The sequence below is a fragment of the Punica granatum genome, chromosome 1 (genome assembly GCF_007655135.1).
Source record: "Punica granatum isolate Tunisia-2019 chromosome 1, ASM765513v2, whole genome shotgun sequence".
NCBI classification, from domain to species: domain Eukaryota; kingdom Viridiplantae; phylum Streptophyta; class Magnoliopsida; order Myrtales; family Lythraceae; genus Punica; species Punica granatum.
Genome location: NC_045127.1, coordinates 1,216,758 through 1,445,735, shown reverse-complemented (window position 1 = coordinate 1,445,735; position 228,978 = coordinate 1,216,758). Strand labels below are relative to the sequence as shown.

Below are 228,978 nucleotides of genomic sequence, written 5' to 3'. Positions count from 1 at the left end.
ACAACAACATTTTGCTTCTTACTCTTCCAAGAAATGACATTCTCCCCAAACAATACACAGTAACCTGTTGTGGATCTTCTGTCTAATTTTGAACCAGCCCAATCTGCATCAGTATATCCAACGACTTCATTATGACCTCGATCTTGATATAGCAATCCTCTACCAGGAGCTCCCTTAAGATACTTCATAATTCGAATTACAGCATTCCAATGAGTTTCAGTTGGTGAATCTAGGAACTGACTGACAAAACTCACTGCAAAAGATATGTCTGGTCTAGTAACTGTGAGATAGTTCAGCTTACCAACCAGTCTGCGATATCGCCCAACATCTAAAAAGGGTTCCCCTTCTCCTTGTGCTAACTTGACATTAGGATCCATCGGTGTATCAACGGGCTTACACTCAAGCAATTCTATTTATTCGAAGATGTCTAACACATGCTTCCTTTGTGATATGTAAATATCACGCTCAGATTGAGCGACTTCAATTCCAAGAAAGTACCTCAAGGCTCCCAAATCTTTAGTTTGGAATTGTGAGTGCAAATAGGTCTTCAGTTGAGAAATGCCAACTACATCATCCCCCGTAATTACAATATCATCAACATATACAACCAAGACAATGTGTCTTCCTCCATTGTGTCTGAAGAACACCGAATGATCAAATTGACTTCTCATTAGACTAAACTTAAGAATAGCTGAACTGAAGCGACCGAATCATGCCCGAGGAGACTACTTCAACCCATTCAAAGATTTACGGAGTTTACATACCTTGCCGAAGTACTCCCCCTGAGCAACAAACCCAGGTGGTTGCTCCATATAAACTTCCTCTTCTAAGTCTCCATGTAAAAAGGCACTATTGATGTCCAACTGGTGGAGTGACCAATGATGAACAACTGCCAATGACAATAATAGATGTATAGAGGCCACCTTGGTCATAGGGGAGAAGGTATCTCCATAATCTAATCCAGGAATTTGTGTATAGCCCTTGGCAACTAGACGAGCTTTCAATCTATCAATAGAACCACTTGGTGACATCTTCACGGTATACACCCATCGACAACCAACAACAGTCTTTCTAGGTGGCAAAGATACAAGTTCCCAAGTACCGTTGGCATGTAAAGCAGACATCTCATCTTCCATTACTTCCCGCCAGCCAGGATGTGACAATGCCTCCCTAACGGATTGAGGAATAGAAACAGAATCCAAAGAGGAAAGAAAGGCAGTATAGATAGAAGACATACGACTATAACTGAGAAAGTTATATAAAGGATAAGGATTGGCAGTGGAGCGGATATCTTTTTTCTGGGCAATGGATAAACCTGGCTCAGGGACGGACATCAGTGGTGGATCCGAGGATGGAGGCACGACTGGAACAGGGGTAGAGTCTTCTAGTCTTGTAGGAGAGATCACCTGTACTCTCTCTACCGGCTGTGATTCAATATGAGGTACCTTTTTCCTACGTTGATAAGTGATCAACTCACGTGGTTCAACTGTCTCAGGTATCTCAGGAGGAGGAGTGGATGTGGATGGAACATTAGATGGGACAGTTACATATGGAGAAGGGAGAGGCAGTGATTCAGAAACCAACTCAGATTGGTTGGGAAACGCAGAAAAAAAAAGGAGTGGACTCAAAGAATGTGACATCAGCGATCACAAAATATCTGCGTTGTTCAAGAGAGTAACATCTATATCCTTTTTGTCCTCGAGGATATCCCAAGAATATACACTTTAAAGAGCGAGGAGATAGTTTTGATGAACCTATGAGCAATTAGTGGACGAAACAGAGACACCCAAAAATACTTGGAGGCAAAGAATAGATTGCATCACAAGGAAACAAGACTGAAAATGGAATTTGACCATGAAGGACACTGGAAGGCATTCTATTAATCAAATAGCATGCAATGAGAAGTGCATCACTCCAAAATTTGACCGGTACATTCATATGTATCAAGAGAGTGCATAGGGTCTCAACAAGATGCCTATTCTTTCGCTCAGCAACTCCATTTTGTTGTGGAGTATAAGCACAAGAAGACTGATGTATCATGCCTCGAGAGGACATATATGATTAAAATGAAGCTGAGAAATACTCTCGGGCATTATCACTACGAAGAGTACGAATTGAAATACCAAATTGTGTTTGAATTTTCACACAAAAGGACACAAATGTGGAGTATAGATCAGAACGATTCTTCAAAAGATAAACCCATGTTGTTCTGGAATAATCATCAATAAAGGTCACAAAATAACGATAACCTTGATTTGAAGGAACTGACAAGGACCCCAAATGTCTGAATGAACTAAAACAAAAGGTGCACTAGCACGTTTACTGACTCTACTTGGAAATTGGGCCCTAATATGTTTTCCAAGCTGACATGATTGACACTCTAATTGACTAATTTTGGACAAACTTGGAACCATTTGTTTTAGATTAGCTAAAGAAGGATGACCTAGGCGACTATGAATCTGCTCTGGAGATGCAGCAGCGAAGCAGGCAATAGGTATCTCAGAAGTTGCTGGAGCAGATAGTTGGTAAAGGCCTTGAAACTCATGCCCCGTTCCAATCGTTCTTCCTGTCCTCGAGTCCTGAATCATCACAGAGTCCGAGGTAAAGGTTACAATGCAATTGAGACTTTTGGTCAGTTTGCTAATAGATATTAAGTTATAGGGAAAATTAGGAAGATATAGGACAGAGGATAAGGGAATGGAAGAAGTAGGTTGAGTAGTCCCAAGACCATTTATTGAGGCGATAGAACCATTAGCTAAAGTAACAGAGGGCAAAGAGCTAGAATTATGGAAGTGGGACAACAAGTTAGAGTTACCGGACATATGATCAGATGCACCTGAGTCAAGAACCCAGGGGCCTGAGGAAGAGGATTTGGTGAGATATGCTACTGGCTGACCGGACTATGCAAAGGAAGCAACAGGCTGAGATACTCGCTGAACTGCCTGGTTTTGAAGGAGACGAGTAAATTGAGCGTATTCCTCTGCTGAAATAACTATAGGGGATGACTGTTTAGTGGGTGCCTCTTTGTATGATGCATAACTACTATCGATATCGACCGACACTTGCACCTGTGCAGCATTTGCAACCTTAAGAGGAAAGCCATGCAGTGAATAGCACTTTTTCCGACTGTGGCCACGTCTTCCACAGTAAGTGCAAGTTTGGGGATTCCCCTAACATTTTCCTCCTTTGAATCCACGGTTTCCCTTATGAGCATAAGAGACACCAACTGAACTAGAGGTTGCACTAGATGAATTAGAATCAGTGACAAGTGCTGCCTTTTCCTCAATCACCCTTGGATTCTGAGAAACATCAGTCACTCGAATCAAACGAGTAACCACATCAGCTAGTGGAGGGATTGATTCTCCACTAAGAATTTGACTTCGAACATTCTCATACCCAGTTCCAAGACTCTACAAGAAAATGATCGTTTTCATTTTGTCACGTTGATTCTGTTGTTCCGTTAGATTAGTAGTGTAAGGCATGACTTCATCAAACTTAGTAAATAATCCTTGGAGTCGAGCCAAGTGGGTATGTATATCCGTATTTAAAAGCTTTAGCTGAAATAGATTGGAAATGACATCATACACCCGAGTAATATCACGAGTATACACCTCCTTCACATGCGTCCACACTGATTTGCACGTCCTATAGGGGCGGAACATTGACATTAGAGATGGGTCAATGGACTGCCACAAAAGAGTGCACATGTATGCATCAGTTTGAATCCATGTTGTCTTCTTCGACTCTTCAATTTCCAAGACATCCTTGGTGAGATGTTCCATGTGTCCTTGACCCAAGAACCATAACTCAACTGAAGCCTTCCAATCAACTTAACGGTTGAAATTACGGGGCTCCCATAGATTAGGGAGACACCCACAGTACTATGCGACATACTGACCAAACTGAACCAAAAGCAGCAGAGAAACGAAACCAGTAGCTATGATATACTAACCAAACCGAACCAAATCCAGCAGAGAAACAGAAGACCAGTAGCTCAAGCAAGCAACAACTGAGACAGTAACAGTGGGCTCAAAATAAACCAGTAGTTGAGGAAATCAGCAAAGAGCCAATAGCTGAAGAAAGTGAAAAAGGAACTAGACGGTGGAGATGAAGACAGTAGGTCCACGGCAGCAGACCCAGACGGCTGCAGACCCAGATAGCAGCAGACCCAGATGGAGATGACTGGGTGACCACATCAGATGACGAACTGGTGACCACCTGAGACGGAAACGACTGAGCGACCACCTGAGACGACTGGGCGACGAACCACCTGAGACGGAAATGACTGTGCGACCACCTGAGACGGAAACGACTGTGCGACCACCTGAGACGATTGGAACCCCACGGACTGGCAGAAACAACAGAGAAACGGAACCTCCAGCTCCAGCCCTCTAATCAGAAGCAGACGGGACCTCTAGCTCTCCAATCGGAAGTTCCAGCTGGGACGATCAATTTTCCCCAACCCTAGCTCTGATACCATGAAAACACAGAAATTGGGAGAAAAGAAGTCGCGTGGGATCATCGTACATTATATACCTCAATGAGTTATTTACACAAAGAATAGAAACTAAAGACTATTTACATTTAAGACCCTAATCTATTGAGTTCTATATATATTTAACAACCGTCAAGCTCCTTTGTCAAAGGACCATGTGCAGGACCAGCATGATATTGAGGCACTGTTGCCGGCTGATGTAAAGGACCTAACTGACCAGATATACATTTACGTGCATCTCTTCTCAATCAATCAGAAGATCAATTGTAGCTTTGGAGAGTGATATGCATGTTTGGCATGCATCTATATGTGCTTGCTCTTCAGATTGAGCCACACTAAAACTAGATTGGTTACCTCGAAATTGTGTAGTGCCATCCTTGTTTTGACAGCGTAAAATACGGGTTTTCTTGGTGATATGTTAACATGGACTAACGTCATTATCTGAAGATAATTATACCGCAATGACGATATCAAGGAACGACTATTCCTGAGAACGCCCTATGTTCAAACCCAAATGACCTCGAAGGTGTTGGCGTGGAGCCCGTGGACGGGCACCTATGAGGGGTTGACAAGCATTGAGAACTCAAGGGCCTCGAAGGCTTGGGACCCTTCGATGCTCGTGGACTCCAGTGGCTCGAACCCTTTGGAGGTGCGGCTCCCTTGAGGGCGGGAGGGCCTTGTAGGGTTGGAAACCTAAAGGATCGAGCCTCTCATGGGCTCGGGGCCTCGTGACCCCAAAAAACCTCGAAGGCTAGGAGGCCTCGATGGGCTCGAACCCTGAAGGATGGAGCCCCTCAAGGGCTCAAGGATCTCGTGACCCCGAAGACCACGAAGGCGGGAGGGCCTCGCAGGCCCTAATGCCTCAAAGGCTCTATGTTCTCGTTGGCTCGAAGGTCGAAGAGATCAACAGCTCTTGCCCCCAGCTGCGGCGATCAACTTGGCCCTCGGACTAAAACATTGACCCATGACCACCAAATACCAACGGGTCTCTGCCAACCAATATGGGCCTTGGGCATTGCAAGGCCCAAAAAGACTCGTACACAAGGGAGAGATGGGGATAGTGGCCCATCCTTGTACCGAATGATGTAAGTTAGACGCTTATAAATAGAGAATCCGCTCACTGTTCAAAGTAAGTGCATATTTTCCCAGAAAAAATCTTGTTGATTTGATAGAAGTTCTCACTTGAACGTTGGAGGGGGGTTTTCTAGGGATCAGCCTTGGGCCCCACTAACGCTCGTTTCTGTGGAATCAAGTGTTCTATTAATTAGAGGGAGACACGAGAAATTAGCGGGTGAACCAGTTGAAGATCTCGGGATTAGGGAACAACAAGAGAAGAGTAAGTCGTGATAATTTTATTTCACATCACTTGGCATACAAAAAATCAAGATGACATTGCTCTGAAAGTTATATTTTTTGGATTAGAAAGTACCAAAATCAAGAAAAAAAAGTTATGAATTGACATATTTAAATTTGGAGGCAAACTAAGCACAATATCAAACAAAAGACAATCTATTGTTTTGATATCGAGTAAATGCGCAATTTCATCCATGACTTTCGCAAGTTATATCAATTTCGTCCCTGACTTTTTGGTTACATTAATTTCATCCTTGACTTTTATACTGTTACATCAATTTGATCCTCTACTTTTGCACTGTTACATTAATTTGGTCATCGTTACATCAATTTCGTCCCTGACTTTCACAAGTTGCATCATATTCATCCATAACTTTCGCAAGTTGCATCAATTTAGTCCTTATCTGATGTAGGTGCATTGATCAGGTCCCAATGCAACATCAGTTTTGTCCCCTACCACATCAATTTGGTCTTGCTGTTAAGCATGAATGCTGACGGTGTTAAATGGTGGAAATTGTAACATCAATTTGGTCCTTGTGCTAAATCACTCCACTGACTTTTTCCTCTACAAATCCTTTTCCAAGAAGTTGGAAAAGCACGTGGGCACTTGCAGCCACGCGGCACCACGACTGCCATCCCCAGCCCCGAAGCTGCTATTCTTTTTCTTCCTAGAGGTCCACAGCTTGTCGAAGGCAACGCTGATGAAGAAAAAGAAAAAGAATAGCCCCGCGATGTTTCTGATTGATGGGAGGAGAGGGGATGGAGCGAATGACCCATAGTAGAGTCTTGAGTTTGTCAATGACGGGGTGTTCCTGGAAGTTTGTGAAACTTGAGCCCATTTGGATGGACGATGCCTCTTGGAACAATCTCATTTCGTCAACTCTGCTCAACTCATGGTATAACCTGTTTGTTAGGAAGCTCTTGGCGCCTCTTCTAAAGGGGCCCACAATCTGGGCAGTGTTGAAGGTGGATTTCCGGGGATTGGAGGGAGAGGTAACTGAGCAAGCCTTGAAACTCCATCTATGGAAGGGGAATGAGTTGGCATGGATGGTTGAGATAAGGGAATGGTTCCTTCTCTTTTCGAAGAAAAATGGTACAGAGTGGGGGTTGGAAAGTAGCTGGGTTTACTGCAAGGGCAAAGTGGAGAGAAGCTGAGCGAGAAATGGAAACTTACACAAGAAGAGGAAGAGAAAGAGGAAGACAGAGGAGAGGAAATTCTTTTGCAGTGGGACTGTGAGATGAAAGAGAATGGGAGACGAAAAGAGAGAGAAAAGATAGAGAGAGAGAAGGCAGAGGAAGAATATGATAATTTAGAGTTACATCAATAATGCGTTACATCAATTCAGTCCCTGAACAAATTAATGGAACGATAATGCCGTCTGTCCTTTGCCATAATGATTAAATTGATGTAGTTGGGGATCGATATGATATCACACTAAAACTCAGGGACTTATGTTGCACTAGTTATGGACAAAATTGATGCAATTTGCGAAAGTCATGGACAAAATTGATACAACTTGCGAAAGTCATGGACAAAATTATCTATTTACTCTTTTGATATCTCATTCTTTATATTTTGGAATGTTATCGACGCATCATTATCATTGCGGGAAATATTTTCGGGGTAATTTTGGTCACTTTACTAGTCAAGATTTAAAGGTTTGGCTAGGTTTGACCAAACCATACGCAAGCAGGAAAATATATAGAAACAAGAGAGAGCATATCCATAATTATTTTCTCTAAATTATTTATTTGGTTTCAAAAATCGATTTTAATTTTAATTTTAACTCTATTCCATTTAACTTAACTTATATTCAATTTAATAGTACAATCATTATTTTCTTTCAACTAATAATTACTTTGTCTAAACTATTCATTACTTTTTTCAAAATTCAACAACATAATCGTTATTTTCTCTCAACTATTTATTAATTTTTCATAATTTTTCTCATAATTCAAAAACACAATCAATATAACCTAACCCACGTCAAGCAGCAAAATTAACAAAACCCACCCACCGCCCCGTTAGTTCCGGTCGGGGCCCCGCCGCACCGGGGCTGAGATTCTGTGAAGAACCGAAATTACAACCCACAGTCGGATCTCTTTCTCCGACCTCACAAAACCCACCACCCCCCCCCCCCCCCCCCCCGTTTCAAATCCCGCCATCTTCCACAATGGTGGCCATGGTGCGCTCCGCCACCCCGAGGGAGCGCCTCGCGCGGCCCCTGAGCTCCGCCAAGGTCGCCTCTGACATCCCGTCGAAGCTCGACCACCTCCGCCAAGTGAAGGACGATTTGCTCCAGGACGACCCCGTTTTGCTCGCCGAGTTTCTGCCACAGCTACTGGACCTCCTCTCTGACCGCTTTAGCCCCGTCCGCAAGTTCATCATCAAGTGAGATTCGCTAAATCCCCGGTGCCACCCGTTCCTTCTTGATTCTCCTGGAGCTGTAGAGTGGTTTCTGATTTTTTTGTCTGTCTGAATTGCAGAGTGGCTGGTGAGATTGGGATGAAGCAGCCGGAGTTTCTGCCGGAGATAGTGCCTGCTTTGATTTCTGTCCTGAAAGATGAATCTCCTCCTGTTGTCCGACAGGCAATTGCTAGTGGAATCGACTTGTTCCGTTGCACCTTCGAGAAAATTGCACTGCAGGTTGGTTCTTGTGTCGATGTTACATTATCTTTGAGGCCTGTTTCTTGATTATCTGTGAAAGATAGTTTTTTTATGTTTCTTGTCATTTCAGGGTCTATACTCTAGTGAACTGGATGATTCCCTTGAGTCCTCGTGGGCTTGGATGTTGAACTTTAAGGAGAAAATTTATTCAATTGCTTTCCAGGTACGTTCTGATCTCTAGTAGCTGAAGGTTGAAATTTGGTGTTTGTTTGCTGACTCATGTCGTTAACATGTTCTCAAGCCGGGAAGTGATGGAGTCAAATTGATGGCACTGAAGTTTGTTGAAGCAATCGTTCTTCTTTACACGCCTGACCCAAGTGGCACTTCGGAGCCCCCTTCTCATCAACGCTTAGGAGGTAATGTTTGCTTCAAGCTCATTTTGCTCGGCGGGGGAAATTTCATCAATTTTGAAAGAGAACCACGCCCTATCTGTTTTTAGTTTTGGTTATACTGGCATTGAGAAGATTATGCTTCTTATGTTACTTGATCATCTAATTGTAGGAGACTCCATAACTCTTAGCTTATCTGGTTGGTAGGGGACTCTACAACTGACTATTTACAGGGCTTCATCATCTGTTGCAGGAGACTTGGCTGCTTTTAACATATCTTGGCTTCGTGGAGGTCATCCTCTACTCAGTGTTGGGAGTTTGTCACAAGAAGCTAGTCACAGTCTAGGCAAAATGCTCGATCAGCTACGGTTTCCAAAAGTGAAGTCCCTCAGTAGCTTAACGATCATTGTGCTTATAAATAGGTCAGTACTCCTTACTCTACATTTCCGTTGCAATCTTTTTGGAGCCAAAGAGTGTGCTGATATCTTGCATTATACATCATATATGAATAGTTAAACTAAACCCTGCCCCTAGAAGGGAGCATTTTTATGCCAACGAATTTTTAGGAATTAAATTAAAAGTTGAATAAAAGTTTATGTATTTGGTGGCTTATGCTGCTCAGCTTATATTGTACATCACTTTTCCCATTCAGTATTAGTTTATCTTTAATATATTGTTTTTAATATTCAATATTCAAAGGAAAATAGAAGGAATTTTAGTTAAATATGTTAGGATCTTTCCGGAGATTAAGGTTTATTGAGACATCAGTAATATTATGCTATTGCTATGTGCTACGAGGCAAAGCGATTCTGCCTTTTCATAGTGGCCTCAATCAACTTTAGGGGGTGCTTGCTGAATGTTCTATTTTCATGCCATACTGGTTTACCTTTGCTGAATTTGTTCCTCATTACAAATTGTTATTACTTTCATCAGTGTCTCTGCAGTTGCAAAGAAAAGGCCTGCATTCTATGGACGTATTTTACCAGTTCTTCTTGGTCTAGATTCTATTAGCCATGTCGTGAACGGTGTGCATATCTATGGAGCGCGCCATGCCCTAAAAAATGCTTTCCTTTCCTGTTTAGAAAGCAAACACCCTGGTGCTGCACCGGTACTTCTTTTCCTTGAGTATTCACTTTTAATTTCTCAGAAACTAAATATTATTTTTATTCTCCTTTTGCTAGTTAAGTAGACACCGACCTTTATTCTCAGACATACTACTCACTGTTTTAAGTTTCTGATTTCTTCAGTGGCGCGATCGTCTAAATTCTGCCTTGAGAGAGATTGAAGATGGAGGCTTGACCAAGCAATCCCTCGACCAAGATTACAAAATAAATGGAAGTGCAGAGGGGAAAGACAGCTCTCTTATGACTACTGTAGCTATTCTTTATTCTCTCATTCCAAATACATACTTGTAATTATACTGACACACAAGAACAGGCGGCAAATGTTTTTGTTTGAAATTTCTTAATGTATGACTCGTATTTGCAGGATGAAAAATCTGCCGTGAAAGCCATTGATTCTGTTTCGGCCCATGGTGTGAAGGGGAGAAAAAGATTGGAAGTGGAGGACCGCTGCGATCAAGCTTCTGACGATAACACTCCTGGTAAACGTGCCAGGCCGAGTCCAAGTATCTCCGAGGAATCAAGTAATGAGTTGAAGAGGAAGAGTAGTGTCTTTCAGGAAGAACATTCCTCGAGCCAGCCTTCCCCGTCCAGGTTGGAAGGTGATTCTGGTCCTGTACAGCAACTTGTGGCCATGTTTGGGGCCCTCGTTGCACAAGGGGAGAAAGCTGCTGGATCATTAGAGATTCTTATTTCAAGTATCTCCGCGGACTTGCTTGCGGAGGTGGTAATGGCTAATATGCGTCGTCTTCCCTCTGAACGGCCTACATCTGATGAAGAAGAGACCTCAAAAGATATTTTCTCACTTTCCAGTGCATTTCCGCAGATTGCTTCCTTGTTAGGTGCTCAGCAGACTGTGCCTAATGATTATGTGGTAGGAGAGCTACATTTGTTCCTTGAGCTCCATCACATACGTGTAGACATTTATACCCTTTTGTTTTTGACATATGAGGTAATTTACCTTTTACTCTAAATTGCAGGAATTACCAAAAGAAGATGATGATGTGGTGGCTGTTGATGAAATGCAAATGGTTGATACTGAGAATATTCATGGAGCTGAAAGTTCTGCATGGCCGGCTGCTTTACCATCTTCTTCTGATGTTTCAACAGGTATAGGAAAAGACATTGTTACTACCTCAGCTGATAAGCACCGTGAATTGGAGGATATAGAAAGTGAGATTCCTGGTCTTGCTGCTTCTACCCACACTGATGGGCAATCAGAATCAGCAGCTGCTTCCTCATTAGCATCCACAGATGCAGAAGCTAACAGTCAAGAACAGGAAACTAGTCTGATTGCGAAATCACCTGTTGAAATGCTTCCATCACTTTCAAATGATAGGTCTGAGGAACTTAGTCCAAAACCCATTACTATGGACGGGAATATGTCAGTGTCCTCTCCCATTAAATCTGCTGGATTATCTTATCATGTTGTTCTTCCCAAGTTGTCAGCACCTGTTGTCGAACTGCCAGATGATCAGAAAGATCATTTGCAGAAGTTGGCTTTTGCCCGCATCATTGAGGCATATAAAGATGTTGAAGTCGCTGGGGGTTCAGAAGTTCGATCTTCTTTGCTTTCTTATATAGGGGTTGAGGTACTAATTCTTAGTTTTTGGAGGACCCTGGTTTTGCTTTTAATTTCTAAGTTTGTTCACTCTCAGCAACACAGAGTATGTTCAGCATTATATAATCATGCTTTGTAATTAAATGCTTCGATTTTGATATGCAAAGAAACTAATCCATTGATACTTTTTCAAAATATCTTCGTAGTCCTAAGGCCAGTATTTTTGCCCTTAAGTTGCCTAAAATAAGATCTCTATGTATTTGCAGTTTCCTTCAGAGTTGGAACCCTGGAAACGTTTGCACCAACATATTGTCTCAGATTATGTGAATCTTGAGGTAACTGATATAATCCTTAAAGTTGGTTATCTGAATACTTCCTTTGGATTTGTGAGCCCTTGCTGGACAAAAGCTTTCTCATGGGGTTACATAGACATATTTTTTGTAACTTTTAACTTTTCGAGTTCTGCCAGAGGAATGAATATATTAGTCAATACAATGAGATACAAAAGAGAAAATCTAGTGGCTAGATGCACGATATATGAAAGAGTTTCTCTAAGATTTTCTTGCTAGTATGTGGTCAATATTAAAGTAACATATACTACTTCCCTAGCCAGAGTCTTAGGAAATTCAAACTGCTGACTCGAGCTTTTATCATGTTCAGGGACATGAGTTGACTTTACGTCTCCTCTACAGGTTATTTGGAGAGTCGGAAGTAGAAAAGGACTTCTTTTCTTCTACAACTGCTGCATCTGCGTATGAAATGCTCCTGCTAAATGTGGTAGGTATTCTTTTCCCTTTTTTTGGCCTCCTGCAGCTGTTATTGATTTATAAGTGCGATGCCATAATTTTTTGTTTTTCAATTACTGCAGGCGGAAGCACTAAGAGATTCATTTCCGGCATCAGACAAATCTCTGAGTAGATTGCTATCGGAAGTTCCATATTTGCCAGAGTCGATTTTGAAACTCTTAGAGCAATTATGTTCACCTGATCATGCGGGCAAACCCGAGGAGTCACAAAGTGGGGATCGAGTCACTCAAGGTCTTAGTGCTGTTTGGAGTCTTATCCTGCTGCGACCTCCTATGTGTGATGCTTGCTTGAAAATTGCCTTGCAGGTTTTCTCATTTCTCATCATGAAACCTATTGTGCATATGTTTTGTTTTTGACTCTTAATTTTTTTTTTCTTGCCTTGAAATTATATCAATTGTTCATTTTGTCATTTCCTGTGCATTGCAGCCAATTCTGATGGTAACCTAGATTTGGTCATATTGTAATTTCAGTACTGATTGCTTGTTAGGCCATGAAGTTCATTAAATAAAATCGTTATGTCTTTATGATGCAAAACTCTGTTATGTTTCGTTCAACCCCGGGAATATTTCACCGCTTTGACTTGGTGAAGCTGCATCTTTGCCATTGTTCATTCCTCTTCCCTTTGAAGCACTATTTCTTGTTAGTTATGGTATTTGAATTTTGCATGTGCACTATGCATTGACATATATGTCTACATATAAACATACTTATTTGTCTTTATTCCTTTCATTTTGAAAGAGCACAATTCACCCCTTGGAGGAGGTGCGAATGAAAGCAATACGCCTGGTAAGTTTGCATCTTTGTATTGTCTCTTTGCTTGCTCTTTTTTCTCATCCGATTTTTGAAGCATTGTTACGTTTTACAGGTGGCAAACAAGCTTTATCCTTTATCATCCATTTCTCAACAAATAGAAGATTTTGCAAAAGACACATTGCTCTCTGTTACAAGTAGTGTCGCCTCAGATAAGGTGGAAAATGAAAGGTCCCATGCAGAGTCATTGAAGGTATCGATTTTTCTGCTAGGATATTGCCAGAAATTACTTGGCTCTTATTATTTAGATTTCTTGTTTAAAAGTGTTTTTCAAGTTGGAGCAATCATATAAGTTCTTATAGCAACAGTCAGTGTTTAGATTTCTATGTTTCTGTTTAGTTAAAAATGAAGCTGTACTTTGGCTTTGCGTAAATTGTCCCATATGGGTTATCAGGATTCTGTTATAGAAAGAGGTCCAGAAGAGCATTTGATAGGAGATTCAAGTGCTAAAGATGTCTCATCTGATACTCACCAGTCATCCAACATAGAGAGTTTGTCAAATGCTGTCTCTGAGGCCCACAGATGCATGTCACTATATTTTGCACTTTGCACAAAGGTTTGTGTCCGTCGTGTTAAATTTACTCTTTAGTTTAGCAAATATAAGGCAGCAATAATCCTCTGTTTTAATGACAATTGTTTAATCTGATTGACAGAAACACGCTCTTTTCCGCCATATATTTATGCTATATGAAAGCGCATCAAAATCCGCTAAGGAGGTATGCATATTTATGTTCCAGTTGAATTTTCACATTACCCATTCCCGCGAGCATTTCTGATGGAGTACTGGTCAAAGATTTTGGAACATGTTTTAAGGCTATTATTATGAAATAGCAATCTCTGAAGATTTCTTAAATTTGATTTATATAATATCACCAGTTGGAAAGTATTCTCTTGTCCTGCGTATTGCTTTTCCCTCTTGCTTAGTGGGGGAGTGCCAGACTTGATGATTTGAATAAAAATTCTCATATTGGTTTTGTCCAATTTCTTCCTCTACTTTATTTCTGATTTCACCTCGTTTTGCTAATGAAGTGTGGTTGCTGTTCATTTTTAAGCAGTTTCTTTGGTATCTTATATCAGCTGTACGTTGCAGGCAATTCAACGTCACATCCCAATTCTTGTTCGTACTATGGGTGCTTCATGTGAACTCCTTGAAATAATATCGGATGCTTCAGGCGGAAGTCTAAATCTTCTCATGCAGGTTTCTTATTTGACACCACTTGTAAAATTCCATATTTATAAAACGATTGCTCACCGGCTCTTCTGCTATTATCAGGTTTTGCATACCCTTACAGATGGAACAGTCCCTTCTCCTGGATTGATACGTACTATCAGGAAGTTATATGATTCAAAAATAATGGTATGTTAATCTTCCTTAGACGATTATGAAGAAGGAAAGCAACTGGGCTGATCTCTGTGTGGTTATTTTGATTACAGGATGTTGAGATTCTTATGCCAATACTACCATTCTTACATAAAGATGAGGTACTTGTCTGCTCTCTTCTTTGCTTGTCTGTGTGCATTCTTAACTTTCTTGAACTTCAATCTTCTTCAGGTTTTGGTGATGTTTCCTCGTCTTGTGAATCTGGCCCCTGATAAATTCCAAGCAGCACTTATGCGCATATTAACGGTATCATTCTAGACAATACACAAGAAAATTTCTTGTTTTTTAAGATATCTGGGGTGTATCTGGATATCCTTTCTTTTGACTTGAAAACATTTTTTTCCCAGGGATCATCATCCCATGGCGATCCTCCAGTTAGTCCTGCAGAAATTTTGATTGCTATCCATGGGATTGATCCCGACAGAGATGGAATTCCCTTGAAGAAGGTTCGTCAATCTCCTCTCCTTGTTTCTGTTTTTTCCTTTATTTTTCTTTTTTCCTTTTAATTTCCTGAATTTTCTTTGTGGTTTCATGGGAATTTATTTCTTTTGAGCAGGTGACAGATGCATGCAATGCTTGTTTTGAGCAAAGACAAATATTCACCCAACAAGTTCTCGCAAAAGTCTTGAATCAGTTGGTCTGTATTACATGGATCATCGAGGTCCCTTTCTAATTTCATTTGAATTTTCTCATGGTGGCTTGATAGATGTGTGATACCTTAAATTGCAGGTCGAACAAATTCCTCTTCCATTGTTATTCATGCGCACAGTATTACAGTCAATAGGCGCTTTTCCTGGACTGGTAAGAATTATCTCTGAGGGCCAACTTTGGTGCGCAGCCTTGTTTCTCCATCTGCCTTTTCAAGTTCAATTGAACACATTGTCTAATGTGTTTTGTGTGTTACTGGCAACCTTAAATCACGATGAGACTGCTGTTGACTCCATTTCATATTCCAGGTGGGCTTTATAATGGATATCCTTTCTCGTCTTGTCAGTAAGCAGGTGATGTTAACCCTACTTTGCCAATTTTGAGTAATTAGGCTTTTGTTTCGTCAGTCTTAGTTCAATTTTCTTTTGCAGATATGGAAATATCCCAAGTTGTGGGTTGGATTTTTGAAGTGTGCACAATTAACAAAGCCGCAGTCTTTTGCTGTACTGCTTCAGGTGGGCTATTGCTTAGTTTGCTACCTTGCTGTACTGAATCCTGATGGAGTATAAACTTGGAATGTTATGGTTGAAAGAACTTCTGATCCTTGTTATGGTGGGTTTGTTCCTTCAGTTGCCTCCAGCACAGCTTGAGAATGCATTGAATAGAATACCGGTACTAAAGGACCCTTTGGCAACTCATGCCAGTCAACCTAATGTTCGCTCTTCACTTCCAAGGTCTCTCTCTCTCTATTTTCAGGGTTTTTCATAATGGAATTTCAACTCCACCACCTAATCTCAAATTCTTGCCTTCAGATCTGTGTTAGCAGTTCTAGGAATTGTCACAGATTCACAAACTTCCGGTCAGGCACAGTCAAGTCCGGCACAGTCAAATCCTCCACGGTCAAGTCCGGCACAGTCAAGTCCGGCAAAGGCAAGTCAGACTCAGACAAGTCAAACTCAGACAGTAGATAGCGGCACTTCTGATAAGGAAACAGCGAGTGAAAAGGAGTCATCAGTTGCTAGCTAGCCAGCAAGACAACTTCAAAGTATGCTTTTCCGCCTTGTTAGGTTCTATCTAGAGAAGAATGTCGCTTACCTCTTGTTTCCATCTGTTTTCTACCATCTTACATTACATCAGTTACAATTACAACTACAGAGAATTTCGAGCTCCAGTGAGCGTGGCAGCAAAAGTAGAAGACTGTTGTGTTCTACGATTTAACACCCTCAGGAAGAAATTAATGCCCCCCTTTAAGAGGGCCTGCCCACAGTTAGGAATGTTGTTGGTAGATATATAGTTTGGATTGGATCTCAGGCAATGTAAATTTTACACAGTTGATATAGATTGTTATGTAGGCTAGGGATCGATGGGATGGGATAGTTTGAGGTCTCATCATCTTACGGATTTTGATAAAATATAGAGAGATCAACTAACTTGCCTCCACTGAGAACCCTTTCATCTGCTGTATCCAATGATTCCAATCAATATATGCTGCAATCGTCTCTCGACTCATACATTCTTTGTTTCTTTCTTTCTTGGGCAACAGCCCTTTGATCAGTCACTGTTCATTTCCCGATCCAGGTAAAGTACCCGACTTTGTTTTTGTTGTGGCCAAAAGCACCCAACTCTGATGCAAGCTATTAACATGTTTCAAAAGAAAAAATCTAATTGAATTAGCTGTGGCGAGTGGTACATTGTACAAACTCCAAAATGACAATGAACACCAATATGGTCGACTATCATATTACAGAAGATTCCTGCATAGGCATTTTGTGTCCATGTAACGCAGGCCGATAATTACATGTTAAAACCGTCTAATCATCTGCCTAAATGAAACCCTCTAAAATCTCGTGAAATTCACACATGAATCAATCCTAATGCCACTATAAGTCACATAAAAAGAATATCGACCATCTCTGATAGATTCCGATGGTCGATTCTTCATCCATGGAGCTATCCATGATCAAAGCAGCTACCGCCTTTTTGCCAATTCAAAGGAATGCCGAGACTTTTAGCTAACTGCTTCTTTGCATCATAATGTACAGAAACTCACTAGAAGAGTTAGCTGTCCTCTCGTAAAGAATGCGAGTAGCATAAACAGCTGGCAGGGTCGGTAACATCCCTTCTCCTCACACGTTGATAGTAGAAGCAGGAATTCCATGCATTTGAAACCACTCGGGCATGTGGAACTTCTCGTACAATACTGGTCTCACATCTTTTTGCTGAGAAAGGTGCTTTAAGAGAGGAAGTAGCACTTCCAAAAGCTTTATAATTTGCAAAATAGAGGTAAACCATGTGGCATCAGAACGAGGACTCAATATTTCTATGCAAAATCATAGATAACTACATTTCTGAAATGAACTTACTGACCTGATCGTCATGGGGCTGCCCAGCAGAAAACGGGACACATGGTATTCCATTCAATGGCTGCAGCAAGAAACTGAATGGATTGTTGTCGACAAGAACAATCCGAGAGAGATCTTTCGATAGACCAGACAGATCCTTCACGTGCTCCCTGTATTCCCTGTGATTTAACCGCAATGCCAAGGATGTCATAAACTAATTTGTCAGGGAATGCTCTCAACTACTTATGAGTGCAACACATACAGACTGAACTGGTCATAAAGATTTCTATTCAGAGTGCAGGGGCTTATTTTGAAGCTCGAACATAACATGTCAAGAGAGAATCTAATGAGCAGCAGTCTGGTATGATTAGGTTTTCATGACATAAGTACATTTATCTTTGCCAACTTATAGATGCAAAATCACGAGAATCCAAATTCAAATACTTCTTTGTTAGCCTTTCCGGCATTTTAGTCTATAAGCAAAACCGGTAAAATCAATTCTGGCATAGATCAAAAAGCATAATGGAGAAGACACAATCGTTATTGCATGTAAGCCGCCAGCAAAAGGGTAAATGTTGTTATTCTAGGAGCAGTGGAGCACAAGAAGCCGCGAAAAGTAATCAAGAGTAGCAGAACTCATAGTACTGAAAGATCTCATCATCAAGCTCTCTGATTTATTATTTTGTGAAGCAAAAAATGTCCATAAGACAACAAAAGCTAAGCTTAGATAACTAACTGGACAGCCTTCCACATCGATTTGCTAATGAAACTTCTTGCCATTTTCTGTGAACCCTAAACAGTGATTAACTTACTATTTCAAAATAAGCAGAAATCTTCTGAACCTTGACTCTCATTTTTGGCTGTCCATGTTATGATTCCTGGTGATGACTGAAATTAATCCCTCAGTTTCTTTTACTTGGAGTTGCTTGATAACTCATTTAGATAGCAGAATGGCGAAAATCTAAAAAGCCTATCACCAGATTGATACTTTCTGAGATTTCATCCATCTATTACTGCGTTATAACAAGCCAAGTGATGATGGTATATTAGGGCCAGACGGATTGATGCCTACTCGATTAATAAGCAAAAGCCGTCGGCATAAGATCAAGACTCACGTGCTAACTGTAGAAGGGCGATAAAGGCGCTGGCTAATCAGCTTTTTCGTGTCTATTCTGTCAACAAGTGGCCTTGCATAATCTGCATGGAACTCACAATCCATATAAGACAACAGACAAATACAGGAAAAGAATAGCTAAACATATGAAATGGTGAAGAAACATTTTAACCTTCAAGGCCAGCGGTGAATAGGATGAGATTTGCAAACTCGCCGAGCCCCTTCAGAAATTCTTGCAGACCAGGACGCTCATAAACTGTCACGTAATTGATCTTAGGTTTGCCATCGCATTCCTTCAGATCATAAAAAATCATATAAATCAAACTAACAACATGGACTCAGTTCGGTCATGTAAAGTCACTGATCTTAGCCGCCCTTCCTCCAAACATATAACCTCGAATTAATAACATGCTGACACGAACAAAACAAAGAAGAGAGAGAGACCTTATCAGAAGATACACATTCCAGCTCAAACCACTTGAGCCCAGCCTCTATTGCTTGAGCTCGGACAATCTCGGGCAAGCTAGTTGAATCGTACGCACACACTAGAGTCTCATCCAAGTCGAGAACAACCTGCAAGAAGCAGGCACGAAATCAGATTTGATTCCTTATCTCCAAGCCAACTCGAATTATCTCATTCCAAGATGAAAATGAAAAACGAGAACACTTCTTAGCATGAAATTTTAAATGCAAGATCTGCTAGTCATAGCAATCCGGGCCAAACAACTAACCCCCCACGAAGAACAGATATGAGCCTCACAAACTTGACTATAGCACGCTAGATTTCTTAACCCGAATAGCGCAAATCCAAATAACAGGGCAAATGAACTTCATCTGTGGAGAACCCAGAAAGATTCAAGCTTTCCTAGCGCAGGTCAACTTAAACGGCACTAGTAAAGAAAGTGAGCAAAGAGGCGACCAGGAATGTCCATGGTTCAATTACCGTGAGCTTGTCTAAGCTGAGGTCATCGTCGACGACGCTGACTTCACTGCCGGAGGAGCTGATATGGTCGGGAGGGAAGGAGTCCTGGAGGGGAATCTCGACCACGGGTAAGGGCTTGAAGGAAACAGCCTCCGCCGCCGGTGGAGGAGAAGGAGAAGAGGATGCAGAGGAGAGAAACGAATGCCTGAAGCCGAGGTAGGACAGGACCTGGGCGAGCGACGGCGTGCCCCGCAGGATCTGAAGGAAAATTTGGAAGAAGAAGGCGAGCCAATTCATCAGAGCTCTCCAGGCTTGTAGAGGGCGGGGCACGTACACCTCCGCCCGCTCCAGATGCTGCCGCGCCATTGGAGACGGCAGCAAACAGTAACCGGGGGGGGGGGGGGGGGGGAGGGGATGATGGTGGGCTTGTGGAGGAAGACGAAGGAGGTGGTTCGTCGTGCTTTGGACGGATTAGTAATATGGTGATTCAAAATTGGATTTGCGTCTTCTGCCTCGACGAAGAAAGGGACTTTGTTCGTATCTTGTTCAGGTCTCTCTTGTTTCTTGTCGGGACAAAAGTTCCAAAGCAGCATTCATACAACTGAAGAATCGAATATTATGGTTGGCTGCCTTTCCTATAGGACGAAGAGGACGAGGATGAAGAAGACGATGATGATCGACGACGGCGACGGCGACGACGAAGTCGAAAGGGGGCCAACAGAACCAAAGTAGTTTTGCTCTCTTCGGCCGCCTCTTCCACTGATGTGACGAACGAATTTTCAAAGCCAATCGCCCCCCAACGCTCCCATGTACTTTTTTTTCTTTGGAAAAAGAAGAGTACTTTTTCATTTTGAGGAAAGAAAAGAAAGAGAGAAATTTCAATTTGGTCATATTTTGCTAAGAGTAAGACTCATCATCATCATCATCATCATCATCATCATATATGGAAGGAAATTTCCATAATTATGATTACGGCTATTATGATTGCGTTTGGTTTTAGAGTTGAATTTTGATTTTAATTGGTTTGTAATGATTGCGATATTGAATTATAAGAAAAATTGTGAAAATGTAATGAATAGTTGAGATAAAGTAATGATTGTATTGTTGGATTGTGAAAAAAAATAATGAATAATTAAAGAAAATTTGATGAAAAACCTTGCATGTCTACGGAGAGATCGGATCTCGGCCTATTTAGATAATGAGGTTAGAGGGTGTCTGTCCTACCAAGACCGTATTATGCTAACAACATTAAGAACATGATATGGATGGAAGCATAAAAGAAAGCGCGACGTTTTGACAAAAAGGGAAACATGGGCCTACGTATGGGTTTTGGGACTGGGCCCATTGCTGATTTGCGGATTGAAAGCCCGGCCCAATCAAGAAATCACATTGAGATTGGAGACGAAGACAAATCCTCTCTACTCCCTAGCCTCCTCCTCCGCTCCTCCTCCTCCTCCTCCTCCTCCTCGACCTCGCTGCAGATTCCGGCGGCCCCTCGCCTCATCCAATGTACATGAGCTTGAGGTAGAGAGAGAGAGAGGGAGGGTCAGTGGAGAGAAGATAAGCGAGAAAAGAAGGGAGTGAGCGAGAGAGAGAGAGAGAGAGAGACAAAAACAGCCGCCATGGGAGTGGACTACTACAAGGTCCTTCAGGTAGATCGCAACGCCAGAGATGACGACTTGAAGAAAGCTTACCGCAAGCTCGCCATGAAGTGGCACCCCGACAAGAACCCCAACAATAAGAAGGACGCCGAGGCCAAATTCAAGCAAATCTCCGAAGCCTACGATGTCCGATTTCTTCTCATGTCTGCGTCAAAAACTGGCTCTTTTGGATGAGGAAAAAGTTTTTGACTTTATGCCGATCCCTCTTGATTTTTCAGGTTCTCAGCGATCCCCAGAAGAGGGCGATCTACGACCAGTATGGGGAGGAGGGCCTGAAGGGTCAGGTGCCCCCGCCTGGATCCGGCGGGTTCTCGGCCGGTGGTCCTGATGGACACGCTTCGTTCCGTTTCAATCCCAGGAGCGCCGACGACATATTCTCGGAGTTCTTCGGTTTCACGAGTCCGTTTGGGGACGTTGGCGGCGGGTCCAGGGCGGGTGCCTCGGGGTTCCCGAGGGGCATGTTTGGGGAGGATATGTTTGCCTCATTCCGGGGCGGTGGAGCGGGAGATGCTATTCCTCGGAAGGCCCCGCCCATCGAACGGACTCTGCCCTGCAGTTTGGAGGACTTGTATAAAGGCACCACCAAGAAGATGAAGATCTCAAGGGATGTTTTTGATTCTTCTGGGTAAGCTTAACTCTCTGCTCACTCATGGACTCTCTTGGTGATAAATTTTCAAATGGCTATTTTCATGTCGTATCTAGGAAAAATTCTATGGCTAAGTTTCCCTTTCTATATTATGATGAGATAGTTCAGATTTAGATAAGAGCATTTCATCACAAATGTGATCAGATGGTCTGAATTTAGAGGGTACAGTTGTTTGTATGCCTGAATTAGTTTTTCTGGTTGAGCCGGCAGTTTGAAACGAAAAATTAGTTAATATTTTCCCCTCATTAGCCGCATAAAATTTTGTGTAATGCAGCTTTAAGTTTCGAATCTTTCGATAAATTGCTTGTTCCACGTGTGCAGCTACTGGGTTTAGCATGCTTTACGTCGCCCATCTGATGCATTTATTATCATAATCTTGCATGTAATACTGCTCTTGGTCGATAATGTTTTTGGCTAGAAAGTTTCCTTCGGCTGTCTCTCTCGCTCTCATGCGCATGTTCACAGAGACATGAAACTAATAGACTTTAACTGTTTAATGAGTAATGCTTTTGTTTAGTAAATGTTACACTATATGTTTTAAGTTGTGTGCAATAACCAATTTAGCAGTGATAGATGAGCACAATGAGTATACCTGCCTGCATCTATAGATGTATTCACTTGTTAGTAATCATGTGAAATTCCGTACGAGTCTTCAACCGGTGCCAACTGGAAAATTGATCCAAATCGATGTTTCTCTTAGCAAGGAGAATTTGTTGCTAGAATTTTACTGAGAGCAAGTGAAGGGGCCATTGTCTTGCGGTTAGTTCAGGTAGGAATGTTGTTCAGGGACTATTTAGAATGAAGATTGTGCTTCCACATTTTACTGGGTGATTTAGTTGACAAAAGCCTGTGTTACGTGCTCTTCAGTAACAAAGAACTAAGTAGCCAGTAGGATATATTTGTCTCTTATTTTGACCCCCTTGAAGAAATTATTCAGAGATTAAGGGTTCTTGCGATATTAGTCCAAACCCTTGAACCGAACTTACATTGATAAACCAGTTGGTTATGGTCACTTGGTCAGCCTGTTTGATGGCACTTTGTCAATTATTGAACTTTGAGGTTGATTGTTTGAAGCATCTAAATCGCTTTGATGGAGTAGCCATCTACTGAGCTTTGCTTTGATAGCGGTTGCTGCTGCCTGAGATAATTTATATGGCTCTAGCACAGAATATTGGCAGTTGTATGATTTTCAGTTGACCGTGCTGTATGAATCAACTGCTTGAGCGAATGCAGTCCATGATGAGTTCCATTAGGAAGTAACAAGAAAGCTTTCGAGTTCTGAAGTCTGGCCTTTAAGTGATTGTCATATCGATCTCTTCTCTCTTTTCTTATCTTGTAAAAGTGGAAATGAATTACGCGATTCATGAAAGGTCAAAGAATAATGCAAGCTCGTGTTCAGTCCCTGAAATCTGTTCAAGCAATTGACTGATGAATGTTAAGAGTTAGATCTACTGAAAAGATTCATGAAGTGGAAGCAAATTTGTATGTGCTATATCTTTTGTGTTTTGGCTCATCTTACTGATCTGCTCCTGTTTTATCTCATTTTTTATATATGTAGGAGACCTACCACAGTAGAGGAAATTCTTGCGATTGAGATCAGACCAGGCTGGAAGAAAGGAACAAAGATCACGTTCCCTGAGAAGGGAAATGAGCAGAGGGGAATCATCCCCTCGGATCTTGTTTTCATCATCGATGAGAAGCCTCACAGTATCTTCAAGAGGGACGGTAACGATCTCGTCATCACACAGAGGATCTCTCTTGTGGAAGCCCTCACAGGGTACACGATGCAGCTGACGACCCTCGATGGGCGAGATCTGACAGTTTCAATCAACTCCGTCATCTCCCCAACCTATGAAGAAGTCGTCAAGGGGGAGGGAATGCCTATTCCCAAGGAACCCACCAAGAAAGGGAACTTGAGGATTAAGTTCAATATCAAGTTCCCCTCGAGGCTTACTTCAGAGCAGAAGACCGGGATCAAGAGATTGTTAACATCTTCATGAGGGAACAAAGCTTCAGTTATGGATATGGACTACCGCCGCCTCCTCCTCCAATCAGCAATCGTGTAAAACTTTTATTTTTATTTTTATTTTCATTCTCTTTGTTTATTGTTTATAGTTTTTGAGGAAAGAAATATGTGATGGATCTGTTAGTGATGGATTTGATCAGAATTCTTCATTCTGATGTTTCTCAAGTTGGTTGTCCCTTTTATCTCTTGATTTATTTCCGTTCAGTTGAAGGCTTGATGCTCGTGAAAGCTCTGCTTTTTTTCCCTCAGATGATTTTTGTTCAAGACATTGCTGGAACGCCCGGCATGCATAGTCCCAAAACTCGAGTATCTGTAATTCGACCTTCGGCTTCACTCCTCAAGCCATCCTGGAATCCCACCATAATCCTTACTTGAGTATCGGAAGGATTAAACAGGAGGCTGGGAATGCCTGATAATGCCAAGGCCTCCCCTGCGACCTTCAGGATACCCTTGTACCCCTGGAAAGCCCAAAACTCTCAGGATGCATCGAGATCTAAGAATGCTTCCACAGGACCACAACCGTATTTACTCCTTACACAGCCAACATGAGAACCTCAAGTAGTGACCACACTTGCAGGACTGCTGGAAACCCCCAGAAGTGACATCCGTTCAGGTCTGGCGACAATTTGGAGCTGACGAATTCGAAGCTGGATATATAACGAATTCATAAACTTTGGCCTCCTTTTCTCCTATCGATCAGTATGAATTTGCTCTTACGTAAACAACAAGGTTTCAAAGACAAACTGACGGCATTACCAAGGTGAATCGGAATGACGAAAGTTCGTGCAGTAAACTCGATCTGTTGGATTGGAAAAGATTCTGGTGTTTGAGGTTTCTTCCTATCAAACTTGTTTGAAGTTGCCAGGAATGTCGGGGGATCAAACAGATGTCTCCTAGGTTTTCTCGTGAATGACTAGGACATGGTTTGGAGGCGTGGGTAAAGTTTGGCTTTATCCCCGACAATTAGAGACAGTTCCAAGCATCTCCTCCGCCTACCTTAATCTGCTTCCTTAGTTCTCATCGACCAGACCCTTTCTGTCTTCAACTGTATTCTGTCTCTGTTGTCCCCTTCATCTATAATCCCCTCATCGCCTTATGAAGCCAAAGGAGCTGAGCGAAACAAGCTCGACCTCAAGTTCTCTTGACAATGGGATCGAGCCGCTCACGAGGTCCCACAAAGGAGCGACTTCGTTGGAATGATGAGTTGCATGACCGGTTTGTTCAGGCAGTCAATCATCTTGGTGGACCTGATAGTAAGTCCTGAACGCGTTTCCAATCCATAAAGTATTCGGGTTATCTCGGTTTCTGGTTTTAGTTTTTTCCAGCTCGGTTTCTCATAAGGCTCGCCACATTGTCTGAATCGACTAATTAATGGTGAAACTTTTTCTTGCAGGGGCCACACCAAAAGGGATAATGAAGGCCATGAACGTTCCTGGAGTAGACATATACCATGTAAAAAGCCACTTGCAGGTGACTCTCTCATGGGATTCTCCTTACCTATATATTTGATTTTTAAGCCGGTACACTACTAATTACTACAATGGCAAATATATCAATTTGGGTTTTCGTTTTTCACATTATGTAGAGTGAAAGAACATTGCTAGATGTCTGATTTATTAAATCTGGTTTGCAAAAGTTCTAGGATCCATGTTGAACCAACCATATATTTACTTTGATTAGTCTTTACGTCTAAATAGTTTCATGTTTATTTTGATCATTTTGACTGACATAAATGTAACATGTATCTTCTTTGGCAGAAGTACAGAATATCAAAGTTCGTTCCAGAATCGACCAACAGTAAGTTTGGAACAGCAAATTCTCTTAAGGTCTATGAATCCTATTCATCAGTGTTGGTTTATTGATGAACATGAACATTTTCACTTGCTATTCCTGCAGAAGGCAAGTTTGAGAGGAGAAGCATTTCAGAGATGTTGCCTAACTTCGGTACAATCTCGTAAGTCATCCTCTTCAAATCTTCGAGATTCAACTCATCCTCGATTCTAAATGATGTATAAATACGGCATATAAATAAATAAATAAAGGAAGATTAATATACGTCCTGACAGAAACAAAAGATTCATGATTAGAATGTCAGCTTCCTCGGGGTTTTGCTGACATATAGTGCAACATTAATTAACCCGATGCAGCACTGCACAACTTAAGGAGGCATTACAAATGCAAACGGAAATCCAAAGGCGACTTAGTGACGACTTTGAGGTACACTAATGAATGAACTTTCCGAAGATCAGGGGGTTAATGAAATTAATTTTCCTAGGAAGTTTATCTGATTTATTGCTTATCGTGACTACTTAATATTATAAATTGAAAAGGTTCAGAGGAGTTTAAAGCTCAAAATGGAAGCTCAGGGCAGATACCTAGAGAGGATTGCAGGAGAGCAACAGCATTGCAAAATCCCCACCAGAAAGCCACCCTGCAAGCCCTTATCCTCGACATCCCTCCCTTCACTCTCCGACGAGTCTGACTCCATTACCAAGGATTCCGAATCCGACTCAGAAGCCAATAAGATCGGGACGGAATGTACTGAAGAAGGACAGCTCCTCAGAGCTCCAAAGCGGGCCCGGATCGATGGAAGTGGGTTGCCATATGACGCGAACAGCTTCTGCGACCCAAGCCTGCTCTTCTCAAAGGAGGCTTCCAGCACAGCTTCATATGGTTACAATAATGAGCTTTCCTCCTACATTCCATGGAACCAGCTTGGAGTATGTCCATCTCCACTTGTCCCCAGCTTCATGTAAAGTAAAAGAAGACATCCTGGCGTTAGTAGTATACTTTTCTACTATAATACAAATAAATAATAAGAGGAAATTAAATACTGGTTTGTAAGTCATGCCTATAATTAAAAGTCTAATAAATCATTTCTCCCTAGAGAATGTCTATTACCCATCAAACCAGACCAAATTAAGAACAATATTTGTACTGATGAGTTATATATGTATATATATATATATATATATGAACATATGTAATCATTGCAAGCTAGCTCACATGTGCCATATGCTATATCTTTGGATTTGTTAGGAAATTAAACGTAGATTGAAGAAAAAAATGAAAGTATTCCATAGCCAGGTATAAGGCGAGGAATATCTCATTCTCTCTGTGGTTTCGCATTTCTTGCTCAGAATATTGTGGCTTGACATACTGTAATCTAAAAGAAGTCCGATGTCCTAGTGAATATTGTATTCTATTAGAGAAATGCTCCGTGCATTGCTATGGGTTAATTTCATAACAAATTATATGTCAATTTTTTGTTCGGATTACAATAAGTTCAAATTATTATAATTTTTTTTATTTTTGTAACTTATTATTTATTACATAAATTTTGCATAAATATTTTGCTCTAACTCAAATTGTCAAATATGTTGATTATATTATATTATTTTAAAACAAAATGAAACTAAAATATTTTCTTAGAAATAGAGAAAGAATGGGAATTGACTATAAAATTGAATGAAAAACTGAAGAAAAGTATCATAACATAGAATATTTATTTTAGTGATAATCTTTGGATAATATTATGATAAATTATTTAGCATATGAAGTAATTTGAAAATTCTAGTTCTAGAATTTATTTAAAGAGATTATTACAACTAATAGATGGAAAGGATATCCTCTCCATTTTTGACAACTATATTATTATTATTTTAGAAAATAAATTAGCAATTTCATGATTCATTATTTTTGTATTATGATCATTAAACTGTCAAAATGAGATTGAAAAGAATTTGATCAATATAAATTTATCATTCATAACTTTGGTCCATAAGATTTTTTGTAGGATGAAAATCTATCCACCTGTGATTTAGAATGCAATATTATAAAATTATATTAAAGTTTAGGTCTTATTGGGAATAAAGATGAAAAGTAGTTGAAAAAATATTAACACTTTGGGATTAATTAATAAATTATAGAAAACCAAGGACAGGTATACCTGATCTTTCATGAGTTGACACATGTCAAGCTATAGAGAGTTGCCATTCAAAAACTTACTTCTTTTATTTAAAGTTCTAAAAATTATTGAAACCAACATTATATTAGAAAAAAAAAACACGTGATTATCACATGCCGGACCTCCGTTCGAGGTCATGGAGTTGCGAATACGACATACGATTCACTCCTGTTTTCCAACTTTTCCACTAGGTAGGTCGGTGTATTAGCTATATATGAGGCTTTTTCATTGCAAGTACCTAGCTAGCCATACAAACCGCAGAATATAAAGATGATCATCGATGATTAATTAGACCCCTTTCTTTTCTATTTCCTTCATATTCAATTGCTTAGAAAGATTGATCAGAGCAAGAAGACAAAAATGTACAATTTGGATTGGTCGAAAGGTCTTTTATCGCTTTTCTCCTTTCACTTTAAGATCCGGCCTTTTGTGAAATTGAAAAATGCCACTAGGTGAGAAAAACGTGCGTTTAATTAGCAGGGTCGAGTAGGTCTCCGATCCTTATAATTACTTAAAATAGAGGTTGTAGATTATCAGTTTTTCTTTTTTATAACTCATAAAGTATCTCATTAATAAGGAGGAGGAGGCCTTACAAAGAAAAGAACCAATTAAAGAGTATATGTTGAATGTATCATCACTCAACTCCAAAATTTTCTTCTTATTATTTTATTTTTATGTTTTTATTTATAATTATTTATTTGTTCAGTTAATCACCCTCGTAATAGTTGTCAAAATGGTTAAAAAATAACGGAAGTTAGTCAATTTTTCACGAAAATGAGAATGTGTCTCAGTCATGCAAACCTCGAGAATAGGAAGTGTTATTAACACTTATTTTTAACGTTCAGCAATTAAAATGTTTGTGGATATATATATACATATACTAGGAAAAATACCCACACGGTGCCGCAGGACTGAAACTTTTTGGTCCAATATTATTGGAGTCGTATTTTATGTAATGCTCAATATAATATGTAACCTCAATATATAGTAATAATAGAATTACAATCATAATGACCTCTTAATTATTAGTAAAATTTTAGATTTCTTAGAAGGTACATTAATTCATATAAGACACATGATATAAAAGCTAATATCTCTCTTTATGCTTTGTTCAAATTTTATACTTAATAATTAGAAAGGTATTTTTTACTTCATCAGGTCACTTTGCTCAATCATTATTCGTTAAAATATTGAAATATAAGAAAGCAATTATTTGATATCTTCAATAAAAAGAAAACTATTATGATATGTTAAGAATTGTTATATAAAGAAAAGTGTTACAGAAAATTTGTAAATTATACTATTACTTTGATATATTATTGTATTACTTTTCATGTTTCCGCGTGCAACGTGGGCGTGTTCTCCTCTAGTTATACATATGAAATGAAGAGATAATACTTAAAAGAAAATAATAAAAGAATACGAACGATAGTAAAAGTAACGATGAACAACGGGTAAGACGGAATTTATAGCTTTCTTCACTTTGCCATCGCTGCCATTCAGGTTCGGAATCAGCCCTGCATGTACTTTGAGATTGCCGTTTCACTAAGCAAGTTTGGACCAAACTAGTTTCTTCAGTTTCATCTACGGTATTCTTCTCTCAATCGATTGGCTTTCTTTCAATTTAAATATGCGTGTGCAATATGGTGGTGATCTTAATTGGCCCGGAATATTTGCAATTGGCTGTTGGCTCTTATGGAATTGGAGGAACAAAGAACTATTCCAGGAAGGATATCTCAGGCCCTTCGATGAGGCAGAGTGCATCCTTAACACAGCTTGATCTTTCAGCTACTCCATTCTAACGGAGGACACAATTTCTCCGACCCCCATTATAGAATGGAGACAGATTAGCTGGAACAAGCCCAATGGGGACTGGCTAAAGTTGAACACCGATGGGGCCTCTCGAGGCAACCTGGGCATAGCTGGAGCAGGTGGACTAATTCGTGATTCTGGTGGCAATTGGGTCTATGGCTTCGTTCAAAATGTTAGTATTGCCACCCTCAGTTTTGGCTGAGATGTGGGGAGTCCACTCAAGTCTCGAACTTGCTTGGTCGATAGGTTGTCGGAAGATTATTGTTGAAGTTGACTTCTCTGTTGTATGCCAGCTTATTTTGGATATCGAAGTTGGAGCTCCTAATTATAGACAGATTCTCTCTGACATTTGAGAATTAATTTCAAGGAGATGAGAGATTCGGGTCTTCCATACAAATTGGGAAGGCAACTGTTGTGCAGACTAGCTTACGAGAAGAATTTTGTCCTTTCCACTGTTTTATTTCCTTGGCTCGATTCTTAACGGCTTAGGCCATCTCTTGTTAGGAAATATTGTTAGGGTCTCCATACCCCGTTTCTATTTGATTTAATTTATGTTTATTTTAATTTATGTACGGGCTTTTGACCCTCCATTTACACAAAAAAAAAAAGTAACGATGAAATATATGTATATAATGCCAAGAAAAAAATAAAATTATGTATAAATACTTACTAAATTCATATAGAAGAATATAACTCTATTTGGCAATTTGCACGGCCTGTGTTACCCCACAGACCTATCTCACGGACTTTCTGGGCATGATCTCACAGGAAGTGGGAAAATTCGAAAGAGACCTAGACACCCCCTTTTATGAAAAAGAAAGAAAACATGTAATATAAGAAAAGTTAAAAATGAAAAGATATATAATGATTAATAGAGAAAAAAATTCACCTAAGATTAAGAAAAAGTTTTTAACTCTCCCTATAGTTCCAATATGGGATCCATAATCACTTCTTGCTTAATATATAGGTGTTTCGAAAAGTTTTTGATGCAATGGGCAATGCAGTGATAGAGAATCATATATAATCATTTTGCCTTTGATTTTCAAGTTGGATAAGTGATCCAACTCAACTTGATTTGTGCAATGATTGTAAGTGTTGATAAATATATTAATGTATGAGAATATATATGTATGTATATATAGATATGAAAGTAGATGAAAAATTTATTATTAAAAAATTGATTCTAAAAATATTTGAGAAAAAGTATGAGTGGGAAAATATTATTAAATGAAAGTTTAAAAATTGTTAAGAAAAATATGAGTGAAAAGTATCATTAAATGGAAGAAAAAACAAAATAATAATAATTATATTATTGAATTTGAGGAAAAATAGAGTTGAGTTGAGTAAAATTGGAATATTATCCAACCAAACAAAGTCTTGCATTAGGTTTTCGAGTTGGATTATAATCCAACTCAACTTGATTTTGTGTAATGATTGCAAGTTTTGATAAATATATGGATGTGTGAGAATATATATGTATATGTATATAGATGTGAAAGTAGATGATGAATTTATTATTAAAAAATGAAAAAACTATACATTTGGTGCTTTAGGTTTGGATACTTTTTTATTTTTGTCATTTTTTTTAATTTTTTATCCTTTAGGTCTTATACGTTTGAATACTTTTTTGTTTCATTCCATTTTTTTCTTGATTCATTTTCATCAGATATATTTGATTACTTTTCTATTTTCGTCCTTTATCATATATTTTTTTATAAGAGAAGATTTTAATTTTGGTCCTCAATCTTTTAAAGTTATTTTTTATCCTAATTCTTTTATTCGTTCAATTTTTTTAATATTAAATATTTTGTTTCTTATACTTCTACCCCTCGAATTCTCATTAAATACCCACATGGCATTTTTAAATTTAAAAAGATTAATATTTTAATTTCAAAATAAAACAAAATATATCAAAATAATAAAAGAAAAATCGTGAACCTACTCAAGAGAATGAGCAGGGACAAGCATTTAGGCCGCAGACAATCTTGACAGGGGCAATGGCAGTTTGCATTGGGAGAATAGGTACTCAAATTTGCTAGTAAAGAAACGAAAAAATACATGAAAAATAAAGGCGATTATGGTTCGATAGACACGAACCACACCTATGAGGTTGGTAGTGACACACTAAGTAAGGATATGGTAAACCTTGATGCAAGGAATGATGTTGCAAAGTGTAATCGTGGACGGAGGTATAGGCCTAAGGTGACCTCTCTTAGGGTGGTGGTATCCGACTTCGTCCCCCATCGGCTACTGCTGCCTCTCTCCCTCCCAATTTACTATTCTCAATGTCAAAATATATTTTGATAGATTTTTTTTTGCAATTAAAATAATAATTTTTTATAAATTTCAAAAATGTCGTGTAGGCATTCTTAGGGAAATTTGGGGGTAGAAGTATAAGAAATAAAAAATTTAATATTAAAATTGAATCAAAAAAAGAATTAGGATAAAAAATAATTTTAAAAGGTTGATGACCAAAGTTAAAATCGTATCTAATAAAATGACGAAAATAGAAAGGTAATCAAAGCAGTGTTATCAGAACTAGACCGGATGATGAACAGGAAGGGGTATGGGTTCATGGGTTTATGGGACCAATCGGAGGTTCGATGGGTCGGACCGCACATTTAATTAAAATAAAATAAATATTCATATTATTAAAAAAATTATGATAATTAAGATAGAAGTATGATGATTTCAAAGATATATGAGAATAGTGTAAGAAAATATAAATATATTTAATATTTCTTACTTCAAAATAAATATTGAATTTTAATAAGTACTTAAAAGTAGAGTTAAAAGAACAAGAAAATAGTGGTTATTTGGTTGGTAGTATACTAGTATAAAAAGTAAGAGGTCATGAGTTCAAATCCTTACACAACCAAATAATTTTTACAATAAATAGTTAACCCATAAAACCCATAGAACCGGCCGGTTCAATGGAATTTTGCTCAAAACCGGCCGGTTCTATGGGTCCGGCGGTTCAAATGTGCATTTTGGGTTTTCAAGCGAAGCGGACTGGACATGGTGCCGGTTCCCGGTCCGACCGGTCGAACCGGCCGGTCCGGTTTGATTCTAATAACAATGAATCAAAGGCATTGGATGAAAACAAAACAAGAAAAGCAAAAGGACTGAAACAAAAAAGTATTCAGAGATATATGATCTAAACGGTAAAAAAAATTAAAAAAAGGATTAAAATAGAAAAATATCCAAATCTAGAGGATCAAATGTATAATTTTTCCTTGAAAATTGATTATAAAAATAGTTAGAAAAATGTGTGAGTGGAAAATTATTATTAAATGGAGGAAAAAAAATAGTAATAGTTGCATTGTTGAATTTAGGGAAAAATAGAGTTGAGTTGGTGTAAAAAATTTTACTTGAAAATCAAACAAAGCCAAGTGTAATGCAACATCAGGCTAAAGTTCCCAAGAAAAAATTATTTATTTCTAGAAATAGTGCCAAGGTTTTGGTGTGTTATGCATGGATGGCACATAAAGTTTTTGTGTGCCTGCTATCCCTCCCGCTAATGGAGGAATGAATTGCATCTTCAGCTGTCTCGAATTGACCGCAATCCATTCCAAAAACATGGTGAAATATATGCTCGCTAGGGCTGTGCAAAAAATAAGAAGATAACTAAACCATCCTGATAATCGTACCCTTCCATATCAAAAAATAACTGAGTTTTTAGGTTTCGGGAAAAACCGGTTCCTAAATTTTCAACTACTTCGGTTTCGGATTACAGTTTTCAATTCCAAGAATTGCGCTTAACTATCATGTGCCAAACATATATAATATATTTTGTTTTATATAAGTATATTCTGCAGCCAAGGCCCAAAATTGTGCTCTCCAATAACTCCAGCACTTCTTTTTTTTTAAGAGAAAAATTGAAAGAAATTCATAATCACAAATTCACAAACCCTAGTCCTCACTCCTCAATCCTCTGCGCCTCTTCTTCTTCTTCGTCCCTTCAACATAATCCTCTGTACGTTACAAACCTTAGGTTGCGTTTGGTTTTATAATAGGATTTTAAAATCAGATTTTGATTTTGATTTTGAGTGGAATAAATGGGGCCCGCCCTTTGACTTTGTATGATTTATGTTGTTTTGTTGTGGAAAAAAGTGGTATAAATGGGGCCCACTCTTTGACTTTGTATGAGTTATTTTGTTTTGTAGTGGGTAGAGTTAAATTAGAATTGTGATTCTAAAATTGAATTTTGAAACCAAACAGGCCCTAACTCTAGCGCTTCACTTTTTTTTTGTAATTAGAACTTGTAGAAATTTGATAAATATGTAATAAATCGTGTCTACTTTTTATGCTTCTTTTATCTTTGATTACACTTTTGAGTATTGTAGAACTCAGGCTTTATAAATTTAGATTTAATATTAATTTTCTTACTTCAGGACGGTTCGGTTAACCGAACTGAAAAAATGATTTATTTTTGGAACAGTTTTATGATTGTAATATGGTTTCGAGTTCAATTTCAGTTAGGAAAATCACATACTTGAAAATTCAAAATGATTACTGGTAGCACTGATAACCAAACCGTCTCGTCCCATGCCCACCCCTAATGCTTGCTACTTCACTAATTGTGATATATATATATATAGGCATAGTAAACAAATTATATATACATATATGTACATATTATTGTACTTTTTTTTCGATGTGAACATTGGTATTCGGGACTCCAATGGGTTCCGACTAATCCATTTGAGCCGGGTGGCCTACTGAGAGATAAAGCTCTCACAATATGAATTTTCTCTATTCACAATACTCGAACTCGAGATCTTTCTTAAAAGAAAACAAACGTCGAATCGCTTGAATCAAATCACATTATTATTATTATACTCCTTTTTGTTGGCGGCCACTTGTATTATTATCTTGAAATATAAAATGGAGATGAAATTATTGGGACAAATGGGATCTACAATATGCAGATTCCCACCACCACCTTTCGATCACTTGGAAAACCTGAATATAATATGACAACAATCTGAATAATATATATATATATATTGATATGTACACGCATACACATAGATGACTCCCTTGAACTTTAATAAGCTTTTCAAAAAAGTAAGTCACTAGATATAGATAATATACATATACATAAATGCATATATTATTATTATTATCATACAAATTCTAACATGTAGTGGTGGAGCGCGGGTTGCTTTCACAATGCCAAACCAAAGTTCAATTCCTCCAGGTTGGCTCTCCAATAAAATATCGTCGTCGCAAAAGATTGGTTAGAACCACTTGCCGTACTCTAAATGAGTTTGGACCTACCACTAGGCTCCTCCTAGCACATGAAAAAAATATGCGGCCACACATTATTGATATAGCATTGCGTGGTTAAATTTTGACCATAAACTTGAAAAAGAGGAGAGCACGCACATGAATATGTTTCACCTTCAATCGACCTTTTACAATTTCCGAGAGGTTGCGGACATAAGAGTTTGAAAATTTTGGAAACCTGCTCTGTAAATGAAATGTGGTCCATCAAACCATAGACCCCTTGTCTGGAGCCACAACTCGATCCACTGAATTTTTTATATTTATATAAGTAAAAAAGATTGATTCGTCAATACCATATATTACCACGTGATTATTATTATTATGCTTAATATTTTTTTGGGTAAGTATTATGATTATAATTTAGCTTCTTTCCTTCTCTCTTTGCGTTTTTTTAATAATATAAAACATTAATTATATGAACGTCTGTCTTTTCCAATGCATTTAGCCCTTCCATCTTTCTTAAATTCAATTATATTCTTCCCCTTTTTTCAACATTTCATACATATCCTGATCATCCAAAACTTCTTTTGGGAATATCGCGTTCTATTTAATTTGTATGTAAGTTTAGAAAAATTTTAATTTATTGTATTCGTATTTACTATAATATGACTGTAAAATATTGTGCACAGACAGATAATTAATAGCCTTGTTACAGAAGCTATTGAAGCTAAAATTAATTTAAACAAATGGGAATTAATATTTTTATTTTGTTTTACTATATATGTAGCAAGTATCAAACTACTAATCTATATCTACATACAATTATAAAGCCTAAGCCAACGCATATGAAGGTGCCACGGAGAATAAAACCAACGTTCTGTCGAGTGACTTTTGGATTGATGGCCAATGAAAATGCAACAAATGATAAATGTTATGGTTCCACTTCATAATAAAATTTCAAAGTCCACCTATTTAACCTACTATTAATTTACATAAACTTTTCGAATTGTTTTGTAATTATTTATATTAATTTTGGAATATGAAAAGCATTTCAAAAATGTGTAAAAGGTTGTTACATCCATCTTCATATTCTTCCTATTTGATTTCCTACTTTAAAGTTGAGCAAGAGAAGATATATAAAAGAGGAGACTTCACGCAAAATATTAGTCGGGTCAATATTGATTATGATTTTCTATCATTTCACGTAAATGATCATAGTTAATATTATTTATATTATATCAATAATGAGGTCACACTTTAACAGTAAGGTATTATATATATATATATATTTATTCACTAAAATTTCGGGCAAAAATTCAACTTTTTTAATAGTATTTCTTTACATTACTATCGTTGCTAGCCCGTGCGTTAGCGAACCAATCATCTAGTTGTTGATAAGTCTAAAAGAGATCGCCCTCGGGGAACTTTCTCCTCATTAAAATAAACAAAACAAAACCTTTTTTTTTGTTTGCTTAAATTTATCCTTTTGACGTGGTGGCCCAAGTTTGCAAAGTTATTAAAATGATGTAAAATATAATACGAGCGGAATAAGTAAAAAGTCACATGTTATTTATTAGATATATCGAAAGGTTATACTAGGTATAATGTGTATATAACTTAATATATACTAATATTTCCCTTCTTTCAACTAGATACATAATTTCTTTTAGGTTAATAACAAAAAAAAAACATAAACTTTTCAATTCTAACACGAATTTTTTTCTTAATTTAAATATGCACAAACTTTCAATTTGATAACAATTCTAGCACGACGACAAATCTTTTATTAATTTAGATGGAATCGAGACCACAGAGAGAGCTGACGACCCCAATCGGGGGAGTGATGGCTTGAGTCGTGGCTCCACCCGTCGGAATACGAAGAATCTCCAATTTGAGAGTTCTTCCGATTCCGGGGGTGGGGACCTCGATTCCGGCCACCCCTCCCGATTAGGGTCATCGGTGTTCTTTGTGGCATCGATTCCGTCCAAATTAATAGAAAATTTGACTTCATATTAAAATTGTTATCGAATCAAAAATTTGTAGTTTAAATTATTAAAATATAAAAGTTTGTGCTATTTTGATTATTAACCATCTTTTTTATCCCAAGAAGAGTTGATTTGGACCTTTTGATGTCTGACAATAAAAATGGAGAAGTGGGACCGAAAGATAAAAGGAATGACAAATATGGGGTGAGCCAGGGAACCCAATGTGAAAGTTCATTATTTACAATGAAAATTATTATTATTATTAGGGAAAATAACAATATTTATTTTAATTTTTACATATTATTTTAGTTTTATCTCGACGTTAATTTTTTTTTTAGGTATCATAACCTTAATGGTTTAGTTTTAAATATATCCCGCCATAAAAGTTTCATCCATTTTTTACGGAAATACTGACGTAGCGCGTTAATTTCTTGACAGAGCTAGAGTGGAGAATATGTAGGTCCTGATATAAAGAAAAATCACACCGTATATTCTAACCTTTTTGTTATTTCTTAGTTTTATCCTAACATTTTGATATTTTCTCAATTGTATCACAACATTTTGATAGTTTCTCGGTTTTATTCTAATCTTTTACTATTTTGTCAATATTATGTTGGGATAAAATTAAAAAAAACAAAAAGATTAGGATAAAATTGAGAAAATATTAAAAAGTTGAGATACATAGTGTTATTTTCCCATTATATTGGGACCAATTTACTCTCAACATCAGCGTCGTCAAGCAATTAATATGCCACGTCAGCATTTCGTTAAAAATAGACAGAATATTTACGGCAGAATAGATTTGATACCAAACTATTAACGTTATGATACTTAAGAAAAAAAATGACGTAGGGATAAAACTAAGACAACTTGTAAAGGTTGGGATATATGGTGCAATTTTCTCTTATTATTATTATTATTATTATTATTATCAGTTAATATTTAATAGTTTAAAAAATATATTTATTAGGAAGTTAATTCATTTTATCTAGTATAATAATGATAATTAAGCTTGTTGTACAATCAGCTTAGTCAAGTAAAATTTGATCTATCAAAAAAAAAAGTCAAATAAGATTTGGCTTACAAAACAGATGTACTTTCATTATATTATAAGTCGAACAGATTATTTCGATCCGCAGCAATGCACGAGAATTTTCAAGCGGGCTAAGTGTGAAATGAATATTGTCCTATCACTTTCTTCCACGTTGCTAATATTTGTTTGGATACCAATGGCCACACAACTTCACTTTGACCATAGAAAAAAAAAGCCCGATGATCAAGAGATCTCAGATTCGATATTCAGTGGGACTATCCGTACTCCTTTATTAAATATTTAATATTTCTATTTCAATGTACTTTATCAATAGACCTCCATTGTATATGAAAAAAAAAGAGTAAAAAAAGTATTCAGCACCCAAAAAAGATGCAACATTTATATCAGATGGAAATCAACTGCAAACCTTATAACAGACGGCAATTGCTAGTCCACCACCACCGCTCCATATTGACATCCAGTTGGAAACCAATGTGCAATTTGGTTCATTTTATTCTGGAGAAGAAATAAATTCATGTTATATCAAATTGGAAATTGGATTGAAATTGAATTGGAAGGATTTTCTTGCTAGAGGCAGTCTCGGGACCAACGTGGCACGAATCTCATATATGTATATGTATCAATTGAAACAAAAGTACTTGAAAATTCTCATTCAAAACTAAAAATTCACAATTAACTCATTGAAGTCATGAGCAACTTTTAAAATATCTAGTAGTATTAAACTATTCAACATAAAAAAAAAGATGAAAAATATGATATTAACGTTTGCAAAACTTAAAGGATATATAACATAATATTGCAATATTGTGAGACTCATGTTAACTACCACCAGCTGCTCTCTTTTATTCGTATCATTTTTTTGTGGGAACAAATTGCATCATAATTAAATTATTAATTATTTTTTTTGAATTTTTAAAAACATCTTATAAATAAATTGATAGATACAAAATCGGCCTTCTGCCCTTATAATATTATAAGATGTTTAGATTCTATTCCCTATCAAACTTTCTCAATATAATTTATGAGAAGTCATACCCATTTTCAATCAATTTGGTAACTCTGTATCCAAGGAAAAAGGTAAAGTTATTTCTGATCAATTTTTTATGATGTTAGTAAGAATTACACATAGAAAAGTAAAATTCTATTGAGCAATCTCAGCTATTATGATCTTCTCCTTAATTCGAAAAAAGATGTCTATTTTGTTTCACCCAAAAACAAAAAAACGTGTGCTTTGACTTATACTTTCGTTTACCAGAGAGGCTATAGGCCAAGGAAGAGAAAAGTAAGAGTACGATAGTCTTATTAATAAGAATTAAAATGAAATTTTTTATTTTTAAGTGAGAACATATTTCGTTACATTATACTGCTTTATTTATCATAAATTATATTTTTTAAGTGTGCATCATTGATATCCAAAAAATAGTGGAGCTTGACTAATCTAATTTTGAGTTGAATCCGCCCATTAACGAGTAAAGTATTTTCAATCGTGAATTTTTTTCATTCATACTAATCAACTCAAAATTTTATTTAAATGAAAAAGGTAACCACCTTAATCAACCCATGGATGGTCCGTGAATTTATATTTAATACGCACTATAATAGTGAACAGTTTGTGAAAGTAATCAAGATATATGCTGCTGCATGCATTAATTTGTTCGCTTACATTATTGACATAGGCAACAGATTGCCTAGTTCACGTGTCGGACAAGATTCAAACAACTTCCATTTATTATTTTACTTTTCTTCAATTGACTCAGAAGACAATTACATCAATTATTACTATCTGAACGGGGAAAAATGAAATTTTTTACGGACGACCGCATGAAGCACGTGATATGGCAATGGGTATCATCAAACTGTGGAGTCATCGATTATCTTGGCGATTTTAGAGATTCGACTTGCGATTTTCCCCTAGGACCCTTCGTCCTAATGTAGAGACGATACTCATCGAATGTCATTGACGGGTACAGTGCCGGTCTGTCCTCTGTCACCAGCTCCTTGACCGGCTCTATCGGTATGTCACTCTTTGGGTTGTAGAAGAAAGCAAGAGAAACCCGTTCTTTGCCCGAGTTCACGATCACCCTGTGCTCGATGCTCCTGTAAATGCCGTTGCTTAGTACCTGTCATGAATAAATTAACATGTTATAGCTAGGTATACTGAAAGTTTGTTGCACCTGCCACATGCACTTAATTAGACATTTGTAGATGAGATTTCAATTTGTGCGATTTCTCCACATATAGTATAGAACTGAATGTATACATAGTAATTTATGGGAAGGCTCCCCCTCAGCGCAGCATAAATTACTATATCTAGGGATCGTGACATAATCATATATATTGGATTCTAGAACTGTCATCTGTTAAATATCGTGCAAACATTTGAAAGTATGGGGATATGGCGACGTCCCTTTTAACTAACAACCACATATGATATGACATGGTACGGTTTGTAATTGGCCCTCAATTAGAACCATAAAACATAAGACAGTCCATATTTGTGTTTCATTTGACATGACATGACTTCATGTGTGATACCCCTAATCTCATCTTCTGAGGTTGCCATATGTGGCCCTTTTTCATACTAATAATAATTAGAATTAACTAAAAAAAAAAGAAATTCCACACAAAAAAAAGGAAGTAATTATTAATTAATCTGATCATAGAAGGGGATTGGGGTAGAAAGAAAGACCTCCATCTGATCTCCAATGTTGACTATGAAGGCATCGGGGACGGGATCCACAGTGACCCACGAGTTGCCTCGGCGGACTTGGAGGCCAGGCACGTTCTCATCGGGCAGCAAGAGTGTCAGGCCTCCAGGGTCGGAATGAGAGGAGAGCCCCAGGGTGAGATCGGGCTGCGGGCACTTGGGGTAGAAGTTCACCCGCAAGCACGCCCCGATATTGTCTCCCCCGAAAGCATTCTGGAGCCGATCCTCAGGCAACCCAAGGTTCCTCGACAACACCTTCATCAGCCTCCCGCTTAGCTCCACCACTTGTTGGCTGTACTCTGCGATCAGTTCCCTGCAATTTTGGAGCAAATTCTTAGGGAAAAGAACGGTGACTTAGCAAAAGAGGACCAACATGCTGACTGTCATTAAAAGCAGACCACATTTCTTGCCGGACCTCTACTTATGTACAAGGCAATTATGTTGTGAATTTTAAAAGTTGTAAAATAAAAAAATGAAATTAACTTTTCCGTATACCGTAAATTTCTGGTAATAATAACTGCTAAAATAAACCAATTTATAACAGGTATAGGAGACTACATGAATTCCGGCCAGGTTTGTTGAGTGCTCTAGCCTGTCTTCTATGTGAAAACTAAAAGTATGTAAGCTTTTTTTTTTTTTTTGATAATTGAATAGTATGTAAGATAATTCAACAGAAAATTGGATATTATGGACTCATCAACCAAAATTTTGTGTTTGGTGCATTGTATTATAGCCAGTAATATTTTTCGTAAAGTGAGCCTTTTTTTTTTACATTTTTAAAAATGATCATCAGCATTTGATTATGTGCAAATCATGAATAGACGGAACTCGGAAGACCCGGTCAGTCACAAATTGGACAACTGTGGACTGACAGAGAAGTCCACTGGCATAGTCACCGGACAAAATAAAAGCGAATACATAAAAAAGGATATAATTAATTAATTAATTAAAGGGACCTCTCCCCTTTTTAAGCACGTTTTCAATGTGCTGGGCTCCCAAGACAATAAAATTATTATCCATTCAACTCCAACTTTTTATTCTTATGATCTTCGAAAAGTGTGCAGTCTCTTCCATCTTCCACGCCACTTTGTCTGTATTACTGTCGCAAACCTTTTATCTTTCGAGCTGTTCGAGTGATGTCTTTTAAATCAAATTATTTATATTAATAATATAACATAAATATAAGATTTTTCACTGAAACTGTCCGTGCAAGTTATCCACATAGTAAAATAAGTACCCAAAAGTTCAAGACCGTGCATCAGTAATAGAATTTCCTCTCTTCATCAAATTTTAGAAAGATATTACGTAAATGAATAAGTATTATATAGAAGCGCGTGGCTATAGATATAGCCCTGTTGAATCACTCTCACTAAGTGAGACCGACATCAATCCGACCCAACTACTGCGAAGACATAATCCATAGGATTGCTAATAAAAATAACTAGATCTCATGTCCATGTGAGTGGTTATCGGCCTTGCGTTGGCCATGCATCTGTTAAGACGTGAGAAGCGCTTCCATTGAGCTAGCCCAACCATAACCATAGGACACTCCTACCGCAGGAAAAAAAAAAAAAACCATAGACACAAGAAGGAAGGTGTGGCCCACAGCTCTCCCAGCTATATAACTGTGACAAATCTTTTTATATTTTATTATATCACGAGATATACTCAGTCTATTGATTCACATATAATATTAGATATCCGAAGGATTATTGATAGGTAGAGCTATAGGTACCTGAAGTGAGGAGGGATGGAGGGCCACTTGGCCGGGTCGCGGAGGGAAGTAGGGAGGTAGTGGAGGAAGAAGTAGTCGCTCCAGTCAAGGACAGCGCCCTTCTCGACGCCGAGGCGGCTGCCGTAGCCCTCATAGGTGCAGGGCGAGTTGGCATACGGCTGCTTTAACTCCATCGGCAGGTGGAAGAACTCCCTCCACCCTTCACGGGCCGCCCTCATCACCTCGGGGCTCACCCCGTGGTTCACCACCTGGAAGAACCCCCACTCCCTGCACGCCCTCCCCACTGCCTCCTCCTCTGCCTTCCCCGCCATCCCGAGCAGGTCTATCACCGGGATATTCACCGCCCCGAACGTATCATTTCCTGGGGAGTTCTGCAACCCCGCCCTGTCAGATGGCGGCTTAATATAACGCTCCGGGATGGAGTTGATGCCGCTCTCTGACAGCTCTTGCACCCTCACGATGGGCTCCGGCCAGCAGTTCTGCAGATTGCTCATCTTTAATTTTCTGTCAGAGCCTGCTAGTTCTTATCCAATATACCTGCACACGTCGTTGTTCGTTCCTTCAGTCGGTCGGCAGGGGCACACACAGACGGGAAGAAACAGAGGGAATCAAATGATTACTGTAATGGGAGGGGAGGGTGTTGCCGTTGCCAGGTTCTTGTCTTGATCGATGGGTTGGTATTTTTTTTTTAATTATGGGAGGGGAGGTCACAGGCCTGTGAAAGTGAGTGTGAGTGGGAGATCACCATTTTTTAGTAATAGCAGGTAGCTAGCTAGCATGCACAAGTACTGAAGTGGACATGCAACAGGGGGAGAACGTGATAATTGTGGCGTTGTTGCGCCTCGGTGGATTATATTATTGCAAGAGACAGAGAAGATACGCGCGAGAAGGGCCTCTCAACCTCTCCCTCTCTTAGGATGATGATGATGATGACGATGATGATGATGGTGGTATTATAATATGAAAACAGAGCATCGAGCAACAGAGTAATAATATGGGTGATTGTGAGTGGAAGAGGGAGTGCGAGGGAGACGGCTTGGCTTCAGTGGATTTATATAGACAGCAAGAAGTAGAGACTAGAGAGAGGGGGGCAGAGAGAGAGAGAGAGACAGAGAGAGAGACAGAGACAGAGAGAGCTCTCTCTCATCTCATCCCATTTCGGCGCCGTGATGGAATTGAGAAGCATCATAGAAAAGAAAAGCAAACAAACAGAGCACAGCGGCGTATTTCTTCTTTCTTCTTGCTCGTTTTCCTACTCGAGCGCTAGCCAAACAAAAAAGAAAGTGTCACTGAAACTATTTCACTCTCTCTCTCTCTCTCTCTCTCCTCTCTCTTCACCAGATGAGAAAACAGAGCATGGGAGTTGCCTCATGGAGGAAAAGAACAGAGCACATGACATGAGTTCTTGGAGCTGAAGAAGGAGACCTTAATTATTATTAACAACATATTATATATGCATGTATACATACAACTTTCTGCTTCTGTTCTCTAGACAGATAACTTATAGGAATCCATTAGTTTCTTGTTTTTCAGTTTCAGTTACAAAGGAGGTTGAATGATTATTATAATGAAAGAAGAATTTTAGGTAGTCATTTTCTCGTTCATTTCATTGGCCTGTCTCATATTTTCCTGTCTACTTACGCACATCCCCATGCAAAGAGTTACAAGATTCTCTCGCAGCTGTAAACTAGGGGAAATGAAGGAACCAACTGTGTCTCGGAAGAAAGACAAATAGGGTACCGGAAAATAATGGCGTGGGAGAAATATTAATATAATAAAAAAGATGAATATTTAGCTTTTTCTTTTTAAAAAATAATTATTGAGAAAAATAAAATTAATACCATATGCTTTTACAGCAAGGCTCCGGAAGGTAGAAATGGGGGGCAGGTCTATTTATGCACATGAGGATATATTCACCATCCTCGTAGATGGTATCACGTGCGTAAATGCTGATCAAGCACTGAAGTCTAAACTCTAGATAATGACAAATCAGGCATGATTCAGCACTTTGCTGCAACTTTCCACCATCGCGACGGGGAGCTTATCCGGTCCTAGAACGGAACGGGTTTCAAGATAGCATATTCGATTACAGAATAAATATAATTGATTGGAACAAAATACAATCGACTATGTTATATTTCCAGTCGATTATGTTATCCTGGAAGAGTTCCATCCGGAGACTGAATATATTTCCTCGAGACAGATGTTGGTGTGACACATGAAATATCACCGCATATATATTTTATATTCAAGTGGCAGGTTAAGTCTCATAATTCAGCTGGTGGGAGTTGTATTTAGTGGGACTAAGACATACTTTCTGTTTAGCTTAGGTTTTCACCATGTCATTCTGGTCAAGAAATTCCTTGCAATGCATACATGGCACGATCCTATTGGGTAGGTTTTTTTCCCTTAAAAAAAGCATTGTTTAGAAGTTGGCTTTGGTTGGAAAACTATTGTGTTTGACAAGCGAAAATACGGCAAAAGGAGAAGAAAAGACGGGAGTGGAATTGGAAGTGGAAGTGGTAGTGCTGTGCTGGACCTATGAAAGAGGGGCTATTTATCCACGTGTTCCTTAGGGACAAAACAAAATTGGAAGATTCTTCCTTTTACCTCTTGAGTGCTACGTGTTACTCCACCATTGGTCCCTGCCTTAAAAGGGATTACGACAAAACTGACAATTTGATCCTGAAAGATATCGCTTCACAAATTAGCCCCTAAGTTATTTGTGTTAAATAAATTAGTCTCATCGTCTGCAACGTTTGGATAAATTAATTTTTATGTTAAAGTTTTCATCTAGTTTTTGACAAAAAATGCTGAGGTGTCTCATTATATGCTGATTCGACATGTGAAGTCCCACGCTAGCATAAGAAATCCAAAATGATGTTGTTTTATCCTTAATTTCTTAGAATTTTTTTTAGAAAAAAATGCTAGTGCTCGTCTTCTCGAGGGGCATATTTGCCCCACTGATAGAGAGAGGAGAGCCCCATTTTTGGCGACCTCTCCCAAAGCAAGGTCGTCGAAGGTTTCAAGGGCCTCCAGAGACCTTGCTCAAGGAAAGAGGTCACCGGAAAGGGGGGCTCAGATCTGACCTACCTCCCCTTCTCTATCTCTACTGGTTGCCGGAAATGGAGGCTCCAATCCCCCCGGTTCTCCCTCCTTTCTCTATTGATTCTTGTAATTCCAGTTCTTGAACTTTCTTCTCGCCTTTGATTCTACTTTTGAAGCTTAGTGTTCCACCGATTTTTACTCGAATTGATTCTCTCGGCTTCGAATTGGATTGAATTATCCGATTGCATTCCCTGGCAATTTTTTAAAAAAATTTCCTAGAAATTGTTGTTCTTGATTGCTAATTAATGATTTTATCGACTTTAATCAGTGCTTGAGGGGTTTATGAATTTTGTAAGGGTTTTCGATTATTTGATGAGAACAAATCAAAAGAGCTCTCCCTAATCCGAACAAATCGAGTAGGAGAAATTAGTGATTTATGGATCCATGGGGTTGAATGTATGTTCTTTTTTGCTTTAGCTACATGGGCTCTTGTGATGTGCACGATCCAGGAGTGCAAGAACTCGAACTGCAGAGGCCTTAAGAACACGAATGAGTTCGATATCCAGCTCGAGATCAGGACAACGTGAAGAATCTTCGCTCCTAGACGAGTCCAAGAGGTGCCTATTTGAACTTCCTATTAATCACCATTGGGAAATCGAAGTAGAATTGAAGATGGTCGTGGTATCACCCGATGGGAGAGTTGTTCTTGTCTTTCGAGAGAGGTGATGTCTGTTAATTGTGAGCTTGACTGAATTTATGGCGTAGCAATAGGGATTTTTGGGGAAGATTGTCGGAGCCTTCGTCAGAGGCACCATAAGCCTCCAGCGACACCCCCTTTTTTTTTTCAAGAAAATAGCCAAAATGATGTATTTTAGATCCAACGTGGGACTTAACGTGCCGAATTAGCATATAACGGGCCACATCAGCGTTTTCTATCAGGGAATAGATGCAAATTTGGATGGAAGGACTAATTTGTCCAAAAGTTTTAAACGGCGTGACTAATTTATATAATTAAAATTTTTTAATGATATCTTATCAAATTCCGTATCTTTCATGGACCAAATTGTATGTTTTGTCAGGGAAATACATTAAATGTACGTTTGGGAAAAATTTTATGATGTAATTATTAAAAGTGATTGTACGGTGCCCTCATGTATTTTACTAAAAGTTTAAGTGAGATTCCTCCATAATTCATGTAGTTTAGTGACAATGTAAATAAAAACTCTTCAAAATTCGTGTAATTTATTTTAAATGTAAATAATTTACAACGAATTTAAGTGATTTATACCATATAATTTCTCAAAATACGTATAACTTGCTCGTAAAATGTATAATTTACTTAAAATTAAGTCATTTTATTATAATTTTAAGTAATTTATTTATATACACAAAAAATCACTTTTGAAGTAATTGCGCTTTATCTTACCGAAAAAGTAATTGCACTTTAGATCTTGTCGTGCTTCTAATTTTTCGGGTTCTGTGCATTGTGAGTTCTACTTTTCGAGTTTTCTTCTACAGGGGTTGCGTGCCATCCCAATCTTGATACAGATTCTGGGGTCGTACATATCCATTTCAGCATCACTTTCCTTGGTGTTCAATGATTCTTAGTGTCGCATTATTATATTTTATAATTATAGTTTGTGGATTATTCTACCAGATAAATAAAAGTATCACATAGTTGGATTTTACTATGTCCGACGAATCGCATGTATGATTTCTTTGACAAATTATTAATTCCAAAATCTTAATTGTATAAACAAGAAACTACTAGCATAAAATGTGAATGACAAGCCAATCATTTACAGTCATATCTTGGATTCACAAGTCAGCACTCGTCTTTAAGATTATTCGCAAACGAAGCCAAGTTGCGGGTCCATGCAATAGTCACCAAAACCGTATTTTGGTTCACCAAGAGGTAAAACTCAAAACCATGCTTTTTTTTTTTAGTAAGGAAAACCATGCATTTTTCGGTGAGTGAAAACCATGCATATGTTATCTGCATATTCGTACATATGGAGTGCATATATAGAAACTGCGTTGCTTGTGTCTGTAACCGACCAATCTAGTTCTCGATTGATGCATGCATAAGCTGCACGCATATGTCTCAAACCCTTCAAAGCAAGCAAACTTTTATATTTCTTTTACTGATCTCAGTTCATAAGCCTCTATAATGACTGAATAAAAAGCTCCTCGTACTAATTGTTGAATTTATGAGATGTAATAAGTTAAATCATTATTTTCTTCTCTAGGTATATGTGTCTTTTGAAGATATTTCTGTAAAATATTATAGCACACTTCACACATGACACATTTGCAGTTGTAGCAAAGAGCAAAATGGACTTTCTTCTCTTTTAATGATTTGTCACCCCACACTGATCATCTCGAAGTTTAGTTGTTTGGTGTGTGAGAGTGCACCCAAATTTTTTTTTCCTTTTATGAAAGTTGTACCGAAATGATCGATGCTTAGTCATCATCCCCTGCAACTAGCTTAGCGAGCTAGGAATCGATTGGACAATACACTCTTGATAATGATTGTTTGTGCCCATATATTATCACATCCCGGCTACAACCCTAGCTAACTATTAATGTTTGGAAAATTAGATAGATCTGAACAAAACTGAGCAAATCCCGATGTATGATGCATGATAACTTGAAAGAACTCGGGTGATCAGTCGAATGGTCAATAAATAGATATATAGAAATTTCAATGATGAACAAGAAAAGCAAAGTCCCGCATGAAATATTTCTTTATTATTTCGAATTTATATTTTTTTTAAAAAGTGATAAAGCTGAAGTGCGTGCCCACTAAAACCAACAGTAAGGGCAGGCAGTTCAAATCGACATTGGCCCATCAATTTATTGGTAGTGGAACATGTCCAGAGTGTTATTTATTTCCTTTTATCAAGAGTCATGAAATAGTACCTTACCTACAAGTTGCACATTAAAATAATGGATTTTGTATGTATATACAGGATTCGAAGATAAGCTCTTTCGGTGTTTATATGTACCAGACAACACATTATCATTTGCAGTTAAGCCGCATGTATCACATTTATAAATATGGGGTTTTATTAGGTTGTTTCGTGAGATGTAATATGTAAGCGTATAATGTTAACTTGTTGAGTCCTCGTAAATATCTCTATATATATATATATATATATATATATAATCTTGAGTGCATAATAATAAATTAGCGGTAGAATAGTAATTATATTCTTAATTCATAGATTAATTGCTCTATAGAAATATAATAAAGTATAGTACTAATTATTGTTATTGTGATTAATAAGACTATATAGTATATAATAAAAAATTTAAAGAAATATTAAGAAAAAAGATTTCTATTTCGTTAGCATATAAACCATTATAAAATTTTCTTCGCAAAATCCGTGCAATATATATATATAGCTATCAAAGGAAACGTCATATTGTCTCAAGTAAATAATAAGTCGGTTTTATATACAACAGTTCTAGCTTTATATATATGTTATTTATCCTTTACTAGAGAGCACCGACGTCTGTCGTGGATAAAGGGGCTGCCTGAACGTCTTCGCAGATAATTGTTGCTGCCACATTTAACACGGCTTGTTGTTTTAGTGTTATATCAACTTCCTAACAGAGAAAGAAAGCAAAACCCTAGTTATCATTAAAGAAAAAGTTGAAAGAAACGGGATAAAAGCAAGAAAACATACGAAGGAATAAGGATTGAGATTGGCCAAATGGGCAAATTAATCATAATGAACCCTCCTTGGCCATCAACACGAAGCCCTTGTTTTGTTATAACTCGACATGCATACACGCATGTTATATATCATCCCGTCTAACTCCCTCCCTCCCTCCCAACTCTAACAATTCTCTTTCCATTATTGTTTTTCTCTTTTTTCTTTCTTTTTTTTCCTTAAAAAATGCTGGGAAATATTTTGGTAGCGAGCAGATATATTTTTTGGGTAAATTTTTTTTTTTGGGTAAAGAGCGAGCGGATATATTTATTCCAGTGGATAGATACTCTTTTTTTTTTTTCCTTTCCTGTGGAGCTACGTGTGTTCTGCACTTATTTATCCAGATTCCTACTATATATGGCTATAATATAAAGGCAACCTCCCCAAAAGAAGTAAGTAACAACTGTACACCAGAAAAAAAGATAATGAATGTCGGGTCATGCATCCAAAAGTAGAAAGTGATGACATTCATGGTCGGCCCATAGTTTTGCGTATGATGAAAAGAGATTCGGCTATGAAAAAATCTTACATATATTCGTGCGAATATGGACCCAGCATTTAGACCCTTCGCGAGGAAAATAAGTATGTAAATTTTCGAGTTGAGGGGTGTGGAAATTTAAGAGAAGGGGAACGGAGATGTAGAAAAAAATAGACGTGATTGATCATAGCCAAAACCATATAATTCAAGAAAGCACATTATCAACCGCCTATTTATAAGGCAAATGATATTAGGAAAATTAGGAAATTGAAATCTAAAGATCTAATAAGATCTTCTCCTAAATCTGAATTTTAGTCACACTTCAAATCAAGACAATAACTATTATAACAACCCTATGTGATAGATTCTGATTTCCCAATCCTAAATAATAAAATATTCCCTAATACTTCCCCTCGAGATGAACAAATAGTGCCACAAAATGTTGATGTTCAACTTCTAACAAAATTTCTAATTTCACAGCCTTTTTTGGTTTGATTAATCAAGCAGTTACTCCACCACTGGCTTCACGGCAATAACGAGAGGAGTTTTTCTTTTACTCCTTGAGAGAGCTCTCCACTCTTCCATTCCTTTTAACAAAGGTGAAACACGTGACCATGCAAGTAAAAAGAAATGTTAACTTAAATGATAATCGCAGAGATAATTATACTGGTGGTCCAAAAAGTTTCATTAATGTATCAAGTTGGTCCAAAAAGTTTTTTTTGCTACTTGATGGTACAAAATGTTTCAAAAGTGTAACATGATAGTACAAATCGTTATCTCACCATTGACACCGTCAAGCGAAGCTGACGTGGCCGAAACGGGGCCGACACGTGGCTCTGATATGTTTTTAGGAGTTGGTGGAACGTTACATGATGATTCAAACTCTTTTGAAATTGTCACTTAATGGTCCAAAATGTTTTACAGATGTAACATAATGGTATAAAATATTTCTTTAATTAACTTAAAGGTCCACCCATGTCAATGGCGAGATGACGACGTCAATAGCGAGATAACGGTTTGTACTATCATGTTACACTTTTGATACATTTTGTACCATTAAGTAGCAAAAATAACTTTTTGAACCAATTTGATACATTAGTGAAACTTTTTGGACCACCAGTGTAATTACCTCTAATCGCAGTGTATACCATGTAAAACTTTAAATGGACATTTAAGCGTTTGAGACCACTTCTACTCCAAAAGTTCAATCTTTTGGCCTAATAACCTATAGACGAATTAAAAAATTTACATAATATCAAAACAAGTTACGTGTCTATGCGTTCAAGTAGACTCACATCACACCAAGTTCAATTTTGACCGTCAAAAAGTGTGCCTTATCTTGGTTCAAGCCCAAGTGTACTGGAACCCATGGTGCAATTGCCTAGTTTATCCTGAGTGTGAAACTCGTGACCAATTTGTCTAGTTTAAAATCAAGTGTGGAACTCATTGGTAACCACCCCCGGTCTAAGCAATGGAAATAGAAGCTCGGCTCATTATCAGTTTTTAAGGGCGGGAGTTCAAGTCCACATGGAACATATAAATGGAATGTCAAAGTTACATGTCACCACGTGATCTTTATAAAATATTAGATACCACAATAATCAACTTGAGTTTTGAGTTGAAGATAAACAACAATCACTTAAAAGCCAGTAATAATTTCATTAAAAAAATGAAAATGATATGTAATTTCCTCTTAACGTCAAGCTTCCCCTCTCCCCATTCCGTTCCCTGTATATATAATCGAAAGGAAAATAATAATAATAATAATAATAATAATAATAAAAGGAGTGCTCGTTCGATATATATGAACTTTTTTGGAGTAACCAGCACACATACATACGTTTAGTAGATTTTTCTCATACTTATCTTTCTATCAAGAAATATATATATATATATATGTTTTTAGATTTAGATGTGCTTTTATGAAGTGTATAGTATAAATTCTAATATTAATGATCAGAATGGGGAACTTGAAAGTTACTCTCTCGATAGTATATATAAAAGAAAAGCTCCACGCAAAACACATGTATATTATCAACAAGATGGAGCAGATTACATACATATAACATGGCATGGGCTAGATATAATGTATGGCAGCCATATATAATTGGCATGTGACAGGGAAAGAACAAAAATGGAATGTATGAAAACACGCTGTTATCTAAAAGAAAGGAAATAAAACACATATGGAAAGGGACCATAACCACCACAATATATATTGCAGTTAATAAACTGTAATGTCACTGGGAGATTTTATCTGCAGTGAATATAAAGGTTGCATGCACTAGAATCACCTCGCAATCAGAATAAGTCGATACCCGAATTAAAAGTAATTTTGGCTAATAATAAGTTGATGACGCATCGTACTCTCACTAGGAAAGAAAATAAAAAAAAAACGAGAGTCTACATAAAGTCATATAAAGGAAAAAAAGATTTTATTATATATTATATAATTAATGTAATATCATATAGTTGGGGGTTGGGATAGGGAGATTCAGATCAATAATATTATCTGTAAAGAAGAGAAGACAAAAAGCGGCAACTTCTAATCTGTTCGATCTGCCGCAGAAGGGAGAGAGATCAAAGCATGCGAGAAAAGAAAGTTTTTTTTTTGAGTATATGTAGTCCACAACATCGAGTAGAGGAAGGTCTAGCTAATACCTTCATTTGATGATCTAGCTGGTATTGATTAGTTGGGCCGTCTTTGATTTGAATGTTTAGCAATTGTTTGTTTAGATTTTGGTTGGTTGTTTTATTCTAGAGGTGTGATCTAGTGAAGGGTTCTTGCGCCGGATAATGATCCAAGACTCCTATTGGCTCTGCTAAAATAATCTCTATATGAATTGTCTATGCTCTGCTTCTTGATTTTCATTAAGGTCCATATTGAGTTTAATTGTAAGATGTTAAAAACAAACTACGACAACTTGAATGATCTCTATAATTGTATTTATGATTACTCGATATGCTTCTGCCACTTGTCTATCCCTTTGTTGAGATTTTAGGTGGATCTGCTGTTTTTTCGAACTTTGTAATGTATTTTTTTGGACATTTTCTCCTTATATTCATTTTTTGTCATCAATGAACATTCATTGACTTTCGAGGAAAAAAAAAAACATCGAGAAGAGGAAGGCTTCAGCGCCCAAAGAATTCATTATTATAAAATGAGGGCATTTACTGGAAAATAAAAATTGATGGCAGGAATTAGTCGTGGAATAGAGAAACAGTGTCTTTTTTTTTTTGATATCCGTTTTAAGAAGTATGGTATCAGCGAATCCACGCAAACTAGAAAATTACTTCTTGTCCCAAAAAAAAAAGAAAAAGAAAAGATGGTAACTATAGTAACCTAGGCTTCGGCCTCTTTTCTTAACATCCCAGAAAAAAAATACAAAAAAAAAAAACTAATCATATGGTTTTTTTTCTTTGAGTAGACTATCACTATCGCCATTCACTTACCGTTTTTACCCCTAACATGTTTTTGTCATCAATTAGCTCCAAATGTTGGCAGTCCGTCTATCATTTATACCCTTTCGTAACGGAAAAGTGACGGAAAAGGTAATGTCATCCATGAATTTTTCGTCACGAAAGTTAACGAAATTGCATAAATAGTAGACAGAATGCCAACGTTTGAGGCTAATTGGTGATAAAAATATGTTATGGACAAAAATAATTTCTAGTGAATAAGTGAATGGTGGCAATGGTATTCTACTTTTTGTTCTTTTTATTTTTAATGACCCAGCCTTCTCAATTGTCATCGCTGCAGGGGAAGTAAATATATGGCGACGGCAGGGGTATGAACGTCATATCACTTGGCGCCAAAGTGAAAGTCCCATCGGCCGACATGCCTCTTGTAATTCCATCACGTGTGAAACATGGCCGTAATATACATATATACTTATTTTATGATAGACGGTGGCTGACATTTTATTTTATGATCGCCCCACCCCACAGCAGCAAGCACCCACCAGCAGTACCATATCACTTGCATTGCATTGCACTGTATTGTTTCCATCACACGAATGATACTGCTACATTATTATTCCTTCCTTTCCTTTGCTTTCTCTCGTCGGACCGGTCTATTTTATCCAAAACTCGACTTAACCCGCGTATAAGTTTTTTTAAAAAAAGAAAAAACACCGTGTTCAAGTGCGTATTGGAATACCAGTAGAACCCAATATTCACAGTATATATAATAAAGCTCTCGAAGTTGTAGCCAAGACGGCTAAAAAATAAGGGGAAGTTTCTCGTGTCAAATACGAATGTTTGTGCATATAATTCTTTTATGTATTCTTAATTCACTTCGCTAATTATCTTCACCTGATTATCAGCTCTGTTTGAGACTGAACATTAACCGCTTTTCTTACTCGATACTTGTTATTTATCTAGGAGTTACCGTTTAGGTGCAGACCTTATCCTCTCATAGTTACTGTCACCGCTTATTAATAACTAATATACCAGACTATGTCAACTACCCGGTGAAATTCTTCTACGTACTATATATTTTGCTATGAAGTGCCGTGACAAAGTACCCATTGAATCCGAATATAGAGGGGATCATATATAGGGGCTAATAAAGCAAGTAATGTATCAAGAGATGTTCTTATTATGGGCACTTTATTGATTAGTCGCAGCATTGTAGGAATTAAACTTTTTTTTTTCATTTAGTTTGATAATGAAGGGAAGAAAAATCATGATAGATGAGAAAAACAAAAAAAAAAGACAAAAACAAAAACAAAAGAAAAGAAAAAGGGAAATTAGGAAGCGGGGGATGCTTTTCTGGGAAAAAGTATAACCCAATCACGTGGAATGAGAATGGTTCCACTGATGGCTGTCCGAAAGTCCTGTTCTGTTTGTCTTTGTCCTCTTTATCCTCAACATAAAATTTAAAAAATAAAATATTAACTTCGAACGCAACACTCTCATCGTGTCCACTCAATTATATACCCATTGAAATTTTCACATTACATCAAAACAAGTTTAATTTGCATGAATTGACACAGGGGCAAATCCATTTTGCTGGAGGAAATTTATGCTGCGTTTAATTTCAAAATAAAATTTTAAAATCAGATTTTGATTTTGAAAAAGAGTGATATAAATGGTTATGTATGAGATTCAACTTTTGACTTTATATGAGTTATTTTGTTTTGTTATGGGTAAAATTAAATTAAAGTGTGATTTTAAAATCACATTTTGAAACCAAACAAGTCTAAAGTCGTGCTTGCCATTGCACATAAAGGTTTGATAGTGTAAAAGATACACGTATCCAATTGAAGTGAGACAGTTGTTGACAGTGATATAGGTCCATGAGTTTGAATTGACACGTGAGTGTTGACATATATTTAGGTTCACATTTCTGACACGTGAAGGCGAATGTTGTGGATTTTTAAGCTCACATAAGGAAAAAAAATCGTTAAATTTATGAGCTATTGGGTGCCATGACATATCGAGTTATTGGGTTGAAGGTGAATCTAATTTTTTAAAATTTAGTGAAAATTTTTACATGAGAAAAGGGATAAAAAAAATCAATTGAGATATCTTACTAGATAAATCAAAACTAGCAAGTTCAAAAGATGCGGGGAAGGTAAAATTTTGAATGTTAAGAGCGTGCTTTAAGGTTTTCTACCCCCCCCCCCCCCTCCAAGATATTATTGCAGAAACACTGTTTAGTGAAAATTTGTAAAACTATTGTTTGAGTCAATCTTGACATCTATAAACGTGATTATCTCCATTATAATAACAAGTGATCGTGAAAGAAACTTCTTTCTTGTTCTATAATCAAACATTTATAAATCATGTGTTTTAATTTCATCAATTTAAAAATAATATCTACCAAATACTTTAAATTGTTTTGAAATTACTAATTATTTTTCGTGATTATATTTCTGACACTTTTCCATTACCAACAATCATTTCCCAACCAAAGCCAAAGAAAAGAGAAATTTAGATGCCCTTTCGATAAAAAATTGAATAATTTATTTATATAAGGGAGGAAATCGAAAATCAAGAAGTCTCAAAGTTGGAATGGATTTGGACCCATGAATTTATTTAAAATATGATGACATTTGGAGCCTGGCCCATTCTCAAGTACTTGGGTCCATACCCATATACCATCTTTTAACGAAGAGAAACAAAGGGATGGGTCCCAGCCGTCACTCCTCTTTTCCATTTATATATATTTTTTCCAACTCAAGTTTTATACATTTTTTTCCCCTAATAACCTAATCCCACAAAACTAAATGTAAAAAAAAAAAAAAAAGTCTCATAAAAATAATATGCATGTCGTCATTGGCACATCATATGTGTGTATGTATGCCTCGTTACTCGTTAGTCCTTCAGCTCCCAACCAACGGCTCAATAGCCCATTGGACGCCCCCAACAAGCTGCTAGCGTCTTTTGGTACTGGCTTTGGTTGGACGCCGTGGTCGAACTTGCCCGATGAGGCTAACCTCGAGTTGTACAAATCTGAAGTGATGACCTTACTCAAGGTATTAGACGTCCCGGCAAGCACAATGGCTCAAAGGACACCGATAGGATTGCCAGCGATTCCGTCGCCCTCTTAACAGTGAATGACCAATCAACCACACCACTCCAGATTCTAATCTTATATTTTCCCTAATTAATGTATGCATCTTATTTTTTTAATAAAATGCTAAAACGAAATCGAAATGTTAGTTAGTTAGAACAACCATATCCATTTCTGCCGAGGGAAATCCACACTGAGCTCATGAAGGCCATGGACCACACCAGAAGGTTCAAAGGAAAGGACCCAGTGCCACTCCGAATGCAATTCATTCAAGGACCGACACGACATTCGATCCTTTCTGAATCGATAACCTTCCCATATGGCAAGCTCTCGCTGGTCTCATTCCAAAATTACCGTCTGTTATTACAGCATTTACTTGTCCGATGAGGACGTGAATTTTTTTATTTTATTTTTATTTTATTTTTGTGATTAGGACCGGAGTGGTGTATTTCCAGGCCCTTTTTTTTTTTTTTTTTTTTTTCGGGCATCAAACATGTGCTAAGAAGTCATTATTTACTTCGTCTGCCAGTGCGTCAGCGCATGACAAACCAATCACCCAACATTTACACGAGAAAAACAGAAGAAGAGGACTGTACTTTGTAAGGCAATAACATTATTTCTCCTCTTCTCCAGTCATAACCTGACAAATTCATCGTCTCTCTCTTTTTTTTTTTTTTTTTTAAAACCAGCGGCAGCAACCCCGTGGAATGCATGCTTAAACTTCAATTGTTCAAATATTAGGCATTATGCTCACTTTCCTACATGTTTTTCTTTCTTTTTTTTCCCCCCTATCTAATTCCATTTCAAGTCAAAAGAAGCACACGTTAGCGGATGGGAAGGGAAGAAAAGAACCATTAACGGGACATGTAATAAAAGGATAATGTTTTGCAAAGGTGAGAAAGCATGCCAATGGTCAAGTTACTTGTTACTTTTGAACACTAGCACTCCCCCACTCCAACATTGAGAGAGTGCACGTACTTTGACGACATAAAAAAAAAAAGAAACTAATTGACCGACTGACGAAGTTGCTATCGTGAAAAATTCTACCATCCCGCTCGGGTACAATTGCTTAGGCCTACCTCCCAGCCATTAGATTAGGGAAAGCCTATAAACAAGGCATGTCCCATCCAACGGTAATAAAGTCCTCAAATACTGTACTCCTCATGTGAGGTAGAAGCTAAAAATTAGTCCTTAATTATGGGTAGGCATGGGCAAGTGACTCTTTAGGAAAGGAAAAGGACTCCTAAAATTAAAATTAAAATTAAAAGAGAGAGAGAGAGAGAGAGAGAGAGAGAGAGAGAGAGAGAGAAAGTAGTAAGGCATGTGTCTCTGGCACAACTGAAGCGAAACGCAAGGACAGCAAGCACTTGGTAACATTAGTTGTATGTCCACTACAATGTTCCGGTCATTTTCATCAAACACCATATTATGAGTTTTCAAACCTTCCAAGGTCGAGAAACACCACCACTTATCCCATGCCTTACAGCACCAGCAGCTTTAAGACAAGACCGGACAGACTCTGGGAGCGAGAAACGCTAGGTCCTACTGCCGAAGAAGGCGGACATTTCCTCTTCACAAAAACTATAGTGCATCACTTTGCAAACCCTAAAAGACGACATGGCTGGGATGGATGGTAAGAATTACACTTGCCTTGGGCATGGTTGAAGCTTCATGTTCATAAGGACCAACGTCTGCCACGCAACTTGCCAATCCTCGTCAGCTGCTAAACAGATGGGCCCTTGGCGACTGAGCACAGAACTCCAACAAATAATCAGACAGGCAACCAAATAGTCACATATACGATGCATCCAAAATGATTTAGTTCAGTTCAGTTCTCGCACGGATAAATTCTGAAATCCGAGTTCTTCTGTACGTGATGCTGCTATGCATTTCCCAGGTTGAGTGAACCATCCTTCATCAGCTTTATGCTCAGGCTGTTGAATCTCCCTCTTGAGTAGTGACGAGATGCCTTTCTCCAGTCTGTTCCAGTCTTCATCATAGCAACGAATTCATCATAGCTAATTCTTCCATCCTGAAAGAGCAATGTACCAAAATCAGAAATTTAAAAGGAGGAAAAAATTGTCCGCTGACTTATTGTTAGTGGCTATAACCTTATCAGTATCCACTTCTTGAAAGATGTCATTTGCTACATCGGTACAATCATCTGTTCCATCCTCCATTAATGATTCTCTGAGCTCGTTGGGCTCAATGTAACCATTGCCATCCTTGTCGAAAAAGGAGAAGGCCTTACGGAGATGTTCATCATTGGCCATTTTCTGAAGGTGGAGAGAGACTGCAACAAATTCACCATAGTCCAACGATCCTTTTCCATTTGTATCCACCTATTTGCATCATGCATATTAGTTAAATTCACCCGGAAACTATATTTTTTCAGTTCTACATAAGGTGAGAAAATTAATTGCATATAACACTTGCATACAGTCCTTATATCACTAGCACATATTAATTTTATGAAAATAAAGTCTCATAAAAATGGTGAGATGTCATCAAGGAATGTCGTGTAAAGATATAAAAGGAGAGCGGTCTCTCTTATTTTTAAGGTGGTTACCAGATCTACTATAACCAAGGACTACAATAATTAAGCCACCTTTCAGATTATTAGCTTAGAATTTCCCAAAATTATCACCTTTTCTTATTATTCTTTGTAGGTTATCACCTCGTATCCGTTTCTTCGAGAAATTAGCACAAACTTTTCCCTGATTTACTGGTCACTGGTGCATTAGATGCATAGATAGCATTAGATGTAAGGCTAAGATAATCTACAGAATTAGGGGCAAATTGCTGTTGTGCAACATGGTACCAACATATATTGGATGACTAAGGTAATTGTATAAGTAGCCCTTGACATATATGTTGTATTTGAGCCCTGGTGAACCCAAATAACTAGCCTAAGCGCAGTTCAATGGGCTGACCCAAATACTTTTCCACTTCCCATAGCTTTTTTCCAAGAACATGGATATATTTGAGATCACTGACAAAACAGAGCAGTAACACTCACTGCTTCTATAAGCATCTGAACTTCCGACTCTGCAAGGTGAGAACCGAAATTCTTTAGACCAGCTTTCAGTTCTTCAATGGAGACAATTCCATCATTATCTGTGTCCATCTTCTTGAACAATTCTTTTATGTCTTCGACTTCTTGAGTGGATAAGAAATCAGCAATAACCTACAGTACAGCCCAATGCTTATTCATAAAGAAGGTAAACGAAAGAATGAATGGAAACTTTAGCTTAAGTAATTCAACCAACCCTCAGCGCCTTTCTTTTGAATCTATTCATCACCGAAAACTGCTTCAGCCGTGACTTGACAACATCACCAAGGGGAACATTGGGAGCTTTCTTAGCATTTTGGAGCCAAGGATGCTCTGTAAGCAAAAAAAAAAAAAAAATTCACATACCTAAGGTAATCACATATTCTGCAGTCAAATGAAAAAGATGTAAAGAGCCTTATTTCAATGCTAATATAGCTGTGAATAAGTTGTAGAAATACACATCGTAGAATCAAGTATAATATCTCTAAAAATTCTTTAAGAGCACCCACTCTTTCGCCAAGATCCACTGAACTTGAAAAAGAAATATAGAAGCTTTTGAAAGTGATGTCAGCAGAATCTACAGGGTAATTTGAACTTGAATTTAGGATGTTTCAAATTCAAAGTAACAGTTAGTTATTAACGCGATGGGAAGCAAATGTTCTCAGGGAAAAGTTTACTTTCCATGCGCTGATATTTTAATCCCTTAGCCAGACTTCTCAGTGAGAGTACTTTCAGAGAAACTTGAGAATCATAGAAGAGAAACACCGAGCGCAAAATATAATTGGGAGAAAGAGTGAACATGTCCAAAAGGATGAGATTGAGAAGATAGGAATATACCAAGCACTTGTTTCGCAGTTAGTCGCAGCTTTGGATCGGGTTCCAACATCTGCCTGACCAAACTTTTAGCACTTTCCGATATATGTGGCCAAGGATCACGTTTAAAATCTATTATCCCACGGAGGATGGCCTGTGCAACTCCTTGCTCAGATTCTGCATGAAATTGCCCAGCCTCCAATAATTGCAAAATTGGAAAAACAAAATGACTGCAAACAACCTTCAGCAGTAATAGCAAAGATTAATAATCATCAGTTAAACAAAAGAAACACAGGCAAGCATAACATTAGATTTCAAAACATTAAATTAAAGTTATTGAAGGGAAAAAAAAAGAAAAAAAAAGGGAGGCCCCAATTTACTTGATTTATGATTCTTGGATAAACGCACACGGGCCCAACTTGTCATTGGGCACCCAAACCAAAGCATAAAAGCCAAGACACAACATACAATAAACAAAATTACCAGCCCAAAAAGGGGGTACCCCACATAACAAGATGTAGAGAATAACACCAGCACTCCATATATCTATCTCCGGCCCATAGTTCCGCTTGAGCACCTCTGGAGCCATGTAGTACGGGCTTCCAACAATTTCTGAGAACTTCTCCCCTAACATTGGAATTGTTCAAGAAACTTCATACTTCAGTAAAATGAACAATAAACATCACAAGTAACCTATACAGTTTATATTCGTGCAAACATAACAAATATTGTACGCATCAAGGAACTCAAGCTTTAGATAATTATGAAACCACCAGGCCATATAATTTTAGTGACAGCCTGTTAATCATACCAAACTTGATGATGAGAACTTTTCACTACGACCACTACTCTAGACAAAGTATTTACAGTCCAATCATCCATACATCTCTACCTTGTAGCCTTGCTATCTTGCATATCATCATAACAGGACATTTTAATTGATGGCCCTTCAGTACCAGAATAAACTAAAACGAGTTCTCTCTGAGCAATACATCGACCAAGACTCATCAGGATTCAAAATGATTAACCTGCAAGTGAAAATAGTGATCTAACATATTTTATTCACACAATCAGTTAGTGACCTAAATAGAGTAGCTCCCGAGAGAAGCCCAACGTCCCTATGTTTCCTCCCACTTTCTAAGCACAAGTACAGCAATCCAAGCCTAAACAACATGGCCTACAGCCGAACAAAACTTATTAAGGAAGTCAAGGTCGCCACAAAATTCTTCCCTTATCTGCCCCGTCCAAAAGGATATTATTGGCTAAATCAGGTTTAAAATAATCTGAAATAATAACTCATAACCAGTAGTAGATTAATAGAGGCACTATCACAAATTCACAATCTACACAGGACCTAATAATGAATTGCTCTGTGTATATCATCTGCAAAATCTATCTCACACCTATTCTAGGCAAGAACTTGCCCTATCTCAAGTCATAGCATGAAACTTTTTTACACACAAAAAGGCCAAACTGTAAGAAAGCATTGCTAAAAAAATAAAATGCAGATATATATATACATGAAACCAAATTAAGGCCAAACAAACAACTACGTGGAAGATCCTAGGCATCGAATTCGCCAGCCTAGAAGCCCAACGAGTCTGCTATCTTTGGCGATTCCAAAATCATGCCATGAAGCTCTGCATTGCTTACCATGCTACTTATCTATATCTGCCAAAATTTAGAAACTTTCTACAATTACTTCAAGCTTCAGCGACTTATATCATGTTGCAATTGAATGGGGCATTTAAGAATCCCACCTGGCTTAAAGAAAATGGACAATCCGAAATCAATAGCTTTGAGAGGCGAGTTCTCTTTCTTATTCGCAAACAAGAAATTCTCGGGCTTCAAATCTCTATGAATGACCCCATGCTTATGACAGAGCTGCACCACTTCCACAATGGTTCTGGTGACGGCTGCGGCAGCTCTCTCCGTATAGTGCCCTCTGGCCACTATCCGGTCGAAAAGCTCACCGCCCTCACAGAGCTCCATCACCAAATGAACGGCATTATCGTCCTCGCACGCCTCCTTCAGGCTGACGATGCTGGAGTCCCGAGGCAGGTGCTTCATAATTGCCACCTCACGCCTCACGTCCTCGATGTCGACCGCAGTCCTGAGCTTCCGCTTGGAGATGCTCTTGCAGGCGAGCAGCTCCCTGGTGTCCCGCTCAATGCATAGGTAGGTAACCCCGAACTCGCCCCGGCCGAGCTCCCGGTCGATCAGGTAGCGGTCCTCGATGTTCTCCTTGGGGACGCCAGTAAGGACGGTGATCGGGGCCTTCTTCCCGGCGGTGGAGTCACGTTTGCCGTGGTCGTGGCCGGTGAAGCTCGATTTCACGTCCTCTCGGGCAACGGCAGCTGGAGATCTGCAACAATTCCCCATTCTCAAGGAGAATCTGCTCCTGCCCCCCTGTTGGCTCAGCACAGATCTCGCAAGAGAGGGCCCCAATCAACGAGCTTAAGCTAAGCAAAGCCAGGGTTTCACATTCTACAAGCGAAAGCAAAGCTCAGCTCGAAGATCCAGAGAGAGAGAGAGAGAGAGAGAGAGAGACTGTCTCTGTGACTGTGAGATTGAAAGCAGCCAGCAGTACGGAAACGGCTCAGATGCTTTGCGAGGAGAGAGTCCGACTTGACTGTAGTCTATTGATAGATAGATAGATAGATAGATAGATAGATAGTAGACTCCTACTTTTGATTATTTTCGTCTTTATCATTTATTTTATTAATATTAACTCATTAATTCCTTTTTCTTTTCAGAAAAAAATTAATTTTTTTATAAACCTTTTGATTCAGCGATTTTTGTCGGCTAACGGAGGCTGTTTTTTTTCCTTTAATTTAACGGGCGAGACACCGAGAGAGAGAGAGAGAGAGAGAGAGAGAGAAGGGTGGGGTCGGGTCTCCGGGTTTTTTGGATTAATTGCAGAACCCCCCCTTAACTTCGGACAGTGTGCAATCCCACCTTATAATTTTATATTTCACAGTTGGCCCCTCCAATCTCATATGAGTTACACTTCACCTCTTGCTGTTTGAATAATGTCAGTCCGCCCCTCAAATTGTAATATATTCTCAACTTCACCACCTGAATCTTTGATCATACCGAAGATAATTCTTCTTCTTCATTCCTTTGTTGTGCAACTAGTTCTCCTTTTTATCAAAAGAAACTAAAACTACGCCTCACCAACAAAGTTTTGGTTGAGTCGTAAGTAACTTTAACCTGCCTGCGCAAAGAAGAGAACACTAGTTCGAGCCCCCGAGCAACGCACTTATTAGAGGGAGAATATCATTTGATACTCTATTTTCGAATTGCGAGAGCAATTTTTCGCAAAAAAAAAAAAAAGAAGAAAGAAAGAAAGAAATTACACAACATGGTTGGATGAGATACCCATTTTATTTTGAGCCAACTCTTTGATTGCCCGCAAACGTCATTTTCACATTTTTCTTTTTTTATTTTTATCTTCAATCATTAATATATAAAATTTTATGGCAAGTCCTAATTTAGAAGGGGAAAACAAGGTGGGAAGATATAGTATTTCTAGGATCAAGCATCGAGTAACATATTCCCGAAAAAGAAGAGTATATATATCAAGGAAATTGGTAAAACCAAACTCACAATGCCAATTTCTAACGTATGAACAAGCATATTCATCAAAAACGTATGAACAAGCATGGACACAAGTTAATTTCTCCCAAATTGTTAATATTAATACAGATTAATAATGTGTTTACATTTATGGGGTATGTGTTGTCATGTAATAGGCTTCGATTGGTCAATTTAGCCGGAACACGGGCAAAGGGACAGCATGATTGTTGGGGGGAATAAATAAAAAAAACAGCTTGTTTTGAGGTATTTGTAGGAGCAGTGTTTGCCTTTATGTCCCCCAAAATTATATGACTTTTGCCTTCTTGCCGAAGCCAAATGACAAAATTATTAGCTCATGTACAATATTAGCAGGCAAAATGTTTTCACTTTATTACCCGGTCTTTACATGTCATTTGACTTTCCAAGAACGAAATCATAAACATGGAGCCACCATTTCAGCCTTCCCCCGTCATTTTGAACTCGCCTTGTAATTTGGATTTGGATCTTCTTTTAAATTAACCGATGTGTTTTAGATATGGGCCGAAGCCAAGCCCACATACATTTAACCATTGTAGTTTCCATCATCGTCATCATCATATATAAAATATTGGTCAAGATATTCGTTTTAGCTTGAACGGACCTATTGGTATAGATTGTGCAATATAATTGAGTATATAAGTTACAGGTCAATGAAGCATTTGATTTGAAGTTGACTGGTATGACACTGACAGGACTGATTAATCCTTGGGGAAAATGCTGTTTAAGTTCAATATTTAGATATGAACATACCATTAATTAAGTGCAGAATGTAATTCGAAATAATTGCCCATATGCCTGTGTTTTATGTTAATATCTAAGCCCTTCATCTTAGTAGTAGAATATAAATTTAGCAATTTTTAAGACATCAAATTTTTAAAATGAAACTTAATAACTGGAAAAACCAATAGAAAAACCCTAAATATCATCTAAAGGTTCTCATGGACTCCAGTCGATAATATACAACACCGCACGCGCCCGGTAGGCAAACTTCGATTGACCAAGCCATGTTGGTGACAAATACTGTAGAGGCCAAGTATAATGCACAGACCTCAGCCTTTTCTAATGCATCGCAAACAGACTGAACGAATATATCAGACCAGAGGCCGAGAGATCAAAGTCCCAGAGGTCTCTGATCAGTCATAACCTCGAGACAGTTGGTTGGGTTATGAAGTCCAATCAACAGCAACGTTGTTTGAGACGGCAGCATCGTCCAGGGATGTCGATGACTGATATATATTCATGGAGCTACTGTTAGGATTTTCAATTTGAAGCACAATCTTATTGGAGAAAGTGGCACGCTGTCAGTTCAAACTTCAAAGATGATTCAAATGCAAGACAACTGCCTGTGTAAGTTTCTGGTAAACAAACATATCTGCTTTGCTCCCGAAGAGTCTCATGGATTTAGCTGTTTGTAACTTGTTTGAACTTAAGGCAGGAAAAATGAACCAAGAATTACGAATTTCGATCTTTTGACAAGCTGGCTTCAACGAACATCCATGGAGCTTAGCAAATTGAATGAAGTAACATGCAATCTCCACTTTGGCTCTCAAGAACCAAAGTATAACATAAAGACATAATAATGCCTTTAGCTAGGGCCGTACGTACTGTTCATGGAGAGGTTTGTTGCGGTGTCCAGTGATCAATTGATGATCCCCGGCCTATTGCAGTAATTTAATCAGGACCAGACAATCAGACACACGGTGGAAATTAAAATGTAAAAATGGTTAAACTTTCAAAGAAAGAAAAATGATGATCGATCAGGGCCGGCCGGGGAAGGGCTCCACCACCCAATAGCAACAGAATACAGGTGGTTTGTCACTGGTTTCCAAATTGTCTTTGAGATTCCACCAACTTCGGAGAAAATGATGATTGCATATATGATATATATTTGCAGATGTATCTATATGATTTTACCTGTCGATGAGACTTACATATGTTTGGAGGAAGGTAAGAAGGTCAATTAAGTCGTTGCCTCTCTGGATCTTTATGTTCACCATCCCAATAGGCCTTCTTTCCCGCACGGTCAAAGGACCAATGAATATATATGTATATATATACCATCTCTCCATTGCTCTCTTTGAGATTTACTCGCTCAATGAGGTAAAACAGTTCACACGGTTTCCTTTTTCTTTTTTCCTTTTTTCCTTCTTCATTTGCATTTGTAATTTGTAATTTGTAATTATTATTAGCATTAGCTGAGAATTAATTAATCATGTCCGGCCATATCAAAAGAAATATATATTTATATATAAAATGGTTTCATAGATCGATATACTTATAAGTTCATTAAAAATTAATAAAAGCTGAAGTCCATGAACAATTGACTCAAATGAAGAGAGTAGGTATGCAGATTATATAATGACTGAATGTCGACTCTTCGTAATTCATATATTGGATGATTCAAAGATCTAGACTAGCTGTGATTAAAGATAACTGAATCTCTTTTGCTTCAGCTCTACCTTAATCTATCTAGAAAAGAAAAAAAATTAAGAAAACTTTTAGCATGAAATACATGGTTGGTTTTATGATTACAGCCGTCTGGAATTAAAATACAACTACGAGATCAAGTTAAAATCGATCCTAATATATATCTCGATTGGTTAAGCTCGACGAAGCCACATATATATTACGAACTTTGAACTGCAGCGGACGTGGATGTGCGTGTGGATGTTATTCCATTTCCATGAATTGGTAGTGGGGAAGTATGCTACGGTTGTGGACATTCATTCGCAGGCGAAACAAGCAACAAGTCGGAGGAGAGGTGGTGGAAGTGATGAAATTGAAGGCCGCGGGAGGGGAGGCGGGGGCCACGCTAGTGTGAAACGCAGGACCCCGTGGGACCGGAGATCTTGATCGTAGCATGTCGTCTATCTCTGAGAAATTCCACGTGGATGCGGATGGTTGGCGTACAGACGTGACAGGTGACAGTACTCCGCGTACGAGATCGAGAGAAAGATTGTGGACGGCCCCACTCAAACCTCAAACGCAAAATCCCCTCCCCTCCCCAGTCCCACCCGCTTAAAAAGATTGCGCATTATTACACTACAAAACGCCATCTTCGCTTTTCTTTTTACATTACCCTCCCTTTCCGATCATCGGAATCCAAATCCCCATGCAGAATAAATCTTCTGCCTCGAAAAGGGGGGAAAATTCGTACGATATATATATGATATGAACCTCTAAAAAGGAAGTGCAATATTTAACTAGATTTTTCATGAAATCATATTTTGAACAAATTTAGGGAAGATCTTCCAATAAAATTGGTTGTCGACCCATCTTCTTTAATTGTATTATTGGATTTAGAAGGTTACTCATCTAGTCTAGTCTAAATGGTATGAAGTGGTTTATAATACATTGTTGATTAGTTGGGCAGATTTTTTTTCGCTCTGATTATTAGGGACTAAGAAATTCATGACTCCAGTGTAATGAAATATAAATCTGTAATCGTTAATAAAGGAATACGGATAGCACCATTGCGATATCGAACCTGCAATTTCTTAGTTGATAGATAAGAGCGACATATGCCGTAACACCCTCTTTCTCGATTGGGCATATATATAAATATATATATATATATATATATTATTTGTATTTAATTTAACCATAAAAAGAGGGATGTATTAAATTTTAGATGTTATTTATTAATAATGTCTTTTTTTATTATAATAATAATAATCGGGTCGGACGGGGCGGAGCCAATGTAATGGCAAGGGGAATTGCCCCCTGAACTTTGATTTTTTTCAATTTTACTCCAAAATTATGAATTTTTTTATATAAAATTAGTATTTTGCCATCCTGAACTTTAAATTTTTTAAAATTTGTCCCAAAAGTATGAGTTTGTCTCCCCTCAATAGAAATCCTAGCTTCGCCCCTGGAGTCGGGTGTATCTAAATTAAACTATCGAAATAAATTAGCAATTATCCAAGAACAAAAGAAAAAAGGACCATGGAAATGAGGAGATAAATCTCCGTCGCATGCACGCCACATGTGGAGAAAGCTTCTTTGTCAATCTTAATTCTTTTGACACGGTTTGAATTGAGAAAGGTCGAGAATGTGTTGCCAACAGTTCAACTGGAATCTCTTTTTTCCGTTTTCCTATTTAATTAACTAACTGGAGCGAATAGAAGCTTGTAGAAGATAATAACATTCATTGATTAAACGTTTTCCTTTCCTTTTTTTTTTTTGGGCTCACATTGATTAAGCATTTTGCTTGCTAACTTTTCCCATTAATTAATCAATCAGCTTCGCGATCGTTAATTAGCTAGCTGTTGAAACTGCAAACGTCGTGTTCAATCAACGGAGCGAGCGTTTAGCATGATGTAATAGGAAAATTAATTAAGCCTGTGAAAGAGAAGAAATGTCCTCAATAGAAAGTCAAAAGCTGGAACCTGCAATATCGAATTAATTAATATATACATGTCGATTATCAGAGAAACACACAACAAGAATGTCAATATGTTCATTCCAAGAATAAATGTGAAGCATATGATTTGAGAAATTTGTTTGTTCAATAATACCGCGGGCGGACTACGTCTTTCAATGCCATTTAATATGTTTATTGATCTTTTCGAGACCATAATAAAGAGCATAACGATTTAATTAATCGACAAAAATTAAGGAAATATTACAATGATATAAGCTTTGGATTAATTGATATTATTTTTAATTTACGAGTGATTAATTAATTAATTGGATTATCATCATCATACAATATACATTAACATTAATTAATTAATTAATTGGATTATTATCATCGTACAATATACATGAACCACGGAATGCGCTTTGATGAAAATTATACATTCTTACAAACTTTGTTTGATTTAAAAGGTTTGACACTTATTTTCTTTATATAATATCTCATATTCAAGTCTTGTGATATGAAAAAAATTCACTATATGAAAGCTTTACATATTATTAGTGACCAACCGGCTAAATTCTAGATTAATTGGAACTTATTGAGTTTTTGAATAGAAAGTGGCGCGTTAAAAAAAAAAGTTTATACTTTCTTTATGAAAAATGCAAAGTAAGTCAGAACAATGCATGTATTGATATTTTTGGGTCACATAAATTAACAACATTTCTATTGATTAGGTGCAGTTCGATGCAAATACTTGATGATATCGACAGCAATTAGTAATTTCTACTATCGAGTCCATGTCATTACGTGGGAATCATTATCAGGACAGGGTAAGATTAGCAGTTGGGAATAAACTAACGTCCTATAATGGACCGAGATTTGAATTAGAGTTTCATTGATTAACGTCGCCCACCACCTTCGACATCGCTCTCGTAAGCATGACGAGCCATAGACGCACAATAAACAAATTGCCTTTTTCCAAAAGGGATAAATGACAGAATTTGTTGGTTTGCCTGGGCGGATGCACCCAGCTGATTCGCTTACCGCTGTTGCTCGATGTGGTGAGACTTGACGGGTGCATGCACCCGGATCATACAGAAGGTCCTCGGGAGAGAGAGAGTTTGCGCGTAGACAGATGAGACCGAGAATGGACTGCTGCTTGGAACAAGAAATTAAAGTAGAAATTATTAAAGCTATATATAAAGAAGATATAAATAGTAATACATTTATGAAGTGAGAGAGACACGACCTTAAATAAAACAAAGAAACTCTATCAAAAAAAGCAAAATAGAGAAAAATTAAGATACGAGAGGTGTGATGCAGTTGATTAATTACGTTTTAAATGTGTGTGAACATTTTATTAAATCAATATAGAGATTCAAAACATACTAAATATCCATGATAAGTCAGTCTCTGATCGAGGAATAGTTTTAACCAATATGTCGGATAATTACACCGCGTAATGCCACTGAGAGTAGAATATAATAGGAAGAAGAAATCTCTCAAAAAAATAATAAATAAAAGAATCACCAATAAGAAATTAAAGAAAAAGAGAGAGAGAATTCACATAGAAAATAATAAGTTAGCTTTTCCTAGCTTTCATTTTCAAAGATCTGAACGAATTATTATATATGTTTTTAAATAAATAATAAAACAATTTCTTTAACACCGTTGCTGATGAAGCTATAAAGGGGATCTGGAGGGAGATGGGAAATCCATAAAATTAATTAATATTTATAATTTTATTTTTCTTCTATTTGACGATCATTCACACCTTTCCATACCCATTCACACCACACAACCATATAAATCTCCCTTCCTACCTCTCTTCCCATCTTTCTCTCTCCTCTCATCTCATCCCATCATCTGATAAATCACAATTGCATTCCTTCTGGTGCAAGTATTTAACATCATCATATATAGACGCGCTTATATATATATATATTGATGATGGAGGGTCATCATAGTCATCACCATATTAATCCCCATCATCACCACCATCGTCCACAGCTGCAGCCACATCCGCAGCCGCAGCATGTTAACGTCGGCCTAGTAGATTCGCCCGCTGATCGGTTCCCCCAATGGAGCGTGCAGGAAACGAAGGAGTTCCTGATGATCAGGGGGGAGCTCGACCAGAGCTTCATGGAGACCAAGCGGAACAAGCTCCTCTGGGAGGTCATCTCGAACAAGATGAAGGAACTCGGATACAACCGGAGCGCCGAGCAGTGCAAGTGCAAGTGGAAGAATCTCGTCACCCGATATAAGGTATTAAACACGACGATTAAGTTACTTATTACTATGGGAAAACTCTTCTTCGTTGACCTAACCTAGCCGCGTATATATCTGTAATACATGTATCACACACAAACCCTTTCTCATTCATATAGCGATCCACTTGATTGCTTTGCTTATCATAATCTTTCCATGATATTTCGATCATGTATGATATATAGAGCGACTGGTAAATCTATCATAATTAAATTTCTTGCCAAAAAAAATCTACATAATAGGGTTTATCACTTATATTTAAGAACTGAAATGAGAAGCAGGACTTGGTAAAACCTATGGTTAACTGATAAAAGTAATATATATATATATATATGGTGCTCTAGGGATGTGAGACGATGGAACCGGAAGTTATGAGGCAACAATTCCCGTTCTACAATGAGATGCAGACGATCTTTGCTGCGAGGATGCAAAGGATGCTGTGGGCTGAGGCCGAGGGAGGAGCAAGCAGCTCGAAGAAAAAGGCATCGCAGCTGTCTTCGGACGAAGAGGACGAGAACGAGGATAGCGAGGGTGAGCAGAAAGCTAGGAGCTCTCGGCAGAAGAAGAAGAAGGCGAAGTCGGGCAATATGAGTGCTGCCTCAACTAGCAGCAACAGCAGTAGTGATAAGTTGGTGAAGTTGCTGGAGGACTTCATGAAGCAGCAAGTGCAAATGGAGATGCAATGGAGGGAGGCGTTCGAGGCGAGGGAGAACGAGCGGAGGATGAGGGAGATGGAGTGGAGGCAGACAATGGAGGCGCTCGAGAATGAGAGGATCATGATGGACCGGAGGTGGAGGGAGAGGGAGGAGCAGAGGAGGATTAGAGAGGACGCTAGGGCTGAGAAGAGGGACGCTCTCATCACGGCGCTCCTCAACAAGCTCAGATCAAGAGGAGACATGTAGCATTCATAGCAGGTGATCGATCCCTCTGAATTTCTTTTCCTTAATGAGTTAGTTGTTGACGGAAAGAGGGGAGACGAAGCAACATTAAGAGGTAATTTAACTTTGTTCTTCGCAATTAGTCCCCACAACCTCATGATCTGATCTCTAATTAAGATAGAAAGAAATTGTGAATTTTCTTTGCTGAGCTGCATGCAAAATTATTCTTTCATGGAATAATATTATGTCTCCTAGTTTTCTTCTCGTGCTACACTAAGCTGAGAAAATGACCATGGACAATTTCTTTGCTGAGCTGCATGCTAAATTATTCTTTCATGGAATAATATTATGTCTCCTAGTTTTCTTCCGATGCTACACTATGCTGAGAAAATGACCATGACCACATATTACTTAGCTCTTTTTTCGGTAATCAAACTACTCAACTCTTAGTTAGCTAGTTAATTAGTAGAGTTACACATCCACCGAAAAAAAAGTGGAGCGGAGTATACACACACGAAATATATTATATATGTAGTGTTATTTCACATCCGGTCGAGTTTGTAAATATTCCATACTAATCTCATGTGATCTAGAACGCCCTTATATTACATTTGCTTCCCTCGTATATATGTACATATAAGTAATAAAAGGCAACATATATGGACTCTCTAAACTGGCAGATAAAAAAAGCACGAGTATATTGTAACGGAAAAAATACATAAATATATTCATATTAAAAAAGTAATAATTATGTCAAACACATATTTGGATTAGCCTTCGTTACTGGTATATATTTTTAAGGTTATTAGTTAATTAATTGATCATGACATATGTTTAGTTCGCATGCCATGTTCGATTTGGTAAGTGCTTCTTTTCAAATTTCACAAGTATAAACGAATAGATATATAGAGTTCATAATAATTAGATAGGTATATTTGGCTTGTAATTGCATGTGATGTGCAAACAAGAATGAAACCTTTGTTTTGGCCCTTTCTTAATTACAGGACACCATCCATTAATATAATTTCTTCGAGAAATGACGACTTTTCTGCTTGTCTATCACATATTAGGTTCTATTTAATCATTGATCTTACATGGCATACATCAGAATTTTTAAAATCAATATTAGTTAATTTGTGAAATTAATAATTAAAGGCTTATTTTGAGGGGCTCCATTGCATTACAACTTGCATTTTTTGAATTCGCGTTATTGCATGGTTCTTCTCTCTTCCTGTTTCAATGCATGATATGCTCGTTTATTCACACACACTCACACACATATCGTTTACTTGTTTAATAATCATTAAATAAGTTCATTGATACATAAAGACGATTACATACTAATGGAACTAGTTTTTATCTTGAGGAAAATTTTGTATGATTAATTTTCTAATGAGATTGTTGATCATTTTTAATGAAATTGCATGGGGTTGAGCTAGATCGATCTAGAGTATATATTATTTTTCCTGGGTCGCTAACTTTTAATTTTTCGGCGTGAACCCTAGTATTCTGACCCCAACTAATTTAGTCGAGCAAGATCAGCCCATTAAGAGGTAAAACTCTTATAGAGTGGATTTTCTGCATTTACAAGGGCTTGAACCCTAGACCTTGCTTAAGCGGAAGAAGTGTTGAACCGCTTAAATCAACTCACGTTGATTGCTAAGATTTAGTTTTAGATCCATGATGACCTTAGTATGTAATTTGCAGTTCATAGTAATTGCATGAATATCATAAATTTGCATATGCATATCCCCTAGCTATCCGCAGCATGTGGTTTTGTGAACAAAATGTCATAATTAATCCATGCTTTTATTGTGTCTTTCCACTTTAATTAATATAACATGTTTACTAAACTTTCACCCCAAAAAGAAAAAGGTTTAGCTAGACTTCAATAATACATGCATGAACATATATATGTACTTACGAAACATAATGAAGGTTATTCATTATTTAAATTATAAAACAGAATCTGAGTTATTGACTTAATCTCGCCGTAAACTGTCTCCAGCTATATATCAGTTCATGTATATATACCCTCAAGAGCTAGCTCATTAACATCATAGCTAAATAATTGAACCCTAGCTAAGCTAGCTATCAAAAGCGACGAATTTTTTCCTTTTTTCATTTCTTTTTTTCTTTGTGTTCCTCTAAGCATCTTTGACGTCTCTCTGGACGTGCATGGGTTCTTAAAATCTTTTCAAGATTCGTCAAATATATCTGCATTTATATATATACATGCATGTGTGTGTGTGTGTGTGTGTGTGGTATGTTTAAGCTATATATAGCTCAATTATTTATAGATATATACGCGCGCATATATATACAGCTGTCGTTTGCAGGAATATTTTGACTATGTGTATCTATGCGTGTCTGATCAGCCTCTGAATATATATTTAGTCCGACAGAAGCTATACATGCATACATACATATACATTAAGTATGTATAAATGTGTGGGTGCATCACTTTGCCCCAGAAAGGAAATGCTCATCGATGTCAAAATTGGGGAACAGCTGAGTACGTTTCAAACCCAAGCAAAATTCGGAAACCGCGTGGGGTTGGATGGAGTGGAGGCACCAATTTTTGTACCTCCTTCATACGACCACCACAGGAGGATTGGATTCCCTTCCCTTCCACTCCACCGACACGGAACGAACCGATGCTATACGTCATTCTTAAAATGGAATGAGGCGCCACCTGGCATGCACCTATGGCCTACCTAACTACCTCCTTATACTTAGGATAATGTGCCATTGAGATGTTAAATATGTATGTATGTATATATATAAGTATATAGCGCTGTTCTGAGGTTCGTAAGATATTCGACGCTCTATAGAACTTCGACGGTTCATTTACTTTAAAAGGTCATTGGATTAGTATTGGGTCAATGATGAATTAAAGGCTACGAGGGTTTCCTAGATTCATGACATGGAATGTATAAAATGTATAAATGAAGATCTAGGATTCGGAACGGTTAAAGTATATGACGTACATAAATTTTACAAAGACTCGAATGGAAGAATATGAAAACATATACACACAATCAGAAACTCGTCTACACGTTGCTTCGAGACACGAGATTTCTCCTATAGATTCAGCATAAGAAATAAATGTACCAACAGCAGAAATGTTTGCATATATATATATAAACACATATTCAATTCGAACCATTTGTCTTGGACGAAAAAGATATATAAATTTTCACAAAAAAAAAAGAATAAATAAATTGAAAGACAGAAGAAGTGGGGGAGGAAAGAAGTAATGGGCTCATTCGGGTCGGGCCTGCTATCTTCGTTGGTATTTCGTCTTGTTGAAAATTCTTGAGCTCGCTCCAGTAAACCCGGGCCTGAGCCCGGCCCGCCCGAGACTAGGGCAACACCATCTATGCAAGTACGATTATTATTAGAATAAAACCAATTGAAACCCTTGATACTGGTCACGCGCAATTGTTCTTCCTTCGCAATTCTTCTTGGAAACAGGGGAGGAAATTCCACTGATATACAATTATTCCAATAGCATCCTCGAAAATCTTTTGGCGAAGGTCATCAGGTATGAAATTACAAAAAATACATGAAAGTCAAAGAGGAAATAATCAAACTTGATTCCCTAGCCAATTTGCATTCACGTTTCCTCCGTAGACATGTGATCCCGGCCCCCCATTCCTTAGCTAAGGAATTCCCGATATCCCGAAAGAGAGGTTCTAGCCATTTAGTATCGGGCTTTTCAAAACTTATCCGAGACTTTACTTAAACGAAACAAGCGTCGAATCGCTAAAACTAACCAATTTTGATTAAAAAACTATGGGGATTTAAATAACCTTCATGTGATAAAATTAAGAAGACAAAGCATGCATTGACTTGGGGCTTCGCGTTCGCATTAAAAAAAAAATGCGTTGTCAAATAATGAGGGACATTTCCGTACGTTAACATATAACCCGAGTTGTACCATCAAGACCGACATTTATGTTACAGTCGGATATACAAAGCTGGCGAGCTCTATTCGTACTAGCTAGGAATTTCCTTTTCCATTCCCCCAACAACTATATTCTACATGTAATAATTGAACCCAACCGAGAATTGCGAAAACTTCTGTGTTTCAAAATATTTGCGTCTTTGAAAGCTGGATTCCTTGTCCTACCTTCTAGCCCGATGACCAGGCAAATATTACAATGCTCACCGGACTATTAGGATTCGAACTGGTAGGGGTCGTTCTAATTGTGATCGATGTCCATCCGATATCTTGTATTGTTATGTTGCACAGAGATCGCCCACCAATTGTTCCAGTACCAGATCCAGGACTTGATGCTCAATTGTTGCAGAGATTTCTTCATACAACTCGCAGAAATGTTCGGCTTTGCCATTAAGATTAACCCAGTTCGAGTTCTTGACGATGTCTTCTTCTGTCAACCGGTAGACCTCCACGGCTACTGACAAACAATACTCGGTCTCTGGATAAGCAGTTGAGCTGACTGGATCATAGATCTGTTTTGCGGAACTTCCTCTTCTCTCAAAAGGATCCGAAACTCGAGCAGGTTGCAGGAACATTCTGGGCGGTGAAGAATTGTTTTTGGGACTCGAATTCACATTATAATCCTTGTCCTCTGCAGGAGTAAATATAAAGATATGCATCTTTGTTTATGATTTGGAAGGCCTGTGTGTTTTAGAGGAAATATTGTAAAGAAGACAACAAGCTGAGGCACAAGCGTTATATGTACCTTGTGCAGTGCTAGTTCCTAGCTCATTAACACACTCATCGAGGTCGAGAACTGAAATCGGACTTGAAGCTTCCGAGATGACGTCGCTCTCGATAGGCACGACGGTGACCCGCTTTGCTGCTTTCGCCTCCCTCCTCTTCTTCGTAAATTTCGATTCCGCCATCACTTCCTTCTCCTGTATCAGCTTCCCTCTCTGCTTCCCATTTCTTCTCCCACGCTGAGCCTCCTCCTTGCTTACCCTTTTTGGCTCATTTCCCAGCTTCGAGACTTTCCGTTCTTTCCCGACTCTCGTCCTTCTCTTATCCATGTGCTTCGGATTGCTGAGACCCGACTCCTGTCGCTTCGACTTCGACTTCGACTTCGCCCTCGCTTCCTTCTTTGACTCGTTCTCCGAGTCATCCAAGTAGAGAACAAGGAGGTCCTCGTCGTGGCTTTGGCAATGTGGAAGTTGCCGGACATTCTCCCGGAACGAGACCGAAGTCCGAACCCTCCTATGACTAGGATCAGGAACATGGCTCAAGTCGATCTCCAGCAAGTAGTCCATGAAGTTCACAGACCTGCTCCGGGGGACAGAATTCGGAGACTTCTTGAACTTCGGGGCCCAAGCAAAATCAGCCGGCAGCGTCTCTAGGCCCATGAGCCTCGCAACGATCCCAGGCCTATCAGATGACGATGCCACGACTTCTTCACCATGACTTCCGCGCTTATCTCGTTCTTCTTTCTGGACAGGTGCGTGATCGAGCTCCGTCGACGGGTAAGTTGGAATGCTGTTTCTACACAACAGATGGCGCACGATGCTCGAGAAACACCCAGAATTGGGCTTCCTGGAATTGGCCATCGCTCGGGTTTAGAACAATATCGTGAGGATTGGTTCTTGTGTTGTGTATATACAAGTAGGGTGAAGTAGGATTTGAAATTTATCCGGGAAAGCAATAGGTGCTATCCTATTATTCCTGTATGGATAATGAAGGGAAAAGAGGGCGGGATATGGATTTGGGTTTTGAATGAAATGATATCTAACTAATGGAACTTATTTATTTTATTTTGATTGGATTGTGAAGGGTACCGAGTTTGACGGGCGGCGATGTGGTCGTCGAATTCACATTATGGCGTGGGGACTGATGTTGACCAATAACTCCGTGGTCGCTTGGTTTCTTTACTTTTTTGGGGAATTAATTATTGGTGTTTTGTATTCATACATATTTATGTATTACTTTTATATATTATCCTGTCTGGAATAATAGTCAGCATATATATATATATATATGTGTGTGTAATGTACAGGGTGCAGCCGAAGTTGTTGACTTTATAGTTCACTTTCATGTTTTAAACTCGGTGGTCCTTGACGAGTTTATGAACCCCCCGGTCCCACCTGCCGGCTTCTTCACTATCATTCAAGAATCCATCGGAGCGTCGGCATTTGAATTCCCGGGTAAAAACTGAATTCGAACAAAAATCCTGACGGAAACATATATAGGTAAATTGGTTTATTTTTTTAACTTTCGATATTCACGACAGTATCAGATTTTTGTCTCGATTATTTGGACCGCAGATGGGACGAGAACAACCAAATCATAATGTACTGCAACGAACGAGAAGACCAGCCGGTTAGTCGTTAGTGTTCGTGCATGATATGATTCGGTTTCGGTCGTGACCCAATTTAAATACGATACCGAATCGGGTACCGTCCACCCCAATTGAGCTATCTGGCAAATTGAGGCTGATGAGCCACAGTGGGGAGCTAATGGGCTCGAGGAGTTTTTTTTGTTGGAATATTCTTTTTTGGTTTTGGGCCAAGGGCCCAAAATGTTGAGCCCATTTGTGCTTCATTGGGCTGACTTATATTAACTATAAGTTCTCGTTCAAGATTAAATAGCTCAAACCGGTCTCAATCGATATTCGGTTGATCAGGTCTCGTCCCGAGCCATTTTCATAAGGCCTATGAAATTGCGGAGAATTAATCTTGGTTCCTTAGCCGGATGGTGACATTCAAAGGATGTTATGATTGAGTTATTAAAAAATTTTCTAAAGTTTGACAGAATGGCACGACAAGAATAATCGTTTTACTGCTCTCGCTTTATCGGAAAATGTCAAAAAATATCTTCGCCCACGTTCCTGGCTTTCAATGAACGTGTAGAACAACAGTATGAATGAATGGATCCACGAATGAGGTTAGGGTACAATGGCCAGTCCAGTCCAGTCCAGTCCAGGCCACAAAAGCAATTCGCGTGGGGATATTACCTCAGATACATGTGAGCTTGCCGTTGCTGTAGCTCCTTACAGCCACATCCTCCTTCTCCCAGTTGACACGGATTTCCACTGCAAAAGAACAAAACAAAAGGCAAGAGGGCATAGATATTGATTATGTGCCAATGATCTTGACAGGGCAGCTGCCACAACATGCGCTGCACAACCTCAATTCGTACCGTTAGAATTGATGTATAGAAATTGATTGAATGCTGTTTAGCTGAAAACGTTGTTACGAAGACGATATATTTTTGTCCACTCAGGAGTAGGAGTCATGAATCACACTAATCCCATGCTTCTAATGGTCCCGCAGTCTAGCGCTAATCCCATGCTTACCATCACATCAACACCGACACAAAATCGCACACGAACTACCTACCTTTCATAGTAATCCTTTTTCGATCGTAATCAAACGAAACGTGAGTCGAAGTCAGCACGCCATCAATGATAACTGAAATTCAATAGACAACAAAGATCCCTAGTCCCATCCATTCCCCACTCCAAAAACTTTTTATGCAATTCAATGTCATCATCCGAACAGGTACAAGCTGAAGAGATGAATTCCCTCTTCCAATAATAGGCAGTTATACAACATCTCATTTGATCACAATACACGAGGACAAAGAATTGCCACCCGCATCTTTGCGCGTGGCCCGGACTATGAATAATCAGATGACCGTCTGCGATTTACCAAAGGGATATTCTTCTTCGTTATCCCCAACATCAGATGCATGTCCGTCTTGTTGGATTCGGTCCCGTCACAGTCAAGGATGAATGCGGGAGCTAGTGTAACAGGAAACTTTTCGAGATCTTAGTGACTCCATGGGCCTTCCTCCCCATTGTGGTGTTTTAACCCGATAGACGAGTTCTAAATCTCCGACTTCAATTTTTAGAACCGGAAGAGCAGCTAAGCTGAGGGTCAGTTTGGTAGTAAACAACGTCATCGGTGTCGCTAACGTAATGGTCCTTCTTCAAGCTCTTGATCAGAGCCCCTATCAAGTGGAACGGTAAGGGGCCTGATTTCTTCGGCTCCCTGTAGTATTGCCCGAGCACTGGTTTCGCTGCTTCGGTCTGGACATAACAAAAAAATATAGTCAGGCCCTACGGCATTCTTTTCGAGGGAATAAAGAATAGTCCGTGATGAACTACTATTATACTCACAGCTTCAACCAAGTGATAGTGAGGGATTTGAGGGAAGAGGTGATGAATGACATGGGTCCCGATATCATGGTGGATGTTGTTAATCCAACCGTAATCCCGATCAAGGGTCGTGAGCCCTCCTCTCAAGTAACTCCATTCCTGTCAAAAAATTCAAATCAGGCAGAATTCAATCTCTTGACGTTATTCCGACCACATTTTATGGGATATTAGGAGCTAAAACGCCATACTAAGGAATAAAGGAGGTACCTTTCCGCGGTACCAGGGTAGTTTCTCGTCGTGTCCGTGATGGTGCAGGTAGGTCACGAAATCGAGCCACGTGACGAAAATCTACAAGCATCCGGGGCAGAGTTCAATTACAAATCCGGCAAGCGCAAGTATTAGCAAGAACAGAACCAAACGTTCCAAGTCCGAGGAATGACAGAGCTGCTTACCCAATAAGGGATTCCGTAGAGCTTGAGAAGCTGAACAGGGCCCATCACGAACGAGAGTCCCACAAGCAAACCCACCATGGCCGTCCAGCAGGCGGTGGAAGTGGTCACATCCTTCCGCTCATTGGGCATGAAGAGGTCGCTGTCCGGGTGAAAGTGGGAACCAGTCTTCCCCGGACTTCTGCCCCACTGCAAGTCGAAATTAGTCAGCCAATTGAATCGGAACTCTTCCAAGAAAAAATTGGAATTTTGATTGTAAAGGAAGCGACTTCGGTTGAAATTCGGGCTTACCAAGTAAAAGGGGTAGGCAAGCATGGGGAAAGGAACCGTGAAACGCAGAGTCTTGGTGACCATGTCTAAGCTCCTGAAGATTTTCTCGGGCAGCTGCAAGAGATGAGGCAAGTCAGAGACAATGGATGGAACAGAACAGGAATTCTAACGTTGGACCTGGGCAATTTCAACATCCAGAGTTGAACGATCAAAGGGTGCGTTCACTCACAGGGTGCCAAGACTCATCGTTCTCGACGTGACCGTGGTTCTGGTGGTGAGTCCTGTGGCTGATTCTCCTAAGAAATTGGATTGGACAAATGCAGAAGAAGGGCAATCAGTTACATGTTCTGTCGGCAAAATTACAGAGCTTATTCGAAGAGAAGAGTACGTACCATCCATGGTAAGGAACAAGGATTGAGGAGTGGAGTAAATGTCCGACCACGCTGTTCAGCTTCGGATTGTTCGAAAAGCTTCCATGGCCGCTGTAATAAGAAGAACATGGACCAACGACACATTACTACAAATTCTTTACTTTAAAAGCCATCGGGAGCAGAGCTAGTAATGTGTATAGAGCTTCGGTAGATGGAAGTACCAGTCGTGGCCGAGCACGAAGAGGGCCCAGAACATGGTGCCCTGAGCGGCCCAATACAGAGGCCAAACCACCCAGTTGTTCAGGTAAGCGGCCCCGGCGGCGAGCGCGAAGACCACCACGACGTCCCTCACGACGTAGCTCATCGACCTCCACGGGTTCTTCACCCAGCAGTGCTTGGGGATTGTCGCCCTGATGTCGGACAGCTTGAAGGGCGGGGGGGCTCCGGGGTCGAACTCGTCGAGGCCTTCGATTATCTCCTCTGCCTGCCTCATCACCCTCTCATTCTTATCTTCTTGTTCGCTGAACGGGGCGACCCTCAACGGGGCGCTGACGCCGAGCCTCCACCGCCTCCCGGGGTGATCCCAAGATCGGATTTTGAGGGAACGGGGCTGCAGATCTCCTGCAGAGGCGGCGGCCGAGATTGGAAATCCAGCATTGTGGGGTCTGGGGAGATTGGATCTGGTAGGTCTGGGGAATATTTGGGGGACGGGTTTAAGTCCGCATTCTGATAGAACCCAGCTCCCCACCATTGTTGGGAGAGGAGAGAAAGAAGAAAGCTTTGGAATGAGGAAAAGAACACGTATGGGGGGATGAGAGGATAAAAAGGACGAAGAAACAGAGCAAGTGGTGAGGGCAGAGATAGAGAGAGAGAGAGAATAATATCTAATCTAGCTGAGAAGAATAGTTTATAGTATTATTGCTATAGGCTGAGGCTGAAACACACAACACTAAAGGAGGAGGAGGAGGAGGAGGAGGAGGAGGAGAAAGGGGCCTGATGCAATCTCCTGTTAATGGCAACCTCTTGTTTCTCTCTCTCTCTCTCAGTCAGTGAGATTCTGAGAACGGAGACGAGTTGTGGCGGAGAGGATATATCGGAGAGGGGGGTTGGGTTCTTGGAACTGGGAGCTGCTGAGGGAGCAAAGGAGTTATAATATAGGGGGCGTCACGGCAGAGAAGAACAGAGCAGAGCAAAACCAAGCAAAAAGGCAGGGTAGCAGAGGGGAGAGGCTTTTTAGGTTTACTAACGTAATAAGAAATAAAATATTCACCTTTTTTTTTTTTTTATACCCATGCGATTCCCTCGCTAGTGGTCGGTCCTCTCCTCGTCCTCCTTTTTTTTTTTTTTTTTTTTTGGTTTTAGGTCTCACTATTACCTTTCTCAGCCTCTCCTGGTTCGTGTGAAATTTCTCCCCAGCACAGAAGATTTGACCAACTTCGTGAACATTTAATTTAATCACTTTTAGGTTGCGTATGACAACCGCGTCGATGTATCGATAGCGCAATATTTATTATCGTGGTTCGATAAAGAGATTACTAAAAGTCGGGTCCGTTTCAAATGCGATGACCCTATCAGAATTATGGAAATTTGAGGCTGAATTTTACCGCCTTACTCATAATTACTATTGACTTAAAATACATCGCATTATAATACAAGTGGTTAGGCCTGCAACATATGAATAATGTAAAAACATAGTCTTGGTAGTTAACATATGCTTTGTTTGGTTTATTAGTGTGATTTTAAAATCATACTTTAACTTAATTCTATCCACAATAAAATAAAATAATTCATACAAAGTCAAAAAGTGAGTCTCATTTATATCACTTTTTTTTTTCACAACAAAACAAAATAACTCATACAAAGTCAAAGAATGGACCACATACATAACCATTTATATAACTCTTTTTCAAAATCAAAATCTGATTTTAAAATGTTACTTACAAACCAAACGCAGCATAAATTATGATGGTATTATAGTTAGGCCAGCATACATACAATACGTGAATAGTATTAAGTGTGTGAAAATCGATATTCTCGTGTGAGGAGATATTTGATAAGATTAATCTGATTGGATGGAGCCGAGCAGTCGTTCATTTTTCCAAACATATGTGGATCATATTAAATACATGATGATCAATATTCACATGTGAGGAGTTTGACGTATGATATAGTGAAAGTTCCTCCTAGCTAGTCCTTGATGTGGGATGATGAGGATTTCATGATTGAGCCATTGAGAGGTCGGTGGGACACCGGAGAGTGCCCAAGGAACAATGTGAGAAACGTGCCTCATTTTCCCATGCATCTTTTGGTTCTTGAGGCAAGCTTAACTTATAAAGAATTGCTCTCTCCTTTCTTTTCTCCAATTATTATTGTTTTCCCTAGCGCCCCCCAAAAATAAATAAATAAATAAATATTCGACTATGATTTACACATGCATCATGAAGAATTAGAAGATTTTTGCTAGGTTAGTGGGCAGATACATTCCGATCCACCAAAAGGTGCAAGGAAAAAAAAAAAAGGACAATTATTCAGAGAAAGGTGCCAAATGAATTCAGTTGGACGAATGGAGAAGAGTGAATTGTTGGTTGTAATGGTTATTACTCTCAATATAGAATTAAGAGATTATATATTCAACTCGTATATGTGAAACTTCTCATGAACCTTTTTATTACTCTCCCTCATTTCTTAACTAGACTTGTGCACGAGTTGTTTGCGACCAATTTTATGGATAGTCTATGAGGGTTTGGCAAGTATGGGGAGTGCGTCAGCCTTATGAGATAATGACGTAGAGATTAAAGAATACTCTTCATTGTCCAGGCACTAGTTTATTTATTTATTTTAGTTTTTGCCATTTTCTTGCTGAGATTGGACTGTGAATTTTAAAATTTGAAGTTAGATACGGAAGCACATTCAGAATTTAAAAATTATACGTTGAAGATAAAAGCAAGTTCTCCTACGGTCAATCGACCATGGCGTCGGCTAATTATAATTCAAGAAAAAACGACTTCACAATGAAGACCAAATGACCCACAAAGGATTAATATTCCATATTCTTTCACATTGACTTCTTCAGAAAAAAATAAAAATAAAAAATGGAAAAGGAGGAGAAGAATAAGAAGATATTCGTTCACATTGCCGAAGTGTTCCAACGCAGCCATGTTTACGAAAAGCTTTCGGGTCAACTTATAAGACCGTTCCGTGAATTTGGAAAAAATTTCACTCGTGCCAACTTATGTTAATAGTCCATCATGCAGCTGGTCTATACAAGGAACGATTGAGCTCGATCTCCTGGAGAACAAGACCATCGCCATCGCCATCGCGGACATTCAATACAAAAACCAGGGAATTTAATATAGGCACTCGTGCGAAGCCGGCGACTCCGTTTCACACAAGCAACATAAAATTGAGCTCCTCTAGGGATCTGACTTGTCAAGATTGAGACTTATATTCGCTTATCAACATCGCAACAGCACAACGGAAATTCTTTTATGCGCGTTACATGTTTCATGTGATGTATAGATCCCGATTTAGACAGCAACTTGCATATTACTTTAATTGGAGTCAACTCCATTTTGTTTTTTGTTTTTTTTTTTAAATTTCATATTCGGGCCAAAGCAGCAAGTAGTGACAATTTCTCGTTATGTGGGGGGTTCTATCAGTTTTGGGTTCTCCAAAATGATGAACGACCAAAGAAAAGTTGGCAGAGTGCATGCATTGCACATGTTTATAAATTGTAATAACATTGCAGCATATGTCCCCTAGCAGGTTTTAGCTTCGATGGCAGAACATAAACGAGATCGTTCGCGCTAACAGAATCATCCTCTTTTATTTTTCTTTCATTTTTTTTAATGGCATAAAATGTCCCTCTAACACTAGCAACAGAGAAATGGGTTCACTAAAGTCGAATTTCCAACGCACATAGTGTAAACTCGTGACAGCTTTATGAAGGCGGAACAGTTGAGAGATAAGTGTAAACTTCACCAAAAGCCTGAATTTTCCATTCCACCAAATTGGTCCGAAAATGGTATTTTGCACGTTATGTCGAGAATTTCGAATTATATGGTGATGTCCACACTCAGCAAACAAGACTGACACCTCCTTTTCTTCTAGCACTAGGGCCACTGTCTATTAGCATCATAACTTCCATGAATTCCATTTCCCACCAAACAGTGTGGCCAATACTGCAATGACTACCACTAAATCTTTCTCCTTTTACTTGTGCGCACAATACAATGGCCAAGCCCTGAAAAATCTCAGTGATGATAATGAGATATTATGCACCATGCGAGAAACATGTCCCCGAAAAAAAATTCTGATGATACTTCAAGACTCTTTGACAGTGTCAGTGGATCAGCGTATAATGATATGCTCAGAAGATGCATTGGTTCTTTGGAGATTTAGAGTATGGGAGTTTCGGATAAATTTCTCTGATATGCATAGAATTATACGGGTTGTAGAATTGCCAGTGAAGATTTTTCGACTCAAGCAATCAAAATCGTGGCTTTTCAGCCTTTGGTAATTTTACACGTGAATATTACCGTAACAAACACATAAATCGTCACTTATTCGCCCAATCAGGTTCGGGGTGTGCAACTGAAGAAAAGGTAAGAAGAAAGCTTATCGTGTTTGATGTGAAAGCTTCATATATGCCACCATTTCCGGTTTTCCATCGTCTTGACTAGTTCATTTGCTAGAGATGCGAAATCTTCAGCCCCACTCTGCAGCTCTGCAGTGCGCCTGCTGATTCTCTGTTGGAATCAACAGAATTTAAGTAGCTCAGTATAATGCAAAAAAGATTTTGACATTTGCAAGGGCAAGTATTAGAGGAATTCAATGATGATTTCTGTAATTGATATGAATTATTGATAAGCATGACCTCCAACTTCTCCTGCCTCTCTAGAAGCTTGTTTCGTGCATCTGCAGCAACTGAAGAGGCATCCTGCATGGAAAGCAGCAACTCAGTGAGGATGAATATTATTGGTGCAGAAGAACTAAAGAGGAACCGCCATGAATTTTCTGTATTACCTCGACTTTTCTGTATTTAGCTCTAATCTCTTCGACTGTCCTGATCCTAGGTTCAGAAACATCCGTTGCACCGTCAAATAGCTTTTCCTTCTCTGTTCCTTTAACGGCAGATATGAGGATTCATTATAATCTTAACTACATCTGTATACCAGACAATGAATTTTGCTAGAGAATATTGCAGACGTTTAAAAACATTGCAACTTACCATTCTTATTGTTTTCAAGCTTATGGGATGAAGCAGATGTGGAAGGTATAGGATCGTCTATGTCAATATCATCTAAAAGAGCAAAATAAGCTCTATCATCAGCATTCAACTAGCACAAAAATATGAGCGTAATGAAGCATATCAAATCCGATAAATTCCTTACCTATGCTAAGCTCTGGTTCTTTGTCATCGGTATTTGGAGATGAACTTAGAACATCTTGATTGTTCGATGCAGTTGGAGATGGATCTGGAAATGGAGACTTTGAAAATATGGCCTCTAAATTAATAAGAGTGGACCTGGGGTTCAGAGTAGAGTCTCCAGTTGGGGCTGCTTTCCCAACTTTGAAACCCTTAGCAATACCTTCGAGAATCCCTGACACAGCAGCCTGAAGAAATAATCCAAAAAGGGAAATCATAAAGGCCTTGGTTGTTTTTTGGAAAGGAAAAGAAGTTGACGAGGCAATTCCAAGTGTGAACCTGCCTTTTTCTTTTGAAATGAAGGGATGTTCAGTGCAGCGTCAGCAGCAGCAGCAAGAACCTTATCATGCAGACAGGGCAAAAATTCCAGAATCCTGAAAACACCAATTCAAAATGCTTCTATTTTGCATTTGCAACAACAGGAGATTGGATAAAAACCAACTCTTTACTCTTGTCAGCAAATTGAATGAGAGAATATTACCTTGAATTAGCTTCCCCAGATGTCAGAGATATGAATGCCAATTCTCCCCCATTGACCTGTTACAGCACCAGAATAATTTCATGATTAGTTTTCAGAAAATAAATGGAACTAAAAATTGAACTGGCAAAAACTTGTGAAGAAAAAAGAGAGAAAAAAAGGGACCATCCAGTTAGTAAGAAATGAAATTCAAGATGATGGTCGGGTCTATGATACTTTCTGCTGGCTGTATCATGCATTTTGATGGTAGGAGGAGAGTAGAAAGTATAAATTTCATGACTGAAGATAAGAGGTTATCTTAAAAATGCATGCCATGCACAGACGTCAAAATGTTAGATTAATCTAGAATAAGAATGGTATACCATTGCAATCTGCCCACAATCAGAGCTCATTGTCTTATCTATTTTTGCCTTGTAATTCCACCTCAGGATTGACATCAAAGAGCTTTCTCTCACCAGTTCTAGATCTGGCAAGGATCTGTCCAAATTGCAAATCATCAGTGTCAAACTTTGATGATTCAGACATATAGCTGAATGTGCCAATTAATCAACATGTTCCACCGTTCCAGTCAGAAACATAAATTGCATGATTCTCATTCTAAATATAAATTCATCTCACAGATGATATACCGGTTTTGACCAGCTACATGTACAGCCATGTATAGCAATAAAGAAAAAAAAAATCCAATTTTCTACCTGATTTCGATATCTCCAGTCTGGTACAGCAAAATCAGCCCGCATTCCGCCTCATCTTTCTTGAAAGTTGAGGTCCAGCAGCAACGCTTTGCATGTTTCACTTTGCATATCGTTTTATTATTTCCCTGATATAGTGTTTAGTTCAGATTGGTAGATCATGTAGCTTGATGAAAAATTATGGCAACAAATGAGAACCTGAATAACAGATTTTGTAGAGTAGAGCTGCAAGGAATCTTCAAGACATAATAAGACAAAAGAATCCAATATGCCATCTCCAGAATGTGAATCTTCTGAAGGCTGTTTAGTATCGTGAGAGTCATTTGGCGCTTGACCTTCTTCCGGTGTGGATTCCTTTGCAGAAGCATCATCAGGTGCTTGTTTTGATGGAGCTGACCGTTCTACCTCTGGCATAAAAAAGAGGGGAAAAAGAAAAAACTCAGTATGCTGCGTAATTTCATGCTGAAACCCAAGTCTTCACTAATTTATTTCCAATTAATACATTACTTGCCTATAACATACATGGAAATTGGACTTGATTTCTTTTTCAACTGTAGCGAACCAGAACTCTTCATCCTGCCTTCAACTATAAAGACTTTTGCATCCTTGGTCAAAACAAACAGAACTTCATCTGCAGGAGTCACCGGAACGCCAGTTTCCCTGTGCTTTGGGGTCTTAAAAAGATTACTTATGTTTGAGCAAGACTTCCAAGTCATTGAAATGACAGGAGAGCTAAACCCACGCGAACTGTCTGAGCAGAATAATGGTGAGAATGAATTCATGTCTAGCACATTAACCTGAAATTAAAATATTGTTGATGAGCCTTCTACAGAGAGTGAAGCAGAAGGCATATTATATATATTGCTAAAACAAAAATTTTAGAAAAGTAGTCCTGACTGATGATGCTCACCTGACCACACTGGTACCCCACAGCAAGTTTGCTTCCATCATTTGCAAATAGCAGCACTTGAACTGGTGATTTGAGAAGGGAAAAAACAGCTTTACAGTTTTCTCTTTCTTGAGGCAAAGCGTGCACTGCAGGACAATTTGAACTACATGAGCAAAAGAAGTTTCACCATTCTCAAATTTGACAATCTAGAGGCAAGGAGGTATGTCTGAGCAATCACCCATGTAATCAAATCTCTTCTGGTCCATGAAACAAAATTAGTAGAAATTGTCATGCGGCTATGAAATTTTACTGATTTGATGAAACAGTTTGCAGTATGTGAACCTTCATCCAAAGGATAATTATTAGATTCTTGTAAGAGGAATTCCCTTTTAGCTATTTTAAGTGTTGCAGCAATGTCTCCTTTCTGTACTTGAATAACTTGACTTATTCACCAAGGTTATCACACATTTTAAGTTACTCTTTGAAGTCCTGTTTCACGGTTAGCATAATACTGATTTTTTTATAATTTCACTAATATCATGAAAAACGCTAACAACCTTTCCCTGTCAACTGAAGAAGCGAGGAAAGAATTTTTTAGCAAGAAATAACTATATCGCCATCATTATAAGTCTAGAATGCCTTAAAAAGTTGATCCATCAATAGATTAAGACCAAATAATTTAAAATAACGAGACAAATAAAGTTCAGCTCCTTTTAAGTGGAAGTATCCAGCTCTAAGATGAGAAAATCACAAGAAGTAGCGTATGAAAATCACCTTCATGGTTAGAGTCTGTTACTAAGTGAAAGCTTGAAGTCTCTGTACTTTTCTTGAGATTATAAATGTAGACCTAGAGGTAAAGAAGAATAATAATATACTTCAGTATGTTGAATTGAGAATTCAAATAATCTGTACAAAAACAAAGCATTTCTTACTAGTCCACGATCATCACCAACAGCCAAACTTAGAGTAGAAATGCAAAGGTCTAAAGATGATACAGGAGCACTTGAATCGGCCACTTGTACTTCTTGAACCTGTGAACCACCATTTCAATTGATTGAAATGCACTTCATTCCAGAACAAAAAGAAAAAGTTGATCAAAATTGCATTTTGGAATATGTACCTCGCGCTGCAAAATGCAAATAGAAGACAATATTGGATGGGTAGCATCACATATCCTCACTGATCCATCTTGGTAACCTGATATGTATAGTCTTTCAATCATATGCTTTTTAGTAGTAGAGAGTTCCCCAGGCACGCCTCCAGTCAAGGGCCACTTAGTATTTCCAGGTTTTGGAATCGTCACAGCTGGGGAAGTCTATACCAGAGAGTATGAGAAACAATACAAGCCGCTAAATATCTGATAAAATAGTAAATGTTTGATGTATTAGAAGATACTCTACCTCAACCAGATCCGTTATTAAGCATTCACCAGTGGGTAGCTTAATAAGCTTGGCTACTGTCATAACTGGATTTGATGTCGGTATTACTGCTTCATACTCTAGCCCAGAGATGGTTGCTTTACCCTCTTGCTGAGACATTAAATTATAGAGGCAGGCATGATCATACAAATGCAACTTCCCAGGATTTGTCAATACAAAGACATCGGCATCGTGATTACCCCCTGGCATCCCTACACCTGATGTTAGAATCATATCGGCAAAAGAACCAGCTAATGTAACATCCGCACGTCCAATACATTTCAAAACCCCCAAACCAGACGACCATTCAAGATTCAAAACCTGCAATTAACCATCTGATAAGATTCTAAGATCAATGTCACAGTTAGGAGCATGAGATGATAGTATAAACCCCTTTGCAGCTTCACTCACCACAGTGAAAATAATAGCATCACACTAAACTATCTCAAATCAGAACCAGAAATACATTAGTTTATAAGGTCAGTATGATAAATTAAAAAGATAAAGCCCATAGAGCTCAAAAGCTTTTACATCCAATCTAGAAGCAACTAGACAAAAGGTTGCTGTATATATGTACTAAAAAGATCGAATGGTATAATTAAACGGGTATATAGGTAGCATAAAATTTAATCGGTACAAATCTTTGTCTATGAGGAAGTTACTTTCCATCTTCTTTTTCAATTGTGACGATTTATTTAATTAAAGTTTATTTTTGTGCTATGCGTAATATATATATGTCTATATATATAATGTAAAAGACTTTTCAACTTCGATGGCTGATAATATTTGAAGTTTCATGAGTAATGTGGCAAAATAATGGCATGTCATTTGTCGTACAATGGTTGGTAGGAATTTCAAAAGTCACTCAACCATAAGCTTCTATGTCCTACATGGCACCATCCTATGAGTTGCTTTAGCTTTTATAATTTATATAGATAGTGCAAACAAACTAAGCGGTCTTAAATGATTTCTGATGTCAGTTGTCATCTTCATTTGGGAATTCTAATTAGTAATGAAAATCAGAAACAACTCTAACATACCGAAACCAAATACTAATAGTAAATGAAAGAACGGATAGATTCTCACCGTCAAAAGTTCATCAGATCCTATTTGATCACCGCCATAGATAAAAAGCAACCCATTATGAGATTTTTTTAATGGAGACCACTGCAAGATGACTATGGGAAGTCTTCTTTCTTCCGATGATAATTGTAGTCTCACAACATTGCTGGACAGTGAATTAGCCTCTTGGGTTTTACGAGAGGAAGCATTTGATGTATTCCAGAATAATATATCTCCATCTACATATCCCACAGCAAGAACGGACTCATCAGAAGAGGCCCAGCAAAGAGCACTTATCTCTTTCTCTCCCAAATATTGCCCCGTTGGGTTATGCAATACTTCACTAGTGGAATCAACTTTTTCCTCCTTCAATTGGAGATCATTATCCCCACCAACAAAAACAGCCTGAGCTTCAGCAACATCCCAAAGAACAAGCAGCCCACTCTGGTATGCAACAAGTACTCTGCAAAATACCCGAATCTTTACAAGTTCAGCATACCGGAAGAAAGTGGCACCCCATGAAAATGGCTTACAGCTTTGATGGAAAAATAATAATGTCAAATATAAGGATCACCTGAAACACGCAAATGATAAAAATTGCAAGCTAGATGTGATTTGTGATTACTATTAAGGCTAGTGAACAGCAATAAATTACTTATAGAAAAAAGCCAAAATCGGAGAATAAGTTAAAAGAGAAAGTGGCCAATAAGTTACTTGCAATGAAACAAGTCGTAAACAAAAGAATTGAACGTCTATTTCACCCAAGATAAAGAATTGCTAATAAATACAGAACTGCAATACAAAGATGCCATGGCATGTTATGAGATAAGAAGGAAGCATTTACATATTGAGAACATTACAGCTAATAGTTTCTAGAGAGATGAACTAGGCGTCTAACTCAGATATAACATTATGCCTTTATGAATTAAGGCACAAAAACCAAAGTGGTTTCCGAAAAAAACTTTTTGTAACTTGCCTATTCCCCGTAGGACAATGTTGATGGAGAACTCCAACAATGGGACCGTGGTCTAAAGATGAGATTCCAGCAACATCTGTGAAGAGCAAACACATTTAGAATGGGATACCACAGGACTTTGCTATCAAGTTATACAAAGCAATTTTCTGCATAACAGAGAAATTTGTCCTATTTGATGTTCTTAATAGAAAATGATAAGAAAAGATAGATTGTAACAGCAATCTTCTTACAACACTAGTACACATTTTCAATTAGATAGTTTGAGAGTACCTAAAATATACCTAAACCAAGCAAAAAAAGCTCTTCATCTCTATTAATGTAATAAGTGAAGATGCGCAAAACAAAGAAGTATCAAGCAAATAGCACTATGTGCTTTGCAGTGCTAAAATGATAAAACACCATGGAAAAGAGATTGAATACATGTGAATTAGTTAACTGCATCAGATCCAATTTAATGCACCTCAGAAAGGAAGGGAAGGGACTATGATGCAATAGTTTGAGAGAACGAGAGCATGTTCATATTGGTGATCTCTTCAGTAAAATTACCAGGTCACATATGCTAGAATAGACCTATAAAAGAAAAAACCAAAGGGACATGCTAAAATATAATAGCATCCTCTTAAGTGTCCAGATATCAGCAAGATCTCTAGAACGTGCCGTCATCCAACCATTAAGAATTAGCAAGCTGAGTTTCAACAAGTATATGCTTCAAGCAATGAGAATCATCGCTATGTAGCAATATGGCAGATGAGATAAAATGCGGTTAGGACAAACAAGAAATAGGAATTTCAAGCAATGAAGTTGAAAAAATAAGTCATAATACTATTTTTCAAGGGATCAAGATATTTGTAGTCGCTTATACACTTATACTGCTTTTTTCTCAAGGGATCATAATGGACAAATTAAGTACCAAATTACTCATTCCTGGTAACAAATAACAAAAAAGCGAATATGACCTTAAAGAAAGAAAGATGGAGATATTACTGCCTATAGAACTTGCAGTTATATGATAGGGGAGTCGCAAGAGCTTTCCATCTTCAGCATCAAACTTGAGTACAGAGAGCGAACCACACTCATCGCCAATGTAACTGCATGTTGTAAAGGAGAACTCATGAACCGTGCACCCATGTTGACTTTTAATCAATGAAGTGAGGACCGATCACATACTTACATGAAGCTGGAGCCACTAATTACAGAAAAGGCTGTGATATTTGATTCCCACTGCAAGCAAGAAGCAGCACTCCGACTCTCTAGGTTCCAAACCTGCCAAGAATGAGAAGCAGTATTGAATCGGATTCATTTTATAGACCTAGTCAATACTTATAAATGGTGAAAAAGAATTGCAATCTTAGCGTCTAACCATCTACAATGCTGACCTATCAGCAATACCTGAATGTAATTGCCATTTGATAAGCTGACCAAGAAACACTGGTTTTGAAGAAACTGCAAGAGAAAGGTGAGGGATTAGTCTACCGCAGAATGATACTTAGGAGGCTACTTAATAGAGAAGCAGCAACCCAAGTAGCATTACCCAGCAAAGAGTACCCAAGTAGTGACAAAGTCATAGTCACTACAATATGCCATATAAACAAATCTCATAGAACTTCAAAACAAACATATAATTGTGACCCTGCAAAATTAGATTTCCCTGTAGTTTACTACAAACACTACGATATGAGGCAGAATGATGAGGAATTATTCGTTCCTTCACCTTACATCCATTCCATCGAACAGATTTACAATTCAGTCCTAAGCATTTATTTCCCTTCCTGCTGAAAGCATTGGTCCTAATGGTCAAGCAGGACAAGGTGTGCCGAAAAGTATCCAGTACAGCTCAATGTCATGCTACTGTTGCACAATTTGGGCATATCCAGATCCCATAAATTCGTGCATATTCACCCTCTGGGAACTAAAACATTACACGCATCCACATAAAATAGCCTTCATGGAAATGTGTATACCTCCAAGTGTTTGAAAGGCAGTTGGTCTGTGGATATAAGGAGCCCTTCAATACCATCACCACCAATCACTTTGATTCTGCCATCTCTGCAGAAAATAGTTACTTAAATCGATCAGAACCAAAGGGAAGTGCAAAAAAAGCACCTTTCTTCCCTTAGAAAACACTGCAAGGAAGACATGATTTTGATAATGATCAATAAGCTGATGGATTTTCACTCACAATGTTCCAATTGCCAAAAGTCTCTGAATGGGATCAAAAGCAAGAATTGATGCCGTAGATGGGATGCCGTAATGAATGTAAGCTTGAAAGTCAATGTCCTTTGATTCCAAATTACCATGATGCACGTTCAGCTGAATCATGAATAACAATAATTAGAAATGAGACAGAACATGCACATGAGCAAGTCAATGTGGATCGAGCATTTCCTAAAAAGCAATGCCTGTTATCTCAATTGAAGTCAACATAAATAAACCGTTGTAAATTTGCTCGCCAAGGCTCAAATTGGTCACCTTTATCATCGCAATTCAAGTAAGAAATTGATGAATCACTATTCAAACATTGGAGTTCGGAAACACAGTACTAGCTCGGGATCAAGTGCTATTAGCCAAGCAAAACGCTTAAACTGCTCAGTCATGCTGAAACGATCCAATCACTATCAGTTAGCGGAGTTCAAATTGCAAATTTCACACTGAAGCTCGAACTTATCGCTACTTGTAATCATTGAAGTGGAAAAACAAACAATGGAGATCGACAACGACGAGCAGCATTGAAGAAGAAGCAGAGCAGGCAGTAAAAATTAAAGAACCTGAGCATGGCCATGGTGCTGTATAGCCTTCTCTAGCAGGCGCTTAGCGAACATGGCGAAATCAGCTGCCGCCACTAAAGATTCGAGCTTTCTGAACGTTTCGGCTGCAGACTTCTTCGTCCTCTCCTCAGTGATCGAATCGATGCTGCTGCTGGCTGCTGCTCATATCGACGTTTGGTCCAATGCCAGCTTCAAAAAAGTCTTTTTTCTCTTTTTATTTAAAAATTATAGGGCTTTATTTCATTTCCTAATTTATATTTTACTTAAGTCAGCGCAACTTTATCTTTTTACATTTTTCATTTCTTCTAAAGTTCAATAATATAATAATTATATTTTTATTTTTTCTTTAATTATATAATAAATTTTATCACGCATTTTTTTAATAAATTTTTCATCTACTTTCACATCTATATATACATACATATATACATTCTTAAACATCACTATATATATTAACACTTATAATCATTATATAAAATTAAGTTTAATTGGATTTTTATTCGACTCGAAAACCAAATGCAAGCATAATAATGGAAAATGGATTTTAATTGGTTTTTTCCTTGAACCGCTGTAGAGAGGACAGGATCCTCTACTCTCAGGACTACCTGAAAACCGGGCCGAGCCAATAGCTGAGCCCAAGTTTGGTGTGATTCTCCTCGAGCGGGTCTGTTGGGCTGGCTAGCTGGCCCGTCCCGAGATTGGGTTCACATCACATGTCAAAGTAAGGGAGTTCCTTTTAATAATAATTAAATAAAAGTAGAGAAAGCATCAAAAGCACAGAACCATTTACGTATATTATTTTTTTTACATATATATACACACACAGATATATATATATATATATATATATACACACACAAGAAAGTAATCCGTGCATAGCACACGGCTTATACGAAACATGTCAATATGCTTGCAAAACGTTTGAAATGCATGAGTGCATGTAAAGGAGTTTCTCGATTATATGATTATTTGTGTACAATTAATAGGAGTTTTCAAATTTTTATTCTGGACAAAAGGAAACCATAGAAAATAACCGTAGAGAAATTCTAAAGGAAATGTGGATGAGGATTTTCCTTAAAGTGGACGTGGGTATATTTCTCTTTCTTTCTTAAATTATTTTAGCCTTTCCTAAAAGATAGGAAAATGATGAATGAATATTGCTTATAATTAAGTAAAACTTTAAAAATTAAAGTAGTACTTGCAGAATTAACAACGTTTCGAAGTAATAATATAAGAAAGATAAAATATAGAGGGAAAAGGCTAATTTTGGTCATCAAACTTACATAACTTTTTCATTTTCGTTACAAATTTTTTTTTTGTTTATTTTCATCCTAAATATTGAACAATTCGTTCGTTTCAGTTTTGTCGTCCAATTTTTCATCCAAATATTTTGAGAAATAAAAAATTTTAGAAAATTTTTTAAAAAAGGAATGAACATGCATCGCTTGTCAGAAGAGAAAGGAAGAAGGTGAGGGCAGTGGGATCCATCGATTACGATGGAAGGGGACTCGTTGGCGGCCGCCCATCCCTGACGGAAAGTGTTGAGGACAAAATGAAAAGGCAACTCAAGATTGAGGACTGGAAAGGGCTTTTCCTTTTTTCCTAAAATAAATAAATAAATAATATATTTATTTATTTATTACCAAAAAAACAAATCAATGTTAATGATCCAGAAAATAGGACTTGTTTGATTTGTCAATCACATTTTAAAATCATAATTTTAAAATCATAATTTTAATATAATTTTATCCATAATAAAATAAAATAATTCATACAAAATTAAAAAATGAATTTAATTTATATTACTTTTTTTTACAATAAAATAAAATAATTTATATAAAATTAAAAAATGAATCTAATTTATATCATTATTTTTTAAAATTTTAAATTATACTATAAAATCAAATGGAAGATAATAATTTTTATACGACAACAGCCTACCGCGGTCCCCCTTCCTTAAATTGCGTGCCCAATTCTCTTGACCATCATTACCATCTTCTTCTCCTTCCTCCAGTATAGATAAAGCCAGATTCTTTCTTCAATCGACTCTCGTCAGCCGCTAAGCTCCGTCGTGACTCGGCGTTCGCAGTCCGCTTCACCATGACAGCTCACTCATCTCTCAATCCAGGTTCCCAATATCACCGGAAACTATAAACTACTCCGAATTCTCTTTTACATGCAACTGGCCTGTCTTAGTTGGATCGGCCGATGATCGGTGAAGGCTGACGAGCCTTTTTTTTTTTCAATGATTGGTGTCTTGCTGAGTTACTGGAATTTGATTTCGACTGTCTGTGGTCAACGAGACATGAGTTCGTTAAAGGCGATTTTTGATTGTGCTCGTGCATCGCTGTCTGATTAAAGCGAATCCTTCTTATGCAGCTGGACTCGACAAAAGTGGAAGGATTTCCTATTTTGGCTTACCGGCAATGGAAGTCTCTCTGGCGTTCCCTCAAGCAACTCCTGCTTCAATATTCCCTCCTTGTAGTAAGAACTGACCGCCCCTATTTTGCAGATATTTCCAGCATAAAACCATTGCCCATGAAATTATTCGTCCTCCCTTTGCATCGCCTACTCTTTTGCAACACTTTGGCATGGCGAAAGACTAAAATCATCTGACGGTGCTCGCAAAAAGGATGATTCGTTCCTTCTAATATCATGCATATCAGCTGGTTAAAGACCTGGCAGTTAAGCAGTTCCTCTCTGATGTATTTGTTCCTTTGAAACTTCAGCTTCTGATTATTATCATTTCGATGATTTGCTTACTCCCGAGGAGCAAGCTATAAGGATGAAAGTGAGAAAATGCATGGAAAAGGATGTCGCTCCAATAATGACAGGGGTATCTCTCTTGCTCGTCTTTTTATCATAATCTAACACGTACGCAACTGTCTGTGAATTCGAGCGTTGTGGTAGAATTCTCTGCACTTCCCATTGAGGTTTACCTGCAACCTGGATAAAGACTGACATTTGAGCTTTTTCTCTTCAGTACTGGGAGAAGGCAGAGTTTCCATTTGATGTCGTGCCCAAGCTCGGCGCCCTCCGTATTGCTGGTGGCACTATCAAGGTACATCACTTCAGTCAATTTTTGCAAAGTGATATGACATCTCGAGATATTTCCAGATTTTCTGATGCTAGTATTGTGGATTAGTTTTATGATGCAATGAATTTTAGAGATGCACCGTTTCATGAACGGTTAAGTGCCTGTCTGTGATGTGGGCGGTGCTGGCATGTTATAGATCATTGGGATGACTAGATTTCATAATAAAATATCTCCACTAGATACCCTGACTGATGAACAGATTGATGGCCTCTTGTTTTAAGTTAGCTTACCTGCCATAACATTATAGGACTGCTTTCTGTTTTTGTTTCTGCTATGTAAGATGATTTAATGGGTCCTAGAGAATCTATTCTCTTTCTCTTTATCTTTTTGGGAATGAGTACACTATTGTGATGCTGAAGTCGTTTTGGCTAATTAGGGTTATGGTTGCCCTGGTCTGTCCATTACCGGAAGTGCTATCTCTGTTGCCGAGGTGGCTAGGGTGGATGCTAGTTGTTCCACATTCATCTTGGTTCATTCCTCCCTGGCAATGCTCACTATTGGTCAGAGCCTAATCTCTTTCTCCTCCATATCCCTCCTTGATTTTTTTTTTCGAGTTATAAGTACTGTCAGCCTGCAGGATTAGAGCTAACTCTGTATATTATTCAACTCTCTTGTCAAGGATAGCACTATGTGGGTCAGAGGAGCAGAAGAATAAGTATTTACCTTCTTTAGCAGAACTAAGCACCGTGGCCTGTTGGGTGAGTAGCAGAACTAAAGATGGTTGTTTGTTTTAACTTAAGTCTGTTTCTGCAATTAATCAAGTTAGCTGATCCTTTTGCAACATCCTAGGCTTTGACAGAACCTGATTATGGAAGTGACGCAAGTGCTTTAAGAACGACAGCCACAAAGGTGGCGGCACTCATCTGTTCAGTCCTTCATTATTCATTTCTTTTTCATGACAGTTTTAGTCAGACAATGGTATTCTTACAGGTAGAAGGGGGTTGGATACTCGAGGGCCAAAAGCGCTGGATTGGAAACAGCACTTTTGCAGATTTGTTGGTTATTTTTGCGAGAAATACTTCAACAAATCAAATAAATGGGTATGTGAGACGAATGTCATATATATAAACCTGAAGTAGACTTTGATTTTCTCTATAGTTGAATTAGGAATCAATTTGATGTAAATCTTTTTGAGATAATATATGTCATCTATTTGAAAGGTAAGGAAGGTATAAAACCTTTAAGGAGTCGTCTATTCTTTCTCTCTGAGATCTGGAGATGGATGCTGGTTTTACCTCTGTTAACTATATGATGTCCATTTCATTATATTAGATATTTGCCATTTACTGTTCAGGTTTATTGTGAAAAAGGATGCCCCTGGATTAACTGTGACAAAGATTGAAAACAAAATTGGACTACGAATTGTTCAGAATGGAGATATCGTCATGAAGAATGTATTTGTCCCTGATGATGATAGATTGCCTGGGGTCAATTCCTTTCAGGATACAAACAAAGTAACATACTTTCGAGCCCTCTTCCTTTCTTTGTGTTCCCATATCATATCTTCGCCCTTTATATTAAAGTTTACATATAAAGCAAGTAGAAGTTTGATACCTTATGGAAAGATCATGACGTTTGCCACTCTCCAGCTCCAGCTATAAGCATGTCTGAGATTAATCTTGTAGCTATTCTGTAACATCCATTGTTCATTTGCCATCCCTCTTGATAGGTGTATGATAACTCATTTAGATTTCACTGGAAATGAAAGTGCAGTTGGTGAACTAGTCTGCTCAAGTTCTCTTCTTCCCTGTGGTCTTACTGCATAAGAGATTTAAAGTACCTTTTGATCTCTGGATGGTCAGCGAGGTTTCTAAGTATCTAATACTTCTCTTAGAACAGGTCCTTGCAGTTTCTCGTGTCATGGTTGCTTGGCAGCCAATTGGAATTTCAATGGGCATCTATGACATCTGTCACAGGTAGACGAAGAGATGTCCAGGACCACTTCATATTCTTTACTTTCGAAATTGACTTTTGACCATCTCTGAGTTCTTGTAAGGTATCTGAAGGAGCGGAAGCAGTTTGGAGCCCCACTTGCAGCTTTTCAAGTAAACCAGCAGAAACTCGTCCAGATACTTGGAAATGTTCAGGCTATGTTTCTTGTTGGTTGGCGACTTTGCAAACTGTACGAAGCTGGTAAAATGACTCCTGGCCAAGCTAGCTTAGGAAAGGTAAAACTTGCACTTTCTTTTATATCGTTATGAATTTACTAGTTTTCTGATGATTGGGGTGTAGAGCGTAATTATGAAATCTGAATACTTAGGCCTGGATCACAAAGACGGCAAGGGAAACTGCTGCTCTCGGAAGGGAGTTGCTGGGTGGCAATGGCATCCTCTCTGATTTTTTAGTTGCTAAGGTAAGATTGCTTCTCCAAAGAAACTGCAGCTGACTCATCCAAAAAAAAGAAACTGCTGCTGCATTTTGTGCTTAGGACAGTGATTTAAATAAATTTCATCATCGACTCTGCACTAATTGCAGGCTTTCTGCGACTTGGAGCCTATCTACACATACGAAGGCACATATGACATCAACAGCTTGATCACGGGGAGGGAAGTTACCGGCTTGGCGAGCTTCAAGCCTGCTGCATCAAGGAGCCAAAGAAGCCGCTTGTAAACTTCTCAATTCCGTTTTCCGTTGAGAATTAAACAGCTCCATTGCAGGCCGACGAGGAGAGAAAGGAAGGAAAAAAAAAAAAGGGATCTCGAGAATTGGAGGATGGGAGGATGAATAAGATATTAAAGTGATGTAAACAAGCTCTTGTCTTGAGCACTTGGATGCTTTTCGATGCCTTTCATAAACCAGTATATTTACGGTCAGTTTACAACCGCATGACCGACGTATAGATCTAATCTTAAGAAGCAATTGAAAAACTTGCATCTAATCTTAATAGGCAATTGAATAACGACCAAAGACGGCACATGTTAACGATCCAACTCTAAAACCTTCATTTCTAAAATTACAAAAGATGGTATTTTACAGTCATTTCTTTAACATACCAGCAAGCTCGCCCTTCTCATACATGGAAGTCAATATATCACACCCGCCGACGAGCTCCCCGTTCACGAAAATTTGCGGGAACGTGGGCCAGTTGCTGTACCTTTTCAGAGTCTCCCTCAGCCCGTAGTTGTACTCCTCATCGAGCACGTCGATGCTCTCGTAGTCGATCCCTTCGCTCTCGAGGATCCCGACCACTCGCTGGGAGAACCCGCACAGTGGGGCGCTCCTCGATCCCTTTATGAAGGCCACCACCTTGTTCTCCTTTACTAGCCTGTCGATGAGATCCTCTAGTGGCACAGTCAGCTGGACGTGGCGGCCCGGGGTGAGGCGGAGGTCGGGCTTCTTCCGAGGAGCCTGTTGACGGGCAGGCACCCACGTGGAGTTTCCCGATTGGTTGCCTGGTGGGACGTTCCCGGTCGTTCTGATGTGTTCCTCCATCCACGACTTCCATGCCTCGGTCAAAACGGCTCGATCGGCTTCGTCTACCACCCCGACCTGTAAAACACCATCAGCCAAAACACGGTAAACCGATGTGAACCTTAATGTATATCTATGGCGATCAGAGTTTCATTCCTAAAACTCTCACTCCACACCAGTGACCAAACATACGAAACTTTCTGCGTAATTACAGGAATTTCATCAAATTAAATTCGAAAAAGCAAAGCTCTGATCACAGCACACGCTCAACGATTCAACGTAAACAGGTCGAATCCTTCAACATTATCCACCAAATCAAAAGAGCCCCATGGATTAGACAGAATTATAATCATAGTCCTCCATCAAATTCAAATGGTAAAGGAAAAGGTGAAATTGGTATCTGAGCTGCTGAGATGCACACCTTGACGGAGCAGCAGAGGTCCGGAAGAGAGTTACGGTGACCAGCTACGCTTGCGGCAATGTTCCGGGACATGCCAATGAACTGAAGGTCATTATTACTGTCGTAAACCGCATAGACGCCGGAATCGGGCGGGAACTTGGCCGGAACCTCCTGGGGATCGGTCGGAACGGCGACCGGCTCCGACTCGGATAAGTTCTTCAGAGCAGCGGAGACGGTCGGGGGCCGAAGTCGGGCGGTGCGGTGGGGATCGAGGGAAATGTGGAAGTGGAAGGAAGGCCTGAGATGGTTGCAGAAAGAGAGGTTACGGTTGGTCCGGTAGGAGCCAGAGGCGATTGAGCGAAGGGAAGAGGAAGTTGGCAGAGGAGAAGAGATGCTAATGGTGTGAGAGGCCATCGAAGATCCAAGACGGTGAGAAAGAATATGGCACTGGAAGGGATGAAGAAGACTGACTGACTGACTGATCATTGATTGACTGATCATTGATTACCTCATCCGATTCTTAATTAATGGGCCTCAGAATGGACCTCATGAGCAAGATGAGAAATATGGGCCCATTTGTTAAGTGGTCCAATGAGAACTTTGCCCGGCAAGTCTGCGACTATCCCTCCCTGGCTTCCAGAGCATCAGAACGTTCACCATATTCGACAAATGGGGAGTTGTGTCTGGTATGAACTCAAAATATTGTACCTTACTAAATGATCCATAACATGCTTCCTTCTAATTACGCCATAATTATGAACCTATGGAAACAAGCGGTGGAGGGCTGACTGAGGCTGGAGTGAAGAATAATGGCTGATTGATTAATTTTTATTTACCGATAATTAAAATTATACCGAGTTGATGGCTGCAATAAACCCAATTTCCGGGGCTGAATCAAAGGAGGGTTTCCTTAACTATGGACTAATTAATCCTAATCAATAATCCCCCAATTAATTAATCGACTAATTAACCACCACTCCTAACTTTAGCTCGACTGGCATAACTAAAGGCCAAAAAAAAAATTAAAGAGAGAGGAGGGCTCAAATTGATACTAAGGTAGCAATGTTTCTCCACAAATTACAAATCGGATAATATAATTCGATTTCGATATACATATGGTGCTCTCGGATTTTCTTTATTAGATAGAAATTTTTTCTATGTCTTAGAACGTGGAAAAATTAGATTGAACTTTGACGTCCATGCATAGAATAGAAAGAACAAAAATCGAAAATTTTAGAATTTCTACTGGACAAAAAGAATCGATTTGTTTTGGTTGATCGAATTGGAATACCAGTTTGAATAAGTTCGGATTTTTCCTCAAAACATGGTTCTAGTTTGGACTTACCATAGGGAATTTATTCAAAATGATCTTTTGATTCGGTTCAATTCGGTTTTCAACTCCGAACCAGATCGTGTCCAGCCTACCAACAGCACTTAAACCAACAGGCCCTTAAATTTGCACATAATTCTCGTATCATATGCCTCGGAGAGTGAAAAAGACACACACACTAACAACGACAACAGCAGCAGCAACTAAAAGCAAAACTGCAGAAGATAAAATGGTTAAGGGGTTATTCGGGCTGCTCCCGTTGGAGAAATGGAATTCGTGGTAGAAACCTCTTGAGCTCGCTGTAGCACGATCGGGCTTGAGCCCGACCGGCCCCAGGGTTAGGTCTAGCTTAATTTTATGCAATTCCGATTAGAATTATGTCCAAAACTAATTTTGCTAATTGAGATTCACATATAAGCCTTCCTTGGGATCAGCCACATCCAATTGTTTTTCGGTTGTGATTTTTTTGTAGGAAAAAGCCTAATAGAAAATTCCTTAGTTATGTACCCAGAGGAAAAAGGCTATGGATTGGCTTGATCATCGACGAGCATTGATCTCAACGGTTATACTGAAGCTTAAACAAGTTTGCTTGCTAGTTGCTTTACGTGACACGAAATAGCACGTAGGCGCCTACGGAAACTCCATAATGAGTGTTCAACTTACGGCAAACTTTTGTACTGAAAGTTGATTGGGTTTCGGTTCTTATTAGATCCTATTCGGGTTTGTGTTATTTAATGGGGGGATTTCGGACGACATAATGACGGTATAACGGCAGAGCTCGACAAAGAATTCCGGTGACCGGAGACACTTCTGGCAATGTTCCGGGACATTACTTATGTTTCGATGCGTTTATGAATACTAAGCTGCAGATTGAAGCTAACATCAAGCTTCGAACATAAAATGATGACCGTATCATTTTATGAATCGCCTTAAAAAAACGCCTACACCTTACATTAAAATGACATAAAAAGGAAATCGCATTGGTTGCATTGATGTTACGTGAACATGAAAGAGCTCTTTCAGTGCTGATTATGTCGGTAAGCATTAAAATATCTAAGATATTTCCATAAGCATAAGGTGTGGTACAATTGACAGACCGTCATTATCGGTGAGCGGACTTTACCTGCAGTATATGAATTAGATACTCATGGAAAGTGCTTTGTCACAGGAGAAAGACATCTCGTGGTCTCACCGAAAAGACGATGTCAGCACTGCTAAATTGGCGAGGTCACCAACCATGGAGTATCGGTCCCTTATATCTGCAGTGGAATAGACCTCTCCCCTAACATCAGGAAAGATGTTAAAATCTCAACTCAATGATATCACATGCACATAAAAAAGCCTCTTGCCTTTGGCTTTAGCTTCACTCTTACTCAAAATCATCCCTCAATATTATAACCAAACTGACTGTGCTCACAAGGTCCCAACTCCATTATTTGCTCGACCTGGGAAACTCCATTATTTGCTCGACCTGGGAAAAAGATGAAACCTTTTGGTGGAAACCTATACTGTTCCTTCATCACTGTTCTGATCTGCACTGTTCTGTTCATAGCTCTGTTCTATACCGAAAGCTTGAGCTCGTTGTCTTCATCTTCCTTCATTAGAATCCTTTCTTGTCCCAAGAGAATTGCAGCCTCCAAGCTCAGTGAGTTCTGCACATTATTCGTGTTTCTAATGTTGTTCGTCTCTGTCGGCTCTTTTTCGGTATTATGACTGTTGTTCTGATGAATATTGCAGGGCATAGAACGGCAAAGTTGAATCCTAGTAGGCCTGAGATGGATGAGAGGTTCGAGTTTGACCCAGAAGAATGCAACACCGTGTCTAGCGGGAAGTGGGTTTACAATAGCTCCATCAGGCCTCTATACACAGATACAAGCTGCCCGTATCTTGATAAGCAAGTCACCTGCATTAAGAACGGGCGACCTGATTCAGGCTACCTTCAGTGGGAATGGCAACCTGATGACTGTTTCTTGCCCAAGTACATATAATTAATTCAGAAACTCCTACATAGTTTAAATCGATGTTCTTCGGTCAGTTCCGATGCCGATGATGATTTTTTGTTGGGGCTTGTTGGGTCCAGATTTGACCCGAAGAGGTTGCTCGAGAATCTTAGAGGGAAGCGGCTGATGTTCGTCGGGGATTCGATACAGAGGGGCCAGTGGCGGTCCCTGGTGTGCATGGTGGAGTCCGTTATACCTGAAGATGGCAAGTCCATGCCAAAGAACCGCTCTCATTCAATCTTCAGCGCTAAGGTACCCTTTGTAATCATTATTTCTTGTTAATCAGAGCAATCTCGCGAGCCTCTAACTGTTTGCATCACTTTATCGGCATTCAAGCAATCATTATTGTTTCTTCGATTTTTTGACTTATTGAAAACGTCTCCATGTATTTGAGCGTTCGTGTTTGATCAGTAAGTCTTCAACAGACAAGTGATTCCCGTAAGGTTGTTCATCCTACTGCGTGATGATCTTCTCCTTCAGGAATACAATGCAACTATCGAGTTCTACTGGGCCCCGTTCCTAGTTGAGTCGAACAGCGACACATATATTGTGCCAGATCCGACTGAGAGAATACTCAAGGTGGACTCAGTCTCCACGCATGCTCCTTACTGGCAAGACGTGGATTTTCTCGTATTCAATTCCTATATCTGGTGGATGGACGGACATTACATCAAGTCACTGTATGTAACACTAAAATGCTTCCTTTAATCCTTCGACCAATGTATAAGCTTTCAGTGCAACCCTATCTGTGAAATCGCTTCTTAAATGAACTTGACAAATATGTGTAGATGGGGCTCGTTTGCAAATGGAGAGGACGGCTACGAAGAACTAGAAAGGACTGCTGCTTACAGGATCTCTCTCAGGACATGGGCCAATTGGCTCGACTCCTCAATCAACCCAAACCGGAGTCGGGTCTTCTTCACGACCATTTCCCCAACTCACATGAGGTCTCAAATCAATTATAAAAAGCAGGAACAGAAAGAACTGAGATTTCTGGGTACTAAAAGATTTTTGTTTGTTTGTTTGTTTGTGAAGAAGTGAAGATTGGAACCACATAGGCGGGATCAAATGCTACAACGAGACAAAACCGACTAAGAAGCTAAAGAGGCGAATGCGGTGGGGAGGCAGCAACGCCGGCTATGGTTACAGGATGACCGATGTCCTATCAAGTGTAGTCAGTAGGATGAAAATCAACGTCACGTTCATTAACATTACGGAGATGTCTGAATACAGGGTGGATGCCCATACATCAGTTTACGGCGAGAGGTCAGATGAATTACTGACTGATGAGCAGAGAGCAGATCCTCTGCAGTATGCTGATTGCATACACTGGTGCCTGCCCGGGGTCCCCGACACATGGAACCACATACTATACGCGTATTTAGTAGGCAGTTAACTAAGTTGCGACAAAAGCCACATCCGTGAGTGTCATATTCTTTTATAAGTCATTTGTCCATTTTGTTATGATTCATTCACATAAAGTTAGCTGCACCCGATGATAGATTCATAAAATGTGATGGTGTATATACTATATATGCTCGATGTCGAGATATCTGTCAAAAAAGCCCCTGATAGATCGATTAGGCTCTGCAGAGTGAGGCCCATATTAGAATATAACTGGAGTCCAGTAACAAACAAAATGATGGGCTAAGTATTGCTTGAGACTGAATGAGGGAATGATTGTCATATATGGATATATGAGAAAATGGTCTTAGTTTTTGGGTATCAAACTCTCCCTTTTGTTTTATTGTCCGAGAGATCATATGTTTAGGAAACATTTGCACTGTGATTGTAGAAAGACACCGGCCATTACATGTCCATAGTTTCTATTCGATAATTTTTCACAATTTCCTGGTATAGTAGATCAAAAAAGGAGGAAAAGAAACCCGATTTACGGACCACAGTAAGAAGGCAAAAACTTTGGTGGATAGGAGAGTAGCTTTCACATGAATCACATGTTAATGGAAAGGGGAACAAAAATCTTCCACCCAAAAATACATGTTATGATGTAAAATTACTTCGATTTTTCTTGTATCCAATATATGAGGTAAAAGAGGAAAAAAAAGAAAAAAAAATAGAAAGAAAAAGGAAAGGGGGGAAAAAAAAAAGGGAGAAAAAGACATCATCTCGATTTGATGATTGCTTTTGATGGATTCCCCATTTCTGCTAATGTTAATGGGATTGGAACCTCACACCACCATTATTTGGTCCTTTACCTTTTATCTTTCACTTTTTTTGGTCAAAAAATTCCCTCTTGTTTTTCCAAAAGATTAGCCGGCATTTATGGCCTTAAATCTCTCCCTTTCTCGTTGCATCAAAGTACTGGGAAAGAGCTTTATCTTGAGTTAGAAGAAAAAAATCGAAAGTAGACACTTTCGGAGCTCGATCAGTGTCGAGTCTTCAAATTCGAGCCCTGCAGCATGAGCAAAGAGCAGCTGAAGCCTCTGCTGCTCCAGTTTGCTGCCATTGGTATGCAAGAGCTATATCTATTTTTTCTCAGTGATGGAGCCTGCAAAAAGAAAAAGAGGGAAATGCCAAAGGATTGTGTCTCTGTGTTCCCCCATTGGGACCAACCTCAGAGCTTTAATGGGAGAAACCAGAGACGGGGGATTGGCATTGTCACTTTCTCTCCACTGAGGGACAAAATTGCATAACCCAGATAAGATAGATGGCCTCAATGTAACCTGTCAAAGGTTGTTTCCTTTAATAAGCCCCTCAATCAAGAAAACAAAAACACAACATAAGATGACAACAAATTCTGAGTCTCCATGGACAAAAAGAAGGCAATATTCTGTCCCTGAAGGAAGCACACACACGGACCTTCTCAATACTTCCAAACCTATATCTCATTCTCCATGTCCATCCCTTTTTTGGTATCCAGGAAAACAAAGATCGTGAATTTGACGAACTGAAAGCACCTCGTACCAGCCAGCCAGGGCTAAACCGACCGTCTCAGTCGATAAGCTGAATATAGCTCGTGTCTCACCGGACAAAAAGAAAGAAAAGACACTTAGAAAGAGCAAAAAAACAAAAAAGAACAAGAATAATAATGTTATTAGATTAAATGAGGAAGATTGAAAGGAATCAACCAACAATGCAAATTGAAGTGCTCTATTTTTTATCCAAAAACCAACCAACCAACCAACCAACCGTCCAGCGAGGGGATTACAGCATAATAGAGCAATGTATGGGTTTTCGTTTTGCACAACCAATTGAAGCCGAAAAATTACCAACACTAGACTAAAACCAGAGGCGGACACATTTCCCTCTCGTTTCCTTCGATCGGGTTCTTCGATTCAGTACAGTCTCAGCACGCTCCGGGCAATCGACTGGGCGGGACCAGTCCTGCCCTTCCCGGCCCCGACTCCAATCCCACCGCCCCCTCCGCTCCTCCGGCTTCCCCTCAGTGGGGTCAAGTAGAATCTCAACAGCCCATTGTCGACATTATTTGGCGAATACCTCGCACTGCGGTTTCTCTCCAGGACAAACTCGTCCCTCTTTTTCTTCCCGTGTCCGTTCATCTCGATTCCATTCAGATTCCCGTTCTTTCGCCCAAAGGATCCCCCTAGGCTGTAGGAGTTCCTCGAGCTCACACTGCTATTACTCCGTAAAACTCTCCGGTTGAAAGCCAATCTCGGGTCCCCATTCCGGTCTTGCCAGGACTCAGAGAAGGACCTCTCAACCCCGTTCCCCCTGCTGCTATACCGATCATCATTCTCGTCCTTGTTCCCTCCCCTTCTGTGAATGAGTCCCCAAATGCTCCAAGCCTTCCACCTGCTTGACTTCTTGGGTCCCTTCCGATCGCCGTTCCCGATCACTGAGGCACTGTCCCTGAAGCCGATCTCAAACATATCAGAGCAATCGTCCCTAAGAGAGTTTGAGTTCGAGTCCCTTAAGTCCCTCAAGTCCCTCAAGTCTCTTAAGTCCCTCAAATCCCTCTCCCCAACGATCAACTTGGTGCCCTGGAAATAATCCATTGTTGCAGGGGAAACTTTCGCGTTCTTGGCGGATTTTAACTCATCTACCTCTGCCACGACCGCTGCTGCAGTCTTTCTAATTGAGCTCGAGCGATCAAGGCTCTTCCTCCGCCTCGAGGACGAGTCCAAGTAGTAATCCCGGGTCTGGGTTGACCCACCTGGGACCCCATCATCCTCCTCATCTATTGAGTTCATGGGCGGCTCCTCCACCGGAATCTGCGTATCAGTCCTCAGGACATGATTGACTGGTGGAGAATCTTCCACGACCGAGACCATCGTGGGGCCCATCCGGGGTGGTGGGAATGAGCGTCCAATCAGGTACCCATCCCAGGAAGCCCTTGGCTCATCGAAGGAGTACCTCGCATCGTCGAATGAGATCCGACCAGCATCAAGGGAGAACCTTGGATCAGTGTCACAAGATCTACGACCAAACCCGTAGTCAGCGATCTCAGACTGGGTTTCCCGGAACTGGCGGCCAATGGGCTTCTCGACGGGAAGAGTGGCAGAGCAGCCACCACCACCAGCCTCCCGCTGCTTCTTCAGCTTCTGCTTCCTCCGCCATTTCTGCAGCTTCTTGCTAAAGACCGAGGCGGCGGACCAGAAGCTGCCGGCAATGTCCTTGAAGTCCCTACCCGAGGAAGGCTTCTTAGGGTTCGAGTCGAGATCTATGTGGTCCTTCATTGTCCTGAGGTCCTCTGCGACGAGCTCCGTCGATGGTTCCTGCTCTTCTTCTTCTTCTTCTTCTTCCTCTTCCACGATCTCCGGGACCCTGTCTTCCACTACATTGGACTTACGTGCTTCTTCCAAAGCCCTAATTTCGTCTTCCTCCTCTTCAAATTCCTCTTCAATGTCGGGCTTCTCTGTGTCGGTTTCCGCGTCCTCTTCCTTGGACTCGAGCACGGGGCGGTGCTGGATGCTCAATGAGGCCGAATTCCGGGTCTCGACGTCGGCGGTCTTGGTCTCGTCGTCGATGGAGAAGAGGTTCCACAAGGTGTTCCGAACCCTGACGTCGCAGGATTTCCTCTGGGGCTCGAAAATGCCGGAGAAGAAACCCTCGTTCTTCGAGGCGGAGAAGGACTTGGTGCGGCGAAGCTCGGGAGGAAAGGAGGAGGAGGAGGAGGCAGCTGCGGCAGCGGAGGGCTTGAAGATGGCCTTGATGGCGGCGGCGGCGGAGGGCTTGCGGGAGGAGGAGGCGCCGTTGGATGAGGGCTCTAAGACGGCGAGGCGCTCACAGAGGCAAGAGGGGCAGAAGCCGGTAAAGTGCTCATCGGGGTGGCGGTCACAGGAGGTGGAGGGGCGGTGGGGCTGAGGCGGCTGCGGCGGCTGGAGCTGAGGGATTGGGGGCTCCGTGGTGGGATTCATACCCGGCGGCTCTGCTCAACAATCCCCACTCCTCTGCTCATATTAGACAGGAAATGTGAAGCTGAAGCAGTGAAGAAACAAACACCCAGAAAACGAAACTGAGAGCTCCGCACCGTTCAGTCCAGTCCAGTCCAGTCCAGTCCAGTCCAATTTGTTCACCTCAGAGTGCGAGATGGAGAAGCAGAAGAAGAAGAAGAAGAAGAGAGCTTAGCTAAAACAGTCTGTTTGGCTCCAACGGACAGTGAGTGGGGGATGTGCGAGAAAAATAATGATAGAACACAACGGGAAAATATTGAGAGAAAAATCCTCCTAGAAAGAGAAAGTGCGTGCGTTTGTAGAGAGAGAAGACAGAATCATAAACTGAATTTTCAATTTTATCCAAAAAAAAAAACCTGAATTTTCATTAATTTTATCTTATTCGGTGGAATTCCATTAATTTTAATTTACCTTGTTTTTCTGATAAAAACATATCCTCAACTTATCACTAGAAATTAGTAGCGCTCTCGTGCCGGCAGGGTTCTCGCTGAATTTCGAACCCCTTCATTGGGGACAAAGTGCCTCGCTGAATCTCGAATCCCTTCATTGTCGAGAAAGTGAATACATGATGGAGTGCAGTTCGCCAATTGTAAAGCACCTCATGATTTAATAGTTGTTTTTTAGCTAAATTTTATTTAACAACTATTTTTTTTATGAATAATTAATTAAGTAAAAAAAAATTAATTGATTTTGCGGGGGGTGGGGAAAGGAATTTTGGGAAGACATTTTTGGTGTGGTCCACACGCTTGGTCACTCACTGCAAGCTTTGCTTTGGCTTAGTTCCTTTTCTGCCCTTTATTTCTTGCTTAGGAGGGCTCCAAGGCAAAATGCCGTTTATGCCCCTACAAGGCTTGTTTTCCTACGGCCGCGGATTCCGATGACCAGAAAGGCCTCGGCGAGTGGTTTGGGAAGCGGGTTAGGCACAACCCAATCCCGGTTTTCTGTTGTCTTTTGCATTAATAATACTTAGACATGGATCCGTGCTACTCTCAACGATTAAATTTAATAGTTGAATTATCCTACTTGAAGAAAATTTAAGTAGTTGAATTATAAATTAAAATGACAAAAAAATATATATATATATATATATATATATATAGTTAGGAAAAGAAAAGTTCGAAAGCCACTCGTCAAGTTCGAGAGATGTTTAGGCTACAGTACTTTTTAACTAAGATAATTTGAGATATATCTTAAAAAGAAATTAAAATTAAAACAATAAATTGGGCGAGCGAATGAACGGAAGAAAATAGAGAAATTCATGGGAGGAGAGAGTCGATGAGCAAGAGAGAGAAAGCAGAATTAATTGGGTGATTATTAGAGTAGAATTACAATTTTAATTTTAATTGAGTTATTATGATTATTAGTGCGGGCGTTTTAGAAAAAATGTAAGTTAAAGCACAAGTTTCTTTCTCACTTTTGTAGCTGTATAGATATAGATTAGAGAAATGTGCATTTTATTTGGATTATGTTTTTGTGCCTTTTCAACTGATATATCATCATTTAAGATTATTCCATTAACGTAGTTCGCGAAGTTCGAATTATCATTGACTAAAGCATAAGAGAGTAATTATTTTTTATGGTGATACGATATATAATTTATGTTATACTTTGAGTCCTTTCATCGAATAAATGTATGCTACTAAAAATAAAGTGATTCGGAAGTGATATTTATCGGCTCCGACTCGATCAAGATCCAAATAAAAGTGCAAATGCTTCAAAAGACAACGGGTCGAGTCGAAGTTCCTCAAATTTTTCCCACGCCATAGAAATATATATATATATATATATATATATATATTTTTTTTTTTTTTGTTTATCAAAGTCAGCAATTACGGATTGGTTGTATTCACAAGAGAGGAACAAAAGTCGTAAGAGGATCATGGGAGTGCCCAAATGCTTTCCTTTCGAAGCACCTTTTAAATTTTCCCTCCATTTTTTAAAGAGGAAAAATACACAAATTCTTCGTTATTTATCCTTTTTAGATAATAATAATAATTATTATTATTTTGTTGTGTCTTTTGATCTTGGGGTTGCTTTAGATTTTCAAAGATTCCTGCCGAGGGTGAGGCAGCGAGGAAATAAAGGGACCGAAAAACACCGTACCATAATTGATAAATAGCGTTTTATGGGTATAAGCTTTATTAGAATATAACTCGCTCGTAACATGTCGCGGTTAAGATCAAGACAGACATCCGAATGAAAATTAATTATATCTATATTTAATAGATTGAGAATATTTTTTGATCATTTCAAAAATGAAAGAAAATAAAAGAAAAAAAGATTAAAGAAAAAAAAAAGCAAATCACGCCATCACACTCACTCTCGCTCACTACTACTTTTTTTTTTTTTTCCTCTTTACTCACATATCGCTTTCTTTGTTTCTGCTTTTGTTTTCTTTGCCCTCCACTTTTCCTTTTTCCTGTTTGGCCCTTCTTTTTGTCTTCCCCTTCCCTCCCCCTTTCCTTTTCCCACATCTCCCAAACAGTCCCATTCCCTCCAATTGCTGTCTCACCAATTCCCTTCATATCACCACCCGTACTCCCCCAGTACTCCCTCCCTCCCTCCCTCCCTCCCTTGGTGCTTTGCTATGCTACTACCGAATAAATGATCCGCACCCAATAATGCATCGTATATATGGTCTGACATGACGTGAAAGTTTCACTCATAATGATTATACACTTGTCTATCGTCACGATATATGAATCGTAGGATTGATGTACGAGCGCATCATAAGGATTAAACATACGTCAAAAAGGCGCTAAAGTTGATCTCGTATTGAAAGGACGACGGTGTGTAGAATATTTACATGTAAAGTTCTGCCTATTACGTATGCAATGCCATCACAAAGTTACTTCGTGAGTTTCACAGTGAATGGCATTATTCAGATATGTTGAGGAAAAAAGCACCAGGGCGTTCTATCAAGGATGATCGATCGGCTTCACATGATCGAGAGAGAGAGAGAGAGAGATTGAAGCAAAAGAATTTACATATCTCATATTTCGGATTCTTTTGCAGTTACAATCAACTTCGGTGTGATTTTCCTCCAAAATCAGCTGGAGTTTTCTGATTTCGTTAATTATTTTACAAGACATGTCTCGGAGAGCATACTACGTATAAATCATGAACAAACATGTATCATGTAGAACAATTTTACACCTCATATTGTTTATTAAATATATATATATATTGTTGGATTTGATCATATCGTCATGCTGAGATTGGTATTGCCCAGTTGGTGTAGTGTCCGTTCCCTGGCTGGACAGGACTGGAGGGATCAGTTTTAACACGAATCTGGGGACAATGCTTCACTGCCCTGTGAAAGCCACTCTTCAGAGATGTCCCCTCCCTATCCATAGTCCCACTCCCAAACGAAGGAAACTCTTTATTTTTTAAAATAAATCCTTTGATATATTTACTCCTTCCCCTGAAGCTGATGATTAATTGCAAGTGCAGCTTTTTAAAAATATAAATTTTGAAAAATATTATGTCGTCTCCTCCGGACGGTCCATTGTACCTCTTAAACTTTTATCCGCACAAGCTCCGATGCAAATACAGATCTAATCGTCCTGGAGGCATAAGGATCATTGAGTCGATAATTTTCATATAGTCTTTAGATTACATGTTATCGATTAAAAAATAAATAAAAAATAAAAAGTAGTGGGGGAAGAAAAAGTAGGGGACTCCGACGAGGGAAGGACCGAGGGGGAAGGGGGAAGGGCGAGGGGAGGAGCTGAGGGTGGTGTGGGGACGTGTCAAGTTGTCAACAGCAGACACAAGGCAAACAGTGTGGGCTCCACCCCACCTCTGCTTTTTCTTTTTCTTTTTTCTGGTAGTAATGAGATATCGTTTATCACTCCTACTAGCCAATGACAATAGATGAATCTCTTAGACAATCGCAAAGAAAAATACAATGCGAAAGAATACTAGTAAATTAGTATGTACAATTGCAGTTAAGATCTTTACAGTCTCGAACTAAACCTCCTACTGACTACAAGGATCTTCAGTCAAAATTAGATGAAGATTTCAAGTTCATAAATCTTATTCAAGGTCGGGAATCTGCTTCAGATCTTCGTAATAATTTTCACAACAGAGCTAAACAATAGGGCGTTGAGCATACTTTATCGTTATCGGGCTTACCACACCAACACAAGAAGACAACGACAAAGGCGCTTCAAGTTCCTACACCCCAGCCACTAGAAGGGTCGATGACGGTTAGACTTCATCGAAGGTGATCTTTGCAGTCAGATATCGACCTAATTGGGCTGGAAAGCCTCAGATTGCAAGCTAGAAAGCTTGCAACGACCTAAAACACAAATAAATCTAACAAGACATGGCTTCGATATTCAAATTTAGGATTTGTTTCAAGAAAATCAACCCTAAATTTCAAATATTTAAATTGGATTTTGGTAGATCCGCTCGAGATCATTGAAAATCCAGGTGATCCAAGAGTGTCGCCCATGGATCTTCAAAGATCTAAGTCATCTCCTCAGTCCATGGCTAAGCTGCAGTCCCGAGCATAGATCCGGTGGGGTCAGCTGGTCGGAGTCTTCATCGGAAGGCCACTTTAATTAAATTACTATTATACCCCTCCATGCATTCCAATTTCCAGTTTATTAACATTAATTAAACAACAACCAATTTTCTAATTTATCTTAATCATCATTCATCATCAATACTTTTAAAAGTAAATTCCGCTCCAGGCCCTGTTTGGTAATTTGGCCTAGTGAGGACAAAGCTGCAGCATTTTACCTCAATTGTCAAACAGTCCCCACGTGTTTACGTCCTTTCGAACTGCACTCCCCATTTGATGTCAATATTTTTTCTTAATACTAACAATAAATGTATAATAATAATTTCAATAATGGGATGCGCGAGGCATTCCCTTTACAACCTTAGCTACTTCAATCAATTCATACAGCTACGACGAAGATTCTCTTTTTTTTTTTTCCATCTTGTCATATATACTCAAGCATCTAAAAATTCAGAAATTAATTTTTCTTTGTCCATGAAAATGTTCTTTATGATACTAATGGGAACGACATAACTTTTTATTTATAAGTACAAGGTATAACTTATATACGTCATAATGAAATTTAAATCAAATAGTAGGTGAGTTAGATTATATGCCTGGATAGACCGAGGTGACAATCGTCTCGTTGAAATTTTGACATTATAAAAAAAATTACATAATTCCTTTTCTTCGATTTTTGATAAAAATACTTATGTCCGCCTCTCTAATTCTAAGAGTTTACCTCCTTATTTGTCCCTTACGGATTTGCCCTCTTGACCCAAATCCTGTGTCTATCCTTGATCATGTGAATCTCAAATAATTAACAATTTTGGATACTCTCTTGTTAATAATCCACGAAGGAATATAGTATTCCTAGCTTCCACTAAATTAATTATAGTAATATATAAGTATATATAATTAAAATAAGAAAAGGGCAGAGAATATTTCTGTGAAGTTTCACAGTTTAAATAATAACTGAAAAAAAAAATTCACATGAGAGGAGATGGAATATTAATTGATCTGAGGTTGCGGATAGTAGTAAAGAGACCCGCCGCCGAGTCACGAGAAAAAAAAACATATATATGTATATATATATAAACATAAAATATTTATTATTATTGTTCGTATTATTGAATTCCCTTTTTTTTGTTTAAGGGTACAATAATGACTTAGGTCACCGCAATCTCATTCTTTAACACGGGGACCCAATTATTGAGCACGAGTAGGAACCGGCTTAAATTTCCTTTTGCATGTTTTCTTCTAGTAAAATAGATTCCTTCCAATCCCAACCTCCACGACAATATAATTTTCTTTTTCAGAAAAAAAATAAAATAAAATTGCCGACCATTCCCAAGATGACAGGGTTTTATTATATTTCTTTCTTTCTTTTTATTAATAACTATGTATTTTAATTATAAATATATACTAGAGTAAGGCTCGCCCTTCCTGCGAGAACGGAGAAACAATTTTTGCAATACAACTTTTTTTTTAGAAAATTAACAAAATGGTCATTCAAAAATTTAAAAACTAATAAATTACTATTTGAAATAATTTTTTGAACAAAACGATCATTTAAAGATCAGAATCCATAACGTTTTGCTACTATCGTCAAAATTCCGTTAGTGCCGTCATGGAAAAATGACACGGACGCTTATGTGGCATCTAGTGGACAAACGGCTCCGATTAACGTGGCACTTGTTCAGGAGCGATGTCATTTGTTCTCATTCAAAAAACGACCGTTTATTTTTTTTTATTTAAAAAAAGTTACTTGCCCAGAACGACGCCGTCCTCACCCCACTCCCCTCCCCCAACCGAACAACGACGTCATTCCTCTCCCCCGCCCCCACCAAACGACGTCGTCACTATCATTACCTCCCTCCTCCATATAGGAATATTGACTAAAAACTTAAGAACAGCAAATCGTAAGTGAAAGAACTAACGGATGCCCGGGGGGGGGGGGGGGGGGGGGGGGGGGGGTGATGATGATGGTGACGACGTCGTTCGGTGGGGGCAGGGGAGATGAATGACGTCGTTGTTCGGTTGGGGAGGGGGGAGTGGGGCGAGGACGGCGTCGTTTTGGGCAGGTAATTTTTTTTTTATTTTTATAAACGGTCATTTTTTGAATGAGAACAAACAACGTTGGTCTTGAGCAAGTGCCACGTTAATCGGAGCTGTTTGTCCACTGGATGCCACATAAGCGTCCGTGTCATTTTTTCGTAATGGCACTAACGGAATTTTGACGGTAGTAGCAAATCATTATGGATTCTGATCTTTGAATGATCGTTTTGTTCGAAAAATTCTTTCAGGTAGTAATTTGCTAATTTTAAAATCTTTCAATGACCATTTTTCTAGTTTTCTCTCTTTTTTTTCTGTTATTCAATTATATGTAATAATTATGAGTTAGTAGATGTAATTCACATATTGAAGTAACTAATTTTTTTTTAAAAGAATAAAAGTAATTAGCCCGGTATATAATATGTTCAAATCATAAACTAAAAGTCATTAGGAAAGATAAAAATAAATGAAAAGAGTATAACAAAATTGATGTGAGACCATAAAAAAAAAAGCTGGCAATTGTAATTTTATTCTCAAATTTATATTAATAATCTATTTTATTTATGATAACATGATATATGTATATGATAATATTGTATTCTCGTGCCTTATTGGGGAGCCAAAAGATCGTATTAAAATTTTCTCACTCATCTAAAGGTGCAATGGTAAGAAATTATTGTTGGGTAAAAATACTTTTATTAATTTATAGGAGTAAAAGGATATAACTAAAATTTTCACTCTAGACATACAAAGATAAGAAATAATTGAGATCATTTTCATTGAAGAGAATGATATTATTTTCACTTGTAGATCAATTGTTACAATATAAATATCGTTGATTCAAGCAAATTAAATAATATATTTTTAATTTTCCAAATCCCACCGAGCGCCACCTATGGCGATATATCGTTATGGGTCACTTGAAAAAATTTCCCACAAGCCCTTTTTCTTGTAGCGTGATTAAATTGATGTATTAACCTAATTATTATCTCTTGAACTATGTATGATGAATGAAAATGTGATTTTACGTATTATAGAAGTTCATTTACACCATTTAATTGTGTATGCATGGGTGGAACTTGAGGGGGAAGGGTGATAGTCGTCCCTTTAGAATTTTCACGCTTTAGTAAAATTTATATATAATTGTTCGAATTGTAATGGAATTTCTTATGTTCACTCCTGACTCGAAAAAAAAGGAAAATCTTATTATTCACCCTTTATATAAGATGTCGCCCTTCTAAATTCAAATCTTGAATCCGTCCTTGTGTATGCATGATGGAAGGAGTTTCTACGTAAAAATATAATCATGGTAAATGTATATATCGCAAATTCTCAATCTTCCTTTCTTCCTCTTAAAAAAAGAAAAATTCTTCCTTTCTGATCTATCTTGCTAAATTAATAACGTATGAGTGATATGATTACAGACATATATGTATGTGTATCGAAATTCAAAAGAATAGTGCATGCATGCATGCCAATGTACAGGCATGTGTAATTACTGGGGTCCATATATATGTCTAGTGGACACTGATCTGAGACAAAAATTCTTGCAATAGTGAGCTGTGGCCCCATGTCATCTTCCTCTCTTTTTCTCTTTTTTTCCTCATCCTTTGTAGCCAGAGCCCCCTTGTTATATACAGACATGTATAAATACATATATGCATAATATATATGTCAATTGTAAATCAATTAAACTATAGCCTTTATATAATTTAAATTTTTTAGTATCCCAATAAAGAAAGGGGCAAGGACCCAATTTTTTCAATGTAAGTACTCTTTTTTTTCGCTTTCAATGCGGTGTTTATATCTGTTCCCCAGCGTCCTCCCTCACTGATTGATGACTTTTTTTTTTTTGGATTAGCCACTTTGATTGGTATATATATTTAGTGGGATAGTCCAAAGCCCCAAGTCCCCACCTACCTTCATGCATTTGTAGATTGATGGATTGATATTAGCCAAGGAATGTCTCCCTACATTCCTTTCTTTCACTTTAATTTTGTGCTATCTGCTTATTTATTATAATTGATTATCATATACATGTGATATATAGAGATCTCAAAATAACTTTATTTAAAGCGCTCTTAGCTAGAACAATATATACTATTATACAAATCACTTCTTAATCATAACATACTTATAATAGAGCTTTCTTGAATCATTTTCATATTTAAATACTCATATTTGTTTTAAAAAAGTTAATAGTTGTATTCACCAAAAAAAAAAGTTACATGTGCATATATGTCATTAATAATTATTAGAAAAACTTTTATTTCGATGTGAATCTTAGTATTTGAAAGCTCAATTAGGTCCTGATTAATCCTATCAAATTGGATCAGTCCACTAAGAGCCAAATCTCTCACAGTGTGAATTGTCTCAATTCACAAGTCACGAACTTGAGATCTTAGGAGAACAAGCGCCGAACAGTTTGAATCAATAAACGTTGGTAGAAAAAACCCGTTTTATTTACTAGTAATTAACTAAGAGAGAGAGAGATAATAGTTAACAAAAGTGAAAATTAATACATTATCAGTGATTTTTTTTACGTTGATTATTATGCCCTTTGGGTTTATAAGAAAAAAATTATCAGAAGATCAGAACATTAACATTAAAGCCAATTATTCCTAGTCTCTTTTTTCTTAAACACACGTATATTTCTTTTTTTTTCTTTCTTTCTTCCCTTTTCTTCCTTTTGGTGTGTTTTCTATCTCTGCCTCAATTAAATATAAATATATATGATATTAAATATATAAGATCATTAGGCATGGAAAGAAGATCGTTACTGGGCACTGCTCAGGCGGCCATGCAAAACAAAGAAGGATTTGATCATGTCTGATGTATATTGAATATAACTTATATGTAGCATATCATATATATATATATATATATGCTGACACTAGAGAATTATAATATGGAGTGGAAGAAGTAGAAAATTGTTTTTTTTTGGACGTTGAATTAGATTTTCTTTACCCATTTTTTTCAGTAGTTATTAATTTTAAAATTGGAAAGGAGTCTCTGTGACTGTGAGGGAAGCTGGGAGCTGAAGATTCGGCGATCAGAGGAAGAAGGAGAACACACACACACATACATATATATATATATATACACACACACTGAGGAATAGAAATGAAATGAATAATATTGGAGGAGGGGATGAGATGGGAGTTTCCTAAATTTAAATTAGGGTTTGTCGTCTGTCGTCTTTATGGACAAGGTAGGGCAGGGAGAGCTAAGCTTAGCTGAGCAGCTGAATATAAGCTTTATGCAGTACTGGAGAATGAGCTTTTCTTTCCTCGTTCCCCTCAATAATATTTATATTATTCCCATCTTCCCTTTTATTTTCTTGTCATCTTCTCCATGAAAATCAGACTCGTCACAGCACAGCAGAATATTGTTCTTTTTCTCCCACCCAGCAGTCTCTCTCAGGCTCTAAGCTGCAATTTTGATTGTCATTCCATTCCAAACATACCCAAAAAACAACAACAACAACAACAAAAAAAGACACGTTTAGTATTTTCAGTTCAAGTGTTTAGTATTTTAATTCAAGTATTTAGTATTTCTAGTAATCGAAATTAGTACAAGTGTTTTTTTATTTCTAAATATTTAGTATTACGATTGAAGTATTTAGTATTTTGTATAATCTGTCACAAATATCAAAAGTACTAAACAATTTAACTAAAATACTATTATAAATATTTGAACTAAAGTATTAAACGTGTCACGGTAACACGGAGTCAGATAAGAAATTCCCTTAATAATAATAATAATAATAATTTATAGTAGATATCTTGTTAGGGAAAGAACTCCCAGCTAATTTTCCAATGGTCGGAAGGACCAACGGGAAAAAGGCATGTTAATAACACTTCTCTAGGATAATTTTTTCTTTTTCGTAATACATGAGATGTCTCATCTCGTAATATCTCTCAGGATGCATGTTTAAGTTATGATTTCTCTTAGGGCCTATATTATACATATGGCGCACTAATTAGTGGAATCGGATTTCAAAACAAAAGTGTGTTATTGGTTTTAGGAACATCATAATAATAATGATAATAATAATAATAATAATTCCCCTCTCCCTCTCTCTTTCTTTTATTTTTCTTTTTGCCCTTAATGTACTCTAAACTAATATTCTGCTATATATTATAGACTAGATTAGAAGTGAATTTCGTGATATGCAAAATTAATTTCTCTAAGTTCTGACCCTTCTTTGGGTACAAATTTCCAACTTAATTATGGTCCATTTGCAAAGTAGCAAAAGACACTAATTAATTTGGGTATTTAGCTTCTATAAAATTGAATTATTTTCATGAAAATATGGTCAAAAAGAGTAGCTGCTAAAGCTCTTAAGCAGGAAAAATTAGGACTTGGAGTGATAGAGAGAGAGCATATATCTATATCTTATTGGGGCCATGGGTGATCGAACTTGTCATCATTAAAATATGAACAAGAACGTGGAGATTAATTAATTAAGTTGATTAATTTTTTGGGTTGAAAAATGGAAAGGCGGTGTGTATATATGTTAACAGCTAGCTATTGGTGGCAATCAAATTATGCAAATTAAAGATAGATAGATAGATAGAAATGTGAAAACATGCGCACCCCAAAGATTCCACAAATTTCGCCGAAGCCATTATATGTGTCAAATAATGTTGTCTTACTATACCCAACTATCATTATTATCCTCCCCTAATCATCTTCATCATTCATTCCTAAACATTAATTAATATATCTAGCTGTGACATGTCCTTAGATCTTGAGCAGGAGCTAGCAAGCACACAAAAAAGCTCAACTTATAATTACGTACGGCGAATCTCAATATCAATCTCCTGGTAAATAATAATACTCGCTCTAATTTACAAGTTCGCAAAATATTCGCTTAAGTGTTCTCGGTCTATCAGTGCCAATTAAAGAGGAGGGCCTCCTAGAAATTATCAACCAAAAGAATTTTATCTTTAGCGCCACGCTGTGTAAACCAGGAACAATAAGCAATCAAGCCTTGAACATTATGATCCGTGGATTTTGAAAATAAAATAGTTATTGGAACAACATTCGTATGAAGAAAATGTGTTTCATGGTTAAGAGGTGAAAAATACGAAACTCTTTTTTTTTTGGGGGGGGGGGGGGGGGGGATGCGGTTTGGGGGTTCTTATTGTGTGAATTATCTACCTTCGATTCTCATTATCATTCGGTGGGAGAAAATGAAAAGGAAATATTATCAGAATGCAATGCAAATTGCAATGCATGTGTTTGTGTCAACTTTCAACAAAAGTGAAAATAAAAAAGCAGAACCCATCATTACCCATTAGAGAAATCAATGCAAAAGCACCAATCTAATTGATTCCCTTTACCCCACACAGACACAGTGTGGTATGGATGTGTGCACACCCAACACCCATCGATCGATCATCAGGATCACATTGTCATTGTATGTATTATCTACGATATGATTATGCCACCCTAGTTTCCTCCTCCAATATACATATCTATATACTACTTATTATAAAGCGCCAGGGACCAAAAATTCACGAGGATAGTTCGGTCCTGTCTTGGATCTAATTAGATATATCTTACAAAAGCTAGTTTACATTTGGAATTTCGATGATGAGTACTTACTTTTACTCTAGCTAGAGGGTACGTTTGTGGACTAGAATATATAAGTACACTACACATAATATATATGCATGCATGCGTGAACCGTATAATTCAATGATATTATTGATCATAGAAAGAGAGATCTCAGTAATGTATAGGACAAATATATATATATATATATATATATATTTATATATGGGGACAAGGTCTCTCTTGTGACCACCCTCGATTTGTCATAATTAGAATGTCTTTTGGAAACTTGAGAAAATAAATCTGTATGCTAGAACACATTAATGAAATTATAAGAAGGGGACAAGGCGAAGGTAAGAGACTCTAGCAAGGGTTTTAGCTAGGTTGTGTATTATTAACCTAGAATTATAATTGCTCACACTCCACATAACCCTATCCACAGATATATAATTCCTACCTCATGAAGGATAGTTACTTTTGGCATTAATTATGGTAAAAATTATTTTCGACAAATAAGGCTACACATGCGGTAGGTCTATATAATATGTGATCACTAGGCTTAGTCCAATAGAATTTAAACTCTTCTTGGGGATATTATATGGCCATGTATATGCATGATAGCATGGAGAGTGGAAGGAAGGGGATCCCAAGAAGAATGTAGAGTTTGGCATGTTACTAAAGCAAGACAAAAGCACACTAAGAAGCATACAACGAGTTAATTTTCAGGCTATACTTTCTTTGGGATTTACGAAAGGGAAATCCCTTACAAGATCTACATTAATATTCTTTCTTTGCCCGCCTTTGCCCTAATTCATGCAATTGCATGTGCTTAGGCAGAGCAGCATTAATATTACATGCATACACTACTGACATGCCTTGAGATTTACCCTCCAAAAAAAGAAGAAAAAGAAAAGGATTTTATATTTGGGAATTCATCAAGTGCATGGAAATCATCATTCATGGCAGAGAAATTAGGGTTTCAAAGTTGAGGTGAAGGTGGGACTGGGGCAAAGGCAAAAGGTGGTTTGTTTTCTTTTCTTTTCCCTTTTCTTTGGTGGACTTTTTCTTTTTGGATGGGTTAGAATTGGAGAAGCTGAAACCATGATGAATAATGAAATTGGCAAACTACGGTCTATGTAAATAAATTTTATCTATAAATTTACTGAAGTCTTGGACTCTCAACTAATAGGTTAAGAATATTGCGTGATTTTGATTTAATAAAAAAGCAGAGGACATAGAGATTATGACAGGAATAAAAGAGAAAGGTGTTCACACTTCACACGAGAAAGAAGAGAGAAATTCCCAATCTTTTTTAGTTTTTCTTTTTTGGAATTCAGTGCTGTGAGATGAGATCATTGATTTGTTACTCATTTCTTGCGTATGGTGCTGTTGCCATCAAATGTTATGAAAGAAGATATGGGCCAAAGGGAGCATTTTCAATGAATGGGCCTCTCCACTCTGAAACTTTTAATTTGCAGCTGTTCATGGAGCCCTTTCAGATTGATGAAAGGCCCCTTTCATCTCTCTTTGTCAGTTCTAATCAATACAGCAATTCACATCAATCTTCACTATCTCAACTCAATGGTATCGATTGTTTTTCGGTGAAGAGGATGATCAAACTACAAGTCCCGATTCCCTGCAATCATCGGAACATTAACGTGCAAGTAATGAGATTAAACAAGCAAAATTCTGTGAATTGATTTCTTTTTATTATCCCAATGCATTTTCTCTTCATATGTATCAGACCAATTTATTCGAGAAAGCCTACAGCCTGTGACATCCTATCTATGGTTCGGAGACTACAGAAGCCTAAGACTACCGACTCTAATATCCTATCTATTGTTTGGAGACTACAGAAGCCTTTGCATGGGGCCTCCCATAGGCATTCTCGCCATTAGCTCGTACCAAAGTTGCGAGCTCGTTAACCTTTTCCACAATTGATGGAAGACAATCTGCTGCATTGTTGAATAGTCGAGATGAGGGTCCACTTGAAAACTCATCTTGTGATACCACCGCCAGTAGTTCGGAAAACAATCGGGATGTAGCCTCAGCAGCATTTTCTAGGCTGAGCAATGCTTCGCTGCACTTCTTGATTTTCTCCTGCACTTCCCCTTCTCGGGAAGATACGTCCATTAGGTTCGCCATTGGGTTCTCCAAAGGCTGCAAAGTAGATGTAATAGAATTTAATAGACTAAGAAAATGAAGAAATATCTTTCTAAATGCTTCAAGCAGCTTGATGATACGCGTGGCGAGGGATTTCAAGCGTAAAAGAAACAAGCGGTATACCTGGTCATAAGATTCAGCTGTTTCCAGATTTTTTGTAACCTTTACTGCTGAATCCTCCAAAATAGGGTAGCTGGGCAGGTTCTTCGATTCCTTGGGGCAGTACAAGTTTTTGTGACCAAAGTTTTGACCAGGCGAGCCGACAAATTTCTTCCAATCTCCAATATAGTTTCTTCGAACGAAAAAGCGTGAAGAATATCTTTTCCTTGCTGATGATTCCTGTCTCTCTATCTGTAAGTAGATGATCAAAGTCGGTCCAAATCAGGCACTACAATTGTCAGCTCAATTAATTTGTATCTTCAATATGACTGAAATTGAGCAGAACCTAGCATAATCAAAATCCTGGGATAAGCGCCCGTAGGGGACCTCAAGGGGCAAACTTTAAAGTTCATCCAAAAGGTACTGGACGTCCTAAAAGCATCAAGTGGTCAAACCACAAAAGATTCTCAAGACTCGAATTGCTTTACCCAGTAACTTATATTATGGCATGTGAATTAGTCACCTTATGAGCTGCCGATAAGTTCCCAAAGTGCTCTTTGAACAATTCAGTCTCTTCAAGTTTTGTGCAGGTTGTATGGACATCAGCTCTTTCCTGCAATTCATTTTCCATTTGATCTGCATGCAACTTCTCTGCCGCGTGGTCATGGACTAAGCCATCAAAGATACCATACTCTTTACTCATATCCAGGGAAGTGAAGGCATTTTCCTGCACTTCGCATATGCTCCTTTGATGAAGCTTATAATCATAAGCAAGAGAGCGCTCCCAAGGTGTGAGCCCATGACCCTGAGGATATCCATTGCAATCTCGTCTCCCTATAAATTTTTTAGCTGAAAAATTCCAGGCACGTGATAAGGCAGATAAGCCATTTTAAAGTAATATGATCAATGGAGTCCATGTATTGAATGTGTTAATTAATCTGTTACATGATGTTGGAGTAAAAGGACAAACATTACCAACATTGGCACTTGGGAGAAGGAACCAGTGTTTCTATTCTTTTACTCTGGCTAAGCGGATAATTGGGTGACACTAAATCTCGATCTCAGATTTGAAACAAAACTTACTTACATTGTGAAGACACTGGAGTCTTTTCATTCTTGGGGCCCCATGCTGGTGGGGAGTTGTGTAAGTCCGTGAATACAGTATAGACAGTCAACCAATGGTTTTCTGCAATGAAGCCACTGAAGCACAGAAGGGGTAATGAGACAGGGAACATTTCAAAGCAATTACATGAACATAGGACACACTTTATCGAACTATTGAATGCTTACTTGCTGTTGCTTTGACTCAATGGAGAAATTTCATAGCTTTCGAGATCAGAGTTTCCTGATTCATCTGTAAGACATGAACCAGCACTCTCTCCAGGATAACTTTTATGTGGAGTTTGAATATCCTGAGATCGAAGCACAGGTACTGTCAATGAGGGATATTACTTTTATTTCTTTCACTTGTCAGAGTGACATCAGAAACAACAGCTAGATATATCTTTTGAATAAAAAAATACACAAGAGAGAAGAAAAATGCATAGAAACTTTAATTACTCTAGACTGTTGCTTAGCAGTCAAAATGGGGTGGAAGGATGCTTGTTTAGTGGCCAGCACACTAGGGGAAAAGGAAAAACATCTGATGTTTAGTTGCCAAATATACCAGGAAAAGTTCAAACAAACGCAGTTTTTGCTCGCCGTAGAAAAGTTGCTAAAGAATAAAATTTGGACTGTCAAGTGTTCCAGCAGAATAGATATTCCACATATTAACCTTCATCATTAGACTTAAATATCCGGATCCAGAAAAATATGCAGTATGTATCAGTTGCAGAACTGCAATCCTTCACGTAAACAATGCAGAATTAATCACTTTTTGAAGACATTTCATTGGATTAAGCAAATTTGACGATCAACAACTGACACTGCAGGAAGCAACAACTTTAAACTAGTGCAGACAATAATGGAGTGTACCGTAACATGAGATATGGAGGTTCTGTAAACCAAAAACATTATTAAAGAGCTTTAGATCTTCAATATTGTCAATGCCCCCGTGTATACATATTACCTGAGAAGGAACATCAGAACTTTGAGTGTCCACTTTGGCCTGTGCCCATTTTGGTAATAGCGAAATTCGAAACTTGAAATTTGAATTCCCTTGACCACCCTCTTCTAGGCAAAACATTCCTCTGGTTCGACTGAAATTACATAGAAGCATCTCTCCAGTATTCATACCAAGTTGCTCATCTTCAAACTCAACTATCCGAGTAAAAGTTTCTGGCTTGTCCAGACTCCCTGGAGCCAGCGGATCAGACTTTTCTGTTATTGCTTGCAACATTCGGGAAGAAAGATGAGTGGGTAGTTTCCACACAAATATGCAACCATCTCCACCCACCTGAAAACATCAAGATTTCAGTTAAGTGAAACATGATAGACTAAGCATTGCAGCTCAACAGGAACTCACTGATACGATGTGCCTGCAGTCAGGTAAGAAGATGACACCAGTTATAACTTCACCATGACCCATTGCTTGAGTAACCATCTCTCCACTGACGAAATCATACATGCATATAGACTTGTTAGAGTAGGAACAGACCAGGTAACTGCAACTTGGATCCATGGTAACCTGCATAAATTAACTAAGCCTCAATATAAGGATTTGAAATGGCAAGACTAATGCCTTATGTAAAATGATAAACACACCTTGATTGGATCTCCATAATCTTTGTTTGGCTTGAAGGATCTCATCAACTGCCCGGAAGCTATGTCAAATACATTTATCTTTTTATCCTGGCATAAGAAAGTTCATAATGGTTTGGATAATGAGCACGAGAAGAAGAATATATTTCCTGTTCGCTGAAGCCAAGTATCCTATTCATCTTTCTTATGCATGAAATGCAGAGAAATGTAATCTATATATGTAGCAGTTAGAATAGCTCTCTTTTGGTCATATCCTTATCCATCCAAGGACGCTTAAACTGAATGTCAGGATGCTAGCTGTACCTGCCCAACCGTGACAGCAACATCCATTGATGGATCTAGGACCATGTCATAAACAGTTCCACTAGAAGCAATCTGATGATGACAACGTGAAGTGCTATAATTGCCTTTGGTCAGGAAAACATCACGGACAACAAGAGATCTGTAGGAAAGAAAATGATGTACCTAAGATTTCTCCGTTATTGTATTTCTAATTGTCGTATTGCATAAAATAATTATTATCAAATTGTGGCATACCTGTCAGCACTGCAGCTCACGAGCTTATGGCCATCAGCAGTGAGTTTGACAGAGGTAACAGCAGCAGAATGATCAACTATGCTTTGAACAAGTTCAAAGTTCCTGAAACAAAAATCTTTTAGTTTTGAACAATAAAGTGGAGAGCCAACTATAAAACACAAACTCTTCTGAAAACCTTTTGACATCATAGACGTGGATGACCCGGTCACGTCCCCCAGAAGTAAGCAAATGATTACCATCGTTTACTCTAGAAACAGTATCTTTTTTGTTGAACAAGTTGAAGTCCAAAGAGAGGATTTCAGCATCATGAGCCCCCTGAAAAAGAAATAATTTCATTAGGACATAACAGTAACATCATTCATTGTAGCTTCTTTTATTGGAAAGAATCAGATCCAGAACTTCAAAACTCCATGAAGCGTACTCCAAGTTACCTCCAGACACAAGTAGTCAGAAGATTGTAGGCTATAGATGTGGAGGTTTCCATTGGAATCCCCGGCAGCAAGGAACTCTCCATCTGAACTTACTGCTAATGAACGAAATCCATTGAGAGTGCCCGGCTCAATTGTGTCACGCTCAAAAATCCCAGAACTCACTGGAGTGTAAAAAAATAAAAAAATAAAAAAAATAAAGACAAAATATCAGCGAGACCGAAATGAGAAATAATGGCAACGTCGGTAAAGGAAACATCAAATGAAACTGGTATGCAACTATACCCAGATTTGATTTGCCGACTAGTTTTGAACCCGCTGACTGGCAATAGGCAGTATCAGTGGACAACTCGGGATGAGATACGAAATCCCATAATCTGATTGTGCCATCAGCCGAGCATGTTGCAAAAGAAATACCACCAGAACAGCCTCTAGCTGTGCAGGCAACAGCAGGATTATGCAAATTCTCACAGCAGAGGTTCTTGATATCCCATATGCTTGTAGTATGTGAAACTAGCATGCAGCATCTTGTGGCCTGATAAGAAGCAAACAATCGTTTAAATTTCCTTCTATTGTGAATGGTCCATTACTGAAGTCAAGTTGATGACAATCTAAGTGATAAAAGAAGATTTATCGAAACCAACGCTCTAAGGAGAAACAGAAGCACATTAAGATCACAATAAGGTAATAAGCTCACCTTATCAACATCATGAATGTCCCATATATAGAGGCTGTGATCTCCATAAACAACCGCTGGAATAATCCATAATCCACAAACATTATTAGTGGGAAAACAAAATCATAATGGAAATTTTTTTAAAATTTCTCCTTACCAATCTTCTTGGACGTCAAGAACTGACAAGCTACAGCATCTGGCAGACCTGCTCTGTGCCGAAATTTTTTTTCATAGGAATTGGTGCAGGCATCATCTCTATGGGACTGACACTGTTTGCCTGTTGGATACGATAAAACTCCAGCACATTCAAGTTGGCCAACAGAGACAAGTTTTACTAATCCACTACTGCATGCACAAGCGACTAGCTCTTCTGATACTGATAGAGCAAAACCTTTCTCGACCTGACAGTATAAAACTTTTAAGTTGTGAAAACAGTTTAGAAGAACTTCCAAGAAAACTAGAATCAAATATGTAATTATCAATCTGCTACTTTGACATGTAAACATTTCAAGCAATGCTAACTATTAGTTCAAGATCATCTAAATTTCACCAAGTAAAAGAAGAAAATATCAAAAGCATCTGTTCACGTTGTCAACTGTTATATTGAACCTATAAAAATTCGAGTGTCTACATTAATCTGAAAATGATTATATTAGTATTTTTATGGGACCATCATGGTCTGTTGTATCTTTCTATAATAAAGATGGGCCATCCAGACTCGAAGAACAGCAGAACAATAGTATGCAAAAGTGTAACTTTTTTTCATATTTACTTACCTTCAAATCCAGTGACTTTATTATTGACCCTGATTGAACGACACACAAAGTACCTGTTATAGATGATTTGAAGAGACAACCTGATCAAAGACCAGAATAGAGAATGTCTGACCGTATCAAAAAAGATGGAATGATTAGATAGGTGGCCAGAAACCTGCTTCAGTCAGTGCATAGACATGTACAAGTTGATGACCAATTGGGAAGGGAGATGCAACTGCTACAAATGAATTTCCTTTCTCAGGACCAGGATTAATAGGCTTTCCTTGCATTACCACAGTATCCATCTCCCTCTTAAAGCGGGTTCGGGGAGAAAATCCGAGAGACCACAACTTCAAGTGTTTACTTCCTGCAGTTACAATATGCTTTGCATCCAGGGAAAATGTGACTGACGTAATAGATGAACAAGACGAGCTCGCTTTAAGCTTCGTGACCAGCTGTGCACCTTGCCAGTCCCACAGGTAGATGTATCCCCCAACAGAAACAAGATGTTTTCCTTCAACCATTAAAAGAGGCAGAATTAACTAACAAATGCGTGCAAGAGAAATCTCGAAATGGATGAGATGTCACTGAATACAAACCATCAGGGGAGAAAGCGATGCAAGCAACTCCATAAAGATGACCTTTCAATTCAGATACAAGTGTCGGATTGGCAGAGTCCCAGACTAGCACCGAAGGTTGATTCCCTGACTGTGAAGCCACATTAGATGCATATGGGTTCAAACGGAACACAGCTTAAGAAATATTCTCTCACACTTCCGCGCCATGCACCACAGCGTTAATTAGACAATGGCCAGATTATCACAGCTAAGTAAATGACATCAAGAAAATCAACGAAGATCTAATCTAAAGTCTAACCTAAATGATACAAAAAAGATACCCAATCCAACCTCACTCAATGAATTTTCCTTAACTCTTTTCTACCAAAAGCAGAAAACTCACAGCTCCATGCCTATAAAAACTTCAGTCTATGAGGAATACATTCAATTCCCAGCCGATGGTCCACTCTCAGTTATCTATAGATAAAGATTTCAGCTAAAATGAGATTACTAAAGCAAATAAGACATCAGAACGACATGATTGAAATGCAATCGTACTTCCCCAGCCGCCACAAAACGCCCATCGCGTGAAACAGCAACACAGCTCAGCGGCTTAGGCGCCCTGTGAGACACCACAAGGTGCGATTGAGCTCCCAACACGGCGTCGTAAACCACCGCCACACATCCCGCGACATAGACGCACTTCTCGCTGGAAGCATCCGATGCCAGTCCGTTGGCATTCTTCGCTGTAAATCCGATGACCTCTTGCAAGATCAGCTGCATTTAGCAGCAGACAGGTATCAATCTGAGAGCTCAGCTCGATCAGCAGTGGATTTCTCAAAGAGTGGACCGTGTCAAACCTTGGAAGACGGATCGCACCTCCGGGGCCGGCGAGCTGGTTTCATCTCCGGTTTCAGATACCCTAGCTCGTAACAGTGAGTGAGTTTTGAAGTGAAGCTCAGAGAGTGGGACGTTGAGAGGACATCAATGGAAAATACATTTTGTTGGATAAAGAGAGAAGAGAGGGGGCTGGGCGGGAAATAGGTGAAAGAGAAATTAAATGGAAAAACTATCTTAAATTACATTAATTATTATTTCTTCTTTTTTAAAGGTTGAAATAATGAGCGTGACGGGCCGAAGTTCGACAGACAATATTACCCGGCCCACTCCAGCATAGCTGTAGGGCCCACCAACATGAGGAATTTTCCACTAATTATTGATGATGTTAGAAAGTAAGCGGTCACTATCAATAATTTTCTTACGGTCTGTTTGGAATCCTCCAAAATACAAGAATTCAATTCATTCCACAAGAATTCAATTGAATTCTGCTGTTTGGAATCCAAATGACACAAGATTTGTTTTAAAAATTCAAGATTTATATTGGAATTCAAATCGGGCTAAATTAATCAGAGTTAACCAGAATTCAATTCATTTGGGAACTAATAAACCTTAACTTTAAATTTTGAAAACCGTTACTGATGAATTCCTCCATTTTAAATGCATTCCAAACAAAATAATTCAATTCCTTAATTTTCCAAACAACGTAATTCATTTATAATCGAATCGAATCGAATTGAAATGAACTGAAATCGTTTTTTGCTATTAAAAAAAAAAGATTTCTTGCAGAAACGAACTGAAATAATTTCTTACAAGAATTGGTTCCAAACGGGGGTGTTAATTAATCGAGGATTTAAGTTAATGACATTCAGTTCTAGTAGCGGTAGGTATTTCTAGTGCATTGAGGATAGATTGCTTTAGTTAATTTTTTGAACACTTAACCATAGTAATGCAAGCTAGAGCAACGTCTTTATAGTGATTTGTCTTCTTCTTCTTCTTCTTCTTCTTTATTTTTGTTCAATTATTTGGTTATCCTTTGGTTGGTCCAATAACTGGACGTTGTCTGCCTAAGATATCGGGCAGTGATTAAATGAAAGTAGGTGAGATTTAGAGAAGCAACCCTGTGCCGCCGCAAAAATAGGAGGATCTGTTTGTGAGTATTATTTCTATTGATTTGAACATAATATGAACATTGCTCTCTGATAATAATAGAACGAGGTATAGTGTAGTTATCGAGGTGATTCGACTCAGTGTACGAGTAAGGAGTACGCTAACGTGAGCGAACACAGTGGACGAGCTATGTACTTCCGATGGCCGTTGAAGCTGCGGGCCGAGGGGGTTGGTATGGTGGCGTGTATATATATATATATATTTCTTATATCGCTTACCAAATGAAGGGCACGGTCCACCGTGGCCGGTCGGTGATCCGAATCAAGAAACAACACGTGTTGCCACGTAGATTGCCCATTCTAGCCTATTTCCTGCCTTAATTTTCTTTTTTTTTTTTCTTTTTATTCCTTTTAAGGATTTCCTGCCTTAATTTAATAAAATCTAAAAACAGCACGTGTTATTGTTACCCATAAATTTTTTTGGGTGAAAAATAAAGGAAATTTAAGACTCTTCTTATTGATATTACTTTTCATAATCATTTATTTTCTTTTATTTTCGGTTTACTAGATTTGTAAATACATTTTTATATTTATCATAACAATAAATTATATCAATCTGACATGATAACGATTCCCATATGAGTAATTCATAATACGACGCCACGCAATTTAGGAAAATTACTTTTACGTCGCGCCATGATCTCACTCCCAATCTTACCGATCAAGTCATGGAAATGGCCCTATAAAATCTCACCTAAAACAGAAAGGAAGACCTCAACTTGGAACGGGTGGCCTAATATAAATTAAATTATTCCCGAACTCTTAGCCACGCGCCCTTCACCAACCCCCCTCGGCAAACCTACCTCTCTATATATTCTTAATTTCTTAGTCAAATTTGCGTACATTACTTCAACTCGATCAAAGAAATACATACATATAGTTCCATTCTAATGGAGTGGACATCTCTCTCGAGCTCAGAGCTGGTGATATATATAAAATTCCACCCGCTGCAGAGCTTCATTTTTTGACATTTTCTTCATCAATGTCCCCATTTATTCGATAATGATGATGATTCCCCTGTAACCCTCTCTCTCCGGTTTCTCCCTCTCTACCACACCCTTCCTTTGTTTCTCAGATGCCATGGAGGCTCTGAGACCTTCAACACCCGCCTCTCTGCTCCAGCATTCATCATCTGCTTCGAGATCGATAAGTTTTAGGAGCAATCGACTATGGCTCGGGTCTAAAACTGTCCGAACAAAGCCAGGAAATCTGAGTCTGAAGAAGGGAAGTCGTCGTTTGACGGTCCAATGCACGGCGGATGGAATAGAGAGGGGGTTGTTCGTGGGGAGAGGAGGAGGGGGCGGTCATGAGGCGGTAGCAGAGGGCAGGAAAGCGGCGGTGAGCCTGCCGGAGAGGTTCAAGGTGGTGGCCTTGATGGCAGCGATGATGTGCCTCTGCAATGCCGACCGGGTGGTGATGTCAGTAGCCATTGTCCCCCTCGCGGCCAAAAACGGCTGGTCCAGCTCCTTCTTGGGCATTGTCCAGGTAATCAATTCGACTACTTCTATACTCACCTGCCCTGATAAATAACCTATTGCTTCTTCATTGTACCTCAAAAAATTGTCGTGTCGATGAAATGCCTGACTAAACGTAGTACGACTACTTTCCTATTTAATGCGGGAATTCCTTCCTCTTATGGTATGAAATGAATTGCACTTTTGTGAGAACATATGGTAGATCTGTTGGGTGGCGGAATCATTGGAAAAAAAAATGAAGCTAAAATATTATAATTGTAGCTGCTGACAAATAACTGATGAGATGAGAAAAATAGAGAGCCGCAGCCGTCTCCTGAAATTCACTGTGAGGGGAAGAAGAGCCCTAACCTAATGGCCAATTGCTTTCTTTGGTTTATTTTTAACTTTTCTCCACTCATCTTTAATTCAACAACATAATTATTACTTTTTTATTTTTCTTCAATTTTTTAAATCATTAAATTCAATTTTTAATACTAAATTCTCTTAACTATTCATTATTTTTTCCTCAATTCAATAACACAATCATTACTTTCTCTCAACTATTCATTAGTTTTTCAAACTTTTTTTCTCATAATTCAACAACACAATCATTACAACCCAATTTAAAAAATATATATATACAAAGTTAGAATAGAATTGAGCTTAACTCAACTCTAATCTCAAACGAGGCAACGTGTTGACATTTGCTAATTACATTCGTAGAGTTACTCCGAACCCTTTAAGAAATCATCCGATTATGTACACAAGCCGTGGAATCAAACTTCTTATAGTAAAATCCACATTTCACAGTGCACATATATAGATGGGATGGTTCATTAAAACCTTCTATCGCGGGACTAAAAAAAGAATAGGTGATAGTTACTACACCAACCACCATGGAATATTTTCAATAAAAAAACAAATTTAATCATAATATTTTCCATAATGGTCATAGATTACGACTTGTTATTTTTGTTTTGTTTTCAACTTTTTATGACTGGATTCATGCTCGGTACTATTTTGTTTCAATCAACGCACTGGAGAGAGAAAAAAAAAAAAAAAAGGAATAATCGCATTTAGCTTTAAGATGTTATTTCAGCCGGTTAGCATGTAGGCAAGGATAAATTTTTATTCAAATCGATTTGGCCACTGCCGGAGGTGCTATGAAATCATTTTAATCCGTCAATTGCAATTGACTTTGATATAAAATGCTCTGAGGCTCTGAGATCTCTGTAGTTATTGGATGTTCGGATGTGCCGAAGGTTTGGTATTGCAAGTGAAACACAAGCAATTGCCTTTGTACTTCCGCCGTTCGAGTGCTCCAGTGGATGAGAACGGACGGCTCTTGTTGTGCCACGTGGGAAAATAATTAGTCGAGCAATCTCACATCTCCATTGTGGGCCCCGGCGGCTCGAACAATGAAAATGGGAGGCCTACCAAGTACCAATTGTGGGCCATCTGACAGTGGGCCCCAGCCTTTCCAGACTATAAGGATTCGCTTGTCATTTTCTAAATCATTAGAGACAAGTTGGTAAGGTCGGACAACATGGGTCCTTGCGAGTAATTAAGCCAACTTAATAAAAATTTCTTTGATTTTGTTTTTACGCTATAAACACTAATTTAAACTCTTTTTTCTTTTTCTTTTTTTCATGCAAATAACATCTAATAGAGCATACGTCGTAATAGGAATGTCATGAATAATCTCTTTTCCTTTCGACCATCGTTAACATACTATTTAGTATTTTCAAAATTAACGTGTTTATTACAGTCATCATTCTTATGGGGATATATATTCTCTTCGGTGATCGGAGGAGCACTGGTGGATCGATATGGCGGGAAACGGGTAATGGCTTGGGGAGTGGCCTTATGGTCTCTGGCCACTCTCCTCACCCCATGGGCCGCCAACCACTCGACCCTTGCCCTGTTGGCCATCCGGGCCTTCTTTGGCCTCGCCGAGGGTGTAGCCTTGCCCTCTATGAGCACCCTCTCCTCGAGGTATGTTTCCCTCAACCAGAGAACCTTTAGAGCTCCATTCTTCAAATGTCAATTGTAACGTATAATTCTTGATATCGAGATTTCATAACGACGTAGCAAGAAATGTAATTATCTCTTAATTATCTGTTATTGAAGAAGACTATGATTCTCTTCTGACAACCTTTATCTTAAACGTGAATGATTAACTCCGATTAGGTGGTTCCCAACACATGAGCGAGCAAGTGCAGTCGCCGTTTCAATGGCCGGGTTTCATCTTGGAAATGTTGTCGGGCTAATATTGACTCCAATTATGATGTCGTCTCTTGGTGTTTCCAGTCCTTTCACTTTCTTCTCATCTCTCGGACTAGTATGGCTAACAACGTGGGTCTATGGAGTGACGACCAATCCGCAGGACAGCCCTTTTATCAGCAAATCCGAGCTCCGGCTGATCCAAGATGGGAAGTCCGAATCTTCTGTGAAGAAGAATAAGTTCCCGCCTCTGCGTCATTTGCTATCCAAACTGCCAACATGGGCGATTATATTTGCAAACATAACAAACAACTGGGTAAGTTTTGCCAGAGATATCTCGCCGAAAAGAAAGCGAGCAAACTTTCTTAGTTTTGTAGATATGATCAAGTTCGGTTTCGTGTTAATATGCCCTGACAATTGTGTATCAACTGAAGGGATATTTTGTGCTGCTCTCGTGGATGCCCGTCTATTTTAAAACGGTTAGTCCATTATTCCTGCAATCCCTTCAAAACAAAATATAGCTCAGCTGATCGATCTAATTCAATTGGAACACCCTTTCAATCCCTTTGTTTGCCGGTTCACTCATTCTTTTAGCAAATCGATTAAATCGTTTTTTTCTTTTTCCTTTTTTTTTTCCGATGTAAATGTCAAGGTGTTTAATGTGAACTTGAAGCAAGCAGCTTGGTTCAGTGCTGTTCCTTGGGGGACGATGGCGATCTCGGGCTACATTGCAGGAGCTGCCTCCGATCGTTTGATTAAGGCAGGCTACTCTTTGACCCTAGTTCGAAAGATCATGCAGGTAATTCGAAAGTAGACTCTCTTACTGTTCAGGTCATGAACAATTTTCCTGAGCTGCTTATAATCAGATAGCGGAAACCTATATCAACTGTTTTAGAATATATATGTCGATGACGCACAGCAGAGTAATGTATTTCCTTCTTTTTGACAGTCCATCGGGTTTATCGGACCTGGGATTGCTCTCCTCTGCTTGAACTATGCCAATTCAGCAGTTACTGCAGCTGTTTATATCACAGCAGCTCTTAGTTTGAGCTCTTTTAGCCAGGCAGGATTCCTTCTCAACATTCAGGTAGGCTCTATTTTTCCGTAATTCTGCTCGTCATTATGATTCGAGCGATGAACTGCTCCGATTACTCATATTTTCTCCATCCTATTTGACCAGGACATTGCTCCTCAATGCGCGGGATTCCTTCATGGTAATTAACTTGTACACTCCGCTGCATTTACGTTGGAAATGTTTGGAGATTAATCTTTATCGTCTCGGGTTTCATAACTTAGATGTAAACAAAGTTTTTTTAATTTTCCTTCTTTCATGCTGCTGTTTTTTTGCAGGAATAGCAAATTCAGCTGGGACGTTTGCTGCAATAGTCAGCACAATCGGGACAGGTTATTTCGTGCAGTGGCTCGGATCGTTTCAAGCTTTTCTAACACTCACTGCTGCTCTCTACTTCATCACTGCTGTATTTTGGAACCTCTACGCTACCGGAGAACGAGTCTTCTAATTAAGTTAGCATAGATTTAGCGATCCCAAGGATGATAAACTGAATTGAAGTCACCTTTCTAGTAGGTAGGTACAAGACATATAACCAATGTTTGCTAGAATCATTTTGTAATTGATTCGATTTAGAAGCTGGGGAAAAACAAAAAAAAGGTTTAACTTTGTATAGCCCTTTCTTCAATTCGTGATTGGCACTAGGGTGTGCACAGATATCAGTTATATCCGGAACCGGTCGGAACCTACCCGTTAGGGTAAAGTCCGGATAGCTCGTATTGAAAATAGGGTAGGATCTAGGTATTAAAATTAGGAATCGGTGAAAACAGGTGCCGATTTCGATTCCTGCATATAGGCTACCCAGAACCAAAATCGAAACCGATACCCAGATCTGATAATAACTTCCCCTAGTTATATTCGGATATATTTCTCCATTTTGCTTTACTCTCTCTCGGTAGAAGCTTCGCATTCCTTATCATCGGCAGTTTTGGTTCGACGACGATGAGTGCGTTCTCGGTGAGACCTGATCGTATTACGGATGTTTAGTTTTGTGGATTGATTGATGGAACATATTACTCCTTGTTGTAGATGTATTGTGGATTAATCTAAATGTAAACATTCTGTTTTGCACAATTACTTATTATGGATAAGATATTTTCGATTTTATTTAGCGAGACAAAAAAATTTACAGGTTTCAACAGGTATTCGAAACTTATGGTATAATACATGTTCCGAATAGGTTCCGGTTGTAGGACTCAACATGGTAAGGTCTGATTCTAAAATCTTAAAACTTGTTCATTATATTATAGGGTCCGGGTATTATAAATAAAACATGGTACCCGGATTCCAACATCCCTAATTGGCACCATATGAACCATGTTTTCTGAATGTCAATTTTCTGCTATTTGTTGGGTTGTTTGGAGCAGACAAATAAAATATAAACAGTAATCAATAATTAAATAAACAAATAAATACAATCAACCAATCTATAAGCCTAATCATCATAACAACTTATTATGGTGCATTCATAATAAAAAAAATTATAATTTCCAAAATAAAAAATAACAAACTTCAAAAAGAAAGAATTTATCTTATTTTCCCTGGATTTTTTTTTATTTTATAATTTGAGGATTTTCTACTTCATAGAATAAATAAATATATGACCCGATAATTAACTGGCCAATGCCGAACGGAACTTCGTCGCCATCTTCGTTTCGTCTTCGTCTCCTCCGCCTTCTCGTCTCGTATCAATCCCAAATCCGCTCTATTATTATTTTTATTTTTTATTCGCTGAAATACAAACGAACAGTTGGAAGACTTCCCATTCCTACCAAACAAGCCCTTCATCAAAATTCAGCTCAGCTCACAGCTTCTCCAATTCCATTCATACATACATACATACATACATACATACATACATGGGAATCTGCTAAACTCTCCCCAAAAATCCCTCCTTTGCTTTCCCCGTCACAACTCCTCTGTTCTTTAGTCAAACCCGGAAGAGGAATCCCCGGCTGATGCTCTCCCATCGATTCCACACATCATCCCCAATCCAATTCCGATCGCAGATCACAGATTCCGCTGCTTTTCCCGGATTACGGACTCTCTGGATCGTCCGAGGAGGATGAATTTCAGGAGCTTCGACGAGTTCTGGCCCTTTTACGTGACGCAGCACTCGAAGCCGGCCACGAGGCGGTGGCATTTCGCGGGCACCCTTCTCAGCATCCTGTTCTTGATTTGCTCTGTGCTCTTCAGCTGGTGGTTCCTGATCTTCGTGCCGGTATCGGGCTACGGGTGCGCCTGGTACAGCCACTTCTTCGTCGAGGGGAACGTCCCCGCGACGTTCGGGCACCCTGTGTGGTCGCTCCTGTGCGATTACAAGATGTTCGCATTGATGCTCACCGGGAAGATGGATAGGGAGATTAAGAGGCTGGGGAAGAGGCCCGTGTTGCAGGCCTTCTAATCGATGTCGACCCGATGTAGGGAGCTTCTCCTGCTGGTTGTCCTTGCAAAATTGGAACTGGAGGGATACATGTACCATACAGAGCTGGGGATGTATATCTGCTTCTTGCTGTGATTCGCGTGAGATATTGCAATACTCGAAATAATTTTTGTAGCGAAACAAAACCTTACACGATGAACTTAGACATATGTATTGATGTTGGAAGATGCATCCATTCGGGTGCGAGTAAGCTTATATATGCAGCAAGGTTCATTCACGTCTTCGCGAAAGGTATGATCACTCTGATTTGAATTGCGAGACTACGAGCTAGCCGGGGGAGCTTATACTGTACCGTACTTCATGAAATGAATTGTCAGCTCCGCTCGGACCAAGAGGCTTTCGGTTGAAAGTGCAGCAGAGGGACAGAACATTTTGTGAAACTATTGATTTATGTGCAATTTCCCCTTTATTATTATTATTATTATTTTATTTTTTTTTTCATGTATGATCCATCGGATAGATGACCGAGATACAGTCTGTTTTATTTAGGAACCATGCTTCTACAGAGCTATCTAGGACTAAGTATACTGCATGGCGTGTTTGATTAGCAACGAAACCATGTCATGGGACGAGCATGACTTACCGTGTTCATCCAATTACCGAGCCCTTTCTTTTTTGCACTCTGTACTGACTGGTGGGAAGTTGTTACTGCTACTTCGATTTTCATGTCATGCGCGGGCTGTGCCTGTGAAGAGACGCGACGAAAATGGCGACGGAAATGCTGCATGCTTTGCGTGAGCTTTTCAGGGTTGGCTTTACTTGGGCCAAAACGCCTCTGCCTTGTTATATCGCAGTTAAGCTTTCCAAATGCCTGGTTTGAGACGAATCTTAGGCCAATATATCTCATAACTTTCGTCTACGGGAAGCACGAGCTTAAAAAGCCACTCTGAGTACTTGGATAAAGACTCTGACTCCGGCTCTTTTGCCGAATTTCATTTTCCTGGAAGTTGGCATATCATCAAGGGATATGAACCGAATATCTTCTTGCAGAGCCTTTACTGTCTGTCTTCTCTATTCAAAGCTAGTAAAAGCAAAACGGTAACAATGACAATCAACTGAATCCGCTTAACTGAATCTGCCTAAAAGTCCGACCAAGGGACAGTATGCTCCGCAACTATAAATTATTCCAAACTATGAAAATAATCCCAAAACTCGAATGGCAATATGTTACAACTGACGATTTCATTCCCAAATGACTCGGGTATATTCAACCCGACTCTAGCAGTTTGAGTTTCATCCCGAAGAGCGTCTGCCCCTTTCTCTCCAAGCTCAGACCCAAAGTGCATGAACTTTCTGGCATCCGTTAGTTTTCCGTATAAAGCCGTAACTGTATCATCATCACAAGTCAGTGTTCCGAGAAAACGAAGGCAATGGCACGGCCTCCTGTGGGCGGAGGATGACAAGTATGCCGAACATTCCGAGCATCGGAAGGACGAGAAGCCACTTGAGAAGCTTATAGTAGTACATGTGGAAGGTAAGGGAGAAATCGTCATAGAAATAGAGCCCATTCTTGTCGACCATCTCTACCAAAACAGTTCCAGTAGTCCTCACCCCAACTGTTGGGAGCTTTATTCGGTGCTTCCCAGGTCGATCGAAGATCTGAGTCTGCTTTATTCTCCGCTCTCCTTGGTAATTTCCAGGAACTAATAAGGTTGCCTGCATTAATTTGCGAGACACAAGACTTCAGTCAAGAGCATGCACAAAAGGCTAGAATTTGCAGCATCATGCCTTGAGTTTGACTACCTGGTCCTATACCTGGAGTCACCTGAATCCATCAACTAAAAGAAGAAAAAAGTTGATAAAACGAAATTATCTGGTGCATTGATAAACTCACAGTGACATTATAAGGTGCTTGAAGCCCAGAAGGATATCTGTGTTCATCGACGATTTCAATGTCCACCCAGAAGCTCTTGCCTTCTTCATCACGGAAAGCTCTCGATGAAGGTGAAACGAAAACTCCTTCACGACCATATCGAATTGCAGCATTATTCCTTCCTTGATTAGGTGATCTCCATGTCTAGAAAAAGGAACTTGTAAATATGATATACTCATATCGAAAAAAAATGACTCTAATTCATGGGCCAAGATTAACCTTGAGTGGATGATGTGGAGAGGGAGTAGAAAAGCAAAAGACGTTCCCATTCATGGTGGTAACAATAAGATCGAGATCATCTCCACCATCCACATTGTCTGCTAAGACCATGCTATATCTGTAGATTGATTAAAAAATCACATAAACCAATCTGGTGAAAAGGAGATAATGAGAATCAATTATGTACTAACAATATATATATCATACGAGATTTCTCCAATATCGACGACATCGGCACATGAAGTAGGTCCATCTATGAGATATAGATAGCCATCAAATGATGTCGTAACAAGAGTGAGTCCTTTCTTCTTCTCGTTGCGCTTATTCAGATCAACTAGAAGGACTTGATTCATGACTCTTCCATGAGTCCTATAAGGATAAGGACGAACAAAGGAACCATCCTTGCCACTTAGAACATATATATTCCCAGATATCGTGGGGATAACAATATCAGTGTGGCCATCTCCATCAACATCACCAATAGTGGGTCCCTGTGAAAGAGATAGGATCTCAGCCACTTGTGCACAAAGGAGAAAGTTCAAGTGCAACAAGGAATTTAAGATTACAAAAATGTCTTTTCCAAGAGATCCATCAATACTCATCTTATAAGGTCAGAAATTATAATCTTTAGGTGAAAGAATTCGAGGAGGCAGCACAGACATCTCCAAGCACTTCAGAAGATGCTAAATAGTTTGTGTTCCGGACAATCATCATCAAAGAACTAGGAAATTCATACAAGCATATGTATAAATGTGTGTGTGTGTGTGTTTGCTTTTGTGTATAGTAAGCAGAATGTAATTATCAGCAGGCAAAGGCAATTGATTGACTAGGTAAAGCATGCCAAAATAGCCAGGGTCTAGAAGCAAAATAAAGTATGATTATTCGAAACTAAACTACCTGAGGAATATGGCTCTTGAGATGTTTTTCCCATATTTCTTCTCCCTGAGGGGTCCAGGCGGCAACATTTCCATGAGTATCAGTAGTAACAAGTTCAATTTTGCCATCATCGTTGATATCTGCAGCAACTACTGCTCCTTGAATTTCAGCCATCTCAAGTGGGAATTTCTTCCTGATCTTACCTGGGAGAGGTGAGCATATTCAGTGCCAGGAACATATAATCAAAAGCCCAGACCAGAAACTTAGTTTCTGGAGGAAAGAAGAGCTCATTGATATGGATAAAAAATTTTAGATATCCAATCAAAAATCACAGCGGAAGCCACTTCTGGACGTGTACAATACCCAGCAATACCTTGATGATCCAAGATATAAAAGAGGCCGAAGGAAGTTCCAACAAGGATATCCAAGTTTCCGTCACCATCCAAATCCACAACAGTAGGAGAAGAATAAATATAGGCGCGGAAATTTCCAGAATCTGTACTGAGATCTAGCTCTGCTGTCCATTTCACTTGCTTTGTGTCAAGGTTGAAAACAACAATCCCAGCAGCAATGTACTTGCCAATGTCAATGTTACCTAGCTCCTTTAGATGCTCTGGGTTGTCATAGTACCTGTCCATATACATAAGTTTCTCAATAGGGCAAGCGAAATCATCAAATAAATATACTTTATGGAAGATGGCATCACTCATCTAGTAAGAACAGGTAATTCTGGCTACTTTTGATTTGGTCAATACAGTTCCCAAGATTTCACCCAAAAAAAAAATAATGATAATAAATACAGTTCCCAAGCGATTATCACACTTATGGGTCAAATGCCAAGATAATCAATTCCAATTCAGCCTATGTCAAGTGCATGGAGGATGAGTTCCATAGAACTGGCATCGCTAGTATTGACCAATAATAATTGAAAGCAGGTATTGCAGCAAAAGGGCATCCAAACCATGAACAGAACCAGAGAAATATCAATGCAGCTGATAGAGTTAAATATGGTGTCGCTAAAACTCCCTTTACAATTTAAAATAATTACCAATTAAAAAAAGCGCCCACTTTTTGTGTCAAAGCAACTTAGCAACATACTTTCCAAAATAAACAGTTCAGATATGTACGACTCAAATGTCTTCTAATGAGATCGGTCAGCAGCAAAGATGATATATCAAAATTATAAGATAAAAGTTATAAGCATGTGAAGGGCAAATGCTAACAAAAACTAGATAAAAGTTGGAACCCCTTTCCACTTGTATCAAATCATTGGTGGACAATACATAAACAAGTATAACTGGAACCATGGAGTAATATGGGACACTCACTCATGATCAAAAAAGTACGATACAGCAACAACCATTTCTGATACCCCATCATTATCAATGTCTGCGATAACCTAATCAATACAGCAGAATAGCAGTATCAGTGATAGTTCTCCATAAAAGTTATGATTTTCTACCATTTGCAACAGACAATTGATCATGCACAAAATAATTTATCATGAATCAGCCATGTGTGAACTTACAGGAGTGCATAAAACATGGGCATCTATATTCACATAGTCCTCCAATTTCTCATGCTGAGCCTCGGTCCATTCCTCATCCCCCCACATGGATTCATCGACATAATCATCATAGTCATAACTATACTCATCAGGCAGCTCATCATTATCTCGAAACAGCTCAAAAGATTGATCTGCTTCAGCTTCAAGACCATCATTATTCTCGACAGTCGCACCTGGAACATCTTTGCTATCTTTAACATTGGATTCAGCACTACCCTCCTGGGATGCTTGTGAATTATTATCTTCTAGAAGACGTCTCCCACTAGTTGTTCCATTATTTAGATCAGAAGTCCCTGTTGAGTTTGTTGCAGTAGAATTATCCGTGTCCGTAGGCAGCTTAATATTTGTCTCCACTGGAGTTTTGTTGATATTCTCTGGAGTTTCTCGCAGGGAGGCATTAACTGTTCCCTGACTACTATCTACTGTTGGAGGAGCTGTGCTCTTGGATCCAGCAGCGCTTCCATTAGATGCTGCAATGTTTTAAGAACTTGCATAATAAAAAAATACTCACTGAAAAAAAGAAAAAAAACAAAGATAGGATATTGACTATACTGAGCAACTCCAATAGTTTGCTTAAATCTTTCTTCCAAGAGCAGAAAATGTAATAAAAAAGGTATAGCAGAACTCTTGAGTTATGCTAAACGAACTCAGTCCAAGTCTCGTAAGCAGCTTACGAGAAAATATCTGCGACTCAATAGCATCCTGGATTAGTTGTTGATCATGGACATCTGGATGAGAACGGTCCACGGGATCTGGATGCAAACCAACATGCCAATCTTTACGAACTTTTCTGCGGGGTATTTCTAATTTATCTGTCATTATGTAGCCTGAAACTCTGTAGATAACATAAGCACTGGTGTTACAGTCTGGCAATTTGAATATAAAACAGAAACATAGAGAAGAAATATGAAAGTCTAAACGAAATTCAGTATGAAAGACCTGGAAGCATTACCTGAAGAAAAGAACTTCACCATTGTAGGTAGCCAATGCTATCTCTCTCACACCATCCTTGTCAATGTCGTATAGTAGGGGGCTCGCATGCACAGTTGACTGATGGAATGCAGGCCAACCTGATTGATCATTCAATGACTAAGTAAAGATGCCAGAGGATCATAACAAAGAAGAGTATGCTATGGTGGCATCCACTGGCATAGTCCAAGAGCTCCCTTTTTTCATTATAAATATAAATATATAATGGGGTATTTTCTTGAAATCCTAATCGGCAAATTTGACTATCTAACATTTTTCTCAAAAAAAAAAAAAAGGTGGGAAGCAATCTTTACCCGGCATCTTGTCTCCATCAGAGCCTTCTAATACGTCAAGATAATGAACAAAAGAGGGAACCACAACGTCCAGCTTGCCATCACTGCAAAGAAGATTGCGATTCTCAAAACTTCATCACTATAAGGAACAAAACATAACATATGACGGCATGATGCTGTACATCACCGACTATCAAACCACAATACCAAAAACTTGATGGAATGCAAGAAATAACAGTTTCACCTGTTGATGTCAGCGATCAACGGGGTCGCGTATATGCTAGAGCTAACTTCCGTCTGCCACCTTAACTCCAAATTCTTAGGACACTGCGTATTCAACAACGCACTCTCATCTCTGCACTCACATTAATTAAGGAAAAAAAATCATCACATTAGTCCCAGTTTCCCATAACCATCAACCATCGAGATACGAGAAAAATGCACCAATTTAGTACAACTTCGCAGACTGACTATGAGATTGAGCTGAAAATTATATGCAGAAACTCACAGATTGGGGTAGCCAAGAGCATCGTCGCTGGCTTCCCGCTCCCGGAACTTGTTCTTCTTCGAATTCCCCTCGCCATTGGCGCAATTCAAGCCGGTGACCAGAAGGTAACAGAAGAGGAAAGCCCGAAGCCTGTGGAATCTCATGTGATCTCCCTCTTCCACTCCCTCCAGCTGATTAAAGGGATCGGAAATTATCGCATGAGGGGAGAGAGAGCAGACCCCAAAAAAAAAAGCGGAAACTTGGTACGGATTGGCCGATTGCAGCAGCTAGCGGCGTGACTCGGATCAACAATCAGACAAGCAGCCGAGAAACCCTAGGCTGTGAGTGTTAAGCACCGGTTCTGCAACGGAGAAGGGAGGGGAGGAGATGCACAGAGCCGGCGAAGAAGTCTCACTGATCTTGTAAGACGAGATGAAGACTGCACTCTCTCTCTCTCTCCCCCCCCCCCCCCCCCACCGGTTTCTAGTCTTGGACTTCCCGAAATTTGAAAATGATCCCTCATTTTTACATTCATTACGCATAGGTCCTATTACTATGTAATCTTTTCTATTCATCCTGAAAGCTGTCGTTGTGTTTTTTTTTAAAAACATTTTTGTCATAAACAAGTATCTCGATAAAATGAGTGCCAAAACTTTTATCCCTTGTACGAGTGTCGGTACCGCTAATTTTGATTTAATCAAGCACATGTTTGATTGATCTCGTCAGCTCATCACTGCAAGTTATTAGTGTAAGCTTCCGTCCAAAGGTCAAAAACTTCAAATAATCATAAGTCCAAGCAGCTAGCACGCGTTTAGAGAATGCTGTTAAATACACCACTTATTCCATGGTATTTTTGGAGTTTGGCTCAACTATATGATAAAATACGAGAGGATGCAACTCATGGTCAGGGTGGATCTTTTACTTGCGAAAACGGGGGAGACCGTGCTTGGCGATTGGTCGGATTATGGATTGCAAGTCAGTCAGTCCATCTACCATATGGAACACGGAATATGAGATATGATGTGTGATCTCCTATTGAACTTCGACTCCAGCATTTAGAAATGGGCTCAAACACGGGCCTAATCCTTCAGCAACATTGGATCGCCGGGCCCAATTGGTTCCCACGTTAATCTCATCGAGCCCAAACTTCACATGGAAACAAAATCCTAAAATCATCATCATTATCAGAAATATATTAAGCCATAGTTGTCAGTGGGCGATAATTACAAGACGCGAATAATGTTTTAATCCGTCACAATAAATCGACCCACTAAAACAATCACATAAAAAAAACCAAAAAAGGGGAAAAAAAAATTACAGCGAACAATAAATGAGAACTGTTTTTATCCTAGGCTGGACCGTCTAAGCCGGCCTGGGATCGTCAGGTTGGTGGGGGTCCCCTGATCTCATTATCCAAAGTTGGGTCTAGTCCTGGAATCAAAAGAATCTGACAATTAATTGTATCAATAAAATTTATCACATTGTATGTTACACAACTTAGAGATTATTTTATATATATAAAAAAATAAGTTATTACAAATAATTCCTCAATATTTTTATTTTCATGAAATTAATCAATGTTCAAGTATTTTATCATGAAAAATTAAATAATATACATTAAAAAAAAATCTTATTCGTCACTCTTTGTCCCTTCTTCGAAGGACCTCCTTCCCTTTCAGTCTCTCTCCAGCTCAAGCAGTCAGAGTCTCTGTCCGTCTCCCCGCCCGACAACCAAACCAAATCATGGCGCAGCTCTCATCAGACTCCGATCAGGCGCTCTTCCACTACAGCCTCCTCTCTCTCCTCCTCATCGGGCCGCCCACCTTCATCTCCCTCCGCTTCCTCCAAGCCCCCTACGGCAAGCACCACCGCCCCGGGTGGGGACCCAACCTCCCGGCCTCCCTCGCCTGGTTCCTCATGGAGAGCCCCACCCTCTGGCTCACCCTCCTCCTCTTCCCCCACGGCCGCCACTCCTCCCACCTCCGCCCCCTCGCCCTCATCTTCCCATTCCTCCTCCACTACTTCCACCGGACTGTCGTCTACCCACTCCGCATCAGCCGCGGTGCCTCCGCCGCCTTCCCCGCCTCTGTCGCCCTCATGGCCTTCGCCTTCAACCTCCTCAACGCATACGTCCAGTCCCGATCCGTGTCTAACTACAGGGACTACGAAGGAGACCGGTGGTTCTGGTGGAGGTTCCTGGCGGGGGCGGCGGTGTTCGCCGTGGGGATGGCGGTGAACTTGCGGTCGGATCTGGCACTGGTGAGGCTGAAGAGGGAGGGGAAGGGGTACAGGATCCCGAGGGGCGGGTGGTTCGAGGCCGTGAGCTGCCCCAATTACTTGGGGGAGGTCGTGGAGTGGCTGGGCTGGGCCGTGATGACGTGGTCGTGGGCCGGGCTCGCGTTCTTCTTGTACACGTGCGCCAACCTGGTGCCCCGCGCACGTGCCAACCATCAATGGTACTTGGAGAAATTTGGGGAGGACTACCCAAGAGACAGAAAAGCTGTGATCCCATTCTTGTACTGATTGGCTTTTAATTCTCTTATTAGACATTTTGCGTGCCTTTTATTTTGTCAATCAAGTCAAATCTTCTTAGGAATCCACAAAAACCCATGAGTCTTTACAAATGTATTTGATTTTAGAATTAAGTAGAGTTGAATTTTGATTTTAATTCAGTTGTAATGATTGTGTTGTTGAATGATAAGAAAAAAGTATAAAAAAGTAATGAATAGTTAAGGTAAAATAGTACTAAAAATTTAATTGAATTGTTAAAAAAATTGAAGAAAAAGGGAAAAGTAATAATTATATTGTTAATTTTTATGGTGTAGTGAGTAGAATTAATGTTATTGTTAAAATTTTAAAAATCGATCTTAAAACCAAACGGGTTGTACAATTTCTTGTCCTCGACTTTCAATACCAAATAGCATCGTATCATCATTCAGCTATAAATTGCTCGGTTTATCATTTGAGAGAATATCAATATATATCACAGTTTCAAAACAATTTTCACAGTGCATCAGATTTCGAAAAATTAACATGGTGCATCACGAAAATTTTGGAAATTTTCGCTGTGTATCATTTTCGTCAATTGATTGACGGAAAGTTGACGTGGCTCGTTAATTGGACAAAGGGTGCCAATGTGGCTGCGCCAACTCAGCATCTGGGTTCCACTCCCTTCTTTTCCTCGGTCCTAATTAAACGGTCTTAGCTTCAATTCGTCTAATTAGGGTTCATTTCGCCAATTAGGGTTCAATTTCCCCAAATTGAACTTCAATTCGTCCATTTCGCCCAATTTCAGAGAAGACGTAATCGACGATAAACCCATGGATGCTTCGTTTGTCTTCTTCAGTTGGTATGGTTCATTTCATTTCAATGCTTATTAGGTTCAATTCCCCTCAAATTTCAATTCAAGTCGCCCATTTCCCCAATTTCAAAGAAGAGGTAATCGGAGACAAAAAGGTGGATGCTTCATTTGTCTTCCTTAGCTAGTATGGTTCATTTCATTTTAATATTTTGTTTGTATCTCCATTTCCCTTAATTTCAGTTGCAATCGGTGAAGAGAAGTGGTGATGGGTGATCCCGATGTCGATACTTCGTTTGTGTTTCTCATATGATATCGGAAAAATGAAGTGGTGATCATTGATCCTCTACGTTTTCTAACGTTAATTATGTTTCCTCTGTTGCTAGTTGTTGCATAGTACATACCATAATTGCTATCAAAGAAATGGTTTCAAGTGGATCAATTGAGATGAGGGAAGTTTCTCCAATATTGTCCAGTGTGTCTCGAGGAGATAAAGAATGTCATCATGGAGTTAAAGCGGTAATGTTAACTTCATGGAGTGAGAAAAACCCAGGGAGAATATTATTGCGATGCAAATTTTGGAAGGTTTGTAAGCATTATTACTTTCTCGATTTATCCTTAGCTCGATTATGTTGGAAGGTTCTGTATAACTTTAGACACTTGATATGATAATGAGTTTGTGAGTTTGGTTTAATGCATTATGATATGATGATGAATTTGTTAGTTTGGTAGTTTTGGCACGATGATGATTGCAAATATTTTGAATGGTGTGACCACGATGACACAAAGCACACAAAGAATGCTATTAGGTATTTGATTAAGGAGAATGAAGGCCTTGCAACAGAGCTAAAGGCTGATAAAAGAAAAGAATGAGATTTTGCTGTTAAGTTATTGTCAGTCGAGGATAAGGTGGAAGAATTGAAATGGAGAAATGACAAATTGGAGAAAGAGATTGTGGGAATGAGGTTGCAGCTGGAAGATGCAAAGTCGAATTGGAACAAGATTTGCTCGATCAAAGCTGTACTTTTGATCATGCTTATGTGTATGATTGTATTGGTTAGGGTCTATATAGGCATGAAAAGTGGAAAATCCTTGTACAAGGGGGAGAGCCCTACCTTACAATATTCAGTCATTAAAACACTCGTTAATGTTGTTATCAACAACCTCGCATGCATTCCAGTTATTGATGTAAGCCCTACAAAACTTCCTAACATCAATACGTCTAAATACATCAGCTGTTTCTTTGGAAAGAACTTCCATCTGCCCCATTGTTATGAGATAAGTTGCCTCGGTTGTATTCATTATTGACCTCCAGAATAGATGTTTCAAAGCAACTTCATTATACTTCTTCTTCCAATTTGAATACACACGCCTCGCACAAACTCGGTGTTTAACACGTGGAAGAAGTGTCTTCACAGCTTTTTCCAGCCCCTATAAATCAAAGATGTCCCAATTATTAAACATAATGATAATTAATAACTTCCCTTAAGATGAGTTTTTTAAAAACATCCATCTACACTAATGACTGCTATGCAACCATCAACAAACCCCTTTCTTAAACTCTCGAAGTATACATATAGCCTCTTAAACCTAGCTGCACAGTCAGGTCCATCCCCATCAAGTACTAATTTAAATGTACTTCCCTTATGAACCTTATTCAACTCACTAAGATATGTAGACAGCGGATTATAATGTTTTTCCATGGACCCTACAATAACATTTCTTGCATGTGCTCTTACTCTGTAGCAAGTAACTTTGGACACTTGGATTCGAGATTGGATAGTAACATCTCGCATTATGTCCGAAACACTCCATTCATATTTTGCCTAACTTTCTCTAGGAAATGTATTCCCAGACATTTATATGTTGCCTCCTTATCCCTTGTAACTCTAGAACATGTGTGCTCATTAGTAAATCTTTTCACAGCAAATCCTTCTCCTTTCCGAGTCCAGCTACTATAAATTCTCCATGGACATTACTTTTCTTTGCAGAAAACCTCAATATGCATCTTACAGCTCCTCTCCACCTCAACTCAAAGTCATTCACAATGGTATAACTCTTCATAGCTTTCTTGAACTGATCATCGTTGGAAAATATAAAATTATCACTTAGTGTGATCTTAGAAATATCACAATTGGGATTGAATGATCTATAATTTTTCCTCCCTTTTCCCATGTTACTTTTTTCCCCACCGTGATCTATAGGAATCTGAGGTATATCTACATCATTGGACTGCCTATCTGCTTGTTCCTCAGTCGACCTCATTCTCTATCTATTCATCCTTTGCTCAGTTTGCATCTTAAATGATTGCCTCTTCTCTCTAACTTGTGTAAACTCTTTATTTTCTCCATCACTAACATCTTCATACCCACATATATTAGAGTCATCAATCTCAATCTCATCCTCTTCACCATCCTCTGCTTCCCAAATATCATCATCAGTGTCTTCTTCATCACTATCCCCTGCTACCATTGCTTCCACACCATCATCATCACTATCTTCCATCCTATCTGCTTCAATGTACACGGTAACTATTTCATATTTCAATCCAACCTCAGGCATAGACATCACCTCAGGATTAGTGTTCATGTCAACCAAACCATCGTCTAAACTACTTTCATGGAGTAAATACCATATTCTATTTGGTTATTTGAAGCAAAAGTCATTTAGATGTCATTTGATCTCATGCCACAACATTGTATCAGCATCCACAGTTATTATACAACTTGTACCCCCTATGTACTCAATTGGTGGAGCTAGTTTTTTGGGGCCTCCGTAGTATAGTTGCATACCAAACTTAGTTCTCAGCCTCCAATAGCAAAACACAGGTTCACTGATAGTATAGACTCAACAACAAATACCACTTATTCCTCAATCTTCTAGCAGCAAACAAGAAAACCGTTGAATGCCAAGGACACCATTAAACTCAAGACTCAACGTACAAACCACTTGATCCTTAGTCTTATGGCAGCAAACAAATAAACCACGCCAAATTAGTCGATCAAGTTATGATTTTGAACTTACATTGTATTCCTTTGTTGGGATGAGAAGGACACGATTCACTGACAGGGTAAATTACACTGGTGGTCCAAAATGTTTTACAAATATTTTATTATGGTCCAAAAAGTTTTTTACGCTACATGATGGTACAAAATATTTCAAAATTGTTTCATTATGGTACAAACCGTCAATTGGCCCTAATGTCGTTAACATTTTGCTGACGTGGCGAGTCCTATGTGTCACTTTTGTTACGTGGAACCAATCATAGTACGTCAAATCATTTAAGAGAAAATAAAATTTTAAAAAGTCCAAAAAAATACAAAAAATAATTTTAAAAATACAAAAAAAAGAGTAAAAATTTTGAAAAAAATAAAAAAAATATTTTAAAATTTTGGAAATTTGGAAATTATTTTTTAAAAATTTTAAATTTTAAATTTTTTTAAAAAAGAGTAAAAATTTTAGAAAAAAATAAAAAATTATTTTTTTGAAAATTTAAATTTATTTTTAAAATAATTTTTTTTATTTTTAAAAAGTTTTTAAAATTTTTAAAATTTTAAAATTTTAAAATTTTTAAAATTTTTAAAATTATTTTAAAATTTTCGACCACGTCAGCAAGGATGTGACACGTAGTAGCCACGTCAGCGTCAAGCTCGAGTTGACGGTTTGTACCATCATGAAACAACTTTGAAACATTTTGTACTATCATGTAGCGAAAAAAACTTTTTGAACCATAATGAAACATTTGTAAAACATTTTGACCACCAATGCAATTTACTCTTCACTGACATAACACTAACTGCTCAAAGTCACCAATTTTATCCAAGTTTTGCCCTTCCTACAACTAGAGAAATGATCCATCATGAACTGTAATGCCATCATCAACACCAACTCAGATCGTCTACATGCGAATGGAATAAGACAATACATGTTATTGATCTTTGTATCTGCTCCTGCATGTACCAGCCGTTGCTCCTCTTCTCGCAATGATCGACTGCAAATTGACACCCTTCAACGATCGACTGCTTTCTCCCTCGGAATTCCGTCAATCATTCCTCTGATCCTTGAAGATTTAGGGTTTTGATCAACTCTGCTCTTGATTTGTGAGAGGAGTTCAAAAGACACTCTGTTTCAAAGAAAGGCGGGAAAGAGAGAATTAGGGCAGGGAAAAATAAGGGAATGGGACCCAGAAGCTTAGTTGGTGCGGCCACATTGGCATCGTTTGTCCAATTCACATGCCACGTCAGCTTTCTGTCCATCAGTTGACGGAAATGATGCGCGGCAAAAATTTTTAAAATTTCCGTGATGCACCATGTTAATTTTTCGAATTATGATGCACTGTGAAAATTGATTTCAAACTGTGATGCACAATATTATTTTCCCTCATAGTTTTTATAATGGATGGATGAAAATGGGTCTTATGTGCAATATGAACACTGTCATGTTCTTTCGTTCGGACATAATAAGTTCTATAGGTTGAAACAACATGAGCAGAAACAAGAAGACCATAAAAACGCTCGCTCGATATTCCTAAAACAATTACACGATGACCCAAAGAACATAATAATTACCAGATTTCTTATTCTATAATAAATATATTTTATAATTTATTATTCTAGTCGTTAATTATCTCCAAAAAGTATACGTTCTTTTTATAGAAATGGAATCCTAGCATGTATTCCCCATACAAGGATGGAAATGAAATCCTAACATGTACTCCTTTAATTCTCTATTTGCAAATTTAGATAGGACATTTGCAAAAGTCAATAAAGAAACTGCCCCTAATGTTGAGAATAATAACCGCCGTGCCACTCCCGCCCGTTCCACCTCAGCCGGAAGGAACCAAATATTCGGCATGAGTAGTCGGCCAAGATAGCGTCGCCCTTCCTTGTAGCTTCTTTCTTGTCCGAGGTTCAGGCTCCTTCTCTGAGCTGCAGCATTCTCATGGCGATCCCACCCCTCGCTGGTAGGTGCCCTTCCACGGTTCCACCGCTGCTCTTTGTCTTGTTACCCTTCATTTCACTTTCTCATCCACCCGGCACTGAGGTTGTCTAACACTGCCATTTTCCTGTTGCCTGATTGCAGAGAGCATACTGCAGCAGCTGAAAGATGGCATCGCTCAATTTGAGCTCCTACCATCACCCGCAGCTTCAGTCTCGACCCCGGATTGGCCTCTCCTCTGCTCGGGAAGCAATAATCATCGATTCTTCGCCAGAATCGGACCGTCACTGTGAGTTCCGACTCATAAACCCTAAACCCCTCGACTCCAATCACATTCTTCGCCGGAGAAGCTGACTTTACTTTTAAAAGTACATTTTTAGATTGCCATTCCCCGTAGGTTAATGCCTGCGTTTCGTGTAGTGGTGGAAGATCACCTGCGATGAAGAAAGTTGAGCATTACTCGGTTCAGAAAGTCACCGGAGATGGCCGCTGCCTTTTCCGTGCTCTGGTAATTTACCAACTGTCTGCTCTTTGCTGCCCTTTTGCTCAAGATAGCTTTGAATTATGTGAAAAGTTCCGATTGTGAGATGGAATTCTTCCCTCGGAGTTAAGCTGAAGAACTTCTTGTTACTTATTTTTGAGCCTGCTGAATTTTGTGAGATCATCAACCGCCACGCAGGAAATGTCGTTCATCTTTTAGATTATTGAGCTTAAAACAGTTGCTGCTAGTAAATTTTTTCAGTTATTGTTAGTTGCAGTTTTCTGCTTCGAGGTGAAAAATCATGCCTACTGCCTTTGTCTCCCGGTGTTTAGATTAGATTAGATCTCGACATTGGCAATCGTCTGAAGTTCATTATCTGCCCTTTGTGAAGTAACTCTTTATCTTTGTGGAATCAGGTCAAAGGGATGGCCTTAAATAAAGGTGTCTCTCTTAGTCCACGGGAAGAGAGGGATGATGCTGGTAGTAATTTGCATTTACGTCTCTAAAATCTCCATATTGTATATTGCTTGAACGTTTAATGAGTTCTTTTTGGACTTTAAAAGCGCAGATGAATTACGAATGGCTGTGAAAGAAATAATCTGCGACAGTGAAGAAGATCGCCGCCAGTATGAAGAAGCATTGGTTGCTATTACTGTTGATGAGTCTTTGAAACGGTGAGCGCTTCATGTCCGATGAACTTGTACGTTCGGGATTTGGCAATTCTTGCAATAGGAGTTAATCTTCAACTTCTTTGTATTCATTCCCTGTAGCTACTGCCAACGGATCAAAAAACCTGACTTTTGGGGAGGAGAGTCAGAGCTACTGGTTTGTTTCGTTCTCTGTTGATCTCCGTCTATTTGTTTCAGTTTCTGGCTAAATGTTCCCCTTTTTTATTTCCCCCCCAATGTTTATGTGCCCGAGGAAGATATAAGTTCCCATTAACTGCATCTGAGGTAATATTATCATTTTAGCTTTTTGATCAAACTCAGCTTCTGACCAATGTGAACAAAAATGCTCTCAGGTAATGTCGAGATTAATTCAGCAGCCAATCATTGTCTATATTCCAGAAGATGAGGTAACTTTTTTACGACAGGGGCAAGTAGTTTATGTTCGATGGCAGTATTGGCTGGTTTGAGTATGATTTTACTCTCTGGTTGAAGTGACTCGAGTACGATAATGCAGTTGCATTCGGATTGTATCTAATAACAACACATGTGCCTCTGCTTGTAACTACTCTGCAGCACTCAAGGGGTGGGAGGGGCTTGGGATTCATACCCATCGCGGAGTATGGATCTGAGTTTCGGAAGGGCTTGAGAAAAGGGAAAAAGAAACAAGTCGTGAAGCTTCTCTATAGCGGTAGGAATCACTACGATCTGCTTGTCTGATTGTCGAGCCAGTTATAACCAGAGAAATGCAGGGGGCAGATCCTTCTTTCAGATCCGAGAAAAACCAAGCCTTTCTTTTTCTATGTAACCTAGTCCATTGCTATTTCGGGAGGAACAGATCTTACTGCTTACTTTAATCCAGAAATGTGGCCGAAGCAGTTTGATTTTCTCGCTTACACATATAGCAACGTCTCTTTGTTGTTGCTCATCTACTTCTTTTCGAATGTAAAGCAATTTGACGGACTTGTTTAGTCCTCAAATTCGACTCATCAGTCTCCCGACGAGTTTTATTATTCGACAATTATTGGAGAGAGATCTTGTAAAATTTTGGGATTCCTACATAGATTGACTCGGCGAGTATAGTAGCTTGGTGCAAGTAACTATGGACTAGGAAGTGGCAATATGTTATCCTCCATGACGGTTCCGACTTCCGAGTACAAGGCAAATGCTAGAAAAAATCAATTTGGTCCATCTCGTCCAGTCCGATCAGTAGTTAACGGGAAAATAATAAGTAGAATAAAATCGAGTTAATTGTTTTTTGGCAAAAAAATTGAACTTTGGGTTATGGATAATAAATGATTTTAAAAAAATAAAAACAGAAGGGAGAAAGAGAGAGGGAAGGGAAAGGAATATCTTCTCCCATTCCATCAGAGGATCGGAATACAAATTCACGGCGCTTACACATTCCATTCCCATTTCCAAGGGAGAAATCCTACAACACTCCTTCACCACCATCACATATCATAGAAGAAGAAGAAGAAGAAGAAGAAGAAGAGTCAAACGGTTCTTCTAGGGTTTATCCCCCGCGATTTCGAAGCTTTTGATTTCGGTCGTAAGACGGTCGGCCGTGCAATTTGTAGATGGAGGGAGTGAGCAATGGGGGGATGCTCTACCACGAGGTTCAGGAGTCGAAGCTCTGCGCCGTCCACTGCGTCAACACCGTCCTGCAGGGCCCTTTCTTCTCCGAGTTTGATTTGGCCGCCCTCGCCTCTGATCTTGACCGCCGGGAGCGCCAGATGATGATGGAAGGCGTTGGCGGCGGTGGAGGGGGAGGAGGCCACGTCGCCGCCGGCGGGGACTTCCTCTCCCAGGATTCCCACAATGTCTCCCTCGACGGCGATTTCAGTATCCAGGTCTGTATTCTCTGCTCAGTCCCATTTCTGTGACGGACTAATGCCCTAAAGAACCAATCTTTGCGTTTTTTCTATTGGTTCCCTTCCATGCTTTATGGTTGCCAGTGATGCCCTGAATCGCAATCCGATGTTCTTCTCTGGATTATGCTTGGAAGTTATTCCATATCTTTTTTCATCTTCTGCTGTTTCTAGTTACAAAACTGCTCTAAATGCACGGACTCTTGACATGATTCAAGATTCGATTATCCGTGGTTACTCCAATCTAACCTTTGCAACTTAAATATACTCATCGGACAAAGTTTACAATTGATGATGAGTCCTGCTGAACAATCGGGCTTTTATTCTCAGTGAAGCACCTTTGATAGCCCTCCACCTGACTAGTTGGTTTTCATGATCTTTTGCTGATTGTGGTTAATGGAGCACGTGCAACTTGGATATATGACATACGCAAGTATCCGTTAAATAAGGTTGAACAAAGGAGACTTGCTTTTATATTGTCACTGCATTTCTGTTGATCTCCTAGCTAATCTATCATGCCTAGATTCTCATCATGTAATCATGTAGTGTGTACCAGAATGCAGTTCAGTGTTTTTACCTTTCAGTTCTTTGTGATTGTTGTATGCTATCATCTAGAATGGAAATGGAGGAAATGTTGGGCTGTGAGCCTGTGACTACTGGTTCTTATCAATGCACTACATCACTTATAAATCTTGATGGATGTCATGTGTGTGTATATATTGCCAATGAAGCCCCGTGATCATCTATACCCTATGAATTATCATGTCACCAGGGAAACTGGGAAAGTAAAGAAAAGCCTGCCATGGCACTCTGGGTTTAGCATGCGACGGTAGTAGCCGTGAATTGGTAATATACCTTCGCTGTTAGTGGGCTTTACATGCTGAACCTAAATGTAGATCTCCTTCGTTTTGCAAGTTGAAATCTATGAGATGTATACTGAAACTAAGATTGTTAAACATAGTACTAGATTCTAGTAAACTTTGATATGCTGGCATAGGATTCCAAATTATTCTGCAGCTATGGCTGCAGGGTAATGTGTTGATATCATGAAAGTTGACATGCCTTTGGTTGTTTTCAAGGTGAATACAGTTATTTAAGCATTTCCAAGGTTTCTTTGTCTCATCTATATAGAAAATCATGAAATTCCTCTTACAGGTTTTGCAGAAGGCTTTAGAGGTTTGGGATCTGCAGGTCATCCCCCTAAACTCCCCAGCAGCAGAACCAGCTCAGTTTGATCCCGAGCGTGAGAATGCATTTATTTGCCACTTGCAAGACCATTGGTTCTGCATTCGGAAAGTGAATGGGGAGTGGTACAATTTTGATAGCCTGTATGCTGCCCCACAGCACCTCTCGAGGTTCTATCTCTCAGCCTATCTTGACTCCCTAAAAGGCTTTGGGTGGAGCATTTTCATTGTCAGGGGAAACTTCCCAAAAGAGTGTCCCATATCCTCTGCAGAAGCTCCCAGCAGTTATGGTCAGTGGCTTTCGCCCGAGGATGCAGAGCGAATATCCAAGTCATGTAATGAAACGTGGGATCCAGCTCGAAGGATTGATCAGACTGATCAAATGGTTTCTGAAATTGAAGATGCAGATCTCAAGGCTGCCATAGCTGCCAGCTTGATGGATGCTACCCCGAGTAAGGCCAGTGTTGATGCTACCCCTAGTAAGGCGGCTAAGGCCAGTGTTGATGCTACCCCGAGTAAGGCCAGTGGTGATGCTACCCCGAGTAAGGTCAGTGTTGATGCTACCCCGAGTAAGGCCATTGGTGATGCTACCCCGAGTAAGGCCAGTGGTGATGCTACCCCGAGTAAGGCCAGTGGTGATGCTACCCCGAGTAAGGCCAGTGGTGATGCTACCCCGAGTAAGGCCAGTGGTGATGCTACCCCGAGTAAGGCCAGTGGTGATGCTACCCCGAGTACGGCCAGTGGTGATGCTACCCCGAGTAAGGCCATTGGTGATGCTACCCCGAGTAAGGCCATTGGTGATGCTACCCCGAGTAAGGCCAGTGGTGATGCCGTAAACAGTCAAGAGGAAAGCCCAGACAGAGAAGAGAAAAAATGACCTTGGAATTTTATCTTAGTTTTGGTTGAGAAATCTATGAAAGCTCCGTATCCCATGATAGTGCAATTAGTTGTATGGTGTAATCAGCTTTTTGACCGTTGGATTATCAAAAAATTATTTCTTTATTAGTCAATAATTGTAATCCAACGGTTCAAAAATTGATTGCATAGGAAAGTGATTGCACCATAGAATGTCCCCCCGATGTAGCTTCAAGGAATTGATTCGACGGACAGAATCCATACTCTGCATGAATTTCGGCAGGTTTTCATTTTCTTTGGCATTTCGCTGAACATATATTAACTCATGTTCCGGCGAATTCTTCCAGTTTCTGCAATTCTATGAGCTTTACTTCTAGAAAGAGTTTTTGAGTGAGAAAATCTTGAGTGCACGAGTTTTCTTTCGGTATGGCTACAGGGGCCATGGCGTTGGCCCGTGGCTGTAAACACGGGATAGTACTTTGTTAACTTGTTAAATATAATTTCATAAACTCAAGATTTATCAATTCTGTGGAGGGCATCCTGGTAACATTTCGAGACTCTATCTACAGCTTGCAGGTTCCGTTTTATGCGCAATAGAACACAAGATCGAATCGAATGAATCCTGGATTTTGACTTCATCAAATGTCAACTTCAAAAGACATTTAAAAATCAGGAATTTTGCTGCGTTGAGTAAATGAAACAACAAACAAGTAAACAAAATCCATTGTTTTCATGGAGCAATGTCTTCCCCACTCTCTCTCTCTCACTCTCTGAGCTCTGCTCATCCATTTGTGAACGAGAGAGATGGACTGAGAGAGAGAGAGAAAGGTGATGACGGTTGGTTGAAAATTATAAAATTTTACATGGAAAAGATGAAAAATATCCATAAATTTATATGAAACTTGGTACCACCACTTATCAGCTTGAGTTTTAAGTAAAAATGGACTCAAACTTGTATAAGCCTAATGAAAATTTAATATGGTATCAGAGGAGGTTACGCTTCTGCATATCCACGTGGACTCACATTACGCCGACCTAATATCGAGAGCAGCCAAAAAGAGCACCCTCATATTAGTCTCCCCTCGCCCGAGCATGAAAGATGAGCTTGACTCGAGATCAGTTGTTGAGGACGAGTGTTGAGAATTACAAAATCTCATTTAGAAAATATAAAAGAATATTCATGGGTTTATATGAGGCTTGGGGCCCATGAAATTTATTTTTTTCGCTGAATAAAAGGCTAGGTTGGGTTATTAGCCCGTTGTGGCTGCTCCAACTAAGGGAAACTAACCGCCACGGAATATTTCTCTCGTCATAACTTGCTAAGACTTTAGCCCAACTTGATTACCGCAGCCGTATTAACGCACTTGTGAATTAAGTTTAAGGCCTACTGGATTAAGTATTATAGGCCGGTCACCGTCATCCCATAATACACTCTCATAGTGGCTAGTGTGAGGTTTAAACTCGTGATGTTCAAGTGGAGCGCTTGATGTTTAATCACTATGTTACCGTATTGGTGGTTGGGTCCATGGACTATGATGAGTGGTGCGACACTTTTAAGCTGGAAATATGAAGACCCACCAGCTGAAATTTTCAACAGTCATCCCCTCTGAGAAAGAAAAAGGTGACATATATTTTTAAAAAAAAGTCTAGTGCCATTACATGGGCATCGCCTGTGTTTCCTCTTCCTCTGAGTGAGCCTGCCCAGCTCCAATTCCAAATCCAGCTGTTCTCTTACTTTTCTTGATCAAGGAGGGTTCTTCCCCCATGGGCACATCAGACCGATTCTTCTGCAGGCAGAGAACTTTTCATCAGATTCTCGGTGGCGGTCTTGGTAAGTTGAATTCCTGAACTTGACGATCTTCGATCGTAATTTCTATCGATTGCAGTCCAGCTCCGGCCCCCCCCCCCCCCCTTTTTTTTTTCTCCTGCTATCTATTTGTATGTCGGGTGGTCTTTTATCTGTTCATTATTGTTTCTGGGTAAATGCCCAAATTGGCTTCATGTCTGAGTTTCTGCTTGGAGCAGCTGCCGATGTCATTCTATGGAGGAGGAAGAATGTGACACTGGGGATACTGCTGGGGACATTAGCTGCTTGGGTGGTGTTCGAGAGATCTGGTTACACTCTGCTATCACTTGTCTCCAGTGTCCTGCTGCTCCTCACCACAATCCTCTTCCTTTGGGCCAAATCTGCAGCACTTCTCAATCGGTATATATTACTTCCTTCTGTCTGTCTGCTGGTAAACTTGTCATTTTACTGTCTCGGCTCAGACTTGATGATCGCGAAATATGTGGAGACTGTGATCCTTGTTATTTTACTCTCAATCGATATATATTTACTTCCTTCTCGTGAGCTGTGATCCTTGTTATTTTGTATTTGAGTGAGTTCAGCTGGAGATCATGTTCAGTAAGAATGATGCGTTCTTTAAAGTCAAGCACGATCTGTTTTGAGAGTTTTAGGGGAATTTGCGTCTTAGATTTGATAAACATGCTCTCATTTGGTTGATCAGGTGCACTCATCTCATGTGCACTCCAGAAATGTTATATCTTTGAAATCCCATTTCAACATTCTTTGTTTTGCATCAAATTCTCAACCGGACTTTCAAGCCTATACCGCTATACGGACGTATGTCCATTTCGGCGTCATGTCAAATCCAAGTGCCTGTCCGCATTGTTCTTAATAATTTGCTTACTTAATGTTTCTGACTTGCTGAAGAACAGGCCTGCTCCACCGCTACCTGACTTACATCTCTCAGAAGATGCAGCAAATTATTTGGCAGCTCTTGTTCGAACTCATGTAAATGCCTTGCTGTCGGCTTTCCAGAAAATAGCCCTGGGTAAAGACTCGATGATGTTCTTCAGAGTGGCAGGATGGCTTCTGTTGATATCTATTGTTGGTGGCTTGACCGATTTCCTCACACTAGGATACACGAGTAAGTTTTCGCTCATACTCCTTGGTAAAAGGTTGCTTTCGTTGTTCGAATCATTATCATAACGACTTGATTCTTGAATTGTCAGCCCTTTTCCTTGTACTGACCATACCGGCTCTCTACGAGAAGAATGAAGAACTTGTTGACAAGTGTGTTGGCATGTGTTATTGTAACTTGCAGCAGTTGTATGCGAAGTTAGATAGCAGAGTTCACAAATGGAATATGGAGAAGAGAAAGTTAAGCTGATTCCATATTTTCGTTGCATTCCTTCACACTACCTCAGAAACTTTTTTTCACGTGTCCTTCCTTTACGTTGCTTCTTTGGCGATGCTCCTGCTGGTCCTTCCATGGGGCTAGCATGTGCAAGTTTTGGCATCTATCCTTCCTTTGCGCTGCTTCTTCAGCTACCCTCCTGCTGGTCTTTCCATGGAGCCGGCATGTGCAGAGTTCCTTTACGCTGCTTCTTTGGCGATGCTCCTGCTGGTCTTTCCTTGGGGTTGTGCAGGGTTGGTAATTAGATAATGCAGACATTACTTTTTTCCGTAAATTTTCTGTCAATATGCGAGACTGTCCTAGTGCCGAAGCTGAGTATATGTCTTTGTTGTGAGTTTTTTACTCTTGATCATGTTGGAAATTTCGTATTTTATCTCTTTTACTACACTTCATCTAACCTTCATAAAAAGCTTATTCTACATTCATCACATAAGATCAATGAAGGTGGAACTTCGCAGGTCATGATGATCGGTTGTATTATGGATCACAGTTCACAATCAACACACGGTAGAACTCCACAAGTCATGATGATCGACTGCAATATGGATCACAAATTGTCAATTTGAAAATTGATTATGCTTTCAGAACCTTTCAATATCCAACTTCAGAAAATGAAGCTATCACAATTATGCAGCACTGGTGTAAACGTCGCATTCCAGTCTAACCCTGACATACATCGCAAAATTAGGAGAATAATTGCAGCCCAAAATGTTACAAAACCAATGACCGCAACCAGTAAAGGGCCGATATAAAAGTAAACCAAAGTTCAAGACAAAGAAGGCGAGCGTTATACTAGAGTCTGCTTTTTCTAGTCCTGATTGCTCCCAAAACTATCACGATTCTCGTGTTGCCACCCAAATCCCTGCCCATCACCACTATAGAACTTCCCTCGCTTGTTCTGTGGCAAATGAGGCTGTGATTGAGATGGTGGTGGAGGCGGAAATGATGGAGGCTGTGGTGCCAATACTCCCCTGCCATCCCTTACATCGGCAGAACCCCCACCTGGCATATTGGGCGGCACTGGCAGAGGATTTAGTGGTAATGCCCCAGGATGATTCCGCATATAGTCGCCCTGGTTTTGATAACCATCTCCTGCTCCTTGAACCGACCCCTGAGTCTCAAAATGTGACCCGGCAATTCCTGCATTCCAGGTTGGAGCATAGCCTGGTGGGAAGTTCATAGCACCCGGTGGGAAACCCAGTAATGATCCCTGTTCAGGTCCTGCTTCGGAATTTGAATCCTGCCGCGCCACCTCATAGGGACCATTAAAGAAGGCCTGAGGTGCACCCTCGGGTTGAAAAGGGGGGAACCCAAATGGAGGCGGGTGATTTAGCATAGGAGTTGAAGGTAAGGGCATCATGAAGTTGGGTTGCGGGATGGGATTCAAAGGTGGGTACTGGCCAGGTTCTTGCGGTAGGCTGTGAAGATTGGGCTGGTCAAACCCAGGAGGATGCTGACCATCAGTCTGGGATTCCGAGGGATTATTTGCTTGTCCAGTATAAGCTGGTGGCTTCTGTTGTAAAGGAGGTCTTGGAGTTTGCTGCTCCCGAGATTGTATGTTACGGGCCTTGTCTTCACGATCAGGAAGCTGCAAAGGCCCGGGAGAGAAGCCAGGCCGTGGAGGAGCTCTGGCAGTGGATTCTGAAGCAGAAGGCTGTCTGAGGATCCATGCTTCAGATTCATGAGCCTCTTCTTTTTCAGCATTAGGGTTGAGAAGATCAGTATGACTCTCATGAATATGAATTTCGAATTCGCTCTTCTTCATGAAAGACTTGAGACAGTGTGGAGCAGCACAAATGAAGATGCCCTCCATCATTTTGATAGTCTGAATCTTCTGTATGCGCTCATCACATCTGCATTCCATGGAAATGAAACGATTCTACATGTTACATTCAGAAGGATAACGATAGTACAGAAACTATCAAGTCAATGCGCAAAAGTTTGCCATCAATGCAAAAGGATACGGGTGAAACGCAAAGATTAGTCCTTACAGGTAACAGATTGAATCGCTCCTAGCACAATCTAGGCAGAAGGCGTGCTCACAGGGGCTCTGCAAGACATGAAACTCTCTTGATCAAACTGCGGCATTGCAAGTCAAAGGTCATTCCCAGCAAACAAGAGAAATTTACAACAATTACAAACATGAGGTACAGAAACGAAATGGTTCATCCTATACAACATGGCATTTACAGTGCAGGACCGCGCGATGATTTCTTCACTTTTTGGCACCCAATTCCTAAGAGGTGCCTCGCCAATAAAGGCCTCCAAAAAGCTTAAAGATTCCACAAGTTCAATCTTTCCCTGTAAGTTTATCGAGTCAACTCAAGAATTGAAAATTTACTTTGATGAATGGAAACTTCAAGCAAGCGAAACATAGAGCATGTCTTCCCTACTTAGCTGCACTCGATGCGTATAGATACAGCTTGCATAAGGAAGTAATCCATGAGCCGAACAACAATACCAAAAACCACATATTTATCCTCAATCCATGAAACAATAATTCTATCCTCCATATAAAGTAACAATCAATGTACCGTGAGGCATTGAAAATTACTAACCAGCCTTCCATAGATAGCAATGGGGAAATCGCATCGGACGCAAAAGTGGACGCGCTCGCCGAGCTGCCTACGGGATTTGCGGCCCACGACCTTGACAACAGAGGCACAGGTGGCCGCCCCGAGACCCTTGGCTACCGGGAGGTCAGCGAGCACGAGGTGGTCGGGGCAAGCAACGGTCACTGTTTCCGTAGGTAAAGGTTTTCCGCCCCCACCAGCGTCCGAGGACGGGTCCCGCTTCAGCCGAATCTGAAGCATCCTACTCCTGGGCAACGCGACAACCGTACACCGTCTCTCTGTTCTTCAATGCCGCAACACCGGCCGAGGTTACAGTTGGTTTCGAATGGTGAAAAGCTCAGTCCTTCGCTCTCCCAGCTGAGAGGAGGACAGAAATCTGCAAAACCCTAGTCTAAAAATTCTGACCGCTGCCACTTCCGCGGGAGCGGGGGCAGGGGCAATAACACAGGGTACAAAGTGGCTGTCCGGATCAGAGATCGTGAAAGGTGAAGGATAGAGCGGGAGAGAGGAAGATTAGATTGCTAGCGACAATCAGGAGCAGCCGAATGAATTTCAGAAGCGGAAGAAGAACCAGATTTGAGAAGTGAAAGAAGAGAGACAGACCAGCTTCAGAATGGGCTGGGCCTCATAATCTATGTTTATATCCGTTCATGTTACCAATAGCGAAAATAAAACTATCAATTTGGTCCTTCAAAAATTTTTGTTATCAATGCGGTTACTCCGTCGAGTAAATTAGTCCTCCATCAAAAAGATTGTTTAGAATCGCCATAACTCCATCAATAATTTTTTTTTTAAATAAAGGTGGCCAGAGAAGGGGCTCTAGCAGAGGTTTGCCCCGGTCTGTCTCGAAGAAAAAGAAAACTTCTTTTTTAATTTTTTTTTTATAAATTATTGTTGGAGTTATGACGATTATAACAATCTTTTTAACAGAGAACTAATTTGTTGGACGGAATGATATTTGAATGACCAAATCGATGTAACATGATCTTTCGAGGATCAAATTGATGCTTTATTCTATTTATAATATATAAAAGTCTAAAAGTGCAAATGAGATATCGACTTTTAGAAACCCTCATCTCATGATCAATTACCTCTTCGATTGCTCAGAAAAAGCTGAAAGGCACAATTGAGACTGTCGGCTTTTGAAAACTCTCAACTTATTATCGATTACCACTTCGCTTCTTTAATTTAGTTTTCAAAAAGAATTTCGAGAAACCGAATATGTGAATCAATTAATGAATGTTTGAACCATAAAGGTGAAAAGGAGAAGGAATAAAAATTAGAGGTCAGGAAAACCTACCCACTATTTCACGGCGAATAGTTATCTATTTACATTTAAAATCACAACATTTGAGTTTGATTATTTTACAATTTTACAACAATAAAAAGGTTTTTCTGTCCATTTTTTTCTTAATAGTTTCTCTGTTAATGGTGGGGGCTTCCATGTCAAGGACTCCATAGCTGCACACTCCATAGTGTAAAACCTTAGAACATCTCTAACGGCCATTTTAGATGTGTCTTTCCACGTCACGTGGCGTATGGAGAGACGCTCCCCAGTGGAGCACGTCTCGTGCGTCTCCACGCGCGAGGACAAGCCTCTCTATGGAGACTCCAGACAGTCCGTTCATGAGCCGTCATGTGGCGATTCGTGTCAAAAGATGCAACAATTTTTTTTTAAGAGTTTAGCAAAAGACTCGCTGGCTCCTTTTGCCTTTTGGAGCTCGTTGCTCCAACCAAGTAAAATGCAGCGGGCGACACAATTATTTTTCTTTTTTTGAAAAAAAATTATGAGATCACAATAGAGACCCGATTAGAGACTAACCATTGGAGTATCAAGTCTCGCTTTTTCTCGGAGGTATCTCTTATCTATGTGGCACCTATGTGACAAAAATCGGCCCACTTTAGAGGTTCATCGAGAGATTATTGCTGAAAATGGTCTTATGAATTGAAATACCGATGAGTCTTTGCCAAAATTGAACTGATTTGCAGCGTACCCATAACTCACTTTTTTCATGTCAAGCTTTAACTAAATGCTGCTTATTCTCATGATAAAAGTCTTCTTGCTAAAAAAAAAAAAAGAACTTGAGCATATAATAGACATTTTACTAATGAATGAAAAACTTTGAAAATTTTCACTATAATATTTGTTCATTTAGTTGGTCTTTTATTAATAAAAACTCACCCATATTATATGTTTGTATTCCCTTCTATTCTTTGAGAAAAAGAAAAAGTATTCCCTCCTATTCGTTTTCTACTAACTCCGCACACAGGCGGTCACCGAGGAATGCTCTCGCGGTCTTGCTCGTACACGGGCCATGGTCCATCTCAAGGTTTGCACAGCCACGAGCCCAATGGACCAAATTCGATTTTAAAAATTAAATAATAATAATAATAATAATAATAACTTATCCAAGCCTCTCCCACCTCTCCGGCCGTCACTCTCTATCATTCTATGGAGTCTCGTTCTCATCATGCAGTAAGTAGATAGAACTTAGAAGCGATCCGACAAAGAACGAGAAGTCGTCGACCAACGCGTGGACCCTTCAGGCCGGAGCTCAGATGAGGACAACTCCGACATCTCATTCAATTCGCTCCTTCCTTACCAGCTAAGAAAATTTTCCCTCATTTTTATAATCCTCCATTTCTTCCAAATTCTCTATCCGTCCTTTTCTCTTCAGTCTCCTTTCCGCACCCTCAAGCGAAACATGGAGGAACCTCTGCTCTCATCAGGTGAGCCACCCCCCCACCCCACCACTCTCTCTCTCCATTGTTGCTTCGTTTATGGCGCATTTTCTTGATGGGTTTTCTTGCCCGTGAACTGTGATCATTGCCCAAAGAGAAAAGGAGTGAGCTTGGGGACAAGGAGAGCGACAGGCTGAGCTCGTACCAGTACGTCGGGAGGACCAACTCTAACATCCCCACTGCTTCTTTGGTCGGAACTGAGGTGAGTGTTGACGAGATTCGATCTGCTGCTGCCGTCTCCGATCGCTACCCGCCCTCGCTTCACGCCCCCCTTCTCAGCTCGCCCGAGCCGGACCCCGATGGTAATTCAGCTTGATGATCCCCAGGAAATTTTGCTGCTTTGACTTTGATGCTGATTTTATTTTGATGGGTTGTAATCAATTTCATTTCCTGCTTAGCTTTCTACTCAGGTGCTGTAGTTAGATTCGATTGTCAATTCCGGCGCATTATCAATATGAGGGATGATGATCCATCCGAATGTCTGACTAGACGATGATTGAGAAGGAGCTTTCTTTGGAATTGGAGTTATCATTTATTCTGAAGATTCCTATTGACTATGCATTGCAGAGCAAGCTAAAGTCTACCGAGGCGGATACGGAGGAGAGTATGGTGGACCTGTTGGTGAATTTCAGAGGTATTCGGCTTGTAAGAGGCTTTCCCCTCCCCCCCCCCACCCGAGCATATGACGAGATAAAATATCCCTTTTTATATCCTAGTTTTTCTCAAATTATATACTTGTTCGGAGAAAAAAAAAATGATATGCTTGGCATTGTTCTATGAAGTGAATATTCAGATTGTTGGTTCGATGGATTTGTTTAGGGAAGTGTTGGACGAGGTGGAGATTCGCGAGCTACTCATCGACCATGTGGGCCACCGTTGCTGCTGGGGAAGTCGTCCTGCTCGTACATGGAAGATCCACGCAGTTGAAGATTGCAATGTCTATGTTGGCACTTTGGATACTTTCATAGAGGAAAGGGAGGTGGTGAGAGAGACTGAGGCCCATCTAGGCGGCAACATTGATGGAAAGGACAAGGGTCCCGAGCTTGGAGTATGGGAATTGGATCTGAGGTCCGAGTTTCCTGTCCTGTTTGTGCTGAACAAGGAGACCCGGGCCACTATTCCACACTCTGAGACCATTGAAAAATGTTCAGGTTATCTTTTGGGCTTGTAAAGTCAGACTTTCCTACGGAACATTTCCAGTGGAATCTGGAAGGCAAAGTTAAAATATTGGTGAAAATTTTGCAGGATGTGCTGGAAGAGGAGATCGTGTTTGTCCCGATTGCAATGCCGACCAAGAACCAGGATATTATAAGGAGAACCGGATGAACCAGTGCTCTGCTTGTCACGGGAGGGGTTTGATCGCTCATAGAGACGGATCCGACACGATGTAACCTCTTGAGCTTCAATTTAGAGTTGCTTATTTCCATTCCTATTTTCTCCTGAAGTCTGAATTCTTTACCTAATAGTTTTTTGCGATTCCCTAAGAAAAATCCCGGTCCATCTCCTCATTTCCTATAAACAAATACCATATACTTTTGCAGATGTGTGAAATGCAATGGCAAAGGGAAGATACCATGTGCAACTTGTAGTTCTCGAGGCCTAATCAAGTGTGAAACCTGTCGAGGAAGTGGATCTCTTCTCTCCCGCAACATTGCTGTGGTTAAATGGTACACATGCTTATGTCACACTAATGGCCTGTTTGTTACCATCAAATAGAAAAGGAATTGCAACCTTGCAGCATCATTTTATCTGCATCTAATTCCGTTACTCTAATCTATTGATCGCTTCTCTTAACCTGGCTGGAGGAGCATTGTAGACAAGGTCTATGTTATAATCTTCTTGTCGTTGGGAACTGACATAATCATATTGATCCTCCCTGCAGGAAGACACTCTCAACCCGAAAAGTGGGCGCGACGGCGGGGGCTGCGTCCGTTCCTGATGAAGTCTTCCACCAAGCAAAAGGTGTCCAGCTGTGCAACACACAGGCGTACCAGTGCTCCCCTGCCTTCTTTGCCGACTCCTACTTCCTGAACAAATTTTCTTCTGAAGTCATCTCGGAGCGGGCCCAGGCCCCCCCCAAAGCTAGGGTCATCTGCGAGAGGCACACCATTTCGGTCGTGCCAGTGACCCGTGTCACCATGAGTCACCGTAATCGTTCCTTCAGCTTTTACATCATCGGGTACAGCAGGGAGGTTTATCTTAAGGATTACTACCCTTCCAGGTTTTGCTGGGGGCTCTGTCCTTGCTTGGAATGGTTGAAGTTGTGAGCATATGTGGTCTTTTCTTTGTATTATCTGCTTAAAATAAGGTTGTACCAGATGAGATATTTGCGAGCTTGTCGAGATTTCGGTCGTCGTTGGTGTGTGTTGGGTTATGTGGTGGTGAGGAATTTTGCTACTTTATACTGTACATGTAAGGAATGTAAGTGTGCTCAATTCTTTAGTTTGGGTTTGTACTTTTAAGCATCTGCTGGGTTCTGATTATTGGTTTATACTTTATAGATTCTTGTTTAACCCCGCGGATGAGGCTAGTGGGGCAGAGCCCTCAGGTATGTTGATCCTAGACGGTGGTGTGGTCGGGTTGAGCCACCTCAGTCCTAGTAGAGTATGGTTCGGGGGAAGCCTATGTGACCTAAGTCGAACCATCCTCAGGCCTCCAACCTTCTGACTTTGGAGACTCTGGAGATGATGGGCCAAGCCGGTGATCTATGGCCATTAACATGGCCAAGACGGTGACAGAATGGTGCAATCTCTCACATTTCTCGGTCGATAGAGATTGCACCTTGCTGTTACCAGGCCGCACGTTGCACTAGTGAGAGCTAACTATCAATCGAGAAATGGAGACGAGAGATAGATGACGGAGCTCTTTTGATCCTACAGGGGCCAGTGTTTCGCTCGAACTGAAAATTAGTGGACTTGCCTTTGGGCTTTTTTTGCGTTGTTTTGAAACGCAAAACACTATCATCCATGGAGTTGCTTAATAGATCGCGTCAATCATATTATACCACACCATGTATTTGATCTACTGAGCCTCGTCGTTTCATTGTCACCCCATTTTTTTCACTGGCGCTAGTCTAGCTATTTCGCTCGGCAGCTACTCCTCCTGCACCCCTATTGCCTCCCCTCCTTTCTCAGAAATTTCTAGCTTTACTGGACCATTGTTTTGGATGATGACTCCGAGCAACCAATGTATGCGACAAATGTACTCCAAAAAAAAAAAAAAAAACCATTTTCAGGGAGGTCCGCCAGAACTGGATTTTGATTGTTGAGGAATCAAACAAATTAGGAATGTCGATTGGAATAAAATCTGATTGGAGTTTCATCATTAGACATGAACTGTCTTTCTTTCCCGGTTTCAATGATTTTATTTTATAATATATTTCGGTAATAATTTCATGAGAGAACATTCAACAATATGATAATATGAATCGGAAGATACATCGCACAGATAGGTCCAAGGTCCAACATCAATCGTTGACCCTGACCGGGGCTGAAGCGAGTGGGAGTGGACCGTAGGGTCCGCCTCCACCCCCACCCCCAGCTCGCCTACGTAAACATCTTCTCCCCCTACTTCTAATAAGTTTCAACGATGCGTGTGGGCCCCATCCAAATCATTTCCGCCCTGTGGCCTGTCCGTGTCCTTCACTTCACGATGATCGGAAATTGTGCCCGGACGAGGAGCACCCTGTTTCTCTCTCTCTCTCTCTCTCTCTCTCTATATATATATATATATATATTAATCTCTTCTCATTTTCTAATTTTTTAATTGGTGAACTAAAATTTTCAGTTGATTAAATAAGAAATTGGAGGTTATTTTATTTCAGTACATTTGAATAATTTTATATTGATAAAAGGGAAACTATTTAAATTAAAAGGTAAGGCTACTATTATATTTTTATCCCATAAAAGAGAGAATGAAAAAAGGGGAAAAGGAGAAAAAAAATATTGGCGCTGAAATAATGCATCGAATTCCTAAAGTAGACGAACCTTTTCGTACAATGATGATGAAATGACCAAAACATTCTATTCATGAGGAAACAATGGACTTGTCCCACAAGTATCGAGCAATTTATATGCATTATTATCCTTTATAGAAAGATATAAAAATAGTTGTAGTTCCATTTTTTTTTTTTTATGGATAGATATGCTGTAGTTCCATATATTCACTTATTCAATGACCACTTTCGATATCTTTTGACGGGATAGACTAATTAAAACATTATATTGATTAACATAATTCCTCCCTTATATTGATTGTTACTTGCGTGACTAATTAATACAGTGTTCAATCGAAGCAATGCAAGTCGCCTCAGGCCCTCTGCCAACTTCCTCGCTCCATTTTCATTGCTCGATAATTTGGAAAAAAAAGGCAACAAATTGTTTAATTATTATATTTTTGTCGGAGAAATAAAATATTAAAAAAAACGAAGAAGAAGAGAGAGATGGAAAGTGCAGAACTGCCAGCTTTTACAATTGGAGGCTTGGCCAGCCCATTCTCCGCGTTGTTGAATTGTGATTTCCCCCCCGGCCCAACTTGGCCCCACTCACATGATTGGCACCGCACCGCGCGTCTCGCCGCAATAAGCTGCTCTCCACCCCGACGCTTCTAGGCTGCGCCCTCCTCATCTCAGCCGTTAAAAACTTGTATCCCCGATTCGCAGCATCTCGGGGATCACATCAACCGTACGATCCGAGAGCTCCACACGGGTAATACATCTCCCGCGAAGCAGGGGATCACGGGATTCAACGGTCGAACCGTAGGCGGCGCAGATGTTGGGGAAAAGTAATCATCAGCTAGCCGACAAGTGATGCTCCAAACCTATCCGGAACTGAAACGTGTCACCCTCGCTGAATTTCTAAAAGGGTATTGGAATGTCACTGGGGACACGTGGCTGATACCCGCCCTGCAGAAAAGCAACGAAAGGGCCCGTCAGAAAAAGGGGACAGGAGGACATGTTTGTCACTTCCATTCGAACGGCAAAATCAAGAAACGTTCCAAAATTCCGGACCATTGATTTTTATCGTAATAATTTTGTATATTATATGACGAGTTCGATTTCTTTTGATTTGATACCACAAAATCCATGGGATTTGCATAACTATTAGATTTTGCCCCCGTAAGATTCTACCCATTCCAACGTGCATGCATTACCATGAGATCGACTCTAATCTTTGAGAACATTAAATTCGATGCGATCATGGCGCGTTTGATACTTTTGTGATGTGGTTGAAGTGCACGTTAACTCCCATATATTGCTTTAGGAAGTTGGGTGACTTGTACTTTTTCCTCGAGCACCAACATTTAGGCAAGGTACCTAAAGGCATGAGTTTTCAGCGCTGAACCTGTTTTCCCCAACCCGCAAGGGCTTTATTTCATAACTATAATAAGTAGTAGCACACTTTATCTCTACCTTTCAAGTATTATAATATGAAAATTCTAAGGGGTTTGGTTTAGTGATTAAGGAGGAGTTTAAATATTCATCCGATCATGATTCGAAATCCCTTTGAGTCACCAGAGCGACTTTGGCATGATTACAAGCTCCGCGCGACGCCGATGGTTCATGGAGTTCGGGATTAGTCGGGCAAAACCCGAACATTCTGGGTTAGAAAAAAAAAGTATTAATGTGTGGAAGCAGAATTTTCCATTTCTGGTACCAAAATTCATGCATGCAGCAAAGCAAGCTGCCAGTACAATACATCCTCCCCAGTTAATTGATGGCCATTCCCTAAAAAAAATGCACTAAATACGTATGATGGATGGATGCACGAATGAAACTAAATTAATTAAAATTAAATCAGAATTTACTGAACATCAATTAACTAAATTAATTAAAATTAAATCGGAATTTCTGAACATCAATTGATGAGGATGCATGGAATGCTGCTGCATGCTGAATTTGCTCCGTACGTTGAATGCATGCGCTAATTGGGAAGTCTTATACGCAATTGCCGTTGAAAATAACGACGCGATTGAACTCTCTATTCTTTACGTGAACATGAGGAATTAATCGTCTTTTCATGCAAATTTGTTTCCTTTCTCAATAATTGACCTTTCCCCCCGTGACTTCACCCGTTTATGGAAACATTTGCCATTAACTTCACCTGCTGCATTTGTGACTTACCAATTCAGATAGGCTGCCGTGCCGATCAACTATAATCTCGTTAGCGCTACTATGGAGTTTCTCATTCGAAAATGATCTTAGTTGACTCAGTTGCGAATCAGGTCTCGTTGCGTACATATATAAGAATGAAGCGTGTTTTGTCTCATTATTGATCAAATTGATTGATTAAATTAAAAATATGGATTGCTTAGAAACTTCCTACTTCTTTGATAATATTATCAGGAATTAAAATGTGTGGACCAACGTAGAACAATATGGCTTCCGTGTTATCAATTGTCAAATTTTCAGAACTTGACTAGTCGGCTTGCATCTATCGATCATAACAAATGTGGAAATAGCGTAAGTCAAGGGAAATTAGAACCGGTCCACACTATATCTCGAGCACGGAAAATTTTTGAAAGGAGATTTTTTTTTATTTCGATGTGCAATAAGGTATCTGAAAACTTAATGGACCCCGAAATCTAATCGACTCATGAAGGGGTAAAACTCTCTCAATGTGGACTTTCACCATTCACAATGCTCGAAACTAAGACATTATTTAAGGGAATAAACGTTGAACCACTTCAGATATTTGCTCCATTTACGTTTTTTGTAATTTGTTATTTTACTTAAAATAAAATGTGGATTTATTAATTGACCAGCCCATAGATACCTTTTGCTATACATACATCTATGCTATCGTGGTTGATTCTAACTTTGCCAATGTATAGGAAGTTTGACTTGCATGTCATATAGGCCCAAGTCTATGAAGATGGATAGGGTAAGTTTTCACTACGCATTGGGTACCTACCTCTCTACCATAAGTCAGTTCGATTTCTTAGTCGTGTGAAATACACGAGGGATGTTGCAGAGCAGCGCGCATGCACAAGCTTGGATATTCATCAGATGCACTGAGATCGAAGATTGAGTACACGAGGGATGTTGTTACGTACACAGCAGCACACGAGCACGACAGCACAAGCTCAGAAATTCATCAGATGCACTGAGAAGATCGGACGTGTCACGTACGGTTTGGTTTATATACCGATATGACGATCCTTTTACGCGATCTATATGACAAAGACCCCTAACCACGAAGCCACTTGTTAATTAGTTGCGGTATTGTATTAGGAAAAGAAAAGATGAATTAGAAGGCTTGCCTATCAGTAGAAGAGCCTAAATCATAATCCAAACTAATAAAAATCTCAACAGAAAAGTGAATCTGATGTAAACAGACGAAATCTACTAGAGATCTGCTCAATGATATATAGAGATAAGATGGAATGTTTATATCTAGAGAAAATTAAGCTAATTAAATTAAATTTAATCTTCTAGTCTAGAGAATAAATAATTATATTATTAAATAAACGATTGAGCTTTTACATCTTTTTTTTGCTGGATATTGAGCTTTTACATCCTATATACACGGAGACCGTGCAATTGAACCTGGAAATATCTTATTATGAACCGGAAAATAAATTAAAATTCATAAAAGAGGAACATAAACATTAACATATGTCCAGGAATTTAAATATATATATCATACTTACTATTATTTAAGAGAATTTTTCATATTGTAATTACTCATCTAATTTCTAAAATCAGTTTTATTATAAACATCATTCTGTTATTATCCATCATTCTTTTATTATCTTCCTACTTAATAGAAAAATTAAAATATTTAAATACAAAAAATAAATCTACGTTTCACATTTTCATTCGTGTTCATCCTATTGCTCATATTTCTGTTGAAAATTGAGTTTATTATATCATATCAATTGTATATTAGAAAGTAATCACGACCAAAACACACAGACACACACACACATATATATACCCACTTATTTGATATGCTTCTTTTATAGGCCGTGCTATGCATTGCTAATTTTCTAGTTTATATAACTTGTGGAAATTTCTCTAAATGAATGTGCGGCTTAATCAAGAACAACGGGATATGTATATTCACACACCATAAAGTTATAAATGGTGGGAGATCAATTTGATTCTTCTTCTTTTTTCATATAAAGCCTGATTTTGACTTGTTGGCAGATCTTTAGATAATTTCCTTTATGCAAATGATATAGTTCCAATAATAAGGAGAGAAAAAAAAAAGCAAGGGGAAATGAATTGCACCAAAAAATGGGGGGAAAAAAGAAGAACAAACAAAATTTTTATTGGAAAACCAATTGACTACATATATGGAATGAATTTGATTATTACTGACGTATTAACTGTATAACAAAAATAAAAGAACTTAACTAAAAGGGGGATGTCACTAATTCTCCCGAAATTAGATACTCCCTTCATCGAATATAAAGCCACTTTTAAAATTCACCCAAAATAGTCACTTTTAAAGCGAGCAATTAAGTAGTAATTATTTCAATATATTTTATTTTAATAATTAATAATCGAGAAAAAAAATTATTCTAATAGTTTTCTATCCTGAAATTTTTTTTTAAAAAATACTCTACCGATTTTTTTTTAAATAGTAAATCAAAATGCATAAAAAAAATACATAGGAGAAACTTTAAACATCAAAAGTTAAACCTAATCTTTTCCAAAAGGATACTCATCCATGACTTTCACTTGTACACTTTCAAATTGCATAAAGAGAAGCTAAAGATATAACTGATCACGTTCTAAATCTAATAATCTTTTGCTAGCTCAGGTACCGTATTTCACCTGAAAAAGAAAATCATCACCACATCGTTTTGGTAGTATATTATGCGGATCCACAAATGCGTTCACGCTAAGCCCTTTCGGATCTTTCATTGAACATATTCATGATCTTGAACAAAATTCAAAAATGAATGAATCTATTAAATGACGATTGTCTATTGGATGCGCTCGATAAGTATCTCATCTAGTAATTCCTAATTTGAAAATTGAATGGAAACACAAAAGAGATCCCTTGATTTTTTTTTTTTTTTGTGGAGAGATAACTCGTAACAAATTCGACTTTGAATTTTGGATCCTGTCGATATTTTCCTTTGGGAAGGATCCGTAGAGTAAGTAGTTCGTAGTAACATGGTCAGCCAATCGGTGTCGTCCGATCAAAGATCTATTGACAAAATTCCAACAGGGGCAAATCAGTCCATTCATCATTCGGGAAAAAAAGCAACAATAATAAACAATCAACAAATAAATAAATAAAAAGGGGTCCTATATATATACTCTTCAAATAGATCCATCCGCCATTGCTCTCTCTTCTCCAAACAGAGAGACAGAGAGAGAGAGAGAGAGAGAGAGATTCTTCATTAATCCGCCATTGACGAATAGGAAGAAGGAAGAGAGAGATCCAGCGGAGAGCTTCACACGTCGTCTCGCCTCACATTGAGGAGAGGGCTCCTCCTCGTTCGTCGTCCTCCTCTCGTCTGTTTTCCCTTCTCACACAACCCAACAGGACTAACAATAATTCCTCTCTCTCTCTCTCTCTCTCTCTCTCTCTCTCTCTCTCTCTCTCTCTATCTCCCTCCCTCCCGCCCTCCCTCTCTCCCCTCCATTCTCTGTATCTATTTTCTCTCACTTCCTCCGGGAAAGATCCTTTCCCTTCTCGCGTAACAACAGAGGAGGACATTGTTTGCTTTCTCCCTCCCTCCCATACGGGCCATGTTGTCGTCCAGTGGCCCCACGATCTCTTCATGCAACGGTAGCCCCCGACACTCTGTGGGGCCCACTGCCACCAGACGGCGAGTGGCCGACATCCCGGACTCCTCGGCCGACCGTTTCTCCGACGAGGAGGACAGCGCCACCGTCGCCGTTCACCACCACAGTCACATTCACCTCCACCACCACCACTATCCGCCCTCCAGCAGATACTCGGCGGCCGTCCTCCGCAGGAAGCTCCTCACCGGCGTGCCGGAGCCCTTGCTCCACAGGATCGAGGACGTGATGCACTGGTCGGCCGGGGCAACGGAGGGCATGAGGTCGAGGCGGAACGTGGGCCGCAACATCATCGGGCTGCTCATTGTCTTGGTGGTTGTCTCGCTGTTCGTGAGGATGTATTCCCTGAGCAGCTACGTCGAGGCCCGGGGCAGGCGCGTGGACAATGGCCTGCTGAAGCTGCAGACCTTCAAGGACGACTGGGCGCAAGCGCAGAGGGCCGTGACCGAGAACGAGGAGGCCTTCATGCCCAAACGCGTCCTGGAAAAGTTGTCTGTAAGTCTGATTCCAATCCTCAACTGTCTGAACCTCTCTCTCTCTCTCTCTCTCTCTCTCTCTCTGTCTCTCTCTCTCTGTCAACACTTTCTGGGCAATGAAAATTCCTCGAGGAAAAATCAACCAAAGAAGCAAAAAGGAACTTCTCTTCAACTGCTGCTTTCCGTCTTTTCCAACTCGTTCTTCCCTTTTGTTTGGATCGGAATATCGTTGAATTTTTTTATATCTTCGATCTTCTTTGTCTCGGGCACCACATGGGCAGCATAGAATTTGCCATCTTCTTGCAAATGAATAAAAAATTTATCAATGTTTTGGTTGGGTGGTCTCCGATCTCTATTGTTTCAGCTGGTCGGCGAGTCGGTCTTCCTTAGATTTTCTGCTAGTTTCTTTTCTGATTCTGGCTTTCATGTTTTGTCAAATGATGATTTCACTTAAGGTGAATTACCATCGAACTCTGTATCGGAACGTTGGTTGTTTTTGTCTACCGTGAGTGAGTTGTAGTTGTTTTATTTTTTATTTTTTATAAATAAATATGGGTTTGTCCTAACTCGATTGGCACTCAGTTAACGGCGGCTATCAAATTCTGCAAACTGTCATTGCTTTCAGATTTCAATAAGGTTCCGTCAATTTTGTGGTCTAGTGTGAACTTATGCTATTGGGTTCCTCGTTTTGCAGACCCCAGAGTTAGAGATATGGAAGAAACCGAACAGTGAGAGCTACTATCAATGCATTGGCCGGCCCAAGAGTCAAATAAGTCAGTGGATGTTTTTCAAACTTTTAGATTAAAACACTATTTTTTTTTTTTTTTGCATTGAAATGATTCGTATCTAATTCTGAGTGCTTATGAATTTCCTCCCAGGAACGGGCTCGAAAACGAATGGCTATCTCTTAGTACATGCTAATGGGGGACTGAATCAAATGAGAACAGGAGTAAGCTCCTTTTTGTCTTCCTAGTTCTGCGTTTTTCAATGATCAGTTCCTTTCTAATGAAACCTCCTTAATCTAATAATATTGACTTGTTCGTCTGCGCCCAGATTTGTGACATTGTTGCTGTTGCGAAGCTTATGAATGCTACCCTGGTTCTTCCTTCTCTTGATCATGAGTCTTTTTGGACCGACCCCAGGTATAACATGCTGTTCAATGCTTTAACATGGACTTCACAATGTATTTTTTTTTTTTGCCAGATATGTTAAAAGGCTTTCTGTAATCCTTCTGCAGTAACTTTAAGGATATATTCGATTGGAAACACTTCATAGAAGCTCTGAAGGATGATATTGAGATAGTTGAATCGCTCCCACCGAAATACGCAGAGAAGACACCCCTTTCGAGGGCCCCTGTTTCTTGGTCGAAGGTTTGTGCTCCATCGAAAGTGCCGATTCAATTTTTTTTTACAAGTTTGTGATTCTATCATCGGCTTTGTGTCTTAAAATTTTTAAGTTGTTCTCTGCAGGCCAGTTACTATCGAGGGGAAATGCTTACACTGCTGAAGAAGAACAAAGTAATAAAGTTCACTCACAGCGATTCAAGGCTTGCTAACAATGGCCTCTCGGCATCTATCCAAAAGCTCCGCTGCCGTGCCAACTATGAAGCTCTGAAGTACACAAAAGAGATTGAGGAACTTGGGAAGACACTTGTTCATAGACTGAGGAAAAATAGTGAGCCGTATATTGCCTTGCATTTAAGGTACCATCATATAGTCCATGCCATATCGATTTTTTTACAGTTTAATAAGTTCATTATTGATGTCCCAAAACTATTATGACCATTCAATTATCTGTTTGAAATACATTCTTGTGCGACTAACTACAAGTTTAAGCTAATTTTACTTTTAATGAAATCAGAACACAAGCTCAGATACAAGATTGTGAAACTTATCCTTAAATTCAATACCTACTATTCGTTTTCTTTTTCTTTTTCTTTCCTTTTTTTTTTGGTAAGTTTCGTTGCCCATTGTTGGTGCCACTCCCTCTTAGCTTGAACTTTTCAAGAAGATTGTCCCCTCATGGTTGTTTTTTAACTTCGCAGATATGAGAAAGATATGCTGGCCTTCACCGGTTGTAGCCACAATCTAACCGCGGAAGAGGCTGAGGAACTTTACACTATGCGGCATAATGTCAAACACTGGAAGGAAAAGGAAATTGACAGTGATCAGAGGCGGCTCCAAGGAGGCTGCCCAATGTCCCCCAGAGAGGCTGCCTTGTTCCTCAAAGCCATGGGATACCCTTCAACTACGACCATCTATATAGTTGCTGGGGAAATATACGGTTCCAACAGCATGGACTTCTTCCGCGAGGAATATCCTAATGTCTTCTCTCATAACACCCTCGCAACTGAGGAGGAGTTGGAGCCTTTCAAGTCGTACCAGAACCGCTTAGCTGCACTAGACTATATCGTGGCACTCGAGAGTGATGTCTTTGTCTACACATACGACGGGAATATGGCTAAGGCTGTTCAGGGGCATCGGAGATTTGAAGGATTTCGGAAGACAATTAATCCTGACAGGTATGAAAATTGAGTCTCAGTTTGGTTTTCGAGGATGGTCTTATTTGACTCTGTTACGCGAGAGTGGTCTACTTCTAAAATATTAATATCAGGACATTTTTCACGCTTTACATTTTTTGAAGGTGCAGTCCAGTAATGTGCTACTGGTTTTTGAATGTGACAGGCAAAATTATGTGAGACTCACTGATCAATTGGACAAAGGAGCTTTAACGTGGGATGATTTCACGTCAGAGGTGAAGAGGTTACACTCGAACAGGCTCGGAGCTCCCTACCTTAGACAGGTAGGGGAGTCACCGAGGCTTGAGGAGAACTTCTATGCAAATCCTCTTCCGGGTTGTGTCTGCAACAAGGGGCAGGAGCAAATCATTAGACAAAAATCTGATGAGAGACGGAAAAAAACGAAGTTGCAGAGATAGGTCCTGAACTGCCGAATATTGATATAGTGACCTCATTGTGAGTTTATTCGGTATCCTTTTGCTGCAAAGGCTGCAGAGAAACGGTGACCATTCTTCAGAACCAAGCGCAGATTGAAAGCATTTTCTGGCCTCAAAGTGGCAGGACAAAAGAAGCCCTCAGGTTTGCTCTGGTGGCTCAAAAAGTTGCTGAGTTTTGTGAGGTAAAGTGAGGAATGAGAAGCTTCGATGTTTATAGGGTAATTGATTTATGAAGATTGCAGTTCTGGGTTCCGGTTGGGATCGGAACTTAGAACAGCAGTTGGATCATGGAGGAAGAGGTAGATCAGTTCTTTTTTTTTTTTTTTTTTAATATAGGGCAGCAAAGTGATAGCAGTCACACGGTGGTACAGAGAGCAAATACTGTAGAAATTAGAAGGAAATTTTTACAGTGATTCATTTATTCTTTACAATTCTCTTGTTTTGATCCTTTTTGATGGATTGATTGTCTGTGAAAGGACCAGAAAGCCAATATCAAACAGCGGCCTGCACTGTAAATTTTTTGAGTTGAGTTCATTATAGAATTCATCAATCATTTTTCTACTGCAGAAGTTCTTGCAGCAATGACTTACAAATATAGAAGCTCAGAGCAAGTCGTACCATTCACAATTCGGGGCTCGAGCTTCGTTTTCGCTTAATTGAACTAAGTCTTATGCTATATCTGATGTTTATGTTTAGCTAATGCAAATCTTTCAAATTGATTGACTTTGTCGGAAACTCTGCAGTAGCTTTAGCAAAGCCGGCAAGTCTACATTAGAACAGCCACTCCCCCAGTGTGATCGGTTAGTGCAGGTCGGCAAGTCTTGATTAGAACAGCCACACGCCCGGAACCAGCCTGTCCCTGATGCGGTGTCCAGTCTGTGCTTCAACTGACCGGACATGAATTGAATTGCCCTACGTAGTCAAAATCGGACGTTAGTCCACAAAGGTCGGCCGGAGCGACAGGTCGTTGACCAAGTATATCCATGTCTCAACCTGTCCGGTCTGGGTCAAATTAACATTGCCGGCTTTGGTGACAGATGTTAGGCCTTGAACAGAGCCAGCGGGTCTGTTGCCATGACCAGCCGTCCAGATTCCCAAACTTTTCAGCCCCCAGTCATTTCATCAATTACATTTTAGCCCTCTAATGTTCCTTTTTCTTTCCAAAACAGTCTTTTTTCTCTCATGGAAAAATCGGACGGTACTGTCTATGTTTCACTAATTAAAAATATTTTCCCATCAACTCTGAGGGTAACAATAAGAGATTCTCTTTGCGCAAGATTCCAAAAGAAGGAACTTTCTTTGTATTCCTGACTGCTTGCGTCATCATCATCTAGAACAGTTAAGCTACTAATGAGATTCATGGAAGATTCGAGCTTAATCGTCTGAGGATCGGGATTCACTTGTTCATTTGCGAAAAGGGTTGCTTTCTCCGTGACTTTATCGTCTCTGGTGAGGCTTTCTGAATCTGCTCTTTTCTGGGAAAATTGCCCCTTTCTCTTGAAAGTTCATGGCTTGATTGCATCCGATCATCAAGAACTGAAAAGGGTCGGCCATGAATCATGCTGCTATCCCTTTTCTTGTTCTTGACCTAGCTTGAAGTTTGAAGCTTTGTCCTACTCCTACCTGAAATTGTGCGAAGTTTTCGTGAATTTGCTTAGGGGAGGCTAAAGGGCTGAGCTTTTTAATGAATACGGATGAAGGTGAAGGGAGAATTGAAATGAAAGAAAACGACCGCAGAATCACCAATTTATGCTGCGTGGGTGCATGTCTGCTGCTTTGTGATTTCAGGACTTGCCATTAACCTAATCAATTTTTATATTATAAATGCGTAGAAGTGATAGGCTCACTGTCACTTGACAAATTTGGATCAGTGATTTGAGAACTCAGAATCATCACTAAGATTATGCATAGTTCGCTGCAGATAATGGGTCTTTGGGTTATCATGGAAGGATTCCTGCTCTTTGCAAATGCCCTGGCCATTTTAAACGAAGACCGCTTCCTCTTTCGCCGAGGATGGACACTGGCTGAAGTTTCGGGTCCCAGGAGGAACTCCGTGAAGGGGCAGTTCATAGGACTTATATATGCGTGCCAGTATATGAGATTACCCCTCATACTCTTGAACATCATCACCATTGTCGTTAAGTTGTTCACTGGTTGACTTAAATGAATTGCATAACTAGCATGCTGAAGTTTGATGCACAGTTTGAATGTGTTTTTGGAGTTTGTAGAGTTTGTACTTCAGATGTCTCGCTTCATCGGGCATGGCTTTCATTGGATATAGAGGAGGAGGGAACTTGACCGTAACAGCCACAATGCGGATCAGTGTAGGGCAGAGTTCAAGGACGTCCCTCGGAACTCACCTGCTTCAGACTTTATACATGTTTTAGTAATGGTGAGTGTGTACATTTGGAAAGAAGAACATCAGTGAGTGTTTTTGTGTTCTGAGCAGAGTTCATCTTAGTCAATAATACTCGACTTCTTGTGACATATATCCATGTATTAGCTTGAATAGTCAATGTGTATTATTTTGGCGCTGTATGAATTTCTTCGAAGCTTCTGCAATCTCAATCAATACTCTGAACCATTTAGGGATTATTACTACTATGAAAAGAAAATGTGCAGAATACAAATGCGTCCACTTTATACTTCAACATAAACCTCAGAAGAAACTACTACAGAGCGAAGAACCATGCGGAGCTAATCTTCTTCTGCTCGCTGATCAGAGACCTCACTCGATCAGTATCATGACCTCATTAGTCCTAAATGGAAGCAGAGTCCTCGGGTCATTATACCTTGCCAGCAAGTAATTGCCAATCACCTTATAGCCGTCTCTCTCAAGGCTCTCCCGAAGCTTCTCAACCTTATCCTTCACAACCTTTTCGGGGGTGGTTCCGCTGAACTTCACGACCCCGAACTTCCTCTCAGCTTCCTCCTTGATCACCACCCTCTCATCCAATGGTTTTGGGGCCGCCTCAGCCTTGGTGTAATTGCTCGGCAGTATGAACTGCATGGTAACCTCATTGCTCTCGCCCTCCATTGTCACCACAGGGGCAGTCATTTCGATTGTCTCAGCATGGGGGCTCGACGATGGTTTGGTAATGACGGGGGCGGTCATGGCAATCTTCTCGGGCTTGGAGTTCTGGGGATCCCCGAGGGCTCCAATGTAATTCGCCAGCAACATAAAGCCACCATCCCTGTTGCCGTTGAACTTGGCTGGATCATACGTGACTTCAGCGACGACCGAGGGCCCGTATAGTCGGATCTCGTAGTCGGCAGTGGCATGGAGGAGCTGGTACTCGGGGGTCTCGACCGTGATCTTCCCGAGGATCAAGCCCATGTTGGAGAGAAGAGAACTGCTGAGAAGTGGAGTGGGGTGGATAGGTGAAATAGGAGCCATGCATATGGAGGAGATGGAAGTCAAATCCGAGCGGAGTTCCCTGAATGAGTGGCTTTAAAGGATTTGTGACTCGTGGGCCTTGTTCTTCCACGAACTGATCACCCCCACATAACACCCAATAGTGAATAATTTTTTTCTCTTCCGGCACAGTTTGAAATTCCTTCAGATATATTCACCGATAATTTTTTTTTTCAGATATTGTCTGATAAAAATTTCTTGATCCGTCGAAAGCTTCTGTTGCCCTTTGCTTATTTGTTCGAGTTGGTCTAGTCGTTATATGTGCGTCGACGTCGGATCCGAATCATATTTCGGGGAAGAAATTACTGTTGCGAATAGGACAGACGACGGGACGATATTGAAAAAGGGGGGGAAATGTGCGGAACAGAAGCAGAGTCTGCCTTTGTTCACTGTACAACGTTGTCTAATCTTATTGACCTCCAGCTACCCCTCTCGTACTCACAGGGCTATCACTCACTCGATCGGAATCATGACCTCGTTAGTTCTCAACGGAGGTAGAGTCCATGGCGGATTATACCTTGCGAGCAAGTGATCACCGGTCACCTTATACCCGTCCCTCTCCAGGCTCTCTCGGAGCTTATCCACCTTCTCCTTCACGACCTTCTCTGTAGCGATCCCGCCGAACTTGACGACCCCGAACTTCCTCTCACCCTCCTCCCTGATCACCACCCTGTCATCCGTGGGTCTCGGGACCTCCTCGGCCTTGGTGTACTTGCTGCTTGGCAGGATGAACTGCATAGTCACCGCCCTGCTCCCTCCTTCACCGCCTCCGCCCTCCGTTGTGACCACTGGGGCGGTCATTGCGATGCTCTCGCTGGGGCTAGACTTAGTGATCACGGGCGCTGTCATGGCGACCTTCTCGGGCCGGGAGTTCTTCGGATTCCCAAAGGCGCCAATGTATTCTGCTAGCAAGGTGAAGCCGCCATCCTTGTCGCCCTTGAACTGGGCCGGGTCGTAGGTGACTTGTGCCACGACGGAGGACCCGTAGAGGCGGATCTCATAGTCAGCAGTGGCCCGGAGGACCTGGTATTTCGGGGTCTCGACTGTAATCTTCCCAAGTATCAAGCCCATGTTCGAGAAAGAACAACAGATGAGATGGGAAGTGGGATAATGCGTATGAGAATTTGATTGATTGGTCCGATGATGAATGAATGAGGGATATAAATAGACAGACGAAAGAATCAGGAAGAGGGAAAGGGGAAGTTACTAGACGAGAGGAGATAGATTGTTTCTTTCTTTCTTGACTAGGAATCAAACGCCTGTTGGGAGGCGCGCCTTGGAGAAGAAGTCAGATCAGAGCTAACTAAACTGCTGGTTGCCTGAATGAGTGGCGGAAAATGAGTGTGGCATCCTTGGGCCATGTTCGTCCACGAACTACCTTATGATGCTAACCAATGCTTCCTTTTATTTTTATTTTTTTCCCCCTCAATTATTTTTATTTCATTTAATGTCATGGGGGCTCGGTTTCAGTTTGGTCCGTTTTAATTTTTATCCAAACCGAAAACAATCGAGGAATTCCGTGCTCTGGAAGTCAATTCAAAAACGAAATCGATTTCAAATTCGAACTAGCCTGATCTAACGTGAATTGATTTAAACGGTTCGAAACTTATTTTTTTAAAATAAAATATCTAGTTCATACATTGTGAATTGATACAATTCACACAGAGATTTACTTTTTAGCGGGTCGATCTTGATCAAACAAGATTAAAGAAGAAAAAGAGTAAAGAGTTAAAATAGCGTGCTCTGTTTGAATCATAATATAATTTAATTTAATTTAACTTAACTTATTTTTTTCTCAATTCATTCAATAACATAATCATTATTATTATTTTTTTATCTTTTTCTTTCCCTTTCATACATTTTATTGTCCACTATTTAAACGATTTTTTAATATTAATTTTTTTCAACTATTCAGGACTTTTTTCGTTAATTCAGCAACACAATCATTATTTTTTATATATATTTTTCTCAAATTCTCTCCCATACTTTTTTCAATTACTTTTATTTTTATTTTTTTAAATCAAATTAAATCAAACTTGATTTCGTTACCAAACACAATACGATATCCAAATAAAAAACTAATAGGAACTCATTAGAGAAACCTCAAACATCATAAACAAGCATAATATTTGAGTTCAAACCTACAAGGCTCAAACTTGGCTTGTCAAATAAATCGCAAGTTCTAGTGAGTTTTTCGACTCGAATACTATTTGAGTTTTTCAAGCCAAATACTATTTGAATTTTTCGAGTCGAATACTATCATTAAACAATAACAACATAATACAAAGTTAATTCAACGATATCAATGATAACAAAATATCAAGTATAATTTTATTATTTTCCTAAAAATTATTATTATTATTATTATTTTTACTATTGGGCCTTATTATGTGGACAGTGGGCTTGGGCCGTAACACGTAATAATATATATAAATATAATATAATATAATAAAAAAGCTCGTTCATACTCGTGAGTTTTTCGAGCCAGATACTATTAAACTCGACTTGACTTGTGTTGGCTGACGAGCTCGATAAGATTGAGTCTAATTCAAGCTTTTATTGAGCCCAGTCAAAACAACTCGCGAATTGTCTTGTGTCACTTACACCCTTGGTAAAACATGGAGGCATGGAAGAAGGCTCTAAATGAAAATGCAACCGTTAAGTATGTGTAAAATTTCAAGAATAACCATGAAGAACTTATCATAAGTAACGTGAAAAAGAAAAAGAAGAACACGTATATTGGACTTTGGAAACGAATTTAAATTATTCCCAATCTTATTTTATGTTTTCGGAAGGCTTATTTTATTTCATTATATCAGGCTAAAATTACCAAATATGGCTTAAGCTGAAATTTCTCATTCCATTGTCGTCTGTCTCAGTCTTTCCAGGCCCAAGCCCAAACCAAGCCCATATGGACAAATAAAGGAAGAGGGAAGGAGCGGTTCGTTTCTTCCCTCGAATTTTTTCGTTTTTCCCGTTTCGAAATCTCCCGCGTTTACTCTCTCTCTCTCTCTCTCTCTGCGCGACTTACATGCTCTTCCCTCCCCTCCCCCGCGCCTTCTCATCTCCCTCTCTCTCTCTCTCTCTCTCTGCGTCCGAGATCTATCAGTCAGTCTCTCCGTTGCTCTTCGCCTGTCGTCTTCCCCATTTCGTCCCAGATATCTACCGGTTCTCCGTTTCTCCTTTCGTCTGTTGGACTTCCCCGTTTCTTCTCAGAAGGAGCCAAATGGGGAAGCAATCTAGAGCCAAGAAATCAGAGACTATCGGCAAAGGGAAGGTCACCCCAGTCCAGATCGCCTTCATCGTGGACCGCTACCTCTCTGACAACAACTTCACCCAGACCCGGTCCGTCTTTCGGACCGAAGCTGCCTCTCTCATCGCCAAGTCTCCAGTTCACGAGGTACTTGTCTCGCTAGTTCTCCCTGTCTTAAAGCTGGAATTAGTGCTAACCACTGGAAGGGGACTGATGTAGTTTCGCGTTCTTCTTGTTCGATTAGGCGCCGAGAGGGTTGCTGAGCTTAGAAGCCATGCTGAATGAGTACATTAGTCTGAAGGAGCAGAAGGCGATGGTGGATCAGGAGAGGATCCGGCTGGAGCAGGAGAGGTGGAGGATTCAGACCCTTCTGCAAGGTATGCAGGAAGCCATGAACGCTTACAACTCTGGGGGTGCGGGCCCATCGACCCCTGCGATTCAGGCCCCGGTCTCGAATCTGAACCCTCAGTCTGTGGACCCGACTGCGAGATCGCCTCCAGGTACAGCCCTGGTCCATTGGCTTTTCTTTAGCTCATAGAATGCCAAGTCAGCCCAATAATTCATTCTATTGAAATACTGCTTCGGGATATCTGCAAGTTCATGAAATTTTAGGAATCATATAAAACATGAAGCTTCACAAGTTCATGAAATTTTAGGAATCATATAAAACATGAAGCTTCACAATAGCTTTCGATTGACTTGTTGCGTATTCAGAGTCGTCTGCTGAATCCTTACTTGTATTGTTCTTTTCCTGGCTCACTTGTATAGCCGTATTTGTTACTTACATCCAAAGAAAGAAAGAGTCGATTTTTTACTCCTCTATGATATAATTGCATCCAATTTCTGCTGTCTTTGCGACTGACATCTGATCAGGAGATATTATATTATGTAGTGGTATCATCTGTTATTAATATTTTGTTAATTGGTTTAATCAGGGTGTCTAGCAGGTAACACAACACCTGGTGTGCCTTTTTCGGCCCCATCCTCTCAGAATGTAATGGTGTGTAAGACCTCATCTTCGCAATTGATGGTTCAGCCTGCCTCGAGCAAGAGGAAGGTTGCAAGTACTGCTGCAGAAGGGCCTTCAGCTGTGAAGAAATCTCGCAGCACATTATCTTCATCCTCCTCCAAGAGATTGTCGATTAAATGTGAGTTTCTTTTCTAGATGTGGAGTCGACTTTCGCCCTTTCTCTGTATTATAATGATCTCAAAATCTTCTTTTTGGGTTTTTGCAGCTTCTGAGGTAGCTGAGCAATCAAACAAGGCAGACGGCAATCAGCAAGCTGCAGACCCGACAGCTTCAAAACCTTCTCAGAATAATACGGCAAATGGATCAGTAGTCCAGGGCTCGGGTATTGCTAAGAGGCTGTTCTACCCTCCTCAACATTCCACCCCGGCTAAGTCATCGGGGCCTGCTACTCCTCCTAGAGGAACTTCCTCTCGGAGCGACCAATCTACATCCTCCTCGATTGAGACGTCTTCTGCAGCAGGGTGCAGCAACAGCAATACTAACACCCCTGAAGGAATCACGCCAACTCACTGCACCATGGTTTCGTATGAGAAAATCACCGTGAGCCCTTTTAAGCAAATAATTGAGAGGGGCCAGTGCATTTCTTCCTCTCCAGCGAAGAGGGTGAAAGGAAGGCTAGATTTTAATGATTCTGTTCCTGATGTTCCTGCGAGTATAGAGAATGATACTGCTGATAATACCTCAACGTCTGAATCTGAGAAGGAAACTGATCAGTTTGACTGGGATTTTCCAAACTTGGATGCGTTCGGAGCTAATTTTTTTACCGACCTTTTAGTCGATTTAGATCTTGATGGTGACGATATTAACTTCTCTAGTGGATCAATGATGGAGGCTCCTGGCGGAAAAATGGCAGGGTATTATTCTGTTTCTTCCCTGCCGTCAGGTATCTTTATATATCTTCATGATTTTTTACTTCTGTAACTGATTGAACCAACTTATGAATGAACAGGTTACCTCATGAATCAAGCGACAAGACTCCTGGAGTCGATCAGCTCATGTCAGAATATTCAGCAACTGTGACTGAAATCCATTCGGAGAGAGATGTGAAAATCCAAGGTTTGTCACATGACAATTCCATGTGTTGAGAGGTGGAAAGTCATTCCCTCACCGGGCATGAAATTAGGGAAAAATCAAGGCTTTATACAAGGCCTGGGTACCACAACCGAAAAGCTTAACCGTTAGGTTGTGATACCAAGCCTTATATAAACCGTCTACTTTTCCCTATCTTGCCCGGTGTGATGGGTTGGAGATGAACCCAATAGCATAGGCCAAGTGGCAATCTTACACCATGCAGTATCATACTATTCTCCTGCAGTATTTATGAACTGGAGATTCTGATTTCAGGTGTCAATAATGTAATGGCAGTTAAGTCAGTAACAAGGTGCACCAGTGTTCTGAGCCCAGGTAAGCTGAATGTTCGAGTACTCATGCTTTACATCTCGTCTACTTATTGTGTAGCAGGAGGTTTAATCTTCATTATCTTTTGCAGCCAAAAGAAACCCAGGAGTTTGATGCACCAATATAATTTGATGAGAGAAACTGACTCGATGGCTGCTTGATCCTCAGCAAACTTGCGATAGATTGCTTCTCAGTCAGCCTGACCCGGCCTTTCAATTCTAATAATAAGTCATAGCCGTGCACTGTAACTTATATCCAATTTTCAAGTCGATCTCACTTCAACATCACCATACTCAGTTTCTAATTGAGGATGGTTTGTTCTTTCATATTCTTTTGGATGTAACTGCTTATTCTGATCTAGGGATAGCAGCTCCCTCCCTCCCTCCCTAATTCTCTGTCTGTATTGGTTTCATGGTTTGTAATACGAAATCTTTACAGGTGTTTTGCCCCATAATTTTTCCTAATCAGTATTCCATAAAGCAATCATTTTCCGGTCACATGGGAGGCCTATGTACCTAGTTAACAATGTTAAATTTACTCATCTTAAGTATAGAGTTTTGCATCCACAAAATGGAAATAAATGACTTATACATTTTATTTTGCCTACAATGGGAATTAGTGTACAAGTTGCAACCTTCTGCTAAACCACAGAATTTCACTTGTCAACCTTCTGTTCATACTGATGATTCTCCCTCCAGCCGTTGTGCCAAAACACCAACTTCCATCAGCAATGCCAGAATGAATATTCAGAGATATTGCAGGGAATAATGAGAATCGTGTTCAAGCCAAGTACTGTAGCAGCTTGTCCACTTCGTCTGGACTTCCGATGTATATTGGCGTCCTCTGATGAACCTGCCAGAGAATGGAACGGAATTTGGTCAGTCACAACAGTTGAACCACAAAAAGGAAAGCAGCTTAAGCTCATAGTTGAAATTCTCACCTGCTCGGGTTTTATGTCGAGTATTCTCTTCTTACTGTCGGTTGCTTTTCCCCCAGCTTGCTCCACGAGGTAGCTCATGGGAGCACACTCGTACAACAGCCTCAAGTTCCCATTCTTGCTGTTCTTGTTCTGTGGATTCCCATATATTCCACCAACCAGCAGCATCCTGTGGATCTCTCCCACAAGGCAGCCTATGTAACGGCCCGAGTATGGCTTCCCATTGGGCCCAGGCTGCCTCAAATGATCGAGATACCCCTTCAACTTATCATCCCACAGGTCGTAATTCCCTTCATTGAATGAATAGATCCTCCCCGTCTTTGGGATCTTGATGTCCTCATGCGTTAGAACGAATTCTCCATATGCAGGATCTAATGTGAATGCATACACTCCTCTGCCTATGGAGAGTGTGAAAACCATCGAGTAGAGGCAATAGCCTGCTGCTAGGAGGTTGCTTCCAGGTTGGCATACACTTACTACGCACTTCTCTCTTGCTTGATCGAGCTTTTTCATAGCATCATTTGGGATTTAACCAAAAGTAAAGGGTATCAAATCCCAGTATGTAATCAATAACATCAAGGAGAATTTACTATCGGAATCGGAGATACTAATGACATCTTGTGGCATAAGGAAGATAAGAATCAATAAGGTTCTTTCTCAAGATTCGGGATCCTTTAAAATCGTTCTTGTTGTAAATGAGGTGGTTGAATTAGTTACCGTAGTGTCGTCGTCAAGGTCGACCAGGCACTGTTCGTCAGGGCCATAAATGCCGAAAATGGAACCAGTTGTCAATGAAATATCGATGTTGGCAGATCCATCGACGGGGTCGAACACAACAATGTAATTACCCGAATAGGTTTCCTCTACAGCAACTGGCACATCTTCTTCCTCTGATGCTATGATCCCGGTCCGGCCACTCGACCTCAAGCAACTGCAGAACACCTAATGAAATCCAGTCATTTCAAGATCTGTTCTCTATTGTTCAAGAATTGAATAAGATTGAAACTAGCAGAAGTGACAGAGTTGATGCATTCAAAAATGCAATCATCTCGACATCGCGTTCTCTATAGTTGTACATGATACATCACGCATTAGAGAATATCATGTTGTTGCAGGAAGAACCTCATTGGAGACAACATCAAGCTTCTTCTGGTCTTCGCCCTGGACGTTAATCGTGCCCTGCGCTCCAGTGAGGTTGATGATGCTCGACCTCTGGAGCAGCGAAGCGATCTGCTTGCACGCGAGCGATATGCTCGACAGCACGATTGTGAGTTCCGCATCGATGTGACCCGCCTGCTCCTGCTTCAACAGCCATGTGGTCAAGTTCTCGATATCGAAATTGCTTTTCGTCCTGTTTTTTTTTCACAACGGTGTTAGGGTCGAAATTAGCATCTAGCTGAGGCTCGATCGTGGACCCAACCGCCTGGCATGTCACGGAGGAGAAGGTGCAGTGACGTCCCCGCTCCCACCGCCAACCTTGCTGAAGGAGGACGTGCTGAGGGAGGGGGGACTTGAAGGCGTTGGAGAAGTGGAATTGAGAAGCAGCTGCAGTACATAGATGAGCCATCTCTCACCGAGTTCTCCAACTTCCTATTTTGAATGTTCAGTTGGTCCCGCCGGCATTTAACGTTATGTCGACCCCACTTGTGACAACCACCTAAGACGCCGTTCAGGAACATTTGCAGCTTTACGTGAAGTCGTCTGTTTAACATTTGTATGATCACAATCGTCTGCTCTACTTTGTTAATCCTTAATAACTATGGATTACATAATAATACGGAGTGGGAACAATGTTCGGATGAAAAGTCCAAGATAGTATTTGCAGCATGCGTCCCTGCAGATCGGGTTTGGATAGTCTTGGCAGGGGATTAATTATCAGGAAGACGAAAATCTACAGACGTCCAAGTGAATCGAAAACTGAAATATATTGACGAACGATACTTTTTCTTTTTACAATTGGAATTTAGTGGCATAAACATGAAAGTGCCACGAGAACAATTCCATATGTGTCCTTGAAAATTTGGTCTATTTCGAAAGACTTGATCAAGCTAAGCAAGGTATTTCTCCAACTTCTCGACTTCCTCCACGCTTCCGATATAGAGTGGAACCCTTTGATGTATCTGCCGCAATTGGGAGAAGAAATCAAATCAAAATCATTATGGGAGTCGGTTGCAATTAAGACATATTTCAGGGCACTCGATAATTACGTACTAACCTCAGTTGGCTGGATATCAAGAATCCGCTGGTGGCCATCCGAACCCTTCCCGCCAGCCTGCTCCACGATGAAGCTCATCGGGGCGCACTCATAGAGCAGCCTAAGCTTGCCGTTCTTGCTCTTCTTGTCCCTCGGGTACCCATAAATTCCACCGTACAGCAGAGTCCTGTGGAAGTCCCCGACCAAGCTCCCGATGTACCGGGCCGAGTAGGGCTTCCCACTGGGTCCTGGGTCCTTGAGATCATCGATGTACTTCTTCAGCTTGTCATCCCACAGCAGGTAGTTTCCCTCGTTGAAGGCGTAAATCTTGCCTGCCCTGGGGATCTGGATCTTCTGCTGGGTAAGCACAAACTCACCGTACATGGGGTCGAGTGTGAAGGCGTAGACTCCAGTCCCAATTGTGAGGACGAAGATGATAGAGCTCGAGTACATGCAATAGCCAGCCGCGAGAAGGTTACTCCCGGGCTGGCACACATTCACCACGCACCTCTGCTCTGATGAGCCCAACTGAAAAATAACGTAGAATTCAGAACTCATGAGAAACCGAATTTGGTGCTTAAGCCGATAAACTTTACTGATATTCCTACGAGCTTAAGCTAATGTGAATGCAGAAACAACATACAAAGCTCAAGCATTGTGGGTATTGAAATTTAAACTGATATATCAATGCAAGTGTGACCCTTATATTATTCTACTGGTTGGCAGTGGAAAGGGCTTAATCATGCTTACGTTTGGGTCATCACCAATGTCGGCAAGGCACTCATCGTTGGGGCTGTATATACCGAAGATGGAGCCGGTGGAGACTGCGGCATCGATGTTGGAGGATCCATCGAGTGGGTCGAACACCACTATGTAGTTTCCTGAGTAGCTCTCCTCCACGGCCACTGGCACATCCTCCTCCTCCGACGCAATTATGCCCGTTCTCCCGCTCGACTTCAAGCAGTTCGAGAAAACCTGCGTGTCCATTTTGCACCGTTCAAATATTAGAACTGATTTGTGATGTGATTGACAGAATAGATAACTGGCGACGATCGAAAAAATAGCAACAAAAGCCACGGGCTAGCATTACCGGACAATCAGATAAATTCCATGCTCAAGGATTATAATTGTACCTCGTTGGAGACGACGTCGAGCTTCTTCTGGTCCTCACCCTGAACATTGACAGCGCCCTGGATGCCGGTCAGGTTGGAGATGCCGGCCCTCTGCACGAGCGACGCTATCTGCTTGCAAGCCATCGAGATGCTCGACAGCACTATGGTGAGCTCAGCGTCGATCACTCCCGACTTCTCCTGCTGCAGCAGCCACGTCGTCAGCGTCTGTATCTCGTAAACTCCCTTCTTCTTCTTAGTCTCAGCTTCCTCTGCAGTCCCCACCGTCGCACACCGGACCCCATTTCCAGTGCGCGCCTTGGTCCTCAATGCAGCATTATTACCGCTGAGGAGGCCCCGGGATGAGGAGGAGTCGAAGGCTCGGAGCTGGAACGAGTAGAGGTTGGAGAGGGAGCGGGAGTTGGAGAGGAGGACGTGGGGCGGGGCGGCCGCCGACGCTGCTGCCACCATGGCTATCACTCAGCTTACTGTAATGGTTGTCCTCCTGGCTCCTCTCTCCTCCTCTTGTTCTTAGTTGTCCGTTGTTTGCTTGGCGATGATAGTTTGTTTTGGAGAGCTGAGCTTAGCAGAGACAGCAAAGGAGCTGAGTGGTGGGATGAGAATGTGAGGCTGATGAGGGGCTGGCCGCTCATTTAGTGGGACCCACTTATCTTCCCATAATTAGATTTATAAGGCTTCCTCTATTTTGTGATCATGATTTCACTTCACCTAATGGAACAAGAACTGGAAGAAAGACTGCTGACAGCTCTGTCAGCCTGCCTCTTGATGTTGAGGTCCTATATTCTGCCTCATTAATAATCCTATAACAATGGGCCATCCAGATGAATTTGGGCCATTAAGAGCATACAAATCCCCGAGACCGGGCAACCTAATGGTAGCAAGACCTCATGTCGGTTTTCCGCAGGTCCGGTTTTAGACTCTTGCTTCCCACTCCTGTCGGTAACTGCATTTTTGATGGAATGCTTTGTCGGTAAGTTGGTTCATGCATCTTCACTACTGCCTTCTTGGTAGGTTGCGCCCTGTAAAAACTAGTCGGGACTCCAGTTCAGAGATACTCCCTTGTGATGGAGGGAGGGAAGGTCCGGAAGGAGAGGAGACTACTTGATATTGTAATGTAGATTCACGGAATGATGAGACTATTCAATATGGGCAGGATTGATCGGGCCTGTTAGAGTTGCAGATACTCGGGTATACATAGGGGGAAAAAAAATAAAAAAAAAAAGGGGGGGCTGGACTGATATGGGAATGGCTAGCTGTATCCCAGGCAGGTGAGATTTCGTGCTAAAAGGCCCACCGCAAAGACCTAGACCAAGCCCAATATGTCCAGAGATTTTTCAATTTCATGTAAACAGCTCCCCTGCATTTCCAGACCAGTTTCATTTTTTTTTTTAGGGTAATAAGGGAGCTACATATGCTTAGTATAAGGAAAGAAAATAAAACTAAATAAAGGGACACATAATTCTCATTGATGAGAATCGAACTCATTACCTTTTGATTTCGGACAGCGCCTTATACCGCTGCATCAAGACCCTTTCCTCTCGTCTAGTTTCAATTACCCCGGATGTAGGCCCTATTTGCATCATTTTGTTGTCTTGTTTCCATTGCATTACAGTTCTCAAGACGTTATAAACACGTCCAACGATCACACAAAATTGAAGATAACTTAGTAAAAAAAAAAAAGAGAGCCAATTTTCACTAATTGGTGCACTTAACTCTTCTTTAAGAGCATCCAAGCTGGGGGCCATTTCTCGGCCCATTTATCTCCACGTGGCAAATGGCCGACCCCGATGCGGCACTCCTATTGTGGGAGATGGGGGCTTGCGGCACCAGCCCACTGAACTACGTCAGTGTCGGGCGCGGCATCAGCCCAATTTCCTCTTTTTTTTTCTTTTCTTTTTTTTTTTAAAATTATTAGCCAACGGATGCACTTGTAGCCGTTGGCTGATTAAATGAAATTGCCACCGTTGGCAATTTAAAAAAAAAAACTAATTTCTTCTATAAATACTACATATAACATTCTTCACACGCATATCATTCTTTTCCTCTCATTTTCAACATGGATCCCAATCAAGCCAACAACGATGATATTCTTAATTTCATGCAAAATTCCAATTTCTCGTCTCAAAATTCAAATTATCCAAATTCTCTATCTCCATATCCCGAACATTCAAATTTTCCTCATCATCCAAATTTCCCCAACATTCAAATCATCCTTATTATCAAACTCCTTACCATCCACGCACGTTTTCATAATTTCATGGAGGCACCGGTATATTGTCTTGTCCAATTCCAGCGCAATAGAGTGGCTCGAGTTCGAGTGCTACCAATGTCAAGGACTTGCATCGTTAAAGAAAAAATCAAGTGAAGACCACATGAGTGTTACAAAATAGGACTTGCATTGCAGAGGGAGTGCCATTTTTTTTCCCTTGAGTGCTCCTTTGCTTACATGGCCACATGTGGGGGCCCCAAAAGGGGACTTAGCCCCTTGAAATTGGACTTACACTGCGGACGCTTTACATCTTCTCATCCTTATCCTTCCTTCACTCTTCCTATGCATATTTTATCTTAAATTTCTTAACTAATTAAGTGCCTATATTTTAAGCACTGAATTTATTAAACGCTTAATACTTATGTCAAGTTCTCTTTGACGATATCTATTGAATGAATCTTTATGTGTTAGACACTTGCTCACTCGATAAGTTGACTTCATCAAAAGATAAGTCATGTTTGACATTGATTGAACTGGGTCATGTAAAAGGTAAAAGAAACCTTCGTAGCTAAATCTCGATGTATTGGAAAGTAGACCGAGTCAAAATCTTTGTTTCTATAAAGAATTTAGTAAAACAAGCCAAAAGGAAAATCTAACGATGTCAAAGTGAAAACGACCCAATAACAACGACCATGACATATGCATTTCCTATGATGTGGCTCCCAGAATTGATTGGTCTTCTTAGCTATGCTATGTCTTCTTAAATGTTTTATTATTTTTCAAATATTCATCTTAACTCAACTTTACTTTTCCTTCAATTTAATAATACAATTATTACTATTTTATATTTCTTCAATTTAATAATAATTTTCTTACGTACGTTTTTCTGATCATTTTTATAATTAATTTTTTAATAATAAATTCTTTATCTACTTTCACATTTATATATACATATTAATTTTTACTAATAAATTTATCATTTATTTTCACATTTATATATACATATATATATATATATTTTCACACATTAATATATTTATCAATACTTACAATCATTACAAAAGATCAAATTGAATTGAATCATTATTAAACTCGAAAATCACACGCAAGCTTACCAACGAAAAAGTCACCCATTAATAGAAGCATCCTTTTTGTAATAAGGAAAAAAAAAACATAGAATTGATTCGAAACTTCTTTCTTGCTTGACAATTGACAAGTACAGGGGTTGCCGCCTTAGATTTGTGTACTGTTCCCGTCTTCATGTATTTTAGACTCTGGCATTTTCTCATATTGCAACGCAAACAAAAGACACGTACGATCATATATTAAGCTATACATATAACCGGTCCTTATTGAAGGTTGAACAGATGACATGGTACCATATTGTACTATGCCGTAAGTCGAATTCCCAGTTCCGATGTGAACGAGGGAACCGTCAACATACTTAAGCCGCCAACAACTAACATATATACATACGCGTCCACGGCTTGGCTAATAAATGAACAGAACTTATGAAATTAATGAACGAATGAAATATATAAATGGAAATTAGTATTATTAAGTTGACCCATCAATTTCCAAGTCTTTTGGGGTAGGCTCCTACCCCCTTGCTTCACGGCTCAACCTCAGCTAGCCGCAGTGCAATTGCCATGTGATGCGGCAGACGAGCTGAAAAATTAGTACCTGAAGAAAAATAGGTTCCGACGACCTTATCTCATTGGAAACGGCATCCGGAGCAAAACTTATAGCCTATGGTTGTGAAATTTCGATATTCTAGGCGAATTCCATCGTTTAGGACCTCAAACAGGTAATTTTATGTTAATTACGGTGTTTTCGCAATTTTAGAAAAGTTTATCTTTTTTTGTGCGATTTAGGTTTTTTTTAAAAATCCTATTTAAGCTTTGTAAGTCTTAAGGTTAAATGGGTCGTTTTTTTGGATTATCAATAAAAATTAGAGCTTTTGTGCTCTTTGCCCAATTCTCGGATTTGTTCGAGTTGGATGTCAATTTTCTATGAATTCGAAGAATCAATGGGGATTGAAGGTCGTAATTCCGGTATTCGTGCGTGAATCAACGGATCCGTGACAGGTTACTCGCATGTACGCTGCGTCACCATGATTGCCCTCGCTAAAGACGTTTGTTAGTTCCACCGGTCATGTCGCCAAGAAAAGCTTTCATTGGAGATAATATACCCAAACTAAGAATAAATATGTGTAACTCTCAATCATCCGTACGTATACCTACTCTGTAAAGTTCGAAAACTATGGAGCTGGCTAACCTAGCCTAAGAGTAATTGGGTTATAAAACATCCATTAAAGCACTAGCGCGGTAGAATTTCATTTTATTCATTTTGCCTTGAATCTTTATTGGCAAAAACACTGCGTAGTTTTTCATCCGAAGTGCTGATTCTTTTAGCACAATATTATTGTTAAGCGTTTTTACGGTAAATATTTAATGATTTCATCATTTTCTCAAATTTATCCCATAGTTTAAAAATTATCCAAAAGGATCCACGTTTTTCATCTAGTTTCAAATTTATCATGGCGTTAATTTCTCCTTCAATATTTAACGGTGCTGCTGATGTGGAACGTAAGTGGGCCCATCCTTGCCCCCGTGGGGTTTTGCCTTGGATAGATTTGAGAAAAAAATCAAAATTATGTGATAGGTTTGAAACCCACTTAAGTTTCATTAACAATTAAAATTGACGCCGTGTTAGATTTGAAACAAGATATAAAATATAGGCATTTTAAAGTAAATTTTGAAACCTGTAATAGATTTGAGAAAAGGCTAAAATCATAGATTAATGCTAAAACCATGAAATATATGATATAAAAACTCATTATTATTATTATCATCATCGGGTGAACTCTTTTAACACATTAATTAGGGGACGACCCACTAGAGAAAATGGAATTGACCGAGAAATTTCTGGCACAAGATCCATTAATTGGCGTCAACAAGTAAGCACGTATCAAACACGAATCCTCCAAAAGCAACAAGAAAAGAATTTTAACACGTTAATTAGGGGTCGACCAACTAGAGAAAATGGAATTGCCCGAGAAATTTCTTGTACAAGATCCATATAATTGGCGTCAACAACTAAGCAGGGATCAAACACGAATCCTCCAAAAGCGACAAGAAAATAGCTAATTCCCATCATTTGCTATCCGATCGAAAGTCTAATGGATTCTAATTAATTCAGATTCGAGTTTGTGCGATTTATTAAAAGATGATTGATTCTTTTCCATTCACAGTACTCTTTCGATTGTAGATCTAATTACTTAAGAAAAACATTTATTGATCAATCTGAATTAATTCATATCGGTGGATTAGCTCCATTTTTAATATTGAAAGCTGTATAGTGAAACGGTAAGAAAAGTTTGGCAATACGAACACGTGGGTTCCCAAAAAAAGAAAAAAAGAAAAAACTGATCAGGATGTATGGCATGTACATATATATAATATACCCACGGAAGATTTGGAATGGCATGTAATAGAAAATTCAAGAAAATCAAAGACGCGTTTGGTTGGCTGTTAATATATTGAAACTGAAGGAAAAGACCAAAGCCCATCCCATATAAGCTTCCGTCCAGCTATATATAGTTCGTAAGCTTTGCCATCTTCTTCAGGCTTCAAATCAGAACACAAACCGAATCCTCCTCGAATTGCTCTCCACCTCTCGAAGAGATTTTTAACTCTCTCGCCAAGACAAACAAACCTTCTAAAAGATCCAAAAGGGAACCCAAAGGAGAGGTTTCCGAGAATTTCCAATCTCCATAACTATGGCTCTGATCTCAAGCTGCAAGTTGTTGCCATTGGCCCTCTTCCTCTCCTCTCTCTTCCTCCATGCAGCCCTAGGTACGTATCTCAATGATCTTTATTAATCTTCATGTCATGGCTTCTCTCGTCGATGCGTGTCATCATTTATCATCGGCAATTAATATGTATGCCTGCCATGTCTTGTGTGATCTTGTGATTTGCAGCTGAGATCATATGCGAGAACCTGCCGAAGGATCTGTGCGCATTCTCGGTTGCATCGTCAGGGAAGCGGTGCCTGCTTGAGACGTACCAGTCGGGAGGAGGTGCTGTGGAGTACCAATGCAGGACGTCGGAAGTTGTGGTGGAGAGGATGGCTGGATATATAGAGAGCGACGAGTGCGTGAAGGCTTGCGGGGTCGATAGGAACTCAGTGGGGATCTCGTCGGACACCCTTCTCGAGCCTCAGTTCACCGCCAGGCTCTGCTCCCGTGAATGCTATAGGAGCTGCCCCAACATCGTTGACCTTTACTTCAATTTGGCTGCCGGTGAAGGTAATAATCTGTTCTCTTCACCGGTGCAATTGATCTTCAATCAGCCGCTTCTAATTAGTTCTCTTTCGAAATAATCGTAATGCATACCTAAAGAAATTATCAAACCAGTTAATCCGTTTGACATGAATCTCGGTCCGCCTTGGTAAATAGAGATTTAGCACTCAAATGCATGGCATCAGGAAATCAAAGCCCTTTCTTTTCGCTAAAGTTTTAACGAAAATAAGTAACCTGCCATATAATAAGCTACCTCTGCATGCTTGCATGGTGAAGCTTCATTGATACAGATGCATATATTATATATAAGCTCCTTTACTTTTTAATTGAATAAGATGCCTCAACTGTGAAATGTGTAAGCTGTTGCTTCTTTCACACTTAAAGAACCTTCTGCTTTTATCGTATCAACATCAAAGAAGCCTACCTTAATATGGTTATAATATTGATTAAATCAAATAAATTAACAATTTGGTTTAGAATCATCACGTGAAAAATCAAATTTGACATTAATTGTGCTTGCTGTGTATGCTTGCAGGAGTTTTTTTGCCGGATCTTTGTGAAGCACAGCGCACAAACCCTCACAGAGCAATGCTCGAGCTGCTCAGCTCCGGTGCGGCACCAGGTGCAGTGTCCTCTGCACCCTCAACATCAGCATCCGTGGATGCTGCTGCTCCTTCACCCGCTCCCATGTAAAATTATATAAGTATAATCCAGTTTGATGGAATATATGGTTTAATGGGTTGCAACTAGTTCCCCTTTCTCGACAATGCCGCGCGCGTGTGGATATTCTATTAGATGAGGATTAATTTTTTACGATTTATATTTATATTTGAGACATTATTTGAGAGGAATAAGTACTATCAATTTATGTTGAATGGACTTGCTGGATTTTGCTAGTTAGTAGTTGTCCTCAGCAAGAAAAATAGAGGGTGGACGATTAATTCTAGAAATTACAAAGACGACATGGTGGACAAATATTCGATCTGTTCACACGAACAATGCAACCAAAAGAAGAGAAACTACGTATTATTGTATTTGTGTCGCATATTTGTTCATTACCTTCACGGGCATAGATTCTTCTGGTAAAAAAGAAATAATGGTGTGATTTATTGTTTCTTATCAAATTTGAAACGAAAAATCGAAAACTAGGACAGGAAGTACGCCGGTCCTAGCTAGTCATTGAAACGTATGGTGGATCGATGTGGGGTTGGGGCGACCGTTGACGACGAGGACTTCTCTCCTAACATTTGGGGAGGTCAGCCGGCGGCGGCGGCAGTATAGACGACAGAGTCGGGCCGTTCTCCACCACGAAAACGGTAGCCAATCCCCACGGCAGGTGGACATCTAGGTGGCAGTGAAACAGCCATACACCTATACATATGACATAACATGTGAGTAAACAATCTGGCGATGCTAGCATGCCATAATATACTTTACTACAGAAAATTGATGTATATAGTATGGTTAAAAAAAATTCTAGAGAATTTTTCATCCAAGAAAGCCGCGGAATTAGTTAGACAGTCACATTCGCCTTCGCCTTAATGAGGTTTTTGTAATTTTGGCGGTTCAAAGGCTATATTATTCAGCAAAATAATATATAGCCTTTGAACAGTCAAAACTACAAAAACATCATTAATTAATTAATTAATTCCAATATATATTACATCACCATATCTTAGTGGCCTATACGGTCCACCCATAATTAGATTATCGCATTTTTCCATGTCATATACACACACTGAGACACAAACACCAAATTCTCTAACATCGTAGGCTTCGGCTGCCTTTTCCAAAAAAGTCTCGTCTTCAACGGTAATATCATGTATAATTATATCATAAAACAAATTTTAAAAAAATTATTTATTTAATTCTATACCTTTGCTTACTTTTCTAATTTCGTCATTTTTTTTTTATTTCCAATTTAATTGAAAGCCCAATTTAAACTAGCTTGTAAAATCATCAAATTAATAAAAACCTAATTTAATCAAGAAAATCCCAAATTTTACTTCTGCACTCTCTTTTTTTATACTTAGTGCCATTTTTTTGAAGCTTCACTGTTGGTTTTTGAAGTATATTCATCCGGTAGACGAATTAATTCGAAGGCGATTTACCCGATTATAAGCTAGAATCCTCACCCCCTGTTCAATCTTCATCATCTCGTTCACTCCTATTGTCATATGAGCCTTTCTCTTTGGAGTTTATAAAATTTTCAAATATTTTGTGTTAGATCTCAGAAAATAAAAAATTGAGCTTCCCTTTCACATGACTAGAAGACTAAACAAAGGAGAGCTGGAAGACAAATGTTCCTATGTTGGACTCTTTAGTTACTTTGGCATAATAACGGGAGGAAGAAGGATATGTAATATTGCAAAGCTGTTCATGTTCTTAGTTCTTCATTTTTTTTTTGTCTTTCCTTTTAAATTTTTTGGCTTTTTCAATTTTGGATGAAATAAAAAATGGTTATGTGTCATTTATATTGCATCTAGAAGGATCCAACTCAACAAAGTTGATAGAAAAGTTAACAGAATAACAAAAACAGAAAAACAATGTAATGTAAAAGACAAAAATAGAAAAAAAAAACAGCAGAAGGATGAAAATAGAAAATTGAGAAAAAGTATATGACTAAATAGATAGTTTTCCTTAGAAAATATTATTTTTGCAAACAATGAATTATATTTATCAACAATAATCTTTTTCTATTTATGTTTAGATACCAAAAACTAAAATGTCAAACCCTTATTGATTCGTAGTATTGTCACGTGATATCACCATTACATACAAAACTTTTTTCCTTTTCTCAAAAAGAAAAAAGAAATCTCTTATATCACCATATCATAATTTACCTTTACGGTGAACACACACATGGGACCCAAGTATATCGATCAAACTAATTTGCTACTTGGATATCATTTGTGCATGTTCGATTACTAATGAAGTAATTCGGTAATCTTAGCATCGGAATGTAATTTTCATTCACGTTATGGTTTATGATCATTGGCGTGTTGGTAAAATCACAAAGTTAAGCACGAACCTGGATTATCTGCTTGGAATCTGAGTACAGCCCACCCTCCCACAGGCACCCCTATCGTGTTGCGAAACACCGGGTTGACGAGGTTGAACTTCTTCGGATCATTGATTGGGTCAAAGTTACCGAAGCCCTGTGCGAGCACATGGAAGTTGAAACCATGCAGGTGCATGGGATGATTCTCCACGCCCACGAAGGCCGTATTCTGTAGCACAATCTCCACGGTCGCGTTATACTTCAACTTCTTGACCCTTGTGCCCTTCAACGCGAAGCCAAGCGGGCTTTGGCTGAGGCCGCGGTTTGTGTAGTCAAACACCAACGGAGGCACATCGGGGAAGTCGGCAGTGTAGATCCCCTTAATGTTGTAGTAGAAAGCTTCCAGCAGGGACATACTAGTGGCCCACTGGAAGGACACATTGTTCATGCTCGCGGAGAACCGGAGCCCGTTGGGGCCCAGGCAGGTGGCGTTCCCTCCGCAGGGTGACAGGCCCAGTCCGATGGTTATGAACATGCGCTCATCGACCTTGCTTGGGACTGGGACCCAATGGGGCGCTCCTACGAGGCTGGTGAGGCTGCTGGAGAACTTGTGGGCCGTTGGTGTGTCATTGAAAGCCGGGAGAAGGGGCATTTTGGGGTTCGCTGATGATGCACCCTCATAGATGAGGATTCCGGTCGTGGTGGTGTTAGCAAAAGGACTGGCATTTTCAGCATTGAAGTAGGGATGCCCTGCCATGTAGTAGGCTCCTGTCGACTGGTCGGCAGTAAGGAGGACATCCGCAGTTTGCCCCGGAGCAAGGACAATGATATCGGTGACATAGGGGTTAGTATATGTAGCATCGACTGCAACGACCTTCAGTGCGTGACCGGCTATCTTGAAGAAGAGCTGGTTATTGAGTGCAGCATTGATAATGCGTAGTAAATAGGTCTTTCCTGGCACCACCTTCAACTTGTATGTTTCTGGTCGTCAAAATATCATAGTATCGTAGAATTATTCATCACTTAAAGAACATATATAAATAGAGTTTTTCCGACTTAGTACAAGTCGATGAGTGTTTTGGTTTATCGAGTAACTACTTACGTCGCTTTCTGGAGCAAGGGTAGAGAACTCCGGGTTTTCCATTGATTGTATAAGCATCCGAATTATTAGGATTAATACCGAGTAGCTGCGACACATCCTCTACATCCACGACATTAGCATTCCACCATTCCCCTTGTATTCGGTCAATATCATAAATTTGAAAAGCCAATTAGCACTCCCATTACCATATCTCTTTCATGCATCGTCCAAAAATATATAGTTGTTGCTTGCTAAATACAGAATTATACAAAGGGTTTAGAATTACCAAGTAGAAGAGGAACCTCTTTGTATGGCTTTGGAAATGGATAAGTGTGACCCCGACTCGGGCGAATGATGAGTGCTCCATAGACAGTCGCACGAAGCCATGAAACATGAGCGTGCCACCAGAAAGTCCCTTCCTGACCCGTGATTGTGAATCTGTACGTATACATGCTTCCGGGGAGTATTGGACATTGTGTTATGTAGTTCGGTCCGTCTGCCCAGGATGTCAATCGTTGAAAAATTCCATGCCTGCAACGATTAATCAAAGACAATATATATAAATCTGATCATTTATCCCGTGTTACATCATTATTTTATAATTATGCATGTATATTCCTTCATGGATAATTCTGTCTTACTTATTTTTTCGTTTTTTTTCCCCAGTGGGCTGGATAACTCTATTGAACTTTGTTTTAAAGCAAATTAAAGCGAATAAATAATAACAGGAGAGATGGAAAATTATATAAACGTGAAAAAACTGCTTGTTGAGATGTCACAGAGATTATGAAATTTTTTTTTGATATGTAAAATAGTGGGCAACAGTGACGATAAAATTAGCACCCCTGCTACACATTGTTCGAGATCTCGTGTTCAACCGCGAACATATTAGACGAACCGAATAACCAACGCAAGCATTGGCCCTTGTAGCGTAGCACCTCCATGGACCTAGTATAGTTGACAGAAGCCGGAAATGACCCTATGCCCAAGTCAAAGAGTTCACTCTAGAACAAGGGCGGAGACAGGATTTCCATTCAGGGAGGGCAAACTCATACTTTTGGGATAAAATTTAAAAAATTTCAAAGTTCAATGAGACAAAATATTAATTTTACATAATAAAAAAAACCTCATACTTTTGGGGTAAAATTGAAAGAATATGTCTAGAGGGGATTCAAACTCGAGACCTGAGGGCCTCTAAATCACACGAGAATGAGTTTGGAACCACTAGACCATCACCCCTTATGGTTATGAATTTTTTTTTTTTGGTAGTAGAGACAACGACAATTTATATTAAACAATCATTAGATTGAAAATGTCCAATTAACGAATTATATGCGTGGTGGCATATTATAAGTTAAAAAAAGAAAGTTGTTGAAAGAATTGTAATAATTTTACATCTACACAAAGGTCAAACTCAAAATTGATTTTGAGAAAAAATGATTTAATTACCAGTGAATGGTGAGGTTATAAGGTGATCTATTGAAGACATGAATAACAAGAGTGTCTCCCTCTCTGGCTTTAATTGTCGGGCCGGGGAGACTTCCGTTCACAGCGGTGATCACTTGTGGACGGCACAATCGCCAGACAGTAAGGTTTTGCACCTGTAAAAGTAATAACAAAGATGAATAAATTCGTGTTAAACTGGAAGTCCATTGAACCAATGGATATTAAAACATTAGAATTGAAAAGAATCTATTGTACAATGAATTGATAAATTTCGATGCATGGGAAAACTGATAAGGAAGACGAAGATTGTAACTCGTAAGTGCAAGCCATGGAAATTAATTCCATATCGTATATGAGCATCATATAAATTACCTAGCTATATGTATCTTCATGGTACGGAAAACTGATACGGATCTTCATGGAAACTAATTCCATATCATATATGAGCATCATATAGATTACCTAGCCATATGTATAGCTAGCTAGGAAAAGCTCTAATTAATCTGCGATACTGATCATACAAAACATGATCAGGATCGTTAGAGTATTCATGCAGAGGCAGAAAATAAACAGGAGAGGAAAAGAAACAATTAGTTGATACATACACAATTGAAACTACGTTTCTTAACAAATTTACTTACATGAAGTGAGTGTTCAACGATAGAAGCAGAAGCAGTAGACGAAGCAAGGAGGGCTATGGTGCACCCAATGAAGAGCACCAGGTGCGTACCGGCCATCATAACTGGCATGTAGGCCAGGGAAAATTAGCTTGGAAGAAGAATTAGCTGCACAAAGAGAAAGCAAAGAAGCTCTCACTTATAAATAAGAACCCACACGCGATCCAGTGACATTTTTTGCGTGCGAGGGTGCTTATAATTATTCTATTATGGCAAACCGTGTTTTCTATTATCCAGCGACTTGTTCTTAACATTTCCCTCGATTGTGATACAGATTAAATAAAATCCAAAGGAAAATTGAGAGTTCAACCGCCAATATCTATTGAATAATGGACGAATCAAATGAGAGAGCATATATAGAAATGCCCAAAATGCTTCTCATTTGATGCGACTGAAGAGCAGGAAAGAGATGGACCGAGAATATGTCGTTGGATTAGTTTATGTTTATATAATTTAATACCTAGCATGCTGACTATTGAATTAATCAATGATATGCTTGCGTGGTGAGTGGATATAAGCTATCCGTAAAATCATAACTAAAGAGGTATGATAAAGAGATTGTAACGAGATAACGCATACTCTTGTCTGTCAACCAAAAAATTGTACGTTCGATTTTCGCTGTGGGACTATTTGTACATGCATCTTTATTAGATATTCACGGGACCATTTGTGTGCATGCTGCCATTCAATGGCGGTGGAAAGGCGTAAGATCTTTGTAGGCCATAAGGGAAAAGTTGACAAAATATCATAATGTATTGATCGTTATGATCAATATATTTATTTATACATAAGTGAGAGAGAAGGTTTAAATAAACCCCAGTTGAAGCAAAATAGTTGAAACCCGAGAAAATAAACAAAGCATTTCCTCTTCGACTTTTGGTTAGTTATGCGTGTATAATGATTTTTACACGACGACCGCTTAAAATCGGTTCGTCACTGACTCGCTCCCGATATTAAGGTGTTCGCTTTTATCTCGTCTATCGCAAGTATGAATAGAAGCTTCACTTTCCAACAGCTCCCATAGAAGGTTAATATTAATTCCTTTTTTTTATTTTTTCTGGGTACAATAATATTCTAATGTTTTCCCCTTGCTTGTGCAATAGACCTATTAATTTCCTTTTGATTACAGAGAATTAGGTACATTGTTCCATTCAGGACCAAGTTCTGGGATGTTGATATATACATTATATAAATACATATATATATATATATATATATGATCCCCACCCTGTTGACCATTGATCTCGAAACCCTCTAATTATGGTTCAAATCCAAACACAAACACCAAGAGGAGAAGCTAATTACGGCTTATATAGTTGGCAAAAGAGATCAAATTCTATTCAGTCCTAGATTGGCAATATGGATCGGACAATGACCAGCCCAGCCGAATCGAAGAAAATTAACACACGCAAAGAGAGAAGGCAGATATTCAGAAACCGAAAAAACTAGACCTTGATTAATTGTGCATAAGACCAGTCAAGTGGTGAGGCTCCAGATGGTTAGCAAAGGCCAAGCCGGACGGCCGGTTTTGCTAAGACTTGCTCGATTTGGATAGCTAGGAGATGTTAAAAGACAACCAAGTTCTGGGATGTTGATATGTACATTATATAAATACATACATATATATATATATATATATATTTGATCCCCACCCTGTTGACCATTGATCTCGAAACCCTTTAATTATGGTTCAAATCCAAACACAAACACAAGGGGAGAAGCTAATTACGGCCTATATAGTTGGCAAAAGAATTAAATTCTATTCAGCCCTAGATTGGCAATATGGACCAGACAATAACCAGCCTAACCGAACCGAAGAAAACACACACAAAGAGAGAAGGCAAATATATCAGAAATCAGGGAAAATTGGACCTGGATTAATTATGCATAAGACCAGTCAAGTGGTGAGGCTCCCGACGGTTAGCAAAGGCCAAGCTGGACGGCCAGTTTTGCTAGGACTTGCTCGATTTGGATAGCTAGGAGATGTTTAAAGACAACGTGGTGGAAATATCCGGTTTACACTAACAAGGCAAGCAAAAGAAGAGAAAAGACATCTTATATTACATATGTCTCGCATATATATATATATATATTTATTTATTTATTACAATTTTCACTCGCATACATGTACTTGTAGTCAAAAGAAATAATGGTGTGAGTTATTGTTATTCGTATCAAACTGGAAACGAGGACGACAAGGAAGTACATACAATATAGTCCTGGCTACTCAATGAAACGTATGGCATGGATGAGGTGTTGGGGATCCTTTTTGATGAGGAATACTCTCCTAACATTTTGGAAAGTCAGCCGGCGGCGGTGGCAGTGTAGATGACAGAATCGGGCAGTTCTCCACCAAGAAGACGGTAGCCAGCCCCCACGGCAGGTGGACATCAAAGTGGCAGTGAAACAGCCATGCACCTACACATATAATAATAACAGTACGTACTATATATATATGTATAAAAAGTTTGGCAACGCGAGCATATCGATCGTTAATATATAATACTAGATATACTACAAAAACATTCATGTACATATATAGTTATGTTTGGAAAAAAATCTTGAAAACTTTTTATCCAAGAAAACAGAAAGCTATGGAATTCGTTGGACAATCATCTTCGCCTTTGAAACTGTCAAAACAACAAAACTCTCATTAATTCCAATATATATTAAATCGCCATATATATCATAGTGGCCTATGGTCAACCCATATTTAGGAATCAATTATCGCATTAATTCGTTCCATGTCATATATATATATACACCATGCATGTTCTCTAGCATCGAATGAATCTCATTATCATAATTAATTATTGCTGCTGTCAATACACATCGGACACAAATATATCGAATGAACTATTTATTATTCCCTGTATATTCTTGTGTGCTACTATACTATCATGAATCGGTAAATAAATAGTCTTAATGAGAAAGGGAACGTAACGCAGTGGTGCACGCCCTTGTTTGTCAACCAAAAATGATTATTTGTACTATTTTATTAGCTATTATTAAGAATTCTATTTTATTTTATTAGGTTTATGGACCTCATTTATACCAAAAAAAAAAAGTAATCTTAGTGCAATTTATGATCTTAATGAATTAGTTCTGGCTCAAACACGGACCTGGATTATTTGCTTGGAATCTGATTACAGCCCATCCTCCCACGGGCACCCCTATCGTGTTGCGAATCACCGGGTTGATGAGGTTGAACTTCTTCCGGTCGTTGATTGCATCAAAGTTACCGAAGCCCTGGGCGAGCACATGGAAGTTGTTGCCATGCAGGTGCATGGGGTGATTCTCCACGCCCACGAAGGCTGTGTTCTGGAGCACGATCTCCACGGTCGCGTTGTACTTGAATTTCTTAACCCTCGTACCCTTCAGCGTGAATCCAAGCGGGCTTTGACTGAGGCTGCGGTTTGTGTAGTCGAACACCAAGGGAGGCACGTCGGGGAAGTCTGCAGTGTAGATCCCCTTAACATCGTAGAAGAAAGCTTCCAGCAGGGATAGACTCGTGGGCAGCTGAAAGGACGCATTGTTCATGCTTGCAGAGAAACGGAGCCCGTTTGGGCCCTGGCAGGTGGCGTTCCCTCCGCAGGGTGACAAGCCCAGTCCAATGGTTATGAACATCTGCTCATCGACCTTGCATGGAACTGGTACCCAATGTCGTGCACCTACGAGGCTAGTGAGGCCGCTGGAGAACTTGTGGGCCGTTGGTGTGTCGTTAAAAGCCGGGAGAAGGGGCATTTTGGGAATCAATGCAGATGCAGAACCCTCATAGACGAGGATTCCAGTCGTGGTGGTGTTATCAAAAGGACCGGCATTTTCGGCATTGAAGTAGGGACGCCCTGCCATGTAGTAGGCTCCTGGCCACTGCTCAGCAGTAAGGAGGACGTCCGCAGTCTGCCCCGGAGCAAGGACGATGATATCAGTGACATAGGGATCCGTATATGCGGCATCGACGGCAACGACCTTCAACACATGACCGGCTATCTCAAAAAAGAGCTGGTTATTGAGTGCAGCGTTGATCAAACGCAGTAAATATATCTTTCCTGGCGCCACCTTCAACTTGTATGTTTCTGGTCAAATGATCGGAGTGGTGGAAATCATTACCTCACTTAAGAGGATATGAACAGAGTTTTTTCCGACTCGATACAAGTCGATGTATGTTATATGATTTACCGAATATCTACTTACGCTTTTTGGAGCAAGGGTAGAGTTCACCGGGTTTTCCATTGATTGTATAAGCATCCGAATTGTTAGGAGTAATACCGAGTTGCAGCGACTCATTCTCTACATCCATGACATTAGAATTCCACCACTCCCCTGCATTCGGTTGATCGTATCGTGAATTATATTTAAGAAGCCAATTAGCACTCCGGCCATTACCATTTCTCTTATGCCTCGTCCAAAAATAGTTATTGATTGCTACGTACAGAATGAAAAAGGGTTTTATAATTACCAAGCAGAAGAAGAACCTCTTTGTATGGTTTCGGGAATGGATAAGTATGACCCCACTTCGGGCGAATGATGAGCGCTCCGTAGACAGTTGCACGAAGCCATAACAAATGAGCGTGCCACCAAAGAGTTCCTTCCTGTCCCGTGATTGTGAATCTATACGTATAGCTGTTTCCTGGGAGTATAGGACATTGCGTTATGTAACTTGGTCCATCTGCCCATGCAGTCAATCGTTGAAAAATTCCATGCCTGCAAGAATTAATCCAAGACAATAAACCCATTGGATACTATGAATCATTAATTATTCCATATGATCATTTTCAGTAAGATTACGAGATGTTATCGACTAATATTTAATATTATGAGATCAATCCATATTATTTATTTGTCTACACTATGATAGCCTGAAGTTTAAAGGTCGTTGACTAATTCAATTTGAACTGAGTGAGTCCATCAAAGGATAAAGTTCTCTCACAATATGAATTTCCTTCATTCGCAATACTATAATTCGAGATCTTGTTCAGGGGAATTAAACGTCGATTAACTTGAACCAATTCATATAGGTATGTGTTGATGATTTTTATTATTATGTAAGTATCATCATTCATGCATGTTGTCTTGATCTGTAATAGTGGCTTTCTTTCTTTTAAAGCAAATTAAAGCGAATAAATAATAAACAGGAAGAGATGGAAATATGAAATAAAATTGAAAGAAAAAAGAACAGTAGTTGGATACTTGGATGAGATGTCATAGAGATAATGATTGTTAAATAAACAATCATTAGATTGAAAAAATGTCCAATTAACGAATTATATGCATAAATTTGGAAATTATATTAAAAAACACTAGAATCTTATGTACAATAGGTTAAAGTCAAAATATATTTACCAGTGAATGGTGAGATTGTAGGGTGATTTATTGAAGACATGAATAATGAGTGTGTCTCCTTCTCTGGCATAAATTGTCGGGCCCGGGAGGCTTCCGTTCACTGCTGTGATCACTTGTGGACGGCACAATCGCCACACAGTAAGGTTTTGCACCTGTAAAAAGATATGTGAATGAGTTTGGTAAATTTTATTAATTCTATCTCTAATAGATGCATATTAGATGACACATATTATTGAAAATGATCGACATATCTAGTTTCAATGTATGAGAATTCTAATAAAAGAAAATGAAGGGTCATGACTCGTGACCATTAAGTGCAAGCATATGGCTTTTTTTTTCAGTTAATAAAGTGACACATGTATGTCTATTACGAAAATCAAACTTGCAATCTCTTAATTGATAAGCGAAAGCATGTGTCATTGCATTATATAATTTTTTTCACAATTTGAAAAACTTTTATATAGGTTATCAAAAGAGATTATCAGATATAATGATATATATATATATATGTGTGTGTGTGTGTGTGTGTGGGTGTGTTTATATCATGGATATATAAACTATATGCGTACTATCTTTAATATGGAAAATTACCAGATAAAATGAACACCATGCATGTAGTTAGGAGAAGTTGTAGCCTGCAACACTAATTATATTAGTCATGCAGGCAAAAGCTAATTCAACCTGTGAAGGAAGGAAGGGGAACAACTCGATATATACACACATCAAAGAGTTGAAACTTATTAGGTTCCAAGCAAATTACGTACATGAAAAGAGCGTTCAACGGTAGCAGCAGAGGCAGTAGACGTTGCAAGGAGGACTATGGCGCACCCGATGAAGAGCACGAGGTGCGCACCGGCCATATTAACTGGTGAGTAGGCAGGGGAAAATTAAGAATTAGAAGACTCAAGTACTGCATGCAAAGAGAAGCACAGAAGCTCTCGCATATAAATAGCTAGGAACTTACACACACACACGCACAGATACACACTCCCCCTTGTGTGTCGAAGGTGCTTAATTTATGTGTTCTATTAGGCATTGTCAGGATAATACAATAAACAAATGAGAAAGCAATTAATATATAAAAACGCCCAAATGTTTCTCATTTTCCAGTGTGCACCTTTCATCCGGAAGTACGATAGGCTTTGATTAGTCTAGTTTGAGCCTTATCGGCCCACCCAGGATTAACTCTTTTCCTATATGTATATGTTAAAAAAAATCTTAAAGAAAAACTTGAAATCAAAACCTTATGCAAAGGGGACAAAATTTCGAATCACTTGAACTAATCTATTGGTTCGAATGTCTCTCATTTGATGCGACTCAAAAGAAGGAAAGAGATCAGGGATAGGAATAATTTGTCGTTGGATTAGTTTGCATTTATTTAGATCAATGTCCTTGCTGACTTTTGAATTAGTATAAACTGTGTGTGTGTGGATATGAATTTTGATAGAATCTTAACTCAAGGAGATATATAATCGACACTTACTTGCATTGCTTCAAATGGTTCAACACTTATTTTCTTTAAGCAAAGTCTCATATTCAAGTTTTGTTAATAGAAGAAATCTATACTAAAATAGTTTTACCCTCTTACTGAGCCGACTCAATTTAAACTGGATTAGTAGGAGCACGTTTGGCTTCCGAATACGAGGGTGCGCACCAAAAAAAGAGATCGATACATAACAATAAATATCAATAATAAGAACTGAAATTGAAATTTTGTAGTTTTAGAACTTCTAAGTTGTCATCGGTGCTGCAGTTCAATGGTGATGGACTGGCCATAGATCTTTGTCAATGTGCACCATAGTATCTGGAAGCAGAAGGGTCCTGACTAATGTAGTTTGAGCCGACTCGCTCCATTAATGAGAAAATATTCTAAACGTGAATTATCTTTATTCACAAGAATTGAATTCAAAATTTTATTTGAAAAGAATATGTATTCAACCATTTCAAATAACTCATGTTGTTGAGTTGGCCAAGCTGGGATCTTGATAGGCCATCGAAAGGGATAATTTTACAGGAGAATTATACCAAGTCAAGACAATTTTGATATCCTGACTTGCTAATTATCCTGAGGATATCGAAATTATCTTGACTTGATAATTATCGATATATATATATATATATATGTATGTATATGTATAGCTGAAAGAGATCTAGTTAAACCCTAGTTGAAGCAATACACGAAAAAGCATTGATTGGCGCGTTATTATTTTTACACGACGACCCCGTAAAATCGATTCATCACTGCCAATATTAAGGTCATGTTCTTTTTTTGTTTTCCTTTTTTTTTTATTGGTTATCCCAATCATGAAGAGAAGCTTCACTTTCGAAAACTGCCATAAGTTAATATTCTAATTTTTTCCCCTTATCGCTTGTGCAATAGAACTCTATTTCCTTTAGACTACGGAGAATTAGGTACATTGTTCCATTCAGAACCAAGATGTGGGATGTTGACATACATTATATAAACAAATATATAATCTTCGATCCCACCCTATTGACCATTGACCTCGTAAACCCTATATTATGATTCATTGTCACTATATCTTCCATTAATGCTTTTGGCATGTCCATCCACTATTTGCTCGATGAATTAAGGACTAAATATATTAGAAAGAGGTTAGCATATTGACACACTCATTGTATTAGGTTCATAAACCTCCATTAATTGTAATATATATCTACATATATAATATATGTATATATAGCTGAAAGAGGTCTAAAGTTAATTAAACCCCTGTCGAAGCAATACAATTACCACGAAAAAGCATTTTCCTCTTTGAATCTTGGTTACTGATCGCTTAATCGATTTCCTTGGGCACTCACTCTAGTTGCTTAATTAATTAGTTTATTCTATGAGTAGGTAGCCTTTGACCTTTTTTTTTTTTTGTTGAAATCCGGGACTGTCATCCATATATATGCCACTCTTGAATTATAACTTCCCTTTCTGCTTAAAGATTATTAACCATGCCTATATGTATATTTTAGCCAAGGTATACATTATCTAATTAAGCTGAATTGAACATTCCACCTACCAAAAAAAAAAGAAAAAAAGAAGCTGAATCGAACAATTTATTCTTTTCCAACCCAAGACCAGAATTAAGTAATAAAATTATGTCGAGAGGATTAAGTAAACTAATCTGTGGCCAAGGGAAAAAGTAAACTAATCACTTTATAAAAACAAGAGATATATCATCTCAATGGAATTGATAATTATAAATAGTTGAATTAGTTATTATCTGCGATACCTAAACTCGCTGTCATCTATACGCATGTATAGATCTCTCAAGAAGAATTAAGGGGGTCAAAATTTGTTCGATGGCAATGTGCCTCCTCTGTGTAGAAATAGAGAAAGTAGTTTAGGTTATCTCATAATGATTTAATATTAAATCGATGCGGTCGGTATAGCTAACCATTAATTTCTTTCCATGTGTTTATTGTTGTCATTAGACGGGTTCAATTCATCATGATATTATTTTCTCCTTGTTCAAAGTTCTGAAATGATGCCTAGCTACCCACATAGATAGTAACTCAAGGCGCTTTTTATATGGGCCGAGCGGAACCATCCATAGTTCGTTTGAGCCTTTATGTTCCAAAGGCCCATCTCTTGTCTTCAATATCTTACTAGCCCATTCTGTGGAATGGCTTCGGACCAAGGTGATGGGTCCAATAGGGCAGGAGGGAATAAAGTGTCAGGCACCAACATGCCATACCCATAACAACACAAACCTGGGATCAACAGACCCAAAGCTTTGTAGGAATAAAGGCTACTTTACCATCATCAGGGGTGATGACTTGATGATTCAAAACTCACTCTCATGTGATTTAGATACCTCCAGATCTCGAGTTTGAACCCCCGAGAACATATGCTAGGGTGGGCTCTTTAGATTGGGCATGGGGTCATCTTTAGTTTCTGTGAACTATACTAAGTCATTGGTAGTGATACGTTGACGTGATCAATGTTTGTGTCAGTTGTTCAATTCGTCTGATATGTTCATGGTTGAAAACGAGAGCCCCAACATTACGTAGTGGGAGGGTTTCAATGTTGCCATCACTGCTGCCCACCATTTTTATTCATAAAAAAAATGAATAAAGGCTATATATCGGCAGTTTCAAAAAAAAAAAGTCACTTTGAAACCCGACAGATAAGCGAGTAACTAAAGCATAATCCGTCGAGTCGACATCATCTTCTTCGGGTAAAATGACCACATTGTTATCCCTTCCATTGTCCTTTAGAAAAAAAAGACATTATTTAAAGTGTTCAATATTTAAATATGCTTATTGCATATTAGTAGATTTTTATTATAATTATTAATTATATCGAAATGTTTTTTTATAGATATGTTATTATAAGAATTAAGAATGTGCTTGTATAGTAAAATTATTAAGTTTAATGATTTACATGCATTAATTAATGTATATACATTTATAATTTTTTTACTTATATATTTACTTTTATGATTTTATACTATATATAAATTTACATTTCTAACCCCATTTATTATGTGAGATACAATTATATATATATAAATAGATATAAATATAGAGCATCAATCAAGTTTTACACGTTGGTTATTTGTTTCTTCAATCGATCTCCATTTTGCTGGGTACATAGCAATTATTATAAGATGGAATTAATCTCTAAAAAAGCTTAGGGTTATTCACAATAATTAATGACAGCAGCTAAACAGCAGGGGCGGTTTGGATCGTGGGAAAGTTGAGACTTTTCCAAGGAATATTCTAACTTTTTCACCAATTTTTCAAGTGTTTGGATGAAAAATTTAAAAAGTTACAATTTTCTGTCGTAGGTGGGAAAGACTTTTCCTCCGTGACACATGATATTCTTATAATATCATCGTGAAACGAGTTAGGAAATAGCGAGGCCAGCTTAAGCTGGGCCTAGTCGGAGTACTATGGCAAGATCTCACGATCAATGATTCGATTCCACAATCCCTAGTCTTTGGACCATCGTATGATCTTAGGTAAGACCATGATCTTGATAGTCAATTTGCTCTACATAGCAATAGAGAAATTACTAACTTAGGATATCTCATAATGATCTTATATTAAATCGATGCTATGCATATAACTAACCACCAATAAATTAATATCCCAGAAAAAAAAAAAGCGATTCTTTTTCATATGTTTATTTATTGTCACTAGACAGGTTCAGTCCATCGTGATATTAGAAATAATTGATGTTTGCGATACATACAACCCACGTGACAGACAGGCAACTCAATGGGCTTTTTCTATGGGCCGACTGGCACCATCCATAGTTCATTTGGGCCTTCGTATTCCAAAGGACCAGCTGTTGTCTTCAATGTCCTCTTGGCCCCATTCAATGGATTTTTCGTAAGCCTCGTTTTCACACACACAACGATGTCAACATATTTGATGTGCCTATATAGGTTTATTCATTTGTTCTTCTAATTATGCGTTTTAATTTCTGAACCAACAGTCTTTTACTTTATTACATGATCTGTAATTTGGGTGTAAATGCCATTTTTATCTTATTGGATTAATGAAGTAATAATCAGAAATCCTCTTAATCTATATCTCTGTGTGTGTGGAAAAACAAAACAAAACAAAACAAAACAAAACATCAAACTTTGGCAATTCCAAAGGGAACATGCCTAACTCACATAGAATCTCAATCAATCGCATAATTTGCAACCAAGTACCTTAGACCTATAGAGGATCTCAATCAAATCGAACATTGGCATGCCAAGGTGCCCGCTTAAAGGCACCGCAAGTACTTGGACTTATAGATCTTAAAGTGAAATATTGTTGACCTTAATTATAGAGAACATGTTTAACTCAGATAGAATCGAATAATTTGCAATCAATAATATTACAACTAACCGTCCTGATTGTACAAATACCACAATCGAGTTCGTAGTAAAGTTGATCGACTCAGAAATGAATAAAATGTTAGATGATTGTCATCTAAATGGTGGTTTTATCGTACATTTCGGTGAAGTGAACAAAATTTTGGGTCAAAAGGAGGACAGGGAGAAAACCATATAAAGACTCTGACTATTCAGCTGTCGGGGCCGGTGATGGTATAGTATACCTCTACGGTTACGGTGACTCACTCACTGGTTGGTTGGTTCCACGCAAGCAACCTGCGAATCCCTCCCGTCTCTCCGCAATGGAGATCGAAATGCACACTGACGACAAGGTTATCCCCGAAATCGACGTCTCCATTGCCGCCGCAGGGGGCGCGGACGCCGCTAGCGGTGACGAGGGCGGTGCGGAGGGGGCCGGTGGTGGGGACGGCAGTGGTAGCAGCAGCGGCGGTGGGGGGAAGGCTGGGAAAGACAGAGTGAAGGGCCCGTGGTCCCCTGAGGAGGACGCGATTCTGAGTCAGCTCGTCAGCAAGTTCGGGCCCAGGAACTGGAGCTTGATTGCCCGGGGAATATCCGGCCGATCCGGCAAGTCCTGCCGTCTCCGCTGGTGTAACCAGCTCGACCCCGCCGTCAAGCGCAAGCCTTTCACTGGTAATCTCTCGTCAGATATCTTATAAAAATGACCCCTTTCCCCCCCCCCCCCCCCCCCCCCCCCCCCCCCCCCCGTTGATCTTCCTCCAATGATCGATTTTGCATTTTCAAATTTCAAGTTGTAGTCTTCTCTGCAGTTGTAAAACTGTCGGCTTGAGGAGCAATCTCGAGTGAATTGGGAGTACGATAAGTGAGATGGATCACAAAAAAATTTATTTGTGCTAAAAGCTGAAAGTAAAGATGACTGACATTGTTAGGACTTGGAACAGTCTATACTAAAGGCTTGAGCATGTAGGCGAGTGCAACTGAAGATGACTAACATTGTTAGGACTTGGAACAGACTATGCTAAAGGCTCGAGCTTGTAGGCACGTGCGACTCTAGTCGAAGTTAATGTGCTCCATTCACCGTGTATGTGGTGTAGGAGCATGAGTGGAGTGGTCAGCTACCCCATTAATGGGCAGTTACTGTTGCTTGTGTTGATTGGATTGAGAACTCTGACCCAGAGATGTGTTGCATTCTATTTTGCCTAGAGGATAACTGATAATTTCTGCAAAAAGTTCTGATGTTGCATGAGAAGACTCCTGGTTACGGTTTAACAAGTAAGGACAAGAGAATGCAGTGCAAGATGTGAGGCTGTGTTGGCATAGTCTTTCTAAACTTCCTTCCCTTGCAACTAGTTTTGTACTACAATATAAATTTGCCGAGAGTACATGATGCAGATACCCAATGAGTTAAAACCGAGTGTTTGTCATTCATATGTGGAGACCAAATTTGATCCCTCTTCTTTTCATTTTCTGTGCTTTTAGTTGATCGTGCTTGCCCCTGAGGATGCACACTTTCTTGTCTTTTAGATCCATACATCACAGTAATTGCATATGCATGACTGCATTCAGATTCAGTGAGCAGAAACTTTTGTCATCCCCAAATTTTTAAATTTTGCGTGATACGGTGGACCACGGATAGGCATGCCAAAATTATATATGGGGTGGTGCTGCTGAAAGACAATTTTCTCTTTCTTTCTGGTGACAAATTGCTAAGAAACTTCCTTGTTGCAGATGAGGAGGATCGTATCATAGTTAGAGCTCATGCAATTCATGGGAACAAATGGGCATCAATTGCTAGGCTTCTGCCGGGCAGAACAGACAATGCGATTAAGAATCACTGGAATTCCACCCTCAGCCGCCGGATCTGGGAATTTGACCATATTTTGGATGCTGGGAAGACGACTGATGATGCTAGCTTGGACCAAATGAAAGCCTCCTCTGAAGAAACTCTTTCATGTGGAGATGCCAATTCATTCAAATCATTGGAAGGAAAAGATGTCAGCTCTCTCGAGAACACAACCGAGCCCTGCGAAGATAAGTCAATAACCGTGGAAAAGTTCAATCATGAAGTTAGAGAACCTCCTACGCTTTTCCGACCCGTGGCTCGTGTTAGTGCATTTAATGTGTACAATGCTTCAGATGGCCCTGAACCAGCTTCTTCATTTCCTGGACCAATCCCAATGCCTGGTCAGACGTTGAGACCAGACTCTGGGTTCTGTAAATTGCTTGAAGGAGTTTATGGGGAGAGAATGGTGCCTCACCATTGTGGTTACGGTTGTTGCAAGACCGATGGTGGTCCAAGACCAGATGCCCAAACTCCACTGTTGGGGCCAGAATTTGTAGAATATTCGGAGCCTCCACCTTTTCCTAGTTATGAATTGGCAGCAATAGCCACTGATATAAGTAACATTGCGTGGCTCAAAAGTGGATTGGAGAATGGGAGTGTTAGAGGTATGAATAATACTGCTATGAGGGTAACTTCTGGTGTATTCAGAGTTCAAGTTGGGCATCCAGAGGAGGGTAGGGTCAATAACTCTGTGCGTTTCGAGGATGGAAAGAACAAGTTGATGGGGACGATGGCGAATGTGCTGTCAACCTAGGACAAAGGGGCCCTGCTAGTTCTGCTCCGTGCTGATAGATTTCTTGAGTTAGAGAATCAAAGTTATGCGAACAGATCAGACCAGTCGAAGCTCGGAGGTTTGCAAATACCTCGGCGGCTGAAATTTACAAACTTCGGTCCTGATTAATGTTGTTGTTTGGCAGTTATAAAGTTCGGGACGAGGTGGTTGGTGGTCTGATTAGCTATTTCATATGTATGGAGATTGATAATTAAATCAAAGTTGCATGTTTAAGCATATGTGATGCTACTTTGTGCCTGCAATGCCGGTGTATGGCATAGGCAAATAATTTCTTTGTTTTGCTCTGGCTTCTTTTCATTGGTTTTTAGATGGTAGGCACTTGGCGGAATAGATCATGATGGTCAGGTTTGAATTGGATTACTGATGATCTTTATCTGAATGAAATTCGAAACGAAAAAGCGTAGACGGTGAAAGAGCAATGTATACTGGACGGACAGTTCAAGGAATGCTCAATCTGCAGATATATGGTCGGAGTTGACTGCATCCGTGTCTATAATCGTGTACTGTGAGAATATGCATCATGACCTTTCCTCGTACTTATTGCCTGGTGGGCTAAGTAATGGAAATTTCGATGTGAAGTGAAGGTATATCAATGTGACATTTCTGATCGAATTACTTTTGAAGAGGAAAAAAGAAAAACAAAATGTGACGTTTCTGAGCATTTGGTCGGGTAATGATGGGAAGGTGAGGAGTTGTTGCCTTGAAATTGAAGAGGATGCGCAAGTCGACATAGTAGTCCCCCTTATAAATGGGCCCATACAAGAATTGTAACACTAGCATGCGTATGAGCCCACTAAGGTTGCCTAATCCTTCAGTCAATTTTTTTATTTATTTTTATCTAACTTCCTAAGATAATGTCTGGGAAAGGAAAACTAATAGGGCCCGGACATAACTTGCTTTATTAATTATGTATGAAGTTTTCGACTGTTCATTATTGCGATGAGTAACCGCTCTATTGGAAGGTAAGGGACGAACCACATCAATCCGGACCTTAACTCGGGATTGTCTGTGGTTCGAATTCATCATCCTCCATAGCTTCATATCAGACGGACTTATCTTGACATGACAGTATGGAGGGGGGGTTGAATGAAATGGGAGCAAACCCACCCACGTCAAGCTTAACAACCACAAAGAAATGCCCACTATATATCATTTGTTGGCATTAGTTGCTCTTGCTTCCCCTTTTTCCTCCTTTTGTGATGACACATGATAAAAAAGTGGGTTGGTTTCAACCTTGACGTGTGACAGCGATCCTAAATTGTTTTTTCTCCCCCATTGATTTCCCTTGTAAATGGGGTCGGTGGCACATCGCAAAAATAATCGCCTAAAATTTTTGCTATTTTATAATTTCTTCTTCTTTTCTTTTTCATTTAGTTTTGCCAATTAATAACAAGAAAATAAGATGTTGTTTACTCAATTTTTTTTTTGTGTGTACATTCTGGAATTCGAAAAACCAATGATTAATTTAGTTTGAACATAGTCAATCCACTAAGGATAAAACTTTTTTAACGTGAATTTTCACCATTTACAAGATTCAAATCGAGATCTTATTCAAAGGAAATAAATGACAAATCAATTAAATCAATTCACATTAGATGTTGTTTACTCAACTTTCTTTCTCCAGATGAAAAAAAAAACGATGGACATAAGAAATTGTCACAAATTCATAATGATATGTATATATATATATATATATATATATAAACAGAACTCCATGCCAAATCATGGTAATTTACAATTTCAACAAAACATATTAGGACAATGTCACTAACGCCCCGTTTGGATTGAGAGAAATTTGATTTTAACTTTAATTTTAACTTTAACTCAACACACTACACAACAAAAACACACGTATCCCAAGTTAAATTTATAATCACATCTCATTTGTTATTTTTCACAATCAAAATCAAAATCAAAATTAAAATAAAAATCAAAATAACTTTAACTCTAAATTCAAACGGCCCCTTAAAATAACTCAACTTACATATGGGCAAATCTTCGAATAATGTTCTCCGATAAAATACACTCCCCCAGTTAAGTGGATTTCTGTAAATTCAATTACCTTCTAATTTACTAATAATAATAATAAGAAGAAGAAGAAGAAGAAGAAGAAGAAGAAGGAAATAAATAACATATTATTTGGCCTTTGGATATTTTATTTGTTTAGTACACTTCCTGATTTTTTTTGCCCTAAATGGTTTTATATATTCCTTAAAATTCTACTGTTAGAGGTAATTTTCGTGACGACCACGCCATCGTAGGGACAGGCTGCAGCAAGTAGCAGAGCTTCAAAGGGCGGTCAATGCCTAGTCAACCGGCGAATTGATCTCATGTCTGAACTATCATCGTCATCATTATCATCATTTTTAATCATTTAATTAATTCTAATACGAGCTCACAGAAATTTCAGTTATAATATAAAAAAGAAAGGAAGTCGGCCATATTAAGCATCGATAAACTAAAACTTGGTACTTTCGATGCTTAACAAATACTCTTTCCTTCCTCCCTTAGCTTAATTATTATTTTTGTTTATTAATTGGGGGCCGGAAATAAATTAAGAGCGAATGACATTACTGTCCTTTACACATCAACAGAATCCTGGTCTCCTCATGGGGTCTAATCAGTCTTTTCAGACAAAAAAGCTTGTCTTTATTTAATATAGAAAATATTATTATTAAATAATGTTATATTTTTTTGATAATCTATAAAATATAATTTGCATGTCAAAAAAAAAAAGAGCGAAAAAAGACAAAACAAAATTCATCACACCTTCTGTCTTCTGACAAGCTTTCCCTGTATGTATGGATATTTCTTTTCAGAATGTAAGTTGATTTCAGAATTAAAGTGATTTTAATTTTATTTTTAATTTTAATAGTGAAAAAGGATAAATGAGATGAGATTATAAATTTGATTTGAGAAATGTGTATTTTTGTTGTGTAGTGTGTTAAATTAAAGTTAAAATTAAAATTTTTTACTTGAAAAATATATGTTTTTGTTGGGTAGTGTGTTGAGTTAAAGTTTTTTAACTCTCAATTCAAACGGGGCCAGTAATTTCCCCAAAATTACGTACTCCTATCACCGGTTGCTGACCGTTCGATGGCCAGTAGTCAATCGGAAGTCAGATCAATGGACGGCTGTAACACCGCTGCTTGTTATGGTTTCCTGAAATGAGCCGTATGGTCACAGAATCTCCTCTTTTCTAATTTTTCTTTTGCTTTTTGTTTTATTTATTTAATCTTTTTTGCATTATTATTATTATTATTATTATTATTTTATTATCAGTGAAATCTCCTGTCCTGTGAACGTACCCACTCTGCACGTTTTCTGTTTCTTTTCCAGTCCTTTCTTCCCTTCCATCTTCTTCTCCCTCACTCCCTCTCCCTCCCCCTCCTCTTTTTTTACTGCTTTGCTATCAGTTTCCATGGTCTCCTTCCTTCGACAAATGGGTCTCTGCTTCAGAGACCATTGTCGAGTTAACTGCATTCAGTGAGAGACCCTACCTTTTTCTAGCGCCTTACGGAAGGGAATCTCTGCTCCATGGAATTTCCATCATCGTCACTAATGGAGTTGAAGCTCGAGCACCACCTAACCCATTGCCCCCAACCCACCTTTTAAATCCGTGAAATTTCACCTCTACCCCTCCAAAGCTTCAAACTTTGGCCTCCTGATCCGTTCCTTAAGCTTATCCGCGCCTCTGGCCGGAATGTCCAACGTCGATTTGGAGCTGGGACGGCGGCGGAGCTCAGCCGCCGGGAATGACGTCAGCTCCGGTGACGAGGAGGATGGGAGCCTCTGCTTCTCCGACGCCGAGGAGGGTGGGTCCTGCTACTCCCAGTTCTATTCCACCGCGGGCGGGTCCTACGACGAGCACAGCTTCTCGTGCGTGCTGGACCCGGAGATCTTGGGTGGGTCGCGGTCGGCCAGGGCGTCCTCGGCGGGGTCGGAGTGCTCGGTGGATATCGAGGCGGGGGTGCCCGAAGTGAAGGTGCAGTTGTCGAAGCTGGAGAGGGAGAGGGACTGCAGAATCTGCCACTTGGGGCTGGAGAGCAACAGTCACGAGTCGGGCGCCCCGATCGAGCTCGGATGCTCTTGCAAGGACGATTTGGGGGCTGCCCACAAGAACTGTGCCGAGACCTGGTTCAAGATCAAGGGCAACAAGTGAGTCCCCCAAAGATACAAGCTTTACCCTTTCCGTCAATTGCAATTGTTCGAATTCGATCGTTTACTTTATTCGTTGATCAGCTCACTCTTTTCGGGTCGGTAATCCTGTATTCGGCTTCCCTGACCGATAGCTCTGATTGCTTCAATTCACATGTAATCATATACATTGCATGGTGTGGTTATTGGATAATAGGGCTGTACTGTGTGAATACCGCATCAGCTTGCTTATCCATGCAGTGCTACGGGATTCGGTCATCCATTCGCGTGGAATGTTTCATAATCCAGTAATCTTGGGAATTTGTTTTGGAATTGGTTGGTTGTCAAAATGATGGGCAGTAACTGCTCACATCAAAGGTGGTCGTGTTTTAGTCAACCTATTGCTGCAAGCAAACACTAGAATTTGGCCGCCCATGGAATTTGGTGATGACGTGGGACATTACCCACAAACTTGGCCTACATAATCAATTATTTAAAGAAAGAATATGCCTAAATAAAGATTATTAAAGAGGATAAAGGAAAAGTTAAAGAGAGAGTATAAAGCATTAAGGAGTCACCCATTACCTGTCTAGCCGATCCTACTACCGACAATTGCTTCTTTGGGATTCTCTTCTCTTTTGAGAAAGTAAAATTTGACACGAACCCCTCCTATTATTTCTAGTCACTCTCTATAGTTGAAGGCTTGCAGAGTCCATAATATACTATTGCCTCTAGCACCATCTTCTCCGAAAATGTCACCAAATAGCGCATGCTCTTAATTTTAATTCACTTTTTGGAAGATACCAGATTGTTTTGTTGATAGGGTTTGATACCAAACCCAGATGCAGAAAGGGTGACATTGAATCATATAGGCATGAATTTTGATTGTTCAACCAGTTTCCTCGGACTATGGTGTTTCGTGTTGTTGGTTAGGTGTAATGTTGAGATTTGCAAGTCCATTAATTAGATTGATTATCTTTCCTTCTGAACTGGAGGGGATCTTTGTTTAGATCAGCTACCATGACAATAGAATTTTCTTTCTTCTTTTTTACAGGATAACTCTGAGAATAGAAGTTTGAGAGTTCATTTCCTAACTTTGCATAATTGTTTAGTTAAAATCAAAGCTACAGAATCTCTGATTGTATCACTCGTTCTTGTGTTCATGTAATTTTCTTTTTTTCCATTTCTGAAACTTGTCAAAGATTTTACTCAATGGTTGTCATGAATCAAACATTTTATTTCTATGAATCCTTTGGATATTTGAGTTGAGTGTGAGCTTTGAAACCTTGTACATGATGCCACAGAGACATCCTTCAATAGATTATTTCAGGTAAAAAGAATTTCAGACGGCAAATTCAGCAATTACCTGTGATCATAATCAAGAGTCTACTCTTTGTGTCACTGGCCTTCCAACGCTTATTATACTCTGACGAATTTCATGACCTTGCTGATTCGTTCTGGGACAATTTCCTGATTCTTTTCACTTGTTCGGCATCTTTTCTTGTAGGACGTGCGAGATATGTCATTCCATTGCACGCAATGTGGCTGGGACGAATGAGGTGGATACTGTGGAGCAGCATAACGAAGCTGAGACCGCCACAGTCGTTTCTGCAATCTCAGCCCCCGGGCCCCAGTCCGAGACCCGACACTTTTGGCAGGGCCACAAATTCCTCAACTTCTTGCTTGCGTGCATGATATTTGCCTTTGTCATATCATGGCTCTTCCACTTCAATGTCCCGTCCTCGTAGACCGACTCTCCTGGAGACACAGAAATAAGTCTGAGGAATGAAAAACCATGGAGTGCGGTTTTTCCTCTCGAGAGTCAGCTGAGGGTAGAGATGAAGAAAATGTATACTGAGCAAATTTTACGGTTAGAGTCCCATATCAGAAAAAATGTCGCCATGGCATTGCCAGATGCTCGAGTAGGGGATTGCTTTATACAGCCATTTATACGATTTAACTCGCTCCTCTGCTCTGGTGAAGATAAAAATGTGCATTTGCAGTTTCCATATGGTTATATATTTATATATAGAGAGAGAGAGAGAGCTTATGATGATTTTCTTGTTCGACAGTGTTGTCTTTGTGAAATGGATAGTTTTATATCGGTTATGGGACTTGCGTCCTGGAGAAGGAATTGGGCCGTTCAGATCGGGTCAATTGGAGCCGTATGTGGAATCCTAAAAGTGTGTTTAGTTTTAGAGTTAAGTAGGATTGAGTTTTGATTTTAATTAAGTTATAATGATTATATTGTTGAATTATGAGAAAAAGTATGAAAAAGTAATGAATAGTTGAGAGAATTTAGTATTAAAAATTGAATTGAATAGTTAAAAAAAATTAAAAAATGAAAAGTAATAATTGTATTGTTGACTTTTGTTGTGTTGTGAGTAGAGTTAGAGTTAAAAGTTAAATTTTTTAAAAATGATCATACAACCAAACGGGTTATCGGCAACTAGGAAAAATTCCGGATTCTGAGCTTCGTATCCCTATCCTTTTCATGTGGAATCATCCTTGGAACCGAATAATGGCGGGAATAAAGCCCAATATTCTTTGGTGACAACTTCTCCGCAGTTTAGTCTGTGATTGATCTTTCCATAACCTCTTTCTTTAAAGTTAAGGAATTTGTGTCGGACTATGAGAGCACTTTATAATGTTCCATTTTAGAAATTTGAATGGAAGAATTCGAAGAATACTACAAATGAAATGGGCATGATCAGTTTTCCTTACGAGGATCTGGTCTGGTCTGGTCTTGATGAGTTCACGAGTTTTTTGCCGAGGAAGAATTTTTCAAGTTACAGAATCGCACGAGAAATTCAAGGCAATATCAATGACAACTGTTGGAATTAATTATAGAGTGGGCCTGCCCGACGTCCCCCCCCCCCCCCCCCCCCCCGGGTGACCACGGATTCAAACATACATATATTTATGCATGCTTTTTTAAGGTCTCTATTCTGCGACTCACGACTATTACATCTTTCTTTCCCGAACCATGGAAATATCCAGTCTAGGCTCAATCTTCGGTTCAATATTCCAGAAGAAAGAACAAGGCCAGCATAAACTCTTTGGCATGCCACACTCATTGAAACAATCAATTCATATCAGAAAGCTCTCTAATGTCGCGAGCACTCCCAAATTGGCTCTTGAGCTGAGGGGTAAATAAATACAAGATCATGAAGAGTGTAGAATAGGCAACCCGGGGAAAAAGGAGGAAAGAAAAAAGAAAACAGAAAAATCTATACACAATTCTCAGTTCTTGGTCCTTTTCATTTCTAAGCTCGTGCCGTCTTTCAGAGAATCTTGAGCTTCACTTTCCATCCCGAGGCTGAACAAGCATGTTGCCTGGAGGTACAAGGCGGTAGGCCATTCGGGAGAGATCACAAGAGCTTGCATTGCGTCCCCGAGGGCTTCTTGCTGCATTTCACTCATCAAGTACGATAAGCACCGCCTTGCATACACAGTTGGTGACACCATGGTCCCGCAGTCGATGAACTACAGAATAGACAAGAACAAATAAGAACTACTCACTCCTGTTCAAACCATATATGTAATGACCCTATAAGATTACTAGAGCCCTTCATGTAATGGATAAACATCTTGATGACAGCAGAGTCACAATTCGGAATGTTCAGTAAGGCAGTTGATGTTCCAACTATTGATTTTCACGGTAATTCACCACAAAAAATATGTTCGTGCAATTCCTTTATTATCATCATGAGCTTGATCAATTATCAGTAAAATACTGCTCAATCTAATGGCTTCAAACCTATAAAGAGAATGAGGTACCAGAACAATGATTCAAAATAGGCGGTCGATATTCTCTGTGTGATATTTTTGCTTCAAATTTCGTGACAACTCACCTGTGTGTAGCAATCAATTGCAGTTCCAAAATCCTTCCCCCGAAAAGCAGTATCTCCATGCTTCTTGGAATTCAACGTCTCCTGCATTTGGTTGGTCCACATCTGGAATGATAGCTGAAAAATATACCCGGTATAGTGTTTAAGAGTTGGAAGGGATTGATAGACTATCATTGCCAACAGGGGAAAAATGATAGACAATGCAGGAGAATGTATTTATCTTAACAAAGAACCAGATCAAATTTCAATAAAAATCATAAGATTCCCAGCACAGAATAAGACCATTATTCATTATTTTTAGATTAAGGTGAGTGGATTTATCCTATGACAGTCTATCTATTCTTGCATCATGTAGTTGACATTATGCTTAGTGAACTAACCTAGGCACTGTTGGTGCACACGAACTAAAGTGGGAATATTATATTTCAAGCTTAAAATACGGCAGCAAACCTCATTGGCAATCCCTTCATCATCCTTGTATCCGATCTTCTCTAATATTTCATGAATGGCAGTAAGATCCATTCTCAAGCAAGCTTCACCGAAAGGGGTCAATGACAGTGGTGGTGTTGGTGATGCAGACTCGCGCTGGATACCCATTAGCACATAAGAAGGAACCTGGTTGACAACAGTTATAAGAAAATTAGTCTTGTCAAAACAAAAGGATAAGAAAACATGTAACTAATAAAACCGACAAATTATATGAATCTACTCTTTCTATAAGCATTGGCATCGCTATCAGTTTAACACATACATCAGTTTCTTTCTGAAGTGGCATAAGAGATGTGACAAGAGACTTTGCATTTGGCCTCTCACGAGCTTCATACTGCAAACATCGGGAGGCTAGCCGAACTAGCTCAGTTCCATCATCATTTGAAAAATGACCCTCCAAAGCAGAGTCCATCAGCATAAGAAAATTCTTTCCACGAATTAGATCAAGAGCCTGCAATT

General features: G+C 39.4%; 37 protein-coding genes and 2 long non-coding RNA genes across 51 annotated transcripts in view; 20 read left to right on the top strand and 19 right to left on the bottom strand.

The window, feature by feature from the left end:
* Nucleotides 1–7,978: 7,978 nt before the first annotated feature.
* LOC116195754 lies at nucleotides 7,979–16,683 on the top strand. Of its 2 annotated transcripts, XM_031525093.1 has the most exons (28): nucleotides 7,979–8,240; nucleotides 8,336–8,495; nucleotides 8,587–8,679; nucleotides 8,758–8,872; nucleotides 9,099–9,267; nucleotides 9,779–9,953; nucleotides 10,093–10,218; nucleotides 10,334–10,840; nucleotides 10,947–11,558; nucleotides 11,794–11,862; nucleotides 12,188–12,304; nucleotides 12,396–12,638; nucleotides 13,072–13,119; nucleotides 13,199–13,336; nucleotides 13,538–13,699; nucleotides 13,797–13,859; nucleotides 14,234–14,341; nucleotides 14,417–14,500; nucleotides 14,578–14,625; nucleotides 14,696–14,770; nucleotides 14,872–14,970; nucleotides 15,081–15,161; nucleotides 15,254–15,325; nucleotides 15,481–15,525; nucleotides 15,604–15,687; nucleotides 15,803–15,906; nucleotides 15,985–16,217; nucleotides 16,328–16,683. In XM_031525093.1, the coding sequence occupies exons 1-27, from the start codon at nucleotides 8,023–8,025 to the stop codon at nucleotides 16,196–16,198; spliced, it is 4,029 nt and encodes a 1,342-aa protein (XP_031380953.1). In that variant the 5' UTR covers nucleotides 7,979–8,022; the 3' UTR covers nucleotides 16,199–16,217; nucleotides 16,328–16,683. The 2 variants fall into 2 exon arrangements, with proteins under 2 accessions (XP_031380953.1, XP_031380945.1); XM_031525085.1 differs by having other exon boundaries at nucleotides 15,985–16,683.
* Nucleotides 16,684–16,815: 132 nt separating this feature from the next.
* Nucleotides 16,816–20,409, bottom strand: LOC116195768 (carboxy-terminal domain RNA polymerase II polypeptide A small phosphatase 1-like). The gene is made up of 6 exons (XM_031525107.1): nucleotides 19,572–20,409; nucleotides 19,073–19,201; nucleotides 18,801–18,921; nucleotides 18,630–18,711; nucleotides 17,540–17,693; nucleotides 16,816–17,433 (listed from the first exon to the last, which is right to left on the bottom strand). The coding sequence occupies exons 1-6, from the start codon at nucleotides 19,914–19,916 to the stop codon at nucleotides 17,299–17,301; spliced, it is 966 nt and encodes a 321-aa protein (XP_031380967.1). The 5' UTR covers nucleotides 19,917–20,409; the 3' UTR covers nucleotides 16,816–17,298.
* Nucleotides 20,410–20,963: 554 nt separating this feature from the next.
* LOC116215594 (dnaJ homolog subfamily B member 1-like) lies at nucleotides 20,964–24,048 on the top strand. The gene is made up of 3 exons (XM_031551358.1): nucleotides 20,964–21,337; nucleotides 21,430–21,836; nucleotides 23,416–24,048. The coding sequence occupies exons 1-3, from the start codon at nucleotides 21,173–21,175 to the stop codon at nucleotides 23,855–23,857; spliced, it is 1,014 nt and encodes a 337-aa protein (XP_031407218.1). The 5' UTR covers nucleotides 20,964–21,172; the 3' UTR covers nucleotides 23,858–24,048.
* Nucleotides 24,049–24,235: 187 nt separating this feature from the next.
* On the top strand, nucleotides 24,236–26,808 carry LOC116215600 (myb family transcription factor PHL7-like). Its single transcript, XM_031551371.1, has 6 exons — nucleotides 24,236–25,136; nucleotides 25,277–25,353; nucleotides 25,641–25,680; nucleotides 25,780–25,837; nucleotides 26,031–26,100; nucleotides 26,214–26,808. The coding sequence occupies exons 1-6, from the start codon at nucleotides 25,031–25,033 to the stop codon at nucleotides 26,637–26,639; spliced, it is 777 nt and encodes a 258-aa protein (XP_031407231.1). The 5' UTR covers nucleotides 24,236–25,030; the 3' UTR covers nucleotides 26,640–26,808.
* Nucleotides 26,809–39,546: 12,738 nt separating this feature from the next.
* Nucleotides 39,547–43,882, bottom strand: LOC116192123 (probable 2-oxoglutarate-dependent dioxygenase At5g05600). 2 transcript variants are annotated; one of them, XM_031520572.1, is made up of 4 exons: nucleotides 42,996–43,882; nucleotides 42,376–42,912; nucleotides 40,623–40,953; nucleotides 39,547–40,053 (listed from the first exon to the last, which is right to left on the bottom strand). In XM_031520572.1, the coding sequence occupies exons 2-4, from the start codon at nucleotides 42,867–42,869 to the stop codon at nucleotides 39,805–39,807; spliced, it is 1,074 nt and encodes a 357-aa protein (XP_031376432.1). In that variant the 5' UTR covers nucleotides 42,870–42,912; nucleotides 42,996–43,882; the 3' UTR covers nucleotides 39,547–39,804. The 2 variants fall into 2 exon arrangements, with proteins under 2 accessions (XP_031376432.1, XP_031376431.1); XM_031520571.1 differs by having other exon boundaries at nucleotides 42,376–43,881.
* Nucleotides 43,883–45,280: 1,398 nt separating this feature from the next.
* Nucleotides 45,281–46,463, top strand: LOC116195854. The gene is made up of 2 exons (XR_004154708.1): nucleotides 45,281–45,549; nucleotides 45,901–46,463. It is a non-coding gene; the product is annotated as an uncharacterized LOC116195854 (long non-coding RNA).
* An 11,011-nt stretch (nucleotides 46,464–57,474) lies between these two features.
* Nucleotides 57,475–62,648, bottom strand: LOC116209931 (calcium-dependent protein kinase 13). The gene is made up of 7 exons (XM_031543695.1): nucleotides 61,766–62,648; nucleotides 60,489–60,632; nucleotides 60,030–60,182; nucleotides 59,410–59,525; nucleotides 59,160–59,327; nucleotides 58,252–58,482; nucleotides 57,475–58,172 (listed from the first exon to the last, which is right to left on the bottom strand). Exons 1-7 carry the CDS (start codon nucleotides 62,385–62,387, stop codon nucleotides 58,023–58,025), a joined length of 1,584 nt encoding a protein of 527 aa, XP_031399555.1. The 5' UTR covers nucleotides 62,388–62,648; the 3' UTR covers nucleotides 57,475–58,022.
* A 1,880-nt stretch (nucleotides 62,649–64,528) lies between these two features.
* LOC116209940 lies at nucleotides 64,529–65,639 on the bottom strand. The gene is made up of 2 exons (XR_004157368.1): nucleotides 65,555–65,639; nucleotides 64,529–64,849 (listed from the first exon to the last, which is right to left on the bottom strand). It is a non-coding gene; the product is annotated as an uncharacterized LOC116209940 (long non-coding RNA).
* Nucleotides 65,640–69,762: 4,123 nt separating this feature from the next.
* Nucleotides 69,763–73,944, top strand: LOC116187774 (trihelix transcription factor GT-3b-like). Its single transcript, XM_031516708.1, has 2 exons — nucleotides 69,763–70,248; nucleotides 70,596–73,944. Exons 1-2 carry the CDS (start codon nucleotides 69,931–69,933, stop codon nucleotides 71,151–71,153), a joined length of 876 nt encoding a protein of 291 aa, XP_031372568.1. The 5' UTR covers nucleotides 69,763–69,930; the 3' UTR covers nucleotides 71,154–73,944.
* A 1,031-nt stretch (nucleotides 73,945–74,975) lies between these two features.
* On the bottom strand, nucleotides 74,976–76,854 carry LOC116187765. The gene is made up of 2 exons (XM_031516698.1): nucleotides 75,842–76,854; nucleotides 74,976–75,727 (listed from the first exon to the last, which is right to left on the bottom strand). Exons 1-2 carry the CDS (start codon nucleotides 76,677–76,679, stop codon nucleotides 75,375–75,377), a joined length of 1,191 nt encoding a protein of 396 aa, XP_031372558.1. The 5' UTR covers nucleotides 76,680–76,854; the 3' UTR covers nucleotides 74,976–75,374.
* A 1,691-nt stretch (nucleotides 76,855–78,545) lies between these two features.
* LOC116189399 (omega-3 fatty acid desaturase, chloroplastic-like) lies at nucleotides 78,546–81,558 on the bottom strand. Its single transcript, XM_031519055.1, has 8 exons — nucleotides 80,540–81,558; nucleotides 80,340–80,429; nucleotides 80,177–80,243; nucleotides 79,969–80,061; nucleotides 79,681–79,866; nucleotides 79,496–79,576; nucleotides 79,250–79,387; nucleotides 78,546–79,159 (listed from the first exon to the last, which is right to left on the bottom strand). Exons 1-8 carry the CDS (start codon nucleotides 81,067–81,069, stop codon nucleotides 78,971–78,973), a joined length of 1,374 nt encoding a protein of 457 aa, XP_031374915.1. The 5' UTR covers nucleotides 81,070–81,558; the 3' UTR covers nucleotides 78,546–78,970.
* A 3,193-nt stretch (nucleotides 81,559–84,751) lies between these two features.
* Nucleotides 84,752–94,229, bottom strand: LOC116191849. 5 transcript variants are annotated; one of them, XM_031520293.1, is made up of 25 exons: nucleotides 94,027–94,229; nucleotides 93,441–93,571; nucleotides 93,223–93,307; nucleotides 92,651–92,704; nucleotides 92,433–92,524; nucleotides 92,246–92,349; nucleotides 91,262–91,337; nucleotides 90,310–90,748; nucleotides 89,424–89,435; nucleotides 89,206–89,334; nucleotides 88,926–89,120; nucleotides 88,738–88,836; nucleotides 88,580–88,652; nucleotides 87,827–87,951; nucleotides 87,428–87,713; nucleotides 87,115–87,323; nucleotides 86,920–87,044; nucleotides 86,587–86,701; nucleotides 86,228–86,283; nucleotides 86,030–86,120; nucleotides 85,712–85,934; nucleotides 85,549–85,620; nucleotides 85,344–85,441; nucleotides 85,195–85,257; nucleotides 84,752–85,066 (listed from the first exon to the last, which is right to left on the bottom strand). In XM_031520293.1, exons 1-25 carry the CDS (start codon nucleotides 94,078–94,080, stop codon nucleotides 84,959–84,961), a joined length of 3,114 nt encoding a protein of 1,037 aa, XP_031376153.1. In that variant the 5' UTR covers nucleotides 94,081–94,229; the 3' UTR covers nucleotides 84,752–84,958. The 5 variants fall into 5 exon arrangements, with proteins under 5 accessions (XP_031376153.1, XP_031376151.1, XP_031376150.1 ...); XM_031520291.1 differs by having other exon boundaries at nucleotides 85,344–85,435; nucleotides 89,206–89,544; XM_031520290.1 differs by having other exon boundaries at nucleotides 89,206–89,544; nucleotides 94,027–94,228.
* Nucleotides 94,230–95,981: 1,752 nt separating this feature from the next.
* Nucleotides 95,982–99,982, top strand: LOC116211616 (acyl-coenzyme A oxidase 4, peroxisomal). Of its 3 annotated transcripts, none has more exons than XM_031546076.1 (13): nucleotides 95,982–96,154; nucleotides 96,406–96,510; nucleotides 96,756–96,862; nucleotides 97,010–97,087; nucleotides 97,500–97,623; nucleotides 97,748–97,821; nucleotides 97,913–97,972; nucleotides 98,054–98,163; nucleotides 98,418–98,577; nucleotides 98,963–99,039; nucleotides 99,120–99,291; nucleotides 99,384–99,476; nucleotides 99,599–99,982. In XM_031546076.1, exons 1-13 carry the CDS (start codon nucleotides 96,127–96,129, stop codon nucleotides 99,731–99,733), a joined length of 1,323 nt encoding a protein of 440 aa, XP_031401936.1. In that variant the 5' UTR covers nucleotides 95,982–96,126; the 3' UTR covers nucleotides 99,734–99,982. The 3 variants fall into 3 exon arrangements, with proteins under 3 accessions (XP_031401936.1, XP_031401951.1, XP_031401943.1); XM_031546091.1 differs by having other exon boundaries at nucleotides 95,995–96,154; nucleotides 96,406–96,710; nucleotides 96,804–96,862; XM_031546083.1 differs by having other exon boundaries at nucleotides 95,995–96,154; nucleotides 96,406–96,710; nucleotides 96,797–96,862.
* A 16-nt stretch (nucleotides 99,983–99,998) lies between these two features.
* LOC116211635 (bifunctional monothiol glutaredoxin-S16, chloroplastic) lies at nucleotides 99,999–101,420 on the bottom strand. Its single transcript, XM_031546099.1, has 2 exons — nucleotides 100,956–101,420; nucleotides 99,999–100,612 (listed from the first exon to the last, which is right to left on the bottom strand). The coding sequence occupies exons 1-2, from the start codon at nucleotides 101,418–101,420 to the stop codon at nucleotides 100,100–100,102; spliced, it is 978 nt and encodes a 325-aa protein (XP_031401959.1). The 3' UTR covers nucleotides 99,999–100,099.
* A 2,196-nt stretch (nucleotides 101,421–103,616) lies between these two features.
* LOC116192129 (protein trichome birefringence-like 3) lies at nucleotides 103,617–105,994 on the top strand. The gene is made up of 6 exons (XM_031520585.1): nucleotides 103,617–103,909; nucleotides 104,002–104,242; nucleotides 104,345–104,516; nucleotides 104,745–104,944; nucleotides 105,053–105,211; nucleotides 105,300–105,994. Exons 1-6 carry the CDS (start codon nucleotides 103,747–103,749, stop codon nucleotides 105,658–105,660), a joined length of 1,296 nt encoding a protein of 431 aa, XP_031376445.1. The 5' UTR covers nucleotides 103,617–103,746; the 3' UTR covers nucleotides 105,661–105,994.
* A 1,304-nt stretch (nucleotides 105,995–107,298) lies between these two features.
* Nucleotides 107,299–110,093, bottom strand: LOC116192539 (protein OCTOPUS). The gene is made up of 2 exons (XM_031521112.1): nucleotides 109,717–110,093; nucleotides 107,299–109,636 (listed from the first exon to the last, which is right to left on the bottom strand). The coding sequence occupies exon 2, from the start codon at nucleotides 109,601–109,603 to the stop codon at nucleotides 107,561–107,563; it is 2,043 nt and encodes a 680-aa protein (XP_031376972.1). The 5' UTR covers nucleotides 109,604–109,636; nucleotides 109,717–110,093; the 3' UTR covers nucleotides 107,299–107,560.
* A 13,237-nt stretch (nucleotides 110,094–123,330) lies between these two features.
* On the bottom strand, nucleotides 123,331–130,705 carry LOC116194546 (mitogen-activated protein kinase-binding protein 1). Of its 2 annotated transcripts, XM_031523427.1 has the most exons (20): nucleotides 130,542–130,705; nucleotides 130,240–130,458; nucleotides 129,724–129,832; nucleotides 129,300–129,638; nucleotides 129,146–129,198; nucleotides 128,527–128,770; nucleotides 128,391–128,446; nucleotides 127,979–128,228; nucleotides 127,697–127,857; nucleotides 127,441–127,580; nucleotides 127,266–127,367; nucleotides 127,032–127,170; nucleotides 126,732–126,818; nucleotides 126,493–126,654; nucleotides 126,097–126,423; nucleotides 125,319–125,440; nucleotides 125,116–125,228; nucleotides 124,552–124,877; nucleotides 124,053–124,280; nucleotides 123,331–123,926 (listed from the first exon to the last, which is right to left on the bottom strand). In XM_031523427.1, exons 1-20 carry the CDS (start codon nucleotides 130,584–130,586, stop codon nucleotides 123,603–123,605), a joined length of 3,546 nt encoding a protein of 1,181 aa, XP_031379287.1. In that variant the 5' UTR covers nucleotides 130,587–130,705; the 3' UTR covers nucleotides 123,331–123,602. The 2 variants fall into 2 exon arrangements, with proteins under 2 accessions (XP_031379287.1, XP_031379357.1); XM_031523497.1 differs by lacking the exon at nucleotides 130,542–130,705 and having other exon boundaries at nucleotides 129,724–129,828; nucleotides 130,240–130,260.
* Nucleotides 130,706–132,468: 1,763 nt separating this feature from the next.
* Nucleotides 132,469–137,286, top strand: LOC116208235 (probable anion transporter 3, chloroplastic). The gene is made up of 8 exons (XM_031541611.1): nucleotides 132,469–133,172; nucleotides 134,910–135,136; nucleotides 135,332–135,680; nucleotides 135,799–135,843; nucleotides 136,017–136,163; nucleotides 136,314–136,451; nucleotides 136,545–136,578; nucleotides 136,715–137,286. Exons 1-8 carry the CDS (start codon nucleotides 132,768–132,770, stop codon nucleotides 136,882–136,884), a joined length of 1,515 nt encoding a protein of 504 aa, XP_031397471.1. The 5' UTR covers nucleotides 132,469–132,767; the 3' UTR covers nucleotides 136,885–137,286.
* Nucleotides 137,287–138,114: 828 nt separating this feature from the next.
* Nucleotides 138,115–139,465, top strand: LOC116208536. The gene has a single exon (XM_031542031.1). The coding sequence runs from the start codon at nucleotides 138,499–138,501 to the stop codon at nucleotides 138,835–138,837; it is 339 nt and encodes a 112-aa protein (XP_031397891.1). The 5' UTR covers nucleotides 138,115–138,498; the 3' UTR covers nucleotides 138,838–139,465.
* Nucleotides 139,466–139,770: 305 nt separating this feature from the next.
* Nucleotides 139,771–145,615, bottom strand: LOC116208529 (protein DEFECTIVE IN EXINE FORMATION 1). The gene is made up of 13 exons (XM_031542019.1): nucleotides 145,182–145,615; nucleotides 144,918–145,028; nucleotides 144,695–144,777; nucleotides 144,364–144,481; nucleotides 144,086–144,246; nucleotides 143,373–143,881; nucleotides 143,173–143,243; nucleotides 142,218–142,474; nucleotides 141,866–142,047; nucleotides 141,176–141,459; nucleotides 140,969–141,086; nucleotides 140,711–140,893; nucleotides 139,771–140,532 (listed from the first exon to the last, which is right to left on the bottom strand). The coding sequence occupies exons 1-13, from the start codon at nucleotides 145,322–145,324 to the stop codon at nucleotides 140,215–140,217; spliced, it is 2,538 nt and encodes an 845-aa protein (XP_031397879.1). The 5' UTR covers nucleotides 145,325–145,615; the 3' UTR covers nucleotides 139,771–140,214.
* A 1,181-nt stretch (nucleotides 145,616–146,796) lies between these two features.
* LOC116209489 (steroid 5-alpha-reductase DET2) lies at nucleotides 146,797–147,878 on the top strand. The gene has a single exon (XM_031543142.1). It carries the CDS (start codon nucleotides 146,904–146,906, stop codon nucleotides 147,681–147,683), a length of 780 nt encoding a protein of 259 aa, XP_031399002.1. The 5' UTR covers nucleotides 146,797–146,903; the 3' UTR covers nucleotides 147,684–147,878.
* A 5,386-nt stretch (nucleotides 147,879–153,264) lies between these two features.
* On the top strand, nucleotides 153,265–155,587 carry LOC116209498 (OVARIAN TUMOR DOMAIN-containing deubiquitinating enzyme 3). The gene is made up of 8 exons (XM_031543155.1): nucleotides 153,265–153,421; nucleotides 153,541–153,685; nucleotides 153,817–153,904; nucleotides 154,294–154,357; nucleotides 154,446–154,551; nucleotides 154,648–154,702; nucleotides 154,899–154,952; nucleotides 155,119–155,587. Exons 1-8 carry the CDS (start codon nucleotides 153,400–153,402, stop codon nucleotides 155,260–155,262), a joined length of 678 nt encoding a protein of 225 aa, XP_031399015.1. The 5' UTR covers nucleotides 153,265–153,399; the 3' UTR covers nucleotides 155,263–155,587.
* Nucleotides 155,588–155,873: 286 nt separating this feature from the next.
* Nucleotides 155,874–158,828, top strand: LOC116209482 (ataxin-3 homolog). The gene is made up of 2 exons (XM_031543135.1): nucleotides 155,874–156,395; nucleotides 157,569–158,828. The coding sequence occupies exons 1-2, from the start codon at nucleotides 156,123–156,125 to the stop codon at nucleotides 158,472–158,474; spliced, it is 1,179 nt and encodes a 392-aa protein (XP_031398995.1). The 5' UTR covers nucleotides 155,874–156,122; the 3' UTR covers nucleotides 158,475–158,828.
* A 1,219-nt stretch (nucleotides 158,829–160,047) lies between these two features.
* On the top strand, nucleotides 160,048–162,042 carry LOC116214266 (reticulon-like protein B12). Its single transcript, XM_031549654.1, has 4 exons — nucleotides 160,048–160,283; nucleotides 160,478–160,658; nucleotides 161,171–161,382; nucleotides 161,468–162,042. Exons 1-4 carry the CDS (start codon nucleotides 160,217–160,219, stop codon nucleotides 161,623–161,625), a joined length of 618 nt encoding a protein of 205 aa, XP_031405514.1. The 5' UTR covers nucleotides 160,048–160,216; the 3' UTR covers nucleotides 161,626–162,042.
* A 157-nt stretch (nucleotides 162,043–162,199) lies between these two features.
* LOC116214253 (E3 ubiquitin-protein ligase HAKAI homolog) lies at nucleotides 162,200–164,844 on the bottom strand. 2 transcript variants are annotated; one of them, XM_031549633.1, is made up of 4 exons: nucleotides 164,211–164,844; nucleotides 163,843–163,953; nucleotides 163,644–163,702; nucleotides 162,200–163,505 (listed from the first exon to the last, which is right to left on the bottom strand). In XM_031549633.1, the coding sequence occupies exons 1-4, from the start codon at nucleotides 164,463–164,465 to the stop codon at nucleotides 162,461–162,463; spliced, it is 1,470 nt and encodes a 489-aa protein (XP_031405493.1). In that variant the 5' UTR covers nucleotides 164,466–164,844; the 3' UTR covers nucleotides 162,200–162,460. The 2 variants fall into 2 exon arrangements, with proteins under 2 accessions (XP_031405493.1, XP_031405502.1); XM_031549642.1 differs by lacking the exon at nucleotides 163,843–163,953 and having other exon boundaries at nucleotides 164,211–164,842.
* Nucleotides 164,845–166,660: 1,816 nt separating this feature from the next.
* LOC116193057 (protein SSUH2 homolog) lies at nucleotides 166,661–169,458 on the top strand. Of its 2 annotated transcripts, XM_031521807.1 has the most exons (8): nucleotides 166,661–166,955; nucleotides 167,063–167,269; nucleotides 167,366–167,377; nucleotides 167,535–167,601; nucleotides 167,787–168,118; nucleotides 168,213–168,354; nucleotides 168,509–168,634; nucleotides 168,850–169,458. In XM_031521807.1, the coding sequence occupies exons 1-8, from the start codon at nucleotides 166,931–166,933 to the stop codon at nucleotides 169,232–169,234; spliced, it is 1,296 nt and encodes a 431-aa protein (XP_031377667.1). In that variant the 5' UTR covers nucleotides 166,661–166,930; the 3' UTR covers nucleotides 169,235–169,458. The 2 variants fall into 2 exon arrangements, with proteins under 2 accessions (XP_031377667.1, XP_031377668.1); XM_031521808.1 differs by lacking the exon at nucleotides 167,366–167,377 and having other exon boundaries at nucleotides 166,662–166,955.
* A 6,802-nt stretch (nucleotides 169,459–176,260) lies between these two features.
* On the top strand, nucleotides 176,261–182,699 carry LOC116193056 (O-fucosyltransferase 19). Of its 2 annotated transcripts, none has more exons than XM_031521806.1 (9): nucleotides 176,261–177,225; nucleotides 177,901–177,979; nucleotides 178,085–178,155; nucleotides 178,260–178,348; nucleotides 178,444–178,576; nucleotides 178,676–178,908; nucleotides 179,251–179,727; nucleotides 179,891–181,610; nucleotides 182,073–182,699. In XM_031521806.1, exons 1-8 carry the CDS (start codon nucleotides 176,677–176,679, stop codon nucleotides 180,141–180,143), a joined length of 1,884 nt encoding a protein of 627 aa, XP_031377666.1. In that variant the 5' UTR covers nucleotides 176,261–176,676; the 3' UTR covers nucleotides 180,144–181,610; nucleotides 182,073–182,699. The 2 variants fall into 2 exon arrangements, with proteins under 2 accessions (XP_031377666.1, XP_031377664.1); XM_031521804.1 differs by having other exon boundaries at nucleotides 182,083–182,350.
* Nucleotides 181,617–182,699, top strand: LOC116193060 (protein transport protein yos1). Its single transcript, XM_031521811.1, has one exon. The coding sequence runs from the start codon at nucleotides 182,065–182,067 to the stop codon at nucleotides 182,317–182,319; it is 255 nt and encodes an 84-aa protein (XP_031377671.1). The 5' UTR covers nucleotides 181,617–182,064; the 3' UTR covers nucleotides 182,320–182,699.
* Nucleotides 182,700–182,733: 34 nt separating this feature from the next.
* LOC116193058 (heme-binding-like protein At3g10130, chloroplastic) lies at nucleotides 182,734–183,698 on the bottom strand. The gene has a single exon (XM_031521809.1). It carries the CDS (start codon nucleotides 183,556–183,558, stop codon nucleotides 182,890–182,892), a length of 669 nt encoding a protein of 222 aa, XP_031377669.1. The 5' UTR covers nucleotides 183,559–183,698; the 3' UTR covers nucleotides 182,734–182,889.
* A 184-nt stretch (nucleotides 183,699–183,882) lies between these two features.
* On the bottom strand, nucleotides 183,883–184,882 carry LOC116193059 (heme-binding-like protein At3g10130, chloroplastic). Its single transcript, XM_031521810.1, has one exon. The coding sequence runs from the start codon at nucleotides 184,645–184,647 to the stop codon at nucleotides 184,030–184,032; it is 618 nt and encodes a 205-aa protein (XP_031377670.1). The 5' UTR covers nucleotides 184,648–184,882; the 3' UTR covers nucleotides 183,883–184,029.
* Nucleotides 184,883–186,476: 1,594 nt separating this feature from the next.
* LOC116196132 lies at nucleotides 186,477–189,706 on the top strand. Its single transcript, XM_031525710.1, has 7 exons — nucleotides 186,477–186,976; nucleotides 187,074–187,329; nucleotides 187,765–187,977; nucleotides 188,065–188,713; nucleotides 188,809–188,915; nucleotides 189,204–189,263; nucleotides 189,349–189,706. Exons 1-7 carry the CDS (start codon nucleotides 186,608–186,610, stop codon nucleotides 189,369–189,371), a joined length of 1,677 nt encoding a protein of 558 aa, XP_031381570.1. The 5' UTR covers nucleotides 186,477–186,607; the 3' UTR covers nucleotides 189,372–189,706.
* A 135-nt stretch (nucleotides 189,707–189,841) lies between these two features.
* On the bottom strand, nucleotides 189,842–191,761 carry LOC116193075 (fructose-1,6-bisphosphatase, chloroplastic-like). The gene is made up of 5 exons (XM_031521828.1): nucleotides 191,671–191,761; nucleotides 191,317–191,552; nucleotides 190,912–191,136; nucleotides 190,198–190,698; nucleotides 189,842–190,109 (listed from the first exon to the last, which is right to left on the bottom strand). The coding sequence occupies exons 1-5, from the start codon at nucleotides 191,759–191,761 to the stop codon at nucleotides 190,038–190,040; spliced, it is 1,125 nt and encodes a 374-aa protein (XP_031377688.1). The 3' UTR covers nucleotides 189,842–190,037.
* A 333-nt stretch (nucleotides 191,762–192,094) lies between these two features.
* Nucleotides 192,095–194,101, bottom strand: LOC116193140 (fructose-1,6-bisphosphatase, chloroplastic-like). Its single transcript, XM_031521915.1, has 4 exons — nucleotides 193,522–194,101; nucleotides 193,139–193,363; nucleotides 192,410–192,916; nucleotides 192,095–192,314 (listed from the first exon to the last, which is right to left on the bottom strand). Exons 1-4 carry the CDS (start codon nucleotides 193,966–193,968, stop codon nucleotides 192,243–192,245), a joined length of 1,251 nt encoding a protein of 416 aa, XP_031377775.1. The 5' UTR covers nucleotides 193,969–194,101; the 3' UTR covers nucleotides 192,095–192,242.
* A 5,140-nt stretch (nucleotides 194,102–199,241) lies between these two features.
* Nucleotides 199,242–200,930, top strand: LOC116193232. The gene is made up of 3 exons (XM_031522038.1): nucleotides 199,242–199,584; nucleotides 199,710–200,036; nucleotides 200,566–200,930. Exons 1-3 carry the CDS (start codon nucleotides 199,509–199,511, stop codon nucleotides 200,721–200,723), a joined length of 561 nt encoding a protein of 186 aa, XP_031377898.1. The 5' UTR covers nucleotides 199,242–199,508; the 3' UTR covers nucleotides 200,724–200,930.
* A 99-nt stretch (nucleotides 200,931–201,029) lies between these two features.
* On the bottom strand, nucleotides 201,030–206,399 carry LOC116193231 (laccase-7-like). The gene is made up of 6 exons (XM_031522037.1): nucleotides 206,200–206,399; nucleotides 205,562–205,713; nucleotides 204,399–204,643; nucleotides 204,134–204,265; nucleotides 203,062–204,012; nucleotides 201,030–201,401 (listed from the first exon to the last, which is right to left on the bottom strand). Exons 1-6 carry the CDS (start codon nucleotides 206,305–206,307, stop codon nucleotides 201,271–201,273), a joined length of 1,719 nt encoding a protein of 572 aa, XP_031377897.1. The 5' UTR covers nucleotides 206,308–206,399; the 3' UTR covers nucleotides 201,030–201,270.
* A 1,875-nt stretch (nucleotides 206,400–208,274) lies between these two features.
* LOC116192628 (laccase-7-like) lies at nucleotides 208,275–212,553 on the bottom strand. The gene is made up of 6 exons (XM_031521224.1): nucleotides 212,343–212,553; nucleotides 211,579–211,730; nucleotides 210,695–210,939; nucleotides 210,430–210,558; nucleotides 209,358–210,311; nucleotides 208,275–208,653 (listed from the first exon to the last, which is right to left on the bottom strand). The coding sequence occupies exons 1-6, from the start codon at nucleotides 212,436–212,438 to the stop codon at nucleotides 208,523–208,525; spliced, it is 1,707 nt and encodes a 568-aa protein (XP_031377084.1). The 5' UTR covers nucleotides 212,439–212,553; the 3' UTR covers nucleotides 208,275–208,522.
* Nucleotides 212,554–217,568: 5,015 nt separating this feature from the next.
* On the top strand, nucleotides 217,569–220,313 carry LOC116192630 (transcription factor MYB1). Its single transcript, XM_031521226.1, has 2 exons — nucleotides 217,569–218,078; nucleotides 219,135–220,313. Exons 1-2 carry the CDS (start codon nucleotides 217,730–217,732, stop codon nucleotides 220,001–220,003), a joined length of 1,218 nt encoding a protein of 405 aa, XP_031377086.1. The 5' UTR covers nucleotides 217,569–217,729; the 3' UTR covers nucleotides 220,004–220,313.
* A 3,046-nt stretch (nucleotides 220,314–223,359) lies between these two features.
* On the top strand, nucleotides 223,360–226,295 carry LOC116193200. The gene is made up of 2 exons (XM_031521998.1): nucleotides 223,360–224,200; nucleotides 225,687–226,295. Exons 1-2 carry the CDS (start codon nucleotides 223,746–223,748, stop codon nucleotides 225,925–225,927), a joined length of 696 nt encoding a protein of 231 aa, XP_031377858.1. The 5' UTR covers nucleotides 223,360–223,745; the 3' UTR covers nucleotides 225,928–226,295.
* A 942-nt stretch (nucleotides 226,296–227,237) lies between these two features.
* Nucleotides 227,238–228,978, bottom strand: part of LOC116192373 (serine/threonine-protein kinase BSK6) — a 3,928-nt gene continuing 2,187 nt past the window's right edge. Inside the window, exons 7-10 of the mRNA XM_031520912.1 lie at nucleotides 228,782–228,970; nucleotides 228,481–228,645; nucleotides 228,034–228,147; nucleotides 227,238–227,665 (exon numbers count right to left, since the gene is read on the bottom strand). Coding sequence (XP_031376772.1) covers nucleotides 227,423–227,665; nucleotides 228,034–228,147; nucleotides 228,481–228,645; nucleotides 228,782–228,970 — 711 coding nt within the window. The 3' untranslated portion in view covers nucleotides 227,238–227,422. The remainder of the gene's footprint in view (nucleotides 227,666–228,033; nucleotides 228,148–228,480; nucleotides 228,646–228,781; nucleotides 228,971–228,978) is intronic.

Excerpts from the sequence above, each read along its gene's own strand:
- LOC116193231 (XM_031522037.1), bottom strand. The coding sequence starts at position 206,307 with ATGCCAGTTATGATGGCCGGTACGCACCTGGTGCTCTTCATTGGGTGC. Across the intron at positions 204,013-204,133 it reads CCCTTGCTCCAGAAAGCGAC|AAACATACAAGTTGAAGGTG; the intron begins GTAAGTAGTTAC and ends TTTGACGACCAG. Across the intron at positions 201,402-203,061 it reads ATTCCAAGCAGATAATCCAG|GTGTATGGCTGTTTCACTGC; the intron begins GTTCGTGCTTAA and ends TCATATGTATAG.
- LOC116209931 (XM_031543695.1), bottom strand. The coding sequence starts at position 62,387 with ATGGGGAATTGTTGCAGATCTCCAGCTGCCGTTGCCCGAGAGGACGTG. Across the intron at positions 60,633-61,765 it reads GTCCATTTTCTTTAAGCCAG|GGGAGAAGTTCTCAGAAATT; the intron begins GTGGGATTCTTA and ends TTCCAATGTTAG. Across the intron at positions 58,483-59,159 it reads TTCAGATGCTTATAGAAGCA|GTGGATACAAATGGAAAAGG; the intron begins GTGAGTGTTACT and ends TGATGCAAATAG.
- LOC116192628 (XM_031521224.1), bottom strand. The coding sequence starts at position 212,438 with ATGGCCGGTGCGCACCTCGTGCTCTTCATCGGGTGCGCCATAGTCCTC. Across the intron at positions 210,559-210,694 it reads AGAGGTTCTTCTTCTGCTTG|GGGAGTGGTGGAATTCTAAT; the intron begins GTAATTATAAAA and ends AACCGAATGCAG. Across the intron at positions 210,312-210,429 it reads CTACCCTTGCTCCAAAAAGC|AAACATACAAGTTGAAGGTG; the intron begins GTAAGTAGATAT and ends TCATTTGACCAG.
- LOC116211635 (XM_031546099.1), bottom strand. The coding sequence starts at position 101,420 with ATGATCAGTCAGTCAGTCAGTCTTCTTCATCCCTTCCAGTGCCATATT. Across the intron at positions 100,613-100,955 it reads ACCTCTGCTGCTCCGTCAAG|GTCGGGGTGGTAGACGAAGC; the intron begins GTGTGCATCTCA and ends GGTGTTTTACAG.
- LOC116187765 (XM_031516698.1), bottom strand. The coding sequence starts at position 76,679 with ATGGCCAATTCCAGGAAGCCCAATTCTGGGTGTTTCTCGAGCATCGTG. Across the intron at positions 75,728-75,841 it reads AGGAACTAGCACTGCACAAG|AGGACAAGGATTATAATGTG; the intron begins GTACATATAACG and ends TTACTCCTGCAG.
- LOC116193058 (XM_031521809.1), bottom strand. The coding sequence starts at position 183,558 with ATGGCTCCTATTTCACCTATCCACCCCACTCCACTTCTCAGCAGTTCT.
- LOC116209482 (XM_031543135.1), top strand. The coding sequence starts at position 156,123 with ATGGAGGGAGTGAGCAATGGGGGGATGCTCTACCACGAGGTTCAGGAG. Across the intron at positions 156,396-157,568 it reads ACGGCGATTTCAGTATCCAG|GTTTTGCAGAAGGCTTTAGA; the intron begins GTCTGTATTCTC and ends TTCCTCTTACAG.
- LOC116192123 (XM_031520572.1), bottom strand. The coding sequence starts at position 42,869 with ATGAGCAATCTGCAGAACTGCTGGCCGGAGCCCATCGTGAGGGTGCAA. Across the intron at positions 40,954-42,375 it reads TCCATCCCTCCTCACTTCAG|GGAACTGATCGCAGAGTACA; the intron begins GTACCTATAGCT and ends CCAAAATTGCAG. Across the intron at positions 40,054-40,622 it reads ACATTGGAGATCAGATGGAG|GTACTAAGCAACGGCATTTA; the intron begins GTCTTTCTTTCT and ends TATTCATGACAG.
- LOC116211616 (XM_031546076.1), top strand. The coding sequence starts at position 96,127 with ATGACAGCTCACTCATCTCTCAATCCAG. Across the intron at positions 96,511-96,755 it reads TTCAATATTCCCTCCTTGTA|CTTCTGATTATTATCATTTC; the intron begins GTAAGAACTGAC and ends TTGAAACTTCAG. Across the intron at positions 97,624-97,747 it reads CCTGGCAATGCTCACTATTG|CACTATGTGGGTCAGAGGAG; the intron begins GTCAGAGCCTAA and ends TGTCAAGGATAG.
- LOC116208235 (XM_031541611.1), top strand. The coding sequence starts at position 132,768 with ATGGAGGCTCTGAGACCTTCAACACCCGCCTCTCTGCTCCAGCATTCA. Across the intron at positions 135,844-136,016 it reads TGCCCGTCTATTTTAAAACG|GTGTTTAATGTGAACTTGAA; the intron begins GTTAGTCCATTA and ends GTAAATGTCAAG. Across the intron at positions 136,164-136,313 it reads TAGTTCGAAAGATCATGCAG|TCCATCGGGTTTATCGGACC; the intron begins GTAATTCGAAAG and ends TCTTTTTGACAG.
- LOC116191849 (XM_031520290.1), bottom strand. The coding sequence starts at position 94,080 with ATGTTCGCTAAGCGCCTGCTAGAGAAGGCTATACAGCACCATGGCCAT. Across the intron at positions 88,837-88,925 it reads TTTGCATTTTGCAGCGCGAG|GTTCAAGAAGTACAAGTGGC; the intron begins GTACATATTCCA and ends GGTGGTTCACAG. Across the intron at positions 85,067-85,194 it reads AGAGGCAGGAGAAGTTGGAG|AGAATCAGCAGGCGCACTGC; the intron begins GTCATGCTTATC and ends TGATTCCAACAG.
- LOC116209498 (XM_031543155.1), top strand. The coding sequence starts at position 153,400 with ATGGCGATCCCACCCCTCGCTG. Across the intron at positions 153,905-154,293 it reads GCTGCCTTTTCCGTGCTCTG|GTCAAAGGGATGGCCTTAAA; the intron begins GTAATTTACCAA and ends TTGTGGAATCAG. Across the intron at positions 154,953-155,118 it reads TCTATATTCCAGAAGATGAG|CACTCAAGGGGTGGGAGGGG; the intron begins GTAACTTTTTTA and ends ACTACTCTGCAG.
- LOC116189399 (XM_031519055.1), bottom strand. The coding sequence starts at position 81,069 with ATGGTGGGGAGCTGGGTTCTATCAGAATGCGGACTTAAACCCGTCCCC. Across the intron at positions 80,062-80,176 it reads ACGATGAGTCTTGGCACCCT|CTGCCCGAGAAAATCTTCAG; the intron begins GTGAGTGAACGC and ends CATCTCTTGCAG. Across the intron at positions 79,388-79,495 it reads TACCCTGGTACCGCGGAAAG|GAATGGAGTTACTTGAGAGG; the intron begins GTACCTCCTTTA and ends ATTTTTTGACAG.
- LOC116193059 (XM_031521810.1), bottom strand. The coding sequence starts at position 184,647 with ATGGGCTTGATACTTGGGAAGATTACAGTCGAGACCCCGAAATACCAG.
- LOC116193057 (XM_031521807.1), top strand. The coding sequence starts at position 166,931 with ATGGAGGAACCTCTGCTCTCATCAG. Across the intron at positions 167,602-167,786 it reads CCTGTTGGTGAATTTCAGAG|GGAAGTGTTGGACGAGGTGG; the intron begins GTATTCGGCTTG and ends GGATTTGTTTAG. Across the intron at positions 168,635-168,849 it reads AACATTGCTGTGGTTAAATG|GAAGACACTCTCAACCCGAA; the intron begins GTACACATGCTT and ends TCCTCCCTGCAG.
- LOC116193140 (XM_031521915.1), bottom strand. The coding sequence starts at position 193,968 with ATGGTGGCAGCAGCGTCGGCGGCCGCCCCGCCCCACGTCCTCCTCTCC. Across the intron at positions 192,917-193,138 it reads ACATTGGTGATGACCCAAAC|TTGGGCTCATCAGAGCAGAG; the intron begins GTAAGCATGATT and ends GTTATTTTTCAG. Across the intron at positions 192,315-192,409 it reads TTGATATCCAGCCAACTGAG|ATACATCAAAGGGTTCCACT; the intron begins GTTAGTACGTAA and ends CAATTGCGGCAG.
- LOC116195754 (XM_031525093.1), top strand. The coding sequence starts at position 8,023 with ATGGTGGCCATGGTGCGCTCCGCCACCCCGAGGGAGCGCCTCGCGCGG. Across the intron at positions 8,496-8,586 it reads TCGAGAAAATTGCACTGCAG|GGTCTATACTCTAGTGAACT; the intron begins GTTGGTTCTTGT and ends TTGTCATTTCAG. Across the intron at positions 14,971-15,080 it reads ATGGAATTCCCTTGAAGAAG|GTGACAGATGCATGCAATGC; the intron begins GTTCGTCAATCT and ends TCTTTTGAGCAG.
- LOC116193056 (XM_031521806.1), top strand. The coding sequence starts at position 176,677 with ATGTTGTCGTCCAGTGGCCCCACGATCTCTTCATGCAACGGTAGCCCC. Across the intron at positions 178,349-178,443 it reads TCTTTTTGGACCGACCCCAG|TAACTTTAAGGATATATTCG; the intron begins GTATAACATGCT and ends ATCCTTCTGCAG. Across the intron at positions 178,577-178,675 it reads CCCCTGTTTCTTGGTCGAAG|GCCAGTTACTATCGAGGGGA; the intron begins GTTTGTGCTCCA and ends TGTTCTCTGCAG.
- LOC116192630 (XM_031521226.1), top strand. The coding sequence starts at position 217,730 with ATGGAGATCGAAATGCACACTGACGACAAGGTTATCCCCGAAATCGAC. Across the intron at positions 218,079-219,134 it reads CAAGCGCAAGCCTTTCACTG|ATGAGGAGGATCGTATCATA; the intron begins GTAATCTCTCGT and ends TCCTTGTTGCAG.
- LOC116215600 (XM_031551371.1), top strand. The coding sequence starts at position 25,031 with ATGGGATCGAGCCGCTCACGAGGTCCCACAAAGGAGCGACTTCGTTGG. Across the intron at positions 25,137-25,276 it reads TCATCTTGGTGGACCTGATA|GGGCCACACCAAAAGGGATA; the intron begins GTAAGTCCTGAA and ends TTTTTCTTGCAG. Across the intron at positions 26,101-26,213 it reads GACTTAGTGACGACTTTGAG|GTTCAGAGGAGTTTAAAGCT; the intron begins GTACACTAATGA and ends TAAATTGAAAAG.
- LOC116193232 (XM_031522038.1), top strand. The coding sequence starts at position 199,509 with ATGGCTCTGATCTCAAGCTGCAAGTTGTTGCCATTGGCCCTCTTCCTC. Across the intron at positions 199,585-199,709 it reads CTTCCTCCATGCAGCCCTAG|CTGAGATCATATGCGAGAAC; the intron begins GTACGTATCTCA and ends TGTGATTTGCAG. Across the intron at positions 200,037-200,565 it reads CAATTTGGCTGCCGGTGAAG|GAGTTTTTTTGCCGGATCTT; the intron begins GTAATAATCTGT and ends GTATGCTTGCAG.
- LOC116195768 (XM_031525107.1), bottom strand. The coding sequence starts at position 19,916 with ATGGCGCGGCAGCATCTGGAGCGGGCGGAGGTGTACGTGCCCCGCCCT. Across the intron at positions 19,202-19,571 it reads TCAGCTTAGACAAGCTCACG|GTTGTTCTCGACTTGGATGA; the intron begins GTAATTGAACCA and ends TGCTTCTTGCAG. Across the intron at positions 17,694-18,629 it reads CGCCCTTCTACAGTTAGCAC|GGAATACAGGGAGCACGTGA; the intron begins GTGAGTCTTGAT and ends GTTAAATCACAG.
- LOC116196132 (XM_031525710.1), top strand. The coding sequence starts at position 186,608 with ATGCTCTTCCCTCCCCTCCCCCGCGCCTTCTCATCTCCCTCTCTCTCT. Across the intron at positions 188,916-189,203 it reads GAGAGATGTGAAAATCCAAG|GTGTCAATAATGTAATGGCA; the intron begins GTTTGTCACATG and ends TTCTGATTTCAG. Across the intron at positions 189,264-189,348 it reads CACCAGTGTTCTGAGCCCAG|CCAAAAGAAACCCAGGAGTT; the intron begins GTAAGCTGAATG and ends TATCTTTTGCAG.
- LOC116193075 (XM_031521828.1), bottom strand. The coding sequence starts at position 191,761 with ATGGCTCATCTATGTACTGCAGCTGCTTCTCAATTCCACTTCTCCAAC. Across the intron at positions 191,553-191,670 it reads GCACGTCCTCCTTCAGCAAG|AAAACAGGACGAAAAGCAAT; the intron begins GTTGGCGGTGGG and ends CGTTGTGAAAAA. Across the intron at positions 190,699-190,911 it reads ACCTTGACGACGACACTACG|CTCGATCAAGCAAGAGAGAA; the intron begins GTAACTAATTCA and ends GCTATGAAAAAG.
- LOC116192129 (XM_031520585.1), top strand. The coding sequence starts at position 103,747 with ATGAAACCTTTTGGTGGAAACCTATACTGTTCCTTCATCACTGTTCTG. Across the intron at positions 104,243-104,344 it reads GATGACTGTTTCTTGCCCAA|ATTTGACCCGAAGAGGTTGC; the intron begins GTACATATAATT and ends TGTTGGGTCCAG. Across the intron at positions 104,945-105,052 it reads GGACATTACATCAAGTCACT|ATGGGGCTCGTTTGCAAATG; the intron begins GTATGTAACACT and ends AAATATGTGTAG.
- LOC116208536 (XM_031542031.1), top strand. The coding sequence starts at position 138,499 with ATGAATTTCAGGAGCTTCGACGAGTTCTGGCCCTTTTACGTGACGCAG.
- LOC116193200 (XM_031521998.1), top strand. The coding sequence starts at position 223,746 with ATGTCCAACGTCGATTTGGAGCTGGGACGGCGGCGGAGCTCAGCCGCC. Across the intron at positions 224,201-225,686 it reads TTCAAGATCAAGGGCAACAA|GACGTGCGAGATATGTCATT; the intron begins GTGAGTCCCCCA and ends CTTTTCTTGTAG.
- LOC116187774 (XM_031516708.1), top strand. The coding sequence starts at position 69,931 with ATGATGGAGGGTCATCATAGTCATCACCATATTAATCCCCATCATCAC. Across the intron at positions 70,249-70,595 it reads ATCTCGTCACCCGATATAAG|GGATGTGAGACGATGGAACC; the intron begins GTATTAAACACG and ends ATGGTGCTCTAG.
- LOC116209489 (XM_031543142.1), top strand. The coding sequence starts at position 146,904 with ATGGCGCAGCTCTCATCAGACTCCGATCAGGCGCTCTTCCACTACAGC.
- LOC116214266 (XM_031549654.1), top strand. The coding sequence starts at position 160,217 with ATGGGCACATCAGACCGATTCTTCTGCAGGCAGAGAACTTTTCATCAG. Across the intron at positions 160,284-160,477 it reads GATTCTCGGTGGCGGTCTTG|CTGCCGATGTCATTCTATGG; the intron begins GTAAGTTGAATT and ends TGCTTGGAGCAG. Across the intron at positions 161,383-161,467 it reads CCTCACACTAGGATACACGA|CCCTTTTCCTTGTACTGACC; the intron begins GTAAGTTTTCGC and ends TTGAATTGTCAG.
- LOC116214253 (XM_031549633.1), bottom strand. The coding sequence starts at position 164,465 with ATGCTTCAGATTCGGCTGAAGCGGGACCCGTCCTCGGACGCTGGTGGG. Across the intron at positions 163,954-164,210 it reads TTGCTATCTATGGAAGGCTG|GGAAAGATTGAACTTGTGGA; the intron begins GTTAGTAATTTT and ends ATAAACTTACAG. Across the intron at positions 163,703-163,842 it reads TCATCGCGCGGTCCTGCACT|AGCCCCTGTGAGCACGCCTT; the intron begins GTAAATGCCATG and ends CATGTCTTGCAG.
- LOC116192539 (XM_031521112.1), bottom strand. The coding sequence starts at position 109,603 with ATGAATCCCACCACGGAGCCCCCAATCCCTCAGCTCCAGCCGCCGCAG.
- LOC116194546 (XM_031523427.1), bottom strand. The coding sequence starts at position 130,586 with ATGAAACCAGCTCGCCGGCCCCGGAGGTGCGATCCGTCTTCCAAG. Across the intron at positions 126,819-127,031 it reads TTGCTGTCACGGTTGGGCAG|GATAAAAAGATAAATGTATT; the intron begins GTACAGCTAGCA and ends TTCTTATGCCAG. Across the intron at positions 125,441-126,096 it reads GTTCTGATGTTCCTTCTCAG|GATATTCAAACTCCACATAA; the intron begins GTAATATGTATA and ends CTTCGATCTCAG.
- LOC116215594 (XM_031551358.1), top strand. The coding sequence starts at position 21,173 with ATGGGAGTGGACTACTACAAGGTCCTTCAGGTAGATCGCAACGCCAGA. Across the intron at positions 21,338-21,429 it reads AAATCTCCGAAGCCTACGAT|GTTCTCAGCGATCCCCAGAA; the intron begins GTCCGATTTCTT and ends TTGATTTTTCAG. Across the intron at positions 21,837-23,415 it reads GATGTTTTTGATTCTTCTGG|GAGACCTACCACAGTAGAGG; the intron begins GTAAGCTTAACT and ends TTATATATGTAG.
- LOC116193060 (XM_031521811.1), top strand. The coding sequence starts at position 182,065 with ATGCATAGTTCGCTGCAGATAATGGGTCTTTGGGTTATCATGGAAGGA.
- LOC116208529 (XM_031542019.1), bottom strand. The coding sequence starts at position 145,324 with ATGAGATTCCACAGGCTTCGGGCTTTCCTCTTCTGTTACCTTCTGGTC. Across the intron at positions 143,882-144,085 it reads TGAGTCGCAGATATTTTCTC|CATCTAATGGAAGCGCTGCT; the intron begins GTAAGCTGCTTA and ends AAAACATTGCAG. Across the intron at positions 141,087-141,175 it reads GTCGATATTGGAGAAATCTC|ATATAGCATGGTCTTAGCAG; the intron begins GTATGATATATA and ends ATCAATCTACAG.